The 252,790-nt window shown below is 40.8% G+C and overlaps 23 protein-coding genes and 3 long non-coding RNA genes across 52 annotated transcripts; 15 read left to right on the top strand and 11 right to left on the bottom strand.

Annotated features, from left to right (window-relative positions):
• The first annotated feature begins 222 nt into the window (after nt 1-222).
• arhgef1b (Rho guanine nucleotide exchange factor (GEF) 1b) lies at nt 223-36,692 on the top strand. 9 transcript variants are annotated; one of them, XM_046400426.1, is made up of 32 exons: nt 223-361; nt 13,470-13,556; nt 14,041-14,154; nt 15,931-16,029; nt 17,764-17,806; nt 17,947-18,052; nt 18,702-18,842; nt 21,129-21,158; nt 22,380-22,491; nt 22,685-22,760; nt 23,001-23,030; nt 23,463-23,657; nt 23,919-24,060; nt 25,193-25,204; nt 26,038-26,217; nt 27,462-27,652; nt 27,786-27,932; nt 28,312-28,394; nt 28,649-28,774; nt 28,875-28,989; nt 29,270-29,370; nt 29,554-29,628; nt 29,738-29,813; nt 30,549-30,716; nt 30,813-30,900; nt 31,008-31,115; nt 31,236-31,288; nt 31,399-31,542; nt 31,669-31,794; nt 32,684-32,868; nt 33,405-33,509; nt 33,792-36,692. In XM_046400426.1, the coding sequence occupies exons 2-31, from the start codon at nt 13,506-13,508 to the stop codon at nt 33,477-33,479; spliced, it is 3,192 nt and encodes a 1,063-aa protein (XP_046256382.1). In that variant the 5' UTR covers nt 223-361; nt 13,470-13,505; the 3' UTR covers nt 33,480-33,509; nt 33,792-36,692. The 9 variants fall into 9 exon arrangements, with proteins under 9 accessions (XP_046256382.1, XP_046256386.1, XP_046256385.1 ...); XM_046400430.1 differs by having other exon boundaries at nt 32,687-32,868; XM_046400429.1 differs by having other exon boundaries at nt 26,041-26,217.
• Nucleotides 36,693-39,677: 2,985 nt separating this feature from the next.
• lipeb (lipase, hormone-sensitive b) lies at nt 39,678-65,069 on the top strand. Of its 4 annotated transcripts, XM_046400437.1 has the most exons (14): nt 39,678-40,318; nt 40,773-40,809; nt 47,709-47,950; nt 48,799-49,083; nt 50,325-50,415; nt 51,472-51,617; nt 51,994-52,179; nt 53,300-53,452; nt 55,956-56,100; nt 56,829-57,056; nt 57,889-58,074; nt 59,096-59,277; nt 60,077-60,343; nt 60,954-65,069. In XM_046400437.1, the coding sequence occupies exons 3-14, from the start codon at nt 47,711-47,713 to the stop codon at nt 61,335-61,337; spliced, it is 2,493 nt and encodes an 830-aa protein (XP_046256393.1). In that variant the 5' UTR covers nt 39,678-40,318; nt 40,773-40,809; nt 47,709-47,710; the 3' UTR covers nt 61,338-65,069. The 4 variants fall into 4 exon arrangements, with proteins under 4 accessions (XP_046256393.1, XP_046256391.1, XP_046256392.1 ...); XM_046400435.1 differs by lacking the exon at nt 40,773-40,809; XM_046400436.1 differs by lacking the exons at nt 39,678-40,318; nt 40,773-40,809 and adding an exon at nt 43,250-43,755.
• Nucleotides 65,070-66,158: 1,089 nt separating this feature from the next.
• On the top strand, nt 66,159-98,928 carry tmem145 (transmembrane protein 145). Its single transcript, XM_046400183.1, has 15 exons — nt 66,159-66,442; nt 76,311-76,385; nt 76,876-76,953; nt 78,639-78,725; nt 79,402-79,503; nt 86,775-86,859; nt 87,356-87,427; nt 88,535-88,603; nt 89,461-89,541; nt 89,874-89,952; nt 91,362-91,455; nt 93,504-93,676; nt 94,369-94,489; nt 94,870-95,058; nt 97,218-98,928. The coding sequence occupies exons 1-15, from the start codon at nt 66,332-66,334 to the stop codon at nt 97,464-97,466; spliced, it is 1,665 nt and encodes a 554-aa protein (XP_046256139.1). The 5' UTR covers nt 66,159-66,331; the 3' UTR covers nt 97,467-98,928.
• Nucleotides 98,929-101,526: 2,598 nt separating this feature from the next.
• On the bottom strand, nt 101,527-102,961 carry mrpl17 (mitochondrial ribosomal protein L17). The gene is made up of 3 exons (XM_046400197.1): nt 102,583-102,961; nt 102,102-102,170; nt 101,527-102,001 (listed from the first exon to the last, which is right to left on the bottom strand). The coding sequence occupies exons 1-3, from the start codon at nt 102,754-102,756 to the stop codon at nt 101,747-101,749; spliced, it is 498 nt and encodes a 165-aa protein (XP_046256153.1). The 5' UTR covers nt 102,757-102,961; the 3' UTR covers nt 101,527-101,746.
• Nucleotides 101,772-109,182, top strand: LOC124065106 (trypsin-2-like). Its single transcript, XM_046400199.1, has 6 exons — nt 101,772-101,899; nt 107,926-108,076; nt 108,173-108,423; nt 108,539-108,675; nt 108,830-108,931; nt 109,026-109,182. The coding sequence occupies exons 3-6, from the start codon at nt 108,297-108,299 to the stop codon at nt 109,071-109,073; spliced, it is 414 nt and encodes a 137-aa protein (XP_046256155.1). The 5' UTR covers nt 101,772-101,899; nt 107,926-108,076; nt 108,173-108,296; the 3' UTR covers nt 109,074-109,182.
• LOC124065102 (trypsin-2) lies at nt 105,131-106,544 on the bottom strand. The gene is made up of 6 exons (XM_046400196.1): nt 106,453-106,544; nt 106,206-106,356; nt 105,863-106,113; nt 105,635-105,771; nt 105,417-105,518; nt 105,131-105,309 (listed from the first exon to the last, which is right to left on the bottom strand). Exons 1-6 carry the CDS (start codon nt 106,490-106,492, stop codon nt 105,262-105,264), a joined length of 729 nt encoding a protein of 242 aa, XP_046256152.1. The 5' UTR covers nt 106,493-106,544; the 3' UTR covers nt 105,131-105,261.
• Nucleotides 109,183-110,910: 1,728 nt separating the features above from the next.
• LOC124065101 (trypsin-1-like) lies at nt 110,911-112,543 on the top strand. The gene is made up of 6 exons (XM_046400195.1): nt 110,911-111,067; nt 111,346-111,496; nt 111,589-111,839; nt 111,931-112,067; nt 112,184-112,285; nt 112,393-112,543. Exons 1-6 carry the CDS (start codon nt 111,028-111,030, stop codon nt 112,438-112,440), a joined length of 729 nt encoding a protein of 242 aa, XP_046256151.1. The 5' UTR covers nt 110,911-111,027; the 3' UTR covers nt 112,441-112,543.
• Nucleotides 112,544-113,202: 659 nt separating this feature from the next.
• On the top strand, nt 113,203-121,376 carry LOC124065100 (trypsin-like). Of its 10 annotated transcripts, none has more exons than XM_046400184.1 (10): nt 113,236-113,304; nt 114,174-114,301; nt 114,806-115,031; nt 116,733-116,825; nt 117,949-118,036; nt 119,218-119,374; nt 119,689-119,787; nt 119,922-120,085; nt 120,788-120,924; nt 121,038-121,376. In XM_046400184.1, exons 3-10 carry the CDS (start codon nt 114,972-114,974, stop codon nt 121,188-121,190), a joined length of 951 nt encoding a protein of 316 aa, XP_046256140.1. In that variant the 5' UTR covers nt 113,236-113,304; nt 114,174-114,301; nt 114,806-114,971; the 3' UTR covers nt 121,191-121,376. The 10 variants fall into 10 exon arrangements, with proteins under 10 accessions (XP_046256142.1, XP_046256140.1, XP_046256141.1 ...); XM_046400185.1 differs by having other exon boundaries at nt 114,174-114,229; XM_046400186.1 differs by lacking the exon at nt 114,174-114,301 and having other exon boundaries at nt 113,203-113,304.
• LOC124065105 (trypsin-1-like) lies at nt 117,298-118,029 on the bottom strand. Its single transcript, XM_046400198.1, has 3 exons — nt 117,960-118,029; nt 117,701-117,854; nt 117,298-117,598 (listed from the first exon to the last, which is right to left on the bottom strand). The coding sequence occupies exons 1-3, from the start codon at nt 117,997-117,999 to the stop codon at nt 117,298-117,300; spliced, it is 495 nt and encodes a 164-aa protein (XP_046256154.1). The 5' UTR covers nt 118,000-118,029.
• An 82-nt stretch (nt 121,377-121,458) lies between the features above and the next one.
• Nucleotides 121,459-134,477, bottom strand: cblc (Cbl proto-oncogene C, E3 ubiquitin protein ligase). Of its 3 annotated transcripts, none has more exons than XM_046400182.1 (14): nt 134,131-134,477; nt 133,118-133,885; nt 128,892-129,038; nt 128,623-128,779; nt 127,807-127,928; nt 126,993-127,130; nt 126,819-126,906; nt 126,545-126,676; nt 124,616-124,810; nt 123,905-124,051; nt 123,670-123,725; nt 123,011-123,094; nt 122,848-122,903; nt 121,459-122,125 (listed from the first exon to the last, which is right to left on the bottom strand). In XM_046400182.1, the coding sequence occupies exons 2-14, from the start codon at nt 133,468-133,470 to the stop codon at nt 121,992-121,994; spliced, it is 1,809 nt and encodes a 602-aa protein (XP_046256138.1). In that variant the 5' UTR covers nt 133,471-133,885; nt 134,131-134,477; the 3' UTR covers nt 121,459-121,991. The 3 variants fall into 3 exon arrangements, with proteins under 3 accessions (XP_046256138.1, XP_046256137.1, XP_046256136.1); XM_046400181.1 differs by having other exon boundaries at nt 123,670-123,728; nt 124,616-124,807; nt 134,131-134,476; XM_046400180.1 differs by having other exon boundaries at nt 123,670-123,728; nt 134,131-134,476.
• Nucleotides 134,478-138,439: 3,962 nt separating this feature from the next.
• bcl3 (BCL3 transcription coactivator) lies at nt 138,440-157,071 on the top strand. Its single transcript, XM_046398302.1, has 9 exons — nt 138,440-139,367; nt 140,025-140,145; nt 148,249-148,357; nt 153,184-153,385; nt 154,655-154,743; nt 154,860-154,937; nt 155,277-155,444; nt 155,957-156,056; nt 156,144-157,071. The coding sequence occupies exons 1-9, from the start codon at nt 138,830-138,832 to the stop codon at nt 156,260-156,262; spliced, it is 1,524 nt and encodes a 507-aa protein (XP_046254258.1). The 5' UTR covers nt 138,440-138,829; the 3' UTR covers nt 156,263-157,071.
• A 127-nt stretch (nt 157,072-157,198) lies between these two features.
• On the top strand, nt 157,199-166,217 carry ddx61 (DEAD (Asp-Glu-Ala-Asp) box helicase 61). 2 transcript variants are annotated; one of them, XM_046398303.1, is made up of 13 exons: nt 157,199-157,377; nt 158,243-159,093; nt 159,271-159,334; nt 159,529-159,633; nt 160,534-160,663; nt 160,979-161,125; nt 161,364-161,458; nt 161,546-161,668; nt 161,761-161,889; nt 162,392-162,572; nt 162,659-162,760; nt 162,899-163,117; nt 164,265-166,217. In XM_046398303.1, exons 2-12 carry the CDS (start codon nt 158,915-158,917, stop codon nt 163,099-163,101), a joined length of 1,458 nt encoding a protein of 485 aa, XP_046254259.1. In that variant the 5' UTR covers nt 157,199-157,377; nt 158,243-158,914; the 3' UTR covers nt 163,102-163,117; nt 164,265-166,217. The 2 variants fall into 2 exon arrangements, with proteins under 2 accessions (XP_046254259.1, XP_046254260.1); XM_046398304.1 differs by lacking the exon at nt 157,199-157,377 and adding an exon at nt 157,430-157,811.
• Nucleotides 166,218-166,720: 503 nt separating this feature from the next.
• On the top strand, nt 166,721-171,062 carry tomm40 (translocase of outer mitochondrial membrane 40 homolog (yeast)). Its single transcript, XM_046398305.1, has 9 exons — nt 166,721-166,871; nt 167,473-167,700; nt 167,881-168,041; nt 168,392-168,493; nt 168,620-168,725; nt 169,301-169,423; nt 169,565-169,641; nt 169,980-170,082; nt 170,556-171,062. Exons 2-9 carry the CDS (start codon nt 167,490-167,492, stop codon nt 170,693-170,695), a joined length of 1,023 nt encoding a protein of 340 aa, XP_046254261.1. The 5' UTR covers nt 166,721-166,871; nt 167,473-167,489; the 3' UTR covers nt 170,696-171,062.
• Nucleotides 171,063-171,415: 353 nt separating this feature from the next.
• On the bottom strand, nt 171,416-175,445 carry LOC124064148. The gene is made up of 4 exons (XR_006844229.1): nt 175,290-175,445; nt 173,294-173,386; nt 172,655-172,822; nt 171,416-171,499 (listed from the first exon to the last, which is right to left on the bottom strand). It is a non-coding gene; the product is annotated as an uncharacterized LOC124064148 (long non-coding RNA).
• Nucleotides 175,446-176,491: 1,046 nt separating this feature from the next.
• Nucleotides 176,492-182,867, bottom strand: LOC124064144 (meprin A subunit beta-like). Its single transcript, XM_046398300.1, has 16 exons — nt 182,778-182,867; nt 182,598-182,679; nt 181,784-181,802; nt 181,638-181,676; nt 181,419-181,444; nt 181,234-181,318; nt 180,866-180,983; nt 180,444-180,622; nt 179,827-180,045; nt 179,304-179,468; nt 178,685-178,915; nt 178,095-178,544; nt 177,813-177,986; nt 177,564-177,669; nt 177,405-177,455; nt 176,492-177,171 (listed from the first exon to the last, which is right to left on the bottom strand). Exons 2-16 carry the CDS (start codon nt 182,658-182,660, stop codon nt 177,093-177,095), a joined length of 2,004 nt encoding a protein of 667 aa, XP_046254256.1. The 5' UTR covers nt 182,661-182,679; nt 182,778-182,867; the 3' UTR covers nt 176,492-177,092.
• Nucleotides 182,868-184,931: 2,064 nt separating this feature from the next.
• On the bottom strand, nt 184,932-191,494 carry LOC124065394 (meprin A subunit beta-like). The gene is made up of 16 exons (XM_046400762.1): nt 191,265-191,494; nt 191,085-191,167; nt 190,547-190,565; nt 190,316-190,354; nt 190,127-190,152; nt 189,949-190,033; nt 189,586-189,703; nt 189,021-189,199; nt 188,453-188,671; nt 187,928-188,092; nt 187,263-187,493; nt 186,673-187,122; nt 186,390-186,563; nt 186,141-186,246; nt 185,983-186,024; nt 184,932-185,779 (listed from the first exon to the last, which is right to left on the bottom strand). Exons 2-16 carry the CDS (start codon nt 191,145-191,147, stop codon nt 185,701-185,703), a joined length of 1,995 nt encoding a protein of 664 aa, XP_046256718.1. The 5' UTR covers nt 191,148-191,167; nt 191,265-191,494; the 3' UTR covers nt 184,932-185,700.
• Nucleotides 191,495-192,063: 569 nt separating this feature from the next.
• Nucleotides 192,064-198,003, bottom strand: LOC124065414 (meprin A subunit beta-like). Of its 3 annotated transcripts, XM_046400802.1 has the most exons (14): nt 196,832-198,003; nt 196,663-196,704; nt 196,392-196,423; nt 196,216-196,312; nt 195,994-196,111; nt 195,722-195,900; nt 195,345-195,563; nt 195,070-195,231; nt 194,712-194,930; nt 193,555-193,995; nt 193,266-193,430; nt 192,948-193,056; nt 192,696-192,757; nt 192,064-192,619 (listed from the first exon to the last, which is right to left on the bottom strand). In XM_046400802.1, exons 3-13 carry the CDS (start codon nt 196,395-196,397, stop codon nt 192,742-192,744), a joined length of 1,731 nt encoding a protein of 576 aa, XP_046256758.1. In that variant the 5' UTR covers nt 196,398-196,423; nt 196,663-196,704; nt 196,832-198,003; the 3' UTR covers nt 192,064-192,619; nt 192,696-192,741. The 3 variants fall into 3 exon arrangements, with proteins under 3 accessions (XP_046256758.1, XP_046256757.1, XP_046256759.1); XM_046400801.1 differs by lacking the exon at nt 192,696-192,757 and having other exon boundaries at nt 196,663-196,702; XM_046400803.1 differs by lacking the exons at nt 192,064-192,619; nt 192,696-192,757 and having other exon boundaries at nt 193,266-193,318.
• A 650-nt stretch (nt 198,004-198,653) lies between these two features.
• LOC124064810 lies at nt 198,654-216,973 on the bottom strand. The gene is made up of 3 exons (XR_006844324.1): nt 216,839-216,973; nt 213,975-214,107; nt 198,654-198,876 (listed from the first exon to the last, which is right to left on the bottom strand). It is a non-coding gene; the product is annotated as an uncharacterized LOC124064810 (long non-coding RNA).
• LOC124064811 lies at nt 199,753-202,115 on the bottom strand. Its single transcript, XR_006844325.1, has 3 exons — nt 201,803-202,115; nt 200,689-200,726; nt 199,753-200,548 (listed from the first exon to the last, which is right to left on the bottom strand). It is a non-coding gene; the product is annotated as an uncharacterized LOC124064811 (long non-coding RNA).
• LOC124064807 (apolipoprotein A-IV-like) lies at nt 205,855-207,450 on the bottom strand. The gene is made up of 4 exons (XM_046399601.1): nt 207,346-207,450; nt 207,178-207,229; nt 206,859-207,009; nt 205,855-206,723 (listed from the first exon to the last, which is right to left on the bottom strand). Exons 1-4 carry the CDS (start codon nt 207,373-207,375, stop codon nt 206,147-206,149), a joined length of 810 nt encoding a protein of 269 aa, XP_046255557.1. The 5' UTR covers nt 207,376-207,450; the 3' UTR covers nt 205,855-206,146.
• Nucleotides 209,466-211,368, top strand: apoa4b.2 (apolipoprotein A-IV b, tandem duplicate 2). Its single transcript, XM_046399604.1, has 5 exons — nt 209,466-209,484; nt 209,859-209,927; nt 210,049-210,099; nt 210,264-210,414; nt 210,550-211,368. Exons 3-5 carry the CDS (start codon nt 210,060-210,062, stop codon nt 211,124-211,126), a joined length of 768 nt encoding a protein of 255 aa, XP_046255560.1. The 5' UTR covers nt 209,466-209,484; nt 209,859-209,927; nt 210,049-210,059; the 3' UTR covers nt 211,127-211,368.
• Nucleotides 216,974-217,000: 27 nt separating the features above from the next.
• On the top strand, nt 217,001-219,337 carry apoeb (apolipoprotein Eb). Its single transcript, XM_046399603.1, has 5 exons — nt 217,001-217,093; nt 217,401-217,466; nt 217,562-217,715; nt 217,854-218,141; nt 218,244-219,337. The coding sequence occupies exons 2-5, from the start codon at nt 217,424-217,426 to the stop codon at nt 218,554-218,556; spliced, it is 798 nt and encodes a 265-aa protein (XP_046255559.1). The 5' UTR covers nt 217,001-217,093; nt 217,401-217,423; the 3' UTR covers nt 218,557-219,337.
• A 5,022-nt stretch (nt 219,338-224,359) lies between these two features.
• On the top strand, nt 224,360-229,839 carry apoc4 (apolipoprotein C-IV; the record flags this gene model as incomplete). Its single annotated transcript, XM_046398536.1, has 6 exons — nt 224,360-224,641; nt 224,745-224,864; nt 224,950-225,003; nt 228,940-228,985; nt 229,104-229,188; nt 229,342-229,839. Coding segments are annotated over 6 exons (771 nt in total), but the record flags the coding sequence as incomplete, so codon positions are not given.
• Nucleotides 229,840-230,443: 604 nt separating this feature from the next.
• On the top strand, nt 230,444-232,134 carry apoa2 (apolipoprotein A-II). The gene is made up of 4 exons (XM_046400376.1): nt 230,444-230,559; nt 230,773-230,817; nt 231,286-231,517; nt 231,685-232,134. The coding sequence occupies exons 2-4, from the start codon at nt 230,775-230,777 to the stop codon at nt 231,839-231,841; spliced, it is 432 nt and encodes a 143-aa protein (XP_046256332.1). The 5' UTR covers nt 230,444-230,559; nt 230,773-230,774; the 3' UTR covers nt 231,842-232,134.
• Nucleotides 232,135-234,038: 1,904 nt separating this feature from the next.
• On the top strand, nt 234,039-235,411 carry apoc2 (apolipoprotein C-II). 2 transcript variants are annotated; one of them, XR_006844400.1, is made up of 5 exons: nt 234,039-234,139; nt 234,443-234,502; nt 234,630-234,789; nt 234,889-235,067; nt 235,124-235,411. XR_006844400.1 is itself a non-coding variant. In XM_046400812.1 (4 exons), the coding sequence occupies exons 2-4, from the start codon at nt 234,457-234,459 to the stop codon at nt 234,974-234,976; spliced, it is 294 nt and encodes a 97-aa protein (XP_046256768.1). In that variant the 5' UTR covers nt 234,039-234,139; nt 234,443-234,456; the 3' UTR covers nt 234,977-235,411. The 2 variants fall into 2 exon arrangements, 1 of the variants encoding a protein (XP_046256768.1); XM_046400812.1 differs by having other exon boundaries at nt 234,889-235,411.
• Nucleotides 235,412-237,249: 1,838 nt separating this feature from the next.
• LOC124064933 (trypsinogen-like protein 3) lies at nt 237,250-240,828 on the top strand. The gene is made up of 5 exons (XM_046399842.1): nt 237,250-237,331; nt 237,423-237,564; nt 238,681-238,934; nt 240,139-240,275; nt 240,413-240,828. Exons 1-5 carry the CDS (start codon nt 237,289-237,291, stop codon nt 240,626-240,628), a joined length of 792 nt encoding a protein of 263 aa, XP_046255798.1. The 5' UTR covers nt 237,250-237,288; the 3' UTR covers nt 240,629-240,828.
• The last annotated feature ends 11,962 nt before the right edge of the window (nt 240,829-252,790 follow it).

The following is a 252,790-nucleotide window of genomic DNA, read 5'->3' on the forward strand; positions in this document are numbered from 1 at the left end:
GGACAGGTTACTGTGTAACACAGTGCGGAAACAAGCCGTTTAAGCCCTCAACTTTGACAAAGTAAAGAAAATGACAGTCGAGGTGTAAAGCACACATAAACAAACAAATACCTCCATTACCACCGTTATTTTACTTTTTTCTTTTACTTGTAGTCAGACACACTGTGCTGGATAATTTTTGAAATGTCAAATCAAAGTTGTTACTCGCCGTATGTTACAGCCTGTGCTTTTCTTTTTTCTTTTTTTTTTTGCATGTGTACTTCCGCGTACAATATTTTTTTTTTTTTCCCAGTGACACACGGCAACTTTCGAACAGGAAGCCTATTAGTCGCTTCGACTGCCGTTTTCTCAGTGTTTGCGGGTGAGTATATTATCTTAACGCTATGTTAACGAACGCTTTAAAGAGCTGGAACTTTTATTGGCTCCGTGTGGTACATTTAAGGTCGCCATGGATATTTGTTTCACCCAGAGAAATGGCTTATCCCCCCCGTCTCCTGTAGCCCGAGCTGCAGACGGTTTGGTCCACATACAGGAATGCTGTGCTCGGCTGGCTGCACTGCATGCCTCGTCCTCTCTGGACAAAAAGTGATAAATTAGTTGACTGTGCTTTTCATTTAGCATTTTTCTTAATGAATGTAGCATTGGAACAAACATCACTCTTATGATGAAGTTTGAAGTTTGTGTCGGGACCGAGGAGGTAGCAATTTTTTGGGTATAACAACTTCAGGTAAGTTAGCAGAGCAGTTGGACCGTGTGTGTTTTCTGGCAAAGCCGTCTAGGATTTTATGATCAGACTCGTTTTAGGTCTGATCCCAAAGTACAAATCACTTTAATATTCTCTACGGGAGTTATGCTGTGTCATTTGTAGTCATTGGGGAGTTTTATAGTTTGTGACCTTGCGATATTTCATGTATTCCTCTCTTCTTTGCCTGAGTAGCCTTCTGGCATTCATCATGGGAGAACTGGGTTTTTTTCTCATAATCATAATATAGCTATAGATTATGAGCCTGCTTGTATTTTTTCCCCTTAAATCCCCGTGTATTTGTGGTCTTCTCTGTCCAAGGACTCTTAGCGCTGTGATTACAGAGACTTTGGTCATCAGTGTCAGAAAAAGCCTTTGGTTTTCCTCTTATTTAATCGTCAACATTGGTTTTGTACAACTTCAAAATGGTGCTATAAACATGCTGCACAGTATGACAGATTACCCCTCCTTCTCTTCCTATACCGCTCAATCATCTGACCAGCTCATATGGTGGGGTGGGGGGTTTCAGTGAATATACAGTGTTCAGTAATTAGTATCTGCATACAATTGATTACCCATGATGATTTTGCCTTGTGAAACAGAGGACATTGCCTGTGCGGCATAGGCGAGAGTTTCCTGCGCTCACAGGAAACTGCAATTACTGCACATCTAGTGCGGCATCTCACTGCAGTCATTAGCTAAATAGATACGAGACTGGAACAGCGGAGGTTGTACTTGCCAGTAAGCTGCCATGTTTTCATTAATCACTCCCCTCCCAAGAACAGTAATATTTTTTAACCAACTTGCCAGGCCAGTTTGTGTTATTTTTGTCTCTCGGGCTTTCATTTCACTCTTCTGAGGTTTTGGTCTGCAAGCCAGAGCTCTGTCTAAGCAAACTCATCAACCCAGTGCATGTTAATAAGGATTAGGTTTGCTGATTATTAGATGAGGTGATAAGGGCGTTGCAGCTGGCAGTTTCAGAGACTGTGACATGTTCCCCAGCCAGCCGCTGCACCTCAGAGGCCCCATGTGAAGCAGGCCGTGCCACTTCCTGTTACGCTCTGCTAGAGAAGCACTGCACTTGTCATCTCTCTCTCTCTCTCTCTCTCGCTCCCCACATTTTACAAGTGCAGACTTGTCTGGAGCCCAAAGGCTACCTTCTCTTCCTTTTAAAGGAATGTTGGCTATAATCTGAGTTGCTGTGCCGCTCGCGTCTTTCCTGTCTCTCACTCTCATGGTTGTCACAGGCCAACGTAAACTCACCCACATCCACTGTCTCTCTGAGGGCAGGAAGATAAGCTCAGATAAGGCTACAGTGAGGCGCAACAGGCGTTGTTAGCCTGAATTAGACATACCCAACAACTGGAATGACAGGTAATGGTACCCACAGTGGAACAGCCAGGGGGTGTCCTAAGGGCCTGGAGCTCTGTTGCGGGCAAGCTAATAATTTACTGTAGTCAGGCTTGGACTTCAAAGGAAACACAGGTATTCTTCTCTGGCTGCAGTTAGATTGATGCACAGGCAGCAGATAATGAGAGACAGAGCAGACTTGGCTGCTGCTTCTTCTCTGTGCGAGTCAGCAGTGAAATCTACTGATTCCTCCTGAATAAGTGCAACGGGTGAGGAGGGTTGATGTGTGTATGTGTGTGTGTGTGTGCGTGCAAGTGCACAGGAGGGTGGTTTTTCTGGGCTGTGCCAGTGACACAACCATACCTGAAACCACAGCTAATCTCACCGCTGAGCAAGGTGCTGCAGAACTGCCATGCAAGGTGCCGGTTTGCTCGTCAGGAGTGACGCCACATTTTCTGTGAAAAGAGCCCCATAATATTTCTACGCCTAGCCATTTTCTCACACACTCATGGAGCAACCATCGGGAGCAGTTTAGTTATTTTAGCTCTAAATGGCTTATTTATTGAATTTTCAGACAATACTCTGAAGACAGCATCATGAATAGACAAAAGAACGCTAAAACGGACAACAAAAGGCCTTTTCAGAAAGACAAGCACGAATGTAAATAATAAAATGAATAATGGCTGAATTCCATTTAGTTGCCTTGGCTTCAGGGTCCAGGTACTGTGCATGCTGGATCACTGTCTTGACTTACTGGAACACTTGAATAGAACAGAGGCATTGTTGATGTTATTAGTAACACCTGTGCTTTTTCTGCTGTGACAAGGCAAAGTTCCTGTTGTGAAAAAGACCTGAACTAGATAAGCCTTAAGCTGCGTCGTCATTCACACAATCACGACTCCTCGTGTAACGGAACAAACCGTTTTCTGTAGTTTTTGAGATTTGACGTGACTTAATTTTTGCATCTATAAAATACAGTGAATAACATTATCAACCTGGCCGATTATATCTGATATTCCGCATTTTTCTGATTATCAGTATCATATTTTTTTTGTCAGATTGGCAATAAATCTGAAAATTTGAAACTTGACATTCATAGTTCATAACACACCGTGTAAAACATTTTGATGTCAAAGCCCTGGACGAGATTATTCTCATGACATCAATGTGACATCATCAGGATTACTTTCTCATTTTGTAGAAAGATTGCTCCAAGATTGCAGGCAGATTGTCTATCATAATCATAAATCATTGCCAAGTAGGTGTTCACCTACGAGGAATCTGCATGGCCGTTGTAGTGCTTAACAGTCAAAATGGTAAGAGAAAGGAAACGCCCTGTTAAAGTCGAGAGTCCTGAACATAAAATAAAATTTACAATTAAAATATATTTATTCTAAATGAAGAGCTGTCCAGAAGTTGGACAAAAGTATTGATACAATGACCCTTTTTTTGGTGATGAATATTCACATTTTAATATTTTTTCCCCTTTTTGCTGTAGATCCAAGAGAGAAATTGGGCGGTTTTTTTTTATACTAGTGAGATTTGACATTAATGTAAATGTTTTCCATGTGTACATTTGGTAGAATACCCCTTTAAGATTATCACATAATTATTAAAGCCCTGCAGCTTTTCTAACCAGGCAGAGTCCCACCACACTCATCTGTGCTGAACTCTTCTCCCTCTCGTCTGAGCTGACAACGTGTTTTTAATGTAGACAGGCCATTGATTATTGTGTTCATAGGTTAGCTTCAGGACCGCTCATTGTGAGGCTGAAACACCGCTGTTATCAGCTCATTCACAGGACAGTGGTTTCTAGGTTAAAGCAGCTCACGCAGGCAGCTCGTTGTATTCACCTGCCGAGCCCCCCCCTCCCCGTCCTCTCTCTACAGTCATCCAGGATGGCTTCACGCACAACAGTCAAACCAGACGAGTGTGTACATGTGTGGCATCTGAGACGTATGTGTGTGTGTGTGTGAGAGAGAGAGTGGCGTGCTCTTGAAGACTCTGTGAAAGTCCAACCTGGGCTGCAGCAGCTTGTTCCTCACACTCTGAAAAAATGGTAGAAAATGGAAAGAGTTACATCCGTCTGTCCAAGTGTGAGTCAGAGAGGTGGCCGGTGTGTGTGTGTGTGTGTGTGTGTGTGTGTGTGTGTGTGTGTGTGTGAGAGAGAGAGAGAGCAAGAGAGGGAGGAAACGAGAGAATGAGCTCTTTCATTTGCGGGTCACGGTGGAAAAAAGCGAGAGTAGACTCCATAGATGATGTTTACTCTAAAAGATGGGAGGGATGTGTGTGTGTGTGTGTGTGTGAGTGTGTTTGTGGGTGTGGGTGAAAGGTCCTTCAGTCTGTCTGAGTGTGTGCAGACAGTGTGCTGGCTGTATGTTAGCACTCAGGCCTTTACAAGCAAAAGGAACGTCGTATGTGTCGTATTGTAATAACACTATGGATGTGCTGATAACGACACTTTTCTAATAATATACTTAGAATTTTCTTTGTCATTTTCATCAGTTATGCTAACTGTGACATTTGCTTTTTTTTGCTTTATTATTACATTGTTTTTTATCAACCACACACTGTATGTTTGTGGATAATTGATTATTTTTTGAATAATTTTTTAAACAAAAATGCCCTAACTTTGCTAGTTCCAGTTTTGCATTTGTGAAGGTTTACAGTTTTTCCTACATTAAAATAAAAATTGATTGTCGTTGGGTCTTTGAACTTTTTTTTTTTTTTAAGATAAAACATGTTAGCTTGTGCTCTTTGAAACTGGAATTCAGCATCTACAGGAGGAGGAGACTCCTGCATTTTTTTTCTGCTGTCCTTTAACACCTACTGTCAGTGTGACATGCAAAAAATAATTAGCATACCTCTGCTGATGGATGGAGCCTGTTTTTAAAGCACTTAGCTGTCAGAGGTGGAGTGGATTGTGGGTAATGTAGGCTGGCAGGTTTTCTCAAGACAGAAGAAAACAGAATAATAAAAAGGATATCTGTGGTTCCACTGCTTTGGTTTGGATCGTGAATCTCCTCGTAATTTTAATATTTTGTTTGTAGACTCTTAAATATTCATGTTATCACCACCCCCCATCTTGAGTGTTAGCTCGCCAAAAGTTGAAGTCATCAATTCATCGTAGATATGAATTCAAGTGTGATCAGTTAAAACACTGATCATCGGCGCAGAGATACGGAGGAATTCTTTGATACCGTTTTAAAGAGGCCTACACTGAGAGAAAAATGTTGCATATCTGGATCACACACTGTTGGCATGATTTTAGTATCGTGAACCAAGGTGTGCTTGTGTGCAAGTACAGAGAGAGCATTTTTTGGCCTCAGTCACTTTCTTTATTCTGGGCAGACTAAATTCCTTCCAAACATGTTCAGAATCAGCTTGTTGTTGCTGCTGCTTTGTTCGCTATCATCTTAAAATCAGCCAGCTGATGAAGACTGGATACGGAAATGACAACAGGCCTGTGAATGGATGAGGAGCAGTGTTTGTCGCAAAATCAAAGGTTTCTGCGTTTGGTGCACACACACACACACACACACACACACGGAAACAGTTAGGCCAAGCTGGAGGTTCACTGCGAGCTGCCGATCTGTGCCAGTCGATTGGCCTCGGCCTATCAACTGTTTCCATGTGACCTCTATATAGGGACAGGGAGCGAGAGAGGGGGGTGGGGCTGGCCGGGGGTGGCACTTTGTTGGAGCAGGAGAGTGGAGTGTACTTTGGCTCTGAGGAGAAACGAAAACGGAAGCCGAGTTGAGCCTCCGTGTGCATGAAGCAGGGAGGAGGTTCAGCAGCAGGAGCTTGTTTTGTGGGATGGCTTGTTTAACATAACTCCTCCAAATGCTGTGCTGAGACCGGGGAGGGGGTGGAGGTGGGGGTGGGTTGCTCTCCCAGCATCATTAAAAAAACTCAGTGTGTACTCAGCTGAAATCGTATGATGAGAAGGTCAATGATCCTCTGCAGCAGTTGTGTCCCGATAAAATCGTAACAAGAGAAGGCCAGTGCGGTAAACTCTGAGAAGAGACGCATCAAAAAGTCCTTCTGACAGCAGTAAACCTGCACATTTCTGTGGACTTGTTGTTAAAAACAATGAACAACATGTAAGGTGGCATCCAGTGAAGCAATGAAAGGACCTGCCTGTGTTTTCCCTGCGCTCCTGGCCATAATCTTATTTTAGCCACTACGTAATGGTCGTTAAATTACATAATTGGCCCTTGTCTGCCGGCCATGAATGCGCAGGCTTGTCTCGGAGCGATCGCACAAGGGCCCGTTTTATTTCAGGCTCAAGGTTGAGGAGACGAAGGAGGCAGGTTAAGAGAGGAGAGGAAAAACGAAAGAGAAGATGTGGAGAGATGAAGGGATGGCAGAGGGAGGATGTGGTAGTCAAAAGAGATGAAGGGAAACGCTCGACCGCTTGTTCTTGCACTTTCGATGCAGAAGGGCCTTTGTCACGCATACGCTGATGTCACTTCCCTTGTACAAACTTCCCTTGTACTCCGCTATCTTCATCACTATCTTACAGCCTGCCTCTCTCTCTCTCTCTCTCTCTCTCTCTCTCTCTCTCTCTCTCTCTCTCTCTCCCTCTCTCCCGTCAGTGCGGTAATGAGATTTCTGGGATAACTTCGCCCTCCGTTATGTTCAGCCCACTGTGCCTTTGCCCCTTTTACCTCACTGAACTAACATGCAGATGTTCAGCCACATGAAGCCTCGTTATCTTGGAATGTCTTATCTGTGTGAATTAATAGGAACCTTATCTTAAATCAGGTCTTTGTTTATAGAATAATTTAAAACGCTGGCGTCGTCTGTAAGATTTTTCTCATCACTAAGTTGCGGTGCTTGCCAAAAGGGAGATTTGAATACTGAGTGGTCAACATCGAAGCGGCTGAGGCTGAGATGTCCTGACTGTAAGTCACTATCGCGTCCTGTGTGTCATCAAACCCTCTGTCTCTGGTAAACGTTTTGCAAACTCTACATCTCCAGTCCGTATTGCAGGCTTTTGGTTGAGCTTTTAGAGTCTCAGCCTCAATTTGTCATAATCCTGATGACGTCATTAGAGTTATTTTCTCAGATCTTACAAAGCTGCGTCCCAAACCACTCAGTCTGAGTCGTGTTTCCCGTGACGCCTAAACCAAACTTTAGGTGTGAAGTCAGTCGAATGTCCATTTAAGGTTGTGATTTTCTGTCTTTTCTTGCAGCCACGTCGGTGTTGAGGTCACAAAATACAAGTAGAGATTTCTGCAGTCAAACAAATGAAAAATTTACTTTGAGAGGCGTTAACTAGTTAATCTAGCATTCAGGCACTTACAATTTTTTTTGTGTAATCTGTACATTTTCCAGTTTAATATATAGACTCACTGTCAACTCTTGACAGCTGACAACCAAAACATTTGGTCAAGGTTGTAGACTTTCAGGTCCGGGGTTTTTGCTCAAACACCGTTTCTGGGTGTTGCTATGCTTGTTAGACTTTCCAGATTTTCTCACACTTCATTTTCCATTGCCTGTTTTTTCTTTCTTTTTTTTTCCACTGTTGCTGCCTTGTTCTTCATTTCCTGCTGCAGCAATGTCCCCTCTTTTGATTTCATCTCCACGCTCCCTCTCCTCCTCTTTCTCCTCCTCCTCCTCTTTCCGCAGTAGGCCCCTCTCTTTTTTCCTCTATTTAGTCTATAGGGTTCGCAGCCACACTAATATTTACCATTTGGATGTGTTTGAACACAATGCAGACCTTGAAGTCCATACAATGAATAAATTAGTTAAGTTCCCGTTTTTTTAAACATGAAATACAAGCATGACCACATTTTCTGCTTTTATTTCATTTCTGATTTGCAGTGTATTCATCCCACAGCTGTCATGCTGCCAGAAAGACATCTCTGTGGTGTCTGAACGCCCAGTCAGAATGCATGTAAACCTTGCAGCCGCCCTCTCAAGTTCACACCCTTCTCTTGTGAGCTTCTCTGTTCCTCATTTGTTCATCACGGAGGTTTGCAGTCACTTCCTTTTCTGGTTCCCATGTGAACTTGAGAATGCCGAGTGGCATTTTTTTTTTTTTACCTTTTTTCTCTCCCTCTCTCCTCCTCTCTCCATGTCCCTGTCTGGTTTTTTTCTTTTCTTTCTCCCTCGTTTCATCCGATAGGTCAAACAAGAAATGGCTTTGATAGCTTCCTGAGGAAATTACACCCACTTCCTGTCTGTGTGCCTCCCCATTTGCCACCTTCCATCCCCCCAGTTTCTCTTTTCTTCTTCTTCTTCTCCTCCTCCTCCTCCTCCTTCTTCTACATCTTGTTCTTCTTCTTCTTCTCATCCTCCTCCTTCTTCTACTTCTTCTTCTTCTTCTTCTTCTTCTTCGCCTTTGTCTTTGCTCAGGCGCCTCTGGGAGCAGCTGCTGGAGTAGCAGTGGTGCTGGTAGGAATCCCCCAGTCACTGCTGTTGAGGCTTTGGTCTGATGAGAGAGCCAGATAAACAGCAAGTACAAACACGGCAAGCTATAGCCATTAGCTGCTGGGCTATTTTTGGGCACTGCCCTCATAGCATATAGAGGACAGGACACCAGCCCATTGTGACCGAGTGTAAGAGAAGTAACCTTTGCTTATACAATGGATTCTGTGGCCAGGTGCATCTAGTAATTGTAAATGAGTGACGCTCTAAGTTTATTTTTTTCACTACAGGATGTTATATAATCAGTATTTCCTCACCAGCTTGTACCTTGACTGATTTTATTTTTCCCCCCACTGCTTGGGTCGGTTGCTTGCTCTTATTCGGTTGTCTACACGTGACCAAGAGCAGATTCGTTCTACACTGACGTTGCGGCATTTGTTTTCTTGTACCTCATCACTGCATTCAAAATTCATATAACTGTGACACTTATTCTCTGTGCTGGTGACTTTTTTTTAAAAGAAAAAAAACATGTGCAGTCAGGTAACTGCTGACCTAGAGGCATACAGCGTTTGTTGATATAATTGTTATGATAGCATCTTTTAGATCATACTGATGGCACAGAGGACAGTGATGTAAAGGACGGACATTTTGGTGAAATGGGAGACATTGTGCGTCCAGGAGTTAAACTTTTGAAATGACAGATATTTACAAGGTTCTGGATTTGATCAAGAGGTAATAGAAGTAGTGTTAAGATGACATAACTGACTTTTTCTGTGGGGAAAAGTCCATATGGCAGAGATAATTCAAAGAGCACTGACTTTTTACACAACTTTAAACATGTCTTTAAGTTGTTCTTAAAAATACATTGTTGCAGTTTGGCTTTTTATTAGCTCAAATGTACACAAATGTTTGCGTGTGTGTGTGTGTGTGTGTGTGTGTGTGTTATGTTGTCATATTTAAAGATCAATAAGCCAAATCACTTTGGGCTCATCAACCCGATGGTGGGCCAAGAGTGATGAGCTGTCTGTGGTTGGTTATACAAAACCTAATTAGCACGTTTATACTCATAACATCTTTTGGTGCCCATTGTGGTGCCTCTGGTCCTGATCCACTAAACTCATCAAACCACCTTTCTGGCAGTCACCCACTGACAGGTGTGGGCCCCACCAGTCGCGGTATGGACCCTAAAGATGCCTACTTCTCGGTGAGGTCACAGTTCGACTGCTCCACCCGTCTTGGTCTGAGGGTTTTCACTTAAACCACTGCTTGTTTTAAAAGTTTCGCAGTGGGTGTAACAGTCCTGATGTAACAGTGACTCCTTTTTTTTCTTTAGACTGCAGCGTAACCTCTGACTGACCTGGTGGAAATATGAAATGCTAAGCTGCTGCTGCCGCTGCCTCATCTAAATGCTCAAGCGATGTCATTAAATGGGCGCCGTTTTTTGCCGTCGCGTACGTACAGTATTAGAGGTCAGCCCGGTCGGCCCAGAGATGAGGAGGAATGCTGTTGTAAAGACCAGTTGTCGTATAACACACACACACAGGAATGGCCCCCCTCCCACACACGTGTTCAGTCTTAACACACACACACACACACACAAAGGCACGTACGCTTGATGGCTATCACTGGATTGATGCCACCTGACACTTAGTTAGTACAGGAATGTGACGGGAGGGATGGAGGGGTGGGTGCAGCTGCCGACTTTTCGGAGCTGATTCCTGCACCTCTGGGACTCTCTGTTCAAACACCGTGTTGTCTCTTCCTCCTCCCTGAGCCACGTCATGCCAGCTATCGTGTATTAGCGGAGCTGAGGGGGTTATTGTTGAAACCCACAGACTGTCTCCATCTGTTGTCTGAACTGTGCCATATGCTGGAATGTACCTCAGAGGAGGCGCCCACTCCTGCCCTTCTATAGCCTTGTGCTCTTTAAAGGGAGAGCAGAGTTGACCTTCCCCTATTTCCCTCAGAGTAACCGCAATTAGCCCCCCACCACCACCGCCGGCCACCAGTTTATCTCAGAGTATGAATGAACATTTGTTTCAGTGACTCCAGTATCCAATAAGATGCAACAGTAATAAGGGATTGGCTTCAGCTTTTCATGAAACGAGGAGGCTATGATCACTAGTACAACTTAGTAGCAGCCGTGTTTGAACTGAGACGGAAACAGAAATCATTCACCGTCTCTGCTAACGTTTTGGAACAGCAGCAGTTAGTGGATGAATTGAATTTTTTTGAGTTTTAGACTGTCAGTCGAACAAAACGAAGAAATGTAATGACATGGCCTCGAACTCTATTCTGAAGGGCACTTTGACTGTTTAGGTTTTATTGATCAAACCGGTAAAGAAACCAATCATTAATTGCAGCCTTGCGCACTTTATTTATCTATGATGTTCCAACTGATGTTCCCACTCAACCACATCCATTAGGCAATAAAGAAATAAATCTGAACAAATCACTGGGAGAAAATGAAAACGGAGATTCTTCCATAGAGTCCATGAGAATGGTTAAAGGTCAGCAGAGAATTTATCTGCAGCTGTTCATATATTTGATCAGTTTATTCAGGCAAGAACATTCAAAATATAAAGTTTCTGTGACTGTTGGCGGGATGAAAGTATAATCTGCATATTAATTTATAACAAAATCATGTGCATGTTTTAAGTTAGCTGCGGCCCTGATGATTATATTCTACAGTTTTAGCAGCATATAAAGCCCCTACAGGCAAATTTGAGACCACGGGCAGTACAAATAAAATCGACGTGACGTGTTTACAGCTAACACAAGACAGACAAAATTGGCGCACCAACTGACAAATTCATCTCTCTTGATTAAAGTATACTGAGCGAACGTGGTAACTAAATAAACCTCTACGAGTGACATTGTGCAGGATTTCTGGTTCCTTCTCAGTTAACAGTTTTCGTTCCTGCGAACCTGTCATTAAGGCTGCATGTCCTGCAAGTAGCTGTGACAGCGCAGCATTTTATGTTCCCACCAGGAAAAAAAAAATAAATATGGCTTGGTCGGTTTCTGCAGCATTAGTCATTTCCAGAGGTTGCCGTCGTGTTTGCATAACTTTGTTTTTTGTCTGGGTAAGATTGTGTTGGCGGTGGCATTTTGTTAAGGTGCTTGGTGGGTTGGTGTGTGTCTGTGTTTACATCTGACTGTATACGTCCTGCGTTCAGGCCTGCGCCTCTGTTTGGTTAACCCCGTCCTCCGCATGTTGCTCCAACATTGGCCTTTCTCAACCCACTGAATGTGACCATGAATGAACACATTCTCTCTCCCTCCCTCCCTCCCTCCCACCCAATGTCTGTCTGTCTGTCTGTCTGTCTGTCTGTCACTTTCACACACACTCTCTTTCTCTCACTCTGCCACTAACAGCTCTGCTTCTGTCTCTCTTTGCAAGAACTCACCTTGACCTGAAAGGATTTATCGGCTCTCCGTCCAACCACTACACACACACACACACACACACACACACACACACACACATACACACACATACACACAAAATGTGCTGGCCATGAATCAAATTGTAGCTGTGTACACAGTCGTGTTTCCTTATACACTCCAAACACTAAGTGATTTTTCAGTTCCTGCCTAATTCCTGCACTTAAAACTCGTATCGATAACAGACTCTGTGAACACACAGTTCAAACAACAACACACTTTAGGTGACTCAGCCACAGTTTCTATTCAGATTTTTGCAGAAGACTGAATCCAGTGTTAATTCTGTACTTGGATCTGTGTATGTAACTCTGAATCTGTTAGCTCCTGATGAAATCTTCTAAAATGCTCCTAACTGACACGTTGTTAGCTTTTTTTCCTTGCCCTGCAGAGTCTATTGGACACACTTTTTCCTTTGACTCATACTCACACCTCTTTGACTCTGTAGCCTACCCTCTGCCTACCCCTGGCAGTGGGCAGTGGTTCATTTTGTACAAAGTGGCTGTTGGGTTTTTTGTGTGTCACTGAATGTGTGCTGGGTGTTCCCTGGTTAGCGTCTCTGGGTCTGCAGCCTTCGGTGGGCTGAATACAGTACATGAGATATGTTTTGTTTGTGTGGTTTGGGTGTGTGTGTGTGTGTGTGTGCAGGGGAAGTGGTGTGGTGCGGGGGTTAAAGCCCCCCCCCCCCTTTCATGGATTTCAAGGGCAAGGATTGGCATAAACCTTTAATTTCAGATTAGATGCATTTTTAGACCTTCAGAGAGGAGTGTTTTCCTCTGAGTGTATTACTGAACCCAACACTAAACTGACAAACTATTTCCAGAGGCAAAACTTCACTGAAAGCTCCAATCGAAAATACTGTTTTGCAATGCATGTTAAGCACTAAATGACTGCAGCACTCACCCCTGACTGCAGCACCTAAGCTAAATATTTTATCGTGGCCTGGGGGGAAGTGGACTTCAGCTTTTCACAGAAAACTCCCTAATCTCAATAAAATACAGAAATTATTTAGTTAAAAAGGCTTTTAAATTACTTCATTATCAGTTCATTATTATTTTTATCAGTGCCCCCTTTGCCAGATGAATCATGATTTATTTCAAGAGAGAATAACCTCTACTGACCAGAGGCGTATATTGAATGCTTTGCCAGTAATGTCATTTTGTCATAGTCATTTTAATATGTAAATGTTGCAAAGTCAGTGGAAAAAAGAAGAAGTGTAAAATTCCTGTATTTTCCTTTACCTTTGGTTTTATATTTCTTTGCCTTCCTTGCTTTGGGTAAACGGGATCCGGCTTGCTTCATCACGACACATCGGGCCTGTGGAGGTGGGGTTGGATGCTGGGTCGTTTACCCTCTTTCCGCTCGATGTTACTTTGCACTTGGAAAGTTCGCTGTGTCCTAACCTTAATCTGACTTCACGTCTGGCTCTGCTCTGCGGGAGCTCAGGCTATCAAAGAGGTAGCCTACTGGTTCAAAGTATAGCCGCAATGTTTGCTAATTGTTCTGTTTCCTTCCTCCCCCTCTGCCTTTCCCCTCCCCCCTCCGTTTCTCTCCATAGCAGTGCTCGTCTGGGGCTCAGTGCTCTAACCCAGCCATGAGCATCATCGGGGCCGAGGATGAGGATTTCGAGAATGATCTGACTGACGTGAGTGAATAACACGAAGTGGTGGCAGCATGTTGTGTAGCTTTGTTGTCAGTATTTCTTGTACCTATTTCACTTGTCTCTTAAGATAAGATAAGATAAGAAAACCTTTATTTGTCCCACGAAGGGGAAATTGCAGCGTTACAACAGCAGGGAGCAACACCAACACTGGAATATCGGAAATATTTATAATATTTAAAATAATAAGAATAAAAGAAAAAAAATATATATATTAGAAATATAAAAATACACATAAACATGAAATAGCATTTACCTACCTAAACTCAACTACAAAGCTCTGCATAAATAATAAATTCTTATGTACAGTGAATTCTGGTGTGCAGTGATGACTTAACAGTAAGTGATTAAAGGTATTGCACAAGGTGACTGCAGATACAGAGCTAACAATGTTCGCTGTAGAACCTGACAGCAGCAGGAAGGAAAGACTTGTCTCCATGTTTGCAGTCTCTCTCTCTTTTTCCTCCAGGTGGTGGATGACCAGTGCACACACTTCAACAGTATAGACCTGTTGAAGGATCGGCCGACCCACCTGCTGGTCTTCATGCAACATGTCTTTCTTCAGTTTGACCCTGCTCCCCTGGTGAGAACTACAGCTCCTGTGATGCAGCACTCTGACAACACAGGATGTGCTTCAGCCATGTTTTTTTGTTTTTTTTAAGTTTTTGTCGTCTGTCACTACAAGTCAGACAGCGCAGATGCGTGTCTATTTTAATCATTTCAGCTGTTAACACGGGCCGTGTGTTTGTAGGCTCTGAGATTGCTTTCATTACTTTCACATCACAAACACCAAAGCTGCATGTTGCTGGCGTGTTGTTTTGTTAGGATATTGACAGAAGATGAATCAATGACAATTCGAATTAGTAGCTTTAAAATTCTGGAAGAAATATTCATCAGGTTTCGGTTCTGGAGACTTATGGTTGCTTCTACTTTCTACATGCTAAACATTTCATCAGTTCATTAAAAAATACATTATTATACATTCTATATAGACAAAAGTATTAGGACACAGCTCTTTATTATTGAATTCTGGTGTGGTATGGGGCTGTTGTTTAGTGAAGGGAAATCTTCCAAAATCCAAGACATTTTGGTCAATGCTATGCTTCCAACTTTGTGACAGCAGTTTGTTGAAGGCCCCTTTCTATTCCAGCATGACTGTGCCCCAGTGCACAAAGCAAAGCTCTATAAAGACATGGTTGGGTGAGTTTGGTGTGGAAGAACTTGACTGGCCCACACAGAGTCCTGACCTCAACCCTACTGATCACCTTTGGGATGAACTGGAATGAAGATTGTGAGCCAGGCCTTTTGGTCCAACATCAGTGCCTGACCTCACAAATGGGCAAAAATGCTCCCCACAGAAACACACCAAAATTTTGTGGAAAGCCTTCCCAGAAGAGTAGAAGCTGTTACAGCCGCAAAGCTGTCTGTGCATTTAGAATGCAGTTAAAAGGTATCTTAGCCGTAAGGTCGCCCAAATTTGCTCGATTCCTCACAGTTTCATTGCTGATGATTGTTCATCCAAAAAATTGTTCCTTTTATTATTACAACCTGGGACTTATTAAGATTTTACTCTTCACAAACTGTGATGTGTGGCAGCTCCACATTAAGGTAAGCAGGACGACAGGTCAGACGGGTTGTGAAGAAATTCTAGTTTCAGTTTAAACTAAAACAGCTAGAAGTAGATCAAGCGGTTCATGTTACGCTGCGGGTTTTCTGTGTAAGTGACAAAGCTTTGACTGCAGTCAACCAAGTCAGGGACACAAGATAATCCCAGCTTCCTCGAAAACAAATGATCGTACATTTGAATAGTCTGTAACTGCACATTTCCCCCAAGAGTTTATACTAATGTGTGAATAAATACTTTTGTCTTTAATCTGGCTATCTGTGTGTCAGTGCTGATGTGAAGGTTGCCTCTCCTTTCCCCCTTTGTTCTGCATGCAGACATGACCTACCCAGGTAGTGTAGACCCTCCCTTCCTCCCTCACCCTCGTCTTTATTACCTTTTACCCTCTTGGAGGTCCATGCAGAGAGTTTAAACTAAAAAGCAGCATCGTTGTTGTTGAGTCAATGGCGTGTTCCCACTGTCCCACATAAAGGACAGTTATTACAACATTAAATGGGTTATTGATTATGGCTGAAATGACAATGAGGTACCGTCATTATGATTACAATACCCGATTAGTCTCAGCAATTAGATTAACAGCACTGCGCTTTGTTCATTTTTATGTCGGCATCTTGTGTTTGAAGTATCAAGCAAGTGTGATCTGAATACTCAAGTAGTTGTGCATGTACGGCATGCCGGACAGTAAAGGCTTTTGAAATTCATGCGGTGATCTTCTGTCTGTCCCTCTTTTCATAGCTGTCTTACCTTCATGCTGACCTCTTCAAGAACCTCAGCGCCAAAGAGACCAAGAAGCAGTTTGTGGAGTTCTACAACACTTTCTTGGACAAGGGCGCCGTAAGTAGCACGCTACGCCTCATTTCCTGTGGGATATTGTCTGCATGCCAGTTTTAATTTTTTAATATGGACAAACTTATCTATAACCAGCAACCTGATTGTGACAAACGCACAAATAGTTTTTAAACAAAGTGAATTTATTATAAACTTAAGGTTAAGAAAAAGAATAATTAGGATAACATGCAGGCTATTTAGTATTTTATTCTCATGAAACTTATGTAACACAAGTTATTATGAATGTTATTACAGAGAAAGTAATGTGCGGTAATCACTTTTTCTTGGATGGATCCAAATCCATTTTCCTGCAGTGTGTCTGGACTCCGTGTCCTCTCAGCCGTTGTGTTTTGTTTTTTAACATTCGTCTCGGGTTTGGGGAAGAAAGTCACGGCTCCTATTTCTGGTCGGGTGCAACTCTCAGTGTACCTTATTGTGATCACCGTAGCAGATGCAGCAGACGCTATATGACTTGAATTGTCAAATTTATATTTACGTGGTTTTGTACTTTGAAACACTTAGTCCCATAATGACAGACTTTAAGAGAAAATCACCCTTCAGACTCGGAATATTTGCTCTCCTTCTTTGTGTTTTATATCTCTGTGATTCTCAGCCTTGGAGGGTCGTGTCAGTCGGTCACTTGTGTATCATATAAAAATCAGTGTAGAAAAGCTGACTTTGTAATACAGATATTGCATCTTTGCTCGTTGCGTTGTATCAGTAGGAATATGATGCACAGTGCAGCTGTGCCGTATGTGTGGATGTGTGTCAGCACTGTCTGCTCTGTCTATTCTGTGCAGCATCCTTCACTTTCTGTCAGTCTTTTTCCTCCCTGTACACCTGGCCTCCGTCTCTCCTCTGTTAGATTTCCTCCCCAAAAGCTCACACACTGCGCTTGTCTGTTACTCGGTCCCTGTCTTTCTGTCTTTCTGTCTGTCTGTCTGACCCCGCTGCTTCCTGTCAGGATCGTGGGAATGCCCTGTGGAAGGATGCATCCTTTTGGAGCTTCTTTTCTTTTTTCAACCTCATGTCTGTTGTAAACCCACTGACTTGCATTTGGCCCATGTAGTTATTTTCATGTCAGTGACAGAGCCAGCTTTGCATCTCTCCATTTGGAATGTGTGGTTTTTCCCTTCATGGCTGTTTTTGTTTTATTTCTAATGTTTAAATGACCCCTTGTGGTGATATGTTGCTACTGCACATTTTTACTTGGGTTCATTTCAGTTGATGTAAAACTGTTTCTTTGGATTAAAACACAAACAAATAATTATCCATGTACTCTGAGTTGTCTGTTTATTAGGTACACGTGGCTGAAGCTAATGCAGTATTTATTCATTTTGATCTATAATTTGGAAAATGTAGTTTGTGATGCTGTTGAACTGCATTATATAAGGAGGCTTTTCCATGATTTAACCTCCCATCACTGATTTCAATGGGGTGGACAAATAATAGAAACCCTTGTCAGTATGGCAATTCATCAGGAGCACAAACTGACTCCATAATGGCTGTAAAGTTGACTCAGCAGTTCTCTAAATCAGTTGCAACAGGAAGATTTTAACCTTCTAACTGCTGTATTGGACTGCATTAATAGGTTTCTTGCTAGGTTTACCTGAACATCAAGGCAAAAAAAAAAAAAAAATCTGATTCAGTCCTCACTTGTAAATGCTTTGCATCTTTTATTTCCTGTCAATATGATATATTTGCTTTTGTGACTATTTTGTCTTTTGTTCCACACTACAGATTCTCAGAGTGGCAACACCACCTAACATAGCCTTTGAACTGGGTAAGTTCTTTTCCATGTGCTGTATTTATCAAAAGTGGTTTTGCGCTCTTTGTCATATGCACACCTCTGCCCTGTGTGATGTCTTACTTCCTGTGTCACTGTTTCTCGTTAACTCACCTCTCCGGCTCCCTTTCGTTAAGACCGAACCCGTCCGGATCTGCTGTCCGAAGACACCCAAAGACGTTTTGCTCAGGAGGTTCAGGCTATGCAGGCTCCTGAAGTGGCCAAACAGCTGGAAGATTTCAGGTGAGAATCCCTAATCTGAACTCTACTCATCTACCCAAGCGCAGTCTGATTAAATCAATCAGTCAACTAGCAAATAAGTTAAAAGCCCGATTTTAATTAGTAGTAAAATCACGTGTTTGTTTTGATTCATGAATGAGAGGAAATCAGAGAAAATAAAACAATAGTGTAAGATTCCTTTTTGAGGGTGTATTAACCAGCTAACTACAACACACCAGATTTATTTCCTACCTTCAAGACAGCCTTTGGCTTCAGTTCATGCTGTTCAGTATGAAAATAAACCAGTGGAGATTTGAATCTTGTTTTAGATGAGAAACATATTTATGACTTTTGTTGTGAATAAGAAAAGGTCATCTTTATTTCTTTTTCACTTTCTTTGTCAGTAGCATTTTGTTTCCGTGATGCACAGGAAAATGGTGGGTTGCCAAAAAGCAGCGCATTCAGGGGCAGTGTTTTCTCTAAATGTGGATATCATGGAGAGGATAGTGGGAATTTGTTTTGTGAATTGTAAACGTTTGTGTTGGGCTGCCACTCATGAATAACCATATTTCAGGCAGGGTAATGCACCTCTACATCTACATTATGTTTCTGCTCACAGATTTCAACGTTAATCTCCTCAAACTCTTGCCTCCATCTGTTTTGTTTTTCTCAGGCAGAAGAGGATGATGGGTATGACCCCCAACGAGGCTGAGCTTATTGATGTGGAGAATCACTATCCCACCGACCGCATCCCGACGGAGATGAAGGAGAAGTCTGTAGCTGAAAACCTGCTGGACAAGATGTCAGAGACACAGTGAGCGTTTCTCTCTTCCACTGTTTCTTATAACACCAAAAATAAGCACACATGCGTTCCAGTTGGGATTAATGAGTGTTATCATTCTGAGCCTGTTTTGGATAAATTTAGTAAATAAAAGGTTTTGTTCTGTTCCCACTTGCAATGACGAAGCCTTTTAAATTGGATTTGCCAGATGAACAAACCTGGGGGCTCAAAGTCCTTTGAGGAAGTGTGGAAATCAGTCAAATTAGACTGATTGATTAAAGAAAATGCTGTTCTCACACAAAAGAAAACAACAACTCACAGTGTTATGAGAATATTATTAAAAGAAAACCCAGGTAAATACTCAGGGCAGTTTTACATTGTAAGGGATCTTGAGGGCTTCCAGAGCCCACTTTTTACACGAATCGTAGACATCTCGGTATTTAATGTCCTTTCACTTCACATAAACACATTGACTAGTGCTTCCTCGCTACGTGTCCAAACCTGTGCAGTGTTGTAGTCAACTAGATGGCTATGCTGTTTGAACAAATTACATTACCTGGCTCCTCCTTGGGAGACATATTGTAAATAATGTGACATGAGTTATGGCTAGCGGCGTGGTAGATGAGGACAATATGTGTTTTAATGGTGCATATGAAGAGAAATTCAAAGACCACTCCAAGTCTGATGCTGTCTACGGCCCCATTTTCAGGAAAAAAGTTTTAGATCCAGGATTGTGATTGCGATTAAATAGATTGTTTTGCCCATAACGTCCTCTCTCTATTACCTGCTGCTCTACACCTTAAGCTGAAGATGATGGTTGGTCCGTTAGATAAGTTGGCAATGCACTTTCTATAAGGCCCTAAAATAGGCTTATTCAACATTAGCTGTGCACATAACCAATCTGGTGCAAAAAGAAAAGAGACAAATGCAGGAGGAGATGGAGAAAATCAAACTCAGTGGACTGAAGAGCCTGAGAATGAACCGTGATTGGAGGAGAGCACAACAGAGCAAGAAGGAAATGAAGAGGCAGAGAGGAAAAGATGGAGTCAGCAGTGCCACGCTGGCAGGAAGGCTCTCCCCTGGCATTTTGCCAGCCGGAGGAGGGTGAGGGTGGTGTGTGTTTGGGGGGGTACACAGCGGAAGAGAAAAAGGGCCAGAGGGTTATCAGTGTTGGACAGTTCCTGCCCTGGACACAGTTAAAGAAAGCAAGCAAGAGATCTGGGGGAAAGTTAATCTATCCTTGACCCCGTGGCCAACACGTTATCCTCTGCAAGAAACGAGTCAGACAGAGAGACAGAAAAAGAGAGAGGAGGCCAGGGAGAGGGCAGACGACTGCCTAACTTCATCTTGTCAGACGAGAGAAAAAAATGAAACACAAAAATGAAAGGAGATGCACTTGATACAACCGCACGGTCAGTGGAGAAGATGCAAATAGCCTGCAAAGCAGTCTGTATCAAAGAGATGATAATTCAGCTTTTGTCTCTCTCAGTTACTGTCACACACTGAGATCTCCATTGAGTTTCACTCTTTTCAGTCCCCTGACAATCATCTCTCTATGCCCCTCGCTCTTCACATTCTCCCACACTCTTGTACCCAGTCACCCCCATCCAGCAACCAGCCCACCACCCCAAATTCAACCACAACATGGTGACCTCGCCCCAGCTGTTTCTCATTGGTCTCTCTGGTGATGAGAATGAGGCAGTGGGACCATTTCATTGGATTATACAGGGAAATCCCAGGGAAACCCCTCCCACCCTTTATGTTCATAGCAAAACATGAGTATCCAATTTCCAGTCTTGCCTGCCTGTTGCATCAGACAAAAACAGGGTTAAATAGACATTTCCGCTGTGCTGGAGCATTTCTGACTATGCGGACAGCTTACTAGAGAGACAGACCAGATAAAGTTTTAAGCCGTTTGGAGACAATAGTTTGACTTCTTTGCAGATCTTCAAGATTCGAGTTGATTTTAAAATAGTTGTTAAGGCGGACAGAGGTGCACCTTTTGATGCATCTTTTACTGTTTTGATCTTTTCTTTTCTTTTTTTTTTGTTTTGTTTTCTACTTTTTCGTGCAAATTTTAGAATATGTTCAATAGTTTCTGCTCTGAACACAATAACATAAAAGTCAGCTTTGAGTTGGATCAGGAAAAGCTCAGTCGCTTCAGATTCCACCGACCCAAAACACACCTGATAATCAGTCGAGCAAGAGAAAGGAAAAATGCTACTTAAAAAAAAGAGGTTAGCTTAATGCTGCAAGATGAGTAAGTCTGTTTTTGCTTTTAATCCTTTCCAACGCTGACACTTGTCTCTTTTCTTTCAGACCTACAATTGTCTCGGACGAGGAAAAATGGTAAGTTAATTTTCTTTTTTAATTAAATTTATGCAAGTATTTGCATGATTGCTCTTTTTGACTTTCTACTTGTGCATATGGAGCTGATTTGATGGGCATCAAGCCTGGGTGTGGTCAAACCACAAGATTTTTGCACACTGGCTCAAGTGCACCAAGTACTCATTAAAACATTTCTCTCAGTCAACTTTTGTAGGGAAGAAGTTTGTTCTGCTGGTATACATCTTTGCACATTGCTTCAAAAAATGTCACTTTTAAAAAAGTAGCTGATGTACATTCTTAAAGTTTCTCTTTCTCCATTCATGTTTTGCACATAGAGCGAATTGTTAAACCCTGTCGTGCACACATTCCTTTTCTTTTTAAAGTTTGTCTTTCAACAGTTCTGGTCCTTTGCGGTATAAGTTCTTTATGCATTCAGACTGCACTGCTCTGTAAAACTGTGAGCCACTTGTGCTTTTGTTGTGTGCACGTCTCCAGAGGCTCCACCTCTTCTTCCTCTTATTTCCCTCGACTCTTCCTTTGTCTTTTTGTGTCACAGTTTTCTCTCCTCCCTACTCAATTCGACTCCTCCTCCTTCATCTCTCCGCCTCCCTGCATCTGTACATCTGTCCATCTTCAAACTCACTCCCTCACTTGTAGCGTCCATTCTGTGCATTCATTGTCCAGTTTGTCCCTCAGCATTATCAGCAGTTACACTCGAGGATATACAAATATACCACTTGAATTTCCCTCGGGATCAATAAAGTATCTATATATCTATCTGTAGGATTTTTTTGTATGTTTTCTTTGAGCCTTCAATATTTTTTTAATTTAATTCTTTTAATTTAAGTTACTTTATTAATCCCAAGCTGGGAAATTACTTCTCTGCATTTAACCAATCACTGATTGAAACACACACACACACATGCAACATGCAGTGAAACACACAGGAGCAGTGGGCTGCACCAAGCGCCCGGGGAGCATATATTGGGGGTTAAGTGCCTTGCTCAAGAGCACATCAGCCTGCTAAGGAGGGTGGGGACATTATCACACTCAAATTTTTCCTGCCCGGCGGGGGAATCGAACCAGCAACCTTCCGATCACAAGCCGCTTCTCCAACCTCTAGGCCACAGCTGCCCCAATAAGAAATATATATTTGACAGATGCACCTGTAAGAAAAAAAAAGCTTCTTTTGTGAATTTATAAAAGTTTAATACATTTAAATGAAATACCTTTGCCCCACAGCCAGTCCATCTTTTCAGCGGTGGCCTTCTACATGAAGCACCTTGGGGTAAAAACCAGGGCAGTTGACAGTAAGAAGTCCAGAGGTGGCTTCTTCAGGAGACAACTGGTAAAGGTAAGCTACCATCACCGATGCAGGAGGATAAAGTCCTCGGCCTGTAAATCAGTCACCAGGTGTAAATGTACTGCACTGTCCTCATTAAACTTTTCTGGGTGTATTTGTGTTTTCGCATCCATTAGTTTTAATTGGTTTTATTGGTTTTTAATTTGAACTTCTTTCTTACGCCCCCATTCTGTTATCTTTCCAGAATAAGAAGGAGGAATCCACTAAAGCCAAGCCCAGAGGGGTATTTCCTGGAATCCCCAGCTGGATTGGAGGCAACAGTATGTACCTGCCTTTGAGTCCTCTTATGCTGGATATTTTGTTTTCCTTTTTTTATATATATATATTTATCTATTTCTGAGTGATATTTAGAAGTCTTTGCAATCTCTACATTTACATGTTATGTAAATTAAGCCATGTATCATAGTGACATTTAAAAGAGTTACGAGATAATATTTTTTCAAATTGATTTCTGGTCTGGATATGAGAACATGTTGTCCTGCCCTTCTTTCCCATTACAGCTGAGGTCAGACCTAAAACGGAGGCTGAAGGTACTAGTCGTCCACAGTCCCCTCCCCCCTTATCTGTAGAATGGTCACATCCCTACTAATCAACCCATAAGCATGTCTGCATGTCCCAAATCAAACTGGCAGGGGATGTGGGTGGGGCATTGTTTAGTTAATTCTATGTTTCTGGGTGGTTGTTTGAAGAATTAGTTGCACAATATACTTTGTAATCACTAGAAAACTTTGCACGTGGTGCACTAATCTCACCTGCAGAGTGGTGGGTGTTCTCTTGTACCAAACTAACCCCCTCATTTACAACGGAGCCCCTGATTGCACGATACTCATCCTATCAATTTGTCTGTCTCAGTCTTTGTCCCTTTTTTAATGACTGAAGTGTTTTTGGTTCACATTCTTCTGCACCTGCTTTGTCTGTAGTTTGGCTCTGTTAAATTTGTTGCTCTTTTCCCCTCTCTTCAGCGGAAAAGGAAAAAGTCAATCCTGAGCGTAAGGGCCCAGCACCCGGGAGAGGCTCCGTGACCGAACCTGCAGCCCCATCCCTCCCCATCAAGAAGTTGAGCTCCAGTGGAAACTCCATCTCCCTGCCTGGGGTGGATGAGGGCTCGAGCAACAACGTCAGCGCCCCCAACAACCCTGAGTCTTCACACACTGATGGTAAGCCCGCTCATTCATTCATTAGACTGTGTGACAGTCTGTGACAGTGAAACGTTAGAAAGTTAAAGGAGGATGAAGTGGAATATGATGGACAGAGATACACTGCAGAGAATGTAAATGAAGTAACAAAAAGTTCAACTTTACGGATCGTCCTTGTGGGATGATTTACTGGATAAAAGCTCTGACTAATTCACTTCCAGCTGAAAAAAAAAAAGAAATGCCATACACAACCATCTCGACAACTTTTTTTTAATCTTCCAGGCCTCTCAAGCAATCGTTTAGAGCCTCCAACCGTGTCAGACGCGGGTGACATGTCCCCCGTCGGGTTTGGAGCAGGGCTGACGGTCGGGGAGCCCGTATCACCCAGCGACACTCCCACGGAGGAAAATCTGGAGAAAGAAAGGTGAGTAGAAAGATGGTAGCATCCAGGAAGTGAGGTTATAACTGCAGTGTAGTGATTCAGAGAGTATAAGAAATGTCAGGATTAGATATTTTAATCAGATTATAAGTGGACTGTGTGGGAGGTGTTCAATGTAAAGACTTTATTGATCCAACGACCAGGAAAAAGGGGGTTGGGATTGGGGGGGGTCGGGGCAGTGAAACGTGTCTGGAGTGCTCCGGCTGAGGGAGCGTGGTAAAACTCCCCCAGCAGTCTGTCCCTGCTGTGTGCAAGCTTTTGTCATGCTGCCTGTTGCTCGCTAGCTAACAGAGCCTACAGTTTCGAGAAGGACCCTCACCAGGCGAACTCCGACCCGGTCTTCCCTTCCAGCCCTTCGCCTTCCCTCTCCCTCCCTCTCTTCTTTTTTCGTCTCTGCATGATATTTGTGCTCTCTTCCTAACAACACTCTTTCTCATTTGTGGTCTTCTGCGTGTGTCCTGTTGTGCATTTTCCAAATGTTCACAACAGAGCTTCATTGCAGTTTTTGTTGCATATAGGCATTGTTTGTGCAGTTCTGACTGTCTTGTTTTGTTGTTGTTTGTTTTTTGTTTTTGTTTTTTTTACTGGATTCAGGTACACATAGGTCAGACACTGCAGATTTCTCCTAGACTGAGATATTTGTTCTGGTTATATGGCGCTGATTATAGATGAGCTTTTGTCTGTGCTGCAGCTTTTCTACCCAGCAAGCAGGTGACAAATTTTAGGTGATATTTGATCTAAAGTTTGGCCAGAGCTTAAAAACATGTGAAGATTTGCAACTTAGTCTACAGCTAAGTTTTAGACAAAGTGGCTAGTCTTCACACTGTGCTGCTACAGTTATACATTCTAGTTTGTTTTGCTCGTCCTGTGTGCTTCTCAAGGTGTTTACTGTGGCCAGGGCCCCGTCATCTGTCCTGCTTGTGTGCGGTTACTGTGTGCGGTTACATGTTGTTCCAGGGGCTTTAGCGTCATTTGGCACGATCTACTATGAAGGTGGTTAAAGCTTTGTTTAGTATACCATGTTGAGGTTCGAACTTGCATGTTGTGGTTTTATTGTGGCTTACAATAGCTGTACAAAAGCGGGCATGTAACAATGTGGTGTCCCGTGTTTTTGCAGACGGAAGACAAGGTGGGTGTCAGCGCCTTGACAGAGTCATGGACATGCTTCAGGCCTTATACTGATCACACAACACACACGTACACTCACGCCTCACACTGATCCCTGCATTCCTGATACATAACACAAGCCCACTTCATTGCTAAGTATCATGTACCTGCTTTGTGAAGGAATTAAAGCAAGCTTGATTGTTAAAAGTTGGACCATTTTAGTGGTGTGAATGCACAGAGTGTGGATTTAGACAACTGCTGACATAAAACTCAGCACTCATCGACATTATGTCCAGGCAATGTATGGCTACTTTCTTAACATGTTATTACCCTAACCCTAATGGCTCCCAGTAACACAGAAGGAAATGTAAAGTGTTGGTATTCAGGTTCTATCATGTCTACAGTATATGAAGCATACTCTATGCATTTCATTGTCCAACTAATATATGCATGACATTTGTCATGCATATTCACTCTGCACACTCACTAATTTTCTCTCTTTATCTTTTGTTGGTGTTTTTTTTCCTTTTTGAACAACTCCCTCTCTTGTATAAAATCCTCTGCTGTTGCACCTGAAACCTGTGTCCTCTTGTTTACCCTTGTCATTAACATAAATGTCTGTGCACACTGAGTGCACATGACTTTTTTCTTACTTTCTCTGGCTGTTGGTATTCTTTCCGTTTCTGCTGCATCTTTTTGTTTCTGCCTTCAATGCTTCTGTTTTGTTCTTGTCCTCCCTTTGCCTCTTTTTTCTTTTCTCCTATCCACCCATCCTTTCGTGCTTTTGTTCCTGTCTTCTTTTTCTCTCGCTGTATCATCCCTCATCCACCCCTCCCCCACCTTCCCTCCCTACAGTAGGAAAGTGAGGCGTAGCGAGAGTGCCCGCGTGGACCGGCACTCCTCTCGGCGTCGTGGCTCTTCCCGGGCCAAACAGTCTCGTTCCCGTAGTGATGTCGACCTCCAGCCACCATCTGCCTCAACCACAACAACAACAACAACAACACCTGCCCTGTTCGTCCCCCAGCAGCTCCATCCGTAAGATGGACAAATCCCCTTTTAATGCCTCTCTGATTGGACGGGTGCACAGCAGGGACAGGCTGCCAAGCACTTAACAGATAGACCAGGATGAGTGCAGCAGTTCTGAAATCAGAAAGCAGTTAATCAAAATAATTAGTCATAATGAGAATATTGATGGATCAAACCCACCTGGCTCATTCTCATACTTTAAATTAATCTTTGTGAAAGCAAATTATTTTTAACAGGTCCGTTATCTCCTGAATCAATCTGACTGACAGGTTTACTAACTCGTTATTGATGGATACGTCTCGAATAGTTGACCTGTGCTGTGACAGACAGGCATTGAGTAACAGTTAAACAGCACTCACTTTCAGTGAAAGGTCTGACATTTAAGGGAATGATTATTGACTTAGGTCAGTGTTGACCATCGGATAAACATCAGTTGCCAGACCTTTATTAAGGGTTAGTTTATTTGCTGTTCAGTCAACTTTAAGTCCACAACACAGTCAGTTGTACTTTTTTAGGACTCAGAAGGGAACGCACTGAAACAGTGAAGGATCCTGAGTAAGATGGCAGAGCTCAAGTATTTCTCTGTTTGTATTTTTTTCTTTCTGTCATTGTGGAGGTCCAGCAGAGAGCAGCTTTGCGCCAATAAAGCCCGAGTGCGTCATAACAAAAAGGCTCCAAGAGGAAGAAAATACACACTTAAATCTTAAAATGTAGTTGTGTGGATTAAAGTTAATCCATTATTGCGATAATACGAAGTCCATCATGTGATGGTTGCTGTGCAATAGGAAACTGGCATGGCTGTTGCACTTTCCCATTTTAATCAGTTTTTAGACTGCACTCTGAAGCCGTGCTTGTAAAGTTTCAGTTTGATGTTTGAACCTATATCATTACTATTTGTCATTATTAGCTATCAGTGATTACTCAGCTTGCCGATAATATATTAAATATTAATCTTAATCTTAATCTTAATCTCTATTTTCTGCTATTAATTTCAGGCTGTTCTTGGTTTTGTGGCTACAGAAGTAACAACAGCACATTGATTGATTAATGGTTAATGGATACGTTGAGGGCCTGTTTAACATCCTTACCTTATCTAATGTTTAGAAATCTCTGGTGTACGTTTAGAAATACATCCTGCTGTTCATAGCTACTGTTGTTCCACAACCAAAAACCTCCGCTTGAGTCACCAGACGTTGTCGAATGATGTTGTAATAGCTAATCTAAATGAATCGTTCTCCCACTTTGCTCCTCAGTTTGGAAACACCAGTTTTAGTTACTGAAGGGCCCATCCAGTCTCCTACCACCCCCACCCCTCAGCTGGAGGAGATGGATCCGCGCCTCCTGGAGTTTGAGCAGGACCCGCCCAACTGGAGGGAGCTGGCCTGCCCTGAAGCCCTGTCCAGTCTCAGCAAGAAGGAGATCAAGAGGCAGGAGGTCATCAATGGTGAGGAGAACAGACATGAAACAGCATATGATGAGAAGGAAACGGATGCACAGATAAAATGAGGCTGCATTTGTTTTTACTATCCCTTTTCAACCGCTTTCCTCTTTTGTGTTTACTCCCTCTCCCCTCTCAGAGTTGTTTGCAACTGAGCATGCCCATGTGCGGATGCTAAGTGTCCTTCAGATGATTTTCTCCAAGCCTATGGAAAAAGAAGAGCTCTTGACCTCCCCTGAACTAGCGATCATCTTCCCCAGCCTGGACGAGATCTTTGAAATGCACTGTGAGTGCTCCAGCAATGAGGCCTTGTCTGGCCTTTGTTTGTATCCCCCCCAGAGTCCGACACTTGAGCTGGGAAACTCTCAGCAAAATGAATAGTCTGATGCTGCTTTTTGTGTATTTGTTGTCAGTAATAAAGGTGACTGCACGCATAGCCTTTCTGTTTGAACACAATATAACTGGGCACACAGTCAAGAAGTATAGAAATCAAAAACAATCAGATCACTCACTAAAAATACTATTTTTTTTTTTTTAAACTTGTTAACTTGACAAAGAACCGTCATTGGTGCTTTTGTGATTGTTGGTTGCTGACTGAACAGTTGGTCACTGTATTTTAAAAGTCAACTGCTTGCTTGTTTGTCTCTGTTTGGCTGTAAATTCAGTTAACTTCTATGAGAACCTGAAGAAACTGCGCTTGGATGACAACTTCATAGTCAAATCCATCAGCACAACAGTGCTGAACAGAGTGAGTCATCATAATCTTTCTCTTTATATCACCCTCTTTCTCTTTTTGGGAAATCTCAAACTGATTTGTGCTGACAAACTCATTAAACAGAATTTGGCAGTAATTGTGCTTTAACAAATGCTGATCCATTAAAACTAAAATATCAGCTATAACAGTCCTTTTCCCAGTCTTTGTCCATCTGCTCATCTCTTTATTCCTCTCGTTCTTTACTTCTGGCTTGCACAACAGAGTGATGATTTGTGTGTGTGTTCCAGTTTGAGGGTACGGAGGGGGAGTGGTTCCAGAAATTGACAGCCCGGTTCTGCAGTCACCAGTCGTGGGCCTTGGACCAGATCAAGACCTTGCGGAAGAAAGAGCCCCGCTTCAACTCCTTCATACTGGTACCGTGTCCACACACAAAGGCGTTCACAGATGGACATGCAAAGAGTTAGATGAGTGGTGCCTTCATTCTGACTGTGTCTGTGTGTGTTTTAATCCCAGGAGGCGGAGAGTAAGCCCCAGTGCCGCAGGCTGCAGCTCAAGGACATGATTCCCATAGAGATGCAGAGACTGACCAAATACCCGCTGCTGCTTGAGAATATTGCTAAGAACACAGGTAGGTGTGTGTGATGCCTGTTTGTGTCTCGTGGAAGTCGTTATACTCCTGGATTAATTGTTTAGAACTTATGTTAAAATCCGAAAGGGTGTGGGCAAAAGGGACAAAATCCGCTACTGTGTTATATTGCATTTTATGTCACCATGTTAACTTGTATATTGTCTGTCAGTCAGTCAGTAGCTCTTTGTCCCAGTTTTTTGTACACTCATGAATTCTGGCTTTTGTTTGGGCTCTCCGATTAAAAGCTCTTTCCTCAACTCTACTTTCTGTTTCTCCACAGAGGACCTGACAGAGAAAGACAAAATTCAGCAGAGCGCAGAGTGCTGCAGAAAGATCCTCAACCATGTCAACGAGGAGGTCAAAGGGATGGAGAACCTGTTGGTGAGAAACACACAATCCATCACTCAGCACAGTGTTACAGTGTTGTACTGACTCAACACCATTTGGAGTCTTGTAAATTCATTTTGGGACCTCTGAAGGTCTCTGCTTGTTTGACTCCTTTCACTTCAGAGCTTACCTGTCTGTCCCCTGTCTGGTTCCCCTGACCTTTCTCTCTCCTCCCAGACTCTGAAGGATTACCAGCGCAGATTGGACACATCAGGGCTCAAACCCAGTAATGAGATTTATACTGAATATAAGGTAAGAGCTCTTTAAGCAAATTTGGTTTGTACAAACTGTTGCACTGATTTTAGTTCTTTGATGTCATTATTCGCAACAAATCTTGTCATTGTCCTCCTTTCTTTTCTAGAACATCGACCTGACTCAGAAGAAGATGCTTTATGAAGGCCCTCTGATCTGGAGAGTCACAAAGGAGAAGGCAATTGGTAAATAAATGCGTGTGCATATATTACATTGACCTTATATAAGGTCAGCTTTACTCTGACATCATAATGTTCTGCAAAAACACTTTTCTGACACCACAACTCAGGAACAGAAGGGATTGTGACTATATTTCACATTTGAATGGATGCTGAATCATTAACACCAGTCTTGCTCGCACACCTTGAAAGTGTGTTGATTGTATATATTTGAAGCATTGTAGTCCACCACAAGCTCACTGGTTTGCTGTTTTAGCAGGCCTGTCATACCACTCTCACTCACTTTAATATATATTATATTTATTTGATAAATAGACTTAGCTTGCCCCTTATCTGCCTCTAAAAGGCAAAGGCAGGTTTATTTTGGCATATTAAGAAGATTGATATCACATTTTTCTGTTTTCATTTCCTGTTTAGATTAAAGTTTACTGTAAAGGGAAACCCAGCTGCAATGCAGATAATTTTTTTTGAGATCTTATTGGCCCCTTGACTTCCTTTTTTATATCTAATCCTATTCAATAACCTAACCTCAATTCCGCTTTATCTTTTCATATATGGGCAATTGCATGCAGCTGTTTGCTGCCTGGATGAGCCAAACACACAATAGACAGGATACAAAGAAAAGATTATTCTTTATAATAAAATCTCCTCGTCTCCCTCTCTTCCGTGTCTCTCTTCTGTCTTTTGTCATCTTTTTCTCATCACTAATAGTAATAATCCTTCTCCTCCTGTGTCTCCCAGAGGTGCAGTGTGTGTTGCTTGGGGACTTGCTGGTGCTCTTGCAGAAGCAGGATGACAAGATGGTCCTCAAATGCCAGAGCAAGAGTAACATCGCTGTGCAGGAGGGAAAGCAAATGCTGAGCCCCATCATCAAGCTGGACTCGGTCTTCCTGCGGGAGGTGGCCACAGGTCAGCCACACGCAGTACTTTTACAGACAAGTGTTATCACTTCCATTGCCAGATCAATATCGTTCAGCCTTCCGATTGTTGTTTTTTCCTGTGCAGATCGAAAGGCCTTCTATGTGATCTTTACGTGGGACAGCGGTGCTCAGATCTATGAACTGGTGGCTCAGTCTTTTGGAGAGAGAACAATGTAGGTGTTGGAGAGAAATGCACTCTCTAATCATGTTTGTGTCAGAAGGTAAATCATAGGATGGATTGTAATCCAACTTGTGTGTGTGTGTGTGTGTGTGTTCACAGCTGGTCAGATGTGATAAAATCGGCAGTGGATGATCTGAAGAAGAGTGGAGCACCAATGAAGCTGGTGCTGCCTCCTGGAGGTGGAGGACCTCCATTCAGCCCTACTACGTACGTGTGTGTGTGTGTGTGTGCTTATTCATCTGCTGAAAGAGCAAGTCACATTCATCACCTGCCAAAGTTCACCCCTCTCAAAATATCTCATTTCTTTTGTCATTTTCTCTCCGTCAGGCTGACTGCCCCTTTGATTCCGACTGAGAATGGGGGTTTGAAAAGCAGCAGTGGTGAGATCGCAGTGTTTTACCAGCTGAATACTTGAAAAATAGTACAAATGTGTTTTTGTTGCACATTTCTGAAAGCGGGAGCCAACGTTAAGTCTTCTGTCTGTCTGCAGATCAAGATAAGGACAGCTTGACGGATGACAAGTCTTCAGACCTCAGGCACAGGTTGATTGATTTCCTGTCAGACAAAGGCTTCGACTTGATAGGCCACTCCAACAGCGATCAGGTGAAGGTGGCCAACAGTGCTTTGGATGAAGGTAAAAGAATGTCTTCCTTGTATATTTATAGATCATTTTTATGTAATTGTCTGTTCATATAATTTTCTTTCTTATAACCCTGGTTTGTCTTTATAATGAAACCACCGAATCTGTCTCCTTTGGTAGTCATGTCTCTGAAAAGGCTGTTGGTCGGCAGCATCAGTCTATCAGACGACTCACAGCCTGATGAAGAAAACGGAGAGGAGCAATCAGAGAGGCCCAGTCAGGAAATGGACAGCTGTCAGTCAACAGGTAGGCTTTTTTTTGGAAAATATATATATGAAAGGTAGATAAGAAGACTGATACCACTCCCGTGTCTGTAGGCTAAATGTAAAGCTAGCTAGCTGGCCATTAGCTTAGCTTAGCATAAGACACAAGCATAAGACTGTAAGTAGGGGGAAACGGCTAGCCCGGATAAAGATAATCACATTATATCTTGTTTGTTTTATTTGTATGTTTAGAAGTACAGGACATTACTGTTATTAGATTGTTAGATTAACATTACTAGGGACTGTTGACAACCGAGAAGTAGTCATATATAACAACATATAACCTTTGTAAACCCTTTTGGTTTTCTGGACAGATGAAACAAATGATGTACATCTTGTTAATTGGTGACCTTCAGAGGTGCTGGCAGACACTTTGCATGGAGCAAGGCTTGTTGCTCCTGTCTTTTTCCAGTCTTTATGCTAAGCTAAGCTAACAGTCTCCCAGCTATAAATTCCTATTTGGCAGTGGAGTGGAATAAGAGTGTGGTATTGATCTTCTCACCTACTTCTTTGCAAATATGCAAATGTGTGTATTCCCCAAAATGTCTATTTAAGCATCACATTTAATTTATATCTTTGTTGCACTGATGTGTTTCACATCCAAAGGGTTATTAAACATGAATAGTGTGCTTTTACATTCCACAAAGCAATAATTACATTAACAGTAGAATCCATTTTCTTTTTGTTTATTTTTAAAATAGGGTTTTGAGACCTATTTTTTCTAGAAAACGAAATTACAAGAAAATTCGACCAGGGAGCTTAACATTCTAAGATTTGTCTTGTGTTTAATATCTTAAATAGCTTGTTTTGCTAAACAGAAGTAAAACAAAACTAACTCATGACACATCTAAACTGAGCCTTTCTGTCCACAGAAGAAAGCCAAACTACAGACAGGGGAGCTGAGGAGGAGAATGATAACTCTGGTGAAAAAGAAGGTACAGGGATGAAGGGGGAGGATGACAGGAGCATCAGTGCGCCACTGGTGCTGTCCCAGGAGAGGAAGGAGGAAGTGTGCAGGAGGCTCCACAGTCTGCAGGAACAGCTAAAGAAACTACAGGTGAGGGGAGGACAACAGAGAGAGAGATGAGATGAGAATGTGGTGAAAACCTGTGAGCAGAAGGAGCTGGGAGTATGACAGGGGCAGATAAAGATGAGAGACATAACAAAAGAAGGGAGCGGACTGGAAAGAGACACACAGTTAGGCATCGAGGATTTCACTGACGATGACTTAAGTAAGGAGCAGGCTGTGGTATACTTTGGACAAATGGGGCCAAAATGGCACAAAAGAGAAACTAGAGAATAGAAAACCATTTAACCACTGCTGTTATTGCCTGGCTGAAGATTGCTTTGTGAAATTGGACTTTTCTGAAAATGGCTATTATGTCCAGCGCTTGCAATGGGATGTGTCAGAGAAGCAAAGAGGGAGACGAAGAGAGGATGTTAAGAGGACTAGGCTGATGTGTGTGTGTGTGTGTGTGTGTGTGTGTGTGTGTGTGTGTGTGTGTGTGTGTGCGTGCGCAATGTGAGTGAGGGGGTGGGGAGGCGAGTGTCTGTCCTCGGTTCCTAAGGTGATATTGATTTTGTGTGTTGCAGGCTATAGAAGAAGAGCACCACAAGCTGCAGGTGGCCCTTTCCAAGTTTTCACTGGAGGGGGGTAACTTCCAGTAAGACACCATTGCGCCACCTGTTGGTCACTGGGTGAGCACACTGAACTAGATATTTAAATTAACACTCAAATGTAATTTAAAGGGACAGTTCACCCCAAAATAAAAAATACGTATTTTTCCTTGCACCTTTCCTCTTACCTTTCATTGTAGGAAATGGAAATTGTTGAAAACATGTTGTACATTGAAATCGAACTGAAACCGTTAACTTGAGTGGGACAAGGATTTTGAACAGTTTCTTGTCCCCTTTGATCATCGTTACCTTTACATTTTGTTATCTCGCACTCAAACTTTTCCTCACTTTTCTCCTGTTTAGATTTGTACTGGTGCTGGTTTGGAGAACGAGGGTTACTTTCAGAGGCTTCCCTGGAAATTCCTGAACCTGCATGCCTGGACCCATGCTGCATCAGAGGGCTTTATGCACGGTGCAGTGGTTCAGTGATTGAACATGGGAGCCGTGTGCATGTGAATGTGCGTCTGTTTGTGTGCGTGCTTGGTAGAGATGTATACAAAGAAAAAAAAAAAACAAAGCGGGACATCCTACTTTTCAGTGGAGGGGTTGTTTTTGCAGAAACGTGCCGAAAAAAAAATGATGCAATACTTTTGCCGTGAGACAGATGCTGCCTAACAAAATGTAGTGATTGCGATCTGCTGTAACACACATACGCACACCAGAGACATGCACGCTAGAAATTCATTTACATTGTTGCCAAGTGGCTGAGGTACAGGAAAGGAGAAATCCTATCTTTGCCTGTCAAGTTGGCTCCAACCAGGTGGATGCCTTAAGGGGCCTGTGTAGCATTTGAAGATGTATTGAAATACTCCTGCTGATATATAGTGTTATTTCTAGTCTGTTCTATACCAAAGTACCACAGAGATGCACTTTTTTTTTCTTTTCAAACTAAGTTGAACCCACACTGTTTTGCAACATGTATTATAGTTAATCTGTATTCAGGACAGTTTTTCAAACAGTTGGGGTCCACAGTCCTCCTTATTGAAAAAAATGCATGCATGAAAGTGTGTGTATGTGTGTTACAAAGTTTTTAATTAAGGACATGCTTGTTTGGAGGGTTCTTACTGTTATTACATGGACACATTTATATATAGTGGCACTATAGATAATCATGCTGTTGATAATGGAGATGTGTTTGTATTTACCGCCTTTTATTTATTCCTCTGAGATCTGTTGGGTCAGTGAGTTGCCTCACCTGCGTGAAACTGTTGCAGCACTGGGCCTTTTCAAAAACAAACAAACAAACAAAAAAAAAATAGAGCAGTGTGTTAGAGGGGAAAAAATGACTTAAGAAGGCAAATGTCGAACGTGGAGCAAAGATCAAGGTAGAGATTGAAGAGGAGAGACTTTGAGATGGGGGAGTCGGTTTCGAGGTTGTTGTTGTTTTTGAAGAGAGCTTGAACCAGACTGTCATGAGAAGATGGAGAACATGAGATTCGGATTTGTGCGCAGTGTCCTGAAGAAAAATTTGACGCACTCGCAAACACAAACACAAACACAAACACAATCACAAACACACAGACATACAAACATAAAGAGCCCAGTGCTACACTGGTTTTCACAAAGGTCGCTCAGTTCCAGCTTCATTTCTGCCGTCAGATGAGGTTTTGTGTTGTATGTTATTAGTGAAAGATTCTGTTCTTCCCTGGTAGCAATATTTGTATCAGATTTGAGCTCATCTTTGTATTTTACTCAGCAGTTGATTGTAATTATGATGATATGATTTCTGAGTAGTGGCATAACTGTGGCCGTGCACACAGGACCAAAGACGCAACAAAGCACCGTTAGATCCTCATATGAGCTGTAATTTTCTTAATGACACACTTCATCTGTATAGTAGCATCTTGCTTGATGCTCAGTAGCACAGCCCTGCAGTCAGCAGCTGCTTTTCCTCTCTCGGGGGTGCCAGAGGAGGACACAGAGGAGACGTTGAAGACTTGGAGGAAGCAAGACTGCAGTCTCATTTTAACGTTGCCCTTAGCAGTACAGTAATTATGATCACTTCCTGATATACATTCTCATTGTTGTTGCTGCAACAGCAAGCGCCTCCTCTGACCTTATTGAACCTCAGTATGACATTATGCAAATGATGGTTCCATTAGTCATTTGAGTGTCACAAGTTGCTAAATTATGCAGGTTTGTGTCTGAACATTGCTGCCATCTCTCTCCACAACTTCCTTCTAGCAACTGTGCATAGATATCAGCTTGAAGGAAAAAATGTAGAGAATGCACAAATGAGTCCCTTTTCTCTTTTATTAAGCTTATTTAGCTACAGAAGCACCCTCTCGATAACACCCTCACTTGTGATAGCATGATCACCTTTTCCTATGGGCATAGTTTTACCATATCTTGTTGTGTATTTCATTCGATTTACTTAAATAGATTGGGGAGTTTTTTTGTTACAATTTTTTTTTTCCAGTGTTTTTTCAAACAAGCTTTTGTAATTATGTGCTATGCATTTGGCCATAACGGTGAGAGAGACGGGACATGTCTGTAACTTGTCTATGCCTGAATGAACTTAACAGATATGGAAAATATTGTAACCAAGGTATTTTCACAGCTCATTAAACAGATCGTTTCAACTGGGCATTTTTACACTGTCAGACTGCAGTGGATGACAGATGAAACACCAGCTTACAGTGATGCTTTCACTCACAGGCTGAACGACTTTTATGGGCCTTCCTCGCTCTCTCACCTTCAGGTGCTTTCCCTCATGCATTCTATATACAAGTATGTGTAAAAAAAAACAAAACATGTATTTATAGAGTGGTGCCTTGTTCTGACGATCAAGTTGTTTTCTTCATAAAGGGCTCTTAAGTGTGTAAACACAATCGTTGTTGTTTTGTTTGGGCTGTCTTAATTGACCTCCCGAGAGTGTGAGACAGCGACCAAATCTAAGCACTGAGAGATCGTCCCAGCGTTCTGTTTTTGTGTCCGCCTCCACGACAGCAATAGGATTCGAGCCCTTCACCAGCTCAGCCAATCATTGTCCTGTGTAAGAGAAGACACTGCTCGTTGTCATGCAAGCTTCTGCCAGCTGGTCTATCTATAAACAACGAATATGCAAGAACTATACTGTGTATTTGGCTTTTGATTTTTATTGTATAATAGACTCTTAAATGATGTATACTTCAGGAAAATTGTGGTACGTTCTGTTTTTTTTTTTTTTAATTCTTCATTTTTTAATAAATTGGGGGAAATAAATTTCTGTTTTGTCATTTTATATATAATGAGCCAAAAATCTATGTTAAAAATAATTATGGGCTGATGGTTTGGGGTTCGATTTGAGTTTAAAGATGTATTGCACAAGGATTCATTTCATAAACTGTATCCTGTGGCCATATATTCTTTTTAAATATACAGTATAAACTAAACTATGCAATACTTATGGAGTGACTGTAGTTTTCAGAATGAACAAATAACTTAAATGCAAATGTGGGAAGGTCCAAATTCATTGAAGCATAAATCCTGACTGAGACAAAGGCAAGACAGCTGTGTGTGGGTGCAGTCACAGCCAATACTTGGAACAACATCGTATAAAGAATTTGATCTGCATTATTTCAGAGCATTTTTTTAAATCTCTAAATCTATAAACACAATGTGGATCATTACAGGCTTTTTTCTTTGCAGCACTGTTGGTGAGTCAGATCTATAGATCTATTTATTTTTATATGTAACTTTATCTGAAATACTCATTCTAAGTGTATTATTTAGATATATACGTATATGTGTGTGTGTGTGTGTAGCTGCATCTTCTGGGTTTTGTCTGCACATTAAAACTAACTGAGCATGCACTCTATATAACCTTTTTTTATATATATATACTTTTTTAGGCATTTAGCTCTTTTACGTTCTGCTTCAGTGAGCCACGTTTCCTGTCAAAGCAGATGGCTGTTGTATTAAATGTTGTCTCTGTGATCTTTTTGTTTAATTAAGCTGGACATTTACAGCTCATTTTATCTCTTTTTTGTCATTCAACTTTCAGCACCGCTTATGTCCGTTGCAAAAAACAGTTATGCTATTATGGATTATGCAGTTGTAACTGAATAAGTTGACAGATGCTGGGTTTAAAACCTAATAATGAACGAGTGTATAACAACATGTCATAACTGTTGTTCCTCCGCAGTGGTTATAGCTCAGGATGAGGTGGATTTTCATGTGGACATGCCCTTTATGAGGGCGCACTTAAATAAACCAGCTTCCGTGGAGTGCTGCTATAACACCAAAAAGATGGATTTGCCAGTCTATTGGACCGTACAAGTTCAAGATGACAATGGAACCCAGAGTTGGCAAAACATTACATCTTCAGAGCGTGTGGTTATGGGTACCAGAAACAAACATGAAAAAATCTGTCAGACCTTGGTCTTCAATTATGTCCAGCTGAATGACTCCGGGCTGTACCAGTGTTTCCTGTACAGCGGGAAGAACAGACTCACCTCACATGGCACCTACCTGCATGTTTACAGTGAGTGTTTGTATGGTGGTGAAAGGGGCCCCAATTACAGTTCACACCAGCTTGAAATGGTGGTACTTGGAGTGTGTGTGCGTGTGTGTGTTTGTGTTTAAGATAAGATAAGATAAACTTTATTGATCCCTCAATGGGGAAATTCACTTGTTGTGGCAGCTCACAAGAGATGGAGATGAAGAGATGGAGTCAAGCAAGCTCTAAGAACCGCTAACACCTCATAAGCCATAAATCCTTGTTAATCTTAGTCTACCCAAGAGCTGTGTCAGTGGTAGCATCATTGTATATCGCAGCTTAGAAAATCTTTACATCATCAGTATGGGCTCATTACAGTCTGCTGCCCAGTCATTTACTTTAAATAGAACCAAGATTAGATCAAGTTGTAGTCAAGCTAATATGTGGCGGCATTTGTCACACCGAAATTCCACTTTGCATCATAATCTCATTAAATGCAGATGGCAGATGTGGAAATGTAAAACAAATGCTAAACTCCTCGGGGGATTATATGTGAGATAACCTGCATTAGTGTACAAGGCCACCATTACCGTTAGCTAACAAAACGATCAATTGTTTATTCATGTATTTTATATGTGAGACCATGTTCTTTGTACTAAATGGTACAATTATATAACAAGCCAGTCTATTCCATAATAAATCTCCTCGTCTTAAATTGAATAATTCATCAGTTAGTCTGATTCTTTTTTTTATACACTGCAGCTACATTTAATTGAATGTTCTTGCTTGTATACCGAAACCTAGAGGAACAACTCTCTCACTTCTGGTTCCTATTTATGTGCCTAGAACCCTTGGAGAAGACACTAAAACTCCCTGAAAATACTAAAAACAAGATCCTGACAGCTGAGGGAGTCTTGCTGTTCCTGTGTGTGCTTTTGCCTGCTGGCACCCTTCTCTGCCAGGTCAGAAGGTCATATTATTATGACCGTATGTACCATACACTGAGCTACCCTTGACCCATAGCATTAATGTTAAAGCAATGGCTACTTTCCAAAATTTCACAGTCGTAGTATTGCCCTATCACTACCATGCTAAGACACCGGAAATTATTGCAATTTATTAGCCACTTTGTTCCCATTGCAAACAGTCATGCATTTCCCAAATGTTTATTTTCCATGGTGTTTCTTTCCTTTGATCTGTTGCACCATTTCACTGTTTTACCAACTTCTGTGTTCCTCTTCACAGTCAAGGAAAGTACATGAGCTGGAGAGGAAGAAGGTGAAGAGGGAAGAGGAAAACATATATCAGGTTAACTTTAAATAACTTGCATCCTCTGTCAGTCTAACACATGTCATGGAAGCAAAGACGTGAATGAATATATTACGTGTGCAACTAATCAATTTAACATGCATATGATCCATTGATTTCTGCGTGTCAGTTCAATTCCCATTTTTCTTTCCTCATACACCAGGGGCTGAATCTGGACGATTGTTGCTCCACATATGATCAGATTGAACGCTCCCAGGCACATGGCCCGTACCAAGATGTGTGCACTGTTGCAGAGGAAGAGGGGGAATTCCAACTGGAAAAGCCTTAAATGGGAGAAAGTTCACTGTATTTTAAATAACCGACGTTGCAGGGTGTGGTAGCAGAATATCAGGTTCATTCTTTACCAAACTCGAGTTTTGTACATAGCCTGCAGTTACAGTTTTAGCATCTGACAAAATATTGTTTTTTTAATGGCTACTTTAAAATTATTCTTTCTTGGCATGCGATTGTCAAATTTAAGCACACTCGGTCTAAAAATATAATGGTAGCTGTCTTTGCCTGTGTAATCTCAAATGATACAGTGGCACCCTCAAGGTAAAGCTCCAGAGCAGCACCTGAGTGGTGGCGATGTTATTTTCTTTTCAGCTTCTTCAGTGATTATTAAAAACATCTATATAGGTCTAGGCTTAATGAATATCTCGCATTTTGCTGAATTACCTCATTGTGTGTTACTGTTACAGTTTATTTGCTTTGTGCCATTTCGGTAAGTGCTGAACGAATAAAGTTGTGTAATAAAATCCTACACATTATCAATTGTCTAAATAGTCTATAATCTCGACTGAATGGATAAGGGCTCACTTTTCCTTGGCCGAGTTGTACAACAAAGGCAACTGGGAGGGCGCTTATCGAGTTTTGAGTGCCGTGATTGGCTATTGGATCGAGACGCAGTCGTTCATTGGCTTCCATTTTTGGCACGGGCGGGGCCTTGGCGCTCCCAGGCAGGTATGAAGGAGAGACGTGGGAGGCGGTTCGTAAACAGAGTGGGCGAAGATGGCGTCGAATAAGAAGAGTGGTGGGAATAGCAGATTTGAGAAAAGTGTGAATGGAAGACGTTCGTCAAAACACAAAGAGGGTCCAGTGGGTGAGTTTATTTTGTGCAGTTTCAACCTCACCCCACCCCCCGTCGCTCTTCCCTTTAGTAACGTCCCTTTTTTGACGCTACTGAGCTGTCACCTCCCGCTAGCGAACGTTAGCAGCTATGTTAGCTGCCCTCTAGTCGCCGTTATAAACAACTAGGATTTAAGCCACAGGGTCTGTCTTTGTTGCTTACATCCTGTCATTGTTTTATGACATCAAAACAAAGAGGCACTCAGGAAATTTATGCACAGACTGATTATAAGCTTAGCTGAAAGACGTGCTCGACAGCCAACTTGCTTCGCTGGGTTGTCCATGGTTACGAGGATTCCCCATTCACAGCTGCAGAAACGTTCTGCGTACAGTTAGTTGTAGCAGTGGTAGTACTGTCATCCACGTAGTATTTCACCGTTTAACTTTAGTGTCGTTTATATTCACCGTTTCACGTTCTGTGCCCCCAGTATCAGCTGGTGACACCGACAGGATCCACCTGAACAGGTAACCTTACTCCAGACATAAACGAGAGGGGAGATGCGTGTGACAAGATTAACAACCCGAGTGGGATGGACAGTGCATTAATCGATTAAACGATCTTACAGGGTCAGTGGTGACATGAAAGCAGGCTGACACGTGATGACAAATGGGCAGAATGTGAAAGAAGGTCGACAGGATCCTGCCTGTATGCACTGTGAATCTACTGTCACGACTAAACAAACTCCCTCTTTTGCTTTATTTTCCTGCTGACAGGACCACTGCGTCACTGTAACTAGAACAATCCAACAATTCTCAAATCATCACATGAAAAGGCTTCATTAGCTTTGTCCTGGGCCTAACATTATTCCACACGTTGTCCATGTCTTTACAACAGTAATAACATATTTTCACCTATTCATGAATGGTGTGTTTATGAAATCTTTGGGCCTGTAAAATTAGATTAGGAGAGTTTTAACTTAATCTTACTTGTTGCTCAAGGTTGTTAACATGCTCAGATTTCAACATACCTGAAACACAGATTTATAATTTTCTCTTTAATTTAGGGTGATGCATTATTAAAGTGAAGGGAGCCTGATGTGTTCCATTTGGAGGGAGAGGGGGGTTGTGGGGGCTCATTGTTCTTAGTTTCCTGTTGTGCGATTTGGCCTTGTGTGTATGAAGGTGCTCTGTCTGGTCAGAGCTTCCTAAACACAACACCACAGATCCCCTGTTGTTGGCCCTTCCTCTTGCCTATGAGCTGCACAAGTTTGCTATTTTTAAAGCCTGCATCTTATAGACTCTCTGTCGCGGAGTACCCGAAGACTGACCAGACTTGTAGAAGAACTAAAGAGTTTTACCTTTTACTGTGTCTCATCATATGATGAATGTTCAGACTTTCTACTTGCATAGATGGATGAGGATATTGTGCTGTTTATCCCTGTTTTAACCCCAACCACTGTGTATTCATATACTTGGACTTAACTTTACCCAGACTTTGCATTTTGTCAACCAAAACTCCTCTAAATCCAAGTCACAAAAAAATAACCAGTGGAATGCACTCCCTAGTAAAGAGTATGGACAAGCAAGGAGAAGTTTTGCTAAAAACATTGGAGGTCACAGAAGTTAACATAGAAATAAATATGTACACATACACAGAGCTATGTGAATCTATAGCGGCAGTCTACAAGAACATTTAGGGTCTAGAATGCATAGGGCTGCATAACTTCTTAATCAGTCAGACCTGCCTGAGGTGACAACAAGTAAGATTAGGCCCTGATGTGTGTAGAGATATGTATTGATAGACAATGATTAGATACAGGTGGCAAGTTTGTTTTTTGTTTTTTTTACAGAGGAGTGGAGATTAGTGTGTATATATATAAAAAAAACTTGTTTCTTGGTTCATGGCTTAACTTATCACCAGATCTCTTGGAGCTTTAATAACAGGTTTTATCTTGCAGCTAATACTCCTTTTTACCAGCAGACGCTTGAAATTGTTGTGGGGAAAAACACATGTGTTACTGAGATAACAATGATGCTGGCACCATTCAGTAAGTCGTGTCAGTGTGTTGGTGAGCCAAGGTGCACACTATCAGGATGAAAACTGAAACTGATGGAATTCAGCCATTAATATTTTTTTTTTTATGATTTAGACCTGTTCATTTTCTAGTGTCATATCAAATGACATATCAAAATGTCTTTCATGAGATAAACTTCTGGAGAAGCGAGCCTTAAGCACAACAAATGAAAACTGAAAACCCTTGTTGTGACTGATGACAATAATAACAGAAAATTTCCTTAGTGAAGTCATACTGTTATCTGTGTCTCAGTGTTCTTGGTTATGTTTGTCTGTCTCTGTGGGTGAAGAGTCATAGCTCTGTTCCTTCGACTTATGGGACTATCATCTGAGATATCAGCCAAGAAGTCCAAAGCAAAGTCATACTTTCCCTGGAATAGATTTCTCTGAGTAACATTTTCACCTTCTATTCTGAGTGTGCATGCTTTGTCCATGTTCTGCATTCATTGCCAAACATTAGCGTTTCTCAACCATTGGCACGTCCAGCAAATTCCTGCTGCACACACAAACAGCAAATATATGTTCAAAGGTGCTATATAAATATTCTTCAAAGCACAGAAGTCTCACACGGGCTCTACCAAATGATAATATTTCAGTGTTAAGTACAGCTACAGGACTTGACAGTTAGCGAATAATTGTCAAGTGAATATTCCAAACATTTGTTGGTCTGGTTACAGCGTCATGTGAGGATATTTATCCTTTTCTTTGTTTATGATTGCCATTCTTGGTTTTTGACTCTAAGTCACTTTAAGTCAACTATAAGACATCATTATGTGCTCTGATAACAAGTGCATTCATTATTTTCAATTTTACAGCCAATTTAATCAGTAGAGTAATTGATAATTAATGCTTTGTGGTCTTTTAATAAATACAAGAAAGCAATCAAAATGCAATAATAACAAAAAGCCACAACTGAAATGTTTTTAATATTGCATAATCTCATAGTTGTGTCCCTGCCAATGTCTGTCTGTCTTAGATCTGCCAGTTAGGTTGAAGGTCACAGGGAGTTGCAAACTTAAGCACCAATAGCAAAAGAGCCCAGTGTGACAGGGAGACAGTTAACTGGCTTGGGGTTGTCTGTAGCATCCCTCCCCTTTTTAAAAAGAGGCATGGGAGGGACAGGCAGAGAGGAACGAAGAGGACAACACATTGCCTCTGAGTTGAATATGTTATGACAGGCTGACATACAGAGGTTGACAGGGGAAGAGCCACATCGTAAAGACGACAGAGTGACATACAGTGAGAAGGACAGCAAAACCAATTGGAAAACCCTATCTCTTTCCTCTCTGCCACTCCTCTCTCCTTCTCTCTTTCTCTCATTCTCTTTCTTTTTTCCCCTCATTGCTTTCGTGGAAGAGAGGAGACAGACAAGGACAGAGCCTTGAATTCAGACACTGGTAAACACTTTACTTTTTTCTTTTCCAGCTTGTCAGTTTTTAGTCCATACCATCAATTACTCACTATGCCAGAAGCAGCCTGCAGGTAAACACTCATTTCATGCTGTACGTTCTCCAAGCAGGAGTCATTATACGTCTGTAATGTCGCTGCTGTTGGTTGTTGTACATGACTTATTAATGCCCACTGTCATCCATCTTTTATGTGGAGAAAACAGGTGCAACTTAATGGTTGTCATGGGCTTACATTGACCACTTGTTTCACTAATACAGGACTGGCTGATACTGAAACATATTGTTAGTGTATTGTTGCACAAAAGGCAAAGAAGATCAGGCAAGTGGATGAGTTTTCTTTTTCCTTGCACTAGATGCTATATTGACAGCTATCCTGTTGTGAGATCTTTTGTCACAAAGGTGAAACCTTCATTTGGCATTTGCATGTTTGAGTAAGCTCTCAATAAGATCTTACTCGTTTACATAGATGTTCATTTCTGTTATATTTGCATATGATGTACATAGATAGGGGTGTAATATGTACTGGCTTTGTGGCTTCATTATCATTGAGCAAGTTTTAGAGCAGCTTATGCTGATCAAGGGTTCATGAGGTTCATGCCAAGCTTACTCAGTCAACATAAGGTCTATTGACTTGCCATGCTGAGAGAGTTTTACCCCCCTGCTCTAATTAAGCATTGTAATTTTAATTTTGGCTGTTCACCCACACTGATTTGACTGCTGTATTTGGTTCTGCAGCCCAGTGTTTTGGGTGAATGGTTGACCAAAGCAGCCATTGTGTCCCCTGAGACAGATGAATGTGTATTTATAGATGTTCTTTGTGTATGTCTCTTGGTGTTTCCAGTTTTATGCTGACATAATGAGCTAAGTTGTTTCGCAGTAAGTAACTGTTTCCTGTGTTGTCAGGTTCAGAACATTCACACTCGGTGCATAATCCCCTTGTTCTTGGCCAAATCCTGAGATGGAGCAACAATACCGGAATTTTATATGTGTGCTTGTTGAATTATTTTGACATAATATATGCAAATACTGTAAGCTAGATCTTTATGCTGAATTTTTCATAATCGTGTACATCTTAGGTTTGTCAATAAGTTTCTTAAAGATGAGCCACAGAAAGACAAACTAGTCATGCTGTCATGCAGAGACGGATCCTGTTTCAGAGTAATTTAATTATGAAACAACCAGATTGTGACAGCAGAACCAGTTGAGATTACACTGAGATAGAGAGACATTTGCACATTTACAGCCATAAGCTCTAAAAAGTCCTATGGATAAAAAATATACTCTTAGCCCAGCCTAGTGTGTTAATGTTAACCATCTCCGAATTGACCTCAAATTCAAGATAACAAATGTAGGTCTTGATGACCAGAGATAGCTTAAGGAGACAGTTTGCTATATTTGTAGATCATGACTCATTGTCTCACATCATTTGAATGGCACAGTAAATTCTGTTTTAGTGTGGAATCATGGGACAAAGTTATGTCAGTGTTCCATTGACATGGTTGAATCAATGTGAAATTAGGCCCCAAGCTGCTACATGAAGCTTTGCAGGAGTAGATGGTCATGATATTGAAATCAAACATGTCCTCATTGTGGTGATGCTTTATGTAGTCTGGCTTTGCTTTTCATTTTTCAGCCTATTTTTGACCCGTTTCTATGCCCCAGGTCCAAAGAATGCCTGGTGATTTAAATAGAACATTCCCTAAGATAACATCACACACACAGTAGGGTTTGGTTGGCTTCTGGTTGTACCGGTCCAGTCAGGTGTACAGGCTTAAAATGGTACGTAAACTGGCATTTGTCAGTTTGAGAGGTTCTGGAAAAATTAAGAGGTAGCCTACATGACAACAACCTGTACTCACAGTTCTAAATCCAGCTTGTTTTGTAATGGTAATAAGTGTGAGTATCTTCTGTTAAAATGTACAACATCAAAGTGTGTTGTACTGTTTATATCTAGAACATTGCATACTAGAAACTTAACTCATTTATTTTTCCCAGAAGGATACTTTTGTTCCCTTCCAATAAGAGCTCTGTACAGCGCAACTGTGTCCCTTTCAGGGATGGGGCAGGGGAACATTAAAAGTGTATAGGACAGATAACCGCATATTTCTGAATGGCCATTGATTTCTCTCAGTGTTACAAGGCTCTGCTCTGTGAGATTTGGGTCTAATGTTGGGTGTGTTCGGATGAAGCATGATTTCCAGTGCCGGCGGGGGGGAACAGCTTGGCAGCACACCACAATGGAATTGGTTATGTATTCCTATCCATATTTAGCACAAATTTAGCATCTAGCAGAGTGTTAAATAATGAAGTGGGCTATTTTCAGTTTTGCCAACTCTAGAAATCTTGGTGACAAGATCTGACTATCCCTTGCCTAATCTGTGATAAATTGGCATCCAATATGGAAATCTTTGCCTGTAGAGGGGCATGTTGCCTTTCAGCTCTCACTGAAAGGGGGAAGGAATGAGAAGCAAAGTCAAGGCTTCCGGCTTCCTCCCACAATACCAAAAACATGCACATTAGGTTAATTGGCTACTCTAAATTGTCCCAAGGTGTGAGTGTGAGAGTGTGTGGTTGTTTGTCTTTGTGTGTTGGCTCTGCGATTGACTGACCAGTCCAGGGTGAACCCCGTCTCTCGCCCGTAGTCAGCTGGGATAGGCTCCAGCTCCCCCGCGACCCTGACGGATAAGCGGTAGTGAAAATGGATGGATGGATGGATTTAAATGGATTTTAATTGATATTTTTTATTACTTCATTGAACTAGCCTCAGTTAAATTATTAATAGCACTCGACTGAAGATGGGTGTGTGTTAAGTGAGGCTCAAGTCATTTGGATGTTCATTAGGTATACATGCTGTGGTTTAACTAAAGATGATTTAACACAGCAGGGTCTTTGTGAACACAGTTATTGTGGACCGGTCATTATCTATTATCTCTCTGGAATGGTAAAATGTGCTTCAGCCCCCAAGGTAGTTTGTTAACACCCCTCCATAACAAAGAAATTATTTTCTTCTGCCCTGTCTGCTTCACTTCTAAAATTCTTTCCCTTTTGCTTTATTCCCCGAGTGTGCACCATCCCTTCTCCTCTTCCATCTAACTCTCAGCATGCCAGTAAAATATAGAGTAATTACCAGCGGGTTCCCAGGCTTAGGTGTTGTGGAAACAGACGTCTCAGGTGACTCGGCAGAAGAGCTCAGTCCAACAGGAGGAATCCAACTGGGACATGGTGTCAGTTCTTTGTTGTGCTGCATTAGGACAGAGATATTGGAACACTTGATAAACACACTCAGCTGTGTATAGTCAGCCGTATACCTCCCTTTGGGACTCTTATGTGAGTGTGTTTCTGTGTTTTATCAATGTATGACTAATCTGTGTTTGTTCCCAGCAGCATGACGTTAGCAAAGGGCCTCTGCCCTCTCCTCCTGTTCCATGCATGTCTGCCTAGATCTCGGTGGATTTTGGCTGCTTAGCCACGATTTACATCATTTAATTTCAAGGCTTACTTAACACGTCTCAATCGATGGGCTTCTATATACCAGGCTATGGGTGATTAGTTAATAGGAGTAAAAGAACATTATGTAGGATATATCCACCTGGTACAGTTTCTACATGCTGATATCAAGTCTGGTGTGGAGCAGAATGTGGATCAGGGTGCTCCTTTTTATGCTTGCAAGGCTAGCTGATAGTCAAGTTTTAACAACTACAGAAAATAATTACACAAAATCTGCAAGGTGATATAATTAATGTTGGGATCAGAGGGTCTTATTGAAATACAAGAACCTATGTTAGTAATTCTCAGCCTAATGAAAAGAGAATTTGCTCTGTAGAATACATAAAGATTAACATTGCTAAAAATATGATTATGCACACCCATCGCTACAACACACAGCTGTTTTCTGTTTTGATTTCAACCTTTGTCTTGCTTCTCTGTCTGGCTGCCCCTAGTGATGGACACCAAGGCTGTGTTTGCGGCCCTGTACGGCGTGTGCGAGGAAAATGCAACGTTCTTCTCAGGAGGAGCCAAAGGGTCGCAGGGTGATGCGGCACGGCGGCTGGTGGACGTCATGAAGCTGATCCAAGAGCACGCTCGCAGTCTGGAGCCTGTCATCTCTGGCTTTGCTTCAGTTTACCATCATTTTGACTTCGACCCTCACATACCTGCTAATGGCTATCGCTCCCTGGTCAAGGTGGGATGTGGGATGTTTTCTAGTTTTTGGTGTGTATGAGTTAGGTCTTGGATCTCTGTCTGCAGTCTCATCTTAACCCAGTCCAGCTAGCTCTGAGAATAACAATCCCCCAAACCGCAATACATTCTTATCAGTATTCTCTCCACACTGTGAGAAACTGCTCATCAGCCCTTGATATTTCTTTGTTTCAAGGTCATTCCATTTGTTTTACAAATTGATTTTATGTTGCAAATCAGGTTAGATAAATTCCTCCAGCTGCAGAATATCTACCCCTACTGTACCCACTGTACTTTATCTTCTACAGATATTGATGAAACATCCCAACCTCCAGTGGCTATAACCCACCACAACTGAACGAGTCTAGCAGAGAAGCAAATGAATGCTGCTCTGTTTTCTAGCCCCCCCCCCCCCCTTTTTTTTTTAAATAATCCTTCTCATCCCCACATTGCTGCTTTTACTAATCTGTAACACCCTGGTGAAGCAGCAGCAAGCTTTTCGCATGCTTGTGTTGAGGCATACAATCATACATTATTGCTTCCCCTTCAAGTTAACACCTTAATCTTAATTACAGCTTAAGCAGGCCCAGAAGACATAGCCCTTTTCAATAATTGCACAATTCTAGAAATGCAGTTAATTTGTTATCATGCAAAATGTTATGTATCCATTTTTAGAAAAGAAATAACAGCCCGACATTCATCATTCATTATTACAAGAATGAGTTTGTAATTTAACAAAGCTTGAGTTGAATTGAATTTAGCATTCAAGAAGATGTCCTGGCATGGAAGGTCACATTTTGTCTCGTCAGTGTTTCCACAAGTTTTACTGACACAGTCTTCATACTTTGGTAGGTGGTGCGCTGCTGCCTTCTCCACATCATCCAGAAGGGGCGCTACATCACGGCCAACCGCCGCAGCATCTTTTTTCGAGTGGCACACAATGCTGGGGAAATGGAGGCCTACTGTAACGCTCTGTGCCAGCTGCGCGCCCTGCTCTACCTGGCTCAACGCATGCTCCATGACAACAGCCACGGCAACCTTTTTTTCCAGGATGAAAGTGGCCTCAGCGAGAGCTTTGTCCGTGAATACTCATCCATGCACAAGGGCTGCTTCTATGGCCGTTGCCTTGGCTTTCAGGTGAGATGAGATGGCTAGTTGGGCAGGTAAGAATGAGGAGTGAAGAATGACGAGAGACAGACATAGCAGTACCTCATTGTTGATGGTCCAGAACTGCTGGAGGCAATGAGGGCTTAGAACGATATTCATTTCCTACAGCAAACCATCTCACCACACCACAGAGAAAATGTAATGAAAAGAAACCTGTTGCCATTGGAGGACAGCACCTGTGCCAGGGTGGCAGCGGAGTACTGGGAAAGATATTCAGCTCCAGACTTATCCACTGAACATACACTGTTGGCATCTTAGACTAGAGGGGTTGACCCTGAAAACAGAGCATGGTGAGAAGTGTAATATGTAAAAGCCAGGAAAGCAGAAAGATATTATACAGAGCTACAAATGACTCCTGTTGCTCAAACCTGCAGGTAAAATGAAATATGTGAGAAGGGTTTGGATGGAAATGCTCCTCTTTACAGCTAGACTCTCTGTTCTAAGTTGAGCTTCATGACTCGTTGAAGCCACCACTAAAATTTCAAAATTTTTTGGTCTAGTTAAAATTGGCACAATTATGTCAGTACTTCCTGAGCAAAACCACAGCAGCCAATAAAAGAGACATCCTGGAGCAGTTGACAGTATTGCCCTTGTAAACATTCTAGCCCTCGAGGCTAACGTATCTAGCATACTGCTTTTGACAGATAGTAAAAGTGACAGTTAATCTCTCTTCCAGTCCTTGATGAAGAATAGAAAACTCATTGATCGCATCTCCCCAACCATTTTCTCATTCAGACTCCTTTATCCCGGTGCTTTTGTTTTTTCTCAGTGCATAGCATGACTACAGAAAGTTGTTGCATCATGTCAGTCTCCATTTTGTACATCTGCTTCCCCATGAGATCACTTTGAGATGGTGTATTTCTCCATCTGGCACAATGACCTTAGTGATGTCATATAGGTTGAGATGCTCCAGTTTGTCTCAGGGGTGGTGTTGTGTGCATGTTTGAGCGTATTAATTATTATTAAGAGCATCTGTGATGTTTCCTCTTATGTAACCTGATTTCGTCATTGATTAGTATTCTAAAACTAAAATGTGGTCTGAGCCCAGCTTTAGACTCTTTTGTTATTGTCTATGTGTCACCTGCTCTGCTTGAATGATTACAGTCTTAATTGTGGCCTTTCTTTCTTCTTTTTAAATGAAATTTAAATACATTTTGACAATAGATTAGAATTTTAAGCCTGTCCCTGTTTTTGTCCATCCCTCCTTCCAGTTCACTCCAGCCATCCGGCCCTCTCTCCAGACCATCGCTATCGGCCTTGTGGCCTTTGGAGAAAACTACAGACGTCATCAGTCAGGAATAGGTCAGCTTCATCTTTACTGCAGCTGTATCCTCTCATCATCCAGCTGCTTGATTCATATTCAGAGATCGTTCTCTTCCCCATGCCTCTTCAACATTACTCCTTGGCCCCTGACTGTGTACCTTTTGATGTTGTGTGTTTGGATTGTAGATGCTCTTTCATCCTTTGGAATCTCGAGGGCTAGCTGGTGTGCTTCTTCTATATTTCACAATGTTTTGAACATGCACACGGTTGTGTACAGAGGCAGTGATAGAAGAACATGCACCACCATATATACATTTTCACCTTGCACACACATACGCGAAAATATTTAAGATTCAAAAAGGAATCCTTCGATTTTCATGGTTTCTTGTGCTCTGTGCTGCACCACAGTGGAGGCAGGCGGTATTGCACCATATGGTGAGTGTACTGGAACCCCCCCTCACCCCTTCATTATAGACCTCTGTAGTGAACTCAGGGTGTATGATATAATTAAGTTTCTTCTGTCTTAAAGCTTGTATCATCTTAAATGGTTCTACATACAGCACTGTAAGCTGCTTTAGCTATCCTGTGTGCGTTTTTAGTTTAATTACTGTCCGAGGTCATGGTACTGGAAAGTGCAGTTCCTTTTCTTTTCTTTACTGCCCGTCCATGACTTCTTAGAGAGCAGTGGATGCAGTTTGATTGCAGTGCTATAAAATGCTTCTGTTTCAACATTGCAGTAGCTCAGTAGTCCTGAAATATTTGCATGGCAATAAGATTATATTGCTGTGAGATCGTAAAAGCCAATTAACTCAGAGTTTAATGACTGTCATCAGGGGTCGCACCTCTGACCTTTACCATGCTTTAGTCCTCTATTTCCTTTCCTTTTCTCTTTCCTTCCTCCCATTCTCTCACTTTCTTTTGCGTTCTGAGTGAGATTTGTAATGTTGTTGTTCCATGTGCTGTGGAACTAGTCACCTAGTACAGTTCTAATGGTCAGTACACTTTCTTACCCTTTTTGTTTTAACTCTTACCCTGCGCTGTCTTTACCCATTATTATACCCCCCCTCATTGTGTTGTGCCTCCTCCCCTCCCCAGGTGTAGCTGCCAGCTCTTTCTTTAACTCAGGGAAGTATGCCATCGACCCAGAGTTGAGAGGGGCAGAATTTGAACGCATCACCCAGAACCTGGACGTCCATTTCTGGAAGACTTTCTGGAACATCACTGAGACCGAAGTCCTGTCGGTGAGTAAAATCTTAATGCTTCTTTTTTATTTACACACGCAGACAAACACGGTCATAGGATGCCTGTAATCTTTTCCTGTCATCATTACTAAATTGTATAAACAGATAAGGGTGCTGCCCTGTGTTTGATTTTAAAACTGTATCAGGAATATTTTACTTCGGAAAAAGTACCTTTCTATCTTTATTCATATTGGCCTACAGGCCGTTAGCAATAATAGAGTGGAATTCAATTTATGCGGTGGGGTTCATGATTTATTCATCCGGTTTCTCTCTCTAGTGACCTGGCTCGCTCTGTAACTTGCACTCTTCTCTTTCTATCTCCTGTCTTTCAGTCTCAATTCTTTCTGTCTTTTCCCCATTATCTCTCTTCCTCCAGAGTCTTGCCAGTATGACATCCACTCAAGTTAAGGTGAACCGGGCTCTTTCTGTGCCTCCGGTGCCCTTTGACCTTCCCCTGGCAGCCAACCACAGAGCATCTGTAACTATAGCTCCGCCATCAGCACACATCGGCACTGCTCCTGTTCAGATGAGGCTCATCTCTTATGACTTACATGAAGGACAGGTACTTGGATCGTTATTCTGTTCACACTGGAGTTGCACAGCTGGAAATGCCGTAAAAGGCTTCTTAATCTCAAATTTTGTGTTTGAATTGCCTGTTAACTTTTCTCACACTGCTTTCTTGTTGCCTGTCAAAGTATTAAGTATTTGGTATGTGTCCTAGTTTGACTGTTTTCCTCTACTGTCTCATTTTAAACCACTCTGCTATGCCGGTTGTACAAATTCTTAAAATATTCCAGCAGCATGGAATAGCATATCTGGTATTTTCTCTAGGCTGCGCCAGTAAACGACAGCTTCGACTCATCTTCACGGACTTAATCCCTTCCATTATCTCTCTCTCACCATTTAACTGTCATAGGTTTCACTGTCACTTTTTCTACTCGGCTTCCATGCTTAATTCTCTGCATGCCTACTCCCTCTCCCCATTCAAGTTTGTTTCACTCCTTTTACCTGCTGACCATTTGCGCTGTTTACCTCACCTACTATTACCTACACTATACTTCCACCCTGTACTACCTCACTTTTGTACTACCTCCAGAACCATATTTATTTTACTTTGTTTTACCTTATTCCATTTTATTTTATTTTATTCTACTATTATATGTTACTCATTCTTACGTTCTATGTATCCACCAATCACCAAGACAAATTCCTAGTAATGTGAAACCTCTTCACTTACATGGCAATAAAGACAATTCTGATTCTGATTTAGTAGCCTGGTACTTAAAACAGACATGGTATCAACCTTCATTTTCAGCCACTGATCACATTTTAGCAAAACAACTTTTTAATGTTAAAATACAAGCCTGCATCGGTGCAAGCCCCAGCCTCCAGCCCCAGCCTCCAGCTCCCACTCCCCTCCCTCCTTGTTCCTTTTAATGAATGGGAGTTAGTGTGCGATCATGCAGGCTCAAGGAAGGCTGGCAGCAAGCTGCTGCAGAACAGCAAGTTAATCCTTCTCTCAAAGGAGCCCTGTTGCTAACAATAGCAATAAGATATGTAAACAATGAAAACAAGGATTTGTTTGCGGTATACACAGTCTGGACAGTTATCATAGTGATGATAACGGCATCATTTGTTGTCATCATGTGAGTTTTTTTTGTCTTTTTCTTTATTTTATCCAGGACAGTGAGACTTTGCTGTCTCTCTCCCGCTCTGAAGGGGGAGCCATCTCTCTGTCGCTTGGGCTGAAGACCAAGCGCCTCCCCTCCTCTCCCTGCCTCCTGATCCACTTCCATGGGGGAGGCTTTGTGGCCCAGACATCCAAGTCACATGAGGTGAGATGACTAACTGGAAAAGCAGTGTGATTAGTTTAATTTTGCATGAAAATCTGAATCCAAAAGACCATTCTCATATTTATGTCATAGCATTTTTACAGCCTTCTGTATGTCACTGTATTTGACCTATCTGTGATATTTATAATGAAGCACTTTGTCAAAATACATGAAACTGTGTATAATCTGTCGTGTGGTGCCTATATTAACAATATGACACCTCTACCATTAGACCCCTGGCCCATGTGTTGTTTTGCCATGATTAGAGCTAGCATCGCCAAGGCTAAGTTCACCTTCAGTGCTTCAACTTCTGGCTTTGTTTTCTCAAATGAATTGTAATCAAATGTCAGCTTAATAAAGTGTTGAGGAGTAGTTGACGGTGGAGGAGCAAAGGGGTTAACAGCCTGGATCTCTTCCTATGTCAATAATGTAGTGTGTAATGAACCACTGAGCTAATTATTTTGTAATTAATCCCCAAAAATTTGTTAAAGACAATTTCCCCTCACCCCATGCCTTTTTTACTGGTGAGGTGTACACAAAGCTGGCTCCTCTTTTTCTTGTAAATTATTGCTTCCTCTCGTTCATTGTCCTTTATGTCTTAAAATAGTGTTGGCTCTCTCTGGACAGAAAATATTGTTTTATCCACCAGTTTTATTACTAGGTTTACAACAATAGCAATGTATGGAAAAATAAAAAGGAAAAGGAACCAATTCGACCTGCTTATTTCAACTTATTGAGAAAACTTATTTTAACATGGTTTTGGCCCACTCCTACTCCTACGCAGATCTGACCATCTGTGGCTGCGTGAGGTCTTTATATGGCATCAGGCTACTTATAACTACCACAGGACAGCACTCTGTGAAATCACCAAGGACATGGGCATCCTTGATCTGCAGCTGCGTAGCAACCAGAGGATGAGAGGGAGCAATCAGAGAAGGGGGTGAACGGGGCTGTCATGTTGAATTAACAGAGAACTGTACAACCCCGCAGAGGAAGATTACCCAGGGCACTAATGGAAGATTTGTCAGACTATCCTTCTCTCTTCTTCTTCTGGACTCTTCTTCTCATTACATCCTCCCTCTCAATCGTTCTAATATCTCAGAAAATCCTTTTCATTCATTTAGTGTCCTCCTGTGGCAGGAGCGTTTGCTCTCGTTGCCCAGTGATGCTGAGATCACAGGAATGTATGCACTGGCATCTGTGCTTTTAGCAACTTGGGCACACACACACACACACACACACACACACACACACACACAGTGTTTGGACAGTAGAAGTATAAGCTTGCAGATTAACTGCTTTGCCTGTCTGAGAATGAGTTGAACTGCAACTTCCATTAATTCCTACTTTGAGAACAGATCTGGGATCCTCTGAATTGGTGTGTGTGCTTGCATTTGTCTTTGTGAAAAGGATGCATGTGTAGAAGAGTTTCCTGAGTCATCTAGAATTAACCAGCCTTGTTCCTACACACACACATACCTCTTCTTTGTTGTGAGTCCTTTGCTCCTTTTATGCAGCAAGCCTGCACATGGACTCAAACATATGTTCACACTCCCTCTAGCCAGGCAACAATGGCTGTTGTTCACACACAGTTACACGCAGACACACACACACACACACACACACTTTAAGAGTTGCTGATTCGTACAAACCCACACCTGACCTGAGCCGTGCTTGAACTGCATGCACAGCCAGTCGTCACCGGTCTCACTCCAAGATTTCTTGTGACAGGTGTAAGACAGCAGCTTTAAGACAGCAGAGCTGACTGCTGGTGCTGCTACTTTTTTTTTCATGCTGAATCTGGTCGATGAGGCGACAAATAAACATACACACACCATGCTTTTCCTGGTATTGCGAAAAGAGAGCTGTCGCTTTCACCGTCAGCTCTGTCATAGGTAGTCAAAAATGTGTTGGGTGAAGATAAAGACAGAGGAGGAAAGGACAAATGCTTTGTGGAAGGAATATTTTGTCATCACATGTTTTGACACCTTTCTCACATTTCAAGGTCACTGCACTGCAGTTTTTAAGTAAAAGACTTGCCTGAGGTTGGTATGTGAATAATAAACGCTTAAACCAATGGTAGCAACAAAAAAAGGGAAACACTCCATATTCTGACACTGAGTTTGTTTTTGTAGACTCTTCCTTTAAATCCACACCATCCCCCTGCCTTTGTTGTTTTCCCTCATAGCAAACTAGGGAATAGGAAATAGAGGTGACCATGAGGGCATTGCTCATTCTGCCTTTGTCTAGACTGTAAGCCACAAAGCAGACGGATGACATCAGAGGGTCACATAATTTTCATAACTTTTCATCCTTTCTTCTTAATGTTCACCCCCACATGTCCCTCTAACCACATTTCTTTTTCTCTCTGTCTCTCTGCCTCAGTGTTTTATTGTGGCTGCTGTTGTTTCTCATAAATTTAACAATGTATAATATATTATCTGTGAAACATCTTTTCCATTCATTAATTCACCCCTCTGTACCCTTGTCGTCTTGTCTTGTGCAGCCCTATCTGAAGAGCTGGTCCCAGGACCTGGGTGTTCCCATCCTGTCAGTGGACTACTCTCTGGCCCCTGAGGCCCCCTTCCCAAGGGCCCTGGAGGAGTGTTTCTACGCCTACTGCTGGGCTCTGAGAAACCACCACCTACTAGGTACATCACCCAGCATTGTATGTACCAGAGTGCTGACTTTTTGTCTCCTCTGTACATTTTCAATTTGCTTTTTAATGTTGTGGTAAAGGTATATGTGGTTGAAATTATATATACATTTGGTCAAAAGAAATTGGTTTATTAGAATTCATGAGCAGGCACAAGAAAGAGGCACTTTCAGGGTGAAGATCCCCTTTGGATTGCTTTTGTAAATCCTCACCTACATGTTCTGTGTCACTCAAGAGGATTCATTCATCACTTTGAAAGTAATCATGCCGCAGTGTCTTGAATGGTACCCGTTGTTAGGCATTACCACACAAATTCTGATGTTCAATATTCAGGCAGAAAACAAAAGACATCTGTTAGGTTTTGGGTACATCCGACCGCTGAAGCACACTGTGTCAAATTAACGGTGATGGCAGTGTAATATGTTGGTGTTGTAGAACAAGAAAACAATATAACAGCCACGAGGCAGACAGTAAGACAACAGCAGCCACATATCCTCCTCAGCAGTTTCACTGTGGAGAAAAGGGAAACTGTTTCTTGATGTGTGTCACATTTCCTTTTTTGCACCTCAGTGGATTTCTCATAGATGCTGGAAAAAAAACATTTTTTTTCCCCTTGTCTGCTTTTATTTTGTGTTCCATTTTTCTCTGTTTCCCCATTGAATTCTGTTTCTTTCTTTGTTTTTCTCCTCTTCTGTTATCACTGTCACATTTTTATCTCCCCAGGTTGGACTGGAGAAAAAGTGTGTCTGGCCGGTGACAGTGCGGGAGGCAACTTGTGTGTGACGACATCGATGCGAGCTGCTGCCTTTGGTGTGCGAATGCCAGATGGCATCGTGGCAGCCTACCCGGCCACCCTGCTGACTGCCTACGCGTCACCCTCCCGTCTGCTAACACTTATGGATCCCCTGCTGCCGCTCAGTGTTCTCTCCAGGTGTCTCAGCGCCTACGCAGGTAAGAGAGAGAGAGTGTATGTGTGTGTGTGTGTGTGTGTCAAATCAAGCCATGATGTTTTTGTTTTTTTTGTTTTTTTCATCTGGTTTAGACTCGTTTTATTTCTGGCAAGCATTTCTGCTTGTCTCTGCTGCTTCACATCATTCATACTCTCCATAATGGTCTGGACTGCGGTTTATTATTAACTACCTGTGTAGCACATATGATTAGGTTAAGTTAAAAATGCTTGTTTTTCTTTCCAAGAATATAACAAGTATTTTCATTGTCGCTTAGTCTATTCTATCCCATTTGATAAACAACCATTTAGACTATTAAAAAATCAAGTCTTCAAAATTAATTACTCACCAGTTGCTAAAATAATAAGTACCAATGTTCATTTTAAATGATGAAAGGGCAAGTAGCTCTGAGAGCAGCTAAAACTACCATCTGATAAGCAAAATTGAAATAAATTGTTTGTCAGTTAATCTGTTATTGTGCTAATTTCTGCACCGTCCATCTGTTTGTTTAAAGTCATAATGATCATTTACATCACCTTGGATCTGTTGTTATTTCTATTTGTTGTAATTGATTGAATTAATGTAAATAAAGATACAGTGTGTGTAGAATTTAAAAAATACATGTAATCAAAACATCTTTTTGACATGAATGCATCGCCACCATCATTATGTATTTGTGACTGCAATACAGACTGCTGTGTGGCAGCACCCACTGTTCATGGTTTTCTTTTCTCTGCTATTATTCCTCTCCTGTTGTTGCTTTCCCATCTTCTCTGTTGCTCACTGACAAAAACACTTTTAATCTCTGTTGTCATCTTCCTCCATGGCTCCTCCAGGCAATGAGCCGCAGACAGAGACGCAGGTAGAGAAGGTGAGCACACTGAGCCTGGTGAGGAGAGATACGGCGCTGCTGCTCCGAGATTTCCGACAGGGAGCCTCCAACTGGATCCACTCTCTGCTGGATCCCAATAGATCGTCAGCCTCCTCCAGCACAGCTGCAGAGGCGCCACCGGGAGCCACCGGTATACCACACACTGTGACTGTGTGTATGAGTGCGTTTGTGCATGCATGTGCGGTCAGGTGGGAATGTGGACAAGATGTGGGCTGGATAAATGTTCTCTGGTTGGCAGCTATTGTGTAAGTTTTCTGTATATCTGCTTGTGTCTTTGATCACATCTGTCTGCTGAAGGTACAGTTCAGAGCTCTGTGTGTGTGTGTGTGTGTGTGTGTGTATTAAATATGCTGTATTAAAGTGTTATGAGTGCAATAACATCACCTGCCCCAAAGTTCATTTCCATATGGAGGAGGTTATAGGCGTGGATCCCCTTTATTCAGCATTCAGCTAACCAATTATCACTTTATCCCACCATGTTGCATAACACTCCTATAGCCCCATTCATATCAATTCACCTCTTTGGAGCAGCAGGGCTTTGACAGTAATTGTTAATTGTATCCACCGTAAATCTGGCGGTGAATTGTAATTTCCCTGGCGTCCCCTTAGCTAGGTGACACCCCCACAGCTGCAAACCCAAACTAATGAGAATGTCATTGGCGAGTGTACATTATTAAAAGGCCATCATGGTGCTGAGATGGTTCATTATTAAAGAGATGGGAGATGGGTAGCGCTTTGCGAAGAGACCAGCCATGACAACTCTTACAGCTGTGTTTTGACGGCTCAGGGCGGGCGGATGATATCACCATGACAGCGCAATTTGAATTTCCTCCACCCTCTTTTCCTCTCTTCTTTCCGATGTATCCCAATTTGCATTTTAGGCTTTTAACTATTGGCTGTCAACCAGAGGACATATGATAAGTGGAAACAGTAAGATAAGTGAAAGTGGTTGTGTACTACTGTTGGTGTATTTTCTCCTGTGTCCTTCAGCTGCTGTTGACCCCAAGTAAATTTGAGTGGCCTCTTCAGCCTATATAAACTATATACTTTACTTAGTGGGGTTAATGGTTATTTTTTTGTAGTGAATTTTTTTTCATGTATTTTGTTTTGGTAAATCATCTGTTTCCCCTTCTCTCCATCTTGTTTCTCAGATACAGTGAGGAAAAGCATTTCAGAGGCGTCCATCTCTTCTCCACATGCCGACCCCCCTATACCCTCTGAGCCTTCAGATTTCCCCAGCAGGAAATTATCTGTGAAGAGCCAGACATGCCAGGACTTGGGATCCCACAACAATTCTACGTCTCACAGTGCACCGCTGCTCTCTGAGCACACCGTATGTCACGCTTGAACATGTTTACATTGAGATTAGCATGCTCTCAGCTGATGCTCTTATCCAGAAGAAGTTAACAGTATTAAACAGCTAAGGGCTGCTGATGCTTAAAAGAACACTGGCTGTTAGTGGGGATTGCTGTGGGAATTAAATCCTGTGATTATGTACAGGTCTGTAATTTGCTGATAATTATTGCACCACTGCAGTCAAGAGAAATCACACAAGCCCTGTATCTATGAGCGTGTTATCTCTGCTTTCATACAGCTTCCATGAGGAAGATTTTAGCACACTGTTGGAGCTTTTTAAGAGGTTGAAAAACTTTACAGGCATGGAGCTATTTTGGCCCTCTGTCCTACAGTGCTGTATACCGTGCTATGGATTGCGGGCTTCATCTTGTTGAACTCAGCTGAGATTATGCCACCCATGCCTCACGAACAGATTTGCCTATAAAATGCTGACTGAATATCAGAACTTACTGGTTGTGTGAGTACTGGCAAGGTATTGCAGATTATCCTTGCATGTATTTTCACACAAGTAGACTGGATTAGTGACTGGCTTGGGAAAAATAGCAAGCAGAGGTGATGTAAGATTTTAAATATGCTTTTCCTCCTTGAAATAAGGATTGTTCAGCCAAGAGGCAGTGAGCCAAAGTTTTTGGATGATTTTCGCAAGGACAAAGTGTGGTGCATGTATCAACTCAAGTTTGTTTTCAATTATGGTATAACTTTATTTGACATCACTCTCCTTTGATCACTCAGTGCTGTATAGATGTGAATTATTTCCTATCTCCTCTTTTATGTAGCCAGAAGATGTGAATTTCTTCCTGTCCAAGGATGCTGATCCCTCTATGTCCAGTGACCTGTCCTCGGTGGCCATACCATCCCCTGCTGGAGAGGAGGTGTCAGAGACGGGGCACCCTAGGGAGTTTCCCCAAGGGTTTGAGCCACTGCGCTCAGAGCAGCTGGCTGAGATGAAGGTGCAGAGCTCTCCAGTGGTCAAGGATCCTTTCTGCTCTCCTCTGCTGGCTCCAGATAGCATGCTGAAAGGGCTGCCGCCTGTACATATAGTGGTAAGAAGAAGCAGCAGTTAAAATCATGATTGACAGGATGGTGTAGGTGCAGGTGGAAGGATGACATTCGTACAATTAAATACACTTAAAGGTTGCTCACTCATCTCAAGTGTTAAGCTGTCAATCAAGAGCTTTTGAGTTTTTGCAACTGTCTGCATTTGATTGCATGTATGATCCTCTCTGTTGAAGCTGATTGCTCATATGTTTCTTCACCAGGTCTTAAATTTAGCAGATATGTTATTGTTAGAGCATGCAGGGGCAGGCCAGGGAGGACCAGCAGAAATGGGGTTGGAGAGTTAAAACAAGGCAGCCTCAAAATGTCAGGAGACAGAGAGCTGCACACTGCTTACATTGTATCACAGTGAGAGAGAGAGTGTGATTGGGGAGATCGAAGAAAGAATGAAGAAATTGGTGCTGATTTTAAAGTGGCTAGAGTGAGTCAGCGAGAATGTAAAAGAAAGGAGGGACAAAAGAGACTGGGATGCTTGGCTTCCTTTTCTTCATCCCTTAATTAAGTTTCTTGACATGTCTGAAGGGAATCCTAATTTGCTTTTCCCCAGTTCCCACCCCTTTCCCTCTCCCTCACTACTTCTTTTTTATCTCCTCTCAGGCTTGTGCATTGGACCCCATGCTGGATGACTCTGTGATGTTTGCCAAGCGTCTGAGGGACATTGACCAGCCCGTCACTCTGTGCGTGGTGGATGACCTCCCCCACGGCTTTCTCAGCCTATCGCAGCTCTCCAGGGAGACGAGGGAGGCCGCCAATGTCTGCGCAGAGAGAATTCGCGCCGTCTTCACCCAGACAGACACACCCCCAGAGCCACGCAAGCACCGCAAGCTAGAACGGACAGATAGGGGTGTGTCAGCCTCTTCTGGGGACGCCAGTTCTCTCTTTGAGCTAACAGCCGGGAGAGGGGCTAAAATTGCTGATGGGGAGGGCTTAGTTGCTGTGGCAGCCCCAAATAACACTGACGTTGGTGGTATTGGACCTTAAATAAGGTTAGCTTGGAAAAAAAAAAAAAAAGAAAAATGGAAAGAGAAAGTATCCTTAAAAAAAAACAGAAAGTGGAAGGGGGTGGGACATTATTGGAGATTGCCCAGTTTTTGAGACAAAAAAATAGAGGAACATTAAAATAAAACTTCCACTGCTTGACAGTAATTCTCACCACGTGACTGCATACCGTTATGCACCGTAACAAATGCCGCAGACAAGATGATCACACTCACAAAAGACGATTTTAGAATAAAATGGTAATTTAGCAGCAAGTTAGATCAAAGAGCAGCACTCAGCCACACACGCTGCGCACGTACTTAACAGATTCGCTGTTCGGCAGCGGAGGCACAGACATAAAGCAGCGCAGAAGATTCTTGAGACAAGGCCTGAATGGGTGATTCATCTAGGCCAAGGCAGTCATTTGAGGTCCTAATCAGACAGTAGTAGGCACAGTATATGCTTCGGTGTGGAGTCATTCGCATCAAAATGGCCACTTGTCCTTTAGGGTGCCACTCTAAATCACATTTAATAACTCCACATTGTGTTCTCCATTACGCCAGTTTGGCAGTCAATACAGCTCACTTTGTAGCTCTTAGTAACTCTGTTGACTCTCTCACAAATAGGATTTCAGAGCTGAAACACAACAGACTGAAAAGCTCTAAACTGGATGAACATCATCATCATGTTATTAACCATGTGCAGTAGTATTACCTGCATTACTGTTAATTCCACATTTGTGAATGTGGTCAGTATGTACGTCTGCTTCTTGACACTCCACCTCCAGTATCCCTGGACTTTCCGTTCGGTCTCATATCCCACTCCCAGGAATGCATACTGATGGGAGGAAGTAAATGCAGGATATTACTTAGGGACACAGTGCCCTAATCTAGATGCTGCCTGGTGCTTTTTTTTTTTTTTAATAGTGCTGATATTACTAATGCAAAGATTGCATTTTATCGATTGTCACAGTGAAATTTGTGAAAATGCACAGAGATGCATTATTTTCTGAAGACAAGTACTTGCTCAAAAACTCTCTGTAAGTAATTTCAGAACAATCCTGGCTCTCTAATGCTGAAACACGCAGTGTTTTTATTTTTATTATTTGAAGTCTGAAAACGGGTGTTCTAGATTCTCTCATCTGCAGAACATGAGTAAGAGAAAGGATTAGCAACAGCAAAACACCCTCAGCTATCAATACATACGTTAAACTCCACTGGGCTGATTTCCTCCCAGCTTGTCCCCATTCCTCACCAGGCGTTACTGTTCACACTACCTCCCAGCACAGTACAGGTCAGAGTACGGCTTCTTTTGAGCCAGGGTCTTTCCTGACTGGCAGTCAGTTTCTACAAATTGGAAGCTTTTAGGCAAAGCTCCAGGACACTGAACAAGAAATGAGACTCCGTGAGTGCTCTGTAAAAGGCACTGAACTTGTATTTGGCCTAAACTAAAAGTGGGCTTGTGGTCCAAATTTCTTTGATCCTCACCATCACATCTGGGGTTGACTTTGTTTTTCCGATGACTTGAGGACACTCGTCTGAGCGTATTGCCACCGAAGCACTTTGAAGTACAATAAAATGTCCTTCGGAGGGTCAGTCCCTCTATCAGGTCCAACTAAATATAGATGCCAACAATGCTGGCACTGTTCTGCCCTTGCCTGGTAGCAGGGCTAGGGTTGCCAGGTCTGTAGAGAAGGGATGCTGTGTGATGAATAGGATTTAGCCGAATCTCTGAGTGCAAAATCCTCCCCCCTGTAGAAGAGGAGGATTTTCAGCAGCAAAGTCATGCTACAGGATTAGACCATGCTCAGTTCTGTCAGCTCGTAGTACTTACTGCAATATTTTTAGTCAGATTGATGGAGAGAACCAGGGCCGTGAAGAGGAAGAAAGTAATACACTCATCCTCTCGGAAATGCTGGGCTGAAGTTTGTATTTGCTTTACTAGCCACTGTTTATGCTCACTCTGCACTTTTGCAGAAGTTGATTTGTCAATCCATGCAAGTGTATATTAAGCCTGAGCTTGTATGTTTTTTTTCCCCCCCTTCACTTGGTCCCTGTATGTGTGGCTTAAGTGAAGTCTGCATGTGCTCACTCATGTGATCCCACCAGCCTCTGCAGTGTGTGGGAATCATGTGCGAGCTCACACATGGACACCCGTCTTTCTTTGTGTCATGTCAAGACAGGAAGGGCACTTTAGAGTCAGGAGACTATTTGTCACATTAATCACCTTGTCATCTGTTTTTGATGTAGTCAAGCCCCTCTGGGACACCACTTGTGTGTATGTGTGTATGTGTGTGTGTGTGTGATATGTATCGACTGGACTTGTTCATCAGTACTGAAAACACTTCCACCTGTGTAGCGGTGGTCTTTAGCACTTTGTTGTATAAGTTATGCGAGAGAAAAAAAAAAATGTGTCAAATTCACCCGCTTGCTGTTCACTGACCTCCGTATGCATCTTACCCTTGATGACCATTCACGCATTAGACTGACCTGAGTTGCAGATAATCGACCAGAGAGCCCATCTGGTGCTTTCGCACAGATGGGTTTTGCAGAGATGGGCGGGAGCTACCTTTTGAGTTTCTGCAGCTCCTGGCACATTTTTGGGTCCAGTGATGCTGTTATGCTGCCTGCAACTTACAGCCAAAAGGTTTGATCTAGAATTTTTTTTTTATCTAGTGTTGCTGCTTTATTACAGGGTCTTAACTTTTGATGATCCACAGAGCTTCATAATCACAATGAGTTGTCGTTACGAGTAGAAACAGTTTGAGGTCTTTCAGTGAAATGCTGCTCGGTTTTTCTTGGTTTATCCGGTTGTACAGCACACCAACAGTTTAACTCCTCGAAAGCTTTTCTCACTTGAAATGTTCTTTTCCCTATGCTGATTTTCGAAGAAGTGCAATGCAAAGTGCAGCGCTGCTACAAACATGAGCTTAGCTACTTCAGCTATTGGGTCTTAAAGCTATGCAGTTATATCCCAGCATTATGTCATTTTTCCTTTCACAGTTTGTTTCCTCAGAGATATGGTGATGCTGTCTTTTGTTGTATTATGCGTTTGAATCACCTCAAGGTTTGACTTGACTGATACCAATACCACGACACTCGTTTGAGTTCGGATAGTATTCCTGGAAACCTGATTCTTTCATGAATGCATTAAAGCATTAGACTGACCTCAGTTGCTACTCGGAAATGTTTTCTGTTGAGAAATACTCTTTTCAGCAATCAGTTAGACGACCTGCATCCATGGTTAAAGTTTGAAGCAGAACCAAAGGCTGCAGCCGGAGTCCTATGACAGATGTGCTTGTCTTTACCATTTGGTGTGTTTAGTGTTTGCTGTTAACTGGCGTCACTGAAATCGCAGGTGCTAGCCAGTGTCATAGCCTGCCTGTGTTGCATATGCAAATTACTCCGCACTGTAAAATGCTGTTACGATGTACAATATTATTATCCTTTCAAAAGAAACAAGCCATAGACTGGAAACAAAGCTGGTTTTAAGTTTACTTGTTTGTTTTTTTTTTTTATTCAAAACACCACAAGTGCAAACCTGTGAATCGTAAAAGAATGTATATTAAACAGTATGATTCATGGAGATATTTTTACTTTCTGATTTGTTCGTCTGATTGATTGCAGATTGATTGGACTGCATTTAATTTGCAGATTTCATACTAGAATGCTGTGACCGATAGGCTGTTTTCCTCCTTTGTTGATTTTTATCTAAATAAATATATTCTCCCATGAACTGCTGTTCTCTTGTCTTCAAGCTCATACGTTACTCCTTTCATTGCACCGATTAGGCTAAAGGTTAACCAAACGTCAGAGTCAAAATAAGAAATAGAGATTGTAACTCAATCTTAGCTTGCCAGATATTCTTGAAATATCTCATAACTTGATTTTGTTATTCTTTTTGTATGATTATGATTAATGATTTTATAATGAAATAATAATGAAAACCCATAATTGTATTTTACATAAATCTTGACTCAGTCATGTCTTGGGGAAAGGTTAGATCGAGAGCTGACCTTTTGTAAACATTAAAAATGTCAAATCAAGTCCAAAAACTGCACAATTTGGAGAGTTTTCTGTCATGTTTTCTGTTTAGCAATTCCCTTCTCAGACGTGGAGAGACAACCATCACAGTTCTGAGGTATTTTTATTTATATTTATTGCTGCTTTATACTTAATCCACCACATTTCTGAAGTTAATATTGAGCTTTTAAGTCCCTTATATTTATGTGAGAGCTGTAGCTGCTTTTTAAACACATAAAACACATGAGGTGTTGAAATGTAATGTTCTTGAGGATGGATTAAAGTACGTAATAATACATTATAACTAGCTACACTATGATAACCAAACAATATGTGTAGTACTGTAATACTCATGGTGCTAATAACCTACTTAATTTAAAAGATCTGAGTTTTGCATCTGTTTGGGCACAGGATGACAGACGCTGTCCAAAATGTTTAATATTGTGTTATAAAGAAAATTGAGCCCTAATACAGTCAGTTAGATCCATTCCTGTTGACGTATATCCTGTTGATTAGTGATATAATAACGTGAGCCGGGAGGCCAGGCATCATCTGTCCCAGTGGTGGTTTACTTCATTAGAGGTGTGTGACCTCTAATGAAAACATGATTGCAATCAGCGATGGCATTTTTAATGTGTGGACGTGTCGCATAGTTAAAGCACGAGCGGAACCGGGAACGCGCACTCTGTAACCGACCACACACACACACACACACACACACAATCCACCAAACAGAGCAACTGCTGGAGGGGAGGGAGGGTGTGGGGTGGGTGTTTCGGGGGGAGGTGGGGCGACAGGCATTGAAGGGACCGGCGTGCACGCGCCCTGTTCTTCTTCTCTCACCAAAGAAACCGTGTGCTCTCTCCCTCCCTCGCGCGCTCTGTGCTCGAGCCGTTCCTCCATGCGCGCTCCCGCTCAGAGACAGGCTTCGGAGAGCTCGGACAGCAGACGGGCGATAGCGGGGGAGAGAGAAAGATGGAGGTGAGGGTCGGGGAAAGACTCCTGTACCTGGCTGTGCTGTCCAGCGTCTTCTGCGTCAGTTCAGTCCTCGGGAAATACGTCAAAGGCATCGTCAACACCAAAGAGGTGAGCGCTGTGTTTTTTTTTTTTTTAAAAAAAACATTCTTTACCTGTAAAATTAGTTGCGACAATGACACCACCAGGAAACACAGACTGAGAGCTGTGGGAAGGGGACTCGACTGCTTATCCGCACGCAGGTGTCTCCGTGGCGAACTGGACCGAGGCTTGGATGTTGAACATGTTGGATGTTTACATGCCGCCACAGGAAACACACTCACCTCTGCTCTGCCTTGCAATTGCGCGCCATCAGCGTGCGTGTCATCTGTGGCGTATATTTCACCCTCATTATCTTTGGCATCAGTGTAAGCCCCAGTAAGCGGCATCCCACCAGTCCGCGGATACCAATCGAGCTCCGAGTGGTGATTGCTCATCTTTAAACCAAATGCACAGCTTAACGTGCTGCCACGCTTACATGTGAATTAGCCCTCGAAATACCTGTTAATGATTGAGGGGAGACGTTACAGGTGTGAGTCATATGGCTTCTGGAGCCCGGCGCTGGGCTTGTGGTGATCTCTGGGCTGCTGGGTTTTTTCAGTCTGTTGTCAGACAGATCAGCATCGACATCATCGCTGCCCTGACAAGACCGGCGAGTTGAAAATGTTAACTGTGCAGCTGGGCAGATACTGAAGCTCCGGGCCGTTTTGTAATTCAGGAGGCTACCACCTGCTGTTCCTCATCTCTGGCTGCTATTCTCACGAGTTCGTGGATCAAGTTTGACATACACGAGTAGTGCAGTAGGGCCGTCTACCATTTTGTTGTGAGTTCAAAAAGACTGGCCGCTATGCGGACAAAGTGGCCTCAGATAACACAGGGAAGTCAAGCTTTAATTCAAATTAATTCTGGTAATTCTGTTGTGCAAAAAAAAAAAAAAAAAAAAAAAAAAACACTGTGCAGTGGAAGTCCAAGTGTTTATCTCTCTGAAGCAGCACATTTGACCCTTTAATCTGTGAGGTCACCTGCGTGTAGGGAAACTCAACTCAGAGGTAAAACAAAGAAAGAACACATGCTATATGTTTTGTCTGATAATTCAGTGTGTGATGATATAAGCCATAACAAAGCAATAAACGTACACCTTAGAGGACAGCAAATATTTGCCATTTTTGCTTGATAACTAAACTAAATTGCATTGTCAATAATTGATATTTCCTGCTGGGGGGGTGGTATTGTTGTACTGCTCAGGTCACAATGTGATGGAAAATGCTGCTGTGAAACAATCAAAAAAATACAGCAACCAGTGCAGTCAGGTGTTTCAGATACCACAGATTTTTATCTGTTGCAACACAAAAAAGGAGAGAATCTATCAAACATCAGGCAGTTTGAGAACAACAAGCTTTGATTCGCACTCCAGCTTTCTGATTTATTGTACTCGCGTTCCCAAAACTCTGACCACAGTAAATTCAAAAATCCGTCGTGACCTGAGGGATTGAAGTCACCGATTAGAAACCCCAGGATGACGACTTGGATATGAATGGATAAACTGAACGAGAGGCACTCGTCCATCCATCACTGCTGCTCAGATGCCCTTGGATGCTGCGCTGAATCTGCACCTGCTTCAGTGGAGCTGCTCACTGGCCTGCAGTAGGTCACACTGGGCAGCTTCCAAATGTGTGTGAGACACACATGTGTGCATCTGGTCCGAGTAAGAGTTTGAGTGAGCCTGTCTTCTTATGTAAGGCCATGAATGACGGGGGTTTTATATCAGTAAGAAAATTCTGCATTTAAGCTGCACTGTAGGCTGCAGCTATCAGATATTTTCTTGATTGATCAATCTGATTATTTTCTAGATTAATTCTCTGGTGTTTGGTCCAGGGCCAAAGGTGATGTCTTCATACTTACTGTTTTATCCAATCAGCACTCAAAAATCCAAACATATTCAGTTTATTATCACGAAAGATTAAGAAAACCAGCATATATCTACATCTTAGAGGCTGGTGTCTACGTGCGCGTGGCATTTTAGCGATGGATTCTGTGTTCATGGATTATTTGATTAATAGAGTAATTGTTTTATTTATTTCTAAAGTGAATTTACATAACAGAGTGACGCACCTTTTTGCTTTTGTCTTGATCCTTGTGGTGGGTTTTCTCGCCTTGCTTTTTGTGCCTCTCTGAACTCTTCAAGGATTATTTGACAACCTAAGCAAAACAACAGAGCACTGTGAATGACATCAGGCAACACCGGACTTGACATATTGATATTTTGTGTGCGTGTGTGTGTGCGTGAGTGTGTACAGTTTAACACGCCATCACTCTTGCTTGTGTATTCCTGCCCCAAGGTCATCCACCAGCTCCGCTCCATATTTCCCCTCTCGCAGATTTGCACACAACACAGACAGAATAAAGCTTTCACACAGAGAAACACTTCAGTCCCGTGATGCTGTAGCTGCATCAATGTCTGCAGAGGTGAAGGCAGAGTTAGTGCAGAGCTTTAAACTGACAAACCTAATTTACCGCACTGGGAGGGATGAACTGTTGAAACTTGTGACGTGGCTGGAGAAACACAAACAAAGTTATCCAAAGGCATCGGCGCTTCAGACCGATCAACAGCTTTATTTGGGCTGGTCGATGTGTACAATTGGGTTTAGTGGCTCGTGGCGTGTGTAGGCACTGATAAGATGTATCTCAGCGGTGGCTTAAAAGTCGGAGGAAGGGCGCTTTTCGTTTTGAATCCAGCTGGGAAAATCTGGGAAACAAACAAGAACTTAACACTCCTTCAGCAGCCAACAGCACAGGACCCCTGAGCAAGGCAGCAAATCCACACTGTGCTTCCGGCTCTTTCCCCTGTGTCAGTGTATGTAAAGCTGGAGAAGTTTGCAGCAGACTGATGTTAAGCTTCTACAAAAGCCAAGTCCTTGTCTGAACTCAGCTTGGGCTTAGTGGTTGCTCAATTAAATGCACACACTTTGTGTTAGAGGTGCCAAAGCTCAGTTTTCACTAATGCGGGATGATTTTTGGAAGTATGCTCATGGTGGTTTTTCTGTCCAATATTTGTGATTGCAGTTTAAATTGCTGTCATTTTCTATGAGTTAAACTACTGCCCCATGCTTTATATATATATATCTAGTCATAATTTATCCTTGTTTCTGCATGAGTAGGGTCATATAAAAATAATGATTAATGTGGTTGCTTGCTGTTTATGTCGTCCCAGAGTTTTTCTTTGAGTCAGACAAGACATACTGAAGAAATACTTCTGATTAACTACAGCCAAGTAAAATAGGGGACATTCACCCCTTTAAGCTTACTTGCAACAGCTTGTTAAAGGTGCAATCAGCAATTCTTATGCAATACAACTTCAGCAAGTGTCTCCTCACAGTCCGCTAACTGTCAACTCTGTGTATGTCCTAGGGTTAGGTCATATGACAGTTTATACCGTGTCCACCAGTATTTGTATTGGGGCCACTTTATTCAGGTTGGGCTAAATAGCAAGTCAGGGCAGCTGCCTTTGCAAGGCAACGTGATTTTTTTTGTATGTATGGGAAAGCCATTTAAAATAAAATAATCAAATGTTGGTTGATGATGAAGTACAGTATGGTGTTGTCATATGAAGGTGTTTCTTAATTGAATTTACATAACAGTTACTCTATCATGATGTAGTGTTAGCCTAATATATGATTACATAAACAGCTTTGACAGCTTTGCACCTATAACAGCTTCCACTCCTGTGGGAAGGCTTTCCACAAGATTTCAGGGTGTTTCTGTGGGAATATTTGCCCATTCATACAGTAGAGCATTCGTGAGGTCAGACACTGATGTTGGACCAAAAGGCCTGGCTCGCAATCTCTGTTCCAGCTCATCCCAAAGGTGTTGGACAGGGTTGAGGACAGGACTCTTTGCTTTGACTTTGCTTTGTGCACTGGGACACAGTCATGCTGGAATAGAAAAGGGCCTTCCCCAAACTGTTGCCACAAAGTTGGAAGCATAGCATTGTCCAAAATGTCTTGGTATGCTGAAGCATTAGGATTTCACTTCACTGAAAGTAAGGGACCGAGCCCAACCCCAGAAAACAGCCCTGGAAGAGGTGTGTCTGGATACATTTGTCTATATAGTATACTTTGACAGACGATCTTTCTCCTGTAGCCCACCTGCAGTGTGCGCTGAGAAAAAAAATTGGTGTTTGTATACAGTCCTTGTTCTGTAAATGGGTAGCTCAGACCAAGCCGAACAACACTATCCCAACCGGTCAGCAATAGGCAAGTCAATTGGACTTCAACCCCTTCCTCTGCTACTCTCCCTCTTCCACATCCTCTCCAAAGGCAAGGAGCTGATCAGATGATGTTGGTGTCGTTGCCTTGGCAATATGCCTCCATGAATTTGGGGGAGATCCAAGTGTCAGCAGCCTTTCTCCAGAATCACCTACTCAATCTTTAAGCATCTAATTTATATTCAAAATTGCAGCTCCTTCAAATTGCAATTTTGATATAAGGAATATAATTCAACATTAGTTTTCTGTATTCTCAAGGGAATTGAGGGTTTAGAGAACCAGCACTGTACAGTTATTTGTTTAAAAAGAAAAAAAGAGAAGAAAAGTTGCTCTAGACAGGTTAAAATGTCTTTGGCTTTAACAGTTAATGAAAATTTGTGGATTAGACCAGAAAGGTCATTAAACTTTTGTCTTTAGAAAAATTAATGAAAATGAACAGATGCCCTTGAAAGTTCCTTCCCTAATTTAAAAATCCAGCGCCCATATATTCATCAGCGTGCGTCAGCTCACTGGGCCTTTCTTCATCCTAAAAATCAACATCTCACACCCTGAGGAAAAACACACTGATGGATGTTAGGGTTGATATCGCAGCTGTTTTAAAATGAAGGATTCCAACAGGATTTATGGACTTAATAGGATCATAAAGTAAAGAGGCCTGGTATGTGATGTCTTATTTTAATTAATCTCATGTCTTGTCTTAGAATATGTCAGTTTCAAGTTCATCAATTTTGGCAAAGAAGACCTTGAAAGTTACTGAAAAACTCAAGTTCAAGTTGACATTGAAGTGTTTGGAACCGTGTATGCATTGAATTTCCAACTCAATCAGTTTTCCTGCATCTCTTTTTAATGAGGACATTGTGATTAGATGCAGGCAGCGTGTGTGTACGGGTGGGTGCATGTGAGAGTGTTTTCATGTGTCCATATGCTTGCTTCACAGTGTGTGTGTCTGTGTGTGCGTGTGTTTGCATGTCTACATGGTCTATGTGTACTCATGTGAAACACCCAGAGAGGTACAGAGCTTGAGTGTGTACGTGTGTGTACATGTGTGTCGTTGCGTGAGTGTGTTTGTGTCACAGCGTTGTGTAACCCTGACTAATGAATCATTGAGAAGCCCAGCGATCCAGGGGTGACTTGACTAGCTGATTGGTAATTAATTGTTAATGAGGCTTAGCGAGCAAACAGGGATCTGGAGAGAAAGAGAAAAAGACAGAAAGCTCCAGAGATGAAAGGACCAAAACTGTGAGGGAGGAAGAAAGACAGAAAGAAAGAGAGACAGAGAGAGAATGAGATGGAGAGATGCTGAATTGACTGCATCAAGGCATAGTACTTGATTAATGGGGTGTACGCACACACGCACACACACACACACTCACATGTGCAAGCACGCACACATGCCTGGGGAGGTGGCTGAGTGATTCTGCATCACAATGCAGTGGCCATGGGGAAATAAGAGGACTGAAAGGGGATTAAGGTAGACACCTCATCCACTGTTGCTATCCTCCAGAGCTCAGTCTCTTCTCTCCTCTCCAGAAGAAAGTAGTAGTTGGTATTGGTTGAATAGCTTGAGGCTGATGTTGAATTTCGCCAACAGCTGTCTGACCGCCGTCCTAGCTCTCTTGATGCTGTCTTAGCCTTGTTAGACTCACTCGTCTGCTTTTGACAAAGAAATCTGGGGAAGTCCGTTAGTCTCTGGAAATACAACTTAATATGTGAAAAAAGTTGTAAAAATCCTTTTGTGCCTCCAGAGGGAGAAATCTGATAAATTTCCTCAAGTGATGTCATTGTGGCTTGGGTCTGAAGATGGGAAAAAAAAATGTGGAGCTGTAGAGTTATAAAGAAGTGGAATTTTTAGTATAGAATATATAGAGAGTACAATTACAAACTGTATCAGAGACTATTATTTGTAACAGTCTCTGATACAGTATCTAGTTCTTTAGATATTGATCACAAAGGCTGTGAGATGGGGCAAGACAAAAAGATGTGAGCGTGATGTGCCGTCAAGTGTCCACATCGGTCTCCTGCGTTGGTTCTAAGTCCACTTTGTTTTTATTTGATTTTTGGGGTTGTGAAGAACCTCTTTCAGTTATTCCAGCCAAAAATCTGCCCAACTTTGTGAGTTTCCTGCAGCCAGATGGTTTGAATCTCGTGGAAAGCCATCCTTGAAAATTGGAGGCTGTTGAAGCAGCATATTAATGTCAGCAGCTTGAAAGTTTTCCACACTCTCATATGGGCCTAATGTTTGTGTGTCCAAATACTTTTGGCTTTCTCACGTTGGCTCACTTCTGATATATTAGTCCTGTTAAATCACAGTGCTGTGAGACCAGTTAAAGACACTGGGCTGGTGGCTCATTGATCAATTGAACTTCTGCTCGGATGTCATTGGCATTTGTAGACATTTATTGAAAATTGTGACATGAATAGACTTGGGTCTGTAAAAGAATTCTTCTAATCTGTCTATTTGCTTTGACACCACTGTTTAGCTGCAGTTGTTCTCTACTGTTGTTTGTGTGATGGTGTAATTTGAAGGACGAATGTATGTGTGCAGGACCAGACTGTGTGTAACAATGAACGGCTTGGCCTTTGGATGTTTCTATGGGAGCTGCAATGTAAGGCATGTTGTGGTTGGCATGACGATGGGGGGTGGGGGTAACCATGGCATGTTGTGTGTGTGTGTGACAGATGCTCATGGGTAATATTTTATTGTGTGCGTGTGTGTGTGTGTGTGTGTGCGTGTCCAACAAGGGGGTCTTTCACAGCCCTAGCCTGTGGTGAGTTGAATGACACCCCCCCTATCACCCCAGCCAGTCCACCCCTCTCTCCTCTCTCCAGGGATTCATCTCTGGGTCAGTGCTTCCCTCTGCTGCCCCCGGTTGTCACGGTTACAGCATGGGACGCCGCACACAGAGGTGGGAGTGAGCCTCGGGCTTCAGCGACTTTCGGAGTTTGTCATGAATTATAACCCAGAGGCTCCGACCGGGGGATGGAGCTGGCTGGCAGCGTCTGAAATATGGCTGCGGTTTTGTTTGCTGTGTGATATATGGAGGCAGCAGCGCTTGCCACGCTACACTGCTCTGGTTGCACTTTATTCGTCAGCACAGAAATTACTGTGCTTGTTTAACGCGGGACAGAGGTAATTATAGTATAATGGTGCACAGAGTGTTTCACTGGTTGGGTGTAGATCAAGAGATCATAACAACCCACCCTAAGGCCCCCCATTTTAATAAAAGAAGAGGAGATCTTTGCTTGAGTGGTTGAAGAGGTTGAGAAGTGCAACAGATTCTTATGTGTGGTTATAAATGCAGTGTCTGAATTCAGTCGTGGTCGTGTTTTGGATCTGCCTGTGTTAATATTTGAAAAGTACAATTGGATTTCAGAAAAATAACATCACCTCAAGAAGAGCTTGAAGATACATCAATATAATATCATATCCTTATATGAGGGACCGTCATTTGGGATTTTGTTATTTATATGTTATGCTATTGTGAAATCTCGGTCTGAAGAAACTACAATTCAGCAGAATAATTTAACTGTTCGGCTGTGGGATGATAAATGAATGCCCGTTTTGTCATCATATCCGGATAACTCATAGCACTCCAGTAAGGAGTAAGAAAACATGAGTAGTCATACATCAAATCATTATTACTGTTGTGGTTATGGCTGAGTTTTGAAGCTCAGTGCTTTTTGTGTATTGATTAAACTGTCTGGAGCAATGAGTCAAGTTTTGAATGTCAGCAGATTCTTTATCTTGTCTGCTTGGTCTTTGATCAGATAATTCCTCATTCAAATCAGGATAGGACTGCATCTAATGATTGTTTTCTTCATCACTTGTTGACTGGTTTTGGTCTATAAAATGGCAAAAAGCGAGAAACCTTCCTGAGTCCAACATGTCATACTGATGTGGGCAAAAGAGAAACTGACTGCAGTTCAGTGTCTTCCCCACCCAGTTTATCATATTTGTTGATAAACATCATGCATTAAACAAGTATGCTCAAGACTACAGTTTCTAAGCAGCTAAAAGACCTCCCAATTGTGAAAAAATCCCATCACTATTTTCTAGAGCCCTTGAGTCTAAAAAGCAAAGATATTCAGTTATATTGTATTTCTGCATTTATGTTAATATATTTATGTATGTGGTGATGTTTATTTAAGAGAAGAAAAGGTAGCAGATTATCATATTTAAGATGGAGGAACCTGAATCAGCTGATTTTTCTTACTGCATTGATTGATTATTGACTTTATAAGATTTTAGAATAAAAATTACAAATGTCCTAGATCCCTAGAAGTTGAGATATACATTCATTCCTTAATTTGTCTGATCAAGAAGTTTTTTTAATCAATTTCATCAGCGTGCAAACAAAACTATGAAAATCAGCAAATATATACCTTTAAAAACATTTTCCTTGACGAAAAATGACTGAAACATTAATCAGTTAACAAAATAGTTTCTTCTGTCATCTGTTATACCAATTTTGCAACGCTATTTGTTACTTTTTCTTCAAAGATTTGATGCTTGAGTTGTCTCAGTGGGGGCTACACACAGTGGACAGCCCCCCGGGCACAGAAAACTATGTGTACACAACATGTAAGTGGTGTGGTGTTAGCGCTGTGTTCAGCACAACGATCATACCTGCAGAATGTATCTGCTCACAGCGGTATAGTGTGTGTGTGTGTGTGTGTGTGTATGACAGATCTGCCATGCTAGTGCTGCAGCAGTGCCTTATATAAGTTCAGTGAAGTACACCATCAGCACAATTATCTGGTCCCATGCTGCCAAGCTTATGGGCTGAATAATATTAAGACCAGAGCTTCTCCACCTCTTCCTACCTTTCTCCCTTATTAATGTGTTCAGCAGCCCCTTAATACCCTCTTTGTTTACCTTCTCTAGAAGTTTACCCTCTTGGCACTGCCTGACTCCTTTCCACTTTTTATACCTCCATGCCGGTGAGAGCTGGATGGCTGGAGACATTTTGTTTTTGGCTTGTCCGTCCGTCGTCCCCTCCTTGTGAAAGCGGTATCTCATTAACACCTCGTGGCAATTTCTTCAAGTGTGGCACAAACATTCACTTGGACTCAAGGAGGAATACACTAATTATCACCAAAAATGTGAGGTGGTGAAGTGGTTTAGTTTATTTTATATCCAAAAGGTCAAAAGCCAACTTCACTGTTCACTATTGATGAACCTAATCTTGGTGTCCCACCTTGAAACTGCGGCGTTTGTATAGATCTCGATGGTCAGCAGATATCATTGATTGTTGCCATGGAAACATGGGACTTAATTCTTTAGTTAGCCCAGGGGTTAGGGTAGATAATGTTTTAGGATTTATTCATTTATTTATTTTTATTATCTGAAACTAATCTAGGAGAAAGTAAGACGGCCATAACACTACAGACCAGGCTAAAAAATGTCATTTGTGAAACCATCCCCAGTTAGAAATTTGTAGTTTCATAACTAAATACCTGCAAAGCTAAAGACATTTCCATAAGTCTTGACTGTACTTTGTGTTTGTGCTAATTGGCACATGTTAGCATTGTAACTAAGATGTTAATGCGAGCATAGTGCTTCTCTGCCTACGCACAGTCTCACAGAACTGCTTTCATTGCTGCGTACTCTTAATCTTCTGTGCTTCATCCATGTTTTCTTCTCTTTCTTCCTTTCTCGCTTCTGTTTCTCGCCAGGACTGGGTTTTCCTCACTCGCTTCTGCTTTCTCACTGACTTCGGACGCCTGGACTTCCGGTTTCGCTATCCAAAGGTAGGACAACTTGCTGTTGCTTTGGTGATTGTGTCATGTGTGTTATTTTATAATATTCCATATGGCCTCAGCTTGCCCTCATTTCCTTCAGAGGCAACACAACTTTACTTCTTTCCTCATCCTTTCTTTCTCTAATTTAGTATCTCCCTCTCAACTGGTTCTCTCTGTTTCCTTCCTCTTACCTTATCTAAACTGATGCCATCACTCTTTCCCTCCTCTCTTCTTCTTCCTCGGGCAGTTCCTGCTGTACCAGCCTTGTCCTCTTTATTCCTTCATCCCCTCCTTCTTCTATTGTTCCCCACCTCTCCGTCTTTCCACACTTCTGTTTTTATCTTCCGCTCTGCCTTCTTTCACCCGTGCATCGCTTTGGCTGTCGTAGCCTGCAGACTTTGGAAACGTTTTTTGTCGTATGAATCTCACACCGTCTCCCTGCCTCCTCTCTGATCTATGCACTGTCTATCCTCCCTCTCTGTGTCGCTCCTCTGTGCAGTCTCGCTGCTGTCAGAACATATTGCTCTACTTTGATGACAGCTCTCAGTGGCCAGCTGTGTACAAGAGGCCTGAAAAGGTGAGATACCGACACCCTCTGCATCATGTCTTTCGACAAGCTTTTACCGAAGAGAAATGCAAGCTCCATTTAATGCATCGTATGTCACTGTTGTAATGAAAATACTCAGTGACTCCAGTTTAGTTAATTTTCACATTTTAACTTGCCACTGCTCGGAATAAAACAAAGCCGTCTGTCTAAAAGGCTTTTCACTAACAGGCAGTGATTTATTATTAATGATACATGCAGTGATCAAGGATGGTACAACGCATGTTTGTGAACAGAGAGTTCTGCCTGAAGTGAAGCTGCTCCACAGAAAATGACAGCAGGGAGATTTTCTCCCGATGGATGTCTCTTTTTTTATTTCAGTCTGTAAGTATTGGGCCAATGACACAAGTTTGTTATTTTGGCCCAGCAGTCAAACACATTAGATCTTATGTAAAACAGTGATTAAAGGGCTAAACTGCTTTTGATCAGCCTTGTTGTGAGGATATTTACATCTATACTGGAGGTGCTGCTAAACATGGGGAGTTTATGTATAAAAATTGATATTGATGTTGTTCACCCAACATTTTCAGCGGATGAACAAGACTTGAATACCCATAAAACTGAAAGTTAGCACTTGAGCCTCGCAGCCATTGTTTTATTTCAAATCCAATTTGAGCACAGTGCCAAAACATTACGAAATGCACCCCCTTCCACATACTTAACAGACCACGCCAGCCGTGCATTTAAAGACTTATTCTACCATCCACGGGGCTACGCCTCGTACATTTATAATATGGTTGGTTCAATAATTTTACGTTTTTGGTTTTTAGGGTGGAGGGAGTATGTTTGTGTTGACTCCAGCTATAGCGTGCATGATTTCTTAATCTGCACTGTATTCGCCTGTATATGCTGTGAGATACCATGAGACACCATAAGCCAATGCAGTCTATAAAATCGACATTAAATTGCTTTCACACCCAATGAATAATATATAATGCAACCATTTGCTGTAGGCAGACTTTGGTACCGTCCTGTCGCCCGTTTTAAAACTTGACATCCGATGTAGCTGTTTCTTGTTTCTGCTTCAAGAGCTTTTCAAAACTGTAAGGAAAGTCTATGCTACATTGGTCTGGTGCTGTGAGAAAGAAAAACACTGACCACCTGCCTTGCATATCTTGGCCGGTGTCGTCATTTGGTGGCGTATTCTTCTTGCGGACATCTTTTGACGCACAGAAGTGACTTTGTGTCGAGATGTCTCTCGCTCAGCTACAAACCGCACACCATTTTTCAGCTCTCAGACAGATTTTGATGTCAGTTTCCCAGAGCAAGGTAGCATGACCTTCATTCTGCATTCCCCATTTTGCGGTAATACTCAGCAGCCACACGGCGAAGGAATCCATCACAGAGGAGAGAATACATATCAGTTTTAATTCAGCTTACAGCAGCTTTTACAGAGGCAAGGCAATGCAGCCATAGTTTCAGTTACGTTTCTATGAAACTAATTTCATTTTATGCATTTTTCAGGCTGGAATAACAACCTTTTGCTTTCACTGCTGTTCTGTTATTACTTACTTGGCATATAGCTGATTATAGGTGCAGCAGGTTTCGCCAATTCTCCTGAGATTTACTGAAAAATAAATGTGTGAAAACTAAAATAGAATTAAATGAGAAACCCTGAGGGCGAGTTAATTTTTAAATTTTTTCTCTTCTGTCGTCAGAACTGTTACCAGAAGGAAGCGGTGCTGAGGCCAGAGAACAACCAGGTCATCAACCTCACAACACGCTACACCTGGTCAGGCTGTGTGGTAAGAGCATATACACAACACACACACACACACACACACACACACACACACACAAACACACAACACACTGTACGTGTTGATTGTCATCCTGTCCTTGAGAAAGACACAGAATCTAATGCAGGGTTGTTGCTCTGTAACTATAGCTGACCTCTGTATTATGAGTTTTTTTACGTTTACATTATTCCTTATTTTCATCTTTCCTGTTGCATATCATTTTATAATGCAGAACAGCAACGGTGATATTTAATCGAGCTAAACAAATACATAGGCAGTGAGAGCTAACGGCCTTCAAAGTGCCTTTGTAACGTTTTACTGACTCACTCGTTTCAGTCAACCAGAAGATCTTTATCTCCTGTAACACCTTTTTTTTTTAAAATATATTTTTATGTTTTTCAATAAGCAACGCAACGTGTTTGTTTATCACATTAGGTAAGTGTGATAACCAGCGTGACTCTGTTGTCGTGGTGGTTAGTGGATCTTGTTGCCACATTTCAGGCTATATTGGGGTGTGAAATATGTTTGTGTCTTGATACATCAGGCTCCCGCTCCACAGTGATAATTCAACGTGTCTCAGAGGGGAAAACGGTGCTGTCTTTAGCACAGTTCCCCCACCAGCACCACCAGCACCACCAGCACAAGTGTCTCTCATACTCTCATATCTCTCTGTTTCTCTCAGGTGGAGGGAGATGGGGACGAGGAGGTTCTGAGCTGCGTGGGCGGCCGTAGCTTCCGCTCAGTGAGGGAGAGATGGTGGTACATCGCTCTCAGCAAGTGTGGGGTAAGCACTGACCCCTGACTCCCCACCCTCCCTCCCCCCACTGGCTCTTCCTGCCTCACAAGTGCAGACGAACACAAACCGACTCGAAGGGCTCAAACATACGAGATAAACAAACCTCCATCATCATCATCATCTTTAACGCCATCATCGTGATCTTCTCTCCATCAGACAGAAGATTGTTGATGAGAAGAAGGTTATATACTTATGCCTTAAATTATCTGCACATTCATTAAAATGCTTTTTTTTTCTTTTTAAATAAGGGGCTGTTTTAGCATTTTAAATTATATTTTGAAAATTTTCACACTCTAGTAAAAAACACATTTCATATGCAAGCAGCATTGACAGATACTAAAATGGGAAAGCTGAGGCAAAAAATGCACTCAGCTCAGCCTGAGGAAAGGCTCTGGAAGTTTTAAGGCTCCTTTTTAAATTTTAAATTAACTCGAGCATAATTTTTGTCCCAGTATGTGCTTCTCTCTTTGAGCATTTTGCACCAGGCGGCATTTTAAATTCTAGAACTAATCAAAATATGCAAAAATTAAATAAAATGAAATTGAAAAACTGCAAGGAGAACCCTGTGATTTAGAGTTGCTGCTGCATGTCGTTGACCATCGGAATTGATCCCGGATAATGGTTTCTGGCCCCTCACATCTCCCTGCTCTCTTTGTATGTTAGATCTTGAATCTGTGCATCTCTTTTTGAATTGCCTCTGGACACCGTGGAGCACTTTATCTCTCTCCCATGCTACATGGCTTTGTACAACAGAGACTCTTAATATGCAACTCTCTTCTTAAATTGTGCTAAATATGGATTACAAGGGCTCCACTGTAGCCTATTGATCAGCCAGCTTCAGGGACTTTAAAGCATTGTGTTGTTTTATAATGGGACTCAGTGTTGTGGTAATGGTGTGCCGGGAGAAAAAGAGCAAAAAGTGGTAGTTGCGGCGTGTTGTTCGTTGATGCGGGTCTAGACTGGGAGAAATCATGAGCTTGTATAATGATGGCGCTGCTCAGTGATGATGCATCCTCCTACGCTGAGAGCCTGAGTCAAGGACGAATCCCAGGAAAAGGTGTGTGTTTCTTGTTGTTTTTATGTTTGTGAGGAGTGAATAAGTACGATTTCTGCTGAATGTGAATAACTGTACGACTTTCTGCCTATCAGTGTCACGCTCTGGGTTACATCGGCGTTACGCTCCTCGTCATGATCCTCTGTGTATTTGTGTGTGAGACAGATTTGTATTTTTTTCTGGGTTTGTTTTTGTGCTGTCGGTTGAGAGCGTTGGCTGAAAAGGGATATGATTAGAACGGATGCTTCCTGCGAAGTGGTTTAGTGTCACGCCGCCGTCCGCTGGTAGACACCCTGCCTAATGCTGTTGGACTAAAATATAAAAGCTCGTCTCCACTCCCGGGGGACATACGCACGGCGCGCTCCGCAGCCAATTTCCACCCTTCGTTTCCCGCCGCTCGACTTCTCGCCTCCCTTTCACTTTCTCGCCTCTCCATCTTTCCTGCCTCTGTCGCTTGCAATCTTTGGCTGCGTCCCGCACTCTTTCAGCTCTCGGTCACCAAGCTGTGACGCGCTCCATGCCATTTCATATCTGTTTACCCCTCTGTCTCCTGCTCCTCTCTGTCAGCCTGTCTCTAATTGTGTTTTTCCTTGCCGTCTTGCCATCTCAGAGGTCTCAGTTCTTCTTTGCCTGCTGCTCATTCCATACATTTTTGCGCCCACTATCACTTTTATGTGATACTGCATATTTTTCTCCCTTTGTTCCGATTTCTCTCTTATCCAGCTCTCCTTTCATGTACTTTCCATCATCTCAGTCTTTACCTGAGCTTGAAGTGGCTCTAAATCCATCAGCTCATAAGCCCTTAAAACCAGTGAATGTCTGCTCTCGATCCTCACATTCAGATTTCCCTGCACAAAAACTGTAAAATGTGAGGTTATTTAACATTTCCAGACAATTTCACTTTTTTAATTAGAGCAGGAGACATCAAGGCAGCAAATAATCATCATTTCATCAGCGAGCAGAAGACACTCATTATAAATAAAATACAGGTCATCACAAATTACACAGAAGAGGACCTCTGGCAGTCAGGATGAAGGCTTTTCAGACAAGTAAATTGCCGCAGTAACAAAAATTCGCTGAAATTAGACAGCTTGAATGTTGTTGGGTTTTTTTTTTCTCCCGCAAATGTGTTTGCATTATCATTATTTCATTTTGTAGTTCATAGTCTCAAAAACTTTTGTCCTTGTCATACATACATCACACTGCACACCGGGTGCAGCTACAAAGTTCTGAAAAGGACGAGAGACAGTAATATAACTCGTTAGGTAGAACTAATTACAGCAGTAATTGAAAATTAACAGAAAAGCACACAGTTCAGTGACATGGCTTCACTGCTCGCCATTGACGCCTGGAACATTTGTCTGTGAAACGTTTATCCTTGTGGTCTCTTCAGACAGAAGTGGAGAAGTGCAAAGCTTTGAATGGCCGTCATCAACCTCTTCTTTATTGTGCCGAGTTGAACCGCTGGTAATGAAACAAAGCTACCTCAGCAAGGAGCCAAGGACGCACTGAAATTAGACCGGCTGTTAATGGGTACAGGAAAATAAAATGGTCAAAATTCCTCAGCTGTGAGCTTGGCCAGATGACTCATCTTCACAGAGCAAACAGCGTGGAAACGCAAATGCATCTGCTGCATTTCATCCAGGTCTCAGCTGAAACACATACAGAAAAACAATCTTTAGCTTATCCTTCTGTGCCAGATGGGGAGCCAGTTTGGACTTGGAACATTGCACTTCTTTAATGTAATAAATAAGACATAACACTCTGCATATTTAACGGTTTTGCAAAGTCTTCTGTGAGACATACTCACCTTTTATAGGAATAAACAAGCTTGTTGATTTGTAGATCGCGTTGCTCGCAGTGTGAACAAAACATCACCACTTATGAGTTCTTTTTGAATATCAAACACTTTATTAGGGCTGCATCTAATAATTATTTTCATTTTTGGCTACAGTTATTATTTTTTTTATTATTATCTTAATTATGTGCTCATATTATAGCAAATGTGTGGTATAAAAGTATAAGCAGGCCTGTTGAATTTTTTTTGTTTTTAAAGGGAGATTTTATTGCTACAGCATGCAGTGATATTTTAGAAAGTTGTCTATTGATTTGTTCCAACAGTTTAGGGAAGGCTCTTTCCTGTTTCAGCATGTGAGGTCCATAAAGACAAGTTTATTGTTGAAGAATTTGACTCACCCGCTCAGAGACCAGACCTGAACCTCTTCGATTTCAGTCTCAGGGTGAATTCGAGACCAGTCCCACACCAGGCCTTGAAGCGCAACGTCAATGCTGCAACCTCACTGAAGCTTCTGTGGCTGAATGGGAGCAAATCTTTGCAGTGTATATATAATGGTAAAACACTGCATTAATGTGTGCGTTGCATTTTACTGCTGTAGATGTTTTTATATAAAGTTTGTTGGTTTAATCCACAGAAATGCATTGTATTCAATTGGATCGTGAGCTCAGAAAACCAGCCCTGTTTTCAGCTTTGTGACAGTGCATTTTATAACTAATCCAAGAGGGGTTTTTAATAGTTAATGTAGCTTAAGGAGTAGGAGAATTTTCTCAACACATTGCAGAACCCCTAATCCTCCAGTTTATGATAGTGTAAGTTGTAGCTAAAGCTGTCAGACAAATGTCGTGGAGTTAAAAGTACAGATCTTTGCCTCTAGGATGCAGTGAAGTAGAAGTATAAAGTGAAAATGGAAATACTTGCTTTTCTGATTAATTTGAAGTGTTCTTATAAGAGTTGAGAAAATCTATACGTTTTAAGATAAATTACTTGGTTCTTATTTTTCTGAATTTGCTGGAAGATACATCCTGGAAGATACATCGTTACAAAGCTGAAAACTTCTTAGAGATGTGTGATACTCACACTGCAGCTACAACAGCTTCCAGTCTTCTGGGAAGGCTTTCCACAAGATTTCGGAGTGTTTCTGTGTTCTGTTGCCCATTCATGCAGTAGAGCATTTGTGAGGTCAGGCACTGATGTTGGACCAAATGGTCTGGCAATCTCTGTTCCAGTTCATCCCGAAGGTGTTCAGTGGGGTTGAGGTCAGGACTCTGTGTGGGCCAGTCAAGTTCTTCCACACCAAACTCATCCAACCATGTCTTTATGGACTTTGCTTTGCGCACTGGGACACAGTCATGCTGGAATAGAAAAGGACCTTCAACAAACTGTTGCCACAAAGTTGGAAGCGTAACATTGTCCAAAATGTCTTGGTTTGCTGAAGCATTAAGATTTCCCTTCACTGGATGTAAGTGGCCGAGCCCAACCCCTGAAAACAGGCCCCATCACAATACTTTGTCTATGTAATTTACTTTTCCTGAAGTAGGGGTTTTAATATAGGACTTTCACTTGTAGGCTGTTTTTCACAGTGTGGTATTCAGGTAAAAAATCTGAATACTCCCAGTAGTTAGGATATCACAGCCCCTGTGCAATCAGTTGTTATTCTGTAAGTTAAATGTCCACGATTTTGATGTTTAGGGGTGCACACACTTCGTTCAGATGTAAAATTTTCTGAGAAGAGCTCACGTAGGCGCCCTAAACTGTAAAACTGTAACTTTAACACTTGTGCGACGTTCTGCAGACAAGATGCGCAATCTCCAAAGGTTCTCAGAAGTCCTTTTGAAATTCAGTTATCAGCAGCCCGCGGGAGCACAAGATGTACAAGACTGCACAGGTGTTTTGGGTGAGAGCGCCTTCAGTGTGTGTGACACATCAGAAGCAGATACCTTTTACACCTGAAACCAACAAGCAAAGCCCCAAAATCATCCTATCAGTCCCACAGAAGAGAGGGAGAGAGAGAGAGAGAGAGAGAGAATCCCTGCTGTGTGAAGTGCTGCCTCTTCCCTCACCACTCCTGCATCCACCTCTCCTTCACTCTTTGCATTTGCTCCACCTTTTTCTTCATTCTGCCTTTCTGTCTGTACCTGTTTTTTCTTAACTTTCTCCCTCTCCACATCTATCACTCTCTTTATCTCGGTCTCCTTGCTCTTTGTGTCTGTATTGATTTTGTGGCAGTGCACGCTCCCTGCTTCTTGCCCCTTTTTGATGGAGGGAGTGAGATGGAGTCTCAGGCTGCCAAATGAAATCAAAGTCTACCCCCCCCCTCCCTCCCCTTTCCCTCGCTCCACCGCAACGAGCGCGAACCCCATCGGCTTTGAACTGGTGTGTGTGAAATGAGCTCTCTGTGCTCTGATTGTCAACCCATCTCTCCACCTCCACCCGTTCACTGCTTCCCATTCCTCTTTATTCTCACCTCCCTGTGTGACACTTTTTACTTGTGTGACGGCTAAAAATTAGAAACATCCCAGCTGTGGTTCTCCACACTATGGTTTTTTTTTTTTTAATCTTCACTTGCATGTTCACCTACCGCAACATCATTATTATTATTGTTTTTCCCAAACAAGTATCTGACCATATAAAAAGATAAAATAACTTTAAGATAAGAACTTTATTAATCCCGCAGGAAATTGTTGTGCCAGGGTTGCAATACAAAGAAGCAGTAAGGATTGTAAAGTGGCAAGTAAGATGCAAGATGTAAGTAAGTAAGATGCCGTTCACATATTTTAAAATCTGGTTTGTTTCATTTTATTCATTTCCTGAAAAGCAACACCTTTCGACATACGTGGTTTCTGCCTAACAACCGTGTTGTGTTTTTTCTGTGTTCTCTTTCATAACATTGCAGCGTAGAGCGATTGTATCAGATCAAATTAAAATGAGCCTCTGAAGTAACTGATGTGTGTCAGACTATTAATAATAAAAAACAAGAAAAGAGTTGCTGTGAATATGAGCCACCCATCCATCCTTCTTCCTTCCTGTTAATCTGGGACATCTTCTCATTGGCAGCACAGTAGGCAGGACAGCCTAGATTCCTTTTTTATTTCTTCACTATCTTCCTCCACACACCTGGGGGATCCTGAGGCACTTTCAGGCCAGCTGGGGGGGATCGACTGAGTACATGGCACAATTACACTGAGCAGCTAAACTCCCCGAGGACGATGCTGATGTTTTCCTCCTCTTGCAACAGGGAAGCTTGGAGGAGATGTGGGCTCTGTTATTTAAACATAAAGTTATGGTAGGCGGAAGTTTGATGTTGAAACACAAATCCTGAAGTAAAAACGGGTGAGATAAGCTCGCCCTGTTCACTCACATGACATCCTGGTGTGAAGGATTGACACAAGTGGAAAATGTCTGCTGCAGAAAGTTATTATTTTTAAAACACTCACACTCACGCTTGACAGATTACGTCACCTGGTTTCTGAGTGTGGAGTTTAAAGCAGGGTGATGTGTTGATATTAGGACGTTAGATCAAACATCTTCTCAGATTTTAATATGTTTGGATTGTTTAGATTTTTGTTTTTCCCAGACTTAAATGCTACTTTTTTTTTTAAATTTTTCGGGGTGCTGAGAAATAAAAGCTTCTTCTACCTGCTTAGTCATCATATCGACATTATTGATAGGTAGAACCACAATAATTTTTGGCTACCAACTGAGTGGCAGTCGTGTTTTTATTTATCTTAAAGATAGTTCTTGATTTAAATTATTTGGCTTTTTTTTTATTTTATTTTTTGCAATATTCTTATATGAGTGTTTAGACAGCGTTTGACCTTTTGAGATCTTCAAATAACAGATAGTTAACTCACAAATAAGGGCTTTCTGCTTGTTATATTGCTTGCTGAATTTTAAAAACAATATTGATATTGGTTTGAGAGTCATACCACAAAAAAATTTCAAATGACATACAGTGTTATGATGTAGACATACAGTATGGGTGTACGTCAAGAAACCAAAAAACATTCTCACTTTCTGATTTTATTTGTCAAAGGAGAAGGCAGCACATGTGATTTACAGCACATACGTGCCAGTTTTTATCCTCAAAACATTATCACATTATATTGATGTTTATGTATAGATACCAAGATGTTTCAGTATTATTTCACCTGTGTTCCCTGCTCCAGTTTAGTTCCTACATATGCTGTCCAGGTGATCCACACAGCACTCTGAAGTTCATTCACTAAAGTTGTGGTTTTAAGTCCGGCTGATGTCTTCTTGGGTCTCATAGTTCTCTGTTGTCAGAGTTATGTTAAAAATAAAGAAATGTCCAGTGCTGCTTTAAACATTGATGTGTATTTTGTACAGATCACCAAGCCTCCTCCCTCCTTCTGTCTCACCCCCTCACTCCTCTCTCCTCCCTCGCAGGGCGATGGCTTGCAGCTGGAGTACGAGATGAAACTGACCAATGGCCAGTCTTTCTGGACGCAGCATTTCTCTGCAGATGAGTTCGGTAAGAGTGATTAGACAGAAAGAGAGGGAGATTATGGAAGGAATCGCTGATGGCACAAGCCAACACCACTTAGCACGGCCAATAAAGCACACTGAACTGAACAAATTACAATAATGAAGGGACGGCTGAATGAATTAATGATGATAGATGAACTGAGGGGAAGGGATAAAAAGAAGAAGAGGCTCGAGTAACTTTTTAAATGAATTACTCCTGTATCTCCAATGTTCTCTCCCACTCCCATTTTACTGTAACTCTTTCTCTCTTTCTCTTTCTGTTTCTTAACTAATCCAATATCCTCATCTCGTCTGTCTGGATTTTTCACTCTTCTTTCTATATACTCTTTTTCTTCCTGTTCTCTGACCCTTAATGTCTCCTTCACATTCTGGTTTTGATTCCTCCTCCTCCTTCACTCTCATGCCTTTTGCTTCTCCTTTTCCCACATTCCCTCTGTTTCTCAATTATTCGTTTCCTCCTCTGCTTCCTCCACCCCCCACAGGTATCCTGGAGACAGACATCACGTTCCTGGTCATCTTCTCCATGGTGTTCCTCCTCTCCTGCTACTTTGCCTGTAAGTGCTGTCTTTTCCACTTACTCTACCTCTCTTTCTCCCTCTTCTTCTGCGAACACGACAATTTATTCTGACTTTTAAAGTCCGCAGAAGTCATTAAGTGTCCTTTTCCTCAGATCTGTGCGTCTATTTATAAAATCTACAAGTCCTCTTGATGGAGTGCGAGTAAGTCTTCATGTTTCCTTTGATAAGTGAAGGTGGAGCATGTGCCTATTTTTTTCCTGGGGCTGAGACTTTGTTAGAAAAGAGCATGAGCAACAAAGAGAGCCGGAACTGAGAGAATGAAGCGAGAGCAGGGTTGAGTTTTTGTGTAAAGGTGAACGCTTGAATGGAAAAGGTAGCTGTAGCCTTCAGCTTAGTGAAGTAAGTTTGTCTCGCGAAGGTCACATCTCAGACAATCTAAAGCGGCTGTTAAGAAAAGCTCTGGTGCAGTGTTTCCCTGCCTTTTTGGACTGTAACCTCTTAAAATTAGCCAATGGCTGCATCACATTTTTTTATTTATTTATTTATTTTTTTTTCCTCTAATTCTTAGTTCTCTGCAGTCACTCCAACACAATGGATACAAATGGGAAAGTTTTTTTTGTGCTAACATATTAAAAAATTCAGAAACTGATTCTCTGGATAATCCACACAACACAAAAGATTTTGCAATTAAATTTTATTTGATACGTGCACCACAAACTGAATCCCATTCATCTCCATTATTGTGTGTGTGTGTGTGAGCGAATGAACATTTATGGCCCTTTCTCCTCCCACAGTAAATTTTCCCTCAGGCGACTGCTGTTTGTGTGAGTGTTTTGGTAGTAAAAATTGCCTGCTTAAACGCACATTAAAATTATTCCCTCCCAGATTAGGGAGAGAAGAGAGACAGAAGATGTGCAAGACCTCGTCTAGAGACAGACATAACAAGATGGATGCATACTAATGGTCGTTCCCCTCGTTTATCTGGCGCGCTCCCTTGTTATTTTTGCTTCCTCTCTCTGTCTCTCACTCTTTGTACCTCTTTCGCTCTCCTTCGCCATCTGTTATCTCTATCCACACCAACGCACTTACACTCCTCCACCAGCTCTATCTCATTCTTGTGCTTTTTTTTCCCCTCCCCTGCAGATAATCTAAAAGGAAGACAGCTTCTTCACACAACCTACAAAATGTTTATGACGGCGGCGGGTGTAGAGGGTGAGATCTTCTGTCCGCAGCAGATACACACACACACACAGAAAGTTGTGTTTCCATTGCTTTTGGGGACATTACATAGACTTACATTCATTTCCTGGAAGCTTCATCACCATCTAACCGTAACGCTAAACATTACTTGCCTAATCCCAACCCTAACCTCAGCCTAACCGTAAAGCAAGTCTTCACCCTAATATTTAATGATTCACGTTGTGGTGACTTGCATTTTGTTCCCAAAAGTAAGGCGGATCCTCATAATGTGACTGTGTAAACAGATTTTTGTCCCCACAGCTACAGAAATACACGTCCACACGCACACACACACACACACTCAAGATGACAAGTGAGCATCTCGCATGGCTGCAGCATCTCATACCTTAATCCCAACTTCGAGAGCCAAGATAATATCTCCCTTATTAGCCTCCGAATAGGAACCATTGCAAACAGCCGTGCAGCTCTACAGTGTTCAGTGGAGCGTGGTGTTATTGACGAACACTCCTCTCACTCTTCGTACTCTATCCTCTCTTTGCCCCCCCCATCTGACTGTCTTTCTTCTCGCTTTCTTGCCCCCCGTCCAAATCCCTTCTCGATTCTCCTGTCACCTCTAAATTCCTTTTCTCCCCCCTCCTCCCGCTTCTCTCGAGCTCCCTGCTCCTTGTTCATCCCCCTTCGTCAATCCTTTTCTCTCTCCTTCTCCCCATTTCCCCCTGCCCCTCCTGTGCTCGCTTTCCGTTCCTCATTATCATCCCCCCGTCTCCTCTGTTTGTTGTCTTTTCTTTTCTTTTTATGATCATTGCTTTCTACCCCCCCTCTTCTCCCTCTCATTTGTGTCTCCTCCCTGCATCTTTTCCACTTGGCAGTGCTCAGCCTGTTGTTCCACTGTGTCTACTGGGGCCTGTATGCTCGAGACGGAGTCGGAAATGGCAGTCTGAAAATACTCGGTGAGTTCTCTCAATTCTCTTGGTGAGCTTCAGCCACTGACTGACTGGCTGGCTGGCTGACTGACTGACTGACAGACACTGCCCGTGCATTGGAAAATCACTCACTACCCGAGCAGAATGAATGAGTGGATTATGATGGATGTGCATTTGGATGAAGAATAGCTACTATGTGTGTGCATGCGCACATGCAGTATGTGTGTGGCGACCTGATTTTATCTTTCCCCTCTGATATTACAGATTCAGAAACCACAGCCTAATTACCCCCTCTGTCTTCCTTTTCTCACTTCCTGTCTCCCCTCTCTCTCTCTCTCTCTCTTTCGCCTTGTCTCCAGGGAAATTACTGTTCTCTGTCAGTTTCTTGGTGTTCCTCCTGATGCTCATATTGTTGGGCAAAGGTTTCACTGTCACCAGGTAAGGAGTTCACACTTGTGTGTGTGTGTGTGTGTGTGCACGTATTTCTTCGTGGCTACGTGTGTGTGTGTGTGTGTGTGTCTCTGTCACCTTGTGTGGCTGCGAGTGTTTTTTGCTGTCACTGTCTCTCACTGTCAGGTCTCGCTGTCACTGTCATAACACAATATCTCTTGACACGACAACATTGGGTGTCAGTTAGAAAAAAAAAAAATCTGTTAGTACGCTGGGTCTGATGGTGTAGATGAACACCTGATACCTCTGGGGTTTGTGATAATCGGATGCTGCTCTGTTGTGAACTTTTATGTCGCTCTTGTGTCAGTTGAAGGATCACGTTTTCTCCGCAAAGCCAACTGCAAATTTAGGTTCGCTTACTGTTTTCTGGCGAGGGTTAGTGGACATTTGCTCGCGACAGGCGTCATTTCGGGGCGGCCTGCTCCGGACTGTAGATGATTTACGAGTGCCCTCCTTTGCTGGAACATCAACATGTATCCATCTCACACCTGACTGAACAAATGATTGTCAGCGGTCTTTCCAGTTGTCCAGTTCCAGTTCGAAGGCCCAGTTATCAAGCACACCAGCTGTTCTGGAAATGTGGTTTAATTTCTTTCCAGGCTGTCCCCAGAAGTGGGCTTCATTGTCAGTTTTAGTTGAGAAAATGGCACAGTGATGCTTTTGAAAAATAATCTAAACAGTTAGAATAGTCTTTTCGTGAGGTTTTGAGTTTTGATTCGTGGTGACTCGTCAGCTAAACCTGCGCTCGTAGTGTGAAGATTGGTCCTGCTTCGAGCTGTGACTGAACTCTTGTATAGAAAACTGAGCTTGCAAGATTTCGGCAGGCTTTTTCGACTCTAGGATTACATCCTCCTCTGGGTTCAGAAGATTCTGTGATCTCTCTCACTTATTAAATCCTCTTAAAACCCCAGTGAATAAACTTAAAACTGCCTCACCATCAAGCTAAAAACATGTCTGTTTATCTGCAGTAACTGATAAGTTGACACTCTGGAGATGGCTATCCCACAACTTTGTTCTGTTTTCTTTCCAGTGTGTGGCGTTGAATTAGTCTGAGCAAATGGATGTTTGAAATGCTGATGAAGGCTTATCGCTGGAATGCCTCTATTTGTTGACTGCTGCTGCGCAAATAAAGAAGCATTAATTTCTGCTTTTGTTAGTACTGACAGACCGCGAGTCTGCAGAGCTGAGCACACCTCTGAGCCCCTCAGTGCTGCTTTTTGATTAAGCTGTCCTTTCTTTGAGCGTAAAGAATGAAATGCATGAGTTTGTGTGTGTGTGTGTGTGTCTGTGAGAGAGAGAGCGTGTGTTGGCGTCTTATCTTCCACTAACTTCTGTGTGACCTCTGACCCTCTTTACTTGTGTGTGTATGCGTGTGTGTGTGTGTGTGTGTGTGTCAGGGCGAGAATCAGTCACAGCGGGTCGGTTAAGTTGAGCATCTACATGACCGTCTACACAATCACTTACGTCATCCTCTTCATCTATGAGGCAGAGGTACGGCTCTACACACACACACACACACACACACATTACCCACACTGCACTGCTCTCAACAATCATTGTACAGCTGACGGTTATTTTAACTACTGATCAATCTGCAGATTTCTAAATAATTATCAAATCAATTATCATTTTATGATCCCCAATCCAGACTCCGTGACGCCTTTACCGGGTCTGGGCAGATTTGATTTATTTATGTAAAATCAAAATGGTTGCCAATCCATTTCAGCGCTCAGCTCGATCCTCCACTTTCCTCACGAACCAACACTTGTGTCCCAAATTCGTGTTTAGTTTTTTAGGTTTTCTGTAAAAATGAGCTGCCACTTGGGGAAAAAAAAACATACAAGCAGGAACAACAACATCAACAACAGTTTTGATAATAAAGTGTTTAATTCTGCACATTTCATCTTCTCAAATGTGAAGAGTTGTTGTTTTTCTATTACATTATGTAAATTTGGACTCTAGAGTTGCCAGAATAAACAACATGGGGACTTCAGCTTGGGCTCGGAGGAATTCTGACGGGATCTTTTTAGTTTTTTAACTCTTCTCTAGACAAAAGATTAATCAATTAATAGAGGAAATAACAGAATAATCAGCAGTGAAAATCTTTAGTGTTTAAAACTGATAAAATCATCTGCACAGCAGTTTCTAAAAGCAAAGTCTGCTGCAGTTTGGTTATTGTTATATTAAATTCAGATCCCAGCTAGTTAAATGCAAACACTCCCGAGGTTCTTCTCTCCAGGTGTGACTTGAAAGCAGCGTCTCATTACACTCAGGATGACGCTGCTTGACACGGTATCTGCACTTGTATTACTGCTCTCTTTGGCTTTTTTTTTTTTTTTCAATCTCATAGTGATTCATGTTGGATTTGGGTCCACTGATCACCATGAGCTGTAATGGATTTTTCTGAGAAATCACTCATTACACTGATTCATTTCTAATTATGCATATGCATCAAGTTGATTGTTAAGGGAATAAAATCATTCATGAGTTGCAAATTATGGATCCTAACAGGCAACTCCCAGCCACAATCACAACTAAAGGGGTTTGCAATGCTTACTGCTGTACCTGACACAATTAATCTGAGATCAATGACTGTTTCTTTAAGGTTTCCTGGGACGAGAGAGTTAGACTTACTCATCAGCATGGTGTGAGATCTCCACTCTCATTAATTATACTGTGTCTGTGTACGTGTGAATACGGAAACAGATTTCACCAGCTATGATGTTGAGCATATGAGCTTATGAATTAATAACACACTTGGGAGTGCTCCGGTTACATACATCCCTGCATACTGCAGAGGCTTCAGGCACTCAGATGTAATGATGGTACATGGACCAGGCAGCGGATTACAGTACTTTGGATACAGCGTGGTGATGACCCAGTGAGAATAGTGCAGTGGAAGTATCTGTGCTATATTTAACACTTGAGCCTATAGCCATCTCTCACACTGCAATATGTGGATGTGAAGCCCTGTAATTTATCTGCCGCCTGCCCTCTTACATGGTCCCTGCTATTAAAGAACTCAAAACTCAGGAGAGCCCCTGCTAAAAATACACCAAACTAGGTTACAATTGAAACTGAAATAAAGACTTTGAGAGTGTTCCTAGTCCTGGGCATGCAGTTGGGGATCTGACAGGCTCTGGTTGGCTGGTTGGATCTCAAGAAGCTCCACACTGAGCCATCAGGCCTATACATTATGTAGCAAGGGTAACCCTGTATGGTGGCCAACGCTATCCAGTCACTGGACTGTGAAATGCAATCTAGTGTCCGCAGTTGCAAGCGCACGTGCCCCACACACACACACGCACGCACACACACTTGCACAAACTTGTTCACACACACACGCTGATGACCTAGTTGTGCAGAAAAAGTGTCAATGTCAAAGACTCGCACAGAATGCTACAAGCTAACTGAGCTCGGTCATCGCAGTGCATTGGCTGAACCACGAGCAATTAGGGCGCAGACTACAATGTGTGGTCAGTGTGTGTTTGTGTGTGTGTGTCGGCATGTGGACATAACGTCTCATGTTCCTGTGCCAGTTCTTTGACCCAGGTGAAGTGCTGTATGCCTACGACAGCCCCGCGGGCTACGGACTGATGGGCCTGCAGCTGCTGGCCTACGTGTGGTTCTGCTACGCCGTGCTGGTCTCTCTGAAACACTACCCCGAGAAACAGCCCTTCTACGTCCCTTTCTTCACCACATACACACTATGGTGAGACCCCCACAGCTTCCCCCTATCAGCCTGTACTGTGAATAATCAGCACTTGAGCGAGAAATCGAGCAGAAGTAGGAAAATACACATTTTTCTGTTTGAGATCTCTTCGATTTGAATAATTTATGCCTCGCTTTAAAATTGTGCATGAGATAGCTGATGCTTTAGCGGTCAGGGAATGAAAAGTTGTTTATTTTACATTTCCCTTTTACAACATTGTGTGCCCAATCTACGTGCTCTACACACACTGTAGATAACTGTACTTGAGCGAATGATTACTAGAGGAAAATATCTATTTTGGCTCAGCTGACGAGGTCTCTTCTGTTAGAATAATTTATGCTCTCATATATGTGCGCTTGGCAGTTTAAAGCATGGTGCTGGAAAGTAGTGTTTTTCATTTACACAACCCTAAGAGAAACTTTTCTCCATCCTTTGCTCAGCTTCGCTAGCCTTCACTCACTGTGTGTGTAATAGCATGAGCTTGAAATGAAGAGTTGATTACACAGACTAATATTATCTCCGTATTTCTCTTCCATTGCTTGCTATCTCCCGCCTCATTATCTGCGCCTCTCCTCTCCTCCCGTCCTTATCGCTCTCACTGTGCTTTACATCTATTTCTGCTCTCAATCCCTTTTCTTTTAATGTGTTTTCTCCATGCCATTATCCTAAATCTACTCACTTGTCTCCCTCAGGTTTTTTGCAGTGCCTGTCATGGCTCTGATCGCCAACTTTGGGATTCCTCGTTGGGCCCGGGAGAAGATCGTCAACGGCATTCAGCTCGGCATCCACCTCTACGCTCACATCGTCTTCCTCGTGGGTACCGCACTTGTCACACACACACACTCTTGCACTTTTACACAGTTCGTGTTATTTAAGAGTCATTACTGCCACTGTCAGTTATACATTATTCACTATCCTCGAGTCATAACGGCCTCATGCTGATTGTCTCCTCCACACATCATTATCTACCTCCGCCTCACCTTCGACACATTGTTCTTTGCTAATGGGTCGTCCTGCGCACTCAGATTTCCTTTTTATATTCCTGCTCACTGCATGCATTACAATTCCCATGTCTCACTTGGATCATGTACGCTCTTGCTATGTGTTAGCTTCTGTATATTCTGTTTATGCATAGATTATATATGTAAGAATCAGCATAAATCAGCATATCTTTCCATACTTTTGCCCCTTAGGTTATCACGCGACCTTCAGCAGCCAATAAGAACTTCCCATATCATGTTCGGACATCGCAGATTGGGATCCTGCTGTCCAGTCCAAAAGGAGGCGAGGGGACGGAGAGCTTCCCCCATCATGCCTATGGAAATAGCTCCTTCCTGGGAGACTCTCAACCCAACTTCACTGAACTCTTCTCCATTCAATCAGTGAGTTTATCTTCACAAGTTTTTAGATGCATGCTGGATCGAAGCTGTTGAAGACACAGACAAGTGAGTGCAGAGCTCATTCAAATGAATGAACGAATTAAATTTATGTGAAAATAATTATTATCATTCACGCTTTTCTATTGAATTTGCCCCATTTGTGCGTAAGACGAGTAAAGGACATCGGGTACAGTGTGTGTATTTATATCCAGTTTAAACATTTTGCAGTGCTTGCTGCATGTTATTTGATTAGTTGTACTTATTTTTGGTGCATTATAAATGCAAACTTTATGGTGTCAAACATAGCTTGAAATCAAAAGGAGTAAGTAAGTAAGTAAGGACAAGTAAGGACAAGTTTAAAGGTATTGTTTGGTGGCAGAAACTGTTGTCTCTTCCCATGGGCTTAAAGCGAATGACAGTAAGCACAGAAAAACACATCACACACGCTGATATAATCACTCGGGCACAAGGTTATAATGATTAAAAAGTAACTCTGACAAGACCAAATCAAGGTGTCGTATTTGCTGTGATGAACTTTTCAGCTTTGGGGAATTTTCGGATCTGTGGAAGTTGTCTTTCCATTCCTTTATTCTGCACAGAAATGAGTGACAGAAGAAGAGCCCTGAATTTTAATCTACACTGATACCCCGTGACACCAACATGAATAAAACAACATGAAGAGGCAACCTGAAAGCTTGTGGAGAAGTTGACAAAATGCACGACAATGTACACAAAGTCACGACATGTTAAGACAAACTTTACGAGTTTTATTGAATAAAAAGACGTCCTGCTGTAAACCATCATGTGATTTACAGTCTAACTCGCTGGAAGCCAGCGTGAAGAGGAGTAATGTGCTCAGTTCTCCTGGTTCTCGTTAGAAATCGAACACCAGAATTACTGCACCTGCCGCAGACATTTAATTGGAAGATACTGAGAATAAAACAGTTCAATTTGGCTTTTAGTCTTTATTACTGTGGTGTCAAAGTGGGCAGTAAGAATCTCTAGTGTCTCTCATTTGTTGCACATGTTGAAGGAAATGTTGCATGTGATTACTTGCGTTGACACAGCGAGTCTGTTGGACCTGGTGAACTTGGTGAAAGAGCAAAGTAAACCTGAGTGTTGCCTACTGTCTTATTGTCTTGCAGTATTTGACCCAAAGGGTGAATTTACAGATAAATAAAACAAACCTGTCAGAAGTCTTCCAAAGATGGACAAAAAATATAAAATACTATTGTTAGTATAAAAGCATCCAAGCTGAAGGGGCTTAATTGTGTGCCTGATGAGCCATTTAAAAAATGCAGCGCATGAAAGTGCTGCTGAAAACAAGAGAGATGTTGATTTTGTCAGACAATCAAATTATGGCCATAATTCGGCTATTATTTATCGAATTTCAGCCGAATCAAAACTAAGTGATCTTATCATGTTAGATATCGAGCATTTTTCATTAAAATTAATGATTTGTGCCTCCAGCTTTATGAATTTGCTGATGTTCCTGGCGTTACGCGTTACAGGAAATTTATTACCTCTTGGACAATACGAGACATTTGATGACGTGACCTTCAGCTGTAGAAAATTTTGATGGACGTCTTTCACTGTTTTTCACTCTTTGTAGGCCAAACAGAAGACAACTGGCTGAATAATCACTACTTTCTGCGCTAGATTTTGCAAACATTTGCAATATTGTGATGTACGTGCATACTGATGGAAAAAGTGCACCTATTGTTACTACATAAAGGTTCTTCCGTGCAGTAAACACTGATACACAGTAGGGTCAGTTTGTGGAGAATGAAGTTACTGAGCTGGAGGTCAGGAAACCCAGTCCATGTGTAATTAACCCGACCTATATAATCGCCACAGCGTCTGTGAGCTGTGGAGGAAGCTGTCAAAATGTGATGAATAGTGTGGTGTTACTGACACAGTGTCTACAAGGACCCACTTTTCACCCACGGCAACACGTTCCCGTTACATGCTCCTACAGCTGAGTTTCTGAGGAAGTTGTAATCAATCAGGAAACAAGCTGATTTTTATTTTGATCTGTTTCATTCACACATGTGGTTAGAGTCAGAGTGTGAACAAAAACAACCTAGAAAACCACCGCCCGACACCTGGAGGATCACGCCGTGTCAAGATGTATAAAACTGTCATCGTCTTTTTCCCTCCAGGATCCAGTGAAGACGGTGGAGGAGACGGTGGCCCGCAAAGGACCCGAGGTGCCAAGGAACAGCGAGCAAAAGATCATCACCACTGCGGCTGACTTGACGTCAATATTGCCGCCACCTCCGCCTCCGATACCCCCACGCCCGGCCGCACGCTCGCCCCCGCTGCCGCCCCGGCTCCCTTCCTTCACCGAGTATTTCAGCATGCAGAGCGGAGGAGGAGGAGGAGGAGGAGGGTTTGGGACGAAGGCATGAGACAGAGAGAAAGACGGGGCGGAGGGCAGGACAGGGGGAGAGAACGGGGGGACAGCATGACAAAACAAAGGAGGAGTCAAAGTGGAAGGTATTACTGTGAAAGGACAAAAGGGAAAAAAGTTTGGATGGACAAGGAGGAGGAGGAATCTGTCAGAAATGTTAAATCTCTAAACGGTCCCTCTTCACCTGTGAATGGGGGTGGGGGGATGGGGGGGTTGATGGCCGTGAAAAAGAGTGCTGAGCTTGTTAAAGAATAAAGAAGCAATAAATATTTGATGCTGACCAGTAAAAGGCACAGAGGGAGAAAGATGACAAAGTGGATGTAGCCAGAGCAATAGAATGACAGCTGTGCACGATGCGGAAATGAACAAAATTCTTGAAATACTTTTATTCAAAAATTCATGAGGCATTGATGGCGTGCCCGGAAGAGATTGTAAATAGCTAAGACTGGAGGGAGCTACAACTCTTTACTCTATATAGTTTTATTTCTTAAAAAAGAAAAAGGGAAAAAAAAGAAATTTGTTTTCATTTTTTTTTTTCCCATATCATTTAATTCCAGTTGGTGCTGTGACCATCAAAACAATCTCATGCCATTAGATTAATCTTAAAAAAAAAGAGAGACTTTTTTTATGTTTGACATATTTTGATAAAGCATAGATATTTACTCTATATGGAGTTTGTTGGGTTAATTTATATTCTTATATGCCTTCATTGCAGCTGGTTATTCTGGATTGATATGCTGATGTGTAAATGTAAAATGTCACGTTTACTGTGGGCACTTCTAGGTACTCGTAAAATACGCATGTTTGTATTGTATTTTCCTCCCAAAAAGCTGATTATATGTACTCCACGTGAACACACAATATGCGCTTATTGTGTGTACTGAAATCTTTTGTAAATACATACGACAGGCTTTAGTATATTTTTGACTGGACAAATTCTGTTAATTGTTAATCCATTCAAAACAGACTCGCGCTGACTGAAACACAATGTAAAAACCAGTATTATACTTCATTGGTTTCAGCTGAATTTTCACTGGAGTGCAGAATATACAGTATATATATATAAAAAAAGTCATTTCTGTGTATGTAGACGTTGGTGAATGTACTGATGCAATACAGCACAAAGACTGGGGTGAGTTAGTAAGTTAGTGGAATACTGCAGTACACCTTTGTCAAATTTTCTCCTCTTGCTCTCTCTTTTATGTCTTTAAACTAAAACACATTAATGATTTAAGATCAGGAGGATTGGTTTTTTTTTTTGTTTTGTTTAGCACAAGTAACTTCATCCTCACCCCTGTGCAGTACCTGAAACGTGGATATTTGTTGACTTTATCTCACTTACAGGCTCAAGCTGTGCGAAAAGCTGAACAAATATTACCAGTTTCGTATCACCTTACACTGAGCTATGACAAAAAATAAATAAATTAATTTAAAAAAAAAAAAAAAAAAAAAAAAGCCTTGTAGATGAAGTGTGAAAACGGCAACACAGCTGTACATTATGTCTGTCCTGCATGGAGCACTTTAATGTTCCTGGTCCTAGTCTGTTTATTCGTGATGATGCTGCTTCGAAACCCGCATTCACACCACATCGAGTAGTATTCCTGACACGTACACCTGTAAATACAGCTCTGAGAAACGTCGCCTGACTGTCGGAACATTTTGGGGATGCTTAGTCAACGTGATTTAACACTGAATTACTGACGTTTTTAAGTCATGTTAGAGTGTGTCGTTGAAAGTCAAATTTACCACCAGCTTTCTGCAATTCAGACAGGTGATAAACAATCTGCGAAAGGACACCAACAGATTCACCAGTTTTGTCTTGGCCATTCGTTGATTTCTGAATCACAAAAATGGTGGTACTGAGCTAATAGTCCACTGATTTTTGATTTTTGATTTGTTTTTAATGGCAATCTTGCTGTAATGGAGTACTTTAGGATGTTAAGACTGTGGTGTGTAACTTGTAAGAGGTGTAACTTAGTCTGTGAAACAGAATGATACTTGAATTAGAGTACTAGTCGTTATTTCTGATTATGTGTCTGGTTTATATTAGGCATGTCTGCCATATTTGTCTGCTGTTGCCTATTGTTATGGTTGCCATGACTTGACTAAATAGACACTGGGTGACTCGACTGACATGCCCACTGATACTGTATCACTGCTTCAACCTTGTGTATACTGACCTACAGTTACAGAACTGACACACACACACACACTCACACACCTGAGGAGGAGGACTTCGGATGAAAAGAGATTATGTATGCATGACAGAAAACAGCACAGCTTTTAGGCTACTCAAAGCGATCTGGTTAAGAGCACATCACTGAAGCACTGTTCAAATGCATTTTAATGGTGTCAAATGACAATTCTAAATATGCTGTACATATACACTTTTTGCCAAAATAATAAATAATATGGTTTTATTAGGGGCCTTGTCTGGGTGTCTTTGTTCCAGGTAGGACAAGGGCATGTGTCCAAAGGAGTCGATGTAATATCTGTAAATCATATTTAGAACCTGTTCTCATTACAAGAGTCCATTAAAGTAAAACACCACAGGGACAGACTGCGGGGCTGGTCGCAGTCTGACGCAGGCTAGCCTAATTATTTCCCAGTCACTGCCAGGATCCTGCTCTGCTGTGACTGCTGAAGTGCAGAGTCACAACAAACTGTGGCTGTCTGAACTTGTTCTCCAGTAACGCTCTAAATTTGTAAATGGCTTTCAGTCTGATCACTGCCACAGTTTTTAAAGGAATAATTCAACTTATTATTTGGAAACAATGTGTGACGTTCAGTCCAGGGCTTCTTTTGTCTTCTTTCCTCCATGCAGCACAATAGGGTTTATGAAGTGTTCATCACATTAAATTTAAGGCTGTAAGACCTTTTCATTATCACATAGAATACAATTAAATACTTTCTTCATCGTCACACTAGTCAATGAATGATGGAAAACCAACAGAGGCCATGAGGCCTACAATTATGTATTAAGTGTGTTTGACATTTATGTCACATTTTTCATTGTCATTATTTCCCAGCTGTAAAATGTAATAATTTCTGCTGATATAATTATTCACCTGGACTTGAGCAAGTGGCAGAAATGGATTGAAAAAGCAATTCAGTTCATAAAACATCAGTTTATTTATATTTTTACTAAAACTGTCACTTGTGCATCAAGAGTTGATGAGTTTTTCCAGCTACTGTGGCAAACAGTAACAGTTTTGCTGCAGGTCTTATGTTAGACTAGACTGAATGGCCTCCTGAGAGAACAAGCTGCTGTCGCTGCAACCCTAAGTGTCATAGCAGCCTGGAAAACAAGTTAATGTTACTGTGTGCAGCAAGCAAGAAATATTCATGATCCTTGAGATTGGAATTCAGGGCTTTGACTTTAATGCCTTCTAATTCCTTTTTAGAATGAATTGTTCAATGCTTTTTAAGACCTTGAATTTGAAATGAAGGCGTAAATCGAATGAAAGCGTAATTTGAAACATTCGTGATTCCATTTAAGTCTTGAAGCAGAGGCATCAGTAATGCATTGCCTGAAACTGCAAAGCCAAAATGTCTTGTGAAAAAGTTCTGTGCTGAAATGCTCGTGTACACACTGACTGGTCCAAACTGTGGCCTGACAAAAAAAACTGTAAATCCAGGGCTTTTGCTTTGGTTTTCAAGCAGAAGTTACTGGTACTCGCACTGTGTAAAGTTTCTTCCTGTGACTCTGCAGGAAGTTAGTTATTTCTGCTTCTGCTTGAGGACAGCAGATTCAGCCTGGATTACAAACTGGAGGGGTGGTGGAAACAAATGGGGCGACTAATGAAAAATGCCATCCATTATGGGGAATGTAGGCTCCAGTAGGATCCTCTCGACTAAAAGTCAGGATGTCTCAGCCTCTGCTGCATTTGATTTTTGACTACTGTCCCACCAGCAACTCACCTTAGGGAAGTGTAATACTACTTCACTGAAGTGCCTCTTAAATGTGTCCCATAAAAGCATTTTTTTCCCCCATCTGAGCTGTTGTTGCTGTGAGTTGTTGTCTTTGTCGAATCAAAACCAGAGAATGCAAAAATCAGTTACTTTTGTAATGAAATTATATTTATTAATACATAATATCTCATAAATGTCCTTTCGCAGAATCTTTCTTAGCGTCAGCTGACTTGGCAGCTGGAACTGTTGTTTCGGTGAAGATAAGCATTCAGTTCCTACAAGCCACAACCTGCAGATGCTGCAAGTGACTCTTCAGAGGCATTTCAGCGGACAACCGTCACTGATCCAGCACCAGGTCGGTTTTAATTAAGCTTTGCTAGATAACTGCTGTGTCATCTCCTCTCTGTAGCCTTTGAGTAGCTGGTTGACCAGACTGAGTTCGCTGTTTTTTCTCACAGGATAGAGAGCCGGGAAGGGATTGCCTTTGTACTCCAGGACGGCCATCTTTGCTCTGTCCAGGTTCGTTCTGTTGGGGATGCGTGCCATCCGTGTGTAGTTGCTTGACTGGGAATCAAACCGCGGGGCGAGGACCTTAAAGAGCTTGGGGACCAGATCCTTTTCCTAAAGAGAGGAAGCTCACTCAAATTAAACAACTCCGCACCGACGGCTTAAAATGTCAGAGTGAAACTTTAAACAACTGAGAAAAGCCGAAGGCACCTACCGTCAGCCAAAAACTGGCCATTTTCATTGCCTTCTCGTCAGTGTCTCCCTTTTTGGCGTAGTCAATCAGCTGAATGAGACAAGAAAACAGGCGCTGTCAGAGTTATTGTGAGGGAGAACGATAAATGCTTCATATCTTTGTGTGCATATAAAACCAATCTTGGTGAGTGCAGATAAATTATGTATTATAGGAGGACCATTTTTGGGGGGCAAAGCGAAATCAGTTCTGCTCATTATATTCACTCACAGTTTGCACAGTTCAAACTCTTGTGAAAATGACTGAAATGATCGCAACCCCGACTGGGTTTTACACAAAACACATTTCAAAGAGCACAACACATCTACAAACAAATGCAGCATCACATTTTGGATAACCATTAATGTTTTTGTTTGGATGGTTAAATGTTTCAATTTTAAGTGGTCAAATACCGTGACATTAGCTTGACTTTAGCTAGCTAGCAGCATCGCCAGGTCGTCGTTACCTTTTCGGCGTAAAAGCGAACCTCATCTGCTCGTGCCAGCGTAGTTTCTATTCTCTCGTGTCGGACCAGACCTGTCAAAATGTTCCGCAGCATGTTGATTCGGGACTGAGGACCCAGGCCCATCTTCCGGGCCACCCGGCCATGGGAGATCAACATTTGCAACGTGAGCCGCATCGTGTTCTGTTAGATTCCGTGAGATATCAGACCAAACTACACAAACGAAAAAATGTTCCCGAGCGAAATGTAGGAAATTATCAAGTCGTCTTCTGTCTGATAACGGACCAGTTACATCAACATGAGGACCAATGCTGAGGTCAGTTAATTCAGTGCGGTGTTTCCATTTGACATTGGCGGTGCGTCGTCAAATATGTCCGACTTGGTCATGAAACTGTGGAGCGACAGTTCCGCCTATCCCACTGCATCCAGAGACGATGAAAACCGAGCTAACAGAGCAAAGGTATTACTGTTATGGTGACAAGTTAATGTCTGTTTATTTTTTTGACATTGTTTGTTTGGATTATTAATATATATAATTTTTATGTAATAGTTAATGGGGAAATCATGCTGAATGTCTTATTCCATTACTTTATAATTGTGTTTTATCTATTACTTATCTATTATAACTGCGTGTTTTCAACGACATGATAATTAGATGGTTTAAAAATAAAACAAAACACGCGTGTTAAATTAAGTACATTTTTAATTCACTTTCTCATTTTGCCATGCATTTGCCTAACAGATCAGAATGCCAGAGAAAGAGAGAGAAACAGAGTGGTACTAAAAATGTAGGTGTAATTTTTTTAAATCTCTAATACAACAGGCACAGTTTCAGTGACACAAGATTTTGCACTAATCAACCAGCTGTAGTCAAGGTAGGATTGGAACGGATTCAGTAAGCAGCCAAAGTGTCCTGCAGCCAGTCTGTGAAAATGTAGGATTGATGCAAGAACGAAGGACACATAAATTGAAAGGTTCATGTCATAACAGGAATGTTATTGCCCCAAAAGTGCAATAAATTATTTTTGCAAGAAACTTTATTTATCTTTGCATAGACACACCTTGTTGCTGCTGACCAATCAAAATCCTTGAAGGGTGCTTATCGGAACACTTTCATAGTTACTAAAAATTCTGCCAAAATGGGGCATCATAGTTTTACTAAGATAGCCATGTCAGTTTAAGGATGTTGCTGAGTTCTAACACAAAAATTCACCAAGACGCCATGTGTATAATGTTTGTTTGATCCTTTTCAGTTGTGGCCCGGTTTGAGTACAGTACAGTATGTTTTGCACAGGTTGTAATCAGCATCCTGACCTTGACTCAGCCCCAGATGCGTTGCCAGGTGGAGCTTCTCTCACAGACTGACCCTGGTCTTCGCAGATGAAAACAACAGGGAAAACTCAAAGCGACTGCTACAAATGCATGCATATGGAGGCAGTATTATTTGTCACATTCAGAGAGATGGTCTTACTTACTGACTCAAATTAAGACATACTATCACATGCTGTGCTGCCAGAATATACTGCCAAATTCAAATTTTAAAGTTTTCTACGATAATATAAATCTGTTTGTCATTTTAGATAATTTGTTGCATTTTAAAAGAGTATCTCAGTTTCAGTCTATTCTGCTGTGATTCTTTTTGTTTTTAGTTTTGCAGGTCTGCTTGTCCAGACCGTGTTTATTCTGTATTTTTTATCAGCTCTGTCTCTGCTTTGTGTCAATCAGTGAAAAGATTTTCTGCGACTTCAATTACAAACGTAACTGCAGTGCTTTTATTTTATCTATTGCACTTTTTTTTGTCTATTTCATAACTTCGCAGAGGTGTTTTTTTGCCCCATGAATAAATTAGCTCGATGTGACTCTCTCAATGTAATGGATTGCTTATCGACAAAGGTTTAGGTAATCCTAAAAAGAATCAAAGGTGAGACAAAAGGTAATGCAGTTATAAAATGGAAATGCATCATAAAACAAACAAAAGAACAAAATAAAAAAAACAAACAAACAAAAAATGAATGCAGTGGTGCGAACATTTATCATTTAGTTCCAATTGCCTGTGAGCGTGTCATTACAATATCATGAAGTAACATCATAAAGGACAATTAAGTCCAGGAACTTCCTGACATTCTGCTTTCAAAGTTCTGTTCACACCAATTTCAAACCAATTTTAACCTGAGCCATAGCATGTCAAGCTTTAACTTACCCACTGTATCTCTAAGAGATACTTTTGTGCCATTTATGTAGAAGATGATGAGTTTTTGTTTCTCACAATGCTTTTTTGTTTGTGCCGCATTTAATTGAGCTGCGCAGCAAATTCTTCCTGGTTTGAATGGACATCAGCTAAGCAGCGGAAGTTTTTACATATTCTTGTAAATACAAAGTTGTCATTTCACCAGTTTGGATGTCAAAAGGACGTACAGTAGATACAGGATAATCAGTACTTTCCCTTGTTTCTATTGTAGCTTTACGAGTTTGCATGTTTTGAAGCATTGCTATGACAATACCATCACATATGAAGACAGACAAAAAAAATCTAGAAAGAACAATCATGTTGAAGTCAGTAAGACTTTATTGACTCAGATGGGTTTTTTTGTGTGTGTGTGTATCTAGCATTTGAAACTATAGAGAAATAATGCGGATAGAGTAACAGAAGAAATGTGGCTGAGTAACATAGACTTAATTGACTTAATTGCTGGCCATGGTGCTTTCCAGCCAGTCGTTGAAGAGGCAGACCTGAAAGTGAAGAGAGGCCAGGGTTCAATCGTTGAATCAGAATAGCAGTGCAGGTCAGGCCAACAGAATAAACTGGGCACAACCAGTTGATTAAATATTCTAGTTACCTTGGCGTAGACACCAGGGTGGTCCTTCTCAGCACATCCGTAGCCCCAGGACACAACACCCTGCAGCTCACCGCTGCACACAACAGGGCCACCAGAGTCACCCTGCGAGAGAGAAACACCGCAGGGCGTCAAGTGCCTTAAATAACACTAAACAATCCAAATCAAGGCCATTTCATACAATTATTGCTGTATTCCTTTCTGAACATTGAATCACACACCTGGCAAGAGTCCTTGCCTCCCTCCAGGTATCCAGCGCAGAACATGGCGTCAGTGATCATGCCGGGGTAGGAGTTCTCACAGTCCTTGTCAGACAGGATGGGGATGTTCAGGCACTGCAGCTTGTTCCTGTCAGCGCCTATGGTGTGGAAAACAAGGTTTAACATGACACAAAAGAAAACCAACGTTGCCCTGCAGCTCCTGGCTGTTAAAATGCAGATGTTACTCACTGGAGCTCATGGTGTTGCCCCAGCCAGAGACTAAGCACATGGTGCCAGCGGGGGCACAGCTTCTGGGCAGAGCCACGGGCTGCACATAGTCGTTGAAGATGGCGGGCTTGCTCAGTTTGATCAGCATGATGTCATTGTCGATGGTGTAGGCGTTGTAGTTGGGGTGACGGATGACACGGGAGGAGCTGATGAACTGCTCGGTGTTCTCGTCGATCTGGATGTTGTGCTCTCCAAGGCGCACCTCAATGCGGCTGGAGAGGAAAGACAGGATTAGAGGCCACTGGGTTTCACGATGTCTGTTCAAATCAGATGAACGTGTTTTTTAAATCAAGGCGTGACGTACGACTTGTAGCAGTGAGCAGCAGAGACGACCCAGTTCTCGTTGACCAGGGAGCCACCGCAGAAGTGGTAGCCAGAGTTCAGAGACACCTGGTGGGCCTGGGAGTGACGTGAGCACTCATATCCTCCGACGATCTTGTCGTCCTCCGTGGCAACTGAAAACACACATGAGATCAAATACGCGGCATCCAAGTAAACATTTTTTTTAATTCAGTAGTTAGAATTAATGAATACAGTAAGACTATGCTTACAAGCAGCTCCAATGAGCAGAACCAAGACAAGAGCCCTCATGTTTGCTGTGTGATCCTGTTGATGATGGGCTTCCCTTGGGGTTCTGGTTTATATGGAACTGTCCCCGTCCTTGTTTCCCCTGAACACACCCCCAAGATTATTTTTGACCAATCAGAATCCTGGAAAAATGTTTTCTGGGTATTGGAAAAGCAAACATTTTGTTAGCTGTGGGGTGGTCTGTACTGACAAATGGATGGCATATGACACATCGATGAAAATGTTTTGTTTTTTTAAATAAATCTTATAAATTGCATGTTAATTGCAATTGTAAAGGAGGACACTGAACAAGTAAACATTCACAAGTTAAAATTCACTGTGGGAAAATTTGTATATTTATATGAAAATGCATTATTCATAATTGACAATAATTGATTAATTATTCCAGGAGCAAGAACTCATGTAGTGTTGCTGTGGCTATTTCTAAACTAAACTGTGACATTTTTGCAGCTGCTTTGTGTGTGGGATTAAATCTGTATGTGAATTTTGGATATCTTAACCTTGTCATTGGATTTGTGCTGCGAAGACATGGTTGAGACTCTGCAGATGGCGTGGTTCACAACCACAGTTGTTGAAAGTTGCTTTCAAAGCAAAATCAACCCACGTGTCCTCATAGATCACCTCAAAACATGTTGAGCTAATGAAGTGACAAGAGAAGAAACAAAATCACACAAGTAACGATACTTCTCAGTGAGTAAAACCTGAAATGAAGTAATCTGATGATGATTTAGGTATTACACTGGAGCGTCTGCACTTTCATGTGGAAGGTTAATAAGAACATGTGCACAATTCCTTACTAATCAAAGTCTGAAGACACTGTTTCAGTTTCAGTATTTTTTTCTGACACTTTTTTGTAATTAGCAACTAAACAGATTCTCAAACACCGATTAGAAAAATGCAGTGGACTCCAGAATTATTTGCTAGTACAGCAGTGAGTTGAAATTAAAGTCTAACACCATTGTGTGCCAGTCATTATTTTTAAGCTTGCTGAAAATAAATGTCATGTACCCTTAGATTATCTATCTGTCTTGGTTGGCTTTTCCAATACTCAGACATGAGTCATTATGTGAGAAATCCAGCTGTTTCAATCATGTTGTCTTGGATTTTATTGGATCATTGCCTTGAGACTCCTTGACTTTTCGGTCAGTCAGTGGAAATAAACCGCCTACATGTGGTGGTCTGGATATCATTATCAAGTTTTGTGTTTTTGTCTGCGTTTATTGAACCACTCGGGCAGCTTGGAGCAGGTATTTAAAAGAGATTCAGAAGAGCTGACAGGATCACATGCTGGAACCATGAGGTCTCTGCTTTTTATCCTGTTCATTGGAGCTGCTTGTAAGTGTGTTACAGTCCTGTAGAGCAGGTTGCCTGTTATGCTTCATGCAGTTTTGTATATTTATACCACATATTTAGAACTGTCTTACATCTGTTTTCAGTTGCCACGGAGGACGACAAGATCGTCGGAGGATATGAGTGCTCACGTCACTCCCAGCCACACCAGGTGTCTCTGAACTCTGGCTACCACTTCTGCGGTGGCTCCCTGGTCAACGAGAACTGGGTTGTCTCTGCTGCTCACTGCTACAAGTCGTACGTCACTCCTTGATTTAAAAAACACAATGTTTTGCATGCTGCATGCTGACACCATGAAGCCAAGCCTCCACTAATCCTGTCTTTCCTCTCCAGCCGCATTGAGGTGCGCCTTGGAGAGCACAACATCCAGATCGACGAGAACACCGAGCAGTTCATCAGCTCCTCCCGTGTCATCCGTCACCCCAACTACAACAGCTACACCTACGACAATGACATCATGCTGATCAAACTGAGCAAGCCCGCCATCTTCAACGACTATGTGCAGCCCGTGGCTCTGCCCAGAAGCTGTGCCCCCGCTGGCACCATGTGCTTAGTCTCTGGCTGGGGCAACACCATGAGCTCCAGTGAGTAGAAAACAATAATGTCAGACAAACCCAGGTCTCTGAAACTGTGCCTACATGCCAACAGTCTCAAATAATCCATCCCTACTGCACACGTCCCTGTTGTTTTCATCTGCAGCTGTTGACAGGAACAAGCTGCAGTGCCTGGACATCCCCATCCTGCCTGATGAGGACTGCCGTCGTTCCTACCCCGGCAGGATCACTGAGGCCATGTTCTGCGCTGGTTACCTGGAGGGAGGCAAGGATTCCTGCCAGGTATGTAGCGTCTCTGATTTTCTCTCACTGCTTTTTCAAATTGGACTACCGGTACATCTTTTCCTCGCACTCTTCTCTAATTCATATTTCAATCTATTGTCATTACGTACCATAACTAAGTACTGTAAAGAGCATGATTCTCTTCCTGTCTCAGATGGACTCTGGCGGGCCAGTTGTGTGTAATGGTGAGCTTCAGGGTGTTGTGTCCTGGGGCATTGGATGTGCTGAGAAGAACCACCCTGGTGTCTATGACAAGGTAACATTTCAGTGCATCAGCTAAACATATAACTATTACCCTCTTTAATATAATTCCACCGCAACAAACTGACTACAATCTTTTCCATTTTTAGGTCTGTGTGCAGATTGAGTGGCTGCGCAACACAATGGCCAGCTATTAACTCCATCATTTGACCTCCACATCAGAAAGACAACCCGGCATTACCAACTGCCCTAATGACATGTTTCATTTGCTGAAGCTGAATAAAAGAAATTGTTTGAAATGCATTATTGGGGCTTTTTGAACAATTATTTCATGTCTGTTTTAAAAAATGTCTAATTAATGTCTAGTTTTAGTGTTTCTAAAATGTAACTTTTATCATTTTCTTTCACACGCTGGTTCAATGAGCTGTCCATAAGGAAGAAGAACAGTCTTAACAGCATTGTTAAAGTCTGCTCTAAGGTTACTGGAGTTCAGTTAAGAGATGTGAAATCACCATAGAAGAAACATGTGGCCCAGGAAGCAAAAAGTATTATTAGTTGCCCTGACCGTATTCCTGCCAAGGAATTTACTTTAACTCCCTCAGAGGGGCGCTAATATGCATCCGTGAGGAAGACAAACCGTAACTCAAATTCTTTTATTCCTTCTTCTATTAGACCGCAAAATGCAGAAAATAAATAGGAATAGGTGCTTTTATTAGGTGCTTTAAGCCTATACAACGTGAGCTATGCATGTGCATATGTGTGTGGGTACACATGTGTGTGTGTGTGTGTGTGTGTGCAAACAGTATACGTTCATGCTGATACAGATATGTGCATGTCTGCTGTTTGAGGACCACACATTGAGCTGCTCTCACTGACAGGTTAGAATGTGACATGTATGTTAAATGGTTACGTATGAGTTATTTATTATACTTGGTTTTAATGTCTTAAGAGTGGGAACTGTCAAACTGAATTGCCCATTATGGGATAAATAAAGTTTTCTGAATCTGAATCTAAATGTTACGGGCCATTAATAAATGGGAAAACAAGTAGAATAAATAAATAAATAAATAAATTAAACATTTATTTTCTGTCTTATTTATTGTACATGGGAGGCGCCTAGAAAATGGTTCTCCACAATAACTACTTTCAATTTTAATTCTTTAAGTACTTTTTTCTTTTTAACTAAGTAGAATTTGAAATGCGGCACTTGTGACAAAGTATTTTTAAATTCCAGTATCGTTATTACAAAGATGATCATTTATGTATCGAGGCCGTCTCACTCCTCATATCTGACTTTGGCAACAGGTGCTGAGAAACACACAGGTGAGAGATACCATGTTCGCACATGTCTAAAAACTGCAGTTACTTGTGTACTCGTGCAAACTGACCAAAGCCACATGAGCTAACTTTCAACAAATAAGTTGTGGACTCAAACCTTCTCTAATAAAAGGTAAGAATACTGAAGGATCCACTGAAAAGGCAATCAAGTCTTTAGGTCAAATAAAAGAAGCAGTAAAAGTACTCACTGTGAAAAATGGTCCCTTGTAGATTGTTTAATTATTGATATTTTATATGAGTTGGACAAAGTGCTGCTGAGTCAACATGCTGAACAAATTTAAGTAATTTGTCATTTGTGTTATTTATTTCCCATTTAAACCACTAAATCCTGCTGAGCGACTGCAACTGACAGAGAATAAATGAAGTTGATTAAAAGATAAAATTTCTTTCTGAAACTTAAAGTATAAAGACTGTATAATTATCCAAAATTCAGAAAAAAGCAAATTGGCACCGTAGGAAAAAACACAATCAAACTAACACACAGTCCATATATTATGGATCAAAGAAGAATTTTTTCCACTTGTAGAATAATGAATCAATAAATACACAATCGAGTCAGTATGATCAATATTCATTCTTTCCCTTCTGGTTTTCCAAACTCTCTGACAAGACATCCAGCCTCACTTCTACAGTTAAAAGCCTTTTTTTTTCATGTAATTCTGGAAATTGATAACCTGAGCCCTACATTCCACCTCAGAGATTGGTTCCTCACTGACCAATGAGGAGGTCAGGACAGCAGGGCAGCTCTTCTGACTGTGGATATAAACCAGGTCTTCAGGTGAAGCCTCTCATCAACAGGATCACTCAGCAACCATGAGGTGTCTGGTCTTCGTCTTGCTCATCGGAGCTGCCTGTGAGTGGCAAGTTCTTCTTAAGCAGATTGCCTTCCTTTCTGCTGACAGTCTGCTGTGTTTTATCCCAGAACTTAGTCCAGAGCTCCCTTCAAAAGCGAGGGTTTTGAGACAGGCTGACTGAACCGTCCTCAATACTCAATTTAATAATGCAGACATTGGGATTGACTAAAAATACACAGAGGATATTTTTCATTCAAAGAGATATCTGTTTTGTTGAAACATTTTGCTGGTAGAGAGTATTCAAGCAACCTACTAACCTGTTGCTGTCATTTTTCAGTTGCCACGGAGGACGACAAGATCGTCGGAGGATATGAGTGCTCACGTCACTCCCAGGCCCACCAGGTGTCTCTGAACTCTGGCTACCACTTCTGCGGTGGCTCCCTGGTCAACGAGAACTGGGTCGTCTCTGCTGCTCACTGCTACAAGTCGTACGTCACTCCTTGATTTAAAAAACACGTTCATCTGATTTGAACAGACATCGTGAAACCCAGTGGCCTCTAATCCTGTCTTTCCTCTCCAGCCGCATTGAGGTGCGCCTTGGAGAGCACAACATCCAGATCGACGAGAACACCGAGCAGTTCATCAGCTCCTCCCGTGTCATCCGTCACCCCAACTACAACGCCTACACCATCGACAATGACATCATGCTGATCAAACTGAGCAAGCCCGCCATCTTCAACGACTACGTGCAACCCGTGGCTCTGCCCAGAAGCTGTGCCCCCGCTGGCACCATGTGCTTAGTCTCTGGCTGGGGCAACACCATGAGCTCCAGTGAGTAACATCTGCATTTTAACAGCCAGGAGCTGCAGGGCAACGTTGGTTTTCTTTTGCGTCATGTTAAACCTTGTTTTCCACACCATAGGCGCTGACAGGAACAAGCTGCAGTGCCTGAACATCCCCATCCTGTCTGACAAGGACTGTGAGAACTCCTACCCCGGCATGATCACTGACGCCATGTTCTGCGCTGGATACCTGGAGGGAGGCAAGGACTCTTGCCAGGTGTGTGATTCAATGTTCAGAAAGGAATACAGCAATAATTGTATGAAATGGCCTTGATTTGGATTGTTTAGTGTTATTTAAGGCACTTGACGCCCTGCGGTGTTTCTCTCTCGCAGGGTGACTCTGGTGGCCCTGTTGTGTGCAGCGGTGAGCTGCAGGGTGTTGTGTCCTGGGGCTACGGATGTGCTGAGAAGGACCACCCTGGTGTCTACGCCAAGGTAACTAGAATATTTAATCAACTGGTTGTGCCCAGTTTATTCTGTTGGCCTGACCTGCACTGCTATTCTGATTCAACGATTGAACCCTGGCCTCTCTTCACTTTCAGGTCTGCCTCTTCAACGACTGGCTGGAAAACACCATGGCCAGCAATTAAGTGATCCAAACAACAAGTCCAGTCAAGCAACTCAACACCATTTGCTGTTTATGTTCCACCTTCTCTACTGGACACTGTTACAAATAAACAATTTGTAAACACATGGTTTGGGTGTACTTTATGTGAAATCTTTCAGATCGTAGCGTGGTTCAAAGCTCCTTTCATTTTTATCATGACTGACTTCCCAGGTCCAGCACAATTCTACACTGGTATGTGGTCTGAAATAACTAACAGTTAATCAGGCTTGCCATTACTGACAGCTAAAGTTATAAGTGTACATAGAATTCACATTCACAACGCACCTTCCTTTGACATTTATTAATAACCAAGAATAAGGACATAAAGCAAACCAACAACAACAACAAGTATTTTTCTATTGATTATAAGACTTTGATATTAAAGTACATTTGAAATATCAAAATAGCAAAAATGTGATTGATGTTACCTCAGTCTATTCCCATGCCCCAAGGCTGATGCTCTAAAATGTTGCACTGAATTAGATGAATTTTAGGCCACTGATGTGAAGGATGGAATAGCTTGCATTTATAATGCAGGTAAGATTCAATATGAACCAGACTATATTTCAGTAGTTCTGTTAAGCCATATCTCACGTTTTTTATGTTAACATCAGTTACATTATATTGAAGCACAGCATTCTTATGTTTTTTTATTTCTTTGGTCAAGGCAATTCCCATATAAGCGGTGATAAGAGCAGACGTAGTAGCCAGGGGTCTCCAGCAGGGGGAGTGTAGAGCCGTAGAGCTTTGTGAGCAGGTGCATCGTTACCTCGCTTCAGTGATTACACGTGTGAGCAGAGTAAATCTCACGTTAGCTCATCTGTCTTATAAACACCACCCTTTCAAGGTATGAATGCCTCATAATCATGATTCACTGATTAATGTGTTCGATTAGTGTGTAACTCTGGCTATGAATGCGTTTTGTAATATATTTGTGTTTGCTCTTGAGTGGCAGGGTGGAACGTGTGGTAACGAGATGCTAACTGCTAGCGATGCTAACCGCGCAGTAGCACGAGGGGTTCGAGCATGCGTTGTAGCGTATTTTATGTTAGTTATGTTATTTGTACTGCTGTGCTGTAACTACTAAGCGGTGTTTAAATGTATGAATGTCAGTTATTACACATGTGAGCAGAGGGCAGACCGCGTCCGTTCATCTTTCTTATAACCCCACTCCCCTTTTCCAGGGCTTTTACACTGACGTTTTAATTAGGTCATTCTGATGAGGTTACTGCTTACGTTTTTCTCCTTTCTCCTTAAAAGTATATTTGTTTACTGCAAAATTATTTGCCTAATTCTGTACTTAATAATTTTGCTCTTCACACAGCGGTGTCCTCTCTTATTTACCTTAAAATCACGTGTAGACATGGATTTCACTGCTATGTGGATGATATGCTACTCTACATCCCCTTAAAGCCTTTTACCACCAGAGTTTCCTCTGTATTGTCCTGCCTTGCTAACATGTCCAAAACTCCCCCAGCAATTGAATGACACCAAATCACATTTGTGAAACATCCAAAAAGACTGAGACTAAGACTAAGAGAAATGATCAAATGACACCAGTCCTTGCTGCCCTCCACTGGTTATCTGTATGTTTTGAAACTGACTTTAAAATTTTACCTCTTGTTTTTCAAAGCCTAGAATGATCAGGCCTCTGCATATATTTGTAAATTACATGCATAATCATCATAATGGCATCCTCTGCCTTTTTTTTTAAAGGTCCCAAAATCTCGACTTGTCTTTGCTGTCTGGGTCCTTAAGTTGGGGAATTTCAGGTAGAGAAACTCAGGGGCCTCTTTTCAGCTCTTCTTAAGAATGACTTTTAACTGGCTTTTTCTCAATTGATGGTAATTATTTAAGTTCTTTTATATTGTTCAATATACATTTTTGAGTCTACTTGACTTTTATTATTTGGTTTTATTCTAAAGCACTTCTAACTTCTAAAGGATGCTATATAAATGAAGTTATTACTGTTATTGTGTTAAGTCTGATAGTCATGATTGTGGACATTCCCTCAACATTAGGATTCCAGTCCTAATTTAAACTTTGAATTAGGATGCAGCTTAAAAGGACCCATGGAAGGACTGCAGATGCTTCTACGTTATCCAGCACTTGAAGTTTCACAACTCATTAAAGGAGGGATGTCTGCTGTGGTTGCTGACAATTAATAATTCAAATTCATTCTTCCGCATTTGAATCATGAATAAATTAATTATAAATAGATATGCAAAATGATTTTTAAATGGGACTTTAAATTTTACATTTACTCATCCATTTACTAATGTGTCTTCCTGTCATATTCCATTTCATCTTCTCATTCTGCATCTTGTGCCACTGTGATCGTGATGAAGAGGGATGATCCACAGTCCTGGATGGAGCAGCAGGTGCATTACAATCTTCTCTGTCTGTGGAGAACAGATGGGAGATACTTCTGTGCAACTGTCCATCGACTGATTTCAGGCAGTCTATTGCAGAAGTATCAGTCATGTGCTGTCTCTGTAACACAAGCGACTGCTGATGGCTGATTTTCAACAGCTTCAAATAACTCCTAATGGACAACAAAACCTGACAATTATGGTGAGCGTGACCTTTGTTGTTGAAGAGTAATTGCATTGTTTTTGTTCATCTTAATATTTACCTGAGTTGTGAAAATAGTTTAAAGTGGTGACTGAATGGTGCTGGCAGATGATCGATCAAAAATGTCTGACTTCAAGTTTGTGCTGCATCAGGCTTATTTTTTTCAGCAATGATAATTAAAAAGGCTTTTTCTTTTTTCTAGTCTTAGAAAAAAGACCCCCCCCCCCCCCCCCCCCCCCCCCCCCCAAAACAAACAAACAAACAAAAACAACGAAACAGAATCCTAGTCAGCCTGGAGGTTTTTGGTTTGGATGTCCTGCTTGGACTGAACCATGATGACAACAGAGAATCTACTGATGTGGTTGACTTGCATCTCAAAATCCACTTCTTAGTAGTTAAGATCTGCCAGGTATAAGTACACTCTTTGTCCTATCCTAAAGCCAAATCAGTTCAAGAAATTTGACTTTGACCTTTAAAATATGTTATATTTAATATATTATGATATATTTAAGACTTTGTTAAAATAAAGGAAAATATTGCCAAGAAATCAGAGGACTTGCTGAAAAGCATTGTGTTTGTCATCTTCAAACAAAATTCTCGCAGATAGCAAGCAAGGCCTTCTACTAAAAAAAAAAATAAATAAATAACAATACTGTTCTTTGAGTATCACTGCCACCAGAGTTTTATGAAAGAAAGGACTCATAGACATGAAACTCATGGGACAAATTCCAATAGATTTCAAACTTTTTTTCACTTCTTTCAACTTCTTTTCAGATTTTTGTAGTACACTGACGTTGGTAAATGGGCTGTTGCAACACATGTGGCCTTCATTTCCAGGTGTATAAAGCATTCTTGGGAGACAGGAAATCAAAATGAAGCCAGTGCTTACATACTGCGGGTAAAGTAAAAGACTGACAAAAGCTTATTAACACTCTTCATGGAGCTTTTGAATGCTTAACACTGACTCTATGGGTCAAAGAATAAATAAAGCTAATTCACACACTGGCATCACCCGCTATTGTTCATCTGTGGTTTCTGTTGGTTTTGGTGGAAATGTGCCCACTGAGCTGAAATAAACTACTGAGAAAAGTCTGAACATAACCGTCCAAAAACACGTGCGCTTGTAGCAGATGCAACATTACATGATCATCAATAACAAACACATGATGCATCAGAAAATGGTAGATTTTATTGATTGTGCCCTGACATCTCACATCTCTTTTTCTTTCACTTTCCTGTTGTTTCTCCTTGTGACTCTCTCAGCCACACTCCTGCTTCTTTTCTTTCTGACAAGACCCACCACCATCTCCTGTCTCTGTCTCCTTCAATTTCAATCTCTCTCTGGTTTCCCCTCTGACATGTAGTTCTGTGATGGAAGATGACAGCCTAGCTGTATGTGGAGAGAATATCCTCAATCCAAGGCAGCAGGGAGCAGACTTTTGTGTAAACCCCTGGGTAGCTAGGCTGGGCGCAGCCCTGGCCCCAAGAGACAATACCCTGTAGCTCCCCATTACACACTAGAGGACCACCAGAGTCACCCTGAAAAGGGAAGCAGAAGAAAAAGAAGAGTTTATTCACCCCATCATTTTTTTCCATGAAATGTTTTTTTTTTTTTAACGTATGTTCACAGACCACCAAACCTTATTTTTGCCCTTTGTGATAATGTGGAAGTACCTGACAAGCGTCCTTGCCTCCCTCCAGGTATCCAGCACACACCATGCGGTCGGTGATCATGCCAGGGTAGGAATTTTCACAGTCCTGGTTAGACAGAATGGGGACTTCCACACACTGAAGGTAAAACGGGTTAAACACTGCAGGTAAGAACAAGATAGAAAGATTAAAAAACAAAACATCACCAGAACATCAGGCCTTTCTAAAATGTCAACCACAATGTTAATGCTTTTTTTATACAATATATTATATATATATATTTTTTATATGGCATCTGCTGTTTACGCTTCCTGTCTGGTTGATGTTTTATCCAATAAATGTTTGATCATTGTTGTTACAGTAACTATTATTAGACAAGGTGGCTTTTGTTCCAGGTAAGGTGGTCCTCTTCTTCTAAAACACAGTGAGCAAATCTGTCAAGAAACTGTGCAGGGTATAAATTGTACCAGTACTCAGTGGTGTATTTAAGGCTTTTGTTAAAAATGTGTTCAGATCTCTGAAAGGCCCGTGAGTGCAGCCGCGTTTTGTGTCTTCAGGTGATCTCAGCAACAGCATCAAGAATCCACAGGATCACAGCAGAATAAATACTCTGTTATCATGTGTAAAATGTTTCTGTCAAGATCAGGTGCTCCTCACCTTGATCAGTGTAGATGTTCCCCCAGCCAGACACGGTGCACATGTCCCCAGGTGCGGGGCAGGCTCTCGGCAGGGCGACGGGCTGGACGTACTGGTTCACGGTGACGGGGTGTGCCAGCTTCATCAGCATGATGTCGTAGTCCAGGGTCTGGTAGTCGTAACTCTGATGCCAGTAGATGGCGTCCACTGACATGTACTGCTCGGTGCCCTCGTGCATCCAGATGTGGTTGTCACCCAAGACCGCAATCTGTGAAAAGGGGCTGAGACAGATGCAAATAACAAAATGATCATAACGCTCTGAAATATTCAGTTCATATGTTGTCATTCTGAATACAAATAATAATATTACGAATAATACAAACTTTTGCCAGCAGTGGGCAGCAGATATGATCCACTGATCATTGATGAGGGACCCTCCGCAGAAGTGGTAGCCAATATTGAGAGATACCTGCCAGGGCTGTGAGTGGGGGTCACACTGGTAGCCACCCACAATCCTGTCATCCGTAGGGGCTGCAGCTGTGGTGGAAAGGAAATATAAAGTTCTTCATATTTATCATAGTTACCATCTTTTTTTTTGAAAAACCCAGAGCGGTTGTACTGTATGCTGCAGATGTGTTTTACCTGCAGCTCCCAAGAGTGTGAGAACAATCAGGCCAATCATCTTGAGGCTGACTCAGGCCTTCCTCAGACCAGACTGGGTGAGAACAATCTGTCACTCACTGCATTTATAGCTAATCTCCTCAGAGTATTTCCATGCATCCTCCTCCCCCTCCACTCCATACCTCCATCAAAAGTCTACCTGCCCACCCCCAAGCCTGTCCACTCCTCCCTGCCCTGAAAAATAACCTTATCTTCGTATGTGCCACGTTAATCTTTCAGTTAATAAGTGAGCCACATCTTACATGTTTTTGGCCTTGGAGAGTGTTTGATGTACTCTTCTGACAGGTTATTTTTCAAACTTCTAAATATGTGTTTCTGTTCTTTTTATGGGTGATACATGAGCAACTCACAGTCACCACGATGAATTATTATCAGCAATATAGCAGAAATATTGTGTTATTAAATACTCCTTTAATGCAACAGAATAAAATTACTTTATCTTTATTTATTCAATCTTTTTTAGGAAGTGTTTCCTTTTTCCGAATCAAGGGTTTTAGGATGGAGTATGTATGTATGCTGTACAGATTGCAAAGCGCTTCGAGGCTATTGACTGTTATCTGACACAGGAAAAAAAAAAAAGAACAGCACATTTACTTATTTTATTGAACAAAAGTCTTAGAGAATGGGTGTACTATATTCTGTACTATATTCTGTACTATATACTGTATCTTGTATCTTGCCAATGAGTGACCTATGAGAGAACCCTCAACAGGTGTGAAATGTGTTGAGACCTTGGTCCACATTTGCAAATGAAGTGCACCAGATGACATAATCATTGTGGGTGAGGTGGGGGGGTGCAGTGGTGCAGAAGTGGGCCAACATGAAAATAGGGGCATGATAAGAGAACATTTGGCACTTTATGCCAAAAGGCAAGAACAGATGGGGTCAGCAGAGAGGGGCAAGAGGGGAGGGGCGGGGCGGCCGGCTGAGCACACTGGGGTTGGTGGCATATAAATATAAGCTGAGGTGTGTCCAGGTGTCTTCTGATCATTTTCACCTGACACCATGAGACTGCTGGCTCTGCTGCTGATGGTTGGAGCTGCTGGTAAAGACAAAGAAATAAACGCATGCATGCATACCTGCACATATGAGAGAGCACACACACTCACACACACACACTCAGCCATATATGTGTTCTGTAATGTCAGCAATCTTACTCTTTCTGTTACCCTCTGCCTGTTTCGGTGTGTCTACGTGTGTGTGTGTGTGGGTGTGACAGTGGCAGTTCCCCGTGAAGATGGTAGGATCATTGGAGGGTATGAGTGTGAGCCTCACTCTCGCCCATACATGGCCTCCCTTAACTATGGTTACCACTTCTGTGGCGGAGTGCTCATCAACAGACAGTGGGTGCTCTCCGTTGCCCACTGTTGGTACAAGTAAGTATGCACTGATGGAGGAATCAGTGTTTTCAAACAGTGTATGCATAACCCTCTCATGTTGCCAATTTCTGTTGATTTTGATGCTTTCTTTTCCCCCTCCTGAGATAAAAATAAACAACAAACAACATCTGTTTTTGGAAGACTTTCCAGTCTAGCAGCATATGTGGTGAACATCTGTTAGGTCTAAAAATAAAAGTAGTGCAGTCTAAGGAATATTGAGATATTAAGACTTATTTAAAATCATATGACACAATGTACGTAAAGCTTTTTCCGCTTCCACATTTTTTAGCATATTTCATTTCCTCTCTCAGTCCCACTGCCATGCAGATCATGCTGGGAGAACACGATGTGCGGGTGTTTGAGGGTACCGAGCAGCTCATGAAGACCGACAACATCATTTGGCACCCCGAGTGAGTGACAAAATGAACCATCCCATCTGAGAATCTTCTCCCCTTTGCACAATTTCATGATCATGTGATTCATTCGTTCAGCGCGGAGGAACCTGCTGAAGTCTAAAGCTTATTTTACATTTTTCTTTGCACAGTTATGACTACCAGACTCTGGATTATGATATCATGCTGATTAAGCTCTTCCATCCGGTGGAGGTGACAGATGCAGTTGCACCCATCCCACTGCCCTCAGGGTGCCCCATAGGGGGGCTCCCCTGCTCCGTGTCTGGCTGGGGTAACAGCGCCATGGATGGCGAGGGTGGGTTGATAAGAGTGATTCATATTATACACATAAAATGAGGGAAGAACAACATTTTTAATGACGCTGTGTGCAGAATTGGTTTTGCAGAATGTTATATAGTGTCTGGAAAAATCAGCCTGTCCCAGTCACACTTGTGTAGTCAATATGCTATCACTGACTTCAGAGTCACAGTCGCTGAGCAGGGAATGTGGTGGCAGCATGAATTGCTGCCTGTCACAGTGTCTTATTATTTCGGCTTCCGCTGGCAAAGTCGGGTATTTTCGAATTCTACACATAGCAGCTTTTATGAGATCCTGTCATTGGGTGACACGTTCCTTCATTACAGTGAGCATAGCGTGAGCACTGTAGTTTATCCTGTGGCTGACCCTGCCACCTGGCTCCACCAGGTATGTATTAGTCCACCTCTCCAGCAAATGCACAATTTAGTTCTATTTGAGTAAGTTTTCTAAAAAAAAATGCTGATTTAGGAAACTATTTACACTTTTTTAAAAAAATGAAAGCTTTATATTCGTGACCTGTTGTGTAATATTAGTGGGAATAATGTAGCCTTGGGCCTTAGAGCAACACACAGGCTGGATAAGTGAGTTTTATGAGACTTTTTTTTGACACAAAAAGGAAAATAAAAATAAAGTCTCAGTCAGTCTCATCCTATAAAATTACTCTTTACTCTTTACTCTTTTTTTTTTTTGCCTGTTACAGTGAACATGCCCACCCGTCTGCAGTGTCTGGACGTGCCCATAGTGGATCAACAGGAATGTGAGAACGCCTATCCTGGCATGATCACACGCAGGATGGTGTGTGCCGGGTACATGGAAGGAGGCAGAGATGCATGCAACGTGAGTTTACAGTAAATGATTCCAGAGACTAATTGGACTCGCAGCTCAGTGTGTGTGGAGGAATTCGACACTGTGTTCCAGCTCACACTCCTCGCTCCTTCTGTGTTTGTCAGGGCGATTCTGGCAGCCCTCTGGTTTGTCTCGGAGAGGTTCACGGCCTGGTGTCGTGGGGTCAGGGATGTGCCCTGCCCAACTACCCCGGAGTCTATGTCAAAGTGTGTGAATTCCTCTACTGGATTGAAGACGTCCTGGCAGCCAACCCCTGAAGAACTTAATGGTTTTTCTTTTTTTTTTTTGTTCTTCACCACCCACCCATTTGTTCCCCTCTGTTCTCTGCCCTACACAAACACACACATTCCTCCTTTCCTTTACTGCCTTAACTTCTGTTTTTCTGTGTTTCACTGGTGCCTATATCCGGACTCAATACACAAAATAAAACCACTTGGTGTATATTCATTTTTCCCTTGTCTGTTCATATTTCAGTATAAGGGGAGAAAATAAGACTCACCAAATGAAACTACTTAGAAACTCCAGTATGTGTCAGTTAGTTTTTATTTGCATGATTTTACGATCATGTAAGTTTCATGGGGTCATACAGAGGCCTTTATTTACTCACATTATTTATTTATTTATGAGAACAAACTTGTCGTATGGGTTAAATGACGAGGTAGCAGATTTCTGTTATTTCTTATATTCACATTTCCTCCTTCATTTATCCACACAATTGCATCTTTAAATATAAAACCTTCAATTAATTTCTATTATTTCACAAAGACTCAGAATTATGAAGAAGACAGACTTTTGGAATGAGTACTGAACCTACTGTGGACATGATGGCACTGTGGTTACTGAACAGCAGGAGGCCTCAATGAGTCATTTCCCTGCCTGTCCCACCCACTCATTTCATCTTCAGCATTACAGCAGGACACATAGTCAGTCGAATGCGACATAAAAAAACTATTTCCACATTCATTTTTGATTGTGATTTGTGAATTTAAGACATTTTAGCTGTCATGTATTTCTTGCTTCATTTAAAAAGTCTGTAGATTGCAGAGGTTTCCATTCTGTCAAGACGACATTGTTCTCGTTATATCTCCCAGGCCACACTTGTCCTTTTTGAGCACCACTCTCCTTCTCTCCCTCTCGTTTTGTCTTCCTCTCTCTTTGACTTGGCTGGAGGGTCCGAGCCATGTCACGCCACCTTCACACAAACACAAGCTGAGGTCGTACCGAAATGTACAAATCACATGAAAAGTATAAAAGTCTAAAGGAGATTCAAGATACAAAATTATGTTGTGTAGCCTCTAATATACTCATGTTTGATCACAGAATGTGATATATCGACTTTATAGATGAAGGCTAGCGTTAGATTATGGGTTATTGTTGAAGTTAAATGAAGTAGCAACTTGGCTGGAGTAGTGCAGAGTTAGGAGTTAAGGCTGAATGCTTAAATGAGTGCCTCTCAAACTATTGTATGAAACGTCCTGTCAAACAAAGGTGTCACTCATAACAATACTAATTACCGCATTGAACTGCAATAATTACTGTATCTGAGGCATCATTAATGTCATTAGTTCCACTTCTGCTTTTCTGCTATGACACATCAGAGTGTCTGCTGTGAAAATGGTCTATGACTATGGTTCATCTGGCAACAATAAAAACATGTCTGAAGTACATGACAGTCTGGAGAGACTTCTGAGAGGGGAAGAGAAGAAAAACAATTAAGTTCTCATTAATATCAGTCAGATCCAGCGTGTTGAAGATGCCACTCTTGCCCAGGAGCTATAAGTCAGTAGAGCATGAGCGCCTTGTGTTTAAATCAACCTAATGGTAAATATCCATGAAAAGAAACATGCAGTCTTCATAATGTTATTTCAAACTTTGCTGATTTTGTTAGTGGTTGCATGACATGCCATAACTTACTGTCAACATCCATCTGAGAGGAAGAAGAAAACGTTGCTTGTGTGAGGAATTCAGCACTGTTTAAAATAGAAACAACATAAAATTAGCTGCTGAGCAAGAACAAATAAATCAACGCTCAGGTGGAAAATACTGGTTTACTGCAATGGAGAAAGCTGTCCCTCACCTGAGGGAAAGTGGGTTTGGCAGAGGGTCCCTCAGCCTGCCAGAGCTCTCCTCGTCACTGCTGAGCGACTCCTCCCCCCAGCGCCTAAATGGAAAAGACACAGCATATTTAATGTTCCTTATGCTATTTTTTTAATACTACTACTATAGATCTTGTCCCATGTATTTGAGTGTGTAACTAGCAACCAGTCAAATTAACGAACATCAGCAACGATAAACAATAACAGCAACATGACTGACTATCAGTTAGAACTGAAAATATTTGTAGTAATTTTAATAATCTTAATGTGTGTGTGTTTAGGCAGGGTCTTTATAATATCTACAATATAGATTCTCGTAAAAATAATAATAATGTATAGAGTAATGCAGCCCACAGTTAAATGCCGGATAACTGGTTTTAAATTCTGTTTTTATTACAAGGTTTTTACTTAAATAAGAGACGTGCATAAATACACTGCAACACCAGCACGGTTTGCAAAATCAGTTCATTAATATGACATGCTGAATTTTTGCACAGGTGATCCAGATATATAAAGCCATCTAGTGTGTTCGTGGTATCAGGACTTCTTAGAGGTTACGATAACTTGTGTCAAGACCCTTGTCTGAGTAACAAGGAGCTGCGCTGTTGGCAGCATGCCCATGTTTTATACGGGGTCTCACCTGTTCACGTTTCTATGTTGTTTGTGTCTTCTGCGTGCTTCATCGCCACCGTGGGCCTGCTGAAAAGATGAAATGTCACAAACGTCAGCTGCTGCACGTATCCACGCTGTAAAGCTGTCGGTGTCTCTGCAGCGTTGTGCATGAACTCACATGCCTCAGTGTTTAGCGTCTGTGACGATGAAGAAGATTAACACTTCGCAGAAACAGTATGCAAATAGTGTCTGTGGGAACTTACCAAATGAGAGTGTTTGGCTGCAGTCCTGGTTTCTAATGTGTGGGATCGGCTGGAGGGGGATGGACAGCGTGGAACAGGGATGTTTTTGGGGGGCAGAGGGGGACCACTGTGGCTGGATATGGGAGCCTGGTTATCCAAACTTGAGAACTGTAAAAAAAAATCTAGACAGTCAGTTGTTTTTTTTTCTTTCTTTACCCGGAAGCTTTGCCTTAAATGCATCAAACAAGTGTGATATTGCATGATATACATGACTTGACAAATGAGGTGTTTGCATTTTAAGATAAAATTCCTTCTAAAACACTGGGTCGCACAATGAAAGTTGGTAGTCCCTTACATACATCAGAACATATACACTACATAGGTACTCCAATTTAAAATATAATATGATAAACTGAATAAAATAGAGCCATATATATACATTATTTATACACCCAGGAAATATTTTTTTAAATATGCGTCCGGGTGAATGTGAACAACAGCAGCAACAATATGACTGATTAAAAAGTGTGAAGAAATGCTGTCCATCAACTCTGACTGCATATAAACACAGTCCACACCCCCTCATCCTGCATTCAGCCTTTAGAAGAGGCCAATCTATCCAGTAGATGTTGAGATATTTTATAGGAATTTTTCTCTCATTTCATAAGTGTTGACATATTTTCATTTCAAATAAAACAAACCACGTGCATTTGCATAAATGTATTCACGCACCTTCTTCAGGGCAGCCATTTCTTTTACCATCACTTCAATGTCCTCATGGTCCTCCTCCTCTGCATCATCCTCAGCCTCCCCCTCCTCTACCTCCTCCCACTGGCCGCTGTCTGGCAGAAAGGGCTCGATGAGAATCCTCTCGGTTCCTCTGATGTCGCAGCGACAATACGGGCAGGTGTAGCCAGCTGACTTCTGCTAGATAATTGTTGGTGACAGGTCATGGGCAGAGTAACGGAAACTTTATGTGAATATAGAATATAAGAGACCAACTCACTACCTCAAGTTTCAGTTTCATGCTTTTGAAGTGTGTGTAGTGGAATATGTTGGACTTGTCTTCAAAGAAAAGACCCTCAACTTTTTAGAAAGATGAAGGTGGTGGAAAATAGTACGTTGAACAGACCCAGAAGATTGCAGTTCGCCACAAACGCAGACCAGATGAAGGTTAATCCTTTTAATATGTACATGTTTGTTTTCTCTAACATGGAGGCTTTCTGTGTCTCCAGGATTTTTTATGTTGATTCCCGTGACCACAGACAGCTGCAAATGCATGCAAATGCTTTTGTTTTGTTTCAGACTTTACCTGCCTGTTATTTTTTTTTTACACTCATGAGGGTCATTGTGTTGTACTGTGAGTAAGGCAGACCATGTGACCACAATTCAGACTGAATTACAACATTTCCATTGTGCTCTGACGTCCACAAAGCATATCTAATTTTCTTTTCCTGTCTATCTCTCTCACTCACAGTTTGAGGAGGATGTGAGCCTGAGATCACACAGGAAGTCCTCAGCCAAATGTCAGGACTTGCTGCTCTGCACCCTTGCAAAGACTCAAACGCCTCCTTGAACAGATGGGAGGCTACTGGCATGAAACTGTACTATGTCAGCAGCACATCTGGCTCCAACTGGATGTCTTTAATGTCATGATTGAAAGAGGAAGTTGAAGTCAACAAGGTGACTACATTTTGATATACAGACAGACCTTAGGGACATTTGTGAAAATTGATTTAATGTAAATGATTTCCACGAAGGACCACTGTATGATATTCTGTATCTTTGACATTTAAATAGATGTGATCAAACTAAAGGTCCCACTGTATTCTCCATCTACACTTACAGTTGTCAGTTTACATACTGACAGCACTGTTATTGATGGTTCATTTCACTGCCCTTTTTGAAGCTTTGTGCTTCTCTGTCCAGTAAATTATCAAACTGTTTGCTCATGCAAAGAATTAAATTAAGACGGTTCAGGGTGGTGTCCTTTTCGTGGCCTGAGGACACGTCTCACCTGGAGGTGATGTGATCTAATTCACAAGCACAGGTTCACTGAGTGTTTCTAAAACTGCTGTGTAGCTGATGCAATGAGAGACTTCACAGTAAAAACTATAGGATGTGAAACTGCTCCAACACCAGTACAAAGACAGTGTAAAAGACAGTACACAGTGTACTACTTTCACACTAATTTTAAGAAAAGAAGAGTACTTGAGTGGAGAAACACGGATGCCTTACAGTTGTAGTAGTGCAAGGCTGTTGGTTTTTTTTATGTTCAAGTACAGTTTCAGTTTACTGGTTTAAAATGAATAAATCATGCACTGATTTGTGGTGGTTATCTTATGTAATGCAGCTTGACTACCACTCCCATGCTTTGTTGAACGCAGAGCATATTTTTGACATCAAATCCAAACCACATTCAAATAGCCAGCATCGCTACAGTACAGTGAGAATACAACCAGCAACCAAACCATGAGAACGCTTATCTACAGGATGGCCTACAAAAATAAATTCAGACACAAACTGTTCCACTCCACTGAAGACACAGCAACTGTTACGGTAACAGTCTCAGTTTAACACGTCATATTTAGCATGTGTTTTGAAATAAAGATGGATGTACTGCACAGCAGGCTACGGTGAGTAAGTAGATAGGGTTCATACCTGCCAGCCTGTGAGGCAGGGTCGGCACAGGAGATGCCCGCAGGGCTGGATACGAGTATCCTTATCCCTCTCTGCGCAGATCTTACACAGCTGGAAGGTGCTGCCGATGTCACAGTAGAGCTCATACTGCTCCTGTCGGACGTTAAAGTGGCAGTGTTGGAAAACAATAAGAGAACCCCTCAAGATATGATCCATGTTTTTTCTTCTGTCTAGCTTCAGGAGGCTGTTGGCAGTTTGATAAATTGATAATGAGGTATAAAGTGCATCCACTTACTTCAGTTACTTTGACTTTGCCCCTCTGGACTGACTCACACAAGCTCGTCAGGTCAGGGTTTACATCACGGCCGTCTGGGTAAAGGTAGCTGCCAGCAAAGGGACACACCGCTTAAGAGACAAGGCACAAACAATGCAAAAAATAATCTGGAGACCTGTGTGGGATTGTCCTAACCAGCCTTCCTTGAAGCCCTGAATGAGTGCCTGGTAGAGTGGTGTATTCGTGGGGATGGTCTGGATGATGTTTCCTTCAGTGGTCACATGGCCAATAGCCCACTGGCCCATTCTTGTGCAACTCAGGCGAAAGATATAACTGTGAGGGAAAGAGATCGTTTTCAGTCACGCTCGTTTACCAGACAGAAAATCAATACCAAAGTAAATTTTGAGCAATTTTGAAACTGAAGCTCACAGTCTAAGTCACTTGAACTTTGAATTTTTTTTGGCTTGTCAAGTCTCTTGCCAATGCAGTTGCTTTTGTTTCTATATTTTCTGTATTTGTGTAATCGGTTCGCTTAAAATTTTTTTGTTGCTTTAGTAATGATGCTACAGCATACTTAAACTCACTTTATGACACTTTGGGACATGCTTATAGCTTATATACATAATTTCATTAAGCTGTAGCTAAGATAACATTAACAGAACCTCTCGAACACTAGATGAAAAGCTGGAAAGCTTGAGTTTGACATGCTATGAAAAACATGCCTAAACCTCAAGAGGAAAAGAAATACAAGGTACCCGAACACAGATTATGAAGCCTCTTTCCCCTGAACTTTTTTACTTTTCATAATGAATAGCCAAGTACTTAAAGTTGGAGTGCTGTGACTCTTTAGCTTCAAGGGTGTTATTTCTGACATCAATTGCCGATTCGACTCTCAAACACTCAAAACCTCCTCAGTGCCAAGATGAGTTTTGAAATATGCATGACATAATTAAGCTTTGCTTTTCTGAGAAAAGCCTCAGTTTGAATTTGATGCTGTGCTTGTCCTCACCTCCCAGGTCTGTGCAGGTAGTGTTCCAGACGAGCGACAACCTGGTCATAGGTAAGGAAGGCCATGTAGCCTGGATGAGTTACAGCAAGCTGGTTCCAGTTCCTTATGAGTGACCTCCAGGGCTGAAGTGAGAGGAGAGAAGGCTCAAGAGGTAAACTATGTCTCATCATTAAAGAAAGAGCTCAGCATTTTGGGCCAACTACTTGCTTGTTGTCTTGCCAAGAATTGCTGTGTATGAAAGGATACTTTTGTCATGTCTGTAATAAATATAAAGCTACATGCTTAGCTTAGCATAAAGAATGGAAATGGGGGAAGCAGCTGGCTGGGCATTGTCTGAGGGCAACAAAATCTGCCTATTGGCACCTTTGATTAACACATTTCATTTAATTTAAATTGTGTAAAACTATTGTGAGAAAACAGGCTGTGGTTAAAGGTCTTTGTGCCAGACTATTTCTTGGCCGGGTGTCTTCCTGGAGCGACTTCCTGGCGTCTGGGACAAATGTAAAGCGGCAACTTGTTGATTCTATACTTGAGTAGGTGTTAGATGAGATTCTAATTTGTGAACTTTAGAGTGACTGATGGAAGTTTTTTTCCATTTGGACTGAGCCAGTCTAGCTTTTCTCCCCAGTTTCAAGTCTTTATGCTAAGCTAAGCTAACTGGCCTCTGGTTTCAAATTTAGTGCGCAGATACAAGACTGGTATCCATCCTCTGCACTAACTTTTGGCAAAACTAGTGACTAAGAGTGTTTACCAAAATGTAAAACTATTCCTTTAGGGAATCTGTTGATTAGATTTGATTGGGAAATTTCACCTTACCTGAAATAGTTGAGTGAAGATGTCAAACTCAAAAACAGAGATGTGATCATTACAGGTGAGGTCTATAGTTGACTTCAGAGCCATGGACTCCATCCCGTCCTCGAATGCATGTACACTCTGCAGCTGTTCTTTAAACATATTCCACTGCACTATGCACCTGTCGAAACACATTACTGACATGTAGCTAACGTGGACACATAGATAATGTGCAGACATTATCTATTGTCTGCACATAGATAATGTGCAGACAAAATTTTTACATTTCTCACTTGTTGCCAAACGAATGCCTCCAAAACTCTTCCGCCTCCATCTTGGTCACCCTGTAGGTGTCACCATGAAAACATCCCTCTGGAAATATGGCCTTCAGCTCCCAGAGAATGTGACTGAACAGCAAGGACACTTTGGTCAAGTTCCTCCTGAGAACGAAAGACACATTTTCAGTTGTGTTTGCAGATGTACAAATAGATGAACTTTGCTTGTAAATGTCAATGTTTTCTGGTCCAGTGGTGTTGAAAATATATATGCACAAAAATACACAAGAGGAAGAGTGAAAATTTCCTTGTGATATCAGTTTTTGCTTGCATGCAAATACATAAATACAGCCAGAGAGTCATTCGCCTTCAACTGATAAGCCTCATCTCACCGACCTTCTTAAAATGTTCTTAAAGCTCATCAAAGACCTGAGACAGAAGAAAGTCTTTACTCTTTATTATTTTATATCATGTTTAACATTGATGCTCTTGCATTATACTTTTGTCAAGGTTTATTCAATTAAACAAGAATCTAATTTCCAGTATAGATGTGTAAAATCATAGGTGACAAACCAGAAAAGCATGTTCAGCAAAGAGTGGGCTATGAACAGAGAACAGCTGAGAATAGATTGCATAGAAATTGAAACATAAGACAACATAACAATTATACAACCACTATTTTAGGGTGCAACATATCTCTGACTGTTGTACGTTTGGTACTCCAGTGCTTTGCTTCAGCTGAGACAAGCATTGCTGATGCTTTCTAGAACAGGCAGTCCAGCTAGCAAACAGGATGCTCTCTGCTGCATGTGTGTTTATGAATACCACAAAATGTTCCAGTGCCCAGTATGTCATCTCCGGACATTATTTGCTCTAAGTTCTTCTGGCATCATTTAGAAATAAAGATAAAACTTTTTATTTGAATTATTTTTATGCAAATTTCAACTCACTTACTTTAATTTATAAAATACTACTTACACACACCTCTCTGCCAATGTGCTGCCTGGTGCAACGGGTGATCTTGATCAAAAACACTACACTCAAAATCTATTTCATCTACTTTAACGCCAGCTGAAGGTGTTCTTTGACAACAATAACATCTTGTGCAACATAAAACATAAAAAAGCAAAAAAGTACACTTTCTTTCAGAAGTATCTTGAGATCCCTTCAGGCCAGATACACAAATTGAATACTGTTAATATGGTGATGAGGAGTGAAGAGTAAGGTGGAGGAAATGTGCAAGTCCACACTCTGGCTGGCCCCACAAATGCAAAAATATTATGAAAAAGACAAAAGATTCAGATAAAATGTATTATTTATTGTTTATTAATTGCTGTAGTTGTAGCTTGATTGGTGTACATGGTGAGGTTTGATGCAAAGTGTGTTGTTCGCTTCAATTTTTTCTTATCTCCTTCATAACTTCTATAGATCTTTCGGGCAGCGGCATCATATGAAATACCAGCACCTACTGGATGAGACTGTGTGGTTTTTTTGTAAACACTGATAAGATGTAATTACAACAAAGGTGTAACTGTAACAAATTTGAATTTAAATTAACGTTCACGCAGTCCAGCCACACCCCAAACACGAAGAGCACACTAAAATGAAATGTCAAACACTGATCAAATATTTACCGTGTCAAAATAAAACCCAAAATGCAGGGTTCTTGGGCACAGCCAATTAATTATTTTTGTGAAAGCTACATAAGCGTTAATATAAAAGTTACATAAAATTAAATTTATTATAAAACATCGATTGACTAATAAATATGTATTTGCCTCCTGCATTTTCTATGTTTGCTTCTTGTACTGTTCCTGGTAACATTTTTTTTTTTTAATGTTTAATTATGTCTGAAAATTTGCATATGTTTCTTAAATTCCAGTCAGAGGAAGGCAAAGTTATCAGCATGTCACAGATAATAATCTTAGATTTGCTAAACCTTGCACTGTCTGTTTCTGTCATCTTCACCTTCAGTCTCAGTTCTGTTTTTAGCTTCACATGATGCCCAGGCAGAAATTTCACTTACTAAAGACTAACTATTATTCTCACCGTACAACAGATGGTGTTATTAGAAGCAGACAGAATACCTGAAATCTGTGGGATTAAAAAAAAAAAACAAAAAAACTGCAAAAAATAGGTCATTACGGCAGTACATTGCAAAAACATAAAGAGACAGTTACACATTTTGCCTTGATGTCTAAGCCACATTACACATAACACAGTGTGATTTTCCGCATGATTGCCCATGCAGACCTGGCTGCAGTGACAAGGCTAAAAGGACTTTAAAGCGTGTCTCATTTGTTTTTCAGATCCCTCTAAAATAAAAGCTTAGTGGTATTTTTTTTTTTTTTTCTGTAGTGTGCTGTGTTTTGTTGTCATGCAGTGAATCGGAAAAGCGACAACATGATATGATCAAAGTCACCATTCAATTTGATATATGGATAGATAGATAAAGAGCCTTTGCTCTGAAATGCTGTTTGTTGAAACTTGCTGACCTGTGTTACAGTTAAAGGTTTACTATGTTGTGTAATGTTGGCATTTACAGTAAATACAGCAGAGTAGGCGAGAGCTCATCCACTTCTAAATTCAGACCACATGCGGGTTAGGAAATACAGTAAAATAAAAGCAAAGGATATCTTTGTATACATCCTGTGGATACAACTGTATCAACATGGAGAAAATGTGTGATCTCCCAAGCTGCTCACATACTGAGGTTGTAATCTTCGGGTCAGTCCCCCCACATTTGCATCACAAAGATGCAGGTTTGGCCCCTTTGTCCACTTTCGTCATTAGTAGTCCCAACAGCAAGAGGGGACGCAGCCCAAACTCCAAATAAAAAAGTTACCCTTTGTAGTCGTTCCAAATCATCCACTTAACCAAACAGCCGACATACAGAATGTGGTCATTTTTTTTTCTTTGGCACACATTGAAGTCTATGTTTGACTTACGGCAACTGTGGATGGTATCCTACATCACTACAGCTTGTACAGATGGTGTAGGATAGTTATCTCAGAACATTTGATTTAATGTGCAAGGAGCAGTTGGGGCTTATAGCACTGCTGTCTAACATTAAGTTATGACTGTTTCTCTCAGCCAGATGACTAGAGATGAGCCCGAACTTGGTTCCATGCTGCTGGATAAAGGTTTTTGGGATGTGTGGCCTCTTTCTGACCCCGCAGTCATTCATTTGTTTAACAGAAGGGTTACAGAGAGGACTTGGTCTGGAAAAGGATCATGTTTTTGGTATGAGAGCGTGATATGATTGAGTTGAAAAGAAAATGGCTACCACAGTATCAGCCCATCCTTAAATGGTTGGTTACTTCAGGCGGCACTTGGCCAAGCAGATAGTTTTAGCTTTATGTGTTTGGGTTGAGATGTCTTGAACTTTTTCATTGCTTGAATGAACTTGAATGGAATTTAATTTGGGGCACTCACAGAATTTTAAGAAAACAAACGCAGAAAAAGGGAAATTCTTTCTAGAAATAGATGTTGTAGTTCCATAAAAAGTTTCCCCTAATAATCTACAGAAATCTCTGTGAACAGTTTTCACTGGGGCTAGAAGTACAAACCCTGTAAGAAATACTTGACTTGTAGATTATCCTGAATTACAGGGACACTGTAATACAGTTTCAAACTGTCCGTTGTAGTGAAGTAGGGTGGCGGCAGAGAAAAAATAGTCAAACTGCCCCTAACAAGTTCTGAGAGCCTGAGGTGGTGTCATTAGGTGTCTTGTTTTTCTTGACCAACAGTCCAAAACCTGAAGGCATCCAATTTTGGATTACAAAATCCACAAAGAATTATAAACCACAGAAAAACAGCAAACTCTGACATTTAAAATAGCTAGAACTATCACATTTTCTCATTTGTATTGAAAAAAATGACTGAAAAGCAATTAGCAAAATTGCTACTGATTAAGCTTGTTACAAGCAACTAATAGATAAACTATATTTTGATTTGTACTCCAAAAAGCAAACACATGAGCGTCACAAATGGCTGATTACCTATTGTAAGTTATTCTACAAAAGACTGAGGAGTAAAGATATAATCATGAATGAATGACTCAAACACATAATGCGAGATTTATATCTATGTTTTGTAAGATGTATTTTTTTTTCTTTTTATAATGAAACACTTAAAGAGGAAACAGTGAAGATGGTTGTAAATCTAAAGTCAAAACCAAACTTTCCCACTAACATGTGCTTCCCTTGTGTATGGACACATGTGGCATCCAGAGGTGCTCTTACCTGTAGCTGGATGTTTCCTCAAATATCTTATCCCGTCCCTCTTTAAACAGCATCAAGGCCCTGTCTGTCTTATCCAACAGGTTTCTGACATGGACCCTCAGGTACTTGGCTTCATCTCCTCGGGGCACCTGATAGCCTGCCACCCCGGAGCCTCTGTAGGGCTCCCAAACTAGTGTGAGCAGCATTGTTGTTTCAGATACTAGGTCTGGTAGGTATGGTGGACTGTTTCTCAGACTCAGTCGGGGGTTCATGCACAGTTCGTAGAGCTTATCCAGTCTTCTGAGGGCCTTGTCCACCAGCCTTCGGTCTGCATTGGTAGGGTGCTGAGAGGCTCCTGAATGTGCTGCTGCCATAATTTGGCTGTGTTTGAAAATTATGTGATTTAAAACCAAGTTTAAATGTCAGTCTGTCTGTATGTTTTGGGGTCTTATTGTCCGTAAGAGTTGTGAAAGCTCACTTTTTGAACCTGTGAATGTTTATCGCTAGAATTGGGAGAAACTGTTCACATTGACTCAAGTTTTGGAGTGTTTAAGCTGGCATTTGTGGTCCTTAAAATGATTTTTGTGTGTTCCCAGCTTCATCTGAAAAGCATGCATTTTAGCCTCCTCAAACAGCATCCCGTCTTGCTCCATACAATAATAATCCAGCAGCACTGCATTATCCAATGATGGATGGCACAATTATTCAAGGCATCTCTAAGAATGCACTCAAAGCTAAGCATTTGCAGCCACTTCTGTCCGTTTGTATCTTCTTAGTCCACTGTCAGATCTTCAGAAAAAAATGAAAATGCAAGATCTGTTATTGAAGGACTATATATATATATATATATATATTTAAAGATTTCCACAATACAACACAACAGAGCAGCTATGAGAAAGAATGAACTAAAAACAAAGGACAGAAGGATTTGATACTCAGCCTGGTTTCAGCTCTTACTATTTCATACTTCTCCTTCCTAACTCCTTTCACCCAAACACATTCAGCCCTTTATGCCTCTTATTTAGCATGCTTACCAATATTCCTAGGCACATCTCAGCAGCACAGCAGTCCCACTTTGTCACAGTCAATACAGCTTCTACTCACAGCTCAACGGAACCATGTTGCTGTCACTGTCTCAAATGTTTCTACTTCTTCTTTGTCTCTCTTTCTTGATGTCACATTTTCTCTCTCTCTCTCTCTCTCTCTCTCTCTCTCAGGCACTCTCTCTCTTTCACTGCTTTCGGTGCACCCTTTGATTGGTTTCCTGGTTGCAGTCAGCCAAACAGGTTTGCTTTCTTTGCTCTATTGCTCAGGCACGCAAGCAAAGAAAGAGAAAAAGAGTGAGAGAGATGTGAAGGAGAAAAGACACAGAAGTGTGGACTCAAAACTAAACTTTTACCAAGAATTAAAGCTGTGCACAAGACCTTTGAGACATATGGTGTGCCAGTACATTCAAGGCAAAGATCAAAGTTCAGCTACTGCAGCAGCTTCTGCGGTTGGGAAATAAAAACAAACGTCATCCTCATGCATGTTTACTGCGCAATAAAATGGACTTAGATAGATAGATTAGATAGATAGATACTTAGATAGATATTTCACCAGCCATTATAGTAGAACCAGCATTTTGTTCCAGGCTGAAATTTTTGCAAAGCTGTTGCATTACCATGAAATTCTGCCCAAACATTCATGATTCACTGATTTTTCTTCTAGTGCCACCAAAATGATCACATTTATGGTTTTGAGGGAAGTGCGCCATCTCATTAACTATTGGATGGACTGTGATTAAATTTGACACACATTAATGTTCTCTTCATGATTATTTGTAAACGTAAATGTTTTCTTAACTTTACCTTTAGCACCATCATCAGGTCAAAATTGTTATGTACCCAATATTTTGGTTTATGATCAAATATCAGAAGGACTGTACTGACATTACCATGTTTAGTGCTAATTAGCACCAGTGAACTCTTAAAAGTACCTGTAGATCAGTGTAGTAGCACACCTGAAGTAGCCTACCAAAAGTACAGGTAGGCTACGCATTATGCAGAATGACCAGTGTCATACTGATATATAGTAGGCCTATGTAACTGGATTGTAATTATTAATGCATTCATTCAAAGTGAAGTATTAAGTAGTATCGATACATCAAAACTGCGATTAATTGCAGTACTTGAGTAAATGGTAGAAAAAGTAGAAAAAAAAAAGTAGAAATACTCTATTATGTTAGAAAGTCAGAGGCTAGATCCAGCCAAGCTTTTACATAGTGCTGTGTACAAAAGTATGAGCGTCAAAATATACTTAAAAGTGTTAAAAGTAAAAGTACTTATTATGCAGAACGGCCCATTTCAGAACAATGCATATTATAAATGGATTATAATTATTGACGCATTAATGTGTTCTATATCACATTCACATGTTGAAGTTGGTAAAGTTAAAGTTGGGGCTAGTTTCAAGATAAGATAAGATAAGATAAGATAAGATAAGATAATCCTTTATTAGTCCCTTAACTGGGAAATTACAGTGTTACAGCAGCAAACAGGAAATAGAGGGTGCAAAGCATACAAGGATAAGGGAAGGATGTGCATTCAAAATAGAATAAATTAACAGGAAACAAGTACCTGCAGCTGTACACAGTACAGAAAAGAAAAAGACTATTTACACTAGAGTCCCTCAGTTATGATTAGTGGATGGATTAATTATTGCACACATCTGTTTCAGAGACTCAGTATGTAGGTACTGATCCTAGCAGTAGTGTTACATGAATAAGGATTATTGCACAATTATTACTACAACTACTTTTAACGGCTTTACGTACTTTATCTGTTGGGTAGCCTAACAGTTAATCCCCTCTATGATCAGTAAAGTTTTATTTTAATCTGTAATTCTGCATTAATATGTATTTGTTGATTATATTCGTTTTCATAATCAGAATCTGAAAAGTTACTAAAGTTATCGTGTAATAAATATAGTGTGCTAAAAAGTTTATCTTATTGTAGTGGATTAGAAGCAGAAATATAAAATAGCAAAAAATGTAAATACTCAGGTACATGTCCCTCAAAATTGTATAGTGCGGACTAGTCAGTGTTGAGTAACCTACTCACTAGGTTAGTAACCTACCACTAGCTGTGGCCTAGAGGTCAGAGAAGCGGCTTGTGATCGGAGGGTCACCGGTTCGATTCCCCCACCGGACGGGCAGGAAAAATTTGGGTGTGGTGGAGTGAATAATGCGAAAAATGCTCTCCCCCTCCATTGGCCGGCTGATGTGCCCTTGAGCAAGGCACTTAACTCCCCCAATATGCTCCCTGGACGCTTGATGCAGTGTGTTTCACTGCATGTAATTTGCCGGGTGTTGCATGTGTGTGTTCAACTAAGGATGGGTCAAATGCAGAAGACGAATTCAGTGTGTGTATGTAAAAATATATATACTGTCAATAAAGCTGATTCTTCTTCTTCACATGGTGCTCCATCTGCACTTTTTAAATGAGAAAGCTGACAATCTGCTTCAACATCCACTAGAGGGAGACACTAACTCAAACACTGGTTTCCCACATTGGTGTTGACACTGAAATGTTGCTGTTTTACCCATTTAAATGTCAGTTTCCAACACAATTTACCTTAATTCAAGTGTACACAAACACTTTTATGTTATAATCAACAAAAGTACCTGCTTCAGTTGTGCATTCTGCAACTTACTGAAAAAGACATATCAAATTCACTTACTCAGCAGCCAGAGAGAGCAGTAGCTCATGTTGTTTTGTCCAAATGTTGTTTAATTTTTGAGAGATGTTTTCCAGAAATGTCAAGTGCTTTCCTTTTTTTGACAGTTTTTTTGACAGTCCAGTTGCACATTTTCTCTTTTGTCACAAGGTGTCCTCATTTCATTGTTATCTCATGATCTGTGCCGCTAATGGTTTCTCCCTTCAGTCAATTTGCAGAATTGTGTCATAATACTAAGTCCTTATTAAATATTGATATTAAAGGTTGTAGGAAGTTTTTACATATGCACATATACTCTTATAGATCATTAATGCCCAGTCAGTGTTTCATTCATTCATCAAGGGCTGTGAAGCGTGCGATTGGGATGAGAGTGGTTGTGAAAGGCGTAGGCCTGTGTTTTCATCAACAATGATACCTAATGTCAGACAAGACCATAATGGTTGAATGCCTTGACAGCTGCAGGGCATGTCTGTGTAGTGTCAGGGTCTTTTAGGGACTTTAGACACCAACCTTAACTTTCTGTTGCCAGCTCCACACTTCAGTGGAAAGAGGAAAGTCCCAAAATGACCCTAGAAATCAGAGCCTGGTCTGACAGTGGAGGAGTAGGATAAGATTAACGACAACAAGATGAGGTGTGATTTGTGTGTGTGTGTGTGCATAATGCATTCTTATGTATGCACATTTATGATTTATATAAGATTGTATAGGGCATCTTGTCTCTCAGTTTTTTCTTTTTTGTGTTATTCCTCCATTATGAGTGGCTATAATGTACCACAACTGCGCCAACATTGCTCTAAACAATAATGAGAGCAACAAAAGTGGGACACTGCAACTTTTTGGGTATGAAAAATCAACAATTTGAATGTTGACCCCAGGCACTGAAACATGTGATCAAAATATGATTTTAAAAAAATCCCCTCCATGACATCAATATGACAACACAGAAGTTAAAAATGAAAGTCACCTTAGTTCATATGGTAGGCTAATATGCACAATTTATGCCCAGTTTTTGAAATAACGCATGTAATTCTGCACATTTTATGTTTTTGAAGTCAGTCTCTAAACCTAACTTTCATTATTGTAGCTGTGCTCAGCCTGCAAAAGACTTACCTCCACTCTGAGTCTAGATATGAGTCTAGTCACTCTCCTCATGCTGTATAAAACTATATATTATTATAATATATATATAAATATATTTAGAAATAGCAAAACTTGCCAATTTCAGTCCAACTCTAAGCATGAAGACTGAAGCATGACTGCACAACCCAAAGCAAAGAAACGCTGGAAGAAAATAAAAACAGCTGAACAGAAAATGAAATGATAATAAAAACAAAGGCAACAGTGAGTGAATTCATGATGTCGATATTTACAGTTAAACCTCATTTAAAAACTTTGATTCAGCTTTATGACCTGCTGTCACACTTTTCACAGCCATGTGCTCAAAACACCCGAACCGAAAAAAGCATCGACCCGTCTTTCCTCCTTGAACTTCTTGAGAAATTCAGTACTAGATGTTTTGAACTTGCATGCAAAACAGACAGATGTCAGAGAAGTCGGAAATGCATGAATTATTGTGAATTCAACTGAGTGTTTTCTCTTTTCTTCCCTCACTCAGTATAATCTGCGCTGTAGTCAATCGCTTTGTTTCGGGGAAGGCACAGAGTGTCATCGTTCATTTAGCGCTGGCGCAGCTGCACTGTACCTGCAGTTGCCACCTAGGTGCGCAAGGATACACACTATCTTCACTAACCCTCTATTGGATCTTCACCGAAAACAATTTTTCATTCCGGGTCAATGAATTTGAACGCTTGTCAGAAATAAACCAGTGACACAAAAGAAAACAGAGCGATGTTTTGATCGCTGCCAATTTGACTTCACAGGGATGGGAATTGCGCACTTTTGATCACTTTGGATGCAGTGATCCCTCTACACTGTCACTCAACGTCGAGAAGTTGCCTTAACGCGCACACACACCTGAAAGTTCTTCAGATCCTGCGCACCTCGGTTACTCAGTTGATGCCGAGGATCATGACTATGAACGGCGACCACCAGTCGGTCGCCATAGCACCGCTGGATCTGCGCACTACCAACCGAGAGCGTGGGAGCACCGGCTCGAGGATTCCGGACGGCACGAGTCGCGTCAGGGAAGCTCGTGTAACAGGCGGTTCACCGGCACCCCCTGCGTGCACAGGGACGGACAGTTTGGAAAAGTGCTGCCCCGCAGCCAGAGACGCACTGCCGGGCTCAGCAACCGGTGCTTCTCGCAAACGACCGGCGGACAACTTTTCCAGCAACCTTCCCTTCAGGAAACGCTTTCAAGTCTCAAGCTTCAACGTTTCAACGCTTCAAGTCGAGCCAGAAACTCAAAGGCAGTCGCCGGCTCCAACACAATGCAGAGACCGCTTCTCCCCTGCGGTAGATACGGACTTAACATTACGGGGAGATTTTGCCGGTCGAGATGAACGCAGAGTCGCACCAGTGATTCCCAGGCTCGGTGAAGAGGCAGGACAGGGTCCAGATGGATACCCCATACGCTTTTTGCCGTTTGCTTACGGTAAGCGTTAATGGTTTGAAGTTCTCAACTTGATTATGTAAACAGTAATTTCAGAACTTTCTCACACTTTTGAGTTTTGCTTTGATTTCTATAAAGTTATCATCAGAAATATTTGAATAGTTGTTTTACCAGGAAACTCGGCTGTTGTTATGTGTGGACAAAATAATCCTGATTGGTGTACAGAACCTCTGTACACCCTGTTGGTGGTTATAGACACAATTTAGGTCAAGCCTGCAGAGGCTCTCCAAATTATTAGTGTTGTTTAATAGCCTATTTCATGACTGATGCTGCAGGTGCTTTTGTTTTTAAAACCGTACCAGGACTCCCTCCCCGCCTTCAGTATGTTTGGTCACTCGTGTGTCACAGGTGGAATAAATGTCACCGTAGTCCCAGTTCATGCAGCTACTGCTGAATCAATGAGATAATGTCCAGTCAGCAATTCTGCAGCCATTCCTCTTCAGTCAGTCTCCCACACTGGCAAAAATAGCTCACTCAACTCTTAACTGAATATGAAACAAAAAAAAAATGACTTGTTTGCAAGGTTACCCTTTTTGTTTTTCATGCATTTCCATCATTTTCAGTTTTTCTTCTTCCTGTCTGCCTCCCACCTGGGTTTCTCTCTTACTGTCTCTGCTTCTCTCTGTGTGTCCTGGTCAGGTCCCATCCCGCTGTATGGCGTGCCCCCCATCCTGGAGCTGAACCACACCCTGGCCCACCAAACTGAACACCTTCTGACCGCTATCTCTGTGGCCACGCATCAAGACGAGGATGGAGACACGTATGTTGCAGTGTTTAAAATGAGATGACACCTTCTTGGTGTGTTGTTTAATCATGCATACAGGATATCCATCCATCTGACGTGTCCAAGCGAAGATTACTACTAATTGTGCACCTCACGCGTTTTCATTATCAGCACATTTCGGTCTGTGTTGACTGTTGAAAGTTGGCACAATTAACAGAACTGAGATCTTACCACAATCTTAAATATTCATAAGATTTGCAGCAGATTGTGTACAACATGAGCATGAGATTAATAGTTAAGTTTAACATGCAAAAATGCCTAACTTCTTGGAAGTGATGTCTTTTGCAAACTTGCAAAATATGAAAGTTACTCCCACTTTAACCTGCCTTTAAAAAGTTAAATGCTTCATAGAGAGGACAATATAAACTCTAAAATGAATGCATATTGTGTTTAATTGCTTTCTTTTAAAAGCTAAGACCTTTACTTAAAACATAACAAGAGTTAACTGAAAATATTTTGTAACTGCCATGGAAATCATTTGTGGAAGTGAATAGTAGAGCATACAAATGTTATAAAATCTCATTATTTTATCCCCAAACATTCTCTACAGTATTTTAACGTTTTTATTGATAACTTCTCAGCTAATAAAACCAATTGGCCTTTTTCACAGCAGACATTTTGACTTGTAGGAGCAGGAAATTCAAATGTCCCAGTAAAGACGCGTCAGTGTGATAGTGAACCAGCACGCACAATACCAGGACCCTGAAACTGAAGCTGCTATAAATTAAATGCATCATTTAGTACTGTGACATGTTAAGAAGTCTTGCATGAAAAATTCCACTGAGATTTCAGCGTGTATCATAGCTGATGACAATGACAGATTGTAACCTGCATATCCTCTCTGACATTTATGTACACTTCTTCATCTCAGGGGAAACTTTCACCATTGTCATAAAAAGTGAAGCCGAAATGGTCACATAAATAACAAGTGAATACAAGTGATTCACTGGGCTAGACCCAAACAACTTTAGTTTCAACAATTGATGGTCTGACCTCATAAACAAATCATCTGAAATTGCACAACCTAGATGTGGGTTTTGAAAGTCTAGCATCATCTCAGTTTATTTGTTATGTGACTCACCTGGTTCTGCATATTGAACAGGTTACAGCCAGTGCTCCTATTGTATCCGACCAAATTCTCTACTGTTGTTTCACTTCCTATGAGGGAAACTGGGTTAGTGTTCATCAGGAATGATTCACTAAGTTGGAATGGAGACTTTGATGTAACACGCTAAGCTGGAAACAAACCCGAGTCTCAACTGCAAAGAGATGCACAGTCAGTCTGGGGTGGGGGTGGGGGGGGGTCCTCCTCCAGAAAAATAAAATTTCCTGGGGCCGTGGTCAAATTTCCTGCATTTCTACATCCCTATCTCTTGCCAGCTGCAATAGTCTTGATTAGTTGAGTGCTTAGGGTGTTATGCAGACCCAAAACGCGTCAAGAACAGTCAACAAGTGGGTGGATAGGGACAGGAAATGATTCTGTGAAGAATGCCTTTTTCATAAAGAAAATCTGGGGAGTTCTACAGTGGGTCGAAAGATGAGTGTAAAAGTGAGCTGACAGCTGAAATCATATTTAAATTATATTTAAACAACCATTATGCAGCTGAAAATGGCGGTTATTCTGAGGATTAGCAGGCGGCAAATTTGTCTGAGACAGGCTATTAACAGTAATTGGACAAAATGACTGAATGGATGTAGTGGTAAAATGTAAGATGGGTAAACTGTAAAGGTCTGCTGGATAAACTGTCCTGTGTTAGGTAATGGTAAAAACACAAAATGGTGAGTAAAGCCCATGTTGTACTGATGCATGGACGCATGCACCCACCTGAACATTTTCTCTGACCTGAGACCCACACCTGCCACCTCAACCAGTCCTTTTTGAATTGTGTCGAGCAGCACAAATTTTCCAAGTGATTCCTTTATTGTGCGCTGAACTTTATTCTAATGATTATAAAGGCCTCTTTCAGTCACTTCAAATGCCTCCATGGGTGCAGTAGGGTTCGTCAGTCACCACACAAATATGGTGGGACATTTAAGCAGCAGAACGAAAAATTGCAGCTAACAGTGGAAACTCTCCAAAGGGAGCAGAATTAACCTTTAACCTTCTGAAAGCTCTGATGGAGCTTATTATGCATCAGTTTCTCAGTTTGCTCCAGATAATTTCACATCCACCTTCTATACCTCTTATCTGTCTCGCTCGCGGGGGAGCTGGAGCCCATCCCAGCTGACTGCGGGCGAGAGGCGAGGTTCAACCCGGACTGGTCACCAGTCAATCGCAGGGCTGACGCACAACGACAGACAACTGTACACACACACACACACACACACACTCACACTGAGGGGCAATGTTAGTAGTAGCAAGTTAATCTTATGTGCATTGGGACTATGGGAGGAAGCTGGAGTACCTGGAGAAAACCCATGTAGGCACAAGGAAAACATGCAAACTCAGACCAGGGCCCAGACCAGGATTTGAACCTGGAACCTTCTTGCTGTGAGACGACAGTACTAACTTTTTGTTTTAATCATTATTGGTAAATTATTAGCATTTATCAGTTGTGAAATGATCATTGACAGAGATTGCTTAAGTTTAATCAACTGATTGCAGGGACCGTATGATGTTAAGTTTATTTTTAAAAAGGCTCCACTTAATCCACTGCTCAAGTGCTTACGGGTATGTTTAAGTACGTGTGTGTGTGTTTGTGTGGCATAACCTGTGATTTTAGGTCGCCTAGTCTCTCGGGGTGCAGGATGGGGGATGGGATTGAGAATACTGTACACAGGACACTGGAGGTGTTTTTAAGACCACATGAATGCAAATATTAAACTTTAACGCATGGTTACTTGAACACCCACCCACACATTAACTGAAAAGTCAGACTGATACAAGAGCACACACGCACACACACACACAGTCATGTGACTAAAAACATAGTGCATGTCCAAGAATTAAATGGCACTTTAATGTTGTGGTTTCAAAAAGTATCACTATCATTTGCATTCATTTGGCGAAAAACTCGTGATGACCAACATTTGGAGCCAGAAGTCCCGTGATATGTCACAGCTGCTTATTGTCCCATATCTGCTTCAGAGACTCATAATCAGTCAGTCAGTAGGACATACGTGCTATTAACAGATAGTGGTGAGGAAATGAGAAGAAAGCGATATATGTTGTTTTTTTAATGCATTTAAAACTAACGGCCTATCGTCTGATATTATTTTTATTTTATCTCCACTTGTTGAATCATTACAGTACATTTTACAATACTTTACATATGATGTTGATACTCTTCTCAGCATCTTATGTTATCCACATTTACAGGGTAGACACAAAAAAAAAAAATCCAAAAATCCAAAATGAAAAACTGATGTGAACATTATTACCTTATTGGCAGTGACTTAATGCAACAAGGCTGCAGTGCAGAGACTTTTGACAAATTCTCGCCCGTTTGTAATGACGCTGAGAGTGCATCTGGCATATGTAGTATCTGCTTTTCACTTTGTGGTTGTTTGAAACTGTGTGAATTCTGCAGAAAAAAATCTTTCTCAGCCCCCCTCCTTTTTTCACGCTGTCTGTATGTACATGAGCGTGTGCGTGCGTGTGTGTGTCTATGTGCATAAGCTTACGTCAATGGGATGTTCGTCCTCTGTTCTCAGCGCCTGTGAGCCCCTTAGTTTCGGGAAAACTAGTGAGTGCTGAGTTTTTAAACATGATTGTGGTTTTTCTCAGGTGTTTCTGTCTCTCTCTTTTCTTGTCTGTGTTTTTAAATGAATGGGCTCGAAAAACCCAAACATCCGCTCCTAACTTCCTCATTTACCGCTTTCTCTCATCTCTCTCTCTCTTTTGCTCTCTCTCTCTCTCTCTCTCTCTCTCTCTCTCTCTCTCTCTCCATTTCTGTGTTATTCATATTGTCATTTGTGCATGTGTGCCATAGATGTGTAGAGTTTACAGCTCCTACAAATGAATTCCTGCATGCTTCCAGTCAGTCAGAGCATTTACCTGCACACCAACACTGTTAAATGCAGAGTCTGACAGACGTCTACAGCCACACAAACTTTTGTAAAGCTATGCACAAGCACAGTAGTGCTTTGAACTAAATGCTAACAACAGCCATGGTAACATGCTCACAGTTACAGTGCTGACATCCTGATGTTTAGCATCAGGTAATGTTTGATATGTTCACCGTTCTTAGTTTAGTCTGTTAGCCATGTTAACCTTTGCTACTCGATAATAAACAGAAAGTTTAGTTAAGGTAGATGGAAACGTCATTTTTTTAAGACATTTTCACAAAAGTATACAGGAAAAGGCAAATGCATTACAATTGGATACACACACATACAAACATTCACCAATAGCAACAAAGCTGCCATGGAAGATGCTGGCCTGTCCATCAGGAACAGTTTAAGTGCCTTTCCCAAGGACATCTCAACATGTGCACAGGAGGAACCAGAGATTTGTGGACAACCTGATCTACCCTCCTGAGCCACAAAGGTCTTGGACAAATAAACCATTTTGGCATGATGAAAATTCAGGGCATCACCAAAGTTAATAAAATTCAATTTGATGGGGACAGGAAGGTGTGAAGCAAATTCCATGGCAATCAGTTTAATAGCTGTGGTGACATTTTGCTCAAAACCACAAAATGCTGACCTCATGGCAGCGCTGCAGGAAATGTCAGGGGATCAACAAAGTCATTAGGATTCATCTTCTGAGCACCATGGATCTGACCTGTTTAACTAACACCATTGGAGTGTAGTATGAGGCAGTGTGTGCTGTGTCCTGAAATACATTTGGAAGACCAAATGCTTCTGCTATTTGCAATATTCTGCATTATCCAAGCATTGAAGTCAATTGCTAATTGCTTTCAAAGTAACTGTCTAGATTAAAACTTACTGTTAAATGTACTTTTAATGCACGTTTGACTGTTGTAGATACCTATATGATGAGTGAATTCTCTGAAAAAGAAAACAAATCACACATAACAGTGAACTGTGAGATCAGACACATGAATATGTTTAACCCATCGCCTTTTGTGATGAGCACAGATGTGACGTAAGCTGTCACTTCTTGTTAACTGGACTATGGTGCATCTGTTTATCTTTGTTATTCACACACACACATTGCACATTGACACATCACCTCATTGCTCAGCTGGTCCACAGACCACAAGCTTCAGCCTGATCATACAGTTAGGCTACGCCCTCACCTTATATACCAAAAAGGATACCGCACAATGCTGCCTTCACTCAGTGCATTCTTTTTTTTCTCGCTGTCTCTTTTCTCTGTCTCTCTCTCTCTCTATCTCTGTCTTTCTCTCTCTGTCTCTCTCTCTCTCTCTCACACACACACACTTACACTGGAACTGTGTGTTAATGCTGCAGGCTTGGGACTCCTGCCTGCGTCAGTGCTGCTGTGCTTGGGGTTATCTGGGGCTGTGGTCTGCCCCACTTCCAGGAACTAGAAACAGTACAGTTTCATCTTTAGAGAAAAAGTGAGAGATGGATGGAGATGTGAAATATTATAATAAGAGAAATAAAGTCATTTTAGGCCTATATGAAGGCAATTTCTGATACAGGAATTGATCTCAATGCTTAGAAACAAGATACAAACAAGCTATAGTGTTTATCAAAATGCAGGGCTCACAATGACAAAATACTTCAGAAGTCATACCTGAACAACCTGCAAACACAAACATGTGTATATTCAAAGCTTTTATTCTGGGGAGGTCAACCACATTCTGACCTGCTGGCCTTTGAGCAGGTCCACTGAAACATTTGGAGTTAAGGGCCTTGCTCAAGAGCACCTCAGTGGTGTCAATGAGAGGACGGCGAATGGTGCCTTTCGCTATCCATACCCACATTTCTCCTGTTAGTCCAGGGGACAGTAATGACAACCCTCCATTTGCAAGTTTGTTTCTCTAACCTTAAGGCCACCACTGTGCACAAATTGACTGCAGCATGACACTGCAGCATGACTGGTCACTCCACCCACTGCAGGGGCTTTTTAAAGACTGATGCCATGTACAGTAAATATAGCAAATATATCTTTTTTGATACACATTTGTTCCCTGTGCTGAGCTCAGTTACAGGAATAGGGACCAGCTGAGGAAAGAACCGCCACGCTCAGTCTCGTTCCAACAAACAGTTCTGCTTTTTCTGCTGTTCGCTCTAGTGTCAGGAGCAAATCATATGATTGTTTATTGCTGTAGCAGTTCCAGCTTGTACTTGCACATTTTTTTGTTTGTGTATTTGTTTAGTTGTTTAAACTTGCTTTGTCGGTTTGATATCTGTGCTTGCTCATTCATGTGCAAGAATAACGCATGCACACAACTTGCTTTTCTCTTTGGGCAATTTTTTTAAAAAAATGTTTAGTTATATACATAGACATAGCAGAGCATGTCTGCAACCAGCAAGTGAAGGTTGGCCTATACTTTTCCTTCAGCTGAACAGACCACAGACATTATCCTGTCCATACTTGCCTTCGTTAAGTTGTCAAAAAATTTGAACATTTACACTGTTAATATATAGATTATATAAGCCGTCTGATATTTATGTGGCTGAATGATATGATCAGTGTAATGTGATACTATGATAAGGCCGATAGATGAATAAGTGAAGAACCTTTCCCCGAACCACACATCAGTTTTGGGGTTTGTTGAGTGCAAATTTAGCACTATCACAGGATTTGCTCAGAGAGGTCGCTAATCAGAATTTTTTTTCAGGCAGGAAATTACCATCACTAATGACTCCATGTCAATGGGACACATTGCTGAAAGGAAGTGCTGCAATTGCTGTTGTCACTGTTAGAACTTATTCTCTGACCTCAAATTCTGTGCAAGGGTACTTTTAGCTTCTCAAGAAGTGTCCCCGTTTCCTGTCAAACAGTTCTACTGTATAGATCTGATTGTGACTTATTCTTTGGATGAAATGACAAACATACACCTTAATGACTGCATTTTAACAGCATACAGAACAAGATAAAGAACGCTGACATTGTTACTGACAACAGGAAGTGACAGAAAAGCAGCCTGGCTCTTACTGGAAGCTATTTCTTCAGACAGAACGAAAAAGAAAAAATGTGAAAACTGCATCACTTTTTTTCTGCAGCATGCCCTTCCCCCCAGGTTTTCTGCTTTTCCCTGTCCTAAACTTTGGCCCGAGTTGATTCTTTCGCTTCACGTAGAGACCACAGATCGTGGCTTCCCCTTCAGTCTTGATAAGGGTGTGATAAGCATAGTGTGAGTCATTCTTGAACAACTGTGGAGCTTCTTGGTACAACTGTCAGAGGGATAATTTAGATGTGATTTTGCTGCTTCTGATCACAAAGAAAATGTGTGATTTTTCATCCAAAGTGAGTGATATGAATGAATCATTTAAATAAGTAGTTGGAGTGCTTCTTAGCTTAGAACAGCCAGAAACAGGGTTAAGACTGACCTGCCTGGCAACCTGCTGAGATTTAAAGAACTCCCTGCTCCATGGCCACAAATAGTTCACCTATTGATCTACATAAAACCACAAGCTTTTTTTTTTTTTTAAAAAAAAAAAAAAATACAGATTAAACAACAAAATATAACAGTCAGTCTAGAAGCTAAGCTAAGCTAACTGGCTGCTGGCTATGGCCTTTACTGGACCGCCCTGAGAGTGCTATTAATCTTCTTATCTTGGTCTTGGCATGGGAGAAAAATTTCCCAATAGTTTTTCACTGACTTTATATCTACCATGTGATTTTTAGTACACTGGGGTTAACATTTAAACTTTGAACAAAACTCAAACTGCCATCGCTCATGCAGGATATCCTCACAATTACATCACTCCAACATGCTAAAATGAGATGACATGCCATTGCATGGGTTAAATAATATTGAATAGATCTTGCACATACTGTAAGTATAAAGATTGTCTCTGTCTCAAGTCACGCTCTGATCAGTTGAAAGATCAATCATTTTCCACTTAATCCAAGAAAATGTTTCCAAAATGCACAGTGTCAGTGGGTCAGGATGTCAGAAAACCCTGTGACCCAGTTATTTGTCCCCTTTCAACTGTGTGGAGTTCTTTATACGGCTGTTTTTATATTCATTACAGAGCTCTCCATATAGCTGTGGTGCACGGGCAGCTGGCTATCGTCTACAAACTGATCCAACTCCTGCTGTTGGATCGCAGAAGCCTTGATATCCACAACAACCTTCGTCAGGTAAAACAAATACATTTTAAATACACACTTCACACAGTCACATTGCTGTCCATTAAAGCAAGCATGCACGCATGCATGCACAGACTGTCCGAAGGACATGGCTGATAGTTGTACAAGGTGAGGTGCCAGCATGTAGAAATTCACGATGCTGGTGATAGAATTAAAAACTCTGGTTAAGATGAAAGCTTCTTTATTATGTGACTCATGTAATATGAATATGTAGGGCAGTAGGAACATGTAGGGACATACTGTATATGGCACTGCATCACATGAAGACACTTCACCTTGTTTTGTCCAGTAGAAGGGCCCCTGCGGGGGTACACTTCATCATGTTTCCTTCCCTTGTAGGACACCATCGAAGGCACTTATCTATGTTTTGCCCCCTGGAAGGGCACCTTAGAAGGCGCTTTGTTGTTAAACACCCCCCACTGCCTTTGGGTCCACCAGTGTACTGCTCCTATCATGATAAATACATTTAACATCTGTGGTGAAGTTTTGTCTCTCTTTTTAAGATGTGGCACCCGTCCAATCCACAGAAAGATTTTTTTTGGTGTTTCATTTCTATTTCTAAAACACGCAAAAGAGGTCTCAGCATTAGTCAGTGCAACCTGATGACAGATAGATGTCGAATAGAGGTTCCACTGGGGGACTTCTGCCCCGTCAACCACAGTATGCTAAACACAGTCCCCTGCCTTACCCTTCTGATAACAGTAACATGGAAAAGAATGAAAGAGGAAGTGCCTTGGTTTCCTCCTTGCGTTGCACTGTGTTATCGCATACGCTTACAGTCACGGCGGCTGATGGTTATACACTGGAATTTACCCTTCCTGGTTTCTCCACCTGTACTTGCCACAGGCCAAAGCCATGCACATGCTGGGAAGGACTAAGTGTGTTTTCCAGCATTCTATTTTATTTTTTTGCATGGTTTTCTAGTACTCACTTTCCCTATAGGAAGGGATTTTTCAGGGTTTGCATGTTGGATTTACCACATTGTGAAACTCAGAGGACGGAGCCAAGATGATTAAGATGAGTAAACAGAGACTCCCATGAACTCTCATGAACCTTGTGCTCATGTCTCGAGTTTTTAAGGTTTAAAACCACATACGTAGGCTGGAAAATCACCTAAGTTGCAAACATGTCATCTTTAACATGTATTTGAGCATATCATGCTTTTTTTTTCTCTGATATGAAGAGGCTGACGCTCTTTGTCCAGGGCAACTTTGGCTATTTACAATGATATTAATGGACAAAGAACTAGTGGTGAGTGGTTTTTCTTATGAAAAGTGACTGTGCCTGCACATACTAACGTCAGAATAAGGGATAAGAGAAGGTGGTACTTTACTGGAATGTAAGGAATGGTCTGAGTGTTTCCCAATCCAGGGCTGTCCCGACAAATGGTCTTGAGTCCACACTTCCACATTCTCTTTCCCTCTGTTGTCTCCACCTCTTGTACTACATTCTGCCAGCTTTCTGTCTTTCATCCTGTGATAGAGAAAGCACCTGAGCTATGTAGAGCTTTAGTTCTCAAGACTGGGGTTTCACACCACACAGGACACCACGGGCTCACTTACCAGAAATAACGCCGGTGCTATCACTGGTTGTTGTCTTTCCTCATCGCTGAGGCTTGACAGCATAGGTTTTGTGATATCCTGTGTGTAACAATGCATGCAGTCTCTCTTTTCGCACACTGACATGTATTATGCTATAAGCAGTTGTAACCAAAAAGGGAGATTTTCAGGCACAGGTCCCGTCACAGTCATTTGCCTACCAGATTGTGTGGTTTTAGCTGAATACCATACATAAAGAACAGGCTTATGAAAATGAGGCCAGGGAACTTTTTTCAAAACATTAAGTTTACAAGACAGATTTGAACACACTTTCTGGCATTGGCACTTCCCAGAGACCAAGAAAGAAAGAAAATAAAATACAGCCTTTCCAATATTGATGACAAATCCTGAGTTTCTGTGGTTAGGCATATGGAACTTTTTGACAGAGTGTTACTATCAGTACTGTTACTGAACCATAATGTGAGTGTCAGTGCTTGATTTGCCTTCCACTCTCTGAACTGCTCTGATGGTAGAGACAGCTGTTTGATACTCCCACACTGGCCATGCTATCAGTGCAGCTACACAAACACACATTATAGTAGTCTGTTTTTTTTTTCTGCTCTTGCTGCAGCTTATGGTGTATTGTGTGTCATTGCCACTAGTGGAGTTTGGGGACCCAATCCCTGGGGGCCACCCACGCTAAAATATGCAGCAATGATCATGTGCTTCATATTAAAAACATCCACTAAGTGTAACTGCTGCAACACGATATGCAGATGATGTGTAATAATTCAGCAACGGCTTCTTTAAAGACAGGTATGTAAATGGACGTGTTCAGTGTGGAAATCTTTGTATGCAGATTTATGTCAGTTCACATGATTTTTTTTTTTCAGTTTGTTTACGTCCATGCTGGTGGCATGCCATTTAATCTATTTAGTGTGTGTGTGTGTGTGTGTGTGTGTGCGCACACAAGCGAGACGTTTGTGTGTGTTTGTGTGTGCTTTAGTGTCCTCATTCCGAGAAATCACATGACCACCACCACCCCACCCCCCACCCCCCGTGCGCGCTTTGGGCTCTTTCTCAACTTGCGCTGACGGTAGTTTACAGGGACTTTCCCTTCCTTCCTGCGCGTGTCTCTTGCTCTCTTCTCTCTCTCTCTCTCTCTCTCTCTCTGTCTCTGTTGGTCTCCCTTTCTCATATCTCTCGCTGCGTATATCTTAAGAAAATTTGACTGATGTTATCAGCATAACTGTCATCAAGACTGACGTAAGAGCATGTGATGTTTATTTGTGCAACAGGACTGGCTGTACCCTCTAGTGTTAACAGCAGAAGAACAGTCTCTGTCTCTTAGTGTTGCCTTCTACCTTTCTTTGTGTTTGGCTTTGCCTGCAGCCTGAGGCTGTTCTTCATGCACAGAAACCTCCCCTTTTTTTTACCTTCCTTCATGATGATCTGCCAATTTTGCAGGAATGCAAGTGTTTGAGGACAGACTGAGGGGAAAGAAAGGGGATTTTCCCTAGTTATCCTGTCTTTCCCCTGGACTCCCCTCTGCCATTTCCATTTCTTCCTCATTCTTCTACTGCTCCACCCTGATCCCCCGCTCACTCCATTTCCACCCTTCCTCTTATCTTTGCTGGATCTCTGTTTTAGTCACTCTGAAATCCTTTACAGGAAGCTGCAGCTCGATTCTGCCATCTCTGCTCGGCCTTTAAAGGCCTCAGTGTGTAAGGTAATATCTTAAACTCCGTAAATGAGTGGAGAGGATAAGACCATATGAGTTTCATTAGTGCTATATGTGGTCAAAATTGTAGTATAGCTGTGTTTAACAATTAATACTGATTCTAGGAAGTTCAAAGAGCAAACTCTTTACAGGGGAATGTGATTGTGCGTGTGTGTGTGTGTGTTTTGTCCGTAAGTGTGTGTGCGTGAGTCATCAGATTCAGGGAAACAGGAGCTGAAGGGAGGAACACTGGCATTGACACACTGAAGGAATTCCACAAAGACACTCTCCCACTGATAGACTATGTTTTATAGTTTTTACTGGAAGCTCTAGAGTACACACACACACGCGCATGCATGCACACATACACATGCAATAGTAATACAGCAAAAGTGAAACTTGGAGAAACTATCTGTTCCTGATTGTCATATTTATTGTGTAACTTGAATAAAAGCTAAAAAAGCCCAGGTTAACAGATTTCCCTTTATGATTCACCTATTGCATTGCTTAAGCTACACAGCAGGTTGTCATTGACTTGTTGGCCAGAGCTGACATAATTATCAACAGGATGATGTAGGCTGACCTCACCCAGTGAAATATCCTACATTGCTCAAGTGGTTTCATTCATTTCTATATAGCTTCATCCAGGCAAGCACCCAGTGAAGTATGTCTAAATTTTTGTTTTTCCTGTCCTTAGGGACTGCTTGCCTTTCAGAACAGGTTCTTCCTCATGCTGAATTAATGATGCAGTCTTATGCCAGGTTTGCTGCTGTTGTGGTGTTTGCTCTGTGACATATGGTGCAAAGGTCTTAACAGTCAGCCACTTGGATTTGATTGTTAACAACTGATTTTGGCGTTGTGTGTGCACGTGTTTGTGTGCAAGTGCAGACAAGCACGTAATGCTTGGGCCTGCATCTCATGCTGTGATATGTAATAATGATAATAATGTTTTAGCAGACATAGTTTCTTGTCTGTTTAGTTTAGGCGTTGGCCCTTTCTTATGGGCACTGTTTCATTGTCTCTGACCTTGAACCTGTAGAACAGGTTAGAGACAAAAGGAGACGTTTATTAGAAAAAAAAAAATGACATTGTTCTTCCAGCCTCATTCACGAGAATGTGGTGATTTTAAGATTTTGTCAATTTGTACCATGCCACATTTCTTGACTTCCATCATGGATCTAATGTCTGTCTTTCTGTCTGTCTGACAGCAGAAATCTTAAAAATGTGTAAATTATGCTGATTCACTATCAGGTAGAGCCTTCGAGGTCATTCCACCCTCACGCCTGTATGGTAACTGAGCAGCTACAGCCAGTAGCTAGTTGTCTTAATTTATCATACAGATTGGAATCAGTGGGGAACAATTAGCATGGCTCTGTCCAGAGGTTACAAAATCCAGCACGGAACCTGGAAATACTCCAGCAAATGGCCCCTGTAAAATGGTGAATTGTTTTTGTACCCGTGTGTGTGTGTAGGTTGGGGGGGGGGTTCTTTTGTGGCTATGGACCTGAATGCACTGTTTTTTTTTTAACTGTAAGTTTTGCTCTCATCCTCCTCCTTAGACCCCCCTTCATCTGGCAGTGATAACCCAGCAGGCAAAAATGGTGGAGACTTTGGTGAGAGAGGGGGCCAACCCCGCTGTCATGGACCGTAACGGCCAAACGGCGATTCACCTCTGCTGCGAATACAACCAGCCTGACTGTCTGTCTATTGTTCTGTCTTGCTTGTCATCCCTCACATGTCTGGAGATCAGAAACTATCAAGGTAAGTTGTCGTATACTGAGGAAGTTCCTTGGTATAGATTGAATGGAAATGTTCTTGACAAAGAAAGATCTAGGATGACTCATTATTTCAGGTCATTAAGTTATTTAATCTGACAAAGCTTTGTGATTGTCAGTAACCATTTCCTCCTCAGTGATTTCCCTGTGATTAATTTAATGAATACATCTAAAGTCATTCGGATTTAGTAAACACACAAAAATCAAGTTTTGGGCAACATTATCAGCTGTCTTTTTCTTTGTTTTCCTTGTGTTTGTGACCCAGTTTGCATTTACATCTAGTGCAGACACTTACTAAAGTTTAACTTAGAATGCATGTACAAACAGTAAAATGGTTTAACAAGTGAACTACCATCATTGTTTTAACCAGACCATTCAGAGTGCTATAACAAAATTAATTGCAAAAAGATTATGATGATACTTCCTCCATGCAACAACCACATTGACTACCTTCCCAGTGTTTTTGTGCATAATAGTGTGTTTGGGGGGATGTGAGAATGTGAACCCTTGTTCAGGTAGGTTGGTTGTTTTGGTTGTGTGGGTGGGCAGAGAAGAGGACATGTCCTTCCTCTGTGGTCTGGTGTAGTGTCACATCTCAGATTTCCATAGCATGCCTGTCATGTCACAGCATAAGAGGCATTTAATGCTGTGAAAGTAACAAGTGTGGGTACAGCAGAAAGCCCTCAGAATACACATAGGCTCCTCTGTTGACAATATTATCTTAGAGGGGCTGAGTTTGTATGCTGGGATCAGATCTAATACCATTACAGCTCCATCAAATGCAAATTTAGCTATTATAATTTTAATGTTATAGATTAGAGAAGTCACATCCAGGCAAGACTAAGTGAAAGGGGGAAAAAACTCTTATATCTCATCAATTCCCACATCTCTTCTCAGGTTCACTGCACTGGTTTCCAGTGTGTGATATATAGATAGGTAGATAGATAGATAGATAGATAGATAGATAGATAGATAGATAGAACTATGATTTCATTTTTTAATTGCTATGAAATGGTATGAGAATATCAATGTGTGTTTCAGTTCTTTTTTGGTTAATTTACTTCTCATGTAACGTCCTTCAAATTGTAAGGAAAGTAATTTTCCGTTATGTATAATATGTGCTATATACTGTCTTGCTGTGCCTTTGATAATATATACTGTGTGAGAAGGTCCTATATTGTTTGTACAAACAGGTTGGCGTGTGTTTGCATTCGTTCCATGTAAAACTCAGGATCTTCTTTGTCCCTCTTCTCAGGTTTGAGTCCTCTCCATCTAGCTGTGCTGCGTGGTCACAAAGACTTGGCCAGAATGCTGCTGGATGCAGGAGCTAACATCAATGCTATGGTCAGTCCCTGTGTACTGACTCAGCACTGACTAAGTTTCATAACATCACAAGTTTTACATTTACTGTCTGTTCATCCTCTCAACTTTTCCCATGGTACTTTTTTTTCTCTATTAAGGATATCAAAAGTGGCCAGAGTCCTCTCATGCATGCGGTGGAGAGCAATAATGCAGACATGGTCCACTTCCTCATTGAGGTAATGAGGGTGTATGTGCAGGGAGGAAGGAGGGGAGGAAAGTGTCGTGACTCAGCTCTGTTTGATAAATTTGGTTTTGTCTTTCCAACTCAAGCTGCATGATGAGTTTGTCATTTATTTTTAGGTTATAGATAAGACCTTCAAAGCACTGCAGCAAAGTATTTGTAGTATAGCATTATTATCAGAGCTGAGCAGATGTGTTGTTCATGGGCAGAATTTCTTTTTATGCATTTTCTCTACTTGATCTTGTTACCCTCTCCATGGATCTATTATCTGCATCTACTCTGGCTGTCTTTATGAATCACATCTGTGGCATCTTCTTCTGTTTTTCTGCTACAGTGTGGCTGTGATGTCAACAGCCAGTCATACAGTGGGAATACAGCCCTGCACAGCGCCTGCGGCCGAGGTCAGGTGGACACGGTGCGGCTGCTCCTGAAGAGTGGAGCTGACAGCAGCCTCAAGAACTACCATAATGACACCCCTGTGATGGTGGCCAAGAACCAAAAAGTGAGCATAGAGATGACAGAGAAAGAAAATATGCATTATAAAATGGATGTTGCTGAAATTCCACTTAAATTGTACTGTTTTTGTTTTTTGGGGTTTTTTTTTTTAGCTATTTTTGTGGTTGTAAGTTGCTGATTCAGGACAATTCAGATAGTATCAGAAGAACAAAAAAAAGATTGCGAATGAATTCCTTGTGACTATTAAAACTTTCAGTCACTTGCTGTAATTTTATAATGGAAAATCCCATTCATTTACTTCGTCAGTTACGTCAGAAAAAATGTAAACAGTTGCAAAATCTACTTGACTCAGCTCTGCTTTGGATAGTATGAACAAATGGTTGGAGGGACAAATAGAAAGTAAATGTGTGCATTCTCCCCTCTAGAGGTCATGCCTGGTTGGTGCAGTGTTTTCTCCACCAAGATTATACTCTTGTGGTTCAGGAGTTGTTGTTTTTTCCGATTCCTGTGGCACAGTTCTTGTAGACAAAGTTGTAACAGACTGTAAATATTTCGCAGATAGCAGATGTGTTACGAGGAAGAGGCTCCAATCAGATAAAAGTTCAAGATCAGCACTGTGTGTCTGTCTCACCTCATGGGAGCAACTTGACAGAAAATGGTGAGAAAATGCACACAAGTACGCACTCAAATACACACAATTACTAAAATCACAGTGTGTCATTTGTACTTTTTGCCTCCCCTTTAGGGTCCTCATCTCCCAGCCACAGCCGTGGATGTTCACCTTTGACTACACCACACGCCCCTCTTCACAACACCTCCCAACCTCCAAAGACTCCATCTGCGCTTGTATTGCCATTTTCCTAGCTCACGATATCATCCAGTGCGACTCGCAACTACCTCTGCGCAGCCAACTTACAGTGACTCGAGTGCTGAAAAGAACACAGAGAGGACATCAAGCCAATGAGATGACAGACCAACGAAAAACAGAACCTGAAATTAGGCTTCCTTAGAAGCTGGCCTTCTTTTCCTGGATCCCACAATTCCATCACAAACACCAGTAATAGTTGGTGTCCCCCCCCGTGGGAGTTGCTGGGATGGTGATACTGGGACAAAAGTGCCAAAAACATGTCTGTTCATCCAGTGGCTGCTGTGGGCACTTCCCCAATGGATGGTAGCAAACTGTTGACCTTACAAGCTGCTGCAGTGTTGAATCGGATTTCTCTACATGGACCAGAAATGTGCCACTTCATACAAGCAAGAGAGAGCCTAAAGAACTGTTTTGAGACTGCCTAGAGATGTCAGTAGATGATGGACCAAAGCTCATTGAAGTTCACTTTTTAAAGTATTTTGGTCTTTACTTTTTGATAGAGGAAAGTAGAGACATGAAATGAAGGGATAGAGAGAGGGGGATTACATACAGCAAATGTCCCCAAAAGGACTTGAACCGTAAATGTATTGATAACCTTATTCTTTGAAAAATTGTATCCATTTTGGTTACTGTAAGGTTTGACAATGTAACTGCACCTGCTTAACATTACTGTCAAATGCCCTCTTTCTGCTATTTTAATAACCTATCCACAGTGCGTTTAAGGTCTGTTTGTTTGCATATGTGTATTGTTTTATCACTGTCCAAAGATGTAGATATTTTTTTATATAAAATCTGATTAACAGATTGTAACGTTTGGCTTGTTTTTGTCAGCGTGTCTCACAGTAGCCTGTGTGAATTTGAAAGAAGAGTTGTGATTGGTCAGTGGGAGGGTCTTTGGTGCAAACAACCAGCCCCAAAACGAACGCGCGGCCATGTTGAATTTACGAAATTCTGAAAGGAGAGACAAAAGAGTGATAACTTAGTGGATTTCTCGAAACAGCGAGTATTTACCAAACTTTACCTAATTGTCCATATAACGTTAAGCAACGACACAACGACAAAGTCTTTGGGTGGATGTAGCAAAGCGAAGGTAGCATCTTTCTCCGACTGGGTAAAGAATAATTTCTCAAACTTATTGATTAAAAGTACCGTTTATGTTAACACATACTGGCTACGCTAACACTAGCATGCTAACTTAATCGTCTGAGCAGTTTAAATAAAAGTGTTGAAATAAGTGTGAACAGAAAGTGTTCGGAAATGTTTGTTTTGTGCACCTCGTTTCTTGATTGAATTTGAAACATGGCCTCTCTTACAAACACAATCGAGACCAAACGTTTTGTTAGCTTGTTAGCAGGAGAGTCGAAGCCACGTTGCTATGAATAAAGTTTTAACACTGCTGGCAGGCGTACTAATTGATTTCTATTAAGATATCACCGCTTTCGGTCGGTGTGGACGAACTAATCATGAAAGGAGAGACACATGGGACAGTGATCCAATAGATGGCTTTACTCTTTTCACCAAGGTTGGACGTTCTGTGGCTAACTGGTTAGCTAACTTTGAATATTGTTTGGTCTGCCCTCTGATTTGATTTTATTTTCTTTAGCCTACAACTGTTGTTAAGTTTAGCATGATGTTAGCTTTTACCTGTGGCATCACAGCAAAGCCGCACTCGCAGTTATTAAATGCTATTATTTGTCAGTATTCGTTGTAGCTGTTGACTTATATAGTTTAACTTTTAAAACTAGTTGTGTAGTTGTTGTTGATGACATTTGATGGGTTTGCTAAACGTGGCTTTGTTTGTGTTCGAGTTAATCAAAGAGCCGTTGCTAATGCACACCTCTAAAGTGTATGTTCATGATCTCCAGTGGTTTTTGAGCAAAGTAAGTTTTGATTGCTCACTGTTGGGTGTACTGTTATTTTTGGTTCACTTGCTAACGTTTTAACATAACCACCCATGGTTGTTTTTTGCCTGTCAGGTAACCTGGATTTTCTGATAGAAGACTTTGCAGACTGCCATCTCAACTTCTCCTGCAGAAGTAAAGGAAACTGTAGCAAGTTAATTGCAGACATTTACAGAGCGCTGTCCATATTGAAGAAAATAATTATCTTTGGAGCTAGTATTAAGCCTTAACAAGGACATCTGAAGACTTACGTCGTCAAAAGAATAAATCATAAGAATAGTCTGAGAGGTGACCGAGCAGGTCATATTTTGGGACTTGCTATTTTGAATGTATAAACATAGCACTTGGATTTAACAAGCCAAGATACCCGAAGAACACAGAAAAAATTCTGGTCTGGATAGTCATTACAGCAAGGATGAGAGCACTCTGACAAACTTTAAAAGACGATAGGAGATTCTTTTGGTCACTTTTGATTTATTTATTCATATGAATGTTAATTTCTCCCTTTTTTGGAGAGTTGTCTTGTATATAGACAGAATTCACACGCAGACTTCTTCTTTTCAAGAGGTCTGAACGTCATATTGTGTACACATACATCCTTTAAAGAGGGACTCTACAAGAAAGTATTATTTTTTTTGTCAGCTTTTAAGATTTATTTTATTTTTTCATACGGGAGCATTAAGTGAAAAGGATCAGTGAAAAAGACACAAATATAACACATTCTGAAGGAAATTGTCAGTTGAACACATGGCTACAGCAAGAACAGCAAACCCAGCAACAATGATTGGATTGAACAAAGCTGCAAACGGGCAGCTGAGAGGACAGACTAAGTCAGCTGGACAACCCTCAGGACTTCTCGCAACTGCTCAGCAGCCCAGTGCCCCCAAAAAGATGAACAGCATTCCTCAGACCAGTGGGGGCATCAAGTAAGATACTGGTTCCAACTATTCTCAGTTCTACGTTGAAAGAATTTTTTGTATCAGTAAAACACTTTTGTGCAAAAAAAACCCCTTTTGTTTGGGATTCAGCCCTCCATTGATGAGTGTGTGAGTTATGGGTTATTTAGTTAGACTTAACAGCGATAATTCTTACAATTTGCTAAGGTTTGGTGATGATTGGAAGAAGTGCCTGGAGCTCCCTCCAAAAGATAACAGAATGAAAACTTCGGTAAGGCAATTGTTATTTAAAACAGACATAATTATTCACATTTATTATCCATGACTATTCACAGTTTTCCTGTTAAGTTTTTGATATGTTTTAGATTCACTAAATGTGCATTGGCTGTAACACACACTAATCACCCATTGGAACGTACTGAACTGTATTTTCATGTGTTTGTATTTCATGTTTTGTCCTACAAGGATGTGACATCAACTAAGGGAAATGAATTTGAAGACTACTGCCTAAAGCGAGAACTTCTCATGGGAATCTTTGAAATGGGGTGGGAAAAACCCTCCCCTGTCCAGGTAAATAAAGCAATTAATGCTTGAGGCTCTCTTTTGTGAAATGAACTGCATTTGGAAGTTTTCATTTTTTCACCCACATTGGAGCTGTCTTCTTAGCTAGGTCTCCCTTGCAAAAAAAAAAAAGATCAATTATAAAGATGGATCAAACCTGGCTACATACAGATTACATATTAAAAATATCTATCATCTATACGATTTGTAGGAAGTCTTGAAAGTTGGGAAAATACTTTAATCGTTTTGACTATGCCTGAGTGTGAATATACTCCTTGAGAAATGCTTGATTTTCAGCAAATTATCGTAACTGTAAACTCATATTTTAGTATTTGACATGAAACAACACTGCCCATTTATTTGGCTTTAAAAAGAGGAGTCACACTAAGGAAGGCATACTGCCTAGCTTGCAGATATGAGATTGACCTAAATATGATGAGGGACTGCTTGAATTGTGCTCTTAAAAAGCACCTAAATACATTAGCTTCAGTTTTTATCATCCAGTTACTCACCCTGTGATGACTTTTGATTTCACTACTCCCTAACCTCTTATTCTTGCATGTACATGCCAGTGAAGCAGAACTGTGGGCTTGTCTTTGTATGTCTCTTGTCTGGAGGACTGTGGCACTCAGTGAGTGTGGTCTAACAAAAAACTTAATTTGCTCAGCTTTTCCCCACTGAATCTGAACAACAGATTGGATAATTTTGGGTAGAGGTTATAGATATTCTTCCCTGTAGTGCATATTGTCATATTTTAGAGTTACATTGCACCCCTGTTCTGGATTGTAAAGGAAGAGGAATAGGATAGTTTTTTGTGCATTGTTCTTCATGACTGTGTGCTTTTTTTCCGCAAAATATGTCTATTGAATCTTTCTTATTGTACTGATTGGATTTGTCTGTCTCCCAAAGGAGGAAAGCATCCCCATCGCTCTGTCAGGCAGAGATATTCTGGCTCGGGCTAAGAATGGCACAGGAAAAAGCGGAGCCTATCTCATCCCTCTTCTGGAAAGAATAGACCTGAAGAAGGATCACATCCAGGGTGAGTTTCTCTCAGTTTCCTCTGCCTGACACTGCTGTTTTGGAAGGAGTTACAGTGTGATGAGTATATCCAAAACAAGGATAAAGAGTAAATGTATTGTACATTTAACAAACAATAATCCATAGCTACTGCATTGTTTACCCCATTCCTTTTTCTGTCTGCTGTTGGGTTTTTGGGTATATCTATCTATATATAATATATATCTATATAATATATAATTGAATTTCTCCATGAGCATTGCTGTATTTAATTTTCTCCATGCATCCCACCAACCCTTGCATTTCATCAGCCCTTCCCATTTCTGTCTCCATCCAGCCATGGTATTGGTGCCAACAAGAGAGTTGGCCCTACAGATGAGCCAGATCAGCATTCAGCTCAGCAAGCATCTCGGAGGGGTCAAGGTCATGGCTACCACTGGTGGCACCAACTTGAGGGATGACATCATGCGTCTTGATGAGACAGGTACTTGTTGTGCCATTAATTATAAAGATACTGAAAGGGAAGTTTCCATAAATAAGATTGTAGTAAACAGCTAATCTTAATTAGCTCTTTTTATCGGACTATTTCTGTTAACGACATTCCTGAAAATCCCGTTGAATCAGAAATACTTGTTGACCTCAATTTACCAGTGTTCTTTGAGCAGCTGTTTTGCTTGAAACTTGTTGTGATGGGTTGTTTGTACCTCCTCTTCTTCCAATAGTGCATGTAGTGATAGCTACACCAGGCAGGATACTAGACCTGATGAAGAAGGGTGTGGCAAAAGTCGATAAAACCCAAATGTTGGTGATGGACGAGGTGGGCTGGACTGAATTTCTGAAATTACTTTTTAGTATTTTGGATTTTATTTTGAACAGTCTTTTTAAAAAACATTTCTTAATTCAGGCAGATAAGCTGCTGTCCCAGGACTTTGTGGTCCTTATTGAAGATGTTATCAGCTTCTTGCCAAAGGAACGCCAAATCCTGCTTTACTCTGCCACTTTCCCCATAAGTGTGCAAAAATTCATGGTGAGAACTCAAACATCAATCGAGTTTTCAGTGGAGGCAAAATTTTAAAATCTTGTTTGCGCTTCATAATGCACTGTGAATGCCTTGTCCAGAGCAAACACCTGAAGAAGCCTTATGAGATCAACTTGATGGAGGAACTCACTTTGAAAGGCATCACTCAGTACTATGCCTATGTGACTGAAAGACAGAAGGTCCATTGTCTCAACACACTCTTTTCAAGGGTGAGTGTTTACCGCCTACCAATTGCACATTAAGAGCCTAAAAACACCTGTTTCATTTCTAAAGAATAACTCGCTACTGGGCTGCCCTCTCTTGTTGACAGTTTCAAGACTGTTAATTCAATTTTACACAAAATATACTATATTATCATATACATATATTGATGCATTAATGTAACATTTCATATATTGTGGTGGGGGTTTTGTCTTCATTGCTGTCTCCTACCCAGAAAATGTTATTGAAACGTTATAAGGAATGTGATTGGCTGTTTTGTTCCATTAATTCCATAGACTGGCTGTCATATTATTGCAGTGATTACATATGGTGTAAATAAAATTGATTTAGAATTAAAGACAACGGTGTGAAAGCTGAATGCAGCTCGCAAACTGGTGATTAGCCACCCTAACGGATACCTGAGATGGAGTGGAAACAATTTATCGTTATTCTTAAATGTATCGTTCCTTCAGTCATTAATAATCGTAAATCTGTATGTCTTTATTACAGCTTCAGATCAATCAGTCAATCATCTTCTGTAACTCCACCCAGAGGGTTGAGCTTCTGGCCAAGAAAATCACCCAGCTGGGCTATTCATGCTTCTACATTCATGCAAAGATGATGCAGGAATACAGGAACCGTGTGTTCCATGACTTCAGGAATGGACTGTGCAGAAACCTGGTCTGCACAGGTAAGTGAAGAATGTTCTGCACCTTTAAAAATTAAAGTGCAAATTTAAATTCACAGTGGTTGAGCATCGTATGCGTTTTCTTGTAGACCTATTCACTCGAGGAATTGACATCCAGGCTGTGAATGTGGTCATCAATTTTGACTTCCCAAAAAGTGCAGAGACCTACCTTCACCGCATTGGCAGATCAGGTGAGTATTTTTACAGATTCTGACATTTTAAACTGTAAGCTTTGATTAGTTACCACTTTTTAGAATCTATCACACCCTGGTCTACTTCATGACACCATTAGTGACAGTATGTAATTATAACACTGTGTCTCTTCTTAGGGCGTTTTGGTCACCTTGGTCTTGCCATCAATCTAATAACTTCAGATGACCGCTACAACCTGAAGAACATTGAGGATCTACTGGTTACTGAAATTAAGCCCATCCCCAGCAATATCGATAAGAGCCTGTATGTGGCAGAGTTTCACTCTGTTGACCCAGATGATGATGGCACTGAAGGTGGAACCAAAAGCAAGGGACTGTGAGCGGACTGAATGAACGGTCAGTTGTTCAAACAGCTTAAAAAACAACCATGGTTGAATACAAGCCAGCTTTGTATAGTTGGGGTTTCTCTGCTCTTCTTGACACCTTGTCTTCACATTTCAAATTTCAGCTGTGTTTTTCTGACACTGAAAAGAGTATTGAGTTCCAGTTATTTACTTCACTGCCCAGCTTTATACTGCCATCCCAGAAATTGACTGGTATCCTTCCGGTCATGTTTTTTTAAACTTTCACTAGTATGCTGTAGATGTAAAAATACATTATTTGTAAAATAGGTGAATGATTGCTATGATAGAATTTTAAAATACCCTAGTTAACATTGAGTTCATGTGTATATGAATCAGAGCAAATAAATTAGCTCCCGGAGTATTAAAATGCTGGAGACCTCTGAGCACTCCAACCTATGGGTTCTCAACTTAAGTCCCACTTCTGATAAAACAAAAAAAATCTAAGGGCCACTTCCCCAAATAAATGATGGAAAAAAAAAAAGAAAGGATAAACTGCGCTGACAGGATTTCACTACTTTCAACATAGTGTACTTTCAGCTTAGCATTACTACCTGCTGTTATAAATCCAGATTTAACCTACTCACGGTCATTTTTCATCACCACACATTTTGTAGATTTTTGCAAAGCAGGGTTGTCTTCAATATCATTTTTTTCTTTTTGAAAACGGGTCCACCACCGGTGTCGCTGTATCCAAATGAATGTGGCTAGCTTAAAAATGGGGGAGGATTAAAATTAAAAATTTTAGCACATTTAGATATGAGAATAACTAGTTTTGTAAATTACCAATTATCAAACCATTCAGTCTACCCCCTGCCTCTGTGGCACTGTAATTGGTGTTCTTCTGAGGTCCTCTAATTGAGCATGGCTGCTCTAGTTCGAAGGAGAGCAAATACTAGCAACCTGGCTAATGGATAATATCCTCTTTCATCAAGAAGATTTACCTAAGTATTACAGGATTTGAAGGTGAAGGTTCAACAGTTGTCCTCCTCGACCTGCATAACAGCAGTCAACGTAGATTTGGACTGAACTGATCAGTCCACACAGCCAGCTGTCTTGCTCTGCAGGTTGGCTAAAGCTGTGACTCGTTTACGTGGTGGTTATCAGAAATTCTGACTTGGCTTTTTTTGCTTGTTTGTCAGGAGAAACATGGCGCCTGGCATTCTTCGCACAATGTTGGCTACACATCACACAAGATTCCAAGTGAAGACTTATGATTCCAACTTTACCACCAGAATTGCCTATTTTACATTTCTTTTCCGTTCCAGTTTAGGTTTACAGCAATGTCCAGTTCTGTCTGTGCATAATTATACTAGTAAGCTGATATCTTCTCTACTGAAAACTGCCATTTTAATCAGTTTACCTTTCTGTCATGCTGCCAGAGATGGTCACTGTACATGTGTTTTGGACTATTAGTTAAGTGTGTCATTGAACTGAGCCGCTCTAGACAATAGATGAAAATTGTTAACTTTCTTGTACTTTGCTGTGAGAATGAAAATGTGAAACCACAGGTAGATGTAAATCAAAGAGCAGTCTGGTGACTCTGACCCTACCATCCAGTCATTTGTTCTCTAGTTCTCATGAGCCTATCTCCTCTACCCTCAGTTTTCTTTGTCTGAATACCTTAGAACTTATAATGGTTATTTGTTACTGTCGCCATCTTGTCCACTTGAACAGGATGATGACAGACAGGGCCATTTGCTGATTCCCTTGAATTTTGCCTTCATACTCCTGGGGTGTGCAATTTGTATCACCCAGTGAGATTTACATGAACTGTCATTTCCATAGTCTGTCATTTATATCCCATTTCTGACATTTGGTCTGAACAGCTGAACCATTTGACCATTTCTGCATGTCTTTATGCATTAAGTGGTTAATTAGATATTTGCATTAGCGAGCAGGGGTACCTGATTGTGTGACCACTTGGTGTAGTTATTTTTTGAAGCTTTGGCCACATTAGTCTTGTTTGCCCACCAACCTAATTGCGGAGATTTGGGGATTCAGTTGTGTATTAATTCAATAGGGAACCAAAGTTGTAAGGAAAGGAAATACATCAGAGTATAAATGGCTTTAGAAAACAACTTGACCTCAATGTTTAAAAGAGCTGATAAACAGTGTTACTGACAATAAGAGTCTGCTTTTTGTATTTAAAAAGGTTTAACAAATAAAATATTTAAAGATGACTGTTATGTCATTGATGCTTATACTGAAGTATAAAGCACAGATCCATTAAATCAGTATTATGAAATTTCTTTGATCCCTTTAAAGCCATAGTAACAGGCAGTATTTTCTCAGGTCTTTTCTCAGTAATTAACAAGACGGAACATCGGGGACTTATTTAACATCGTATTGAAACCGGTCAACTTGTTCATTCTCTTCTTGACATAGTTTCTGTGTCCCGCCTTCCCTACAAAGTGCCTTAGTTTAAGGTCAGACTTCTATACTTCCCAGGCTCTTGTCCCAAGTTTGTATAGTAGGTAAAATGGCACATAAACATTTCCTCATTATTTAATTCATTTGGAAAGGACTCTTACAGTCGAAAGGGATTTGTAGTCTTCCTTATTTGTCGTTCCAAACTATAAGTATGACCAGTGAGGACTGTTCTCGTTGGCTGAGTGCATTACAGCTGTGGACTTCTTGACTTCAGTGCAATGTTACAAAAGATATTTATCTAAAATTTAAAACAAGCTGTGAATTTTCCTTTCTTTGTACTTTGACTGACCATTACACTGAGGCCAAGCACCAACAGGGAAGGGACCATTGTGTGGACTCTTCTAGTACCTGAAGTAGTTATTAAAACTGAATGTCTGATTTGAGTGCTCTTTTTTTTTTGATGATTTATTTCGGTTCCCTAATTATTTAGGCCCAGTGCAGGCAACACTTGTGCCAAAACATGTCATGTGATTCACAAATGAGAACATTTTCTGCATGGATTTGTAACCTGTGATCATTTGTCCCATCTCTGCATTCTGGTGAAAGAAAAAGCTGTGACTTGATCAGATTCTTTGTTTAGTAGAAAGGCAGATGGCCAAGAATGTTCTGTTATGTCCGTCAATGCCAGCACCTCGGATGAATTAAAGTCCAAATGAAGAAATTGTCTTTTGTATGTGTGCACTTACTGAGCCATTGTTTTTCTAGGCTGTGATTGGATTAGAATTACTTGCTATTTGGTGGACACTTTATGTTTCAGGTTAGTGAATGATTGGGATTTTCCACAGTATTCTTATCTAATTAACTTTATTATTCCTTAGAAAAGCAGGACCATATTTGAAACCACAGTTCTTTTTTTGCCTTCAATTCCGTAATGCATCTTTTGCATAATATTCATCTTGCATTTTATGAATTAGACCATCTGTTAAATACAGTTAGTGTAAATTGCCGTTCTCATGATTAAAAATTCCGCAAACAAGCGCATGCATTTCTACATTAATTTATGAGACCTAATGCTTTACATTTATATAATTTTGTAAATGTAATCATACGCAACTTCCCTCGAAATAGGTGTACCCTTGGAATGTCATTCAGTAGAAGATTGAATGGAACGAGTGTTAAGCGAATGAATTCTGTCATACGTCACAGGAGTGGGCTGTCCCAGTTGTAAATCCAGCCAATAGTGGTTGAATTTAGATGTACATTAGCCAATCCATGAATGAGTCACTGGGAAAGGGCGGGTACTTGTCAAACTACGGTCACGGACGTTGCCGTGAACTTTGCCGGTGTTGAACTACCCCTGGACACAAATCGTTAGCGTGAGTAGCTAAACCATAATATTGCATGGTTACTTTTATAATAAGAGAATAGTTGATAGTTTAAATTCTTCACCTGTCGTATTTCTAGTTACTGTGTCCTGCATATATAGACGAACAGATCTCGTGGTCGGCTGCACATGGCTACCTAGCCACCCAGCTAACCAGCCAACCAACCAACCAACCCTGCTAGCTTGTATTAGCCTTCACGGGTTAAATATTGCTAGCGTATAGTTTCGCTGGCTAATCTATGTTAGTGTGGTCTGTGGCAAACTACAATATTCAGTTCTGTATTTCTCGTGGTTACCAGGTTGTATTGTTATCTGTTACACTTGTGGAGAGTCTGACTAAACTGGGCCTTAGCTACAACCAGCCTGCTGTTATGCCACGATAGTAGGACAGGTTCTCACTGTAGCAAGCCAAGTTAATCGTAGCTGCATACAAATAAGTGAGCAGACGTTTCTCGAGCTAACTGAGCTCACACTCCCAAAAGACTCGCACCTTTTTCAGGCATTACCTTAACAGCTGGCAGCCCGCAGAAGTGTAATTATATCATACTGATATAATTAATAAATTATTCATTCACTACCCGTCTCTTTCCCAGTCTGTTAGTCTCAGAGTATGGGCAGTGTGTTGGCTGCCGCCTCCCCCAGTCCTGCCCCAGCTGCAGCTGGTCAGGGGGTCCCAGGGTTGGTGTCAGTCCCTCCAGGGTTCACTATGCCCTCAGTGTCTTCCGTCCCTCCAACATCTGGATCTGGTCAGGACACTACAGATTCTGATTCTGCACTCCCAAACCCGGGCACGTATGAGGAATGCCACCGCAAATGTAAAGGTTAGAAAATCTGTTAAATTACTTCATGCACATCCCACACAATTCATGACTGATGTAGTTTATTTTTTACACATTTGTTTAACTGTTAAGTAATGAACATGATCTTGTAATAATCACATTATTGTTGTCATATTGTAATGGCCTTTAATATTTATCGGGTGTTGTGGTGTTCTGTTTCAGAGGTGTTCCCTCTGCAGATGGAAGGGGTGCGGTTAGTGGTCAATAAGGGCCTGAGTAATCACTTCCAGGTCAGCCATACTGTTACCCTCAGTACCTTGGGTGAATCCGGTTATCGATTTGGTTCAACCTACGTAGGGAGTAAACAGACTGGACCAGCAGAGGTAATGATAATTTCACATCACTTTAACAAACCCCTAAAATGATATTTTGAACTTTAGGTTGTAAATCTCCATGCTCATGATATAATATTTGATATTGTCTGGTGTTTCTTATTTTAGTTTTAGTTGCGTCTTTGCGTCATGAATTTCCTTGTGAATTTCCCCCAGTGCGGGACTAACTAAGGCCTATCTAATCTTATCTTATGAAGGGAAAAAATGTATTATCTACCCCTAATTGCACAGCCAGCTGGTCAAAGCCACTGGTCTTGGCTGCTTTTTGGCCAAGAGCAATGGCAGGGTTTGATGTTATCCACATGACTTTAAAGTTGAAAAATGTGCTTTGTTCCTCTTAGTCATTCCCTGTCATGGTTGGAGATATGGACAATACTGGCAGTCTGAATGCCCAGATCATCCACCAGCTCACGACTGCTGTGCGCTCCAAAATAGCCATCCAGGTATGTGCACTTACAAAAGGAACAGCCTTCCAGATCTTGCGGGGGGGTTTTTTTCCCCAGTTTTTAAGTGTCACGGATTTGTCTTTCCAGTCTCTGAATTTTTGTTCCGCTTTTTGTGTCTTGCAGACTCAGCAGCACAAGTTTGTGAATTGGCAGTGTGACATGGAGTATCGCGGTGAGGACTTCACCACTGCTTTGACAATTGGAAATCCAGACGTACTTCTTGGATCAGGTATGATTATTTTCGACAAAATGTGTTATGACATACGACATATGAAATACTTGCTGTGATAGATAGCTGTGCTGCAGCACTAGCGAGCTGTGCTGGACAAAACTCAGTTTAATCTTAGCCAAAAGTAATCCATTAAACTAAAACTATTAAGAATTTTTCTGCCAGTTTTCACTGTATGGGAAACTTATGCCATCTGCAGTTATTTTGATAACTGATCATCATGTTTGAGCAAAAATCCAGTTGTACTTCCAACTCCAAAAAATTGTGAATTGTGAATACTTAATATCTGTAGGCTTTAAAGTGCTCTTCGGGCCAAACAAGCAATTTAAATTCATTTTTGTCAACATTTTTCCATCATCAAACGATTGTTAGTCGGAAAGACAGTGCTTTGGATGAGTCCTTCTTAGGGCCACATAAGATACACTGAGGATTAGTGACAGGACTAAAATCCTGTAGAACCTCAGATACAGATAGACAAATGTTTTGGAAATAGTGGCAATGGCTAAAGAAATGCTACAGACTGATGAGACAGTATAATGGATATAATGGAGGCTCTCTTGCTACTTTCTCCTCAGGCATTTTGGTGGCCCACTATCTCCAGTCTGTCACACCAGCCCTGGCTTTGGGTGGTGAGTTAGTGTACCACAGGAGGCCAGGGGAGGAAGGGACCGTCACCTCCCTCTTGGGCCGGTACACAGGTAAAATCCACACGCTCAGATTCAAATTTGTTCAATTTTGTTTTTGTTTTCTTTCTGATCTGATATTTACATACCAAATATAGTTTGCTTTAAGTTACCTGTGTGATATTAAAATGTTTACATTATGTTTTTTCTCCTCAGGTGACAACTATGTAGCTACATTGACTTTGGGAGGAGCAGGAGCCCATGCTACATACTACCATAAAGCAAATGATCAGGTACCTAACACTGTGTGCGTGGAAGTATTTCTGTGTCCATCATGGTCTGTTGCTCAGAGGCAAACAATGTTTGTATAAATTCTACACATTTGCTAAAAGGATGGGCTCATATTTTTTCAAGTAATTCTTGATACAATGAAACTTATGTGACTGTGAACCCATCCATGCATTTGGAAAATACCCACTTTTTATGTCCTGCTAAGATTTTGGAATATTTTCCACCCGCAGAAGCCTGTGGATTTGTTCACCTTTTCTTACACAGACGAGAGAAAAAATTCTTTTCATATACAAATTGACATGTGAGTAGTGTATTTAAGAATTTCTCTTTTCTCATACAGTTGCAGATAGGAGTTGAATTTGAAGCCAGCACAAGGATGCAAGACACTACAACATCCTTTGGTTACCAGTTGGACCTTCCCAAAGCTAACCTGCTCTTTAAAGGTAAATAAATACGGTACATGTATGAATACAACCATAGCTATAGAAATTAAACAGTGTTTTACACCTCTAGTCTGCTGACTTTTTTTTTTTTTGATTATTTTCTAAGATTAATACAATTAATAGAAGAATTAATACAAAATATAACCAGCTGATAAATTATGATATATTGTACAGATTTAGATACTCACAAGAATATAAAGTAGATAAAATGATCTCTGCCTTTATTGGCTAAAGGTGTTTTTTTTAAACAAATACTATGTACTGTTTTGAAATCGTCAGTCTGCAGAAGTAGTACTTTTACTTTTAGGCACTTAAAGTATATTTGATGATGATGTTTACACTCTCATGTACTTAAGAACATATTTGAATGTAGAACTTTAAGATGTAACAATGTATTTCTATACTGTAATATTGCTACTTCTTAGTCATGTAAAATACCTGAGCACTTTTTCAAACACTTTTCCTCTATGCAGGCACGGTTGACAGTAACTGGGTGGTTGGGGCAACCCTAGAAAAGAAACTGGTGCCACTGCCTCTCACACTGGCCTTAGGAGCTTTCCTCAACCATCGCAAGAACAAGTTCCAGTGTGGCTTTGGTGTCACCATTGGCTAGAGGTGCGGGGGCTGTGTGGAGTCAGCTCAAAGGCCACAGCTTGGACCGGCACAGAGACACACAGGAACCTGGACTAAGTTTTAGAAATTGGATTCAGAGACTCTCTTACAACTGTGAGTTCTGGGGCAGCAGAGAGACAATGTCAACTACCAAGGAGCCAGGACTAGCCAAGCCATGCTACATTCTGTAGCACAAATGTCTTTCCTTTATGGTGTATTGGATATACCCAGAGGCTAGAGAGATGTACATCAGAGGGCATCAGTGATGCATGAGATCATGTGATGTGAAAATCAAAGTAAGTGGTTAGAAATAATATATGGTGATCATGTATGATGGATTAAAATAAATGTGATTACTTTTTGTAAAATTGGATGTTGTTATTGCTTATAGAGGAACTGGGTGCAAAGTTCAAAACACCTATCAGTGAAGTATAATGTAGCCCAATGTAATGCCCATGCAATAGTGCTTCACATGTGAATCTCATCCTGGGTAGTCTTTACTGAGACTGTCAAAGTGATGCTGATTCAACTGTCCCCTCCACCCAGCATACAAAATAACACAGCTTACACTATATTACCATCCTGAAAATACCACCAAGTTTCCCCTCCTCACAAATAACCACAATATAAAGCTGCTATAATCAGTAGTTTTACTAACAAGTGATTAAATAAAAAGGGTAGCACATCCTAAATTTTCAAGTGAAGAAAGACAAAAAGAAAATCCACATTTTACTTTTATTTGGCTTACAAAAAAGATAAATTCTTACACGTCTTGGCGCAGTCTTTTCTTCAGAGTGTCAAAATGCTGAAACCAAACAGAAGTGAAAAGTGAACATTTTGACTTGGAAATATAAGACATGTTATCTAATAATATATTTTTAAATATTCTCGCTGGATTTTGGCTTTAGCATTCTACTGAGAAGCTTAATGTTGAAGCACAATCTCTTTTCTGATTGATTTAATTAACTGACTAAGCATAGTGCGAAAGGGGCCACAGATTGATGAATCATGATTGATGATACAGCATGCAGCTATTCTCAGTAAAACACTGACAGGACCACTTAGTGCTACTTAACTTAGTGGGGTCCAAAACCAGACCGATGAAAACAGTGAACAAATGAATGCTAATATTTTTCATCTGCTGCACTGAAAAAAAGAATAGTTGGACCACATTAAACGAACTGCTTCAATTGGTAACAAGCAATTGAACCGAGTTTATCCAACTTAATTTTAAAGTTATATTAACTCTGCTGATTCAGATCAGATATACTTAAATATTTGATTTTTTTTTTCAAATGAAATGTCTGCAGTGCTTCAACTCAATTGTAAAGAAAGTCAATTTAAATTCTTTACTTTTTCCAACTTAAGTATTTGCCTCATTCAAAAATATATTCTTTACAACCTAAAATCACGGCTTCAAAGAATGCAATTTTTGTTGTAATGGCAATGCATAAAGATAGTTTGTAAATTATATGAAAAATACTATCTGGATGATTACAAATTTATATCAGACACAAAACTGCATTTTGTTACTTTGTTAACTTTGCAATTGGCAGCAACTTTTGCACCAAAAAGTAAACAATCATCCCAACAATGCGTAACCAAATGTCAGCATTTTCTTATCAGTAACTGCTCTTGCTTAAGAGTCAAGTGCTATGTAACTTTTTGTTTCAAAAAACCTGAAAAGGAAAATCTCTCAAATTGAGGGAAACACTTTTTATACTTGAAACCTATTAAGATTGTGTGAAAGGTATTTATCCCCCTGGTACAAGCAAAGGGCAACATCCAAAGAGGCTCAAAAGGGTCCATATTCAAACACAGTCTACAATGTGGGACAGATCTTAGAAGATCTCTGAACTTTGTGGGACATTTTGTGTGGCTCAAGCTGCATGAACACTTTCTGGAACACTTCAAAAATGTAGAGGCTTTAGATAAGCTAGGTTGAGTATGTACACCAAACCTAGAAGAAGAGCACAAGCTGAGGCGACTGAAGTCAGGTCATGCAACACCTCCACTCCCTCGATGACAATGCCAATGTCTGCTGGAGGCTCTTGCAGTCCTTCCGATTAACAAGCACTGCTATGGTAAGATGCTCCACGTCCCTCTGGACATCTTCGGCACTGCTGTCCTAAAGTAGAGTACACAGCACAAACAAAAAGTCACTTTTCTACACAATTACCTGAAATAAATGCCCTGTGTGTAGACTGAGAGAGAAATACAACTCATGATAAGACAAGTCAAAATATTAAGATGCAAGGATGAGTCATGATGAAGGGCAAGACATTTATATAGTCTGATGATTTTCTAATGAACTATTTAGACATGTTTTGAACGTTAAATTATGCAAGTGTGCAATCCCACTAACGTCTCTACTGTGTCACTTGGACTTCTGGCACATCCTCATATTTGATATTAGTGTAGAATAAGGCTGCTGCTTTTCACTAAGCCAGCAATCTTTTATCCCAATCCACTATACTTTCACAGTTTCTCAGATAATGCTGTTAGCCAATCAGCATGGCTGTTAAATGGCAGTTAAGTGCTAAATAAATAACATACAAATAACCAATCTGTTGTTTATTTGAAAAGGTGAGAAACTTACAACATTTTGACGAATAAGGTCAACTGCATTTTCTCCCAAGAAGACAATGAGAGCTTTCAGGACACATTCCCTCTGAAGATGGATGTCATCAGCCTGGAACAACATTATCATCATTAAGCCTGTGAATATTCTCATTCATCCAGGTCATGGTTATCTCAAGGAAATTCAATCGAATGCAACTGGACTTAGTTATTGGTCTTTGAAGACGTTTCACCTCTTATCCAAGAGGCTTCATCAGTTCATGCTCGCTTGACTAGGCTGGGACTAGTCCCTAAACGTCTTCAAAGACAAATAACTAAGTCCAGTTGCATTCGATTGAATTTCCTTGAGATTATCATCATTACTATTTTTCCAAATTTCCTAATACATGTATCCAGTGGCGAATGGTGCTGAAATTGATTGGGTGGGGAAACAAATAGATTATAGCCACAGTGTTCACAGTAAGAGGCCGCATCACATTCTGGCTCCATTAACACAGGTGGATGCCATTCTAACCTGCCAATGTGTCCACAGGGTATTTAAGACTTGGTCTTAAGACTTGTCCTAATCCAGCTGTCATTACCAGTCTTGTGCAGTAGATAGACATTTTATGATCGTAACATGAATAAATACACAGGGTGAGAACAACTGGATATTTAACATTTAAACTTGGAAAGTTGGAAGCAACAAAATGTCATATTCAACACAACATCTCTTGTAACATATAAAACATCACATCACATTGGACTTAAACTGTCAGAATATTGAAAAGGCATAGGTGTGTGTGCGGCCGGGGGGGGCATTCGGCTTCACCTGATCGGCGCTCTGGGTGGGAGGCGTGCGGTCGCGGGCAGAGCGACCAACTGATCCAAACATTTTTGCCCGACACGTCGCGCGATCTTTCTTATGCTAGCGATGTGCCGAGGCTAAAAAAGGTTGGGAAACACCGGCTTAGATCAATTTAGCGTGTCAGCGAGACACAGGCAACGCACCCCCCGCATTCAACATTCACGGTGGTCGTAATTTAAAACAAACCTTTTCACATCCACGTGTTACGAAAAAATTGCGATGTCTGGTGCGGATAAAAGACATACTACACAATAGGGATATCAAGCTTTCAACATTCATTAATGCATTTAAAAACGGCGGACTGAACGTACATAAGTAAAATAGGCATAGGCAAACCCTTTGGCTCCGGCGTTGATCTTCCTTTAATTATTACCTCCTGATTGGATTGAAAATTCAGTTTAGAAAACTGTTTGAGTTTAGATATGTAATCCTCCATTTTGAAAGTAAGGCCAGACGAGAGGAAAAAAATAAACGGAAGGCTGCACTTGACTTGCTAACTCTAGATTGTAGCTTGTTTTCACTTATTCTGCAGTCGAGGAGTCGCAAGATGAATCCCTGGGATCACGAGTGCCCCCTACCATGAGGCAGGAGAACTGCATGCCTCACCTAGTGCCTTTTCACGGCTGTTTTATGATTGCTCAATATAAGAAACACGTTACACACATACAGTTGTTGACAAAAAACACTGTACATTATATAACCAGCTAAACTATGGAAATTCAGTTCATATAGCAAAAATGTTTGAACATTTTAATAGCTACGTACAGAGAGAGAGCAATATGGTCTCACTGCCTAGCATGCCAGCAGTTAGCCGAGTCATTGCGCAGTCATTTGCTGCCTCACCGCACGTCTTTTCTCAGTATTTGAACGGTAAATGTGACAATTCAGCGACTTTTAATAAAAGAGAATTAAAACTGTTGAAGTTAAATGGAAAACCATTTATTTTTTCATTTTACATTTCTTTCCGTGATGACAGGTGAGGTACGGCCTCTCCTGCCTCCCTTGAATGCATGTCACTTAACTTGCTAACGGTAGCTTGCTGTCTTGTCCTGGCTCTTTTCCAATAATAAATGGAACAACGTTGAACTATTTGACATGAATCCGGCTACATCATGTCACATGTAATATCAAGCCAAAGCGTAATTAATTCATTTTGTCTTATACTTACCGTTTCTCAAGTTTCCGCAGCAGCTAAGTCCTCCGACAACAAAAAGGCGGTCAACTCCCATCAGAAAAACCTGCTGGACGTGAGGACACTGGACGTGAAACGTCTGTCGTGGTGACGTGTGACGCGATGACATCAGGGGCAAACAGGTGCAAAAGCTAAAATTTTGCACAAATTATAATTGCAAGTTGATTAAACTCACAAAAGTGGATTGTCATAAATAAAGTAGAAAGCTGATTGAAATTAATTCAAAACATAACTTTACTTCAACTACAGCTCAAAAACTCTTTTTTTCAGTGTGGGTAAATGAAGCCAAACAAGTTTGGCATAAGTGAAGGTAATAATGTCAGTGTTGTGTGTATGGCTTGTTTCTGCTGACCCCAATTTATCATTATTTTTAGATCTGTCAATGCTAGTTTAATCAACGCGAACACTTTTACGACTGCTGAGACTGAGAGAGAGAGACCTGAATGCCATCTTTGTTTATGCTTGGTCTGAGTAAGTAGTGGTATTTGAAACTTTAAGTCAAAGTACCAATACAACAATTTGAAAACACCCCAGGCCAAGTAAAAGTCCTGCATTCTTACTTAAGTAGAAGTGCAAGAGTATTGGTGACAGCTAAGGAGTAAAAGTTTCAGTATTTCTCTCAAACGTAGTCGAGTAGAATCAAATTATTATAAAATGGAGACTTGCTCATGTACAGTATGGTAGATGTTCTTATTACATTCTTTCACTGGGATAAAATGGTGTGTTTGAATACTTGACACTGACCTGATATTCTGATCATCTTGCTTCAGCTTATGGCGGATATAATTTTCACGTCGAGTCACTGCTGTCAGCCCTCCATGACGCTAGTCGTCAGTCAGCACTGGGCACATCAGCCTCCAGTCTCAAAACCAGATCTTCTTGTGAGCCTTGCTCAGCTTGGGACTTTAGTTGAGACTGTGATGACACTCTGTCATCAGGCTGGCATGTATATTGTGACTGGCTGATTCTTTTCAGTTGATGTTTGCACACTGTTTGTTTGTGTTTGTGTCAACCTCCTGTAACTATGAGGCTGTCTGGGCAGAGTTTTTGTTTTGGCGTCTGCTGACATTAACTATGAGATTATTGTGGTGGTTGACACATTTTTGGGAGGCTTGGGTATTAGTATTATTGCAAATTGTTGATTAATGGATTGATTTAGCTATTAGCCTGTTAATTAATGGCTGTAGTCTCCATAAATACAAAAAAATTCTTTGAAAAGTATTTATTTTAAAAGCATCAGAAAATTCCATACTTCAAGATCCCTGACAATAGACCACCACTTTTTGAAAAGATTTATCCTCACAATAAAATCAAAATACTAATAAGCAACATCTGATGACCAGAAACAAAACCATGGAAAGGTTGATGTGAAAAGAAAAGACTGAAATGAGTCTTTTTTTTTCACATCAACCTTTCCTTTTTGAAAACCAGTTACAAAGCAAAGTATTTCTTTAAAGGACGACAGTACTATAAGAGATCAAACAAAAACGTCCAAATTCATGACTAACGCTAAAAAGATAATCCAAATATATCTTGTCACAACAAGAAAAATATAGCCACACCATGTGTTTATTCGTCTTTATGCTGCCATAAGTTGTGACTCAGAAAATACCCGAATATAGAGTATCTTCCAATATTTATTTACCAATTGCACTATTGTCTTTTTATTGGTTGATTATATAGGTAGTGAAACAAGAAATGAAATTTAGTAAAAATTGAAAACTGCTCAATTACTCAAATTTTCTGGCCCTGTCCAAGTGTAGATGGGAGGTGACACATTCAAGGTAACAAAAGCATCAGTGCCAGCAGGAGGGTGAGGACAGGTGAAGCCACCGAAGCAGGTGAGAAGCCAAAAATGCTGCAGCAGGAACAAAGGAAGGGATTAAATAAAATGATAGACAACAATGAGTTTTGGCACATGCCTAACAGTGGCCTGAAAATAGACCCTTAGTTACAAAGCTTGTTGTGGTAGAAACAGAAAGTTTACGTAACTAATTAACCTAAACAGCGTCAAACTAGGCTTTTCAAGCCTACTGCATTTACAGCTAACAAATTATTACAACTGTAAAATATGTGAGTAAATTTGTCTACCTGCCATCCGTTGTTTGAGGAGGTGGAAGGACGGTGGTGGTGGGTAAGATCCTGTAAAATGAACGGTGCCATTTGAAAAATCTTACAGTGGTGCTAAAATCGACATCTTTATCATATTTTAAAATGAGGGCTGAAAAAGTACTTAGTTTGATGTCTTACCGTGATGAGCAGGGGGCTCTATCCATATGGGCCGGAGGGCGCACAATCTTCGCTGGGCGGACTTTAGGACATGGTAGAACACTTCCATTGACCAGAGGAGTGAGATCTAGCAAAAGAAAAAAGTATCAGTAGAGTTCTACAGCTAATCTTCCCCTCAGGTGTGAAGTGATTCAAACATTTTTGAACAGGTTTGTTGAAACAGAACATCTAAAAGCACATCTCACAGTAAAAACATGTTTATCGGCCTGCCTTGAAAACTGAAGACGAAAACGGCACTGCCTCCCTTGAGGAACTCTCTGGATTTCAGTTCATCTAGAGATGCAAAAACGGCTCTGCCAAGCTGAGGCCCGGCATAGCTGGTCTCATTATTCTCATCTGTAAATGGAGTTCCAACCTTGCGAGGATCATCCCATAAATAGGAACCTTCACAGAACAAGAAAGGTAAATAACCACAGGGGAAATACTGTTAAAATGGTAGCTTTTCATTTTGTAAAAGGCTTTCTTTAGGTTTTTTTGTTTATGTTATCTTACCAGTGCTGGATACGCTTAGGTCACTGGTGATACTCCTTTGCTTGGACATTTGCTGCTGGATGTTGGGGTTCTGGTCCAACATTTGGAATGTGACCTGCCTTTGTGGGCATGGCCACTCCAGCTGGTCATCATATTTACCAGACAAGAGTTGCACATAGGCTCCAATTTGTGTCTTGTAGAGCAGAATCCCAACCAAGTAAGAATAGCCCCCTGTGGAGTACTGCCGTGAACTGGATATAGTGGTTCCAAAATCACTAGAACTCAAAAGGTTCTCTAACTCATCGACCTGTATGGTCACATGTGGACATTCGGTCTCGGACAGATTGATGTCATCAATTGAGAAGCCGCCTGAAGAGTTTCCAGCTCCTTTACGAACCTCAAACTCCACCTGGAAGTGTGTGGTGGCATTCAGGGAGACATGCTGCAGCTGCCAGTAAGACGTTTGTCGACCTGAAGGAAGAGTTTTGTGATGACTAAATTGCTCGTATATTAATGAGTGCATGTGCAGCTTTCAAATATTCACAGTTCATCAGTTTTCAATCCCAAATGTCAAACAAATTATACCAGATAATTATTTGGCTTCATATTACCAGTGATCTGGTCAACCAGGCGGCGGGTTCCTGTATTGTCCCATTCATCTTGAAACTCTCTGATCCAGATGTTGAGCTGGTCCGATGGACTCCCACTATGGTAATAGTAGAACTGGAGACACTGGACATGACACTCCTGAGTGACACTCATCCTCTTGATCTCCAGCCAGGCCAAGTCTCCCTCTCGACCTGATGCTGTGCTAGCATGCATGAAGTAACCTGGTTGTTCACCTAAAATGTTGTAGTTCAACATTAATGTGTGTTATATGAATTTACGTGAGATTTACAATTTTCCAAAAGGTATTTGTCCCATTTAAAAGTTATGACAAACTTCCTCTTTTTGGACAAATTGATCTAAATGTCAAGATATAGAGGACTGTTATTCAATTTTATTTTCACTTATTGTTTTCTTTTTGGGTGGGTGGGGGGGTATTTTACCCTTTTTTAAGATATCTGACAGTTGAAAGATGACAAGAAATGACGGGAAAGAAAGAGGGAGCAGTGAATACTGTTGGCTGAAAGGGAACAGGGAATACTGTTGTTCATGGACACCGAGCATAGCACCACAATCATTTCATTAACAATAAACAACTCCAAAATTTTAATTTTGAAATCCTACCATGATAACTACTATTACCACTGGGCAGTGTGGTGTGGTCAGAGCTGGGACCCCCGTTAACTTGTGTTACCATTTCCCAGCCAGGGCCTCCGTCTGAACAGCGATTCATTTGACACATGGACCCCTCAGAGAAGCCGCAGTACATCTTAAATGTGATAGTCGAGTCTGTAGAAGTAAATGAAGAACAAGGTTGAGGATTGTTACAAGAGCTGTGGAATTAAAGCTTCTCAGATTATTAAAGTCTATAGAAGGTGTGTTATAACTGCAATTCAAGCATAGGGTGTACGTCGTGATGTATTTTGTTCTTTATGATATTATTAATAAGGTTGGCTATACTTTACTTTCTTTGTTTCATTATGACTTTTTTTCATTTAGTACACACAGGTATAGAGACGATTCCAAAAATGTTCATGTGCTAGAAATACTGCTGACACAATGACTTGACAGTTTTAGTAAGTGAAACAAACAATCCCAAAACATTCTTACAGGTAGGTGGTGGCCCCTTTAAATTCAAACCACTTACTGCATTTGTAGAGGAGGTTCAGTTCCAGGACATCACTGGGACTCACTTCCAGTCTCTGACCAATAATATCCTGAAATTTTGGATCTTTGGTGATCAGTGTCGACCCATTGCCATTGCTGAATGCATTTTGTCTGTAGTGCATAACTGACCAGAAGTCGTATGCAACTCCGTTGGTGGTGCTGTCTTCACTGCTAACTTTGTCAAAGTTAGACTCCCTACCTAAATGACACATACAAAAGCAATGATCAACTACAGCATATTGTAGTGGTTAAAGTATAATTCTCTTGTTATTGAATACATAATAAAATCTAACTCAGCCCATCATTTAAACAAAAGGAGTCAGTCTTGTACACATTGATCTTTTGCCATACCAAGCCATAAAGTAAGTAAACATTGAACCAACACAAACCCTAATTAAGATATTAAGAAATTGTTTCTAGGAATATTGTATCTATTAATGGTTTAGGCATTAATAAATGTATTTTTATAAAAGTTTGTTAAACTGCCTGAATTTGTAAATACTTTTGATAATCCTGTTTTGGGGTCATTACTAAACTGATGCTGTGTACCTATGTTTGCGCTTCAACACCTTAAAAAAAAAAAAGTCTTAATTAAACCTTCTTGGATGTTCTCAAATATGACGGTCACATAATTATCTCTGTCATATCTGGACTGTTCATGGAAGAAGCCAAGAGCATGGAGGAACTCATGTTCAACAGTGGAAATCTCATCACAGAACCTCCCGATGGAGAGTTGCTGTCCGTTGGGTTGTGATTTCCCAATATATGAAAAACATCTAGAACACAAAAAGCACTCATCAGTAACAGTCACTTTTATATATTAATATCATGCTTTCCCATTTGTCAAAGTCTGTGAGTAGGAATGGTCTGTATGACCAAGAGTGTTTATATATGGCCAAGCACATTATGTCTGAATGTTTAACGTAAAGTTAGTTGTTGTGTGCATAAGTATGAAAAGAGAAAGATAAAGATGAAAAACATTGAAAACAAAACATAAAGAAAACAAATACAATACATACCCATCTAACTTTTGGACAGAAATGTAATAGTCCTCAGAGTCCCTTTGTTTGAAGTCAATGCATGACTTCAGCCTGAATTGCTCAAAAGCTCTCAGGATGACTCCTTTAGCATTCATCTCTTCCGTTGTTTGTAAGAGTTGTATTACAGGGACAAACAAAGAAATGGCAATTTAAACACTTTAATATGAGGTAATCCTGCTTGGACATTATTTGAGGCACTACTCTCATTAGATACTAATCAGCTTCAGGTAAAGTTCAAGATCAGTAGAGCGTTGTTCACTTCCACATGCTGATCATTGTCTCTAAATCTTGCTAAGACAAAGATCTCCTACTTAAAGAGCCGACATATTATGCACAATCATATTTACCAAGGCTTTTTTCCAAAACATATGGCACTGGGGATGTCCATAGATTGTTGGCATCAACAATGGCACTCCTTTGTATGTTTGGTGGCTAAGATATATAAGAAATATTTTGGGTGACACAAGAAATTCTGTACATGTACATGCATGTTTGTCATTTTGATATTTTACTACAGAAATGCTAAACTCACCTTCAGAATGTCATCAAGTAATGCTCCTAAGATAGAGCACAAAACGTGAGTCTTATTTAACAAAGTAATCAGTAATACATAATAATGTGAACAACACTGTGAAGCCATAATAAAGTTACTCTGTCATATGCAAACAATACCACCTCCTGTTATGTTGATTGATGATGATGATTAAAATTATTTTTAACTCTTTTTATTTTAAACTTTATTTAACTTTACCATTGTTTGCCTCTGTTATGTCCTTTTCCTCACCAACATCTACAAAACAGATGAGAAGCTGCTTTAAAAACTGACACTTGTTGATTAGAAATAATTTTAATTAATTTTAGGTAATAAAATTAAGAATATTAAATAGTGCAACTTACTCACTATTGCTGTTCCATTCTGTAAAAAAAAAAAAATCATATTTGATCACTTCAACATACAAAATGATGTAACTGTCAGATTTATAACATGAAATACAAGTAACCACATGACTGTTTTATATTTGTTGTTCATTGATCAGCATTCATTACTTCTCTACTTGCTGATCAATCTGTAAAACGTACTCAGAGTTGAAGTTTAAAGTCAGATGGTTGCTGTGTGTTTCCATGATTCCACAGTTTATCAAATGTGTCTTAATAGTTTTAAGTTCAAATTTCAGATTTAATACTGCATTAAGCTATTGTTAATGAAATTTTTTAAGATAATATAATCTTTTACTGATTTGGGTGTTACGGCAGCACAAGGACAGAATGAGTATAGGTAAATGTATGAAAAAGTAAATAAATAATTAACCTCAAAATCAAAATTAATTAATTCTTTAGTGCGACTCAGCCATTGTTGGCTGTGTGTCTGAGGGGAATGAGACGGAGTACAGGTCACTCATCGTGGATTACTTTGTAAATTGTTAATTTATTTTACCTCTATATTTTTTTGTAACTGTTTTTGCACACTTTTTGCACTCTTTTTCTGTTCTTGTGAGCTGCCACGACAAGTGAATTTCCCCACTGCGGGATCAATAAAATTCATCTTATCTTATCTGTTATCTTATCTTAAACTAGGAACAGAACATCAGAAACTCAACATTATAGGCAATACCATAGATTAGAAAATCAATGGCATTTTATTTTAAGTGTAGCGTGAAATACATCACAGTTTGACTGAACGTACAAAATTAATGACTTCTGCCTTACTTACTGGTTTTATGAAGAAAGCTGACAAGACCGCCAAATTCACAGCAAGGAAAACAAGGCTTGTCATCCTCGTTGTGTGGACCAAACTTAAATAATACGACAGGAATGAAAACACATGAGAAATTCAAAGCTAGATATGCTTTTAAAGAAGTGCAATTAAGCTACTATGCATTTAAATACTCACCTGTGTTAACCGTCTTCTAGCCTGTGTGTCTCTCATATGAGAGACTACAGCTGTGACACAAGAGTGTTATGCAGGTATGATAATGTCCCGTCGGAAAACAGGTTTTCGCACCATAGAGAATAGCAATCATTCATGTCACGTCAATGTTTCCAGTGCTGTCAAGACAAAAATCTTTTTCATTGTCAGGACCTTTGCCGGTGCAGGCCACGCCAGGTTGTCATCAGAAGGATTTTGAAAATTCTTTTACTGCCAGAGAACAGCAGATAAATTTAGATTTGACTGTCTTGCTGTGTTACTTAATCTCTGGGTTAACTCCTGCTCTTGCCAGCAATGCACACTACCCAGACAAGTTAAACATTCTGCAAACTACTTAGCATAAGCCAGTCTTTACCTTTTGTCTAATTTTAACATACTATTATTGAGAGCATGTCTGAATAAAAGCTTTTTTATTTTGTGCACCTCCAGCAGATTAAATGAAGAATAAACACAAGAGAAATGTCTACTTCCATGTATGTGGCATGTGTATGTGTGTGAGGTTGTACTGAACAGTCATCATGCTAACATACTCAACAAAACAAAGATAGTAACGAGCTGATATTTATTAGGCATACTGCTTAAGATGTTCATTAACATGTTAGCTTGCTATTTGCTAATTAGCACTAAACAAAACTACAGATGAGGCTGAAGAGTTTTTTTCAGTCATTTGTTCATAAGTATTAACTATTGGACAAATTACAATTTTGACTCGATGATAGTGCTCAGAAGAAATGTCAGTCATTCAACAAAATGAAAGTCATTGTCACATTTCATGACATTCTATGGAAAAATTATCAGAACCACAACATGTGAACCTCATGATGGCGCCAGAGAAAAAGTCAGGTCAAAAAAACACCCCGAAAAACATCACAATCTGTGGGATTCACACTCTGGAGACCATCAACATTTGTACATAATATCACAGAAATCCTTCCAACTCCACTTGTGTATATATTTGGATACATACTGCCTTGATGATGATAGAGATGATGAAAATATTATGGAGATCCTAATATATATTTTCAAACTGGAGGAATGGGAAGAATAATTAATAATATTTGTTGGAGAGTTTCTATATAAGGAGAGCCTTGGAGGTGGACAACACATTGCTCCCAGGAAGTTATTCCTCCATGTGGATGAGAGTAACTGTTTCATATGTTTATCAGATATGTTATACTTTTTTTCCCTAAACCTATGGCATATGAGTCAGCAGTATGATGCAGCAGGATGATTTAGAAGTGGAAGGAAATTTTATGCACGATCGCAGATAACTATCGTAGTCATTACTTGTCAACAGTCTCTCAAAGTCACTAATTTGGCAGACTCAATGTGGACATTCAGAATTAGATAGAATGATGTCATCAATGGAAAAGCCTCCTGAAGACTCTTCATTTCTTTTACGCACCTCAAACATGAGGACATGAGGCGACAGTGCTAACCACTGCACCACCGTGCCACCCCTGCAGAAAAATTCCATATTATTATGAAATACATTTTGAATTATTAACATTGATGCATTTATATTATTTTATATATGAGAGTTTTTGATTTGGTGTCTGCTGGAATTAACTGTGAGATTATTGTGGTGGTTGACCAATTTCTGGGTCTCATGTTCAAGAAATGAAGTTAAGTTTATTTAATCAGTCTTTGTCTCATGTCTGTGTTGTCTTGTGATTTCCTGCTTTATTTTGTCACTACTTCCTGTCTGTGTCTAGTCTGACATTAGCTTTGATTTTTCCCTTTGTCTGTTTTCCCTCCTTTGGGATTACCTGTCTTCACCCTGATTGTTGCCAGCCCTCGTCTCTCTTTGTCCTGTGGCAGTTCGCCTTTCCATTGTGTCCATGCCATTGCCATTGCCATTGCTAGGGTCAGGTCATGTTATTTTGTTACTTTGCTAGCCTAGCTTCAGTCTAGTGAGTTTTTGTTTCTTAGTTTTGTGTAGGTTTTTTCCTCTTTGAAGAGAGATTTTCAGTTTGTACTTTTTTGAATAAAAACTTTATTTTGAGAGTCGTGCGTTTGGGTTCTGGTCCACAGTTCAGTCGTGACACTGGGAGCAGCATCTGCTTTAGGATTATTTCAAGTTGTTGTTGTCTTGAATTTCCCTCGGGATCAATCTATGTATCTCGTTCAATGGAATGATTTAGCTATTAGCTTGTTAATTAATGACTGTAGTCTCCATAAATACTAAAAACAAGTCTTGCTTTGAAAAGAATTTATTTTAAAAGCTTAAAAAAAATTCCATACTACAACCCTGAACCCTGAAATCAGACCAACACTTTTTGAAAAGACCTAAAATCAATAAATCACAATAAAATCAATATACTTAAGAGCAACATCTGATGACCAGAAACAAAACCATATCGTTTTTCTTTCATTTTCAATTATGCTTTTCCTGTGAATCAAGAACTGCCATACTGGGTTGGCTATAAAATTCCATGTCCTGCTTTTAGCCTACAGTATATAAACATTCTCAATACATGAAATTAAGGGCTCACATCAACCTTTCCTTTTTGAAAACCAGTTAGAAAGCATTTCTTCAAAGGATGACAGTACTATAAAAGATCAAACAAAAAAATGTGCAATTTTAGACTAGAAATTGATTAAATCACAATTATACAGATATATACTGTCACAATAAGAAAAGTATAAGCATAGTATGACAGGCATATGTCAATTTCTTATTCTGCTTTAGGTTGTGTCGCCGAAAATACCCTGCTATACGGTATCCTCCAGTAGTTATACCACCGTTCCCTTTTTATTAGTTCATATAAGCAGTGAAACCAGAAAACAAATGAGTAAAAAATATAAAACTTAGTTACTCAGCCAGCGGCAAATTTGCTGGCCCGGTCCATATTCAGAGGTGAGATGTGTGTGTGACATGACACATTCAAGGTAACAAAAGCATCAGTGCCAGCAGGAGGGTGAGGAGAGAAGAAGCCAACGAAGCAGGTGAGAAGACAAAATTGCTGCAGCAGGAACAAGGGAATGGATTAAATAAAATAATAAACAACAAGTTTTGGCACATGCCTAGCAGTGGCCTGGAAAAAGACCCTTACCACAATTAGTTGCAAAGCTTGTTCTGGTTTATGTAACTAACTAGCCTAAACAGTGTCAAACTGTATTTACAGCTAACAAATTACTCAAAATTAATGTGCGGAAATCTGTTTACCTGCTGTCCGTTACAGTTGGAATGGGGGTGGTGGGTAAGATCCTGTAAAATGAATGGTGCCATTTGAAAAATCTTAAGCCAGTGCTAAAATTGACATCTTTATCATATTTTAAAGTGAAGGCTGAAAATGTACTTAGTTTGATAACAAAATGTCTCACCGTGGTGAGCAGGGGGCTCTATCCATATGGGCTGGAGGATTCACCATCTTCGCTGGGCGGACTTTAGGACATGGTAGAACACTTCCATTGACCAGAGGAGTGAGATCTAGCAAAAGAAAAAAGTATCAGTAGAGTTCTACAGCTAATCTTCCCCTCAGGTGTGAAGTGATTCAAACATTTTTGAACAGGTTTGTTGAAACAGAACATCTACAAGCACATCTCACAGTAAAAACATGTTTATCGGCCTGCCTTGAAAACTGAAGACGAAAACGGCACTGCCTCCCTTGAGGAACTCTCTGGATTTCAGTTCATCTAGAGATGCAAAAATGGCTCTGCCAAGCTGAGGCCCGGCATAGCTGGTCTCATTATTCTCATCTGTAAATGGAGTTCCAACCTTACGAGGATCATCCCATAAATAGGAACCTTCACAGAACAAGAAAGGTAAATAACCACAGCGGAAATACTGTTAAAATGGTAGCTTTTCATTTTGTAAAAGGCTTTCTTTAGGTTTTTTTTGTTTATGTTATCTTACCAGTGCTGGATACGCTTAGGTCACTGGTGATACTCCTTTGCTTGGACATTTGCTGCTGGATGTTGGGGTTCTGGTCCAACATTTGGAATGTGACCTGCCTTTGTGGGCATGGCCACTCCAGCTGGTCATCATATTTACCAGACAAGAGTTGCACATAGGCTCCAATTTGTGTCTTGTAGAGCAGAATCCCAACCAAGTAAGAATAGCCCCCTGTGGAGTACTGCCGTGAACTGGATATAGTGGTTCCAAAATCACTAGCATTCAAAAGGTTCTCTAACTCATCGACCTGTATGGTCACATGTGGACATTCGGTCTCGGACAGATTGATGTCATCAATTGAGAAGCCGCCTGAAGAGTTTCCAGCTCCTTTACGAACCTCAAACTCCACCTGGAAGTGTGTGGTGGCATTCAGGGAGACATGCTGCAGCTGCCAGTAAGACGTTTGTCGACCTGAAGGAAGAGTTTTGTGATGACTAAATTGCTCGTATATTAATGGGTGCATGTGCAGCTTTCAAATATTCACAGTTCATCAGTTTTCAATCCCAAATGTCAAACAAATTATACCAGATAATTATTTGGCTTCATATTACCAGTGATCTGGTCAACCAGGCGGCGGGTTCCTGTATCGTCCAAGTCATCTTGAAACTCTCTGATCCAGATGTTGAGCTGGTCCGATGGACTCCCACTATGGTAATAGTAGAACTGGAGACACTGGACATGACACTCCTGAGTGACACTCATCACCTTGGTCTCCAGCCAGGCCAAGTCTCCCTCTTGACCTGATGCTGTACTAGCATGCATGAAGTAACCTGGTTGTTCACCTACAATGTTGTAGTCCAACATTAATTAGAATCAGAAAATCCTTTATTTATCCCCAAGGGGAAATTCTTTTTTTTATGTGTGTTTTATGAATTTATGTAAGATTTACAATTTTCCAAAAGGTATTTGTCCCATTTAAATGTTATGACAAATTTGTCGTGTTGAGACATGTTTTCTGTTATCCATTTTTGTTTTTTGTTTTTTAAAAAAAAAAAAAAAATTGGGGCGGCGAGGTACCCTTTTTTTTATAGATATCTGACAGTTGAAAGAAATTAGGGGAAAGAAAGAGGGGTCAGGGAATATTGTTGGCTGAAAGGGAACAATAGGGAATATAGTTGTTCATGGACACCAACCGCGGCACCACAATCATTTTAGTAACAATAAACAACTTCAATATTTTGTTCTCAATATTTTAACATTAAAAAGAGAATCTTACCATGATAACTACTATTACCACCGGGCAGTGTGGTGTGGTCAGAGCTGGGAGTCCCGTTAACTTGTGTTACCATTTCCCAGCCAGGGCCTCCGTCTGAACAGCGATTCATTTGACACATGGACCCATCAGAAAAGCCGCAGTACATCTTAAATGTGATAGTCGAGTCTGTAGAAGTAAATGAAGAACAAGATTGAGGATTGTTACAAGAGCTGTGGAATCAAAGCTTCTCAGATTATTAAAGTCTATAGAAGGTGTGTTATAACTGCAATTCAAGCATAGGGTGTACGTCGTGATGTATTTTGATCTTTATGATTTTATCAATACGGTTGGCTGTACCCTACTTTGTTTGTTTCATTATGACTTTTGTTTCATTTAGTATACACACGTACACAACAGTTTCCAAAAAATGTTCCTATGTTAGAAATACTGCTGACACAATGACTTGACAGTTTTAGTCAGTGAAACAAACAATCCCAAAACATTCTTACAGGTAGGTGGTGGCCCCTTTAAATTCAAACCACTTACTGCATTTGTAGAGGAGGTTCAGTTCCAGAATGTCACTGGGGCTCACTTCCAGTCTCTGACCAATAATATCCTGGAATTCTGGATCTTTGGTGATCAGTGTCAGCCCTATGCCATTGCTGAATGCATTTTTGCTGTAGTGCATAACTGACCAGAAGTCATATGCGACTCCGTTGGTGGTGCTGTCTTCGCTGCTAACTTTTGCAAAGTTAGACTCCCTACCTAAATGACACACAAAAGCAATGATCAGCTACAGTATATTGTAATGGTCAAAGTGTAATTCACTAATTTTTGAATAGACAACAATCTAATCTGACTTAGCCTATCATTTAAAACTATTTAAAACTAATAAAAATAATACATATAATAAATGCTTTTATAGAATATTATATCTGTTAATGGTTTAGGCATTAATAAATGTATTTTTATATAAGATTATTAAACTGACTGATAATGAAACTGAATTTATAAATACTTTTGATAATCCTGTTTTTAGACAATTGCTAAACTGATGCTGTGTCCCTATGTATGCACCTCAACACCTTAAAAAGGTTAAAAAGCCTTAATAAACCTTCTTGGATGTTCTCAAATATGACGGTCACATAATTATCTCTGTCATATCTGGACTGTTCATGGAAGAAGCCAAGAGCATGGAGGAACTCATGTTCAACAGTGGAAATCCCATCACAGAACCTCCCGATGGAGAGTTGCTGTCCGTTGGGTTGTGATTTCCCAACATATGAAAAACATCTAGAACACAAAAAGCACTCATCAGTAACAGTCACTTTTATATATTAATGTCTTGCTTTGTCATTTATCAAAGCATGTGAAGAGGAATGTCTGTGAGTAGCAATGGTCTGCTTTTGCAAGATTTGTTTTTATATTTGTCAAGCAAGTATGCATACAACTTCACACTGAGAACAATGCTAAATCTCACCCGTTCAACAGTCATCTGCTTGCGTATGTATAGGCTCGTTTATATACAGAAATGCCCCCCAGAATGTCACATATGGCCAAACACATTATGTCACAATGTCTTAATGGCCCTGATATATAGTTAGTTGTTATGGAAAAAAGTATGATAAAAAGATGAAAGACATAGAAAATTAGAAAGACAAAACAAATACAATACATACCCATCTAACTTTTGGACAGAAATGTAATATTCCTCAGAGTCCCTTTGTTTGAAGTCAATGCATGACTTCAGCCTGAATTGCTCGAAAGCTCTCAGGATGACTCCTTTAGCATTCATCTCTTCCGTTGTTTGTAAGAGTTGTATTACAGGGACAAACAAAGAAATGGCAATTTAAACACTTTAATATGAGGTAATCCTGCTTGGACATTATTTGAGGCACTACTCTCATTAGATACTAATCAGCTTCAGGTAAAGTTCAAGATCAGTGGAGCGTTGTTCACTTCCACATGCTGATCATTTTCTCTAAATCTTGCTAAGACAAAGATCTCCTACTTAAATTAATATTGTGCACAATCATATTTACCAAGGCTTTTTTCCAAAACATATGGTACTGGGGATGTCCATAGATTGTTGGCATCAACAATGGCACTCCTTTGTATGTTTGGTGGCTAAGATATATAAGAAATATTTTGGGTGACACAAGAAATTCATACATGCATGTTTGTCATTTTGATATTTTACTACAAAAATGCTAAACTCACCTCCAGAATGTCATCAGTTAATGATCCTAAGATAGAGCATAAAAAGTGAGTCTTATTTAACAAAGAAATCAGTAATATGTAATGATGTGAACAACTCCATGAAGCCATAATAAAGTTACTCTGTCATATACAAACAATACCACCTCCAGTTACATTGATGATGATGATGATTAAAATATTTAACTTTACCATTGTTTGCCTCCGTTATGTCCTTTTCCTCACCAATATCTACAAAACAGATGAGAAGCTGCTTTAAAAACCAACAGTTATTGATACGTCGATACGTGTGCAGCCTGTTACAGACGCTCCCGATCTTTCTCACTGTTTTCTACTATTTTATTATTATTTCGCGACTCCTTTTCTGATTAATTTTAAAATTTTTAGAAATTCAAATTAAGAATATTAAATAGTACAACTTACTCACTATTGCTGTTCCATTCTGTAAAAAAAAAAAAATCATATTTGATCACTTCAACATAATTGTCACATGTAACATGAAATACAAAAAAACCACAAGACTGTTTTATATTTGTTGTTCATTGATCAGCATTCATTACTTCTCTACTTGCTGATCAATCTGTAAAACGTACTCAGAGTTGAAGTTTAAAGTCAGATGGTTGCTGTGTGTTTCCATGATTCCACAGTTTATCAAACGTGTCTTAATAGTTTTATGTTCAAATTTCAGAATAAATATTACATTAAGCTATTGTTAATGAAATTTTTAAGATAATATAATCTTTTAATAATTTAGGTGTTACAGCAGCACAAGGACAGAATAAGTATATAAAAAATAAATGAATAAATAATGGAGTGTGCATAAAATAGGAATAGAACATCAGAAACTCAAAATCACAGGCAATACCATAGACTTGAAAATCAATGGTAGTATATTCGAAGTGTAGCGTGAAATACATCACAGTTTGATCATACAAAAATTAATGACTTCTGCCTTACTTACTGGCTTTATGAAGAAAGCTGACAAGACCGCCAAATTCACAGCAAGGAAAACAAGGCTTGTCATCCTCGTTGTGTGGACCAAACCTAAATCATACGACAGGAATGAAAACGCATGAGAAATGCAAAGCGAGATATGCTTTTAAAGAAGTGCAATGAAGCTGCTATGCATTTAAATATTCACCTGTGTTAACCGTCTTCTAGCCTGTGTGTCTCTCATATGAGACACAGCTGTGACAGGAGGTTTATATGCAGGTATGATGTCCCGTCAGAAAACAGGTTTTAACATTTCAGGGAATCATAATTAAGTCATTGTCACAATGGTGTTGAGTGATGGTTCTTTCGGTTCCCTTGCCAAGATAAAATTTCTTCTCATTGTCTCACTCTGTCAGTGGAATTCATATCAGATCAGATTACATCAGATTTGAGTGTCTTGTAATATTGTAATATTATTTCAACCCACAGTCAACTCTTGCTCTCTGTTAGGCAGTAACACACTGTCCCCGGACAAGTTAAATGATTTTAAACGTTCTGTAAACTACTTAGCACAGACCAGTCTTTAACTTGAGGCTAATATTATAATTATAATATTATTATAATATTAACACTAACATTTCCTCTGAGCACCATCACCAGGTCAAAACTGCATTATATTATATTATATTATAATATAATATAATATTATTATTATATTATAATAATAATATTATTATAATACTATTGAGAGCTTGTCTGAATGAAGGTTGTTTTGTGCACCTATGGCAGACTAGAGAAGAGTCTACTGCCATGCCAATAGGGGATGTCAGCATGGCAACATGCTCAAAGTGAAGATGCTAAGCTGATGTTTACTGGCCTGACTGCTTAACATGTTCATTAACATGTTAGTCTGCTGACATCTGCTAATTAGCACTAAACAAAACTACAGATGAAGCTGAAGGGTTTTTTTTCAGTTAGTTCATAAATATTTGACAAATTGCAGTTCTGTTCTCTATTTGTATGAGAGTTTCTGCAGAAGGAGAACCTCAGAGGTGGACAGCACAATGCTTCCAGGAAGTTATTCCTCTATGTAGATGAGAGTAACTCTCTCATGCACTTATCAAATGTCTTATAGAAGTATGAAAGTTTTTTTTGTTCTTCTGTGTTGAATGGTTTATTGTTTGCTTTGCTTTGTATTACATTCTACTTAATTCCCATTTGATTTTATAAAAAATAAATAAATAAAAAACTTCACCTTTATGTTTTCACTGTTGTGGAATTTTTACTCTGCAGTGTCACAGCTCCAAAGGGATTTTTGAGTCAGCGGTTTGATCAACAAGTGGAAGGAAATTTTATGCACACTTACAGTGAGAACATGTAACACACACAAAATACTGAAAATCTGAAATATCTGTTTACGACTGATTTAGTTTGTTTTAGTAATTCCATATAACAATTTGAATCATACAAATCTTTTGGCTCTATGACAGCAAACATAAGGAGGCTTGGAGAGGATGGTGATCCTGTTGTATGAAAGAATCCTCAATTCTTGATGTGTGTTTCCTAAGAAAAACATAATAAGAGATGGTGGCAAAATACATCCAGAACAATTCCACCACTTGAGCAAAGCACAACTTACCATAATGAGGCCAGCCCTCACAGGAACAATGTTAATTTAGTGTGATTCAACTTTGTCCAACCCTAAGAATCAAAAACTCAGTGAATGTGTTCTTTACACATTGTAGATGAATGTACACTAACTGAAGATTTCAGAATTATTTGGCAAAAATATATGACTTTAATGTTATATATTGATTAAATATGTGACTTGTCATATATTTATATGTCATATATTTCCGACAGCTTATTTCATAAAGTCTTCTGAACTTACCCTGTGTTACATGGGCCTTTGTTATAGTTGTTTGGGTAGGTAGATTCATATTTGCTTGGCCAATGTTTTGGACAAGGCAGAGAGCTTTTATGCTGCAGACTGGAAATATCTGGAGACATTGTGTATTAATTTGAAGGCAAATTTTAACAAGAAAATTCTCAGCCAATAAAGCTGAATAACTGCATATTAAAGAAAACAAGAAACACAAATAGAAGATTCATGTATTAAAATAAAAACTAAAAATGGCATTTTCAAATTTTCTTCATTGAAAATGAAGGAAAACCGTTATTCAGATTAGGACGAGACATATTAGCTCACCTGTCAATGAAAAGAGAAAGACAGCAGTGCCACCCTTCAAGAAGTCTCGGCTCCTAATTTGCTCCAAGGAGAGAAACGATATCATCCCATAGGCTGGGTTCACATATAAAGATTCTCCATTACTTCTAGTAAGTCTTCCCACAAAACGAGGGTTGTCAAATGCAGCTTTAGAAAAATATAAAGCATATTTCCTTACAGATATACAATAGTGCTGAGAGTATAAGAAATAGTTGTATTGATAGATCATTGTATGAGACAAGCACTGGGAATATCTCTTTGGTAAACTCACTTGATGATGGAGAAGTAGTTAGACTTAAGTATTTTGACATCTGCTGTTGAATGTGTGAGTTCTTGTCGAGCATGATGAAGGTCAGCTGCCTCCATGGGCAAGGCCATTCCAGTGTTGAATCATAGTCACCTGACACCAAACGGAAATACACTCCAAAAAAGGTTTCTCGCAGAGCAATTAAAATCTGGTAAGCATAACCTTCTGTGGAATACACACGAGGACTGAGCAGATAACTGTTGTAGTCACTGCTTGTCAAAAGTCTCTCAAAGTCATTAATTTGCCACACATGATGTGGACACTCAAACTCAGATAGGTTGATATCATCAATGGAAAAGCCTCCTGAAGACTCTTCATTTCCTTTACGCACCTCAAACGCAACCTGAAAAGGCTTAGCAGCATTCAGGGAAACTTTGTGAAACTTCCAATCATAGGTTGGTTTACCTGAAGAGGAAAAAATACATTTACCAATTACTGCTCACGGTAATGTCACCACTTTGGTCTACATTGAAATGTATCAACTACTAGTAGGGTTGCCACTATATTTTGTACTGACATTCCTACTGAGTCATAATGACTTTGGAGAGCCTGTGACCTTTCCATTGGTGCCACTGCTGGTGGCACTAAGCATAAAAATCAACATTTTTGATTTCTAGTGAAATGTTTCAACAATAACTGGACGGGTTGCCTTGAAATTTGGTACAACATATGTGGTTCTTGGAGGATAAACCCCAATAAGTGATTGTATGACTTTATGCGAGCTGCACCACAAAGTTAACACCTAACATTTCGGGTAAAATGTCTCGATCACTATTGAATAGATTCATTTGTAGAAATTTATGTCCCTCCTCAATATGACTTGAAATATTTGCGATCCAGTGACTTTTCATCTAACATAATAATTAGGTCAAAATGTTAATTTGTCCAGTACCTATAAAACATACGACTTTCTCTTCATCCACAGCTGTAACCTGGTTTGTGGTAGTTAGCATGTGTTAGCAGGCTGACATGTTAAAGTAAGATGGTCAACGTGGCAAAAAATTATTCCTGCTAAATTCAGCATGTTAGCATTGTACACAGCCTGACAGAGTCATAGCATGGCTGTGGACTTTTAACATTGGTATTTCTTTTTTTCTAAAAGCGTTTCATGTTTTCCGCACCAGTGATCTGATCCATGAGGCGAATATCTCCTTTAGAGTCCTCCTCATCCTGGAACTCTCTGATCCAGATGTTGAGCTGGTCTGACGAGCTTCCGCTATGGTAATAGTAGAACTGGAGACACTGGACATGACACTCTCTAGCTGGGGTCATCCTCTTGGTCTCCAGCCATGCTAAGTCTCCCTCTTGACCTGATGCTGTGCTTGCATGCATGAAGTAACCTGGGGAGCATTTACATTTGACATTTTTGAGTTAGTTATTAATGCAATCCTCATTATGTTAGCAGTTTGCTATTGAACTATAGAATGTTTCATTTGCTGGGACAAAGCTTCAGACAGTTATTTGTTTCAGATTTTTTACCTTTATCTCCAGACTTTTTGAGGTTGGTGTGGTCAGTAAAAGGCTCTCCAGCAGCAGCACTCAGTCTCTCCCAGCCTTTTGCCAAACCTTTTTCACAATGGCTCATCCCACAGATATCAACACTGGAAAAGTCGCAGTACTCCATAAAAGAAACCGACGCATCTGCAGTTATCCAATAAAAAAATCTGCATCATGATACTACAAATTTAAGCACAGCGTTTTTGTGATTCTTAAAGAGATGCATTTTCAGCATCGAGAGGTCAGTCATGACTTACTGCAGTTATAAAGGCGATTCAGTTTATATACATCAATTGCACTCATTTCGATTCGCTGGCCAATTTTGTCCTGATACTGGGGTAGCTTAGTGACAACTGTGTTTCCTGAGTTTTTAGAAAAGACATCTTTGCCATAGTGCATCACTGATAGGTAGTCATATGGAGTATTAAAAGTTTTACTTTGATGTGGGCTTAATTTCACAAAGTTTTGCTCGTATCCTGTGGATGAAATACATACACAATCAGGCATACAATAGTAAAATACAAACAATAAACTTAATGAATAATTAATGCACAGCCAATCTAATATTGCTTTTAAATATTATAATGCAAACAATATTTGAGGAACATTTTAAAATATGCGGATATCATTTTACCATGCTTGATGTTTTTCCAGATAATGGTTACGTAGCTGTCTCTGTCATACCTTGATAGTTCATGATAAAAGCCCAGAGCATGGAGAAACTCGTGCTCTACTATACCAAGACTATCACATCTGTCACCAATGGAAACAACTTGCCCGTTTTTAACAACTTTTGAAACAAAAGAATAACACCTGCAGAAAGAAGAATGACACATAACAGTGGAAGGCCAGACTGCCACAATGGCAAATTAGTATGTTACGTTTAGAAAGGAAAAACAAACTTACCCTGGATTCTTTCTCACTGAAAGGTAGTATTTCTCAGACTGTCTGGGTCTGAAATCAATACATGTCTTCAAACGGAAATGTTCAAAGGCCTGCAAAATGACTCCTTTTGCGTTCATATCTGTGGTCATAGGCAATATATAGAGTCATAACAAACATGTTCAACCATGTCAATGTCATTGTTTGTGCCTCAGCACTGTACATATTTGATTGGCTATCACTCACCAAGGCTGTCTTCTAATACATAAGAAACAGGGTTGTCCCACAAATGTTTTCTATTCAAAATGGCATTCCTGGAGATTCTTCTTTTAGTCTGAATTTCCTTGGGAAAAGTAAAGGTATTAAATAAACAGAAAAAAACAGCCTAGCAAAAAGGTAAGATAGGACACGATATCGCTTACTTCCATAATGTCACCATCAAAATAATCCAAGCCTGGTGGGTAAACAAGAAGATGATTCTGTTACTGGAACAGCAGCAATCATAATATGTTGCTGGATATTGTTACTAGGTGTGGCAGGTTATTTATTTTTCTTTGCCAGTGTCTCTCATTTGCAAAATCTACAGTATCTGTTTGTTCTCACCTATAGTGTGTTTATATACTTCCAGTTAAGGCAGTATCTTATTTATATGTTCAAAAATCATTGCTAACTAAATTCTGTACTCCATCTTACCTTTGTTTATTTCAGTTATGTCCAAGTTCTCATCATCAACCTCTTAAAAAAAAATAAAACACAGAAATATTCATGCTTTTACAGAAGCTTACACTGTCTCTGTAAATTTTGCTATTTTCTCTTATTATGAAAATATTTGATCTCCATTTCATTGAAAAGAAAGTCTTACCTATCAGCAATGGCTTGAGAGACTAGAAATGAATAAGTCAGGGGTCATGACAGCATCAAACTGGATTAAATTTATAGACAAATAGATGCAATTTTCTGTAACAATAAAAAGACACATATGTACTTACCGAGGCAAGTTGAAGTATGCTCAGCACAACAATAACGCACTTGCACATGTCTGGGAATAATTTCTCAAAGTGGTAAAGAGTAGTAGAAATAAATCTAATACTAATTTAAATTCCTCCCAAATAAATATCCCCAGTTGTAGAATATAGAGTACTTCTGTTTCCCAAGGAATTCTTAAACAATCTACAGATCTATGAATGTATCTAAAACTGCACTTCTGCTGACAAATGAAAGTACTGACTCATCTATGATAGCAAACTTGTCCTTCCACAAGCGCACAACTTCATCAAATATTTTAGCCTTTAGGCTTATTAAACACATTATTGTTTGCCAAACATTAAAGCTACGGGGCCCAGAGATGAGAAAGACCTTTTGTAAACAAAACTGTACAATGGAATCAGGGGAAAAGAAACATTTTAAAAATGTGCTTCACTGCAAGTTTAACAAGCTGTCACTCCTTCTTATCTTTATGTACTCTGTGGTACATGTCTCCCAACCAGTTGATCTAGTTATATTGACAGCAGTTAAAGTCACGTCACATGTACCAGTGTATTCCTTTTATAGGTTAGCCTGTTGCAGAAACCAATAATCTCTGAAGCATGCTGGCTTTTAAGCCAGGTTTGACCTGTTCATACTAGACTGCTACAGTACAGTGTAAAGCATGTAAATGCATTGACATCATCAATTGTTTATAACATGTTTTATTGACTATAGAGATTTTGGATGGATTCTATTATAGAAATAAATGTAAAAAAAATGTTACTGTGTGCTGTGCTGTGGGGGAGATTTATCTTAGACTCGGTTCATGGAAGTTTGTATGAGGATTATATTCATTATGCAACCACTGAATGTACTGGTACATGTTTCTTTATAATGCAATATAATACAAACTCCCTCCTTATTCATGTTCTCTACCAACATCCAAAAGTCTCACGAGCTGCACTGTCTTTGTTTTTTTTCACATAGAAGTCATCTATATGAAATTAAAAAACCATCTCTCAACAGAGGAGGAGGTCTGAGACACCACCTATCTCTAATTTACAATGCTGCCCTTTCATCTCTTCCCAGGAGATTCAACAACTTAGCCTCTTAGAACAACTGCCATTCACAAAGGGCCCCATGTGACTCGACGACTGTCGACTGAAACCAACTTTACCATCCCCCAACGACTGTCGTTTGGCACAATGGGGCACTACACGAGCCTATGACACCACTGGCCATGTGAATGCCTCCACAGAGGTTAAATACCTGGGTCTCCACACCAGCTAGTTGGACTAGTCCCAGCCTAGTCAAGCGAGCATGAACTGATGAAGCCTCTTGGATGAGAGGTGAAATGTCTTCAAAGAGAAATAACTAAGTCCAGTTGCATTCGATTGAACTTCCTTGAGATAACCATGACCTGGATGAATGAGAATATTCACAGGCTTATGTGGTGTCAGATTAGTACTATGGAGTAATCTGTTTGAATCCGTAAAGGAGGAAATGACAATGATGTGAAAGATGAAACCCTCTTGACAAGTCTCTCTGTAGTAGACTTGCACATAGGTAAAACTTGTTGTTGTTTTAAGTCAAATACCATGTATCATGTTTCACATTTGTGCAATGGTTGATGTTCTCATTGTATGGGGTTTGACAGAACCCACCTCTCTATGTTAAAAAAAAATGTTCATGAGATGTACATGAACACAAACAAATCTGCTAAAGTTAGAACCATTTTAGTTATTGCACTTGTAAGATTACTGTATTTGTGTTATTATTAATATTATAATTTCCTATTTGAAAGTGAAACATGATTTTCTACAACATAATACAACCCAGAGACACAATCAGGCTTAAATAACATTGATATCCTGATAATGACTTTGACATCCTCACGTCTCTCCATGTGAATGTTTTCTGTTCACTCCTGTCACATGGCAGCTGAAAAAGAAGAGAAAAAAGAAGTTCAAAAAAGAAAAAAGTAAAAGAATCAAAACTGGATCGATTCGAATATACATTTTTTGTTTATTTATTCTTTGTGTAAATGTGGTTAAGCTATTTTCAAGAAAAGGTGTACATTTAGAATGTAGATTGAGTTTGAATGGTCACATGACTTGCTGAACTGGACAAGCAGGGCTGCATGTTGCCTTTCTTTTACTCTTTCCCAGGTCCTCCCTCTTGACTTTGCAAAGTTCTCTGTAGTAAAACTAAATCAATAACTTTGTAAGGTAAAGCTGACCTTTTCAGGGTGTCATGGGCAGGTTTCCAGACGTCAGGGCCACTGGGGCTATCAGCAAGACAAACGTGGCTCCCGCAGACTGACTGGGGAAAATGGGAACAAATGGTACATGTTACACCACAGTTGTGTTTAAAATTACAGTGGTTTCTACAGTTGCAGAGGTTGAAAAGTTTAAGCAATCATTTTATTCTGCTTAATATGATTGTAAATTGAACATATTGAACATTCTGTTTTACACAATTAGTCTGACAGATCTTATAACAGACTCACTGAAAATGATATCAGTGAATCAATGGCTGTAGCAATTGTTATAACCACAGACCTCTTTTGATATCAAACAACAATCACATGCAATCAATAACACAAGGCATGATAATGTACTGGACTGGGAACATGAAAACAATGGCGCAGTTTGCTAACGACAAAGGAGGCGTTACAGCAGTGTCCACATTCTTTGGAATACATTGTTCACAAAGCTTTCAACATACTCATTTTAGAATTTTCTTTGCATTTGCTTTGTAGTTGCATCTCCTAAAATTGGTTTTAGCCAGGTTCACGTGGCTCAAGTTGAACGGTCCAACTTGTCACCTTATGCAAAACCAATAATAACATATGTTCATGCGTCATTATTTTGTAAAATATCTTCTTACTGCAGCTGTAAAGCTTTTGGAGCTTCAGAACATCATAAGGGCTCATTTCTAGACACTGACCAATCATGGTACTCTGATACCATCGGATGACTTTGGATCCACTGGCATTAGAAAAGACATCTTGACTATAGTGCATAACAGATATATAGTCATACATTGTTCCAACAGTGTATGATAATTAGTGTAATAATTTAGTCTGGACCAAAGGATGACTCATGCTACCACTCACAGAACCCACCTGCTAATGTGGCTAAAAACAACACATATTAGCATACATTTACATGAGGAAAGTGAGGCCCACACTGGGTTCACACAAAAACCAAGTTACATTATAACAGATATAGTCACCAGAGTCACAAGAGAGTAGGTTAATAATACTACAGCAACATAACATTCTATGCAATTATGTCCAGTGTTACAGAGAACCACACATTGTCTTTGATGACTGCAGTGTAGTTTGGCTCATCATCCAAGGGTCTGAAGTTTAGCTGTAAGCGGTCAAACACCTGTGGAATCCATTTGGTAATCATGTCCATATTTCAAGGTGAGCAAGCAGAAGTGTATGTGACAATAAAACAAACAAGTTCATCGAGTTTATTTTCATTTCACTTTCCTATTCACACACGAGTAAAGCCAGACAATGTTGGTCTACCCCTCCCAGCACATATGGGACGGGTACTTCCCGTCTCAACTGATTTCCCAGAATGACATTCCTGTCATAGCCCTTTGAAATCATAGAGGAGAAACAAGAAGAGTGATCTCTGTGTTAACATTCTCATGGTATTCTTCAGTTGTATCACAAATAACATATGCAATACAATTGTATAACAATACATACAATAGTATGACAGAAAAGGTGCTCACAGTTATTGGCAGAATGTCTCCCTCGTGCAGATTTAGGCCTAAACGAAAAACATATTTTATTATTATTATTCTCTGCAAATACAAGTGGCAAAAAGTAACAATTTGAATCATGTGTGGATCTTTAAACATATCTTTGCTTATTTCAACAATATCCAGATGTATTCCTACATCTGTTTCTGATAAAACACAAGAGAGCAGCAGGTAAAAGAAACCAGGTTCAGTTTGTTGGATAAGAGTGACATAAATCTTTCCATAAATTGCCATAAACATGGATCACACACCTTTGTGAACACAAATGGATTATTTATAACATTAACTACAAGCGTCAAATCAGAGAAAATGTCGCCAAATTTCTTGTTTTGACTCAATTATTCTCAATTTCTAATCATCTCTCTTTGCCTGCTTTGCATCATCTCCAGTACTTCAAACAGATCAAAGAGGCGGAGGACACATGCGGGAAAATGTGAGATAAATGATAAAGTATCTGATCACTGCAGTCATGCTACAAGCGCCATCTGAAATCTGAAACTAAAATGAATGCATTGTGTTTTCATTTACTGAGGTGGATGCCTCTTGCAAAATCACATTTACCAGAAGAAACAAAAACACATTTTCTGATTTTCTGTTTAGACAAAGGAAAACATTTTCAGGTTTCAGTTTTTTTTAAATATAGGAAATATAAATGTTAGATCGCTCAAAGCTACACTTTTTGGAGAACTAATAAAATAAACTGCATAAAGAGTGCTTGCCTTTGTTTGTAAAATGATTACCTTACCCTACCTTTGTACAATTACCGTAACACATACTGGCAAGAGAAGACTTACTGAAAATAAGCACTCTGCCCGCACATCTAGGCTCATAATAACAAAGCTTGTACATCACACCTGACATTAAAAACATACCAGAGAGCTCATTTATCATCTCTGTCACAATGCATGGAAATACCAAAGAGCTGCGTACATACCAAGGCCACGTACGACATTCTGCCTGTTTGACACTTGCATGCACGTACACACAGATAATCTCACAATACGTTTGTCTACACAGTGAAACGGAATCAGACAAAACATCAGTGCAGCTGATTAAAACACTAAAAAAATCTGTGCCGACTTACCTGTCATTGGAGAATCATCATCCTCTCTCACGAGAACCTAGAACCTAATTTAAAAGACTTGCACATAGGTAAAACTTCTTGTTGTTTTAAGCCAAATACCACGTACCATGTTTCACATTTGTGTTTTGTTGATGTTCTCATTGCATGGGGTTTGACAGAATCCACCTCTCTATGTTAAAAAAAAAAATGTTCATGAGATGTACATGAACACAAACAAATCTGCTAAAGTTTTGGTTACCATTTTAACCATTTTAGTTATTTCACTTGTAAGATTTCTGTATTTGTGTTATTATTAATATTATAATTTCCTATTCGAAAGTGAAACATGATTTTCTAAATAACATTGATATCCTGATAATGACTGACATCCTCACGTCTCTCCATGGCAGCTGAAAAAGAAGAGAAAAAAGAAGTTCAAAAAAGGAAAAAAGTAAAAGAATCAAAACTGAATCAGTTTGAATATACATTTTTCTCATGTTGTCTTTCCCTTCATGACACTGTGATACTGTGTTCACGGTCAAGGCTTCACACTGCTCTGTCGCTGCTTCACCACTTGGTGGCGGTGTGGCCATATTTACACACTTATTAACGCTGACATGCTGTTTGGATTTACTGCAGAGTGATGCATGAAGTATTGCATGACAATAATGTTAAGAATAAAGAATAAATAACACTTCTCTCCTTATTCAACAAATAAGAAGACTTTTACAATGGAGTAAAAATACTCCATTACAAGCAGAAGTCTTCCATCCAAAATGTTATTACAGTAAATGTATTAGCGACAAAATGTACAAAATGTAATTGACCCTTCTGTATGATGATGATGATGATGATGATTAGGTGGGTGAAGTTAATTTTAATTGATTCTTATCTCTGATTTCTGGGTCTGGATGATTGCAGAGATCAGATATTCCTGTGGGGCTCATTAAAGCCCCTTTCATGCTGTTCTCAGACTCAGTCAAGTGGCGTATAACATTTTACAGCAGATATTTTAGAAGTGCCTCACATGTAGGAAAACCAGATAGCACCAACAGCTGACTGGCACGGTGCATATGTGGGAACCTGAAGCAGCAACCTCATTACAGCTCTCGATAATGAACATTTTTTACTGATAGAACACCACATCAGGCACTGAGGATAAATGTCTCTGTCGTCATCAGTCGATCGTCGGTAAGAAAATGACCAAGGTAAATAAAATGCAAACATATATAAAATGACTGGCAACAGAGTTTCACCCAAGACAGCCTTTTGAACACTCATTCATCTGTTTTGATACACGCACTGAACAAAATAGGAGACAGAATTCTACCCTGGCGAACTCCATTACTTACATAAAACACGGGAGATACAACATCGTCCCATTTAACCTGCACTGTCTGATGGGAATAGCAGAAGACAAGTGTTCCCAAGTCTATACTTAGGAGCAAATTCTGTCCAAGGCTTTGGATGCCTCAATTAAACATGAATACAGTGGAATTTTGGGAAATTCCACATTTCCATGTTTGGCAGCTATCTTCTTTGCAGCATGAAGACACATATCTGTGCCATATTTCCTTTAAAAGACAGATTATCAGTAGCGAGAACAAACATTTCCAACCTTGCTAGCAGGATTCTTTCCAAAGAGAATCCTGGCAAGGGCAAAAGGTCTATAATTATCCATGTTGTTTCATTTACCAGCCTAGTCATTAATGACAGACGGCAACAACACAGATGTGATAGAATCTGGAAGGCCACAGTGAACTATGAAACCAGTAAACGCATGGCAAGTGGAGGACAAAGCCCATAACTGCTTTTATTTAGGTGTTCTGCATTAATATGATCCATATCACCAGCCTTGTTATCATCTAGTATTGTAACGGCATCATGAACATCATCTGAACAGAATATCATGTTTTCAGAGGGGTCAAGATTTTTAGATGCAGTTAACTTATTTTTTACCACAGTTGAATAAAATCCACTTATTTCTGGGCCCCAGTGTTGGACTGGGGAACTTTTCATACCTTTCCAGCCTCTTTCCACAAATCATAATTGTTATCAAGTGAATCATCTCTCACTGTTTTTGTTCATTTCCGTTAATGAAACAAAAAGCACATTTAAATGATGCATTGGTTAAGGTCTTCATGTTCAAACAATGACCCCATATTGAGGCCTTCCTGATTCTGATCGGCATTTTAAAAGCTTCTCTAACTGCAGCATGTTGTTCAGCCGTTTCAATTTTTAAACACTAACTTCACATATTTTTTAAGGTGTTTTCTTCTGCTAAAAACATCTCCTCATAACCATCCTGTTATGAAACCAGACCACCTGATAAGGGACACCAAGGTGGAGCAAACAACATAGCCTGAGAGAATTTATAATGACCTGTCGACGTGACACAGCTTTCTTCTCTTTTCTACTGGCACTCATCTGCTTATCAAATGGTCTTGTGGCAACCTCTTATCTGCATGAAAACAACTCTAAATCTCTGTTTGTCACTATGGGTAGGGCAAGACATGTCTTGTTCAAAGAAACCTGTATGCGTCACACAACTCCCTCCTCTCAATGGCCTGTATTGTGGAGTTTGAATGAGGCAGACATCAGTCTAGCTTCCAGTATTAGAAAGTGGCCGTTGGGATAAAGGCCTTAACGGTGCCCTTTAGCTGTTTTGACTTATAATGCAGTGTGACTAGTCATCCTGGGTGCCCACAGAAGTGCTAATCAGGTGTAAAACAGGCTGTAGCACGAAAATGGGAGATCAGATTTGCCTGTGTAAATTCTCACAGAGCTTTGCGGTAGTTCGACTTGTTTGTGATTGAGTGAATCCCTCTAAATTGTGCATTACAGTAAAGACATGACTGAAGCGTGAAACTCACAAATGTAGGCTACATCATATAAGCAAACCAATAATTGCTGAATCCCAATAAACTGCCATCTCGGTGAATGGATTACCTACTGTGGCCGGGGAGTAGAAGAGAGAAGACCTGTGTTTTTAAAGAAAATAACTCTTTTTACTTGAAATCAGAATCAGAATCAGAATCAGCTTTATTTGCCAAGTATGTGTGACCATACAAGGAATTTGACTCCGAATTTTTCTCTGTCCTGTGCACCATACAAAATACAAAATAGCAATAATAATAATAAAAATGAAGAAAATGAAGAATAAAGTATTTACAAGAAAGGAAATATATATATATATATACATACATGTAGTGCAAACAGTGTGATGGTTCACACAATGGCAGGTGGTTTACGGGGAGATCAGGGAGACAGCCTGGGGGAAGAAACTGTTTTTGTGTCTGGGAGTCTTGGCATACAGAGCTCTGTAACGCCTACCAGAGGGAGATGGGAGATTACAGCAAAGATGGCCCATACACAATATGTACTCAATTTATTTCTGTTTTGATGTATTCAGAGAAAAAAATATGCATCGCAGGTTTTTTGTGTGTGAGTCAATGTGGCACTGGCACTGGACTCTGACCCTCCACGCTGGATGCTAGCACGGTCAATAGAGGGAGGGGGGAGGACAGGGCATTATGTTGTATATTTACAACAATAAGAGGTTGCTCAATTTTTTTTAATTGCAGAAAGAATTCTGTGGTGTTCAAAGCGCCACAAAAAATCTGCCCTTTTAAATAGAATCAAATGACTATTCTGATTGCTTTTGAGAAAATCACTTGTTTCTTGTGAAAACAGGATCCATAAGTGACTTGTGCAGGCCTCTCTCACATCACATTTGTACCACAGGCATTTCACAGTTTTTTAGTGTTGACACCGCTAAGGTGTACTTTCATGGCAAGCGTTGACATGTATGGGAATAAAAACAACAGTCTGCCTCATGTAAGAAAAGAAACTGTCACAGGAACCAAGACATGTTAAGACAAGGGAGATGAAGTGAAAATACTTGTTCCCTCGTGTGAAAAAAGGCCCTCTATGTTGATGTTGGAAACATACTTTTATCAGTGCTGTGTACATTAAGGGATGGCTGTGCTCTCTGAAAACATTTATTGTGATTTGATTTCTTGGAAATTTACATGTTCTGTAAAAGGCTGCAGAGAACACAAAGACTGGTCTAATTTGCATATTTCATATTCGGCTGTTTATTTTTGATAACTTACAGAAATTACAAAAAAAGTTACAGTTTCTCACTTCACAACACGCAATAAAAACTAAGTATATACATGTTTGACAAGTGCAGAGGTGCAATACTTGCACCTGCAATAAATATTATGTTGTGGGTATACACCCAGTTTAATTTGGTGTACAGTACAATTCAGATATTTAAATTGTTATATTTCATGCTTCAGATAGAGGTAGACCAAACAAGGCCAGCATTTGGTAAAAGATGAAGCAGGTGTGGAAGTTTACTTAGTTGCCGTTTACAAAGGATTGGTAGAGGGACATGAGCTGGGCCTGTAGGTCCTGGGCGTAGGGGTCCAGTTTTTCCTTCAGGTCCTCAGCATAGGGAGCCACCATTTGCCTCACCAGATGTGCTCTCTGAGTGAGCTCAACCTGGACCTTGTCGGTCACTGGGGCCACATTTTCCTGGAAATTCTGCAGGTGCTGGTCCACCTTCTGCTTCAGGTCATCAGTGTAGGGTCCCAGCTGAGCCTGCAGATCCCTCACACTCTGCTCCAGGCTGGTCTTCAGCTCCTCGCTCTTCTGCAACAGGGTGGTCCTCAGGGTCTCGGAGTCCAGGGAGTCTGCATAGGGGGCCAGCTCCTGTTTGAGCAGCTCCACTCTCTGCTGGATCTGGGCCTTCATGTCTTCAGTGTAGGGCTCAAGCCTTTCCCTGACAGTGCTGAGCTCCAGAGTCACACGCTCTCTCAGCACATCAGCCTCTGTGGTGACTTTGGTGATCAGGTCCTGGGCTGCAGGGGAAAGCTGCTCCTGGAGGGAGACTGCATACTGGCTGGCCATGTCTGTACTCTCTGTCAGACGGGCGCTAAACAAAAGAGCCAACAATAAGACAAAGTGTTATTCATGTGCTCGTTTGGAGGACTTGCATGTACATTTCTAATATAACACATTTTCCCACCATTAGCATCAGCAATGGTCACACAGCTTTTGTATGACATACCTCACTTCCTGTCCAAACTGAGACTTCCTGATCATCTGGAGAGTGTCATCAGCTGTCTGAGTGGCCTTAGCAACATAGTCCCAGAAAGCATCAGTCAGCACTTCCAGCTTTGGCTTGGGTGCATCAGCATAGAAAAGGTTGGCATGACAACCTGTTGGACGGACACAACAGTTTGAGAACCGTGCAGATTTTCAGCCGTTTAGTTCAGTTCATTAAGTTCATTTTGATTGTGATTAGTTAGTGAAGTTGTTGTACTTTTATGTTGCAGCTGTGACTAAACTATATTGAAAAGACAGCAAAAAACCAAATTGCAACTCACCAGACAGAACTGCAATGGCTAGTACCACAAACACCTTCATGACTGCGTCAGGCTGAAAAAGAATTTTGATTCGGTTAACTTTCAAGTTGCATTCAAAACGTCACAATATATATAAATATATATCTTTGCCCCTTAAAGCTTTGTTTTGATATGTAGTGTGATTCTCACCTGCTTTTGGCTTGTGTGTCCTCTGAGCATTAAATCGTGTTTGTGACTGTGTCAGACCGGTACATGTATATATATACAGATGCCAGTTGTAGTCAAGAGCACAAAGTCCAGGAGTCTCTGCCGTGTTGTCATAATGGCTCTCTTCCTGTTGCCGCTGCCTCTCCCGCTATTATCACATGACTGCTCAGATATAGTGCAGATGCATGGACACAGCCTTTACAGCAGTGGTTCCCAACCTTTTATTTATTTTTTTTTTAAATATGAAATACCCCGACAGATACAGATCTATGTAGTCAAGTCAAGTACATCAACAACCAAAGTCATAATCCAAATGTGTTAATTTGAACTAATTTCAGACTGAATGAATTTGACTATTAATTATATAAACTTGATTAAAATAATGGATGTTAAAATATTTTCATACAGTTTAATATCATCTCCTTTACTCTCTTTTGATCTCGATTTGAAGCACTCTTAATTGAACCACCTAAATTAATTTTTATAGCTGACTCAATATGTGGATATACTTTTTTTCATCAAATCATAAGTTCTATATTTTTTAATTGAGCTGCTCTTTAATATTTCCAAGTACCCCCCCCGACTACTGCAGAAGTACCACCTGGGGTACAAGTACTCCTGGTTGGGAATCATTGCTTTACAGTATGCTGCAGTTATGTGGCTTTAAGGAATGTACTACTGAAAAAGCTTATGTTATTAGAAATATTACAGTAGTCCTGCTCTGACCCCTCTCTAGAAAGCATTTGGGGTAATTATCTCGCCACGTAGTCCGGCACAGACAGCCTGCAGATAACTCCAGATAACCATGGCATGCTAACACTGGTGGACTTTGTAACAGGGTCAAGCAGCGTGAATGAAACCAGGCACTATTATTTTAACAGTGAAAAGGGCTCAAAATAACAAAGAATGTAAACTTAGCAGTTAGCAGATAGCAGTGAAAAAGCATTATATTTCCCTGACACAATTACACTTGAGGCCTGACCTAAACACAGGCAGAAGGGGAGAGTCATTTTCACAGTAAAACAGCAAGATTAGATAGAACATCACACAGTTCTCCAACTTCTACACTAACAAACTCAAACAAATATCCTTCTTCCAGGGAAATAAATGATATTCATCGTCACTAGATACTGCACTAGAGCTCCAACATGTCAGACCAAAACCAATGGGAACGTTGTGGAGTCGGTAAAGTTGAAAAAGAAGAACCAGAGACGCATCTGAACATGGACTTCTCATTTAACTCAGGCCCAACTGGAAAGTGATGATCACAAACAAATCAAGATTCTGTTACTGCGTAGCCTATTATACTATACTAGACTACTAGCCCATTTCTTTCTTCAAATGTTTCCAGGAAAATAATTTTAATGTCCTGTTTAGCAACAATATGAAAAAGTTTATGCGGCTGCTATGTTGATTTTTTTTTTCCTTCTGATCTATAATCACTATTTATGAATTTGTTCAGTAAAATTCTCCAAAGCCAAGTGCTGTCTCCAGCCTTCACTGGAAGTGTGTTTAGTTGCCTGGATAGGTGTGCACCTAAATGCACAGTGTGAGTACCCAAAATATTTCAAGTACAGTATTATCAATATTCATCTGTCATGCGTTTTAGGTGTTTTATGTCAGCATGAAATATAATCGTTGTTAGTGATAAGTTTACCAACTACTTCTTTTCTTACACAACAAAAGAAGCTGGAAGTAAATACATCACCATGGCCTTTTATAAATACATATTATAAATACGGAAAATATTCTTGTTTCATGTCTCAGACTCTGTAGGGTATTTCCTTGTGTAATGTTACCACAACTCAGAAAAATAAATGTTTTTCAAAAGTGGTTTGACAGAAAGTGAACTATGGTACATCATGTGTGAGACAGCAGCTACTTTGTCCTTCAGCTGACGGTGTCTGAGCCTGCTAACCCTTGACCCGGATTGTGACTGTTGAACATTGGCATGACACAGAAACTAGAACTATGAGTTACTGTCATGTTAGCTGGAATAAATGTCAAGCTAACATAGACAATAAAACAACTCTTGTCTATCTAATCAAAGCCACACATCAAAGACATTAAGTAGATACGTGCTTTCTGTCCTGGCAGAGAGTTATCTGCAGCTCAGAACAGGTAAGTGATTACAGGCAAGCTTATAAGGACAATGTTCATTTCAGATAAAAGTTATGGATGCTGTCACACTAACATTGATGAGTCACACCTACATTTAGGCAAATATATCAAGTAAAGCAACACAAGAACACCACAATAATCACGGTTTCAAATACAAATTGACATCTGCCAGGTGATCGCTGCAGAAAATGCAATCACAGTAAGTTTTATTGTCATTAAGAATGAACATCGGTGAGCATGTGCTTTAGTGTAAGAGTGCATGTGTGCTACACAGATTTTCTAGCACAGGATGTCAGTGAGGACAGCAGGGTGAGGCTAAGTGACAGCGGGGCACCTGAACTTTGCGATCATTAACGTCTGGCTCCCTATATAAGCTGCAGAACCTGGCAAGCTGAACACAAGCACTGTCAAGTGGAGTTGCAGATACAGCAGCAAAAACTCAGGTAAGATGACGAGGAGCTGGCTCAGCCAAGCAGTCATTTTCATGTTGTTCATGTGTTAATTTTAGAAATACTTGTGGCTGAACATGCTGTGCTAACGAGCTTTGGATCTTCTTGTTATAAGGTCTAAGAGCCATGAAGGTCCTTGTTGTGCTCGTCCTAGCTGTTTTCAGCGGTGAGTATGGTGGCAAAATATCATTATTTGCTTTTGGAGTGTGACTCTATCACTTGTATGTACAAGTTAAAAACAACTACAACATTTGCTCAGGGGTACATATGCGTTAGTACAAATGTCTTAATATATCTGTTATATAAACTGTTGTTGTGTCCGTCCAACAGGCTGTCAGGCCAATCTCTTCTATGCTGATGCACCCAAGCCACAGCTGGAAGTGATGACTGATGCTTTCTGGGACTATGTTGCTAAGGCCACTCAGACAGCTGATGACACTCTCCAGATGATCAGGAAGTCTCAGTTTGGACAGGAAGTGAGGTATGTCATACAAAAGCTGTGTGACCATTGCTGATGCTAATGGTGGGAAAATGTGTTATATTAGAAATGTACATGCAAGTCCTCCAAACGAGCACATGAATAACACTTTGTCTTATTGTTGGCTCTTTTGTTTAGCGCCCGTCTGACAGAGAGTACAGACATGGCCAGCCAGTATGCAGTTTCCGTCCAGGAGCAGCTTCCCCCTGCAGCCCAGGACCTGATCACCAAAGTCACCACAGAGGCTGATGTGCTGAGAGAGCGTGTGACCCTGGAGCTCAACACTGTCAGGGAAAGGCTTGAGCCCTACACTGAAGACATGAAGGCCCAGATCCAGCAGAGAGTGGAGCTGCTCAAACAGGAGCTGGCCCCCTATGCAGACTCCCTGGACTCCGAGACCCTGAGGACCACCCTGTTGCAGAAGAGCGAAGAGCTGAAGACCAGCCTGGAGCAGAGTGTGAGGGATCTGCAGGCTCAGCTGGGGCCCTACACTGATGACCTGAAGCAGAAGGTGGACCAGCACCTGCAGAATTTCCAGGAAAATGTGGCCCCAGTGACCGACAAGGTCCAGGTTGAGCTCACTCAGAGAGCCCAGCAGGTGAGAGAAATGGCTGCACCCTACGTTGAGGAGCTGAGGGAGAAGCTGGATCCCTATGCTCAGGACCTCAAGGCCCGTCTCACCACCCTTTACGAGTCTTTTGTCAAAGCCAACTAAGTCAACCTCCATCTCAAGTGAAACAGAAAGAAACTGCTTACACTAATTCTCTGATTCCAGGAACACAACATTGTTGTTAACAATATGACAACATAAGCTCACCAGTTCTGAAAGCTTAAGATGTCTTTATATATATTTAAACTATTAAAAAATAGGTAAAATATCGAGTGTTGGTCTGTTACCACACACTGTGTTTTCTTCCTATATTATGTAAATAAAATAAGAATCAAAACACAAACTTGTGAGTCTGTTATGTTATGTACAAGGTCTGTGTGTGTTGCTTGTGACTTGTGGCCCCAAAACAATTTGATTGCAATTTGAGCAACTGACAAAACAACTTTCAAACTCAGACGAAAAATCAACAAATAAATTCAAAAATGAGAAACAGCATTTACATAATTATCTTAATGTGGTAATGGAAACAGCAGCTGATCACTCCTACCTAATTAAATAGTTTTACTAAATAGTTTTAGTTACTTTTGAACAACTTCACAAATGTCCCATAAAAGAAAACATGAAAACTGGACTGAATGCAACAAGAAGATTTAGTGCCATCTGGTGAACATGTACAGTCACTTCACTGTATATAACCATGTGCAGATATGGGCAACATAGTGACCCGCTATTTCATTTAATGCATAGATTTCACTTTGGACAGCTAAAAGAAAACAACAAACTCTCTATACCAGCTCTATACAGAAATCGGTTGGGATTAAAGCTTTTCTTCCTTGTTCAGTGTCTGGTTGCAAAATCTTGCCCCCACCTCCGCCTCACCCATTGGATAGGACATGTTGAGGTTTGTCTCTGCAAGTCTGGAAGTTCATAAACACTTCGAGCTTCCACCTTGCTTTTTAGTTGTCCCTTTGTGCCTCCATCCCTTCTGCCAGATTGCTCCCACGCTGCTTTACCCAGTAGCAAACAACATTCCTCTGTTCTGCCCCCCAGCTGTCAGATTATACTCACAATTAACCCTCCAAGCACGCAAACAACTCTGGTTTCTTATTATATTAGGTTGCATGTTTTAAAATGAGAAACTGCACAGAAATGCTTACTGGGATGGAGAACCCACCTTTCCCACCCCTTCTTTTATTTTTGTTTTCCTACTCTATCACAGCTATTTTGTCTTTGTGATGTTTTTAAGCATTCTGTAAGCATTGGGCAATCAGACAGGAAATATATGGCAGAAAAATCAAGACAGACAAATGAAAACTCACTGTGAGCTATAATGAAATGCATGTATTTACTGCAGATCACTTACGCTTACTTCTGAAGAGAAGAAAGTTTAAAATACTTAGTGAATATTGCATGGTGTAGCTACTGTTGAGGAGCTGATCAATGTTTTATAATTTTGATGGAAGTGCTTCGAAGCTCACGCTTGTTTCGTCATTAAAATTTGCAATTGTTAGAGCAGACTGGCAAGATTGCTGTAGAGTCTTGACATTTAAATGGCTTCTTCATGTCTGGGATATGTGACATAACTCCGACAGTCATAATCATCCTTACTTTGTATGAATCATGACGTCAAGATCAAACTCATTTTTTTAGCTGCCACCTGCATGCAAGGTGCATGCAAACTGGACTTTGTTGCAAGCACTGCACACAGTTTGAAAGTGTAAAGTCCTGTTATTTGTGAGACTGAGTTGGTGTTCCCTAAATTGTCAAACTACTCCGAATTGGATGTAATTTACACTGATTCAAAATAATGCTCTGCCAAAAGAATTTGTGAATATAAAATACACCATATTGACAAAAGTATTGGGACACATCTCTTTATTAGTGAATTCAGGTGTGGTACGGGGCCGGTTTTCAGGGGTTGGGCTCGGCCCCTTACCTCCAGTGAAGGAAAATCGTAATGCTTCAGCTTACCAAGACATTTGGGACAATGCTATGCTTCCAAATTTATGGCAACAGCTTGGGGAAGGCACTTTTCTATTCCTGCATGACTGTGTCCCAGTGCACAAAACAAAGTCCATAAAGACATGGATGGATTAGTCCTGACCTCAACCCCATCCAACACCTTTGGGATGAACTGGAATGGAGATTGTGAGCCAGGCCTTTTGATCCAACATCAGTGTCTGACCTCACAAATGCGCTACTGCATGAATGTTTAGAAATTCCCACAGAAACACAAATCTTGTGGAAAGCCTTGCCAGAAGAGTGGAAGCTGTTATAGATGCAAAGGGGGGATCAACTCCATATTAAAGGCTATATATTTAGAATGTGATATCATCACCCTGTTGGTGTAATGGTCATATCCCAATACTTTTGTCCATATAATGTAACATGTTGCCAACCATGTTTCCTTTAGCCTAACTACAGCATTTGCTTACCCACCTGCCCTGAGAATCATACAGCTAATGACAGCAGGCGGTAATCAGACTCAAGGTTACTTTTGCTGACAGACATGCATTAGCTGCTGAGTGCATGAGACCTGTGACCCCTTCATTATGCTGTAAACTCAGCAGCCCTACTGAAACATTTGGCTCTGTTGGCTCAAATCCCCATCAGCTGATACCACTCTGACTCAGAACCAGCTGATGGGGGATGTGCTGCTGGAAAAACACTCAGTTCTGAACTTGAACATTCGGTTCAACCACTTTTAACCCACAGACATTAACTGTAATAACCTTGCTGACTCGTCCAAACAGATATTTCCCTGTTCAGAGGGATGAGATCATCCAGCCTTAACCAAAAACCAAATTCTTCAAATCAACTTCACGAGAACGTCTTCAGACTGGGGTTACTGTCGTTCACACACCCTGGCTTGACTGACGTTGCCTGTGTTGTTGTGGAGCAAAAGGAAGCAGCTGTAGTTCAGATGACTGTCTCAGATATTTTACTGTATTACCTCATGGCTCTTCTTCATACTCTCTGTTTCACTTCCCCGTCTGTCCCTTTAGCCCAGTGTGTCAGCAAAGGAAGGTAGGTTCATCTGTTCTGGCCTTTAGCCTTTGTTGTTAGGTCACTGTAGTCCACCAGCTCTGCATCATATGAACACAAAATATCTCGATTACATCTGTAATCTCCAAACTGGAAATACATCTTAGTTGCTGGTGTTGGTGGTAAACATGTTCTTGATGTAAAAAGATAGTCCTGATGAATGCACAAACAACAAAAGGCACTGTATGACAATGTTTTAGGTAGAGCAATGGGATTAGATTACTGGCCTTGATTTGTTGGCGTGTTTGAACTGGACTGGACTTTCTTATCTAGCTAAATTTACTGTATGCTGTGCGTGTGACACACCTCCTGCAGGGAAACACACAACACACTAGAGTCATGGAATACCAAGGTCAAAGGTCTTGTTTGGTCTTTAAAAATGACACCTAAATGTATTGATTTATCATTGCCATTTAAACAGAGAAAGGACTGTATTAATTCACGAGAACATAGATGAATAATCTCTTAACACTGGGTTGACCCCTTTAGGTTATCACACACTACTGTTATCATGTTCTCACACTAATTGCCTGACCAAGTCAACCCATTCAAACTTTGCTCCTGTGTAAAGTTGTGTTTCTGTGAAAAATGACAAAACAGAAATCTACTGATGTGATGGCAAAGTCCTAAAGGGTAAAGGTCATTACACATGGACAGTGACAGTGTCAGAGTTGATATTCTTTCACCACTTATAATTTGAAAACATAACTTATAAAGAATGATAAATCAGTTCTACAATGTTTTCTCTGCTCAATATGGGCCGCTCTTGTTTGATGCTGGAAAAATACTCCATGGTTCTCAAAGTGGTGTCCTGGTGCTTGCTGGTGGTGCCACTGAAATACTCCAAAGTCAAAGAGCAGTGACTACACGTCAAAACACCAGATGCAACCTTTGCTACTTGCATCTTAAACTGCTTTCTGTACAATATGATACTTAAAAACTTAATCAACACAGGTTGGAATGAAATCGCTAAAGAATAAGATAGCGCCAAACCAAACCAAAAGTCCGCTTCCTCCTTCATGTAAGTTAAAATTCACAAGATTGAAAACTACCTAATCAATAGCTTTTATTGAGAACAGGGGAGTATGTATTGGATTCTCAACAACAGCCCTTTAAAACATGGGAACCGAGTATACAGGGCCCTCATGTAAGAAGAAAGAATAGCTATGGATTTAAGAAGGGGCCCATAGAAAATACTTGTGCACAAGGTGCAGAATTTTGTGTTACTCCCCTTTAACACCTTAGAATAACAGGAAAATAACAGGTCTGTCATCTGTCCTCATGACAGCTATGTTCTTCCACTAAACAAATATTTGTTGCGCAATGAAGTCGGGTAAAAACTTTCTTTCTGCATCAAACATCCCCTTTCCTGTGCCAGCATTTCAAAATCCTGTATTCCATCCATCCATCCATCCACTTTCTTCTGCTTATCTGGGCTTGGGACACTTACAAAATCTTGTACATTTCTGGGAACTAACTGTCCTCTGTGAAAACCTACAATATAAAAACAGATCTGTTTTTTTTTCCTGTGTAGTTTGCTAAATAATTTATGTTCTGTGTATTGTATTACCTCTAAATCCTTCTTTTGTATAGTGTGCTCACTGTACCTGAGTGTCCCCAAGCCCAAACATGCCCATCTTGAAGCGCTGGCACCTTTTCTTATACTTCCGACATTTGCTAGAAACTTATAGCTCTACCTCATGCAGCAGTACAGTACAGCAAATACCAGGCACATAATAAATGGAATCAGGTACACATGATCTTCATACAGAAAAGTTCGCCGTGCTACACTGAAATCACGAGAGTGCAGTGGTCATGCAAAAATGGCGTATGAGGCTTGTGCATCTGTAGGGGGAGGATAGCTGGAGGTGACGATGGTCAGCGCTCACAGAGCATTTAGATTGGAATGCACATCTGAAAGGCTAATTTACATCCTGGTGCCGGGACAATTTGTATTCATATCAGACCACTTGGTGATAATGGTCAGGGGGGGGGAAACTGTGAAGTTGCTGTCATTAAACTTCAAAGGTGCAAATAATTGGTGGTGTGTTAAAACCACCACATAAAAGTAAAGGTAAAGTACAAAAGTACTTGTACAAAGTACAAAAAACAAGAAAATATCTTTCTATCTATACATCTATCAGTTTTTAAGGTAACAGTTTCATTTGTTAAATCACAATAATGTGCACATATTGCCAAGATGTATACTGTTGTATATTTTAAGTTAATCATGTTTTCTATGCAAACTCTGAATCTGCTAAATAGTTCAGCATCTGAAAAAAAATAAAAAGTGGATTGTTTTTCCACTGAAATGCATAAGCACTGACTAAACTAAGCACATTTAGAAATGCTGTGCTTTCCTTTCACTATCCTTATTTGTCAAACAACAAACGAACAAAACTTGCAATCAGCTGATAAAATATGACACATTGCTATAATTTTAGCTACAGCAAGCTCATAAAAGATGCTCATAGTAGCTTCATCTCCACCAACTTTTACTTGTACTGGTGTGTTTTACATTGCAGTGTGGTTACTTCTACTTCTGGATCTACTGTACGTCTGACTATAAGGATAAAGCTTCGTTTAAAGCAGACTTGGAAACTAATCAGATTGAAAATGCTACTTTCTACCTCTGAACGGATACCCGTCGTTGAAGATTTGCCAATTTTGTGAAAAACATGAAAACAGAGAAATGTGTTTCGGGACACAACGTTTGAAACTTTCGCCCTGTTATCCTTGTGGCAAACGGATTGCTCAATCAGCAACACCAACCTGTGAGAACTTCGGACGCGGTGTTGGTTGCATGTTGCGTGGTAAGACACAGGAATCCGTGCAGACAACAATCATCATCAACACCACGTGAACGCGTGCGCGCGCGAGCACACGCTCCTACCGTCCTCCTCCTCCTCCTCCTCCTCCTCCCCCTCCGCGCGACACACGGGCGGCGGCAGCAGCAGCAGCCTCCCGGGACTGTATAAAAGCCCTCAGTGACCGTTCAGGGAGCACAGAGGACGCTCAACCTTTCCGGTGAGTGGGAGGACCACGCAGTGCGCAGAGACCTCTGCATTTTTATTTCATATACCGGTTTATAAAAACTACTTTCTGCTTAGTGTATCTGTATTAAATTCCATCTACTTTTTAAACTTTTATTCTCAGATATGAGCTGTGAAGATATTTATTCCCATTAGTGTGATTGCAAGTTAATGTTTTTCTTTAAAGCATTCCTCTGTTTAGTTTTTAGTCTTTAAAATAGGTAACAACTCTTGGAATTTACACTACATTTGTTTTATGTTGCAACATATCAACTTGCCACCTTTTGCTCTTTAATTCACAGGTGTATTTGTCTTTCCAACAACCATGAAGGCTGTAGCTCTGATCTTTGCTTTGGCAGTCATCACTGGTGAGTGTGCTACTGATCTGGCATTAACTATCATTATTTTCTTAAACTGGACTATTGCATATTCATCCAAGCTTTTCCACATGTTTCCATAACAGGCTGCAATGCCCGTGCTGTGCGCCAGGCTGATGCCACCCCAGTCCGTTGGGAGGAAGCCGTGAATCGTTTCTGGCAGTACATCGACGATCTGAACCAGAAAGCCGATGGAGTTGTGCAGAACCTCAAGGCCTCTCAGCTCAGCAGGGAGCTAGAGTAAGTAATTTTCAATATCAGTCCAGTTGTCCCTTTCCTTCTTCCAGTACTACTTTGCTTTCATCCTTTCCTCTCATTTCCAAACATTACCTCTCATCCTTGTGCTATGCTCACAACCCTGATAACTTCTGCTTCCAGCACTCTGATTACTGACACAATGGCAGAGCTGACAACTTACAGAGAGGACATCCAGACCAAGCTGGTGCCCTACACTGAGACCTCCACTGGCCAGATGACTCAGGACCTGCAGCTTTTGGTCAACAGACTCCAGAGGGACATGGAGGATGCCAAGGAGCGTAGCACTGAGTATTTGGGCGAGCTCAAGTCCATGATGGAGCAGAACAGCGAGGATGTCCGGTCTCGCATCAGCACCTACACTCACAAGCTGAAGAAGCGCCTGAACAAGGATACTGAGGAGATTCGCAAGTAAGTACAGTAGAGGCTTTCATAATGCTCACTGTATATATATATATATTTTACATTTTGTTAAATGTGAAACTTAAATGTGTCATTCTTCTTCACCCCAAGCACTATGACCACCTACCTGGGTGAGCTCCAGTCCCGCACCTCCCAGAATATGGAGACTGCGAGGGAGCACGTTGAGCCCTACGTCCAACAGGCCGGCGAGGTTGCCAACAAGAAGCTGAGCGACATCACCTCCCTGCTGGAGACCCAGGCTCAGGGCCTCAGAGAGCAGCTGGAGGCCGCCGCCCAGGACCTGCGCACCAGTTTTGAGGGCAAGATCGATGAGCTGACAGATCTGCTGTCCCCCTACACTACTGAGATCCGTGAGAAGATCGAGAGCATTGTGGACAAGGTCAAGGAGACGGCCACAGCCTAAAAAGAGAGACTGGTGGTTGTTGAAGGGTTTTTAGATGGTTGGTTGTCCACTTTTTGTAGCAGGAGGGATGTGTAAACCAATGATATCTTAATACCTTGGAAAAGAGGGGAACATGGGGAGTTTAGAGTTACAGATATCTACATTTGGGTGCTCCACTGTTGAGGGTAAGGGGGTGGATGAGATGAAGGAAGGAGGAGGTGTGTAACAAAACAGTCAGCAGATAAACATCTGGGATTTTTTATCTTATGCATAGTCATCCTTTCTTCTTTTATTGACCCCTTTCACTGAACACAAGCACCCCAGTCAGTAACAGCCTTCAAAACAAACTGGAGACAATTATTCGTAATGTGCTTCGCTTTTCTACTTGGAATTAACTGCTCTAGCTGCCTTCCCCTCCACATTTTTATCTTATGTTCCCCACAGTTTGTTTGGTTGTAAATATAACTGCTGAGTTTGAGCCTCATAGGCAGTGATTCTGGACCATATCATCCCTAAATGTACCAAACACAAGTGTCTTTTATTTCAATAAATGCACTGATTTGTTCTAGAGGTGATACCGAACCATCCAAGTGCCCTGTCTGCTTTTCCTGTTGTTCACAGAGAAGTGACTTGTCATGGTTATGATAATCAGTGAGTGTAACGTGCCTGTCTTGTTCAGTCTTCAGTCCGAGTATAGAGCGTGCCTTGTGTCATATGCCCACCATGCTGCTCACTGTAAGCGCACTGCTTGCGGCTGCAGCATTGCCGCACAGTGCTGAGAGAATAAAGAACCTAGAAAAGATGTTCAGTGTCCATTGTTTGTTTCTCTGATCAAACATTAAAGAGTAATCTATCATTTAAGATGAGTTTCAGTTACACTAACAAGATGAGACTTCACAATAGCTGTTTGTAGTCTTTTTAGAAGCTTGACTATAATGATGAAAATATCTAAAAAAATTCCTTGAAGTCTTTTCTCCAAATGTAGCTCAACTTTTAATAAAGCGCCCACGTTATTACAATTATGAAAAGCTATAGCTTTTTTCAACCACCGGCTGCACCTACCCCTCCATTTTGCTTAAATGTACTACTCTTTTCTCTGTCTCCTCCGTACCTACACTCCACCCCAGTCCTCTCCCGTTTCCACCCCCTCCCAAACCGCCACTACCTGTCCCTGGCCTACCGTTTTTCCAGTCCAGACTTGTTAAGATCTTTCCCACATTCCTTTCTCTTGATCCCAGCAGGCATTTGGGAACACGCTGTGTCCCTGATTGAATATTCTTTTATGGTGACACTGCCATGTCTACCTTTATCTCGGCTCATCTAAGACTGAAAGGCATGCATCAGTGCATCAGTACACATGTACTTGCTCAAACATGCCAATAAGACATACACTGAGAGGCATTCATACTGTTTGTAGGCTGTGTGCCCGCATGCATGTTTATCCTGGTGGTCTAGTGGTTAAGGTTATTATTAAACTGCAATGTTTGTCTCTATCAGAGGAACATTGGTTTCACGTCATGCTCCCATGTCACTTCACAGGTTTTTTGTTTGTCTCTGCACTGCCAGTTATTACATATGTGCAAAAATTGTCCAACAACCTATAAAATTGCCATTTTCTCAGACATGTCTTAAAACCAGTTGACCAAAACAAAAACATACACTTACTTTACATTACAGCAAATCCAGTTACATTAGATACAAAGTATATGAGCCCAAAATTACAACATTCAGCTCCTACACATTTGAACCCACCAAAGGGGGGGGGGGGTGGGGGTGGGGGTGGGGGGTCATGATTGTCCTTAACTCAGATCACAAATTGTTATGCTTATGAAACTCAGCAGGATTTTTCCTTTGAAGTGCAGAGCAGAGGCCAGCAGAGGACACCATTTGTCCCGTGTTCGTCTCCTCTCACCTCCTCTCCTCTGACCCCTCTACGTGAATCCATGCTGCACGAAGATGCAGCTGTGTTTTCTTTTTTGGAAGGAAAAAGTACACTATATTAGGGTCATAAAGAAGCACCAGTTCTGTGAGTTTCAAGAATCGAACACACATTTGCAGAAAATAATTTTTATCAAGGTGATAGCTGCTTAATAATTCCTTGTGAGTGTGTGTGTGTAATGAAGATAAAAAAGGTGACTCATAACTCAAAAATTGATATAATATGACTGATAAACCATATAGACAAAAGTATTCAGACGCACCTTTTAATTATTGAATCCAGGTGTGGCATGGGGCTGTTTTTCAGGAGTTGGACTCAGCCCCTCATGTCCAGTGAACGGAAATCTTAATGCCTCAGCATACCAAGACATTTTTCGACAATCCTAACTTTGTGGCAACAGCTGGTTGAAGGCCCTTTTCTGTTCCAGCATGACTGTGCTCCAGTGCACAAAGCAAAGCTCCATAAAGACATGGTTGGATGAGTTTCCTTTGGGATGAACTACAACATAGGTTTTTGTCCAGCGTCAGTGTCTGACCTCACAAATGCTGTATGAATGGGGAAAAAAAACACATAGAAATACCCGAAACCCAAAAGCTTTCTGTTTTCTCCGCAAAGGGGGGAAAAACTCTATATTATGTTCTGTGTATTTAGAATGTAACATCATTAAAGTCCCTGTTGGTGTAATGACCAGGTGTCCAAATATCTTTGTCTATATAGTGTACTTTATGTAGATTAGTATAGATTAATCTATACTGCTGATAACTGTACACGGCACATGTTTGTTAACTGAAGTCTTTTCTCCACAAAACAGCTTCTTAACAAACATGTTTATCCTTTCTGTCTGTGTCAAAGGGCACTGCATGTGAAATGAAAGAGTGACTAACACTCTGACTAGATGTTTGTCTCCGATGATATCATTTCTTTCAGGAACCAGGACCCTCCCCCCTCCTTCAACAGACAAGTGAAACTCCTACAATAAACTGCTCTTGTTAGGATCACTCATGGATGGTAAAAACAGGAAAACCACATGCATCCTGCCAGTTCAGCACTTCTGCTCCTATAGGGTGTCTTCACTCTGAGTGCTGCCCAACAACAACAAAAAAATTCCCAGCAAATTAGCAGGTGGTAGCTAGCCTGTGACTGCTAGTTACCCCTCCAAAAACACCCCTGCAGTGATTTTACCTCTTTATACAGCCCCCCTCTCTCCTCTCTCCATCCTTCCCCTCCCCTTCAGAGCTGGCACACAACATCAGCCTCCACAGGGGCCCTCGGTCAAACACAAAAACAGCTTTTTGTAAGCTTGTTATTGCAAATTGGGAGCACACGAGGCGTGCACTTTCACGCCCTATGCCTCCTACAATTATTCAAGAAGAGCTCGTAATGCACGCAAGCACAAGCTCATGCATAAACCCACTGGCCCACCTCATGACAAAAGAGATGGAGATTTAGTCTTCCACAGGTAATGTGTGAGTGTTGAGGCATGTGAAGACTCATTTAGCTCAACTGAAGGGTGTTCATCAAAGCAGTAGCACTTTAAAGAGCGAGTCATCAGCAACAAACGGGCATTTGGCTCTTTGCAGCAGGGCGTTTGGTGTGAAAACAGAGAAGTTAAGCTGAGACGAGGCCTTCAAACAGCCAGACAGACTTCCTGTGTCTAACTCAGGTCAGAGCGAGCGGTAATGAGGGGTTACTGCAGTTCAAGTGACTGGACTGTTTTTCTGTTGCATGCTAGCTTTCAACATGGGCCACATAAGGCTTTGTCTGACTCACTTCCCTTTTCAGAAAACGAAAGTCTGGAAAACACAGACGTCAAATGGGGCAATGAAGCAGAAAAATACACCAAGAATAGGACAAAACAGAAAAGCAGCCTGCTCGAGAATGCAAGCTATTAGCGAGGCAACATTTAGAATATCATAAATATAATCAAGTGGCCAAAAGAAAAAGGCACTTGTGCTTTTGACTATTTCAATTCAATGTTAATTTATACTACAGAAAATACTGTTTTTTATCTTCACTACAGTTATTTTAGGGCCATGGTTGCTGATGACTTTTCTAATTACTTGATTACATACAAAAATACGATTGCTTTGTTAGAACTTAAAACCACTTAGCAGAATATAAAGGCATTCAGATTATCTCCACCTTGACAAATACAATGGGTACTGCTTTCATGTAAATACATCAATAATAATGATGGAACAATACAATAACACAACATGGACACCAGCCATTCTGCATGATGACTATTGCTGCTTTCACTTTGGATATAAATTTGAATGCAGGACTGTTTTCTTTGTATTGGAGAACTTTTAGCTTCTTTGATGTATGATATGAGTAAAGGATTCGAATGCTGCAAATGTGAAGTTTACAGTAAGTCAAAAACAGAGTATCAGTGCAGATGGAAAACAAATAGGACCACAGAAGAGAAAAAAAGTCATTTTATGGTAAATCTACACCATCTGAAGAATGTGTATCATGCTCACAAACCTGAACAAGTCTGGAGCGGTCGAACCTGATCATGTAACAGTTACTTCATATTAAAATCTTGATATCAAAGTACCAACAAAAAGAAGCTGAGTCTGTGACTCGCCAGCACGTCAGATTCAAAGGAGCTTCCAAGTAGCTCAGGACTATAAGTAATAACTCTATGAGTGCTGAACTATGTTCCTCATGTGTCACATCTCACCTTATCGACCGACACCATCGTTGCTGAGGGACAAACTCTGATCGTTCAGAAGCACTCAGTGCAGAAAAAAGGTCCCTGTGACCGACATCATTTTATATATCCTTATGTTTTCATTACTCATGCATCAACATGAGAAGGATGTTACGAGATACTGTAGTTGGCTTTGGTTTATTATTTTCTTCTAAGAAGAAGAAGAATCAGCTTTATTGACAGTATATATATTTTTTACATACACACACTGAATTCGTCTTCTGCATTTGACCCATCCTTAGTTGAACACACACATGCAACACCCGGCAAATTACATGCAGTGAAACACACACAGAAGCAGTGGGCAGCATCAAGCGCCCGGGGTGCATATATTGGCGGGGGGGGGGGGGGGGGGTTAAGTGCCTTGCTCAAAGGCACATCAGCCGGCTAATGTGGTGGTGGTGGTGGGGGGGGGGCGGGGGTAGGTATTTATCGCATTAATCACTCCACCACACCCAAATTTTTCCTGCCCGTCTGGTGGGGGAATCGAACATCATCACAGTGACTCCTTCACTTTTGTGATTTGTGAATGAACAGAAAAAGCGGCAAATCTTTAGATTTGAGCAGTAAAGTACAAGTACTTCAGATGTGTACTTAAGTAATACACGGATATACTGAAAGCACTCTCCTCTTTGTAAATATGTGAATTATATTTGGATGATGACTTTTATCTGTATTCCGCCTCACCATCAGTGTGCTTGAATTTCCCTCGGGATCAATAAAGCATCTATCTATCTATCTATCTATCTATCTATCTATCTATCTATCTATCTATCTATCTATCTATCTATCTATCTATCTATCTATCTATCTATCTATCTATCTATCTATCTATCTATCTATCTATCTATCTATCTATCTATCTATCTATCTATCTATCTCGTCCTCATCACAGTCACGATCCTGATGCAGTCACACACGTGCTGGTCAGTAAAGTGGGCACAGACGATGCAAGGTCACCACGTCGACTGAAGCCTGGCGGTTTGCGTCAGACTCCAAAAAACCCAGCAGGTTTTATTTAAAAAAGAAGGGACACACACACACACACACACACACACACGTTTTCGGTCTCCTCTCACACGGACAACAGGTATGTTTTACGTTATTCTTTGCGCCACTGCTCGGACATGAGTGAAAATGAAAATGAGTCTTTGTTACTTTCTTAACTTTGGGGCTCTGATGCTGTAACAAACCACAGCGTTAAAAATGATCCACAAACAGTATCCAAACGGTGCTGTCCTGAGCTTAGGGGGGGGGGGCTTATTTCTCAGTTGACAAAAACAGAAAGCCGCGAGTTATTCATTTATAAGAAGCGTAAAGGGAGCTGTCCATTCGCTGCGGTGCTGACGTATGGTGGCGCCATTTTTAAAGACAAAAACAAAACGGTTGTTGCTCTGTCCTCGTCGACCCGTCCCTGTCCCTGTGCTTCCTCCTCAGAGTCACAGCCTCAGGTAGGTCTGTTGTTACCGACGCACTTAAAACTTAAATGCTATACTCCCCCACCCTTCTTCCGTGTTGTGTAACTTTTTGTGTCCGCCGTGATCACCTGCGGAGGCAAAGGAGGAGACCGTAGAGGAGAGACTCTCCATGTTTGGCGGAGAGATGTCTGTGATGGGCAAAAACATGGCTGAGAGGGTCATGGCCACCTTACAGGAAATTAACAGTGAACACCAGGTAGGCGCGCACACGTGCACAAAGATAACACCATGTACGCTTTGAGACTCTTCCGTTAACACGTGGGCTTTGTTGCCCCCCCCAGGAACTGGTTTCAGAGGGTGAGGACCAAGTTTTAGGAAATCTTTCAGTAGACAAGGTGACAGTCTCCAGCCCCCGTGCTCTCTGTATTATATCTCTCTCTCTCTATATATACAATTTGAGTGTAATCTGTGTATTAAGACGTCAAAACATAAAAACATTTTATATAAATTTGGTGTGAGTTTGAGTATTTCTTTATGTTAAGAAAACTTTTTATTGTACTGAATTACTGTGGAAAAGTCTGTTAAGCCTGGAAATGTTTGATATCAATAAATTGACATTTCTGGTCTACGGCCGTGTGGCCTCTATATGTTATACAACTCACTGCAAATAGTTTTCTTCTTAACTGTTTTTTAATCTATTATTATTGACTACTAAACTCTAGTTAAAATTGATGGGTGAAAATAAAATTGATTAGTTGAGATGTGCTTTTCTTTTGTGACAAAATTTGTGTATGTTTTGAAAATTCCTCAAACGAAAGAAACTTTAGTGGAAAAGTAGGATGAATTCAGCCAACTGGCATATTTATTTATACTATTTGCTTTGCTTTTTTTTTCTCCACACAATTATTTTCCCGTGGTATTCTGGTCCATAACGCTCACAGTAAACATAGTAAGAGAAAAGAAAGAGCAACAATCACTGCCAGGTCGACAATCTTAGATATATAATGAAAAGGGCTGTACTGTGTTTTAAACAAAGAGCTGAAAAACCTAATTGCTTCCAAACCTTCCAAATCTAATCTAAGGTGAGTATAAAAAATCATACAGATGGAATATTAACACATTAAAAGAGATCTTTGCTCAACTAAGACATAAACATATTTTCTAGATTTGCAGTTCATTTGAATATGTCTCCTGGTGCAATCAGACGACAATCAGTGTTGCATCACATTCAGATGTGCATCAGTGTTTCATGGCAGTAAAAACCTAATCAAGACATGTAGATAATCAAGTCCAACGTTAATGAGCAGACCTGTGACATATCAAATTTACCGTCTTGTAGAAATCAAGCAATGCTGTGAGTGGATGTGGAAAGTGCAGGATGCTTTGCACATTGGCAGGAGTTAAACTTCTGTTGATTATTCTTGACACGCTATAAATAAAAACGTCCATGAATTCCTGAGTGTGACAGAACAAGTTTGTCCTTATCAGTTAATTAAACAACCACCCTGATCACAATGTTATCAATTTGATTTAAAGTACTTTGACCAAATAATTAGTTTATACTAGGGTCAATATCTTATGAATGGGCACTAAAGATGATCAATTCATCAAAGAATAGCCAGCAGCATTCAGGAGATAATAAGTTATTTGTGTTAATAGCTGGTATCAAAGGGCAAGTGCCAACATGGCTGATTTCCTGCCATTTCACAACTCCTGGGCTAAAGTTACTGTTTATGCTGGGTTAATAATCAACCAGTTGTCCCAGTTCATTGAGATCTGTGATAGAGAGAACAGAGTGATAGAGGTCAGCATCTGGTGCACAGAGGACTGCAATTAATTAAAGAAGCAATTTATCAAACATGGCCAGGATTTTAGTTTCAACCATTCAAAAAAGAAAACAAAGGAACTAACATTATCAACAGAATGTGAAGAAAAAACTGTGCTGATATGATGTCAGTGATTATGATCCATGTATTGTGCTGCATACTGCCACCACCACCTGTAATACCACTTTGTACCTCTAGAGGCGATAGTAAGGTACACCTGATGGATTCAGCTGGGAGGATGAACACAAACAACAAATTTCACAAATTTCCCAAACTCTCTTGCATTAAGTCTAATATGAAAACAAAACAAACTCGTGCAATATCAAGAAAGGAAATATTCTTACACATCTTTTCCTCGCTAAACAGAAAAATACAACCTTACACCTGCCGAATTGAAGTTTTTCCTCTATTACCAAACTAAGACGAGCTTAACTGCTTTGTTAACTCATCCTGCCATGTCATCATGCCAGCCATGTTCACTGGGAGGCTGAGGAGCTGAGTCCCGATGCCAGCTGATGACTCCCTCCGTGATCCGAGGTCACGGTCAGCTATAGGACCACTAGCTTTACAGCTAACTCAGCTAATGGTAGCTACAGCCTATAGCGACGACCAAAGATAACTGCAGCAAACTTTATAGCGAGCAGCAGTCAGCAGTTACACTGGTGAAAAACTTCCCTTTGTGTTTTTGGAGCTCCCTCTGAATTCTTTAATTTTACAAGTCGCTCATTTGAACTAAACTTCACTTAGTTTACGATGCGAAGTATGCTGCTACTCCTTCATTAGTCACTGAGCACATCCTTTCAGCCTGAACATGTTCAGAAATGTGCGCTTTAACTGCTGGATTTGGAGGAAAATCTGCTTCCTGATGTGACTAAATTAGAGGAAACTTGACCATAAGATCAAAGATATTACGTTTGTGTTTTGTCTGCAACCACAAAAATAAAGCTTTTAAATAAGAGCCAGGAAGGGGTAATATTCTTTTCAAGGATTCAAGGATTCAAGGAGCTTTATTGTCATTTCACACACGTAAAACATGAGTGGAATGAAATTAGTTTCCCCGGTCCCAGTATCAGCCCAGTTTCTTAACAAAATAAATATAAATATAAACAATGCTATATAGTATAAAAGTGAAAAGTGAAAAACAGTAGATGATATATATTTTCCAGATTTGCACAGCATACAGAAAAAAAAAACAGACTTCATGCACACCATTTTAACCTTTAACACAACTGTATTCTAACAGCAGAACATAAACATGCTCATTACTCAAATGTCTTGAGTATGTTTTTTAATAACACACACACACACACACACACACACAGTGCAGACGTTTAGAACCCATCACACAATTTAAAAACAAAGACAAATCTTGATCCCATGTGTTTAGACAGCTGTGAGACCAGTTTTGCAGGTGCAACAAAGTCAGGAACTTAGTGTTAAGTTGTTCCCATTCAGAACAAGCAGCAAACAAGAGCCTACAAACTGACAAGATTTAATTGATTCTGCGGTGGACTCTGCCCACTGAAATGCTTTGCTTCGCTGAAAATGTTTATCTATCTTTCACCCACCTCCAGTCTTCACTGAAACCCATATCTCTCTCCCCAGAACAGAGACTTTGACTAGTGTGTATACACATCAGCCCCCGCCAAATGGGTTGAGATATCTGATCCAAAGGGCATTTGGACAGTTCCTGAACTCTGTCAATGTTGATCTTGAAAAGACATCAAGAGTTCAGGATCTGCAGATCACAAGGGTGTCTTAACGTGAATACCAACGTTAACATTGTAATCCAGCTCACATTTAACAGGGGAAAGACAAAACAAATCACAGCAGTACCTGTGATGGATAAATGACAAGCAGACTGTTGTGAAAGTTTAAAGAAAAGCCTAAATTAAGCTCTCTAAATGCTTCTCAGTTGACTTATCTGTCCATTTTCTGTCTTTGGACACATGTAACGGTTAAAAGAGGTGGACAGAGAGAAAATGCACCCATACTTTGTGTTTGTAACTGTGTGCGTGAATCAGTGACCTGTTGCTTTGATGTCTGTCACATTTTTGTCAAAGAAAAAAGAAAAAAAGAAAAGAAAACAACACAGCGAATGATCACCCGATCTCGATCAATGTACACACGCTGTTGTCTAATACAAATAAAGTGGTCCGATAACACTTGTTTCATTCAACTTCTGTTGACCAGAGAGAGGAAAAGGTAAAAAATACCCTGTGTCACTGCTTTGCATATGTGTGTTGGAATGTTGATGAAACAAATTCTGTTTTGGAATCAGTGATTTTATTTGTCATTATGATGATTTTTAGAGTTGAATCAGGACTGGATTGATGGAAAACAATATACTTTAACATAATTTGCCATCAACACAATAGGTTGTAGCTATGGCATCTATTCGGAACTGTAATTAGATCGAGCTTGCAGATTTTGGGAGTACAAAAATAATATTATGACAAATGAACTGCTGATAAGTTTCGTTTCTCTCCTCTTTGGTTGTGGCAGATGCATGTGAAAGAGCTTGTGCTCAGTCTCATCCTGCTAATGCAAGGTATTGCTTTAAGAAGAACTATCCGACATCTTCAGTCTCAGTCTCGGTTCCTTTATGTCTGAGCTTGTCCCCAGTTTTATTTTTGCTCTTCTCCACTGACAAACATCCTCCTTTGCAGCATGTGGCCCACTTTTGGCCCAGACGGCAGCCCCAGACCCACCTGACTCTCCCGGAATACTGCAGAGGCTGACAGAGAGAGCCAGGTATTTCTACAAGCACTCTGCTCATCATCTGTCTGCAACTTAATGCAAGACAAGTTGGACTTTTCTGTAAATGATTGCCAGTTATCACAATTGTTAGAATATTTTTGTTTTTGTGCACATCAACATGTTTATGTGTGCTTGTTGTGTGTACAGGGAAGCCAAAGCTAAAGTCCAGGATTTGGGGGGAACAGTGCTGGACTTTGTTGGTGCTTACTACGGAGACCACATCCAACCAGTGACTGACACCTATGTTGAATGGGCCTCTGATATCAAAAGCTCTGCGTGGGAGAAGATCCAGACAACTTTTGATAATTATATGCCAAAGATGGCAGACTAGTCCAGCTGATCAGCCACCACAATAAAACTAAAGAAAAGCTGTCAATAAAATTATATTCTTATCACATGACATCACAGATTTCTAACAGTCTCTGCTGAAAATCATGTTTTAAGGTTTCACCAAACTTTGCCGCTTGTCAAAATGTCAAATACAGAAAGAATCAAATTAAGCTACAGTAAAACCCAAAGAGCTCGAATTGCTTCTGTAGTTCGTGCCGTGTACTAACAGCTTGTACTGCAAGAAAGGCAACGAGAAAAGTTAATATCACAAGAGGTTTTGCTACTGAATGAATAAATGTTCTCATCTTTTCATGACCGTGACTGCTGCTGCTGTGATCATTAATGTCTCCTAGAAATTAAGACATATGAAGAAAAGGTAGAAGGAAAACATTTAAATCTTTTTTTTGAACCTTTAGCACCCTGCGTGCAGTTTTTGTCAGCATATTAAGGTGAAAGGTCAGGGCACAGATCCCAGGATGCTTTGCTCAGCACAGTGTGTCTAGACAGGTCCTGGTTGATTAACCTGCTGACCATTTGACTCTGATCTGACATTGTAAAGTTATTCTGACTAGCGTATCTTTTTATTGCAGCAGGTAACAACATACAAGCTGCTTTTTTTTTTTTTTTTTTTTTTCTGGCCATATGGGGTGTGAAGATCATGACACACAGTACATGCACTATAACGCTTTGCACGTCACATATGGAGTATCAGGAGGGCTCTGAGTGCATTGCCATATGAATACAGATAAACTTACATTTGAGCAGCATTGCATAACCACTCAGTCATATTTCAACATATAGTATTTAAAGTGAATATCATGTACGCTGGACTTTGTTTAGGTGAACGTGTGTGTGTGTGTGTGTGTGTGTGTGTGTGTGCATGAGGGTGTGTAGGTGTGTGTATGCTCATCAGATGACGTTTGTTTGCAGTCCTCCCCTATATCATCCTGGCCAGATGTGAGCTCCGAGTTACAGACAACTCGCCTTCAGAGAAGACTGTCACTTCTTGGATCTGTACATCAAACTCAGCAGCAGGTAATTACTCTTCTCAATGCCCGCAGCCTCTCTTCTGAACAGATCTGTGTTATAAAACATTTAGGCACTTGATTTTTGCATTCAGCGTTTGCAGTTTTCCCAGCTCGTTTATCATTTGCTAATGTTAAAATGTCAGATGCAGAAAAGAGGAATATTGACTCACCAAAAGGAAAGTTCAGTTTTGAGATTTTTCTTTTTTTGCTTTTGTTTCAGAGATGAATGCAAAATTTGCCCTGGCACTGATCCTCACTCTGCAGGGTAAGGCAACACACAAGTGCAATCTGAACAGCTGCAATGTATGGATTTGATTTGCAACTAAAGCTTCACTATGTGACTATGCAAGACCTGTTTGAAGCAGATGAGTTTAAATGCAAGTGCTTTTTTCTTTTACACTGTGTACATTCCCTCCTGTAAAAAATTACAATATAATTCATGTGTTTTCATTGCATTCACATTTGTTACATGAATTTACTGGTTGCATTGCTGGCTTTGGCGCTGCTTTGTCTGAGCTGTTGCTGTGAATGCTAGTCAAAGGAATCCGACACGGTTACTGTACGAACAGTCAAAAAACAAGATCTGTTTGACACATTCACATACAAACACAAAAACTGCTTTGATAATTTTACAGGCCTTTTAAATTAACATCTCCTGATGACCTTTTGACTTTTTCTCATCTATTTTTTTACTGTTATTCTTTACAATACTACAATTATGATTTCATTTCAGTCTCCTTGAGCCTGTGCGAAATCCCTGCACCATCACAGGAACTTGTTGATAAGTATGATAGCATGAAAGCTACGTTCTACAAGAGGTTGCTGAATCTCTACAAGAAGCTGCAAGATGCCAGTGCTCCTTACGTGGAGTCAGCCAGTACAAGTGAACATGGACAAAATGTCAGAAACTTCTTTGAGGAGTTGCAGACCAGGCCAGGATTCCAAGCCTTCGTCAAAGTTTCCACGTGAGTGTTGACCCCGTATTGTTTCATTGAATAATGTTGAGAAATGTGTCCATCTCACTTGCAAATTTGAAGTGAAAATATTAGAGAGACAGAAAAACAAAGCTAGGTGATGAATCTTTTTACCATGGATATGTCTTTAAGCGCTCTTTCTTCTCTGATTTGTGCAGTGGCGTCGGTGAGGAGGCAGCTCCCCTGGTGGAAAAGGCACGCGCAGCACTGCTGGGTGCGTATGAACACTACCTTCGCCCTTATGTTGGCACAGAACTGAGCAACGGGATCGACCACGTCAAGACCCACCTGGACACATTCATGCCTGCTGAGTAAAGACAACCAACTGAGGGAAACTGCTCGTTAGCAGCCTGTAATCGATAGATCATAGAAACTACACCAGCTTAGGTTAAGAAGAGCAATGTACAATGCAAATACAATCATTTGCCTCTTTTCAAATTAACATTCTTGAAAAATTGTGCAGTTAAAAGTGTTAAAAGGAGGACAAACATGTCGACACCACCTATGCAAATTGTGCATGTACAAGTATTTTGTGTTTGATACACTAACCAAAGTGTGATTGTGTATGTATGTGTGTGAGTGTGTTCATTAAAATGAACTAGAATCTATCTGAGCTGTGCTTCTTCATTTAGAGACCGAAGGCTCACTTCCATTGTTAATATCATAAAGCTTAATTTCTCCTATTGTATTATTTTATGAGCAGAGCAAAAGTTATTCCAGACTCCACTAATCATTGTGCAATAGCAAAATAATGGTGAAATACACAAGGATCATTCAATCAAACATACTGAAAGTATTTGGTTTCAAAGATCAGCTGCTACTTTGATGTATGAAGCTGGTAGACTGAGACACATAAATTTTGTTTTCTGTACTTTGAACAGAGCTCAGATTCATTGACCTCAATGAATCACAGCTCACTGAAGCATGTCTTTTATGTAGTGTTAACAGGAGATAATTGAGGTAGTTTTGAATGATGGCATGTTGTGCCATCATCATCAGAGCAGCAGGATGCACTAATTCTTCATTTGTGGCTCATCTCAGACTTTTTACACCTTTTTAACATTTTGATTAAATAAATTAGATATGACTACTGTGTAATTATGATATTCAAGACATGTTACAGAGGACACAACTGATAGAATGTCATGCAGTTGTTCCTATAAGCATCCGCAGTGCTGTTATGCGGCTTATAAAGTCATCTGCAGCAGGGACGGATGAGCCAATGAAAATCGGTGACTCTCTGACAGTTTGAATCCTACTTCTGCCCACGAGCGTCCTCAAACTGATCTGAGCTCTCTGATCACAAACAGCATGACATGTGAGGCTGGAGCACATGATTGGCAGGGATGTTTACTGGGACCACAATGAACATGTGTAGCCAAACATGATCAAAACTGAGACTTTAAACCTGAGAAACTCCTGATAGGTTCATTAACTTTATGTGTGAAGATTGATGATTAATAGATAAAAATTATGTTGTTAAGTTATAGGAAAAGAAATTTTAAGCTCCCATAAAAGCTCCCCGTGTCTTGCAAGTTTTCTTTCTCCATGAATTTCACAATGAATGTTTCACATTAGACCAGAAACATCTAACTGATCGTTCTGCTTAACCAGAACCACGATATTTACCTCAGTATACGACCCAAAGCTAAGAAGAGGCAAAAAGAAATAAAATAAAATAAACAAGTTAATAAAAAGAGTAAATAAAAATTAAAAATGTACTTTTTTGCATAGAGTATAAACAACAAAATAAATCAGTCACATGAGCACAGCAAAAACAACAGAAAAAAAAAACCAAAATCAGAAGGTCTTTGTACTCACAGTTTGACTTGAAATCAAAGAGCACACTGATGAGTACATGTTGAGCAGACAAGAAGATGAGGTTCTATTTCTCCAACCTAAAACATAAAAACATAAAACGTAAATTCCAAATTAACCTCCATAAAAATCAAGGAGCTGGGAGGTGCCTTTTGGCTCTCACTCAATAAATTCTAATCTAGCTGGCCCAAATATTTCATAACCTGAATCAGCTGGATGACGTGTTCGAAACACTCTTGACTTCTGACCATTGTATTAGGACTTAGGACTCTTGAGATGTGACATGAACGCATCACCAACATTATGCAAGTAACCTACACTTGCAAGTGCTACCTTATGGAGGTTGTGAACAGGGCAAGGAGGAAGAATGTGCTGCGTGAAGGTACTACTGACCGAATCGATGAAGAACAATTGACGTTGGTGCGTTCAGAGTTAGAGACACGTATGTTTAGTGTGTTAGTATACCAACATGAGGCTCCTTTCAGGCCCCATGCATATAAAGTCAGATTCCTAAGTGGCTTTTGATTACGTCTAAAGCCCCCTTTGATGCTTCATTCACATCCTCCTGCTTACAGAGATAGCCATAATGTCTGTTTTATCAAGACACAATCAAGACTCAGCGTCACACATAATCACACCAACGCATACCAGGCAACAGCTCAGGTTTATCTACCACAGAGTGCACTTTGGCTCCGGGAGCAACGAGTCAACACATCGCTCCTATATAAACAGTTCAGTCCAGTGGTGCCTCTTACTCTGATTTCTTCAACACAGTCATTTTTGGAGAAGAATAAAGTGAGTACTGACACTTTTACTTCAGTTATTGAATGTGATAGACTGTTACGGTCTTAGAAATGTATGAATATTACGTAAGGTGCAAAATCATTTGAAAGAAGAAAATTAAGATTTAAAGCTGTATGTTCAGCAGAACCGGAAGAAAGAAAACCTGAAAGAGTAAAAACAAGGCTATTCATATATAGACAGTTAATGTCAATGCAAATCTATCGGTTAAACTTAGTCGGAGAAATATGAGAATGTCTCACCCTAGTGGGTAAAGTGGGTTAAGTTTTAAATGTTTGTTAATTCTTTTCCTCACAGACACGAGTGGCACCATGAATAAGCTGCTGGTCGTTACTGTGCTGGTTGCACTCCTCGCTAGTAAGTGCTTTCTCAGGCCATGAAACTGAATTCAGAAGATCTTAAATCTTTTGTGAACAGTGTATGTATATACTGTTTTCTCGATTAAATGAAGTAACCTTTGACCCCTCTGACCTGTTGTGGGCAGGCGCCGAAAGCTTCCGCGTGCTGAGGCAAGCTGAGGAGGAGGAGCAGGGCACCGTGACCAAGATCACCAGTGCCGCCAGGTCCTACTACAACAAAGCTGTCAACACCGCCAGTGAATATCTGGAAAGCGCCAAAGGTCTGAAACTGGAGGAGAAAGCAAAGTAAGAAATTTACTTTACTGATGCAGCAAAAAAAACAAAACATTTTTTTATTTATTTTATTTTTATTTTATTATTTCTCTTTCTGTCTGTCACCCACAGGAATTTTTACTCTGATGCCACCACAATTATGGGCACCTATTTGGGCATTATGCAAGATCAGGTTTACCATTTCTTTTCCACCCAGTAATAAATAACAACAACAAAAAAGATTTCCAAGTAACTCCAGTGGCATTCTTAACTCGTATACGTCACCCAAGCCCCAAACAGCATCTTGAAAAATATCGGACATCGTGGTGTTTGTGGTGATTTCTTGGGCCAACGCACAGGTGGAAAATGTTGCTAACCACCCAACTGAGACTGTAACCCTTTGAGGAAAAAACAGCTTGCACAGTTGAACTGGACAAAACAACTTGGCGGGCACAAGCACAGGAGTGTGCTGCATCTTATCTTGCACCAATAAATTTTCCCAGGGGTCTCAGAATTCTAAAAGACCTGAAAATAATGCAAATATTATTACTCTATCGCCATCTTCTGGTCTTTCCTTTTCCTTGTAGTTAACAGTCACCTCTGAATAAATTGAAATAGTTGTGTCATATCTTGAAATAAAATATTTATACAAAAACACTGTTGTCTGTGGTTGATAAATTTAAATTTTGTTTACAGTTTGATATGACAAATTGTGCAGATTTCTCTTGTCTCTGTGACCTGCTGTTCGTTAGATCTTGCCGATGCAAAGGATCACATGTTTATGTCTGTATGAATCCGTAATGAGGCACCAGACTTTTATCAGCTGAGGCAGCAGCAGAACAGACGCTTCTGTTGCAATTAATAATGGATTAAAAAGAAACAACATGTAAAATGTGAGCTCAGAGAAACCGACAGAGTTGAATATACACCAAAGACTACGATGTTTGTTTTGTGGATTCTGAGAATGATGCAAGATTGCTGTGATTTTTAATTAATCTAGAAATCTACAACATGTGGCCTCGTTTGAAGCCTAAACTGAGAGAAACAAAAGAGATAAATGTGTTTTTAAGTATCATCTTTTTAAGTTGTTACAAAAGATCTATACTCTATCAGACAGACAGGAGACAAACGACACATTTTTGTGTATTTCAAGAATGACGGTACTCTTAAACAACAACAAAAAAAATATATACTACTCCTACTACCTTTACTATAAACTACTGCAAATATACAGGCACATACTGTAATTTGTAAAAGCAATTCTCAGCCAGTGGTGAGCTTCATATTGCCATCGAGTGGACCAAACGATTAGATATTTTATTTTATTTTGATTTTTAATTTGCTTTTGTAATTTACAATGGTATTTTTTTATATCTAACTGTGCTCAAAAATTCATATGAATAAAACATCAAATTTAAATGAAGAATTTTTATGACTGTCTGAATATCATCATGCCAATCGCGACACATCATCAGGTGGAAACAAATGTGTTTCGCTGCTGGTAACCAACTCAGATGCAGTGACATAAATGGATTGGTTTTTATTGGTTTTTGATATAAAAAAAGTGTCGTGGGAGACGAACCTGCACCTTAAATCAATGACAATCGGAAACCATTAGGGCCTCTAATAGTCCACACCTCTGTCTTTCTACACAAGGTTTCAAGATGGAACAAATTAGTCAGAACTATTGTATTACTATTCTATTTGGACATTTCTTTCCAATGTATGGACTCAGGATAATTAGTAACTGCTATGACAAAGCCTAATAGGGAACCAATCAAGTCAACAAAACAAATGAACCAAACAGATCTTTTTTTGTCAAAAGTATCAACAAAACATATGGTCATTGAGAATTTAACTTTTTGATCAGTTGTTACTTAATCTAACACAAATGTACTTCAGTCATGGCACTTGCAAATATTATGGTTTCCCAAAAGGCCAGTCAGAGTTATGCAATGTATGGTACTTTCAGACAATTATTTTAAAAATTGCAACACAGTGAAATATTAACTTTATGCAGTTTGCATAATGTCTCCACTCTTATCTCGTTTATCAGTACTTCCTGTACTGCTACCAAAGCTTTACTCATTAATCTCTGACACCATTGGTCATTTATAGAGCAGCACTGTAGACTAACTGTAAAAAATGGTTAAGTTAATATAAGCCACCATAACCCAAATCAGATTTTTGCTAATTGTCCACCTATGCAGACAGAAACTTCACCAAGACACAAAAACCGTAAATGGACTCTATTACGGTAAATCTCAACAGTATCTTTCACGTAGCATAAATGAGATCTTGTCCTCAGAAAAGGAACAAAAGATTACTGTTAATAAGGTGTGTCACTTGAACTAAATGTGCAACAGAGATATTGAAAAGTTCTTTGATAAGGTTATCACAAAGGTTACTGCTGAACTGGAAATGATGCTGGAAAGTAGTAAAACTGTCTGTTCCTCCCATAATGCTTCACAAAGCTTACAGGTATAAATAAGCAAGACTAAACTAGAGGAAACAACACAACTGAGACACAGCATGAATCTGAATCTCTTTCTAGCAATTGCTTTGGGGATCGCAGGTAGAAATTTACGGTGCTGTGCTTTAAAATAAAATAAAAGAACGTCAGAGTGGACATTTATTTTGTCTTTGATCTTGTGTGTGTGTTACAGGAGCAGCACCTCTAGGGGATGACAGGGTGTGCCAGCCACACTCCAGACCCTGGCAGGTCTATCTTCATGGTGGAGGACGGTTGTGCAGCGGAGCTCTCATCGACAAATGGTGGCTAGTAACCTCCTTTGAATGTGCACCCACGTAAGTACTGCTGACTATATGAAAACTTGCTGTTGTACTGATGTTGAATTTAAGAGCTAATTCTGGGTGTCTTGTTCCAGTGTGCTGAGATAATTCTTTTCAGGGTCATTCAAAAGAGAAATTTAATGTACAAATTTGCAGCTGCAGTAAAATCACTTTTGGGCTTGGTAAAACCTGGCTGAGGTGCTTGATATATTTGGCTCTGCTAGAATCCAGAATTCAGCCATGCATTATGCAAAACTACCATTTTTTTTGTAGGCGACTTTAAATTCAACTGCTGCAGCCTCAAAAAAGTGATTCATGTACAGCTCAGACATTTCTGTCAGCTGTTTTTACCATTTTGTAGCAGTGCACATGCAGTGCTACATATTAAATAAATCATGTCAAGAGAATACTTTATAATCAAACAGGTCAATCAGCATGCAGAGATGTAGCTTAATACATTACATGGAAAAGAATATTGTGACATCTACCTTTTCATTACTGAATTCAGGTGTGGTATTGGGTTGTTTTCAGAGGTTGGGCTCGGCCCCTTACTTCCGGTGAAGGGAAGTCTTGATGCTTCAGCATGTCAAGACATTTTGGACAATGCTATGCTTCCAACTTTGTGGCAACAGTTTGGGGAAGGTCCTTTTCTATTCCAGTATGACTGTGTCCCAGTGCACAAAGCAAAGTCCATAAAAACATGGTTGAATGAGTTTGGTTTGGAAGAACTTGACTGGACCACACAGAGTCCTGACCTCAACTCCATCCAACACCTTTTTGGATGAACTGGAGCGAAGACTGTGAGCCAGGCTTTTTCGTCCAACATAAGTGCCTGACCTCACAAACGCTTTACTGCATGAATGGGCAAAAATTCCCACAGAAATACTTCATAAAATCTTGTGGAAAGCTTTCCCAAAAAAAGTGGAAGCTGTTGTATCTGCAAGGGAGGGAGACATAGTCTACTCCTCTCCCAATACTTTTGTCTATATAATTATCTAACTTCATAGTAATCATGCCTCATGTCTGATAGGGCTTACTGTTCTTTAGTCACAGAACTGTTTCTGCCTGAGGTCTGAAAGGTCTGAGCTATGCTTAATAAATTAGAACCTCTCTCTTCCCCTGTCCTTGCAGACCCTACAGCACCATTGCATCTCTTGGGGACCATGACATTACTGTGGAGGAGGGCACAGAGCAGCACATCCGAGTTGCTGAAGTGATCCGTCACAGTCCCTACCGATCACCCTTCCACAGTCTCACAATGGTCCGTCTGATTGAACCTGCCCGCTTCACCCAGTACGTCCAGCCCATCCCTCTGCCCAGTCGCTGCGCACAGCCGGGAGACACCTGCTATGTCAGCGGCTGGGGATCCACCATCCCAAATCAATGTAAGTGGATTTAAAGGTGCTGCTGTGGCTTTTACATCTCATTAACTTGTCACATGAGAATTTAGTATAATTGCAGCAAAGCCAGTGCTTCATAATCCAGTACACAAATCTGACCTACAATGAAATGAGTCATTTCAGAACAATATTACTGGAGGCATTATACATCACATCACAGATATGTATATATTGTGTGTACTCTTACTAACATGCATAAGTTACAATGAGCTAAATACTCTAATAATATGGTGCTGTGTTTGCAGTTTTTTTGTCCATGGGAGCTGTAGGCCTTTTTTATTTCTGTGCCTAAACTTAGCTAAACTTAACTTTGTTAAAATCGTGAGGATAACCAGCACCTGTAGAGCCATGCTGCTAGCTGCTAATGAAATGTTAACGTTCTAATTAGACTTAAGACTGCTAAATCATTCTAACCTGTAGCACAAAAATGCTGCCAGTATTAGACAGGATTAATTCAATTGAAAGACTCGAAGCAGCTCAGAATATATCATGTAATAAGAAACTCCCATTCTGTTGTTTAACAGCACAAAGAAGAACCATTTCATTTTAAGTACTACACAACTAAGTGGACCTTCACTCCAGAAAATCCTTATTTCTATTAAAGTGAAATACATTATTGCAATGTTACTGGCCTTTTTAAGACTAATGCACATGGAGTGACAGCAGAGAGCACGTAGCACCACTCATTTATAGAACATTTAGGCTTAATAAAGAGAAACAAGCACAAGTCACCATGACTCAGGGGAACTTTGGATTCTGATTACCAGGTAGTTATGTATTTGCTAAAAAGCTCATCAATATTCTGGTCATTGCAGCTCTAACAAGGCATGAATGTTCTGTTTTAATAGCAGCTAAAAATAGCTTTCTTTAATCAGAGGAGTTTCTAATTGGCTGTCAAAATACCCAGTCAGTGATCAACACTGATTAAAAGAGGTAGACCTTGAAAATGTCAGCTTACTTAAGTTTAAGATTTTATGCTCAAGAAGAAGAAGCGAGAAGTGGTAATGCATTGAAACGGGAAGTAATGCATAGAGCCAGGAAGCTTTTGTTAAGACGGAGTGGCAGATCGATGGTACAGTATAGACTGCATCACCAATAAACTGTACTCGAAATTCAGATGAGACGATTTAGAACAGGCTGCTTAGTTTGAACGAATCAGATTATTAACCCTCCTCTTTCTTTGAAACAGATGAGCTTTCCCCCCTCCTGAAGTGTATAACTGTGCCTGTTGTGGATGACCGGACTTGCATGAACACGTTCCCTGAATTCCTGTACTGGAGCATGGGCATGATCTGCGCTGGTCAAGCAAACACAGATAACTGCTTGGTGAGCACGGTCGCTGCTACAAAAACTGTTGATCAGACTGCAGTGTGTCTCACCTCCACGTCTCATGTGGTTCTTACTCTAACCTGTCTTCTGTCTCTCTTTCCTCATCCGTCCTCCCTGCCTGCCTGCCACTGAAGAACGATCACGGCAGTGTGATGGTGTGCGATGGCCAGCTGCAGGGTGTGCAGTGGTTCCTACATGGCTGCAGTGACCCAGCTGATCCCAGCGTCTACACCAAGCTGTGCTTGTACAATGACTGGATCAAAAGTGTTATGGGCAATTATGGACCCACCCCTCCAATGATAACAGCATCACACAGCAAAGAGGATCTCAAAGAGCATCGGACTGCTTAACTGAGAAGTGAAACTGTGCTCAGATCCAAAGTTTAGCAGTTGCCCTTTCAGCCAAATAAGCAAGACATAGCACTGCTGCAGTTCAGGAGAGCAATTCTGTATAGGTAAGATCAACTGACTTGTGAATGCAACCCATTTATCTGTATGCAAGTTCAAAAATGAAGATAAAAACAACAAAAAATAAAGATGACGTGTTCTCAGACACTGCGTTTTCTTTGCATGTTTTAGAACACCTGTTCATGTGTGATTACTTTCCCCCCTATGCCTTCACAAACAGCTATTAGCCAGTGCTAATTAGCTCAGATTTGTTTTAATCTTATTTATTTATTTTTTACAGTGGATCATAATTTCACATATGCGATATCAGACGTTACTGTGTAATAAGACAGCTGTTTGCAAACAAGTCTGCCATATCAGTTTAATAAGCTGTAAGTACTCATATCAGTGTTGTGGGTACAGCTTTGTCTGCTGCCCAGAAGTGGACAAAAAGATCAAATAATGGAGACTTGATGACGTGAAACTTTTCAGTAATTTGGCCAAGACATATGATAGCATCAGTAACAGCAAACTAAACTTCATGTTTTACAGATGTTGTTGTCATTTGGGGAGCAGAAAAAGACTGGAAATGAGATGTGTTGGGGAATTTCATATTGAGTAAAAGCTCCTAAATGACAAAGACTGAGCAGCATTAATATAAAGCACCACTAGATGGCAGTAAAGCTCAATAATAAACATCGTGCCAAAGTCTTAAACGCACAGAGAGAGAAACAGACAGACATCATGACAGCGTGGACAGGTGACATTTGCAGGGTTTTGTGTGAAGTCTGATCTGAGATTTGAACTGTGCCATGATATCATGTTTGCAAAAGTACGTTATAGCAAAATTCACAAGGATCTAATGTGTCATTACAGCGAAATGCCAAATACAAAGGAACTGGAGAACACACGCATGGGGGGCGTATAAGCATACACACACAAAGCACGGACACTACACAGATACACAAAGTCAACTACACACATATGAACACACTCACACTTACATGAAAAGTGACTGACAGCTGTGTCCATAATCACCCAGGCAGCTGGACATAGGGGCCACTCCACCATCTGTTCGAAGCATTTCTCTCCCATTCCTCACCCTCTCTCCCCTTCTTCTCCCACCTCGGTGGGAGACAGAAGGCAAACTGAGGAGCTGACTCTGGTAACTGGGATGTCACTTTAGAAAGCAGTGTGATACTAATTGGTGTGGGTTTTAAGATCTGCTGTCTGTGTTTGTTTGTTCTCTCGATTTGGATAGCAGTTGTTTGTAATTCTGGGGGATTTGACAGACACCAGCAACAGTGACTGTGTCAGTGATTTGTAGCTTTTGCAATAGATACTTCACTTATTCCCTTGGGAAGGATACTGAAAACAAAAAGCCTGAGATCTTGTGGGATTTCCACCCAAATACCTTATTGGTTTCTTCATATACTGAATCCCAAATGATCTCATTTCTGTTATGACTTGTAGTAGCTGGTCCACCTCCTTCCAAAGCAGGCGTGGTTCCTGGTTACAGCAGGCTGCTTTAGACATCTAAAGTATCTCCCTAATAAATTCTACCTGAACTCTGTGGTAAAAGAAATGGGCTATCTGATAGGCTTTTGCAAACACCACAGCTCATTTCTTCCCTGTGACATCTAGCTGGAATTCAACCCTTCATTTCCCCTGCAAATAAAATGAGTCAAAGCCATTCGGTTGTTAGCAGCATGTTAAACAGTGATACATGGCAGAAAGGAGATGCCTATGCTAAAAGAGATAACAGGACTAAGAGACTACAGCCAGGCTATTGGCATCGTGGTGTTTTCTACTAAATGTTAATGTAAAGCAAACATTTTAACAATATGATGGCACTAGAAGTAAAGTTCAGGGATCACCAAAGTTTTTACAATTTATCCTGAGAGGAACATACTTGTTCCACTGCACCAGCTTTTCAATCAATCCATCCAATAGTTAGTGAGACATTTCGCTCAAAATCACAAAAGTAAAACCTCATGGTGGCACTAGAGGAAATTTCACCAAAGTCTTTAAAGACACCCTCTGAGATTCATGAATATCTGCATCACATTTCAATCCATTCAGTTGTTGTGGAGATATTTCAGTCTGGACCAGGCTAAAAACTCATTAACACTTTTAAGATGTAGGTAAACACAGTTTCACAAATTAAAAAGGACTGATTAACTGACTTCAGCAGGAATCGTCATTCCTCACATCCTACAACAACATCGTAACGCCCTACAGGGATGTCTCAGTCTTTATGGGACTTGGAGGAAGAACAAGTAGAATAAAAAACTGAGTTACTGTCTTGAGAAGTAGCACAGTTGTGTGTTGTTTCTCTAGAAAGACACCTTGTTTTTTTGGCCTTTCAGGGTCAGAAGCACTTTTCTATGGTCCCACTCAGAATTTAATGGACCAGCACAATCAGCAGTTGTGAAGATAACATGACCTTGGCGGTCAAAGGGATGTTTACGCCCTGGAATAAATTCTACACTCATTTGTTGTTTCTATACTTCAGATAAATATGCACAAATACAGACTGTGGATAGACTGTGAAATCGTCTCTCTCAGCCCTGTTAGCTATACTGCATCCTTACCTTTATTAATGGTCAACAATAGTTCCTTTCTCTCCTACCTCACACTCTACTTCCAACACACTGTAAATTATTTTTTAATTTCCAAATGCCCTCTCTTCCTCCTCCTCCCCTATTTTCTGATTTTCATAAGTCAAGCATTCATGCACAGCTGACATTGAAAACAAATATCCTAAATTGCCCAAACACCATGGCGTAAACTGATTAATGATGGAATTAAAATGAGCGATGATCCATAGGGGGAAATCTTTTTCCTTGAGTATGACGGTGCTTATCAGTGGTTGGTACAATATCTCCCACCCTTCTTCCATCTCCCTCCATCGCTCTGTTTCTCTGGCAAACTGTCGCCATCACTCATCGCCGGCTTACATTCTCAGCATTCCTCTGTGGCACCTGGCTCATGAGAGAGGGAAAGAGACAAACACGCACTCAAACCCACATTAACAAACAGAGAAAGTGCACACCGCACCATCATTTTTCTTCCTAACCACTGACAGGTCTTTTCACAAAGACGTAAATTAATAAGGGAAGCCGACTTACATTAGCACAAGCCTGTGTGTGTGTGTGTGTGTGTGTGTTTCTGTTCACTAGGCTAATGGCTCATTGAGAACAGCACAGGCCAAGTCAATCATGCCGGATCTCTCCCAGTCATCCCATTGAGACCTATGGCTCATCAGGGGAGATAATTAGCCTGAAGAGCTTTAATGATACTAGCCTAATAGCTACAAGAGCACACTGAGAGGCAGCAGTGTGTGTGCGTGTGTGCATTAGTGCATGCATGTGTGGGATGTGGTGTGTGCAAAGGTGTGGGAAGCGACTCTGAGAGGCAGCGAGTGGAGTGAATAAGTGATTAAAATCATGTTTTGTTAACAAATGTGTTTATGAGAGAGTGTGTGTGTGTGTGTGTGTGGATGGTAATAATGTGGGAGCTGATGGAATAATGAACCCTGTGGCTACCAGCCTCCAACATACACACACAAACGTATGCACAAGGACACACACCATCGCTGACGTTTACCCTGCTTTTCTTCCACTGCATCTATCATAGTTAGCTCTACGTTGGATCAGTGAGCTTGCTCACACCTGCAGCACAATGTGTGTGTGTGTGTGTGTGTGTGTTTGAGACACAGGAAGAGATCGAGGTGGGGGAGGCATTATGCATTCATATTGGAAATTGCTGTGCATTTAAATGAGAATGTGCACTTTGGTTGACACGAGCTGTTTAGTAAATGCAGTTACAAAATGCACTGCGGCACAGAGAGTGCATACATATGGTGGGTGGACAAAAAAATGTGAACAGTGTATGCTTGACTCAATACATCAACACAAAACTGACTATAGAGCTGCAGTGAGACTTCTAATGCAGTTTTAACATAACATTGTGAATAATAATTCATTGTTTCCACAGACTTGTGCCTTTTCATATTCTGTATATGTGCATATGTGTACAGAATACAGAACATAATATGTCAGTAGACAGACAGATCCAGTAAAGATAAAATAAACACAATTATACTTAGGAATGTCCCATTAAGATCTGACAGATAAAGTGAGAGCTCTCATTAATATCAGTATAGATTTTTCCAAGAAAAGCAAGAGGTGGAATAAAATAAATATTTCCTAAAATAATCAAATTTATCCTGAAGGGACAATCTGATTTTTCCAAGCTATACAGAACCTGACAAATCATTAAGTCAATGTCGTAATAAAGGTGTTTCAGTTTTTCCCCCCACCATGCAATAAACTGTCCTGAAGGCACACTCAGTGTTCTCAGTGCCTCCAACATGCTAAAAGTGATCAGCATGGGATCAAGGTGCACTACTGCACCACCAGACTGGGAAAAAAATGAAACATCTCTTTTATATCTTCAGGAGTGATTTTACTTTTGTAAGTGTACACACCTTGATTTTGGGTATTGAAGTGGGAATGAAGCCTCGGAGGTGAAGGTGCTTTTGTGTCATGAAAACACCTAACCAGAGAGGGGTGAGAGAGAAAGAGAAAACACACACACACAGACACATACACACACACACACACACACACATTTCAGTAATGGCTTTCTGAAAAAAGGGGCCACAGCTACAAAGAGGTAAACCCCACAGGGAATCCATTTGCCTTGAATTGTAATCATCATACACTTCTTCCAAAAACACCATGGAGCAGTGCTGTTTCCATGGATACACGCCGCATCACCCTGCTCTCTTACTCTGTCATTTTTTCCAATGTATCTTTCTTTCTTTCTTTCTCTGGAAGGCCTGTAATCCCAATGGATTGCTTAACACTCCTGCTACATACCAGAACATGTTGTTTCCTGTGTGTACGCATGTCTTAAAGCATTTGAGAAAACATACGCGTTTGTGTGAGAAATGCAGCAAGAAACTTTCACCTGGGGGGCATAATTCATATCAGAAAAGCAGTAGAGAAAAAATAACACCCAATGATCCTGCCCAAAAAGATAGACAGCGTGTAATGTTGTTTACAGCAGCTCGATGATATGGAACGCATGCTGTATGTTTTCTCAACACACACACACACACACAATCCCAAGCAAAGAGAGATGTCCCATCGCTAACACCAGGTAAGCCTGACAACCCCCCCCTGAGCTAAGCCGGGACTCATTGATAAGTCTGTCACACAGGGGAGAGAAGTCGACTCATGTATCAGCAGAGCAGACGTGGAAACTCCCCGCCCGAAGTAAAATGTCATCCGGAGAATATTGAAAATGCCACAGACTGTGTTACGTTTCTGAGTGTTAACAAAAGGTATGTTGGGTGAGCGGCTGGCTGATCATAGTTTATTTCGTCTCAGTGGTCGTGTCGTAACTGAGCTTTCCAGTTTCACGCCTGAGAAACATAAATAATAAATCACATGGCAAGGTTCTGTCTGCGCACGAAGCAATTGATTTCTTAAAACAAACAAACAAACAAAAAAAAAACAGTATGGGACATTTTAGACTTTAACACCTGAGTTTATATTCCTGACAGTTCTAATTAAGTTTGAAGAGCAGACACGCCTATGAAAGCAAGCAGCGTCTGGGTGAATAGCACGGAATAACATGCAAATATAGAACCTGAGACGTACTAAAAGAACAGAGCAGGTTTCATCTGCATTAACAAGAATTTTAATCCCATTGCAGCTATAACAGCTTCCACTCCTCTGGGAAGGCTTTCCACAAGATATGTGAGGTCCGGCACTGATGTTGGACCAAAAGGACTGGCTCACAATGTCTGTTCCAGTTCATCCAAAAAGGTGTTGGATGGGGTTGAGGTCAGGACTCTGTGTGGACCAGTCAAGTTCTTCCACACTAAACCCATCCAACCATGTCTTTATGGAGCTTTGCTTTGTGCACTGGGGCACAGTCATACTGGAATAGAAAAGGGCCTTCAACAAACTGTTGCCACAAAGTTGGAAGCATAACATTGTCCAAAATGTCTTGGTATGCTTAAGTGTTAAGATTTCTCTTCACTGGACGCCAGGGACCAAGCTCAACCCCTGAAAAACAGGCCCCTTCCAATACTTTTGTCCATATTTCAAACTGGGGATGTCTTTGTTGTTTTGTTTTGTTCCAATTATTTTCTCTAAAGAGATATACAATCCTGTTCCTTATAGTAGGAGTGTAGGAAAAGAAAACTCAAAGGATGTATGATTCACCCACATGCACATCCTAAACAGGATGTTTTAGTAACAATCGTCTCTGTGCAGCTTTGATGGTGGTCATTGTTAGCCGTGCTTTCTTCTATGTGTTTCAAACAAACTGCTGCCACAAGGGTCAACACATCATTTTCTACACAGCAAAAGATTACTACTTGGAAAGTAGAAATCTTTTGCCTCCCCCCCAAGGTTTACAACAGCAAATGTAAAATCTTTTACAAGCTGAGCATAGATTGAATTTATATTGCGCTACGTCTTTTGCCAAGCGAATTTAGCAACACTGATTTATTATTCTTTTAAAATATATATTTTTTTGCGCAATTCAACACACAGAGAGCATCGTCAAGTGGAATCACAGTTGGATAAATGCCTCTTGATGAGACCCTTGACCTCATTCTTACTGTAGCAGAACAGCTACCCTTTGAAAGATAAAACCTAACCCCCGGCTCTGACCCTGTGTAGCAAAGGTCAGCTTCACAAACCCATGTCTTGGTGGCAATTTTCCAAACTATTCTGCACCACGAAGCACCAACACAGACATAACACACATACTGAGGGAAGGGAGGGATTGGAGAACACATGCAATTAGTAAGGAATGTTAGCCCCTCTTGCCCCACCCATGCTGCCCCTTACCCTGCAGCCTGTGGCTCAGAAAACAAGCACCTCCTCACACAATTTACCATACAGTACAGACAGTGACCAAAGGATCACAAATCTTTCTTCTTCTTCTCTGAAAGGAAGTTAAAGCAGCCTCGTATAGGTGCACAGAGGTCGAAGCCACTGGTTGAAGCCAGTGATTACAGGAAGGAAATTTATGTATGTACATTTACAATACGTATGGTATGTGAATTGACATAGCAGGGCTGTGAGAGACAGACACAGCCAGGTACTGCAAGGAAGAAGGTGGAGGGTCTGGGGGTTTTGAAAGTAAATAATTTACAGTAACACACGTACTTAAAGTAGCTGAACATCTGCAAAACCTCTCACACAAAAAGACCCACTTTCTCTCTTACACACACAAGCACAAACACTTTTGTCCTCCTTGAGTGTGTGTGTGTGTGTGTGTGAGGTTGTACAGAGCTATGTCCTCTGATCCAGCATCAAATAAAGTGGACAAGTCTGATAAGCTGATAAGGGTGCAGCCGAGAGAAACATCAGCGCTCCTTACTTAAACACACAAAGAGGCAGCACAGGAGAAGAAAAACTTTGCCACAGGTAGACACACGGGCACAGCAGCTGTCATCGACTAAACGCTGTGGCGTGTTTTCTATTACCGCACAGGGCGGATTGATAAGACCCCTCAGGCTCTGTAATAAATGGGGCTCTCTCATCGCTAGATAGCTGGAAAGAAGGGTTTTTTTTTCCATTAAGGTAAAGGAAGTAAAGAAGGTCACGGGAGTGAATGAGCGGCATAAAATAGAAGTTGAGGTGAAAGGGGGAGACTGGAAATGGAAAAGAGGGCATAAATGAGGGATAAAAGAAGTCTTATGTGTGTATCGTTCTTGTTTACTACAACAAGCCACACACACACACACACACACAGGAGACCGTGTTTGTCCCAACAGCAGGAGAGATGAGACTGAATACACGAGCGGGAAAAACAAGGAGGACAGGGTGGGACATAATGGTGAAGCTCCATTAGTAATTCAGTAGAGCATATGATAGTCATTATCAGGTGTACTCTCGGGATGCCATAAGTGTGTCCTGTCGCTGCTATTACTGTTACAACACACAAGGGAAACAAACACAGCTTGTACTGTGTGTGTGTGTGTGTGTGTGTGTGTGTGTGTGAGATGGAAATCCAAAGAAAGGATGGAGGACAGTGAAGGAGCGATATAAGCTAGCATACTGTTGAATGATGTAATGCAGTGTTTTTCTTGGCTCTGCGTTTGGCCTTGGGCAGGTGTGTGTGTGTGTGTGTTTTCCACAGTGAGAGTTGGGCAACAAGGTCAAGTGCAAAGAATGTGCTACCCTTTCATTACGCTACACAACTCAACATGCTCCTAGGTATGTATGCCATTTCAAGAGCGTTGGTTCAACACACACTCGCACAAGTACACATCCAAGACAGGAGGGATGCGTGTGCTGATGTGGGGATACAGCACCTCTGAGTGTAAATCATCACCAGAAACATAAGCCTGTGTGTGTGTGTGTGTGTGTGTGTGTGTGTGTGTGTGTTATCCTCCGGGCAGCTGCTGTGCTGTAATGTTAGCCAATGGGAGGAGCCTGTTGCATGTACAGAAGTTCTCTGAGGAGCAGCACTCAACAGCTGCTCTTCAGCTCCTCCAGGCCCTTCTCCCTCGTTCCTCTTCTTATAACTCTAACTCTTCTCTTTGATCGCCCTTCTCACTCTCTCTTTACTGGGCCCCAGGAGATTGTTTCTGGCCTTCAGCAGGAAAATCCAGCATTCATGCTGTGTGACTTCTATATGTGCAGTCACAAATTCATCTCCAACACGCAGTATTCTAGCATAATGCACTTATGGAAGTTTAGCAGAAGATTTTCCAGTAAAGTTCTTGTGATTGGTGGCCTGCTTCTCAGTATGATTTACTTTTTGACAGGTATGTCCAGTCCCATCAGACTCTAACCTTTCAAGACCAACCAAACCTTGGGGGCACTTCAAAATGAATTAAAAGAAATCAGCAGACCACTGTGATGAATTAGGACCTGAAGTCTTACAGGATGTATTACACAATTGGACATCCAGGCTCCTTTAAAGGAGGTTTTTAAGGCCTCTATTGAATGGCCACAGTCACTAAAAATCTGTGTATTACTTGTTTGTATTTATGTCACTACACGTGGTGGCATCCTGATTTCACTTTAATTAATACTTCACAAGTACGATGTTCATTATTCAACATCTCTAAAACACAAATCAAATAAATCCCAGTCTCTGAATGTTATATCCCAGTAGCTTGTGCCACTTTCCTATTTTTAAAGGCCTTGACAAGCTGTTTTCTTAAGAGGTGCACTATCACACTACCAGCAACATCCACTTTTCCTTTATTGATTCCACCTTCTATTCCTTGAACTGAAGCTTGTGATGTATTCTGAGAAATCCATTGTAAACACGAACTGAACAGTTTTTCCTTCTGCAGTAACTTACATTGGTTTTTTTTTGGTACATTGCTGCTATTGTGTCAGGAGGAACTGAAATCTTTTCCTCTCCTGTGGTGGATTTCCTGCTGTGTGATTGTTGGACGTTGGCAGCAGCAGCTGATGGACTTCGGACTAAATTTCAAAACCCTGATGTTTTACAATAGTATGTTTTTTTGTACTGTCACCCCTCAGTGTGACTGAACAAACGTGTGTTGATATTTTTTGCAATGTTTGAAGTAAAAAAAAAAAAAAATACATATATATATATATATATATATATATATATATGTATAGTTCCATGAAACCTCAAAGGACATCTCAAGAACATTTGGACTCTGTGTTTGAGTGGTTAAAAATAGTCCTGACCTTGTGTTTTAATGATTTAACTGAATCCTGGACTTGACCTCAGCCCGTCACGGAAAATTTAAGTGACCTTTGTGCACATGATTCCATAGATAAACTCAGAGGGACTGACGCACATAAACACAATTCTTCTAAGACTTTTGCTTCTACACGCCAATGCTACATACTCTTAAGATTATCAACGCAGCTGGAAATTCAGTCTCCCTCTGTTGCCTCTCATTGCCTCAGACCCAACACAAACTAATTAAAATTAAAGCACATCAAGCTGTGCATTAATAACCAAACATCCCACAGATAGCCTGGCAATGACATGCTTGTGCTGGCTAAGACACGCTGAAGCTCGGCCGGCAGGGGATCGGCCGCCACTCGGTTTAATAGCACACTCACAGATACAATCAATGAAACAAATCTTCCATGCTGTGTGATAAATATCAGAAATACAGCAAATAAATGCAGGCCCACACGAATAGATTTAACACACACACACACACACACACACACACACAGAGTGAGTACAGCGTGAACAGGTACCATCTCTCTGTTCTGTCCCTCATAATCGCAGCCAAAAAGTAAACACAATCAGGCCACACAGGATATTAAACCTTAGGACTGAGTGAGATAAACACATTTATCACACAAGAGATCTTTCATTCTTTATCTCTGTCCAATCCTCTGCCACACACCTCCCCTCTTTGCCGTCCTCCTTTTCATTCTCCCTCCTTTTTTATCACCTGTTTTATTTCCTCAGAGGCCATGTTTGTTTAAAGCTCAGAGCCAGTGAAGATATATGACATCTTAACAAGGCATCCTCTGTTCCGTCCTTCGTCACGATCCCTATTTCTATTTCCTCCCATCCTGACAGTAACTCCTCCTATACTACTATCTACATCCTCCTCCAGTTTGCTCCGCTCCCCATCCTGCCTTAAAATCCATTTACAGTTTATCTAATTTTTGTTTCCCTTTTCTTTCTTCCTCTCTCTCTCTCTCACACACACACACTTTATCAATTATCTTCTTCTTGCCCGTCCTCCCTCGGCACAAACAGCTCCTCTATTAACCTCTACATCCATGCATCATCTTCCAGCCTCTTTGCTCTTGGGGTCGTGTGTGCAAACAGCATGTGTGTGCTGATTATGTAGGATGATGGAGCATATTGTCAGCATGGCCGTCACCAGAGCCTTGTTCAACCTGGATCCATGTCAGCAGTACTGCATAAATAATAGTGTATCTGTTTCTCTTAGTGTGAGTATGCCGGGCTGAATCTGAGCCAAGAGCTACTGAGTGGCCATCAGATTCGGGGTGAGCAGGCAGAGGGGACAGACAGTGGCTGTCATCCTTCAATAGGCTGACACTAAACGGCTAAATCAGTTTAAAGCTACTGTAACTAAACCCAGTGGAAGCAGCAGGAAACCTCAGAGCGGGCAGAGGGGAGGAAAGGATGCTGTGAGGAATGACAGTAATCCCCCCCTCATTGTTAGCAAGACTGAGGCGCTGATCCTCTCATTCTTCCTAAAACACAGAAGGATCACTCACACAGAGACACACAAGCGCACTTACTCATTATGCTCTTGATCCACACACTTTAAGCCTGATTTAACTGTACTTATGATTACAGTTCATACATTTACTCACCATAATAACAACATCACAAAGAGCATACTTGCTTTTAAAGGAGGACTTAACACAATCTTCCACTTTACAGTGAAAATCTGAATTCATAAGCCATAAAATACATCCTTTCTCACTTAAGTACACTGTGGACATTTGCTCCTATAGCCTTAACTTAGCCTGGTATAACCAGCATGGCCTCCAATGCTGGCAAACTTAGAGAGCTCTATCAGCCCTACAATATCATTACCGAGTCAGTTCACTGGCTTAAATTAGCTTTTACTGGTTGTGCTGCTCTATGGTTACGCTAAATTTTATCATATCACAGAGAGTGTTAGATATTACTTAGGCTATTAGGTTTTCTTTAAAGAGTAGCAAAATGGTTGGATTGGACAGTAACAGTAATGGTATTATGACTTCCATAATAACATTACTATTACTGATCCCAATATTGTCCCACTGCAGTGACTTTTTTCAGGGTCGGCTCTTATACTCGGAGATTGATGGAGGCTTGATATTACTTTAGTGAGTTCAGTTTGGAGTTGGGTTATTGCTCAGGTTACCTCCAAATCGGCTGGCTGCTTGCACTAAAACAGTGTCTTGACTTCTGGTTCTACACTTGAAGAGAGTGAAGAAAGTAATGTCACTTATTAGCCTAACTTGCACACCAGCTCACAGAAAAGCAGTTCCAACAGTAACAGTAAACATGCCTTACCTTGTTTGTTGAATGATGCTTGTGGCAGGTTGCAGGTTGGTCTAATAATGTCCTCATGGAAACTGAGTCCAGAAAATTTTGGGAAATTAAGGTAAAATC

The sequence above is a fragment of the Scatophagus argus genome, chromosome 9 (assembly GCF_020382885.2).
Source record: "Scatophagus argus isolate fScaArg1 chromosome 9, fScaArg1.pri, whole genome shotgun sequence".
NCBI lineage: Eukaryota > Metazoa > Chordata > Actinopteri > Scatophagidae > Scatophagus > Scatophagus argus.

Bases quoted from the DNA above. Each gene is read 5' to 3' on its own strand.
- LOC124065102 (XM_046400196.1), bottom strand. From the start codon at position 106,492: ATGAGGGCTCTTGTCTTGGTTCTGCTCATTGGAGCTGCTT. The intron at 105,772-105,862 runs GTGAGTAACATC...TCCACACCATAG, and splicing joins GGGCAACACCATGAGCTCCA to GCGCTGACAGGAACAAGCTG. The intron at 105,310-105,416 runs GTAACTAGAATA...CTTCACTTTCAG, and splicing joins ACCCTGGTGTCTACGCCAAG to GTCTGCCTCTTCAACGACTG.
- LOC124065394 (XM_046400762.1), bottom strand. From the start codon at position 191,147: ATGACAAGCCTTGTTTTCCTTGCTGTGAATTTGGCGGTCTTGTCAGCT. The intron at 190,034-190,126 runs GTGAGTTTAGCA...TATATATCTTAG, and splicing joins TAACTGATGACATTCTGGAG to CCACCAAACATACAAAGGAG. The intron at 186,247-186,389 runs GCAGGCCGATAA...TTCTTTTGCTAG, and splicing joins TTTCGTCTTCAGTTTTCAAG to ATCTCACTCCTCTGGTCAAT.
- bcl3 (XM_046398302.1), top strand. From the start codon at position 138,830: ATGCCGAGGATCATGACTATGAACGGCGACCACCAGTCGGTCGCCATA. The intron at 148,358-153,183 runs GTAAAACAAATA...CCTCCTCCTTAG, and splicing joins TCCACAACAACCTTCGTCAG to ACCCCCCTTCATCTGGCAGT. The intron at 155,445-155,956 runs GTGAGCATAGAG...AATATTTCGCAG, and splicing joins TGGTGGCCAAGAACCAAAAA to ATAGCAGATGTGTTACGAGG.
- LOC124064807 (XM_046399601.1), bottom strand. From the start codon at position 207,375: ATGCTCAGAGGACACACAAGCCAAAAGCAG. The intron at 207,230-207,345 runs GTGAGAATCACA...ATTCTTTTTCAG, and splicing joins GACACACAAGCCAAAAGCAG to CCTGACGCAGTCATGAAGGT. The intron at 206,724-206,858 runs GTATGTCATACA...TCTTTTGTTTAG, and splicing joins CAGTTTGGACAGGAAGTGAG to CGCCCGTCTGACAGAGAGTA.
- LOC124065100 (XM_046400186.1), top strand. From the start codon at position 114,972: ATGGCTGATTTTCAACAGCTTCAAATAACTCCTAATGGACAACAAAAC. The intron at 115,032-116,732 runs GTGAGCGTGACC...GCCTCCCTCCAG, and splicing joins AACAAAACCTGACAATTATG to GTATCCAGCACACACCATGC. The intron at 120,086-120,787 runs GTGGGTTGATAA...TGCCTGTTACAG, and splicing joins CAGCGCCATGGATGGCGAGG to TGAACATGCCCACCCGTCTG.
- LOC124065106 (XM_046400199.1), top strand. From the start codon at position 108,297: ATGCTGATCAAACTGAGCAAGCCCGCCATCTTCAACGACTATGTGCAG. The intron at 108,676-108,829 runs GTATGTAGCGTC...TTCCTGTCTCAG, and splicing joins GAGGCAAGGATTCCTGCCAG to ATGGACTCTGGCGGGCCAGT. The intron at 108,932-109,025 runs GTAACATTTCAG...TTCCATTTTTAG, and splicing joins ACCCTGGTGTCTATGACAAG to GTCTGTGTGCAGATTGAGTG.
- LOC124065105 (XM_046400198.1), bottom strand. From the start codon at position 117,999: ATGATTGGCCTGATTGTTCTCACACTCTTGGGAGCTGCAG. The intron at 117,855-117,959 runs GTAAAACACATC...TTTCCACCACAG, and splicing joins CACACTCTTGGGAGCTGCAG to CTGCAGCCCCTACGGATGAC. The intron at 117,599-117,700 runs GTTTGTATTATT...CATCTGTCTCAG, and splicing joins GCTGCCCACTGCTGGCAAAA to CCCCTTTTCACAGATTGCGG.
- apoc2 (XM_046400812.1), top strand. From the start codon at position 234,457: ATGAATAAGCTGCTGGTCGTTACTGTGCTGGTTGCACTCCTCGCTA. The intron at 234,503-234,629 runs GTAAGTGCTTTC...TGTTGTGGGCAG, and splicing joins GCTGGTTGCACTCCTCGCTA to GCGCCGAAAGCTTCCGCGTG. The intron at 234,790-234,888 runs GTAAGAAATTTA...TGTCACCCACAG, and splicing joins AAACTGGAGGAGAAAGCAAA to GAATTTTTACTCTGATGCCA.
- LOC124064933 (XM_046399842.1), top strand. From the start codon at position 237,289: ATGAATCTGAATCTCTTTCTAGCAATTGCTTTGGGGATCGCAG. The intron at 238,935-240,138 runs GTAAGTGGATTT...TCTTTGAAACAG, and splicing joins ATCCACCATCCCAAATCAAT to ATGAGCTTTCCCCCCTCCTG. The intron at 240,276-240,412 runs GTGAGCACGGTC...CTGCCACTGAAG, and splicing joins CAAACACAGATAACTGCTTG to AACGATCACGGCAGTGTGAT.
- mrpl17 (XM_046400197.1), bottom strand. From the start codon at position 102,756: ATGCGGCTCACGTTGCAAATGTTGATCTCCCATGGCCGGGTGGCCCGG. The intron at 102,171-102,582 runs GTAACGACGACC...TGTCTCATTCAG, and splicing joins TTCGCTTTTACGCCGAAAAG to CTGATTGACTACGCCAAAAA. The intron at 102,002-102,101 runs GTAGGTGCCTTC...TCCTCTCTTTAG, and splicing joins TGGCCAGTTTTTGGCTGACG to GAAAAGGATCTGGTCCCCAA.
- cblc (XM_046400180.1), bottom strand. From the start codon at position 133,470: ATGGCAGCAGCACATTCAGGAGCCTCTCAGCACCCTACCAATGCAGAC. The intron at 127,929-128,622 runs GTAAGGTGAAAT...CTCTCACTTCAG, and splicing joins TCTTCACTCAACTATTTCAG to CCCTGGAGGTCACTCATAAG. The intron at 122,126-122,847 runs GTAAGTTATGGC...GTTTGTGTGAAG, and splicing joins CTCTCAGATGGATGTTGACA to GTGGCGTGACATGGCTCGGA.
- LOC124064144 (XM_046398300.1), bottom strand. From the start codon at position 182,660: ATGACAAGCCTTGTTTTCCTTGCTGTGAATTTGGCGGTCTTGTCAGCT. The intron at 180,046-180,443 runs GTTTAATTAAGA...TGTGTCATTTAG, and splicing joins ATTTGAGAACATCCAAGAAG to GTAGGGAGTCTAACTTTGAC. The intron at 178,545-178,684 runs GTAATATGAAGC...CTCTTCCTTCAG, and splicing joins CCTGGTTGACCAGATCACTG to GTCGACAAACGTCTTACTGG.
- apoa2 (XM_046400376.1), top strand. From the start codon at position 230,775: ATGAATGCAAAATTTGCCCTGGCACTGATCCTCACTCTGCAGG. The intron at 230,818-231,285 runs GTAAGGCAACAC...ATTTCATTTCAG, and splicing joins ACTGATCCTCACTCTGCAGG to TCTCCTTGAGCCTGTGCGAA. The intron at 231,518-231,684 runs GTGAGTGTTGAC...TGATTTGTGCAG, and splicing joins GCCTTCGTCAAAGTTTCCAC to TGGCGTCGGTGAGGAGGCAG.
- apoa4b.2 (XM_046399604.1), top strand. From the start codon at position 210,060: ATGAAGGTCCTTGTTGTGCTCGTCCTAGCTGTTTTCAGCG. The intron at 210,100-210,263 runs GTGAGTATGGTG...TCCGTCCAACAG, and splicing joins CGTCCTAGCTGTTTTCAGCG to GCTGTCAGGCCAATCTCTTC. The intron at 210,415-210,549 runs GTATGTCATACA...TCTTTTGTTTAG, and splicing joins CAGTTTGGACAGGAAGTGAG to CGCCCGTCTGACAGAGAGTA.
- lipeb (XM_046400435.1), top strand. From the start codon at position 40,228: ATGGCGTCGAATAAGAAGAGTGGTGGGAATAGCAGATTTGAGAAAAGT. The intron at 51,618-51,993 runs GTGAGTAAAATC...CTCTTCCTCCAG, and splicing joins CTGAGACCGAAGTCCTGTCG to AGTCTTGCCAGTATGACATC. The intron at 59,278-60,076 runs GTATGTCACGCT...TCTTTTATGTAG, and splicing joins CGCTGCTCTCTGAGCACACC to CCAGAAGATGTGAATTTCTT.
- arhgef1b (XM_046400426.1), top strand. From the start codon at position 13,506: ATGAGCATCATCGGGGCCGAGGATGAGGATTTCGAGAATGATCTGACT. The intron at 21,159-22,379 runs GTAAGTTAATTT...TTTGCCCCACAG, and splicing joins GTCTCGGACGAGGAAAAATG to CCAGTCCATCTTTTCAGCGG. The intron at 22,492-22,684 runs GTAAGCTACCAT...TTATCTTTCCAG, and splicing joins TCAGGAGACAACTGGTAAAG to AATAAGAAGGAGGAATCCAC.
- tmem145 (XM_046400183.1), top strand. From the start codon at position 66,332: ATGGAGGTGAGGGTCGGGGAAAGACTCCTGTACCTGGCTGTGCTGTCC. The intron at 76,954-78,638 runs GTGAGATACCGA...TTCTGTCGTCAG, and splicing joins TGTACAAGAGGCCTGAAAAG to AACTGTTACCAGAAGGAAGC. The intron at 95,059-97,217 runs GTGAGTTTATCT...TTTTCCCTCCAG, and splicing joins AACTCTTCTCCATTCAATCA to GATCCAGTGAAGACGGTGGA.
- ddx61 (XM_046398303.1), top strand. From the start codon at position 158,915: ATGGCTACAGCAAGAACAGCAAACCCAGCAACAATGATTGGATTGAAC. The intron at 159,634-160,533 runs GTAAATAAAGCA...TGTCTCCCAAAG, and splicing joins AAAAACCCTCCCCTGTCCAG to GAGGAAAGCATCCCCATCGC. The intron at 162,573-162,658 runs GTAAGTGAAGAA...GTTTTCTTGTAG, and splicing joins CAGAAACCTGGTCTGCACAG to ACCTATTCACTCGAGGAATT.
- LOC124065414 (XM_046400801.1), bottom strand. The intron at 195,901-195,993 runs GTAAGTTTGTTT...TTCTTTCTGCAG, and splicing joins TCAGTGAGAAAGAATCCAGG to GTGTTATTCTTTTGTTTCAA. The intron at 193,431-193,554 runs GTGAGTTTACCA...ATTTTTCTAAAG, and splicing joins AACTACTTCTCCATCATCAA to CTGCATTTGACAACCCTCGT.
- apoeb (XM_046399603.1), top strand. From the start codon at position 217,424: ATGAAGGCTGTAGCTCTGATCTTTGCTTTGGCAGTCATCACTG. The intron at 217,716-217,853 runs GTAAGTAATTTT...TTCTGCTTCCAG, and splicing joins CAGCTCAGCAGGGAGCTAGA to CACTCTGATTACTGACACAA. The intron at 218,142-218,243 runs GTAAGTACAGTA...CTTCACCCCAAG, and splicing joins GATACTGAGGAGATTCGCAA to CACTATGACCACCTACCTGG.
- LOC124065101 (XM_046400195.1), top strand. From the start codon at position 111,028: ATGAGGTGTCTGGTCTTCGTCTTGCTCATCGGAGCTGCCT. The intron at 112,068-112,183 runs GTGTGTGATTCA...TCTCTCTCGCAG, and splicing joins GAGGCAAGGACTCTTGCCAG to GGTGACTCTGGTGGCCCTGT. The intron at 112,286-112,392 runs GTAACTAGAATA...CTTCACTTTCAG, and splicing joins ACCCTGGTGTCTACGCCAAG to GTCTGCCTCTTCAACGACTG.
- tomm40 (XM_046398305.1), top strand. From the start codon at position 167,490: ATGGGCAGTGTGTTGGCTGCCGCCTCCCCCAGTCCTGCCCCAGCTGCA. The intron at 168,042-168,391 runs GTAATGATAATT...TGTTCCTCTTAG, and splicing joins AACAGACTGGACCAGCAGAG to TCATTCCCTGTCATGGTTGG. The intron at 168,726-169,300 runs GTATGATTATTT...CTTTCTCCTCAG, and splicing joins AGACGTACTTCTTGGATCAG to GCATTTTGGTGGCCCACTAT.